The sequence below is a fragment of the Gasterosteus aculeatus genome, chromosome 16, assembly GCF_964276395.1.
Source record: "Gasterosteus aculeatus chromosome 16, fGasAcu3.hap1.1, whole genome shotgun sequence".
NCBI lineage: Eukaryota > Metazoa > Chordata > Actinopteri > Perciformes > Gasterosteidae > Gasterosteus > Gasterosteus aculeatus.
The window spans coordinates 1,923,141-2,211,498 of NC_135704.1; the positions used below are offsets into that span (position 1 = coordinate 1,923,141).

Sequence of the window (288,358 nt, forward strand, 5' to 3'; positions counted from 1 at the left end):
CACCAGAACTAAGTTCTAGCAGGCCTCTGAGGACAAGAGGAAAGTCCCAGACGGAGTCATACCCGAGGAGCAGCCTTGAAGTTCTTTGTGTGGACGAAAGTCAAATTAGTCTCAGATGACATCTGAAGTCTTTTCCTTAAAAAATGACTCAACCCCACCTGCTGGATCCTTAAACTTTGAACAACGGCAACTTTTTGACCACTTCTCCCCGTTTAGCCAACAAAGTGCTTGGACCGGATGTTATAGTCCGGATCCTTTGAGGTTGACCATGAGTCACTGAAAGGGGACAACACCCTCCTCCCTCCCTCCCTTCCCCCTGTTTGGGTCCCCTCCCACAGCTTTGAAGTGGTGGCAGATTGTGCACAAACAACATAAACCTTCCCTGTGACAAACGCTGTGATTTACCACCCGAGGCAAGGAAATGGCCAGCGGGACGGTTCCATTGACTTTATGGGCTGTTTGTAGCCTTCGTACCTCCGGGCGGACGCTCCTTTGTGAAGGAGGCTTTGAGTGGGCTGGAAATGTCTCGCTGGGCGCCTACCGTACACGCTCATTCCCACTCTCACTGCTGTGGTGGAGGGGTCCCAGTGTTCACACTGGATTCAGACTGGGAACACTGGGATACATTTTGAGTCGACCACTAATCAGACCGAACCCGAATCAGTCCAACAGAATCAATTAGAAATTAGTTTTCCCAATTTTGAAAAGTGTAGTGTTAATGTTATATATATATATATATTATATAATCATATTTACCAAATCATTTGACACCAATAATTTGACACTATCCATAACTTTATAAAACAGGCTCATATACAGAATTCTTGTACCAGAAAGAGTGTAAAACATTTTCTTTTGTTCAGTGCTTTTACATTTCTGAGGGATCTTGCTGTAATGTTCCCTTCAACATTTACATGAAATAATACTAGAAAGACTTGTCAGTGTAATGGAGACCGATACCACAACCTCAGTAATACAATTATATCAAGACCTTTCTGAAAACTGAGCCCTGGTATCTTTGTGAAAGCAACACTGGTGCTGCTGGTATAATAGATTGCGTTGCACTGTGATGTGACAAAAAGAAATACATACGGCATACATCATTCATTCATTCATTTAGTGTTACATGTTTGCTGCATAAAAAGTATTTTTCTACTGACATCCCAACGTTTGGCAAAGGGGGATGTCCCTCCAGCGCATATCATACGTAACTATCAGCATCAAAGGTCCTGCACCGGGTTCACCGCTCCAAACCACAGACACACATTAAAGCCACCAGATGAACAGGACTCGGTCCTCAAACACAACCGGCTCTTCTCATTTCTTGTTTGGTTGCTGGCCTGTTGCCTGGACTCTTTGCTCGTGTCGCATCCTTCCATCTTCTCTTGCATCTCCTGGGGGCGGGTCGAAAGGCCCCACATTTATTCAGTCCAAAGAGGGAGTTTAGTTAGGATAAATAAGTTCAAAGAGGTGTGTGTGTGTGTGTGTGTGTGTGTGTGTGTGTGTGTGTGTGTGTGTGTGTGTGTGTGTGTGTGTGTGTGTGTGTGTGTTTGGGCTATAAACCCCGTTCTATAAATATAGTTGGTTATAACAGTAGCAACTTTTTAAGAATTGAGCATTAGACGAAAAACATGTAATATTACAAAGTGATCACTAGAAGGCAGCATTTTCCAATAAATCATCTGTACTATGGTGTGGCACTGGAAGATTTATCTTAAATACGACTTCAAATCCAGTACTATACTATAATATGTGCTGTGTCTTATCTGGGGATTGAAAAATAATAAAGTAGACAGCATAATACTTGGATGGATACTTTGCCCTCATTTTGGTGAACAACTGACGACTTTCACTTCTTTATGCCTCTAAAACTCCTTTAAATAAATAAAAAATCAAACTTTTGAGAAAGAAAGATGACACTTTGATTGAACTGCTTTCAGCTTGTGTCCACACTAAAAGCCCAAACCTGCACTGTGAGAAGTAGCAGATGTGAGGACTTGGACCAAAGTCACACATACATCGGCACACATGCAGTGACAAGACTTGAACTCATAGATATCTCTTTGTTTAAGATCAAGAAGGATGTGTAATCATTTTATTTCTACTCTGATTGAAGTTAATCTATATTCATTTATTGACTGATATATTTCATTTCAATAGCTGTTTAAAAGTAATTGCAAATAAAAAGTAATTTTCTTCCGTATTATTTTCAAAGCTGACACTGTTTACGAACAGAGTAATAATGCCGTGCATGCAGTGTTCTATGCAGATCCTCATTACAACCAGAAGGTTCTTGACACTTGACTCGGACTCTAGCTCAAAGACTTGAGACTTTCATTCAATTTCAATTCAATTAATTTCATTTTGTATAGCCCAAAATTACAAATTTGCCTCAGAGGGCTTTACAGTCTGCACACATACAACATCCTCTGTCCCGAAACCCACCATCGGCACAGGAAAACTCCCCAAAAAATGAAAAAACCCTTCCAAGAGAGAAAAAAGGGAAGGAACATTATGGAGGACGTCAGAGGAGGGATCCCACTCCCGATACAATACATTCACTTCCTATAACAGTAGCAAGCCAGGCGCACGGCAGGAACACTGCAGGGACCACCACCATCAGATAGAACCTCCATCCACAGAAGCCTGTGGGGAGGGATATTTAATTATTTAACAATATTTAAAATAATAATGATGATGATGATGATGGCAGCAGCAGGTGTCAGGACCAGGGTCCAGAAGGAACTACGATCTACGGAGACCTGATAGGGGAGAAAGCACAAAAAACTCCCGGAAAGAAGCTGAATTAGTCATGTGCATTAATAAAACGTGAATTATGGTAGAACGAGAGCGTGAGAGAGGAGCTCGGTGTGTCCTAAGAAGTCCCCCGGCAGTCTAAGCCTATAGCAGCTTAACTAAGGGCTGGTCCGGACTAACCTGAGCCAGCCCTAACTATAAGCAAAACTCGATGACTCGATGTGGACTCTAGCTAAAAGACGTGAGAATCACTTGAACTATTGTACGTTTTCACTACTAACTAAAATGTCATTTCTGTATATGCTAATCTCTTATCTGGACATGTGTTGGCCAGTTTGCTGTCCTCCTGAAAACAGCGAGTCGGGCTAAATGGACTGTGAGGAGCTCATTGATGGGCAGATAAGAGGACAAAGTCACTCCTGTGATGCAGGGGAGGGCCTGACTCACCCACTCCACGGCGATGTGAGTGTAGTGGGCCTTATTTATCGAGTCTACCCAGGGAGAGTCTTTTATGTTGTGCAAGTTGTAAAACCCTTTGAGGCCAAGTCACGATTGGGGTCTTGTAGTGGGGTATGAATTGTTCACACACTGTAGTTCTATAATAGTATAATAGGGGGCATCTTGCATGGAAGCCCCTGCCATTGATCTAAAAGGGTGAATGATGACATGTAGTGTTAAAGAGCTTTAAATGAGATATGAGGGCTAGAAAAGTGCTCAACCAGTACAGCCCATTCACCATCTACCACGTATGATACAGCCGGTCTGTGATATGAACACTGTGTTTCAGTGATAGGGGAAGAGATCACAGCAGAGTACGTGTTTTTGACATTTAACGGTCCTTTATTTTGTACTTTTGTAACATTATTATTATTATTGTTGTTATAAAAGCAGAGGTATTGTGTTAAAACATCTGTTCACATCAAAAATAGTTTATTCATTGGCCTTTATAAAGATTACATGAAAAAGAAAGACAATCCCCTCCCAAAAAAATGTTAATAAGACAGTGAGACTTTTGGTTTCGGTTACAAATGTGCCGGTACATTTGTTTCATTATTACTCAACAGTAAACTGCAGTAAAAGCACCTTGACATGATATTAACATTTGTTTTAGATTATCCCCAACGTGTGATGAGGTTATTCAAACATGATGTACCCCATAAACATTTGGGCAAACAAGGACATGCACCATCACATGCTGCAGATGTTATCACAGAGGAATGCATAACGTAATGTGATCAAACCATAATCTTACGGCCTCCCTATCAAACTACGAACCCTTTTCCCTCCTCCTCCCTCTGCGGACCTTTTTCCTGTCAGCGCTTTGCTCTCACATTCCTCTATTCCAATCAGAAAAGCTCATTAAAATTCCTGCTTGTAAGAACCAGAGAGGAAGGGGAGACAGTCTTCTTTTGAAGGACGTGCACACAGGCGGGTCCACTGAGGGAACTCAGGCGTGATGCAGGCGCACAAAGAGCCAGTAGGGTGCAGCACCTGGACGACCGACACTAAACCTGACCCTCCGTGTGTGAGTCCTACACCCGATCAACGCTTTTCATTTAATTAAATGAACGCCCTCGTTTGGAAGTCTTATTTTTTGACGTTGTCTGGGTGACGTGACATTGCAGCAAAGGGCTGTTTATATTTACACTCACAGACTCTCACACTCAACCACTTAGCAGGTAACGTCAGTAGGGTTCAGGGTCTGTGGTCCATGGGGGAGATTGGGATTGGGCCCCAGTCTCGTTTTAACCCCCTCCATCTATCCAACCACCTGGTTTGTTCTGTTCTGTTAGGAAGGAACAAGAGATGGGGGAAGACAATTTGTTTTTCATTCCAAGCCTCTGAAAATGGGGATGACTGTGTAAGAAGTTCTGTAATCCGCTAAACAATGAACACGGTGTTTTTGTTATATCCATTGAATTAAAGCTGAAAGTCTACACCAAACAAATATAATCTGCTTTAGTTCAAATCATTTAAAGAGGCTACATTTTGAAAATTGAAAGGTATTGTATGGTACTTTTGCCTTTCTCACACTTTTATTCCATTTTATTCCACGTTAAACTCCTACTCCTCTATAGACCATGAGGACATGTTTGACTATATAGGAACAGTTAGTCAGACGATGCTTTGTTATGAACCAAAAAGGACACACTGCTGTTGATACCTGTATCCATACAGGACCAATTCTGACTCAAATAGCTGGGTCGGGGTACTATGGCAGGGTCACGTATGTTCAAATTCCTGTTGATGTTTTCCCCAATTCCTGCTAAAGGTTGCTGGAGTACACTTTTTACTTCATTAATAATTAACAATTTAGTTTATTATTTAGATTTTTTATGTAGTTTTTATGTAGACTTTGTAAGCTATTTAAATAGTTTGTATTGTCCTATATGTCATGAAAATAGAAGAAGGAGGTGATTCCATAGAACTCAAAGAGATGCCCTTTTTCAGATACCGAGGCAGTGAAAAAGCACCAGAAAATCTTGACCATTTGTAAGGAGCAGTGTGTTATAATCAGACATTGTATATTTATGTCCCTGCTTTGTTGCTGGGACATGACATGTAACATGTAATAGTAACATGGTGTTTAGTGGGTTTTATGCAGCAAGGATTTCTCTTTCTTCACAACATAAACTGACAGAAGTCATGTGGAATGGACTGTTTCAACATCACACAGATGTAAAGGAACAAAAACATCCCAAACACAATACTAAGAACATATTTATTCAAACATATAGGGGTTAATTGGTGACTCTACATGTGTGAATGTGAGAGTGAATGGCTGTTTGTCTTCATGTCAGCCCTGGGATTGACAGGTGACCCCGTCTCCCGCCGATGTTTCTTCACTCCATTCTTTCGTATTCATCCAATGAAGCAACTTGCCGAGTTGGAAAAAGATACTTTTCACTTTATTGAATGATGAGATGAGAAGGCAGCTATGGAACTTTGTAAGCCACCTGCCAGTGTTCAATCTCACTCCTGTGGTCAGAACAACCTGGAGATGAATGAACTCAAAACTGAGAGGATGACCGTGGACTTCAGGAGAAGACCCCCATCACTGCCCCCCTCACCATACTTAACAGCACTGTCTGCTGTGGAAACCTTCAAGTCTCTCCACAATCTCCAGGGAGCTGAAGTGGGCCTCCAACATCAGGAAGAAGGCCCGGCAGAAGTTGACCTCCTGCACCAGCTCAGGAAGTTTACCCTCCCTCGGGAGCTGCTGGTCCGGTTCTACTTCATCCAGATATCATCCAGTCTGCTCTCTGTCCTTCAGGCTGTGCGTGGTTTGGATCAGGTGTGCAGAGGGGATCACGGCTCCAGCCTGCCCTGCATCCTGGACTTGTACAGAGTCAGGAAACAGGGCAGGAACCATCCCTGCAGACCTTCACACCGTGGACACAACCTGTCTGGACTCCTCCCCTCTCGTAGGCGCTACAGAGCACTTCACGCCAAAACCACCAGACACAAACTCCTTCTACGCTCAGAGCGTCTCTCTGGACAAATAAATCACCTTTTTTGCACTATTACCACCTTTTGCATCTTCATTCATTCCATATTCAATGTCGCTGTTTGTGACACTATATTTACTTTTCAATAGTTATTCATATATCGTATGGTCATAAAAAAACTTTTTTTTTAATGTCTTTTTATTGTGTATATTTCTTGTTATGAAATATACTGTGTCTTTGCATGTAACCAGGGTCAAATTGCATGTATGCACGAGTATACGTGGCGAATAGAGCGGATTCCGATTCCGATTTGGATTATAATAATAATACGTTTTGTTTTGACAGCAGTCCTCCAGGATCCCAAGTACATTGGTATTTAAATATTTATGTGAAACGTGACAGACACACAAAAGAAGTTTTGATGAATTGGAGTGACAGAATGAAGCACTGTGAGACACTTGGACTCTCGATAATCTAATAAGGTTTTTTAGTGTGTTTTAGAACGTTCACACATTTTTCTTTGGGCTCAATAAACAAGTTGAATCAAAGGGCCACTGATGCACCGCTACTTCGTCCCTTTTACGCAGCAAGTCAGCGGATTGACCAAGCAGGACAACCGTAGCTCCCCCGGTGCATGCCGGTCCTACACCTGGCTGTGCGCTTAATTTCCTCCAGGTGCCCACAATATTACCCAAATAATAATCCAACTAATTATTAAAACTACGCACACTTAAATAACGACACAAAATTAAACTTAATTGACCGAAACAGGAAACATTGAATTAAATCAAACCAAAACAATTAAACAATACTACTTAAGAGTAAATAACTAAATACTAACTGTAAATGAAAAGCTCTATCTATCTTGAAATGATAAACGCGTCGTTCACACACAGCGCGCAGCTCATTTTCTCTTTTTCTTTAAAAAAAAAAAAAGACAATTAATACAAAAATAAAAACAGCAAACGAGCATTTAAAACGCCCGTCTAGCAAAGTCGGGCTGACTTTCTATATGGAATCTACATGAATGGCATCATAAATGCTGAATGAAAGGATCCACACCAGAGGAGGACGCATGGGAATAAAGCCTCTGAATCACGGACATCGTTGTGTGTCCCCCGCTGGCTGGAACCATGAGGTCTGGATGTGATGGTTGGTTGTGTTGACGATCTGTCCACCCACTCACACAATCACCGCACAAAAGCAACACAACTCGAGCTGCGCGAGCTCTTTTTTTTTTCCAATGCAACTCTTTGCGTTTCCTTCTGAATCCAATGCGACGGGACTTGTGCGCTAACCTGCGTCAAGAAAGAAGAAAAAACAACCGAACTATGAATGAAACTTTATCTGCAACTGCTGGAAAGAGTTAGCCGGGCCCATCTGGTGCGGCAAATGGCCCAACTCACCAGGGAGCGAGGGGGGGAGTGAGGGAGGGGGGGGGAGATGGTAAAGAGGGGGGAGGAGATAGAGGGTGAGGGGGGAGATTGAAAACAGTTCAGCAGCCTGGAGATCTCCACACCACCGCATGCCTCTGCAACAACTGCCGACTGAAGCCAAACCGCATTTACTCCCAAACTTTCACGCGCAGAGAAAAGAAAGAATCCCGGCAACAAGCCTGGGGCGTGAACGCTTCACGTTAGTTGGCTGAAGCGCGCACAAACACGCGCGTCATGGGAGAAGATGGATTGTAAGAAAAAGTTGAACTCGACTCGCGCACCGAAGCGGCTCCGCGGCGCACAGAGCGAACTTTGAGCGGCTCCAAAACTTCCGCCCGCGACCCGGTTCATGGAGTGCGGAGAGGCTCGTCTGCACGTCGCGCTCCCCCCCGCGGTGCCAGTCCGCTCCTAGTCTACGGGACCCCCCCCCCCCCCCACTCCAGGGCAAAGTTTTCCTCGGACCCCATAAAAGAGCCTGGGGCGGTTGGGAAGTGAAAGCAAGACGCGGCGGAAAGGTAAGCGCACTTTAGCGCGACGCTGACAGCGCCGCTGGGTTTGCGCCGCGGCCCCCTCCCGTGCGCTTGTGTTCACTTGGTGTGTTTGCCAGCGTTTCACCGGGGCTCTCCTCCCCCGTTGCTCTCATGTTCTGTGTCGCCCCGCGTGTCAGCGGCTTCACGTCTCATTTGCACTTTGAACTTATCTGACACAGGAATCCTAGAAATGTTTCGTCCTGCAACTCGATCCATCAAGGGAGGAGATGCGTTCGGGGAGCTCGGCGCCTCCCGCAGAAGCTTTTAATAGTTCTACCAGTGACCGTTCTAATGGTTTTCCACTCAAGTGAACTGAGCGGGATCTCACAATCTAAATCCAATTAAAATAAATATTTTACAACATCTGTTTCCATCATTCCACCTTTCTGTGAATGGAAGAAACTGATAAAACCATTAGGCTCATTACGCATTTCGGAGACCTTTGCTTTCTAATCTCTTAACGCCACAAAGCAAAGAAGCACCGAGCAGGAGTCTCCGCGTGGGGACGTGGGCCCGTGGGCCCGGGACCGGCCTGTGGGAGATGTGTACTTCTTGTTGAAAGATTCAAAGTTGACTGTTTGCTCTGCAGCCTGAGCAGTCAACAAACACTTGACGCCTTTGTGGGGCCCTTAAGCAGCCATATTTGCTGTTGGCTTTTCCTCCATCTAACGGGCGCTGCTAATGATCTCCAAACTCATGTGTGCGCTCTAGTCTCACTTCTGCCGCCGCTTCTTTTGGCCTTTTTCTTAAAGCTTTTCCAAAATAACACAGAGTTGTTTGCAAACATGCTGGACTCCCCTCCTTGGATTTTTTTTTTTAATATTTAAAGAAAAAATCAGTTGTGAAGTTGGAATGTGTTTTCAAAATGATGAGTTAAGATTAAGAAGAATTCATCTTGTTAAAAAAAAGGAATAGTTTGGAAAATGTTTCAAATAATATGCATGTTTTAAACCGGCCGAGACTTTTGTGCATGTGTATTTTCCGCTTCACATGATGACAACCCCGGTCACAGCCGAGCTGATTTGCATGAGAAAAAAAAAGAAAAAGTTTTAGTGCATTTGGCCATTGTGAGGAATGAAGAGTTCCAACAGTTAGGGCCGACGGAGAGTGAAAGGAGCGAAGAATGGATGAGCCTATTCAGCTCATTCAGGGGGAGACCCATAGTGGCCATGTCACTTTCATCTCCCCAGGCCTGTGTGCCTGTTGTCCGCTGCTTCAGCCCCCGTTTTCACACATCGCCTCTGTGCACAGGCCTCACTTTATTGATCTGCCTCCCGCTTTTTCTTTTTCTTTTTGCTTCTTTTCTGAAAGTTCGCACCAAATTTAATGAACCAAATACTGGAAAAGGTGTGTGTGTGTGTGTGTGTGTGTGTGTGTGTGTGTGTGTGTGTGTGTGTGTGTGTGTGTGTGTGTGTGTGTGGACCAAGGAGGAGGAGTTTGAGGGGTGGGGAGGGGTACAGCTCTCTTTTGAAAGCAAATACCGATGAAGTCTAGCGTACAGGGACAGAAAGGAGGGTTGGAGGAGCGGGTGAAGTCAGAGTGACTCTGAGGAGGGGGAGGAGCCCCCCCCCATTCCTCCTCACCCACCACAACCACCTACTCCTGCTGAGTAAACTCAGAAAAGTTGGAAAAAGAAAAAAATCCCCCCATTTCCCTGATCCCACTCGCTGTATACTGTACCGACGAAGGCATTGGGCAGCCTGTCCACTCACAATGGCGGCCGTAAGAAAAAGGCGCCTGTGGGGGGATGTGGCAGGTCGGGGTTAGGGGTTTTGCTTTGGCAAAAAGTGATTGCGCTGTTTAGTGGTTGTAGATGAAGAGGAGCTGCGGCCTTCACCCTAAATACCACTGCGTGGACGTGGCCCTAAACCTTCTGCTGTTAGCAGTCATCATTCATCTCATGAGCAGTTGGCTCATCAAGGTGCTTCTGGGTTCATTTTGTGTCAATCAGTTGTGTCGCTGCACCTCCTTTCTCCTCACATTGGCCCATTGGTGTTAAGCAGTGGATTATTTACGCCTCCCATAGTGGAGTGGCTTCTTACGACGCCCACAGAGCGAACGTTTGATGTTCCTGGGTGGTGTAGTATTGTAGTTAATATTGTAGTTTCTTTGCAAACAGACAGTGACAAGTCGGAAGTGAGAAAGTGTTGAATATTTCACACTGTTAAGACGGACGCACAAAACCGTATTTTGGCTTCAGCTTTATCAAGGACATGAAGATGACGGCGTCTCCTCCACACGGAGGAAGGTGCATTGTGGGTTGAATCTTACCCATGTGTAGGGATGAATTGATGAGACTTTAATGGCCATTTAGGGGCCTGTAAAAGGCAGCCGTGTGTCGGGCGACGCCACAGCCATCGTTCACAGTCAGCGTCCACTTCAGACGGAGGGAGGAGTGGGAGAGCTGGAGAGAGATGGCCGCTCACACTCCTCTGTAGAGCCCTTCACTGAATCCCATCTCTTTTGCCTCGGCATGGGGAACGCCTGCTGGACAATCCCCGCTTGTTTTAGCGGCCTTTGTTTCTCTCCCCTTGAGGCATCCTGTTCATTTTCCCTCAAGTGTGTGAGGTTAAATAGGTTCCCATCATATCTCCGTTGGGGTTACACTTTTCCAACCCCCCTTTTTGCCCCAACCCACCCTTCCTACACTACAGCGGCTAGGAGTGGGCACTCCAATTCCCAGAACAGAAAGTGAGATCAGGCTGGATTGTACCCCTGCAGTGAAAAGAACACATTGGCGGCGTAAAGCCCCAAAAAACACACATGACTGGCGCAGAGCCAATGTGCATTTAACAAGCCATTTTAATGGCTGTACGGTAAAGTTACTGACAAGCTCATTACAGGCCGATTGACCTCATCAATCACTGCAGAACTGCAGCGGAAACTGGTTGTCTCAGGAAAACTGTAGTTCCAAGCCGTGCAGCAAGGTTTTAACAACGGTCCTTCTATGCCGGGGCCTCTGTTGTTCTCAAACTGCAGAAAAGGAAGCACGAGGAACTCAGCCAGCTCCAATATCTTCAAAAGGGAGGAGAGCTTAAGCAGATCGAGTCTTGTATACAGTGTACTCTGTGTGATGCATGATGTGTCATCACCAACACGCCACACAAAGATCTCCTCATTGCATCCTGGCCCAACTCTTCACACACTCCTTGACTCACATACTGACTCTTCGGAAACCCAGTTTCCCAAAAGCATTTCAGCGGGAACCTCATCATTGTCTATCGGCTTACAAAAGAACAATGGCCGTGGTAGCTTTGGGGTCTTCAGGGGGAACCCTGCCCAGGTCACGGGAGGTCACTTCATTTGTAGGAGGTGGGGGGTGGTGAAGCTAATTTCATTATCTCAACACAAGATAAACTCCACAGACAATGGAAAGGGACAGGTTGTTGTTTTACTCTCACTAGTCTCTTTAGGCCTTACTTCTCACAGTCTTCCAGGTTGAATGATTAGTCGATTCCGGTCGCAACTGTTGTTAATCCAGTCATTGTTTTGCGTTTCATTCCCTATTTCCAGTTTGCTAAATGTGCACTGTGGGCTGATTTTCTGTCTTCTATGTAAGTAAACTGAATATCTTTTGGTCTTGGAAAACCATAATGAGAGGAATGAGAGGAACTGATGATTGCAACTCATTTCTGTTTACTTTTTTCTTTGTACGTAGGCTTGGTACAACAGCACAGTGTCAGTTATCTTGGCAAAAACAATATTACGATAGTCTTCAAAATGTGCTTAAAACACTTGTTAATGAATGGCAAAAAAACGGGGGGATGACTTTAGTTCACGTTGAGAGTTATTGCATCTTAGTGGAGGACCAACAAACCAGTGTGGAACTAGTCAATCAACCAAAAATGTACTTTATACTTGTATTCCAATCAAGTAAACAAAGCAACTGTCTTTAATAAGATGATATGAGAGCAGTTCTTTACCTTTTTAAGTCTTATATCAGTTTGAATATGGGTTGCTTTTGTTACTGTTACAGTTGTTGTCCAGGATAAGAATGTGCAAGGATCGTTATTGAGCAGCCAATCGCCCAAAACCTGCTCCGCTGCAGGGCTCGCCATGCTGACATTAAAAGCCATCTTTGTATGTATTGACTCTTTCGGGTTGGCATTTGTTTTTCTGACTTTACGGCTCGCTTACATGATTCTTTCCTCCTTCGATGTAGTGGTTGCCTAGCATTCTTTATCAAAATGAATATAAATGTTTGAAATTGACGGTTTGTATGAAGTGGATCAGCTGTTGGCGGACAGTAGGATCGCGATGCCCCCCCCCCTCACTGTATCATTAACCCTTCTTCATCAAACGACCCAGCGAGCTTTGCTCAGCGACTGTGAGCAATGGAGATCCAGTGACACCGGCCTGAGGACAATGCCGTATTGTCCGCGATGTTTGCGCGGGCCTTAATCTGATGCAGAGGCAGAGATCGGGTCGTTGCAGAGGCCAACAGTACAGAGAGAGAGAGGAGGGAGCTGGGATCTGTTTGTGCTCTTAACTTTGGGGGGGGGCGCGTAACGAGTTATGATCTATGCTACGCCCTCCCATAGCTACAAAGTCTATGTAGCCTCAAGAGCAAGGGCTCCTGTGCTTCCTTCCTTTCGTTTCCACATGATGGGAGATATTGGATTCCAGAATCGTGCTGACTCAGTGCCAGGCCACAGTCTCCTCTCAGATAGAAGTCTGCGTTGAGCTTGGGTTTAGAGACATGTGGTTATCTTCAGCAACAAGCCCCGCAACCTTCTCCCCCTTCTCCCTCGCAATACGTCTGTTGCTGCCATCGTTGTCTCCTCTCTCTCTCTCCCTCTTCTTCTACCTCAGGCTGCGGGCCAAAAGGAGGTTTGTTCATGTTTTGTGATCCGCTCATTAAAGGAAAAGTGGGATGAAAACCGCACTGGTTGCGTGCTGGGCCGCCTTTTTGCACTAGGTCGTTTTCACATGCGAGCGCTGGTGATGTGAGGCTGTGAACAGGTGGTCGTAGCCTAGCAAGGCATTCCAGGAAAATAAAAACGGATGTGGACAGAAAGCAGCAGAAAGTCTATTCTGTTTCTCATTGTGGAAGGTGTGGAGCTTGTATGATGTAATTTTTTTGCAACATCTATTAACGTTAGTTCCGTCATTTAGTGTCTCCTCCTGCCAATTCTAACAAATATGTTGTCTATAATGTAGCATTATATTGCAATAGTTTCTCCATGAACGTGTGATATGTTCAGTGTTTTCAGAGAGATATTCATCCTCACAAACAATCCAAAGGTGGTTAAACCTCCTTTTCTTTGTCATCCTGCAGTCGGTTGATCCATCAGGGATCCTGGTTACTTGAATGTCAGCTGCATAACACGTCACCTCAGTGACCTCCGCCCTTTTCTTCATCATGCTCAAGATTCAAATTCAACATGGCTAAACTCTGGCTGAGTGGTTTTATTCCAGAAGGTAAACGCTGAAATGGTGGAAGAAAGATTCATAGGTGGTTCCATAGCAAAGGATCTCACCTGGTGATGCCCTCTGACAGCTGCTAGTGGCATGTCCAGGTGCAACACGCATACAACTCCACGGGGAGTCGCCCCCCCCCCCCCCCCCCCCCCCCCCATCACCAACAGTCCCAGATCCTGCTTGGACGTTATGGCAGCTGACTTGAATGAGCCGAGCAATGCACGACCACAGACCGTCAGCTATCACAAGCACTTCTACTGGAGCGGCGAATCCACCGCAACAATGGGGAAGTCGCACCGCAGCGAAACCTGAGAGCGGCAAATGCCGACTTTGATTTGGCCAGATCTAAACTCAGTGGCGCGTAGGCACATCCTCTGTGGTCCTGCGGGGGAACGCACACAGGCCAGTTTTGCCTAAGTAGTTGTGAGGTTATTGACAGCTGAAGCCGTCAAAGAGTGAGTACTAACAACACCTTTTGGACAAATGCTTCAGAGAGGAAGCTGGCTCGACTCAGCAGTGTGCAATACGGCACCAGTGACAGCTGTGACTTTTACACACACCCTCCGTCATTACACGTGTAAATCAGTTTAGTGTTCATTCAGCTGTGACATGTCCGCAATGTACACATCTACATTTTAAACTAACTAAATAGTTCAGTATAAAAAATGTTAAACACAAACCAAAAAGCCTACTCAAGTTTTCCACAATTTCTAAACTATTTACATTTTTTAGTTTTCAACTTTTCATTCTCTCAAGTAAAAAAAAAACTGCATCTGTGTAAATTCCATCGTGTCTGGAACTGTGCAGAGGCCCTGAGCTCCACATCTGTTTTCTGTTGGTCGAGGGAGACGAAGAGATCAACCACAGGATATTGCCTTTACTAGCAGGAAAGGTCAGGTTCAGGGTGGGGTAACAACTCCTCCACAGGGCTCCTACGCTCTTTTAGATACCTTTTTTATATATTACATCACTTGTAAGCTGCTCACTCTCTGTTTAGGCTTTTGGCGCAGGATCTGAGTCCGTTTTTGGGATTGACTTCTATGAGCAATCCTGCTCTTGGTCATTATGACAAACCATTTTGATTTTGCATCACAACAGTTATCATTTCCATTCTAATGCTCCCAGTTACTGAACCACGTTAAGCACTTAAACAGCTTGCCTGTTGTAAACCATACACCCAAGTTTGAAAAAAGTTTATTGTGGCAATACTTTCCTTCCCGCTTGACTGAGCTGAATCTATACGTGTGCGTCAGCCTGTAGCGATGTTGCTTCAGCCTCTGAATCAGACTAATGGCTAATGTGTTTCTGTCAGACCTCTCGCGTCTACTTCGTGACCTTTAAGACCTGAGCTCCAAATCCTCACTGGGAGACGTTTCACCAAGCCGTGATTCACTCATGGAGAATGTGCCCTGTCCTAGTCTAAACTTGTCTCACCCCAGAAGATTCTGCAAAGTCGCTGTCCGTTGCTTTGAATCATCTGTCGTGAATTGCTTTTCGATTGCGTAATGCAAATTTTGCTGGATTTTTAGAAATGTTTTTGAAATGTACAAAGGTACATTCTGTGGACTGTCCCTAACTGTGCCTACTGAATACATATGAACTAGTTTTAGAAAATCGAATGAACTTGAAAGACGGGTTTACAATGTACGTTTGAACGATATATCCAACACATCAAAGTGATTCACTAAAAAACTCAACCAAGACTTCTGTCTTGGTTGACGACTGTTAAAGGCATAGCAGCATGTGTAATCCGTCAGGATACCACGCTAGCCTGGTCTGCCATTTGGTGCTAGGAAGGTCGTGCACTGTGGCTTTCAGGGCCTTTTCGGCGAAACCAGCTGCCTTGAGGGCTGTAACCCCCTTAACAACTATCAAAATAGCCTTAAAAGCCTTTTACACTGGCCGAGAAAGAAATCCAGCAGTGGAACATTAAGTCGGCAGGAATACAGTTTCAAATGTGTTAAACGGAAGGGCCACTTCTTGGAGTGTGGTTCTTGAACTGGAGTTTGTGGACTGCAAATGCCTCGCGTTGAGCCGGGAACTGAACAGCATACGGAGCGAGGGACGGTGGATTGAGTTGCAATAATCGTAAAGCTCAGGGCGTACTGATAATGATGTAGGGGGGCACCCCGCTGGGTTAGTACTCAAAGACTGCTATTCCTATTGTGTACATTTTTTACATGCACTCGACGGGACGCTGAGGACCTCGTTGCTGTAAAGTATTTGTTTATAGTGTGGGACATGAAGCCAAATAGAAAAGTCCATTGTTTTCTTCTCCGTTGTAAATTGCTGCCCGTAACCATTGAGGTCAATGGGGCTTCTCCTGTCTCGCTGCTGCTAAGGTTGCAGAATGTATTAATCAATCTGCTTAGAGGGTCTCTTTCTGTTTTGATGAAAACATGTCCATTCATTTTGAGTAGTGGGGAGTTTCCCCAAAATGTTTTGATATTTTAGCGCTGAATAGTTTAAGGGTTTCAAATAAGTTTCTACATTAAACGTCTACAATAGTATGAAAATGAAAAGGTTTCTCATGGAGCTGAGAGGCTCCAGCTGGTTAGTGCTGCCCATGTGAGGGGAAAACTGCTGCATTATTTTTGAATAATGTAAGGAGCTCTCTGTTTTGGATAAACTGAAGATACCATGGCTTCACCGTAAAACAAGAAGCCAGAGTGGCCTAGCCTCCACCTCTCCCCTCCACCTGTCCACCGCTAATTAAATCTGACGGTCCCAGCATTCCCCCAGAGTGGTATCATGGTTTTTAGCCTTTTTCCCCACCTAGGATAAAACTAGAAGAAGGGAAAGGAAGGATCATTATCTCCTCCTTTTCACTATTCCTAGCGACAATCCATCCCAATACCAAAAGTAACATAATAAATTGTTCTCAGTTCTCAGTGAATTCCGCTCTCAAAAATACCATGTCAACATCACAAAACATGTGGAACCAAATCCTACTTTGGCTTTTGATCGTTGTTGTGTTACGCTGCTTGAGTTCCTCCATCAGAAACCTGAGTAGAGAGGTCCACAGGTGGTGTAGGGGCAGGCGACCTCACCTATAGTCCCTGTTCGTGTGTGTGTGTGTGTGTGTGCGCTGCCGGGAAGAGCGCCTACCAGCATAGAGATTACAATGACTGTAAGATAGGAAGGAAGAAAGTAAGAAGCGCAAAGCCCGGAAATCTTCAAGCGGAGAGCCTCTTTTGATGTGTGTTTGCATTCCTTTCAGTGTTGGTGAAAGGGGAGCTGTTGAACGGTAGTAGAGGAGAGGAACACTTGAAACTGACCAGGGCGCTAAGAAAAACACACACCAGGGCTCATAACAAAAGTCCTGGTGGAGGAGGGTGACGGTGAGTGAGGACAGAAGGACGGGCTTTAAGGAGAAAAATGAACTGATAAATATCACCACACAACTTCCCCTGTTGGTTACTCACGCAACGAGAATTGTTGTTTTTTGTACCAAGTTTTCTGAAATGTTGCGTTAAAATATGTTCTCATTCGTAAAATGTCCAAAACGGAAATTTGTGAACATTGGTTTCCGTTTTGTTTTCTAAAAGTTTTACTTAGAGGGAATTAGTGATATCTCTTTGAATCACTTCAAGAATCAGAAAATACTGTCAATAAAATGATGTTATATTGGGAAAATTTGTATAAATCTGGCTGCAAATGATATCTGAACATAGCGATGTAAAAAAACTGAGACTATGTAAAATTTTACAGACTGAAAACACTACAAACCTGAACTGTAAATGCATCTTCGAGTAAATTCAGACTTTCTTGTTACACAAACAATCTGCAGTGGAAACGAGTGAATCTGAACCCTTTCCGAATTGAAATCTGTCCTTGGCAGAAGAAAAGCTAACCGTGACTTCCCCCATTACCTCAGTGTTTTTGCTGAGCGTGGTGTGGTTAAGTGGCATGTCTGGATGCTGCATCAGAGCGGGGGCCGCTGGAGGAAAATGGAGACGTGAAACATCTGCTATAAACTGTACTTCTCTCTGTTTAATATTTGCCATCCTGTGCACTCACCCCGCTCAACATTTTCTGTTACCCGTTTTATTTATGATTCATAAAAAGCCGGAACACATTCAAAGACTTCCTGGTTTGGGTGGACTTAAAGAACTTGTTGAATATAATAAATACAAGACGTACTTCTTGGCATCTGTGATCAACGACAACAGTTAAACCATGTCAAGCACACGGATCCAACAAAAAACGGACAGACTCTTCATTTAGATAGAAAATATAGATCATTCGTTCATGGAAACCAGCATCCAGGGCTGTGGTTCTGTGCGGCAGAAGGGAAGAAGAACAAAGCGGCCCAGCTGTGAAGCTCCGGGTTAAGGTTTCGGAAATGGTTAGTCTAGACTTAAAAAAGAGAAGAAAAGCAGCTTTCAGAAGAAATAAATAAATAACTTGGACCTGTAATCTGTAAATTATTTGGGGTGTATTTGCTGCAAGGCAGACATTGCATAGCCTTTTTGAATGTCCCAGAAATCCTTTGGTGATGAGACCTGGAGCATCTTTTTAAAAATAGTTTTGAGGTCCGTTGAGTATCACTTTCTCTAGCAGACACCGCATGCAGAAGTTTGTATCATCTATTTATCAGACGTGACAAAACATGGGAGACTTATTCATGTAACATTTCTTCAAAGAGTAAAGAAGTTGGGACGCTGTGTTGTGAGTGTGGGTAATCCTGCCCTGTCCCCAGCCCGTGGTCACATGGCACAGCAGGGTGTGTGTGTGTGTGTGTGTGTGAGAGAGTGAGTGAGAAGAGGGGGTTGCTTATCCTGTTCGTGCCCCAACGGGATGCCCAGCCGACCAGAAGATGAAAAAAGAAGTGCGCCCTTGTTGTTTGTTCGCCTTTGGCCCCTGCCATCTGTCCCTTTGGTTCCTGACACCTGTACCAGCCTGTCAGAGCTGGGCCTCCCTGTAAAGTAACAGCTCCACAGAATTAAGGAAAGGGGTGGGCCGGGGGGGGGGGGGTGGTGGGGGATAGGGGTGAAGTAGGGGCCGCTTTTTGAGAAACGGAATCAAGCCTTGTCCGCACTGAAGAATTTTCAAATCTTAACATCAAGACCGACCGATTAAACAGATTTTTTTTTCTAATTCCAAAAGAACACAAGGAATAACACACTAGCTGCTGGCCTGGACGAAGTTCTCATGCAGGCAATGACAGCCATGTTTCTGTTCTAAACAAGTACGCAACATTCTGTTGGTGACCTGTCTTCCTCTGTATGTCTCCATCAGAGCTTCCAACCATCGTCATGATGACCTCTGTTAGGAGGCAATAGAAAGGCTCCCAATGTTGTATTTAGCACATTTTAGATCAAATCTGTGAACCTCTCACACTGAAGAGTCATTTGGGCAGATAACGACTCAAACTCTGGCAGATTGGGCTGACGTTTCACTTTTTAGACTTTACTGTCCCCTGAACTGTGCTCACTCTGTTTTTCTTGTGAATTACCTTTACAGGTGCGTCGTCCCCAAGCCTCTCCTCATCAAGGAATTGGCTCAAGGTTCAAAAGGCAATTGGAAAGCAAATAGTTTGGCATGCTGTAAAAGCGCGGAAAGAGCTATTAATGCGGTGCCAGATGTTCATCAGACGGAGATGTTAAGGGAGGATTCCCAGTTATTTTTAAGAGGCAGGCTGCTTGAAAGGCAAACTGTGTTGCTGCGAGCACTGGTGTGTTCACGGACACGTCTTGTCTCTGCCACTAAAGTTTTCTGGCCAGCTGAATACAATAAGAGCCCATGGAAGGCCCGTTTCCCAACAGAAAGGTGGTGTCGGAGTGGCGGAGTTCTCCCAAGACAAGTCTCGAGGACGTTTTGGCACCAAGAAAAAAAAAAGAAACAGATGCAGCCTAAACCTGTTAGTCAGCCACCTCTAATCGGCTTACACTGGCCTGGTGACAGGCGACTGGCACCTCCGAAGGGTCACAGACACCTCCGCTAATACACACTCGTCACAATGCAGGATGACATGTTGGATATCCACATGAAACCCAAAACGGCACACGTTGGGCTAGCGGAAAGCGGGTCCCTGAACAATGACCCTTTTCCATTGACAGCATCACTCTTGGCACTTTAAATTTTTCATTTGCCTTTTCCATCTTGTCATACCCTCCAGTGTTGCAAAGACTGCCTGAAATGTCCTTTTGAGGTTCCCGCTGAGGTTTTATGGTTTTTCTCACAGCCAAAAATCCCATTTGTTTCCAATTGACTTGAGTGTGAATGAATTGCTGTTTCAGGGTGTTGTTTGTGTCTTTTGGACAGTCATAAACACTTTTGTTTTACAAGACTTGTGACTGCGAAATGATTTTGTGTAAAAATGTTTGAATCAGCTGGCGTCCCGCAGCGAGCAGGTGTGAGGAGGTGACCTCAAAACGCATCGTTTGGATGCCAAAAGCTCTGCGATGCACACTAAAAATGTTTTTCCCCTTTTTCCAAACCTGGAAAGAAGTTATTCTCCGCTGCACCTGTGGAACATGAAGTCACCCGCTCTGATCACACCTCATTGCTCGTAATGTCCTCCCTGACATGTTCCGAGAGCAGGTGGGAACGGTGTTGACCTCAGCGCACGAAGCGAGCGCTCCCTTCCCGTAGTCTCGTTTGTTCTCGGCGGAGGATGATCTTGTAGGTCCCACCAAGTCAAACAAGCAGCGCGTTGCCAAGTCATGGAGCCATTCACGCAGACGTGAGGAGGTATTGACACAGTGCAGGCGGCTAAAAACCTCAGCGCTGAAGGGCCACTTGCATCTACTATTGGAACAGAAGTGGACTGTGGAATCATTACATGTAACTGAGAAATCCCTCTGTGTGTTTAGGGCCTGACCCGACATAAGTTACACTGACAGAATAAATACATCACTGTGTACAAATTGTAATACGCTTCAGTTTGTGTAGATGGGGGGGGAATATATTTTTTTACTGTAATGACATTAAAAGGACACCAACGTGAATCATGTTTTATTGTTTCTTTTCATGTTGCTTATGTTTTCTTCTGTAAATGGAGCAGTAGCAATGGACCATAGACACACTTCCTCCGTTTGGACAATAACATTTACTCCGTGGAAAACGAGAGTCTTTAATTAGAAACGATCAAAACAATCATTTAAACCGGTATTGTTCGTATTATCCTTATTCTAGGGTGAATGAGTATGTTACACCTGAACGCTGAAAACCTTTTCAATGAAATTAACGACAACCAAACTACATGTGCCATGAATATGAAACATTACTTTTACCTATTTTCTGTTGCCCGGTTACAGCGAAGATCCAATATTTCAACCCTAATCCTGCGCCTCTTGCCTCCATAGGTTGTGACGCAGATCGAAGAGCGGAATGGAGACTTCAGCTCCAACGGCCACTGAGAAGAAGGAGTGTAAGGGTTCAGGCCTTGATGGGAGCAGCTTCTCAGAAATGCCAAAGAAGCCCTCGCCCACCACTCTGACCAGAGGTACATCTTTCTTTCCAACCATTTACCCTCCACTCTAGATCATTTGCTAATTGATAGAGATCACATACGCTATTCTAATGCAGCAGTCTAGTATCCTTTTTGTTTACTGTAGTATCCTAAACTCTCACCGCGCAGTAAATTGTAACATGATGACCAGTCCTATAAGCAGCGGGCTGCACATGCAGAGAGGAAGACCAAGGCGTCAGAGACGTCAGAGAATGGGTGATGAAAACGTGTTATAATGAGGTTGAAAGACCTTGTTCTCACCTCCCAAGTGTAAACTTCATGAATTACTTAAGAAGGCTGGCATGGCAGTGGCCGACATGGTGCACCAGGGTCCTCCGATGCAGGCCGGGTGGAGGGAAGCACCTTTGAAATGCTAAGGAGCTATCGGATGACATTGTGGCGTTAGCGGTATTTCTGCTTAATGATGGCTTGGTGGCCTGCCACGAGAGGAGCCATTAATTGTTTGGGGATGTGGGGTGAGAATCTAGGACGTTTCAGCGTGCCCTCCCTGGCACTTCCACAAAGACGACACAAGTTTTTCATACCAGCAAAGAAGAAGAAAAACAGTGCTTGCCATGATATGAATTATTTAGTCAGTTACACTTTTATGATCATTGTATATTATGTAGACTACGGTGGTTGAATTTTCATAACCTTGCACCACTGAAAAGGAATGGGGAAAAGGGGTCTGCTGCACCCATCAGGGATATTTGTGCTTGTGTGGTACCACGGAGGTTGCAGGGTGTGCAAGATTCCCACTATAAAGGGGTCATAATTAAAAGATGAGCGCTCATGTTTTCATTAGTGGATGTGTGATGAAAACTCCTCCTAACGAGGTCTGAGGACCTTGCTGGGCCTCCGAGGTACCAGTGTTATAAATTAGTAACGCCTGCTGGTGGACACTGAAGCCCCTCAGGAAGACACGCTGGCATCATCTGAGGGGCCACATACCATTCTAGTTGTTTTACTGGTGGCCTGCCACCACAAAGCGCAACGTGTCACACGGGGAGTGGTGGAAGTAGGACGTTTAGTGTGCCATTAGATTGTTTTAAGGGTATGCTTTTGTTTACCAATTGATTATTCTTTTTTTCTTTTTTTTTTACTTGAATTGGTTCTCAAATTAGCATGTGGAAACCAAAATGTGGGGCAAATGTGAATACATTAAGGAGTTGGAAAGATTCTTTGTAGGATATCACAGACATGGCTTACTTAAAGGTCCTCTTTCAGTCCGCTTCCTCGTATTTGAAACGGAATTGTAAAGGACCCCGAACCACGTAGACTACGTTATATGTCTCTGTAAGCTTGAAAATGAAGTCAAGAAGAAACATCCGGAGAGCATCTTGTTCAGCCTGATCTGCGGTGTCGGCTGGCAGCAGCGCTCACAACTTGTTTGATGAGCGCTCACTTTGCTCGTGTTTCACAGAGACAGGCCTCGCCCTGTTGGACATGTCTGGGATTGTGAAGACATAATAGAAGTGTGTCTGGCCACTTCCCCAGAGCGTGCGCCGGGGTCCAAGGGGAACCAAGGGAAGAGGAAAGAGGCCCGGGATGCTGGCACTGGCATCCAGGTTGGGTTCGGTCCCCGTGATCGGGGTCAGCCTTCTTTCTCAGGGCCTCGTTAATGGTTTTAAATGGGCGCCCACACTTCGCGTGACAGCCTGCATCCGTCTCGCAGCTACAGGGCGTGCTTCCACTAGCAACGACGGCCCACGCAACCCGACTCCCGTGCCCCGGGATTTACGAGTCTGTGTGGACTTGTGCTTTACCATGTCACAGTAACACGTGTCCAGATTAGGTACCAGGGCTGTAAAACATCTCACCACTTCAAAGGGATACCTTTGATTGATGCACCGTGCCTCCTCTTAAGACTGGCATATGGATGCTCGGATGCACCGACAGTTTTCCATGCACATCTGCCAACATGTTGTTTTACAGCCCTTATTATATCCCGAGAATGTCTGCAGAAGAGGAGAGTTTTTTTCCCATCATCCCTCACTTCGGTGTTGACTGTACGAGGCCAGTGGAGCAGACGAGCTCGCCGGCACTCTGAATATTTCTGCCTAAACAGCGCGTTCTATTCATCTTTCTTGGAGTTCAGCCGTAGCTTGCGAACTCTCGACAAAGATTGATGTTCTTCTGCATAAGAAACACGTCGTCCACAGATAATTATTCAGTTATGATGTATCTAAGGAGGATGCCAATGAGAGGCAGCACCAAACCCCCCCCCCCAAAATGTCCCCACCTTTGTCCTCACTTGCTATCTTAAACAAGTTATATGCAAAGAAGAATGTAGCATTAAATCAGCGGCCCTGGAGTTTTCTGCGTGTGGAACACGGAGATGCAGAGGAGGAGTCCGGTCTAATTAGTCTTGCAGGCTTTGCAGTACGCAGCCATGTGTTAATCATGCTCATCGTGGCTCAGATGTCTCAGATGTCTCAGATGTCTCAGATGCCGCTACAGTCTGGAGGGCCTCTGCCGGAGTCTCCGCAACGACCAAAAAGGCTTCCTCTGGAGGGTGCTCTGGAACGAGTCACTCCCCCTCCCCCCGGCAGAGAAAAATGTCCCCACAGCAAAATAGACCCCCACCTCTCCATGCTCCCTCCCTGTCCACAGGCCTACTCCAAAGGGACACCCACTAATCTTCCTGAGAAAGAGATTTCTGCCTTTCTTTCTGTGCTCCTAAATGAGGCTCTTACGCTGCTGTGGTTCCACGATCGGGGGAGGGAGGCGAGGGAGGCGAGGGGGTCGGGGGGGGGTTCTGTGGCTACGGTTATGCAGGGATGACCGCATTCAAGACCGAGCTCTTGCCCCCTTTGGTTTAACTCCTTAGCCCTTAGTCCTTAGTTGAAAGAATCAGAGGTATTATTCTGTAGAAGAAAAGGGAAAAGGGGGAAATGCAGTTGTTCACACTGGTCTGCGTACTCATTTATAATTTTAGAGACTTTTGATTTTTTTTTAACTCAATTTCTTTTGATCGAAACGCACAGACGTCTGGTTTAATTTTTTTTTTCAAAAGAGTCCTACACACACGTTTGAAATGTATTTTCACAGTTTGGCAAAAAAAATGATCCATCAACCAAAAATTCTCGCCTGAAAGATCTCGCCTGAAATGTCTAAACAAAAAGCATCTCTAAAAATGTGTCCTTCACTTCACACGGAGAATGTTCACATTGTGTGCTATGATGTGGTGGAGATTTAAAGCTATACCAGCATTATTACAGAGAATAATCGTCCTAAAAGTTCATTTTGTTTTAGGCAAAACGGAAAACTTTTCATCTTAATGGACCCGCAGAAAGCATGAAACGTGTGTGTGTGTGTGTGTGTGTGTGTGTGTGTGTGTGTGTGTGTGTGTGTGTGTGTGTGTGTGTGTGTGTGTGTGTGTGTGTGTGTGTGTGTATATACATACACACACACATATATATATACTGAAATCTATACAAATCTCACAAGTGCTCCCTTGAGTATGACACTAAAATGATTCACATAGACCTTATAGTTGCAGAGACGTACCCATTTTGTATTATTATGTCACTTTGGAACTGTAGCCTAAAAAACCCGGCCTAGTGTTTAAAGTTAAACGCACTATAATATTACTGGATGGGCCCGTTTGCTGGCTTCCAAGCAGAACTGTTCTGGCCCAGCGACATCAGAGTATATCTCGCCCTAACATTCCCTTATCTTTGCTATTTAAGGAAATACTGTGGATCAAATTACGATACTGTACGTAGAGGAATCTCTCCCCGTGGCCCCAAAGGTCCACAAACATGTCATGGATTTCATTTTTAACAGCCCAAAGTCCATATTTGCATCCCCAGTGTTGAGAATCTGCTCGATCAGGTGTCATCGACGGTAACATTTTTGTCACAGCATCAATAACGTCTCTCCTGATACTTGAGATGACCTGCGAGCAAGAAGCTTACAGGAAGGCTATTGGACAAGTCCCAGTGCTGTTTACTTTCCTGTCAGGGTCCATAGCCACACACTCAGGAACTCACCGCTTGCCTCCAAGAATGACTGATATTGTTTCTGTCCCGGAATGACTTCCGATTTATGGCTTTGATCATGTGCAGAGTCAGTTTACACGATGTGCCTGATATGTCCAGGAACCTGGAACTGCACACATCGTTTAAAAACATCACCTCCATTTTTCTGTGTATTTTCTGGATGGGCAAAAACACTCTGCTGACTGGCATTCTGGGTAAAAGATTACTTCCTGTGACTCCTATAAACAGTTAATTTGGTATTTTTCCATCTCACTCCTCAACTCTTATCTTGAGTTTTATTTTGTTTTTATCGCTGGACTGAAAGCCGAAAGAGGACATTTTGTTCTGTCTTTGTTTTTGAAAGCGATCCAAGAAGAGGACGAAGTGGAGATACTCATCTCATGTTTAATGGGGTCATTTTCTCCTAGACTTCCATATAACTAGACTTCTTTTGGCAGCTAAAGGAGGCACCTCCACACTTGCTTCACCTCTCTGAACCGGCGGTTGCCACCTGGAGGAAGAAGAAGCGTTGTGATGTCACCATCAAAAGAACTTGTGGCCGACAATCAAGAGACGGGGAGCGAAACCGCTGCGGGAGGTTGAACCCACCCAGGGATTGTTAGCAGTTCAAGCCTTGCATACTGCACATGTATGCTTTATTATTACTTCATGATTCACATTTGATACAAAGCTGAATTAGAAATACTTTTGCTGGATTGAATTGGATCCATGACCAAAAAGGCTTCAGAGGAATTCTTATCAAGCGTTAAGTACTATAGAGATGTGGTTTCCTAGTTTTGACAAAGAATATTTCAAGACGTAATGTTTATTTTAGTGAATGCCTACCAGACCGTCATGAAGACCGACGTTAAGAAGCCTACTTTCGGAATTGTCTTTAGTTTGTTGTCTGAATGGGGCACTGAGAAGCTCTCTAATGTGGTTATGAAACATAAATCATGTTGAAATGAGAGGACATTTCTGATATTGCTTGTGTCTTTGGAACACTGCCTCTGCTTCAAAGCAACCAGAGTTTAAAAAGCAACTTGGCATGCTTTGGGCAATGTCTGAGAATATAAATCTCTCTGTACTAGAGGCGTCCACACACACACACACAGGCCCAAAGACAACATGTTACATTCCTCACCGTTTACAAGCAGGGGGAGAGGAGGTGAAGGCAATATATGGATGCTTTAGGGGATTAACCCTCCCCGTCCAATGAGGTTCTCCCTCGCTCCTACTTCCTTTTTTCTTTTTGAGCTTCATCCTCTCTTGAACAGAAAGCTCTTTCCCAGCATGCCGAGTGTAATCCAAGCCCCCGCCTCAAAGACGCTTCCTGCCGTGTCTACTTTGCTGGACTGAAGGGAATCAGCCGAATAAGTCGTATATCTCTCTCCTCTGAGGTGTCGCCGCTGGCAACCGCCTTGTTTCCACCTGGACGGTGGCTCACTTTACCAAAGCGCTCGCTGGGTGAAGGTCCATGCCCCACGCGTTACTACCGCCGCCGTCCCTCAGACAGCAGCCTGCTGGCCTGGGCTCCTTTCACCCGCTGGAGGAGCCCCAACGCTCACGGTTCAACCCAACCAAAATAAACGTCCAAGGAGTTTAGACATGGTAAAACAAAAATGTGTGCTAGCTGTAAACACGGGCGGGAGGCGCTGTGTAAACAGGCCGGCTTCCTAGGGGCGAGTTGGTGGGGAGGCTCTTCCGGTTCATACCCCCGCACACACACACACACACACACACACACACACACCATCGGGGCCCAGCCGTGGTCGGCCCTCGTCTGAACACAGCTGGAGGAAAAGAATCCGTCACAACAGAAAGAAGTCCGCTTGCTCATGTTGAGAAGTGCATGTCTGCGGTCCAAGGATATCTGATCTGCTAAACACGTTTTACAATGGCGATCCCGACTCCCAGACGGTAGAATTCTCTACAATTAATACCTGCTGTAATTGTACTGTAGGAAGTAGATATTTGCCAGCAGTAAAATTCCTCTGGAGGGAAGCGCTGCTTCTTGTAATTGCAGATCTAAGGTTTCACTGCTTCTGCTCTCCAGCCTCTGCTAGCATTTAGCAATTAGCCGCCTCACATAGAGCCCGGCGTGTTCACGCGGACCGCCTGCAAAACAAAGCGAAACGAGCTGAGTTCCAACTGGAAACTAAAATGGTCGCGGCGAGAAACAATAGCAAACCGTCCTGCCCAGTCAGCAGCCTCATCTGGAGCGGAGGCGGAGGAATTCCACCAACATTTATGGAAAAAATAAACTTCTGCAATGTATGTTCATGGTCACCGCCGCAGACACCGGTCATGCCCAATGGACGCGGACCAGGTTGCCTGAGGAAAATGACTGCCGCCCCTTTCAACAACACATCGTGCTTCTTAAACAAATGTCACATCTAACACATGGCTTCCTGCTATTTTCCATTATTTTCTCAAATCTATACTGAAATATAACTTACATTACGTTTTAAGCCTACTATCAACCATATCATATTTCATCACGTGACCTCAGTGGAATGTTGGTCACATTGTGGTGTACGCCAAAGACTATAAAAGGAACTGATAAAAGGAATAGTTGAATACAAAATGTGCCCTCTTGAGATGAGAAGTCCTGTCTGAGTTGAGTATAAAACAAAAGACCGGGAGTGCTTAGCTTAGCATAAACAATCTGAGCCTGACGTTGACCAGAGTTTAAAAAATACACCTACATGTGTGGTTTTAGGGGGAGGTGAAACCACCTACATCTACAATAGGAGACCTTGTGAAGACGGGGGAATTTGGGAGAAATTTCCATAAAAGTGTTCCAGTTAACAGTTTTTATTTTCTCACAAATTAAATATAATACAACATCGGGAACATCTCCTCAACTCAAAGGTCCTGGCCTTCAGGGCCTTTCAACGGCAGAACACTGAATGGAGCGGGCCTGTGTGCTTTATTATTAAGGGTGCAAGAAACGATCAAGACACTGGGATAGACTGTCACAATATTCAGCTTTACACTATTCTATGTATTTGCATCTCAAAACCATTGACTATTTTGAATCAAAAGAGATCATGCAAGGATTTGAAGCACAAAAGTGATGTTGCCTGTTACAAGGACCGTGACGAAGGCTCAAGTAGATGTTCAGAATGCACATTTACACACTTATGACCAATAGAATAGAATAGAATATGGAAGGAATTCCACAAAGTGACACTCTTTCCTTCCATTCTTTTTTCTTTACTTCTTAAACAAATGCCGTTCTACCAGCTATAAGCTGGTGTCGTATACTTGAAAGCGTAGGAGATTCCGGACTAGGCAACTATTAGTTCCACTGCCCCGTAGTCACAGCTCCGATACCATATGGAAAACTGATTTGTAATGTCATTCATCACCCGGCTGCAGGAGGCAGGAATAAAGAGGTGTACCAGGTAGCAGCTGATGATTGAGTGCTCATGCTGGCTGGAGTGTTTGGGTATGAACGAAGCCCCTGCGTGTCCAGCAACAGGATGTCTGAGATTTCAATCTGAAGGTCTAACCCAAACATTACATGCGTTTTGGACTTTTACCCAAAGTGCTTCTCAGTGCTTCTTTTTATTATCATGTTTTTTGTTTTACTTAGATGGCCTAAGTACAATTCTATGGCTGTGATCCAGAAAAGCAGATCTGGTGGAATATTAAAACTAGGACTGCTCTAGCTATCGTTTCAGCAGACATTGGTCTGTGTTCATGCACACTAGTCAAAATGCATTGACAACCAATTAACAACGACATGCTACGTTACTTTTGATACTTGATATCTTGCGCTGCAGCCGGCCGTGTGACTCCGGCCCCAAGCGCCATCCCGTCACCAGACGCCGCTGCTTCTAAGCGCCGTGCGTGGGTCGCTTTGCAACTGTCCCCCAACGACGGCAAGCGCAGCGTGTCATCCCCATTCACTGCATTCATATCTTTACAACCATTGTGTGATTACATTTTAAGACCAAATTGTTCAAAAACCTTCTGAAAGTGTACCAGATGGTTTTCCCCTTTATTGGTAAATATTTATCGCAGCACAAAAATGATCATTTCATTTTTTTTTTTTCTAAATTTTGTGCGGCTTTAGTTAAAGCGTTTTTGTGAACACACTTCAAAGCGGAAACGATATGTTAGGATTTGCAGAAAAACAAATAGAAGCTTGTGAAAGCATAAATAACGTAAAGCAAAATTTGGAGTGATCACTGACAAGCGTGCGTGTTCTAATCACACACCGCTGCGCGTCAGGACCATTGAGTAAGTGGAAGGAGGCGGCTGTCTGCGAATGAAAGCCTGTGTTAGTATAGCGTGTAAGCCTGTTGTGTTTTGTTTGCCAGGTGATTTCCCCGACGATGTCAGGTAAGCCGGAGAATGTTTTTTGGCGCTGGCTTCAAAGAGCAGCAGGGTCATCCTCTGGCAGCGGCGAATACAGACATGTTCACGGCAGGCGTGGAGCTGACACGCTCGCTGCCGGCAGACTGTTTGTCAGCTTGACCACCGTGGTCTCACATTTGGACGTCTGTGTGTGGATTTCTAGGGCTGCTTTCAGAAAGATGCCCTCCAGTATTCCACGCTCACTCTGGACCTTCACACAGTGGTGAAATCATTTAGTCAAGTGATTTTCTTTTATTGTTACAAATTGAATACTTCGATTTTAGACTCGAAACCAAGAAGTCCATATGAGGACATCCTGGCTGGGAAGGATTGTGTTTCCAGATTCCATCCTCAGATGGACAGTTTTCATAGCAGATCACCCTATAAAGAAACCCTCAGTGTCAGCCCTATACTTATGTTCACAATCTGCAAGGTCATATCATAACTGAAGCTGTATTTAGATATGAAGCAAGGGGTTAACTGTGGTTCTGCCCCAGACACCAACTGCCCAGGTGATTTATAATTCTTTTGAGTAATGGTACCGCTGACAGACCAAATGAATGTGATCCAGCAATATGGTACTTTAATTGCACAGCATTTCAGTTTGGCGTGTTTGTAAGCAAGCCGACGTAAAGAATACCAACGTATTTGATGAAACTTGATGGAAGGGTGTGGCGTACATTTTGGAGCGGACCCGATACCACGGGGAAGGTAAACACGTTGTCTTTCACTTAGGAAACTACCACGGCCGAGGCCGACCAGGTGTTACGCAGTTAACCAGGAGACGTTTCACGTTTTGTGACGTTATTCGGGTGTGATAAACTCAATCGGGTGTGAGAATATAAACCGCGATCACAATATTTTCCAGCTGTGGGATTAACTGCAGATGTTTGCCAGTAATTTCGTAAGACATTTTCTAAACGTGTTTACCGGCCGTGTGTGTGTGTTTCAGGGTATCCTTTATCCATAATTGCACATTTTCCGATTGTTGGCTTTGGAGAAACCGGTTTGAGATGCTTACGGTACTGTAAATCCTCTTCATTCAGGAGAGTTTTAGTCTTAGGGAGAATCTGGCCCATCCGAAATTCCCACGGAACAAAGAGGGAGGCGGGGGTGAGGGAGAGGGTACTCCGCTGAAGAGGGGGTGTTGTTTACATATCAAGACGCTTCCTCTCACTCCCAGGAAAAGCAGTAATTTACCTAGCAAGGTTTTACAGTTTAATTTCTCCATTGTGCTGGGGGATAACTCCTTAATTATAGAGGAGGAAATGGCCCTAAGCCCCGGACAGAGGGCCAGGGCTCACAGACGTGAGTTTTGGACCCCCGCTTCTCCAGCCTCGATGTGGATTTCTTCTTGCCTCTTTGCTGTGGCCGTTGGGCCTGTTCAGTAGCAGCTTGGCGATTAGTGCTCTGCTCAAAGTAATGTTTCCTCTTGTGAGGCCAGACTGGACTTCTAGGTGTCTGGGCTCAAAAGATGAGGAGTGAGGCTTGGGCGGGAGGAGGGGGCTGGCACAAGTTGCCAAAACCCTGGGGACCCTTACCCTCTACTAACTGGACACCCGAAACCTTAACACCAACCGTTGGTACATTTAATACAACAGCCATCAGATCTAGACTGGGCCTTTTGCACAGTGATTCATACCTGTAGACATGAACAAATATTGCCCAAAGCTATAAATCTTCAAGGTGTACAGGGTCAGATATATGGATTGTGCAAAAGTATCCATCAACAACTTATTAAATTGTGCAGTGGTTTCACTTATTTTTTGATTCAGTTTAACTTCTGAAAAGTGCCGAACACTTACTGGTTAGTAAAGTCATTTTTCTTAAGGATTCTTCACATGATTTAGGAAAGTAATTCTTTTTGTTTGTCAAATTTTCAATGGGTAATTGCCATCATTCCCCCCACAGCTCACTGTATCCTCTGAATAGCACATGACATGTAATCCTCCTCGTAGTGACATTTGTTGCACCGCACAATGAACTGAGAAATTATTTTTGCACACTGATGTAGATACAAGTCAGGACCATCCTAAGAGACCTGCCAGTTCTTATTCAGAACATGAATGTGTGTTTGTTGGCGTGTGTAGGGGTGTGCGTGCTCGTGAAATCCGTAGTGGTTGGTTCAGAGCTTCAGCAGCTTGTCAAAGCTTCTTCTCCCAGGACGTGGCAACAATAATACGAGCTGTTCGTTTAGAGCGACTCACCTCTCCTCACAACCAGGACCGCTAACAGCACCAACCTAGTTAGGAATATTATTTCCATTTCTTTGGCTGTAGTTTTCTGATGGTAAAGACTTTGTGAAGAATGCATGTTTGTCTCATATACTCAATACTTTTTAACATGGTTTGTGTTGCCACGGGTGAGTCGGGCCTGGGAGAAGGAACACGGGGCATCGGGTTGGCTCGTGTTCAGCAGAGATTGTCTGATGAATATTTGTCCTTTGAACTCCATCCTAGCGTAGGATAAACCAGGGGCTGGGATGCAGAGATCGGATGAGTTACATCCGCCCTTGGAGTCCAGACACCGGTGGTGGTGCAGGATATGGGTGCTGCAGTGTTATGGCAGGTTTGGCTGCTGATCGGAGGTGCCAGGGGTGTTTTGGCGGGTTGTATCTGATGCCTGCTGAAGTGACAACAGCAACAGAGCGAACACTTTTTAACGTTTAACAGCACAGACGTGATTGGTTTGCGGAAACAGTGGCCACGTCGGGTTGGCTAGTTCTAAAGGAGCCCGCCCCCAATCAGCTGACAGCGTAACGACAGGGAGAGACACGGCAACCTGGGAAATTGTCTTGACTGAATTCACGGCCAAACTTCATAAAATCCTTCCTCAGCATTCAATGATGATACATATTTGTTTCTAAAATATACCATTGCAACAGTAACCCTCATCCATCCGTTGCTTAATATTGATGTTGCTACAACTCTGACCTTTGTGGAAGACGAGCATCTGTACGCTTAAAAACCTCTCACTTCATCTTCCACTCTCCAACTTTCTCTCAGTCCCTCCTCCACCCTTCTCTCACTCTACTGCCACACAGTTACTAGCACCATTAGGCTGTCATAACACAGCACATATAACCTGAGGTGATCCCAGGACTGAGTGAACCGAGCGTCCCTGGGGGTGAGGCGCTGCGGCAGCCAAACAGGATTGCTACCTCATGGTCTACGGAGATGGATACCACGTGTAAGCGGAGGCAAGCGCCGGCCCTAATGGCAGCTGACATGTGGCGGTCTGACATCTGCCGGCCTCTCTCTCCAGTAACACGCCTCTGTGTCTATAGGCTCTATGTTGGAGTGGTTTGCTTCAAATGGCCTGAGGCAAGAAAAAAAGGGGATGCAACGTGTTGAGTCCAGCGTTAAGATGTCTACAGCGTCTTCATTTCTCCTCCAACTTTTCATCCTTTCACTCCAAATAGAAGTTACCGCCGATACTGTATCAATATTGTCATTATTACAGTACGTATTAAAACTCAATCTATGATCAGATATGATTCCGTTGTCACCCTTTTCACCCTTTATGTTGTCCAATCAACAACGCATTTGTAAGCAGATGTAACTTTCCGTAACTGTCTGTTTCAACCGTCTCATTACATACAGCCGCCAACCGATTTTTATCTACAATTCATACAGACACCGACTGTGTCGCCAGCTCGCTTAGCGATATCTCTACTGACAATTTTAATGAGCACACTCAGACCATCCTGCGTGATCATATTTTTTGTTGGTGCTTTCAAGCAGAACCTCTGCCGTGCTGCTAACACAGCAGCTAGGTAGCGCTCAAGCTAAAAATCTGTGCAATAAACTTAACTTTTGCACAGCCTTAACATGCTGAATAGTTGTTACATGTGTTCAAGTACAAGTTTAGTTACCATGCCGACCATTTGATAACCAGAAGAAATGGCTCAGTTTTTGTGATTGCTAGCCAGCCAGGAGTGGCTTTGGTTGACATACTGTACAGTATCCGTCTACAAACCAAAATGCATCTCTATTAAGATTATTTCTGGATTCAATATGTGTTGTTCAATTATCTCATTCAGTGTCAATATTTCTTCTACCTCTTTGTCTTTCTGCTCTGCTTAAGAAGCTCTTAAGACTCTTAACAGTCATCCTCTTTACTCCTAATAGTTCTTTACTTCAGGAGCTTTATGAGGGCGTAATGGGAATCATTTTAGCCTGGTATTGCCGGGATTGTGGCTTGTCCACGTCCACAGAACTCAAAGAAGATCAATGTTTCTCCTTGCACACTGTGACACTTGCAACACCACACAAGAAGACATGCTATCACCTCCCCATGGGGGAATGTGAATGAATCACAGCTTTTCTGGAGTGTCAACTGGTATTAATGGTAGGCACTAAGAGTAGGCTACGCTGTACACCGCTGTGGTTTCACTTTAAGCACTACAGACTTTCTGATGAGCTCATGGGTTTCCTGAGACCAGTCTTGGTGGACGCGGGTAAATTGGTGAAGGACAATGAATCCACCAACAATCCAAATAGTTATTAACCTCATCTCTCTCCGACACCACTGTATACAGTGTGACTTTACATGCAGTTTCCTTCAACTGCTTTATGTGGCTCATATAAATTGAAGATAACAAATACAGTGGCAGCATGTGGCACCCTTTCTCCAAAGAAAGAACAAGACCTGGTTGATGAAGGTCATGGCTGTGCCACATGTGTATCATTATCAAGAACCAGGCAGCAACAGTTAAAACTTCAATGTGCTCTTAGATCGGGGCTTTGAAGCCGGGCAAAGGAAAAAATGTGTTCTAATCAAGACCTTGCAAAAACAAAAGCCACAATGCCTAAACTGTAAGACGACCATCTCCAACCTGAGGAGCCAGATGGTTTCTGTTTGTTTGTTTTTATTGATGGCAAAACCAAACAAAATAGTGAACGAATGACATGATAAGTCAGGCTTTATTCATGTCTCCGTTTAGTACATAAAAGCTGCACACAATGTGCCTTGGGGATTCTTTAACATGTTTAAAACAACATCATCTTCTAGGTTTAGCAAATGGAACTTTGCACAACAAACTGACTGTAAGGAGAAATTACATTGAATGAAATCAAGATCTGGATCTGCTCTGGGGCCTGGTGTTTGGCTCAAGTCCACGCTGTAATTGTTTCACCATGTCCCCGCCCAATTGGGCCATAGCAAAACTAGATATCATATGGAACTACCATTATAAGTTTTCTTATTTTAGCCCTCCAAAATCTTAAGGTTTGAGGAAATCCCAGTTATCATCGGCGTTGAAGTACAAGACAGGAATTCTTAACGCACAGTCTTCAATTTGTTCCCCAAATGTTTCACTTTGTGTGTTGATAGAAGCTCTCTGGAAGTAATTCTGTCTAGAAATGGACTCAATGACAGAGTAAGATGGCCTTTAGTCATAATTCTAATGTATGGGTCAACAAACGTGGGTGTGTTATTATAATACGGGACGGATGGTATAATTAGAGTGTGAAATGTTTAGTTTTGATTGTCTATGGCAGTGGTTCTCAACCTGTGGGTCGTGGCCCCCACGGGGACAGGGAGGTTGTGGCTTCATAACCAACCCTAACACTGAGTCACAACGTCTTAGAATGTCCTTCCCTATATCCTCCAAGTGGGCTCTGACAGAAAACATTTGGGAACCACTGTCTATGGCATGACCGCACAGATTCACATAATTCATAGTCTACGTCCTAAAACGATGGCACAGTTGGTCACAACAGGCTTAAAGATCGACCAACCGTTTACACTTAATTAAATGTTAGTATTCACATGAGGAAAGTGAAACAAAACAGACTTAATTACTCCTTTCAACAAGCCACAGCGCTGGCAGTAACAGCCTTCACTGCTGGGCTATATGTGGCATGTTGTGCCGTTTATAGTGGAAGTTACACATCCAACACTCAGACGGACTGAGATTGACTTCAGTCTTTCAATAAGTATCACAAAAATTGTGCTTTCAACTCTCGTACAATGAGCCCTTCATCTATTACAGCTCCGTCGCCTACTTCTCTCTTGATTTCAGGTTGAATGACGACCAAGGAAACAAGGAGTTCAGGCTTTACTCAGAGCCCGCATGCTTTAGCTACGTTTTCAGCCTTACTGTATCCCTGTCATTTCCATTTCCGTTCTTTTTCATTTGCTTTAACCTCCCCGAAGCGGCCGTAAAACGTTTTGATCATTTGCTCTGTGTGGAATTAGATTGCTGTATTTAGAGATTTTCATGTTTGGACATTTTTGCTAAAACATTGTAACATTGTAAATCTGAGAAGTTCAGAGGAAATTAACACAAAATGCAGTCCAGATGCCAAAAGAAAGTACGCTATGAGTCAAAGAGAATCTGATGGTTTATATGGCGGGATTATAAGAGCAAGTCACTTTTTCCTTATTTCATATAAACATGGGAAGCTTTGAAGAGAAACGTAACCTTTAAGTCCGCATTGACATAATTCAGAGTACTTAAAATAGTTTAATCAAATTGAACTTGGACGTAGCATATAATAATCTTATTCAGAACAGACACTTTTAGTAGCCTACTTTTAACCTGTCCATCAAACATCTGTACAAACCAGTTGTCACATGGACGTTCTGTGTACGTCACAGAAACGTATGAGTAGCATATTGGCATCATCATGTTTATGTGGCCACATGGTTTTAGACGTATTGATGTGGATAAACTCTGACTCTAGACCAGTGTTAGTCCAGGCCAGACTGCCCAGCCTTTCCTAAACCAATACTAACCCTCACCACCATGAGGGTGAGATTTTGTGGGTAGGCAGGCACGGAGGCCAGTCCGCTTTCCCTCCATTCTGACACGGCGAGATGGCTCCGAGGTTCAAAAAAACTTTGCATTAAAAGTCTCCCGGGCTTTACTCCAAACGTGGCAGGAATGGCCCATAAGTGGGAAATAGTACTAACAATGTCAGGGTGATTTTGGATGTTGCTGCGTCAGGCAAACTTTGTTTATTTTTTCATCACACAGTTTACGTTTACATAAGAAAGGAATTTAAGCTGAAAGCGCAACCATAATTGAAACCAAATATTTTCCAAAATCTTTTGGAAACTAGTTGCTAGTTTGAATCCACAGGCCTTTTGGAAGAATCTTCTCTCCCAGCTACTATTGCATTGGCACTCTAAAGCCTGGGATGTTCCAGTAGAGATGCTCAGTGGTCATCAGCAGAAGTCTTTGTTGAATTTGTGTGAATGTGAGAAAAGAGAAAACTGAGTGTGAAAAAACGGAGTCAAAAACTCAGTCAAAACTGATCTTTAAACATCTTTAATAGATAGATGTTAAACTGACATGTATAGTGTTCTATTAATGGAGATACATGATAAGTAAAAAATCATTGATCATTAATCATTAATCACTGAAAAAAAACATTTTCAGTGATTAGTTTTCTATTTTTTCTATTAAATTATTTCTTGATTTTAAGATTTTGTCATACTTTATGCCTTTATTCCGACATGATGATAATAATAATATTGTATCATTACTTCCAGCTTGGGTCCGACCTCATGAATAAAAGTTATTACCAAACTGCAGAGCAACTCTGTGATGATTGAAAGCCCTTCACCACCATATCCACCAGAGTGTGTGTCAGATAATGGAGATTCCCCCACAGGCGTACCCCGAGGTGACTCCACTCTCTCCGTCCCACCAGGGAAGTGGGGTGTTGGCTAATTTTATCACACAATGAATGCCGTTTGTCAGTGCAGCTCTGGTGACGAACGATTCCTTATCTTGAGGGCTGTTGTTTGTTGTTGCTGAGTAATGTCCTGACCGCTTGCTGCTGTCTCTGGAGCCTTCAGCTGCCCCACTGCCAACTGTCAGGGGCCACACTGGCATTACATTCATGTCTGCACGGGTACTCTCTTCTGCAAATGTGAACGGAGATGCACAGGATCCTAATAATCCCAATCCACCTGGAAATGAATAAACCGTTGATTAATGCCATTCAGCGTTAAGGTCAAAAGCTTGTCTGCAGTTTTGCATCAGAAAAGTGAGCCTTTGTGTCTGGATTTGTGGCCTAGCGTATCCCATAGTTTGTGGTCTCTAATTCATAAAATGGTCTTTGCACTTGTTCAGACCGTTGACCTTTCTCTGAAGTTTCTCTGAAAACAGAGTACACTTAGCTGAAACAACAACAGATGGAAAACAAGTCAGCAGCAGTATATGGGCAGGTAATGCTGTTCTACACTTGGTCTGATTTCATTCTGTTGCCTATCACAAATACAAAGCATTGCCATATACCGGATAACTTGCAATTTAGTCCAAATGGGAGGGATTACTTTGTGTTAACTCACTTTGTGGGTCAATGTCATGACATCCAAGTACAAAACAAGGAATTTCTGCCTGTATGTTCGTATGTGTCCTTCACATATTTTGAGCTGTGCCCAACTGTGCCCGATTCACACTTGGCGAGTGTATTACAGATCCAAGGACATGCAGTGTTTAAGTTGGTGCAATTTTGCATCACAACACTGATATCATTGATAGTATTGATGTTAATACACTTAGAAAGCACGGCGACGAGGCTCTAAAGTCAAACACTGTAATATTAACTCTTTTGGGTTATTATTATTGAAAGCCGTTCTGAATATCTTAACGTAAGGAGGGGGTCGGTTTCTGTGGCTAATATGGGAACAAAAATACCACATATGGCAAACACTATAGACTCCTTCTGCTCCTTGCAAAACATGGACTAGAATCGACCACTTGACCTACAGAGAAAGAGTGAGGCAGCACAGTCAGACAGACAGGTGGTCAGAGGCCTTCTGACCTGCTTCACTGCGGTTTCTTGTTAGTGCTTTAAAACAGTCCCAGAGTAAGAGGGTTTCCAACCTCAATTCTGCCCTGGAGAAAGAGGCCAGACAAAGTATTTTTTGCTGTGTGTGTGTGTGTGTAGCTCAGTCTCAACGCTCTATCTTATCGGGATAGATGACCTGAGAGACCAGGGGCCTGCTCTGAAGATGTCTCTGCCGTGTGTTCTGAACGCCACCAACAGTCGGCTGAGCTGGTCTTGATCTCCTCAAAATCTATTTCCAGCTTTAAAAGTATCAACCCTTGACTGAGCTTCAGTAACAATCAGAGGATGTTTACAGTTATTTAGAAAGAGTCAACCTTTTAATTTAACTGTTGCCGAATATAAACAAGTGCAAGTTAGCCCCAGTTTTGATGGTACATGGTTTATTCTCACCCGTCGCCGGACTTTTACAATACTTTGTCAGATTTGTAATGCAAACAGACATGAAGTGGAGGGGTGTTCGCTGTGTCCTACAGTTAAGTCTGAAATGGGCCACGTGTTTTTAGAGAGGTTTCAAACTCTAATTCAACCAGGGCGTTTTTTTCATATCAATCCATCTGTGTCTTGGAACAGTTGGTGTTAAAAATGGGAAAATGTGGATTCTGTGAGAAAGCCCATTGCAATGAAAGACTCAGCGGGGCAGTTTGATGGAGACCAGGCCAGGTCCATCCAGGATACTCCCTGGCTTCCTGCTTGGGCCTGGAGAACCGTCTCTCCCAAGGGGGGGGGGGTTCTCACCTCGCAGTGACCCCCAACTGAGACGGCTTTTAGATTGATGTGCAATCCCTCCCTCTCCCTCACATTGTGTGCTGTTTTGGGTATTTCCTCTGCCTTTCCCCTTGAGAAAATAGCTCTGGTTTCAAGTCACAGATGCGGAATGCTAAGCCAGTGCTGAAGATGCCGTCATAGGGCGCTGGGGACGCTCTTTGTGTGAACTGGCAGCTTCTCCGTCAGCTGTGTCTCCCAGGTCAAAGGGCTCCTGGAAGACTGAGGAGGACCCCGAGTTCCCGTCGTTTGAAGTGACTTGGCTCGATCTGGCGCGTTTACACTTGCCAGAAAGTGGCGAGCCAATGCTTTCTCTGAATGAGGAACAGATGAAGTGACTGAAGTCACACAAGCTATATTTTTTTCGATGTGTGGTTTTGATGAATGGGATTAGCATATGATATACATCACTGCATTTCTAGAACCACTCCACTCTGTGCAGCACAATTGACCCTCTCCAACTGGGGCCGGGGTTTTATCTCATTCATCGCATCCTTCCGAATTGGAATTATCAGTGGCGCAACGAGAAGAAACCCAATGCATTCATTATTTGATCAGCCCTACAGCCGTACTCTGAAGTCATAAATCAGAAGTCTGCACGGGAAGCTGATTATCCCGACACGTCATCAGTCTTCACAGAGGCCCTGCTGCCTGCCACAAGGAGAGGCTCGCTAAGCTAGGCTACCTGTACGCTGGCATCACACATGAAGGATACTCCCTCCCCTGCTAAATGCCCACCACTCCGCCAGGGTACTGATGCTGGACACAAGCTGGTTATAGCACCATTTCCATGATGAAAGCCTTGGAACTTTGTTATCTGTGTTTTTGGTTGAATAATGTTTCTCAGAGGCAAGAGATCATAAAAACACCATGAGCTTTTTAGACATTTTTTAAAGGAAAAAGCTGCGAACATCTGACAGAAGCAAGGGTTCCTTTTTGTTATGCTACTTTCCTTAGTCCCCCCCTCCCACGCCCCCCTTAGTATCTCTTTCACATTAGTAAAACCAGCTGCTGGCAACCCAGGTGAGATAAGGTCTTGGTAGTACTCAGTCTTTAGAACAATTAGGAGAGGCGGTGCAGCACCTTTTAGCCCAGGTGATGGATCATACTGGTGGTGGGTTTCTGGGGTTGACGCGGAGACTAGTGATTGGCCGAGACCGGCCTGCAGATTTGACAGAGACTGATTATAGATGAGAGAGGCCAGCTGGGTGCGAGTGGGATCTGTAAACACACCGGGATGGGAGCAGCGGCAGCAGAGGCCCGGGCAGCTTCACAACAGCCCCTACAAAGTGATACAACACATCTGGGGGGGAAGATGAGGGTGTCATAGCAACGGAATATAAACACAGGCACAAGGCCATCTTCGTATCGCGTTTGTTCTGATTTTATTCTCTGGAGTTGGTGGAGAACAGAAACCGAGATTAAGTATTGTACTTACTCGGCCCTCAGATACAATCTTCAAATTCCCAGAGTTGCTTGAACGTGTATATGCTCCCATTAGGGTATAGTGGGAATTGTGTTTTGCTCCAAAACCAGATAAATATTGGTTCATTGCTAGGGATGGTGCAGTCCCTGTGTTTTAGTACCTTACTGAGGAATACAAACATAAAAACCGGTTTCTGCAGATACAGTATAAGAGCAAAAAAGATCAAACATTGTTTGAACCCAAGAACTTAACCTTTTGCCTTAACAAAACAGTAATAGCCCCGCTAACGTAATTATGTGCCAACGTTATGTACTGTTAACAACAGATTCTTTTTTTTAATAGAAAAGTAACGTTTTAGAACCATTTATCTACATCCTAACATTCAGCGTAACCAGTAAAACAATGTTATTTAGCCCCGACCAGCTCCACTGACCCTGCCTTACATGGAATAAGATCCTGGACAGACTTGGCCACCGCTTCACTCACATTGTTATTCTGCATTTGAGAAGTGGGATTTGACCAAAGATCAATTGCTAATATTAGCATGAATGTAATGTCAGTTTTGAATACCAAGTACTATGGATTTATTTAGGTCTGCTCTATAAAAGTGTTGAGGTGCAATACCTAACCCGAGTCACAATCTGACTAATAGACACTGAAATATAACCTTCTGATTTAATGATCCACGGGTTAAAGCGTCAGGCACCGTGCTCGCTTCACAGCGCCGACACAGACCCTCTGGAAAACAACGGCATCAGTCTTCACAGTGTTTAATGCTCCATCATAACACATGCGGCCTTTGCACACGGCCCCATGGACTAATGAGGTTCCGCTCAAACCGACCGCTGGCCTTAGCCACTTACCTTCCGCACCAAAATCCCCCGATCAATAAAAACGGTATCATTTTACCCTCCCTGAGGGCAGTTAAAAGTAAAGAGCCACTTTGTTGAGACTTCCTTTCATAGGTGGCAGTGGTTCCGTGCTCGCCCGTAAGCCTCTAATCCCTCTGTCGCCATCACTCGCCCATGCACTGCCCTAGAGGAAGAGACGTCTTGCGAACTAAACCTGCAGGTTTCATGTTGTGCGTGTGTGCGTGTGTGTGTGTGTGTGTGTGCAGTGCAGGAAGCCGGGATTAAGCTAAACATACAAGTTTTATTAAACCTGTGTGGAAGATTTGCCTGGTGTGTTTTGTGTGTTTCAGAAAGGCATGTCTGTTGAACCTCAAAGTCACACGTTTGTGTTTGTCTCCGTCACTCATGATGGTTGCATACACAGTGACCTGCAGAACAAATCAGTATCTGTGTGGGTAATTGCGAGTGGGTGTGTGACTGTGTGTGCATGCACATGAGCGTTTGTGTATAGCCGTTGGCACGGCGCTGTGTAGTTAGGACCCAGGCCAACTTCTTCTGCTGGAATTTCCTGTCTCAATTGAGCTCCACCCCTCTCTCTCTCTCTCTCTCTCTCTCCCCCTCTCTCTCGCTCTCGCTCTCTGAGCACAACAAAGGCTTTTTTTTCTCACAAAATTATTCCTGGCCTGGCCTCTCAGGGCATTATTATTATTGTTGAGTACTTCCTCCGAGCCATGAGCCCACTCCACACTCCACTTCAGCATGGTCCTAATCTGGGCCTTCGTTTGGTCATAATGAGAGGTGCTTTTGCTTCTTCTGTCTCTGAGTCACGTGACTCGATGGGGCCTTTGTTACCAACGAACACCTGGCATTGTCTTTAGTGAGAGATCAAACCGGGGCTTTGAGATGTGAAGCTTAGAAAAAAGAAAAAGAGGTGACTAGATGTTTGGGTCGGTCGGGGGTGCAGAGGCATGTTCAGTCTTAAGAGAAATAGGAGAAGATATTTAACGGATAAAAACATGTGCACATGTGTGTATTTTGAACAAATTTTGTTATTGTTATCTGTTTTATTTGTTCAGACAACATATCTATAAATATATAATACATTTATACATCTATAAATATATATATGGGCTGTCATTTCATTTAAAACATATCATTTATTAACTAATCATGCATTTTGAAATGTAGATGATCTAGATAAAAAAAGTTTGTGTTTCTAGCTGTCCTCGTGCACTTTGCTGTGCTCTCACCTCTCCAAGTTGCCATTGTTTTTTCCCGACATTTAGCCAGGACCTTTTCCAAACCACTGTCTTTTATGGACACAGTGTTTGCGCTTTTGTTCAATAAGCTTTCAAATACAGGTAGTTCTTTCTGCTTTCTCTCTCCAATGGTACGGATCCACGCTTTAAATGCATTTTTTTTGTTCTCCGTAAAGTTGGTCGCTTATAGCCTCTAAGGATAAAACTCTATTGGGCCTGTTGGTGACGAGCCTCCCCCATATGGGTGAGAAACCTGAGCCCGAACCAACTTCCAACGTGAAGAGTCTGTTCTTCTCAGGAAAAAATGCCACAAGAACCAGAGTGTTTGCTATAAAGCTCATTTATCCGTTTGAAAATGCTCCAAACACAACTCCCCAAAGTTTCAACAGAGTTAGAAAATGTCTTTATTATTGCGGCGGTGTAAAAGTTGAACAATCCGTTGAAACTAAAAGCAATCTTTCATATTTTTGGACAGAAATACATCCATCACCTCACAAGCACTCTCACGGTCGAGTGTCATTTTACGCTTTACCCATTTTGCCTTCTGAATGGCTGAGGCAGCTGTCGCTCTTTTCCTCTTCATTCTAGTCCGATCCGATAGGATCACACGATTCGAAAAGATCTGGCCTGCAGCCTCAAAGCTCTGAAGAGGTGATGAAGACGGGATGTCCCTGCTCTGGACATCTCATTCCACGTCTCAATGACACATTGCGTTTATAGCGGTCCTGTACCGTCCTGTCCTGGGTAGGCAGCACGTGGCCCAGGGTGGAGTAACGCTGCATGCCAGCATACCCAAAGGGGAGGGATGGGCGGTAAATCAAGGAGCCGAGGCGTGCGAATGGTCCCGGCCGTGTACCTGTCGGTCGCTGTCCCTGCAGTCCGGAAACAATGCAGCTGTCTTGGTGATGGAAGGGCCTGTTCAGCCCTTATCGCCCGCACATTTAGCAACCCAAGCAGGGGAGGACAGCAGCCTCTGGGGCCTGTGCTTGTTTTTTTGTGTGCTTGTGCATGTGTTTGAATAATGGACATCGTTTCGTACTGGGAACGAAAAAAGCCAATCCTCCAGCCGTCCTCCATCCGTCCAGCGTTTTCATCTCAGTTTATCAAAGCTTTTACATCTACTACTCCAAAAATCTAATGTTAGACAGGTGGCAGGAAAAACTTGCATTAATAAAGCTTCCCCAGCTGGAAATCTACCCGTTGAAACCAAAACTTTATCAAAAGAAAAATCACACCAAAAAGTAAAGCATAAAAGAAAACAGGATGGGCCCTACAGTTCAGCGGCGTAATTGATCTGCTGTCCAATGCAAGCTACTACAACGGCGCTGTCTTTGTCTTAGTCTAGCCTCCTCAATCTGCCCCCCCCCCCCATGCCGCCCTCTCCACCAGAGATGTGCCAGGCAGCACAAGCAGGGGCCACCTCTCAGACAAAGCCCGAACCTCTGGCTCCACTTGTGAAACAAAGCTCAAACTCCTTTTCCCAGTTCCCACTCCCTCTCACTCATTTACCGGGGGCCTCTCGTGGCTTTGTGGCGCACTAGTTGACTCGGAATTGGCCGCCCGTCCACTCCACAAAGACGGGGGGGGAGATTGGCTGGCTGAGACCCAAGCGGCGTAGATCTCCTCAGAAGCACAGAGCCTACAGGCCTACTGAGCTCAAAGGAGAGGAGGCGAGGCCCGCAGGGCCCCGCATGTATTTTTACAGCACACTTTGCTCCGTGGGCATCTAGTGGATCATTTTGAGTCTAAAATCTACTTGACCTGCTTTGCAGTAGATGTGCCTCATTGTTATTCCGGAAGAGGCAATGATCCTACATATTTCTAAGACAGAGGTCCTTTGCCATAACTCATCGTTTTCTACAAGCTGGAATCGGATTTTCCGCGCAGTTTGGACTTGGAAAAAGTAGTTGTATTAAAATCTTACTTCCATTAACTGCATCTTCAGCTAGTGGCAAAAAACAATCACTTATGGATAATGCTAGTTCTTAAACAGATTCCACAGCAGTCACAGTTCAGGGCCGCCCTCAGGGAAACTCCTCCCCCAGTCCTGTGTAATCCCATCCGAACAACGAGATGGTACGACACCAGGATGACTCCCTCCGTCCCAACGACAAAGGGCTCAATCGGGGTTTGAGGAGCAGTAATGTCTGTCTTTGTAATGGGCATCAGCTAAAAACAACACTAAGTGTCCTGCTGCAGCCTGCAGGCACAGAGTCCTGTTCCACCTCGCCCCTTCGGCTCAGTTTAAGTAGGCAGGTGTTTAGAATATGCAGACGAGACAAGTAAACCCACAGGATGTTCCCTGAACGGGGAAACAAATTCTGTGTGTCCTATTTAAAATATTACAACAGCAAGCCGATGAAAACCAAAACCAATTTGAGAAGCTAAATTATATTGAAGATGTCCTTGGATCTAGTTTCACCCAAAAGTCCTTTTATGTAACTGTTGTCTTGGCCAAGATGTGTGATTCATACCGACATCTCTGCATTCTTTCTTCAACAGTATTACCGTTTATATTCACTCATTTTGAACATTCACTAGCACTTTTCTATTTTCCTTGATGCTTACTTACAGATGTTTTGCATTAAAAGCCGTCCTGGTAGCTGAATTCATTCTTTTCTTGGCAGACTTTGAATGTGAAAAATGAGCAGGATGTTTGGGGTCAGTAACGTTACAACAATCAAAAAACTAATTGATACTAAGTCCAGTGAGCTGTATGGCACGAATTTAGCTGAAAGTCTTTTAATTCTGGCAGCACGTCACCTTTGAAATGAAACGTCCTGAAAATGTTCGCTCATCACATTTCCCCCGTCCAGCCCGTCCCAGTGGTCCTCTCCACTACAGATAATGATCTGCTCTCACTGAGCTTTGACCTTTAACCCTGGTGGTCTCTGCTCCCAGGTCATCAAAGTCTACTGGACCAAAGAATCCTAATAGCAGCAAGGGATCATCTCCAGGGAGCTCCGTAGCACTCTGCTCTGTCTCTGTCCCTCCACAGTGCGCACACACACACACACACACACACACACACAATGTGCTGTATTATCTTTGTACTGCATCAAACATGTGGAACTTTAACATGTGGAAGTGGAGATAATTTGTAGGCTTTAGTCTATGATTAGAGCTCTCCTCCTACCTCAATCAAGACATTAAAGTTGTAATCACAGTAATGGATGAAGATCGCCTGTGTTATCCTAATGAGACTTCCCTCAAGCCATCAGGCCATTTATAGCAGGAAATGGTGGATGTGTGCATTCTTTTGTCTGACACATAAAAACCCATTCGTTGTTGTGTAAACCCTGCTTTGGTCTCGTTGGATAGCGAGCGTCATTAATGAACACGGTTCTTTGGCCGATAGCCACAGACAGTGGAGAAGGTTTCAATTACTGCCGGATTACAGGAACTGTAAAAGTGTACAGTTGCGTCTCACGCTGCGTTGCAGACACCAGTCAGGAAATGTATCAGCCTTTATTATGTCTTGAACTACGTTGTACTACTCCCCTTATTTAAGCATGTCTTATCATTTGTTTCGCTGACTTTTGCTGTTTTCTGATGTCTTTCTGTCGCTCACAGGTCCCCACCACCTCTTCCCCACGTTCCACACGCCCATACCCATCGACATGAGACACCACGAAGGGCGATACCATTACGAGCCACACCCACTCCACGCCATGCATGGGTAAGGATCCTTACATGTGTGCAGGCATCGTGGGACGAGTCATCGTGGAGACACCCACAGTGTGTCTTCCATAACAAACGGGGATCCACCTCTTAGCGGCTAAATATCGGTTGCTATCACTAGCATAGCAAAGCTTCAGCAGCCTTGTGAGCCTAATGGGAGGTGGAGCAGAATGTCTGTACAGCACCGCTTCAATCGGACTCATCGGAATCAGGTGGTCAATATCAAATCGGGCTGTAGTGTAACCAAACGTCATTCAGATCCAACAAAGTGAGATCCCAAATGTCCAAATATACCAAATATGTGGACCTGTTAGGAAATGTGTACACAACAGGTCTGGAATATTTCCTTTTGGAAAGGAATCCTGTTGGTTTGAATACTTGACTAAGTAGTTAAATTACACAGCTTAAATGAACAGTTCATACTGTAAGATAATGTGGAATATAATGATCATCTAAGGTCAGGTTAATAAATGAAAACCCTGTAACCAACGCAAATGACTTTCACTGCTTTCGGCCTTATTTAAAAGCTCTCAACACGGATACTAAAATCAGAAGGAAATTTGTCAGTAAATTGTACACATTTTAAATTGTACACATTTCCACTGACCAACACAAGAGTCATATGATGCCATTGTCAGTAGCAGGGAGGCTTGTGATGAACGTTAAACATTTTTAAATATATGCATCCACTAAAAATGTTTCTCTGAGAATTACACTACCACTTCTTCCCATTTGGTGGAACTAAACACGTCTCTTCCTTCTGAGAGTTGAAATACAGCAGCCAGACATGAGGAAAGCGTGGAGCCACATTAGCACAACACAACCTCCTCTTGATTTCCCCAGTTCTTGTAGACCAAAGTGGTCGCGTCCGAGCAGTCCCTCCTATGAACAAGAGTTTCTGGAAGCCTTCCGTTTTAGGACATGAAGTGAGAGTTCATTGTTTAGCATAGATGGTACAGTTATGTGCTCGCATCTGCAACTTGTATCCTAACCTGACCTACAAAGGAATACCAATTTATTTTCTGACTTCATTACCATAAAAATCCGGCCTTCCAACATTGCCAGGCCTCCTTATGCTTATCTAAGATATTTGTATCCAGGAAGGGAACCAGGGAGAAAGATCAATAGAGGTTTTGTGAGAACTATGCTGTTACATTTACATTCAGCGAGATCAGGTGATACACAGTGGAGGCAGAGCTATTCATCACCTGCAAAGCGAGGGGAAGGGAGGAGGGAACAGTGTGGCTGTGCACCGGGTTTTGCTCTGATTAATGTGATGGGACTCTGACAGAGTGCTCCCACTAATTCATCAAGACCTTGATCTAGCTGTCTCATCCCGGGCACGCGCCAAAATCACCTCATTACTGTTGTCCCAGCGAAATGGAGCAAGGTGCAGAGGCACGGTGCTTGGTGGCAGCGTTTGGTCGCGGGCCGGTTGCTCTGCGTCAGGGCTGCACTTCCTGTCTGGGGAATCTTTCCGTACGGAGCATCCTTCACCGCTTTCTGCACGTGACGTAATGATGGCTGTGGGTCACGTGGTGCAGATGCTGCTTTGGTACCTGCTGCGGTCCCTGGCCGACGAAGTGCAAAGGCATAGACTGGGTATTGATGTGGCTCAGAAGAATGATGGTGCACAGCAGCTTTGAGTGCAACGTGTGATTTCTAGAAAGTGTATTTTTTTGTGAAATTCACAGGTTTCATTTGTTCAGCATTAGTCCTGATTTTAAACCAATCCATCAATTTGGCATTGCGCGCCAGTCACAATGGGCATTTTACAGTAGTACCAGAAATATTGTCTATTTCATATTCGGCAATGTTCCTCCTACATGGAGCTGTTTTTAATTTAGGAATATCTAACCCTTTTAAATCGGCTGCTGTTCAAAAAGATTCAACACATAGGTGGTTCCACAAATGTACCCACGTTACTGAATATTACAGTATATAAAGTACTTTTATGTGCTATTTTCTTTCTCATTTCTAAGTATCTTATTAGCTTAGCTTGGAGCTGCGTTTCCACTGCCTTTCACAGACTTAGCAGCCATGAGAGAGAAAAAGCCTCTCACGGGATGCCAGTAGGACGTTGGCGTGCAGTAGAAACTGCTCTGCTGTTTACTCAATATTTTGTCTCCTGTACAAACCCACAACCCCGGAATGGCAGCCGTTTGACCGGGTAATTAGCGATCTGAAATCCGGCCTTCCCGTTCCGGAACCGCAACGACAACGCAAGAGATGAACAAAACACATCTCCTGCCCGTCCCACAGTATTTATGCTTCTCGGGAAGCAGTCAGGGGACAAATTGCAGGACCGAAAAGTTGAAATATGCTCAAGGTTTTTGTGTGGCGGGGCTGCGGCCTGCACCGCCCCTGTACACAAACAGATGTGGTCCAACTCGCCAGGCAATCAGCCCGCTCAAGGCCCACAGCGCGGAATGTGTTGATTAAATACAGTTTACAGATCAGCCATTCAGGGCCCGTGTTGCTTTTTCCCTTCTTTGTTTTGGTTCGGTTGACATGGAAAGGGGGGGCGGGGGGGGGGGGGGGCGGGATGGTTGTCAGAGGTTGTGACAGATGTATTGTTTTTTTTACGGTGTTGCTTGTTGGCTCCGGCACCGGCACATCGTCACGGCTAAGGTTCCAATGCGGTTGCTCCCCTGAGTTACAGCCAGAAATGTGCTGCTGTAAAGAAAGGGACCCGTCAATCTAAAGGCTGGGAAGTTGCAGATCAATGGCCTAAAATTTCCACAGCTTATCACACAGTGTCAGCGTCATTTTCTCAAACTCAATACGGACTAAATGGTATGTGATCACAACGGAGCCGGATGATTACCCCTGTGTATAATCCCCTCTCAATTAAGTGTATTATCCCATCGTCTGACATAGTTCTACTGGGCCGCTCCTTTGTGCACAGCCCTCTCTTCTTACCGAGTACAGTATCAAGGGATTTCCAAATCCTCAGCATCCTGATGAGGGCCCCAAAAACAACTAAGGCAGGATCTTAGCAGGTCCCCTGGGGGCCAAGGTGGTGATTCATCTTGATCGCCTTGGCTGCCCAGAAGTACAGAAGGGAGTGTGTCACATCATAATTCATCCCACCACGAGCCAGTAGGGAAAATGCCAGAGAGAACAATTCTAAGTTGTTGATCAGCCAGGAGAGCAGGGAGGCAGGCAGAAAGGAAACTTGGATTTGAAAGCGCGGCTGGAACGCCTCACCTTGAAAACAGGTTGCACGAGCAGCATCTTGTGGCAGTGAAGACGGATGGTTTCAAAGGCGTCACTTTCAGAACAAGTCTGTCCCAAACAAAACACGAGCCCACCCAACCAAGCCACACTCTCACATACGTTTTAAAGGGAGACATGTTTTGTTCAGGACTGTACAGTCTGTGTTAAACTGTTTCAAACTTGTGGTTAACAGGAGAAAAAAAACGACTTTGTTAGGTTTATGCAGCTGACGTTAGGTTGCAGAAAGACCCATTCAAACTTACCTAGTAAGTAAATAGTAAATACCTTTAGTCTTCCTGCATGAGGTGAACCAGTTTGTGGGGGACTGCTCCAAAAAGCCCACTTCACTGTACGTGTACTCTGGTATGCACTTACTCGCAGGGTTACTCATGTGCTCTACAAGCTGCACCATGTCCAAATCACGTTTTCTAACAGCAATGGAACAATAGAGATCTTGCAATCACACAGTACAGAGCGCAGAGACAAATGGCAATTACATAGTGGAAAGCTTGTCATCTACTGACTCACATTGATTCCTGATCCTTCTCTTTCCCGCTGAGCTTCCTCAAGTATCATCATTACGAGGACGAATACCTGCCACTTTTGCTTTGGAGGCAATAAAGAGTTTAGCTTGTGTGTTTCCACCAGCCACCCATCCTGTTCAGGTATGATGGAGGTTTCTTTAGATGACAGCCACTAATTTAGAGACAGGGCTCTGAGGCCCTCAAAGAGCTTCCCATTCAACCCCTGTGACGGACGCCTCTGGAAAACACACAGACTTCAAGTAACATCTTGTCAGAAAGAGGGTGGATCGACAAGGCTTCAATAATGGTACCTGCCAGACGAGACTATTATTTGCAGCCTCCTAACAGACAACCGAGGTACATTTCACCTTATTATCAAGCCCTCATACACAGGCTCGGTCGTTTTGAGTGATTTACTGCAGCTAAAGTGATGTGTAGGAACATGCTGGTTTGCTATCGGCTAAATGACTATTGTTGGCAAAGGTTTGAAGTTAAATGGTGGAAAACTGTATGGATACGAAATGTACTTATTCTTTAAAGCAAGTCCATACTTGCAGTTCTGATTCAATTTTTTTCTTGAGCAAATGCATGAAACAAGCCGAGGAATCTCATTTTACAAAGAGTGAATCATACCATTGCTGTCAATGGCTTTGGATTAGCTGTTTTTGGTTGATGAGACTGAACTGAGGGGTTTCTCCTTTGTAGTTTCTTATTCCGGTTGGAGCGCTCTAGAAAATAACAAGTTTTCTTTCTTAAGGTTTAAGTAAGCATAGCAAAACCTTTTGTGAATCATATATATCAGTGCATACAAATTCCTTTTTTTAATTGTGAGTCGTTTCTGATATCCGGTCCATTGTAGAAACATACTAGGCGATGTTGCACCATGGTTTGAGGTGTTGCTTAAATGCGGGGAATCCCAGTGTTAGATTACTTCGTTGGCCCATAAGTCATCAAGACTGATGAGGCGGGCCAGCAGCAAATAGTGGCAGCTTACCCAGGTTTTCCTTCAGTGAAGCACCCTGGCACTAATCTGAGTCGGCACAGCTCCGCTCCCTGTATGCCGCATCGAGGCGGACCGGGGGAAGTGTGTTTTTGTGTATGGAGCGTCTGTTTCTTCTCACTTCTCCCCTCCCGCCCAGAACACAGGGCTCTTTATGGTTGTTTGTAGGGGAAGCCGGGGCCTGACGGCAGAAAGTTGGCCCTCACACAAGGCCAGCAGCCTGCAGGCGCTTACTGGAAGTGGAGCGACGGCCGAGGCTCTGGGTTGGTTGGCTCGGCCTGTCGGGGGAGGGCTGACCCGGGTGCAGGGTGGCATATCTGCACAGAGACACTAGATGAGACCCTGAGTATGGGGTTGGTGGGGGGGGTTCTGCCAAGCCCCGTTTCATTACCACAGGCAACTGTAACCTGGACCAGTCACACTCATTTCATCAATGTTTTGATAACGCAGAGCGTTTTCCCGCATGTATAATGAAATATTTAGCCTTCTCCAGAATGATTGCCATCTTTACTATGTACTTGCCTAAAATCATATCAGTCCACAGAAAGATATGAAACATTTTATTTTATTTTGTATAGCCCAAAATCGCAAATTACAAATTTGCCTCAGAGGGCTTTACAGTCTGTACACATACAACATCCTCTGTCCCGAAACCCATCGGCACAGGAAAAACTCCCCAAAAAATGAAAAAACCCTTCCAAGAGGGAAAAAAGGGAAGAAACCTTAGGGAGAACGTCAGAGGAGGGATCCCACTCCCGGGATGGACAGACTACAATGGATGCCATGTGTACAGAATGAACAATGTATAATACATGCAATTCCTATGACAGAAAGGATTCAAGTAATTGTGAGTAGCAAGCCAGGCGCACAGCAGGACCACTGCAGGGGCATCCACCATCACATAGAACCACCATCAGATAGAACCACCATCACATAGAACCACCATCCACAGGAGCCTGTGGGGAGGGAGAGCACAGAGACTTTAGGAGAGGGTAATGTTGGTTTACGAGTACAGTAATATGATTAATATCTAAAATGATGATGATGATGATGATGATGGCAGCAGCAGGCGGCAGCATGGCCACGGTAGGTGTCAGGACCAGGGTCCAGAAGGAACTACGATCTACAGAGACCTGATAGGGGAGAAAGCACAAAAAACTCCCGGAAAGAAGCTGAATTAGTCATGTGCATTAATAAAACGTGAATTATGGTAGAACGAGAGCGTGAGAGAGGAGCTTGGTGTGTCCTAAGAATTCCCCCGGCATTCTAAGTCTATAGCAGCTTAACTAAGGGCTGGTCCGGACTAACCTGAGCCAGCCCTAACTATAGGCAGAATCAAAGAGGAAAGTTTTAAGTTTTACTTTAAAAGAGCTGACCGACTCTGCCCCACAGACTGAAAGTGGAACCTGGTTCCACAAAAGAGGAGCTTGATAACTGAAGGCTCTGGCCCCCAGCCTACTTTTTAAAACCATAGGAACAACAAGTAACCCAGCATCTATGGAGCGCAGCTTCTTTGTAGGGCAATAAGGTGTTACAAGCTCTTTAAGATACGACGGTGCCTCACCAGCAAGTACCTTGTAGGTGAGAAGTACCGTAATATCTATTCTTGATTTAACAGGGAGCCAGTGCAGAGAAGTTAATACAGGAGTGATATGATCCCTTTTCTTAGTTCTTGTTAATACACGTGCTGCAGCATTCTGAATCAACTGGAGAGGCTTGAGAGATTTACAAGAGCAGCCTGATAACAAAGAATTACAGAAGTCCAGTCTGGAAGTGACAAACGCATAAATTAATTTTTCTGCATCACTTGAGAACGTGCCTGATTTTTGATATGTTACGTAGATGAAAATAGGAGGTCCTTGAAGTCTTCTTTATATGCGAGTTGAAGGTCATATCCTGGTCAAAGAGAACTCCCAGATTCCTGACGGTGCTGCTGGGTACCAGAGCAATTCCATCCATAAAAACTGTATCACGTGACAGCTGGCTTCGAAGGCGCTCTGGGCCTATAAGGACAACTTCTGTTTTTTCTGAGTTTAGCATCAGGAAGTTGCCGGTCATCCAAGTTTTGATGCCAAGACATTCTTGAAGTCTAACGAGCTGGTCCGCTTTGAATTCATTTCATTGTTGTATGAGTCATTGTGGTCAAACTTTCTACGAATCAATGGCTCCTGCTCCACTTGGTCAGTGGCACTAAGCTTCAGAGTGAGACCGATGCCGTGTCCCTTTCCACCCCCTGCAGTTGAAGTGTCTTATACTTCAACTGCAATATTAATAATTACATTTTTATAGTGCTTTTCTGGGTACCCAAAGACTCTTTACAATGTAATTATACCCTCAAGCATTTTATTTTCTTCTTCTTTTGGCTTCAGATAAATTGACTGATTACTTACTTATTTCATCAGAATTAAAAATACTTATGTGTCTTTCTTTTCTAACGAGGACATTAGCTTGTGTGGGGAGAAGTAATCATGACATGCAACAGTGCCGATAACCAGTAAGGCAACCAGTCTACAAGGCCTTTCACCTATTAGTCACCCTTCCCCCAGCTCAATAGTCTTCGGGATAACACCTGGACTTCTACCAGGTGTTCCTAACACACACTGGTGGAGTGGCGGGCCTCTTATGAGAGCTGAAGCACACTGGTTTAGACGTAATGCCCCTTCAAAGGGTTGTGCCACTGCCAAAGGCTGCCCAACATTTGTACCTACACTTCAACCCCTCGGGGGTGTTGAGAACTACCCCCACTGTTGTTTCTGCAAGCAGAGCTGCCAATTACCTGCCGGAGATGTTGTATAGCCTGACGTGACCGACACGCTGTCAGACACCTTCAGACTTTTCTTGCTAAAGGGAGCTATTGGCAGCTACTTGAGGTTGCACTCTCTTATCATGCACTATGTAGTAGCTGATGTAAGGGGCCCTGTAGGCTCCCACACAAAGATAAAGAACACGCTTCCTGGGGGCCTTTGGTCTCGACTTGTCTGTTGCTTAAGGGCTTAATAGAAGAAGGCGAACAAGAGGGGCTTATTATGTATTAGCTGTGGGAATGGGATGGGAAAAGGGTCTAAGTGGATTGAGACTGCAGACACTTTGGTGGAAAAGCAGAAGTCAAGGCTTGTCTATGAACATACCAATGAAGATCACTCACAATGATAGCTGAGCACAGTACTCCCATTAGTACCGGAGGTACCTCCTACCCTATGTGCTTTTTGTATGTGACATGTTATGTACGACCCCTCCTCTTCCATCACACCTTTTTTCTGTCATCATTTATTTCCATTTGTCTGATTTTGAATTTGTCTTTGCAGACCTCCAGGATTGACAGGCAGTCCAGTCATCTCAGACATTTCCCTGATCCGTCTGTCTCCCCACGTGGCGCCCGGGACGGGTGAGTCCCCGTTCAGCCCTCCACATCATTACGTCAGCCCCCACATGGAGCACTACCTTCGCTCGGTACACGGGAGCCCCACCCTCTCCATGATCTCGGCGGCCCGGGGACTGAGCCCTGCTGAAGGTAATGTTTACTCATGGTACCACCAAGATATTACTATATTGATCTGATATCGAAATTATATGTTGCTAGCAGCACAGGGGAAAAGCACCGTTGTACTACTACCTAGACCACTAAACACAAAAAACCTCTTGAACATCAGCATCACACATGAGGAACACTAAGTACTCCTTATTCCTTTAGCTTTATCACATTCACACCACCTACTACGGAAGACTTCATACACACAAACAAATGGGATGACTCCCAGTCACAAAGGTGGCATCCATAATTGCTGTCATACCTGTTAAGTTGCAATCATCACCTTATATTTGCGAGCTAGAAACATTCAGTGTTCTTATGGCGTATGCAATTAACACAATATGAATAAAGACCTGCAAGTGATGTGGAAAATTGTTCACATTTGTTTTGCTGCCACTTTGACCAGTTGACTCTAAATAGGAGGAATTAGAGTTGACCGGGTTCAGAATTTATGTATCCTGTCCACAATAAACCTGAGGTTTCTGCTTGGAGCCAGCTCACTGCATGCACACTTTAGTTTGCACAGCAGATTATCTTGCACCTTATACACTCTCCAATATTATCACACTCTAACCAGTCCGCTCAGACCATCTGTCCCACTGTAACCAGTCCACACATCTGTCCCATTGCGAAATCTAAATATTTTTATGCCGAATGAGAGACATCAGCGATTATTGACACAAACAATGAGGTACAGGTTAAGTGGCACCAGGGTTCCCCTGTAGAGGATGAGTGTGTGGGCATTTAGCTCAATGGGTGTCACTACACGGGTTGCTGTGCTTGATTTGAGTCACTGGCTTGCTCCCATGGCGGAGCCCAAAACCAGTGATAAATTAAGGTACATGCAAGCTTTTTTCTAACCAAGCAGAGGTGCAGTAATGATTGTTAATATTAAGGTGTCATTACTGTCATTACATTGCTTATTATATTCAATTCATTTCATCATATTTGAATTGACCAATACCTGATAACTAAACACTTCACCTAGCATTATCATAAATGACCACGGAAGCTCAAACTGTTAGAAAAGATATCTGACCACATAAATCTTTTTTAATCAATTGAATTGACCAATACACCTGAAAAAGAACTAATGGTGACCCATCTGTGATGATGGTAAATATCCTACCTGCCCAACACCAGCTTGTTAGCATTGTCACTGGTTGGCATATGGGTCAAAGCATCATTGCAGTTAAGTGTAACCTTACCGATTAACTCCAAATGTAAATGTACTTCTCCCACAGTTTAAACTGTCTTATACTTCGGGTAGTTAATGACTGAACAAAAGCGAGAATTCACACAAATGTGGTAACTTTACCGGTGTTACTTTGGTTTGATTTGGAAAGTGTCCGTAAGAGTTGTCACGCATGGACTTGAAATGCTTCTCTGCTAAGTTGGCAACGTGATCTGGCAGCCAGAGAGACACCCGAGGTAAATGTCCCGGTCATTTCAGGTCCTGCCTTGTTAGCACAGCCATGGCCAAATAGCTTTAGATGGATCCAGACCTTTTTTGATTTGTATGCATGCTTTTATGTCAACGGGCTGGGGGAGGCTGAGGTTGTGCTCCCCAATATATCACTCTGCTCCCCCCCAGTGATCCCAACCCCCACATCTCCCTGTTTCCACCAGCATGCAAATTCATTTTCATGCTGGTGGAACCCCCCCCCCCCGTCTCTTCTATACCCTTCTGTGGGGGGGTGGATTGGAAGAAAGGGGGATACAGGCACAGTATGATGTAAGAAAAATGCAGGCCCATCCATGTCTCACATTTATAGTTCCTTTTAAAGCTTTACTAGGAGCAGGTGTTAATACAGCTGACGTCAATATTACCTTTGACCATTCCGTCATTAAGGTTCTCCTGGGCATTGTGAGCGTGGGTGTGTGTGCACCTGCAGGGCACGACCTCAGTCCGTCCAACTTACTGCTAATGCAAGACCGGAGAAGTGCAGGAATGTGATACTCCTTCCCTCGGTGGCCCCCCTCTCTGCCCCGCTCCATCTCTCCCTCTGCTTCCCTCACTCCCTGGAGATATCTTCCCTTGGCCCGGCGAGGCTCCAAGACACCACACACTTTTATCAAAAGACTCATGCCCCGCGGCATGCCCCCAACCCTCAGATCTGGAAAGCAGATCCTTTGTCTCCTCAGTTGAGTTCTTCCAACGGCCTTTTTCTGTTCTTGTCTTTGTTTCGCTGAAATTACAAAATTTGCTCAATTTCTTCCAAAATGAGCACTGCAGCTAGAAATGCCTACCAGAACTTAAAATATTGGAATCCCATTTTCTTTGTTGTTTTTTCTTAATACGGTCAAATCCATTTTCTGAGATAATGATTTTTTCAAATGTAACACATGCAGAAACTGTCTATTCGCGGGGGAGGGGAAATTAAGAAGCAGAAAAATAATAACCCTTTTTTTTTTTTATTCCTCCCATGTCTGCTGCAGTGACCCACGAACACCTGAAAGAACGCGCCCTCTTTAATCTCCCTCCTCCACCACCTGGGGCCAACCCCACAGACTACTACCACCTGATGGCCAGTGCCAGCCAGCGAAGCCCCTACGGAGACCTGCTCATACAGAGCAGTGCGGCAGCGGCAGCGGCGGCGGCTGCGGCTGCTCATCTGCCAGAGTACATCAGCCCCATGGACGGTGAGGATAAACTGACAGCTTGTGACGCAATACCTTTTGACAGAAATACAATTTAGAATATTTTACTGCACCGTAGCAATTAATGGATGTAGTCCAGTGTATCAGCATTTAGCTATTTATAAAATGAGAATTACGTCCTATACATCAAGAGCCAATATAATAAAAACAATAATACAATATAAAACTATTGTAGCTACATCTTATAGTATCTTGATCTAGTTACAAATGTTATTCATCTACTTGTGAATCCTTTCAAATTTATTAATATATTTTGTTTATAAACCCCAAATTACGTAACATAGTAAAATATGTTTAACTTTACAACGTCATGGTTGACATTGTAATAAGTGTGTGAAAAGGTTGGTTTGTCCAAAAACAGATGTAATGATTTGGCATAAAATGACCTTAATAATTTAACTTATAATTTAATATACAGACAAATGCTCTCATTGCCATACCATTGACTTGCATAACTTCCATCCATCCATTGTCGAGGGGCACTGCTCCACTGCTGATGGTCATGTTGAAATGCAAAAACCCACAGCCCAACTCAACAAACAGGGGTTCTTCTCCTTCTACTTAACCATTTTGGAGAACAGGCAGTGGCTTTCAGATGGCTGAAGTGCTCATACGCAGCTTTATGTTGGCCTGTGTTAAGCTGTTTACTCTGTCAACATTAAATAGCTACACCTGACGTTATCCACCTTTATGAACTGATGATTTTTAACATCACAAAAGGGAGGGAGGGAGGATGGACAGAAAGTTCAAGAGATCTTTTAGCAAATACAGAAATGCCGCTATCGTATAAACCTGTACTGGAAAGCTTCCTGAATCCCCGACATGACATGTCAGTTTGATGATTCCATGTCAAAAATGAGTAATTATTGGCCACCCCGGTAATACTAGAGCATGTGTCTTTCATCCCTGGTACAAGAGTAAAAGCCAGACTTAACAGCCATGTTGCCCTTTGTTCTCAGCACCAGGCATGTTGATACCATCCTCTCATTCTCCCTCTGGAGGCTTTTTCATGGAAGACTTCACCACATCAAAGCCAGTGAAGCTCTTTGGACTTATACGTAGCATGGGGTCCGCTGGTTGTGAGTTGAGGGTGCACAAACACTGAAAGCCCAAAGGCCAGGAGCTCGTAAAAACGTGTTCGCTAAGAGTCTCTCGTTCTGATGAGGTTTCAGGTGGGACTTTACTGAGTAACAATCCTCCAAAACAACAGCGGGAGGAGATTCTGACTGTGTGAGGCAGACGAGTGTTGCTCTGAGACCTTTTGCTTCTTCCCGGGGGTTAAGACCGATGAACCTCGTAGGCTACACGGCTGTCCACTGGACAGCAGGGATGAGGACGTTTAGCGCTGATACCCACACAAATCCAACAGCCGGGCAAAACCGGCGAGCCGACGGTCACGTGCACACGAGCTCACAGAGGCCCGCCTGTTCGCGCAGAACCCCGGCCCTCTATCAAGATGACGGTCAGGCACCAGAACAGGCGTTTGATCTCAGCAGCGAAACGCATCCAAGAAACCTTCAGCCCTTATGAATAGAGAACAGAGCGCCCACAGAGTGGAAATCTGTCCGTGAAAGTCGGCCCCTTTCGTTTCCTGATCATCAAATACTCCACTTGGTTCCAGGAGCCCCTCGCTCTTTCTTTCATCCCGTCCAACCACCCACCCAGAGAAAGACAAAATAAATCTGCCCCTCACACACGGGTAGGAAATCACGAAGGTGAGGGGAAGGAGGTGATTCAGCCGTGGGGCTGCTTGGCGATTCCTCTTTAAAACAACAGTGAAAGTGGTGTTGAAAAGGAAGCATTAGGGGCCTTGCCGAAACTGTAGACCACCTCTCTGTCCTCCTCCTCCACGTTTTTCCTTCGCTACCTCCAACCACCTCAGCCACCGCCGCTGTCCTGCCTTGCTCTCGCTTGGTTTGGCGAGGCTGTTTGCTCAAATAGCCGCAGCGTCCACACTCGCTGCCGCCGTCCCGCCAGCTTTCATTTAGTGTCGGAGCGCGCTGGGAGTCACGTGGTCCGGTTCCTGCCACTCTGCCAGCCTGCAGGCTCTTCCATTGCGGCCTCGAGACACAAGGCCCTTATTGACCAAGACGACCAGCTAATGGTCATCGCGGGCAGCCGTGGCCTGAATCTAAAGCCTCATTTACTGCCAGAGTGGGGGGGGGGGTAGTGGCAGAGGTGGCAAATATGTGCTTCATCCCTCAGCGTTGGTTTTGGAAGGTAGCGGAGATAAAACCCATATTAAAAAACAATTTATGCGATAATAATTTATGCAGACCCACCGCAAAAACTGGGAGCCCTCAGTGAACCCATAGTATGGTCGCCCCCCCCCCCCCCCCCTCCTCCACCTGTTTATCCTCTGGATAAGTGAATCGCAAAACTCATGGTTGAGCCCTGAAACACTGAGTGCTGCTGTGTTGAAGTGTGCTTGTGGAAAAGTGTGATGGTGTGTGTGTGTGTGTGTGGGGGGGGGGTCAGTGCTACAGGTCCCACTTGATAACTTTTAGGATTTGCTCTTGGGCAATTCCTCTGTAAGTCAGACACTTACAGAGGAATTGCTCTCCTCTCCGTTATATGAGGAAGATGTTGTTTGAAATGCCACAACTGCAGAGCGCCACAGACGTTTGGGGAATTCTTTTCATGTTCCCAGTTAAAACACAAACCTCCGCAGCAGAGTGCTTGTTTGATTGCAGTCTCACTGTTTCAACATCCATACGCCGCCTGTCAGCTTTTCCTCCCACAGAATCGCAGCAGGATAATGGACAAACATGGCGTCACTGGCGTCTGCGAGGGCCTCGCTGCAACGCTTAGCTGCCTCTGAAACGCTGCAGTCTGCGGTGTGCTTCACCCATTAATCATTTCCTGTTCTTATCGGACAAGGAGTTTGAGTTAAGCAAACTGGACTGAAACAACAAAAACACAAGAAAATCATGAAATCAAGTACTTTGGTGTTGGTTTAAATCTTCTTGAATTTACACATGCATGAGCTTGGGCTGGAAGAACATTCCTATCTAAAAAGTGCAATGACTTAGCTAATAGACACGTTGTTGCCTGATCAATCATACTTAGTCGTTTTGGGGCTTTTGGAGAGAGGTTCTGGATACAGAAATAAATGAATGGGCCTAGTTCCCCTATGAGGAGAAATGACTTTTTCATAGATGCCATATGTTTCTCTCAGAGATATCTCCACCTAGAACTGAGCTGGGCTGTTGAGGAACACGGCCTTATTCACATTGAACCACGGTTAGCAGAGTTTAAAGGATGCTACTTCACATTGCAGGCACATAGAAGGCTGTTTGTGTATGAGGGGGTATGTAAGGGGTGGGTGGGCAGAGAAATACCCGAGCCGCTTGCGGGAAAACGCAGAAGCTCCCACGACAAAAGCAGCAGCCAAAGTAAACGTGTATACCATCCCGAGGAAAAAGGCTTTAGTGTCGATGCAGCAGCGCGAGCGAGGGAGATAGGTTTGTGTACTGGTGTGGTGGTGGTGGGGGTGTGGTGGGGGCGACTGCATACACAAGCACTTAACTATATGTTGGTTCATGAGCACATGGCTGGAAGTGTGTGTTTAAACACGCTGGCAAACACAACGTCGGCTTTGGGCTGGACACTGGGGGCTCATAGAGGATTCAGCACTAATAAAATCACAATGTTAGTATTAATGAGATTTAGCAGGGTAAATAAACATTTTTCACTCCGACAAGCCCGTGGGGGTCACGTGGGGCCACATGGCTACAGACGTGGAGGCCGGGGGCCCTGCTGGCATGGACTCAAGCTGCACTGAAGAGGTGGGCTATGACTCTCATGTACATTGTCGTAGCATAGCGGTTGAATTAAAGTCTGTACTGAGTCAAACTATCAAATCATGTACTGAAAAGTTGTATTGGTTAATATCTCAACAGTATTTATTCTCAGTTTTCAAAATAATATGTATATTTTAAAACCATAATTTCAAGTCAAATGAAGGAATTTATTTAAGAATAACATAATATAAAGATTTGAATAATGTTCACCCATATCTATTGGTCTAAGTCCAGATACGATGGTGTCTGAAACTAGTGAGTCCTGTGACGAAATATTAATTCATTCAATGTTAATATCAATTATACACTCAGATTTTCTGCATTCAAAATTTTAGCAGTTGAATTCTAAATCCTATTTCTTATGACGATACATATAATACCAAAGGAGCACATTAATACCTACTGTGTGTGGTACCCAAAGACTAGGCATCTCTATCGGTATCTGAATTTAATAAGTTGGATTGTTGCTTTGCTACAACCACGCAACACTGCATAAGTAATCCGACCACTCAAAGCGCTTTTTCACTTCATGTCATCATTCACCCATTCACACCCATTCATACTACATGACTGGAGCTACCAGAGCCACCCGCCCATCAGTCGCTGACATTCACACACTGTAGTCATGGCCAAGGGGGCTATTTGGGTTAGTTGTCTTGCCCAAGGACAGACACAAGTGAAGCCAGGGATCGAACCAGCGATCCGACCCTCTGATCTCTTCCAGTGAGCCTGGTAACACTGGTCCCAGTGCAGCAACGTTAGCGAGCGCAGCGACACCAGCTCACACTGTTTCAGCTGGAACGCCTTCTGCAGATGCTTCAAATCATTCTTATCACAGTCTCTTCACATCATCATATACTGTGTGTGTGTATATATATACTTTTTTTTTTCTTTTTTACTCAGCTATATCAATGTGCACTGGACCGCCTGTAATTATGACCTACACAAATCCAGATCCCCTAATTACAACCAGCCCATGATGCAGTCACACACACACACACACACACACACACACACACATGGCATGGTACCACATACTGCCGCGCCGCCATGGCCTGTGCAACATCTGTTTTCTCACTCCCTGCCGGAACCTGCTCACCCTTTCAATTATAACCGCCACCTATAAAACACTCCTTCACCGAGTGCGGAGAGTTGTGTGCGCACATTTGTTTCCATATTTGCTAAAGTAAGTTCAACCAGTAACAACAACGCAGCAACCAAACTAGCCTGTTTGCGCCTGAGGTTTAGAAGGTCGGACGTTGCAGGCGTTCTTGTAGATTCCTCCCGAGCAGAGGCGCAGGTACAGATTGAGGGGGTGGTTTTGCCGGCCGAGGCGCAGGGCGGCGTTTTGGGCGCCGTGCCCAGAAGCGCGAGGCTGGCGCCAGGCTGCCAGGCCACCGGGCGGCGAGGCCTGTTTCCTGCATTATAGAGGGGGAATATTAATACACATATCTCCCATTAAAGCTGTTGGCGAGACAGTCGGCATTCATAAGGGGTCCGGGTGGAGGATCGTCTGAGTTTTTTTATGCCCCCCCCCCCCATCTCTCTTTTTTACTCCTCTGTGTAGCTAACCAAAGGTGACGTTTATTTATTACCCCTAAAGAAGCACATTCCAGAGGATCGTTTGTTGTTTTTGCCAACTCTTTCATACACGTCTCTATCATCATCTCCACCATTTTATTTCCTTTACTTTTTTCACCCCAAACTACTGTCTATCGTCTCGGGGGGCTTTTTAACTAAGTGCATGTGCCTCTGCTTTACGACTCGCCACCTCCAAACATAATGGTTTTGGAAGGAGCGTACTGGTTTATGGGTGCAGGTCTGGCGCGCTGATTATGGCGGTGCCTGGACTCATTTCGCTGGAGGCTTTGTGAGTTCCACCAGCTAAGAGCCGGGGTGTGGGCTCCACACTGACAGCAGCCAACATGCAGCGAATGTGTGCGTAGATGGGTTCTGATGGGCCCATTATGAGTTTCCTGCCTCTCGCGCCTCTGATGATGTCTGCTGTAAGACCTAATTACACGTGCACACAAAGGCCGCCCTGCTCTCTGCCCCCCCCCCCTCCCCTTTTAAAGCAGCACCTGTTGGTCTCTAGCAAGTGATCTGTCACTGTTTCTGTGGGAGTCAGAGAGACGTATTGCCCACAACTGCAAAATAAATAAATATACACAAATGATGGAGTATCGGTAGGAATTAAAAAGGTAGCTTTCTTTCTCAGTCCATGGGAAAGTAGCCGTTTTCTGGTGCTTTTTTTCTGTGAGAAAGTCGTGCACCAGCCAGGCCTTCCGGAAGGCTGTGAACGCTACCTTTTGTGAGTCCACCTTGTTCTTTTTCTTTTTAATGGTATTCCTGGATCAATTTGTTTAAATCGCCTCCATTTAACTTGCTCAAGTACAGCGGTTTGAAAGAGATCGCTATCACGGCAATTACAGAGAATGATTGGGGCCGATTCATTATGCATAAGAGGACGTGAATGTTAAACACTGCGTGTGTGTGTGTGAGAGAGATGCAGGCGATAGAGTGGTTCGGCATGGCTGTGACCTCTACTACAATGCTCGGGGGCCGAATGTGTCTTCTCACACGGTCCAGGGGAGCTGCTGCTCTCTGCTGTGGACAGCCAGAGGTTTCGTGGAAGTTTGAGGAAGTTAAACAGCGTTTTCCAATCTGCCGGCTGTGCGCAAATGAAGCCGTTGGCTATCCAGCTTTGAGGTCACCCATTGAGGGAGCAATGCCGAGATGGTTGACATCGTCTTCGTTGTGTCTCCCTGCGTCTGTTTCCAGTTTCACGTTTCTCCAGCCCCCGGCTGACCCCCCGGCTGAGCAGGAAGAGGGCGCTGTCCATCTCCCCGTTGTCAGATGCGAGCATTGACCTGCAGACCATGATCCGCACCTCACCCAACTCCCTGGTGGCCTACATCAACAACTCGCGCTCCAGCTCGGCCGCCAGCAGCTCGTACGGGCACCTTTCAGTCGGAGGGATCAGGTAATTAGACAAATAATACACATGTTATTATTTAGTTATATGCCTAATTCAAAGTATTTTAACAAGTTAAACTTTTCATTGTTCGACCCTATTTGTATCCTACTGTAAGGCCAATACTACATGCATCCAGTCAGCATGCTGCTGGCTGGTAATCTGAATCCTGTTTGCATTTAGTCCTATAGGCCGTTAGACAGTCATCATATTTACCAGAGTTCCTTTCTCTTTTGCACTTGCTCAGTCCGTCGTTCAGCTTCCCTCATCCCATCAACCCTGTGGCGTACCAGCAGCTGCTGTCCCATCAGAGAAGCCTCAACGCCTTTGGCCACACACCTCCTCTCATTCATCCATCGCCTTCCTCTTTCTCTGCTCGCCAACACCCTCTCGCTGCTTCACCTATGACCACCTCCCACAACACCTCCAGCTCTGAAGCAAACCAGGTAGGAATGGGATACCTTGTACCTTTTTGTCTTACACTTGTATACCAATAGTTCAAAGATTAACGGGTTTATCTACATTCTAAATTCTTTCTTAAATCCCATTCATATGAATGTGTAAACCAGATTGAGGTTTCCATGTACTACATCAGATTTCTGATTAGTGTGTCAACACCTGTAAGGTGGGGATTGGTCGTGCGGATGTTCCTATACGATTGTTTGCTTGCTGATGCCGATACCCAAACTTAAGAATCGACAGTGTCAAAAACACAGCTGTGTTTTAATGGTTTGATTTTCCAGTGCCAAAGTGCTGACATTTTTGCTAGTGTGCCTGATCGGTATTGCACATGTGCACAGCCCTTCAGATGGAAAGGAGCCTTAAACTTGATTTTAAATGATCAACTGATAGCCAATTTCATATTGGTCAACATGGTCAATGTTCCAAACTGAGGATGAAGGCTGTAAATGTACAACTCGTCATGAATAAACACACGTTTAGCATGTTTGCACCTTATTGCGTGCTAACACACACAAATGCACAAACGAACCAGCACACGAGCACAACGCACACATTCGGCATCATTTCAGCAGTGATTGGAACCATATTTTTCTCTTGGTATTCGACTAACTAAATGAATCATGGAGGCCCCTAGAAATGCCAAACTGCACTTGAGCATATGGGTGGGATTAGGAGACCCCCCCTCTTGTATTGGACCCGCTCAAATGAAACTTAATATACACACCCACGCACACACAATCATTGATCAGCTGCTTTACGTTCTTCCCTCTCTTTTTGTCTCCATTAGAGTTTTAACAGGCCTTGTGTGTTGTCGTCTTAAATCCATTGGCAGATCAAAGCTCTCCCCCACTATCGTCGACCCTGTCACCTTCCCCGTCCGTACCGACGGCAATAACTCCTCTTCTTTCATATTTCCATGTGGCTTTGGCAATCCTAAAGCAGTCTGAACTGTTTAGTCTCTGCGGCAGGTCCCAGTCTGACTTATGGTAGTTGTGCCTGGCGCAACAACGACTCCCCACATCTCTTTGCCAAAAAATGTCAGGGTATCTCCTTGACTCGTATCGGAATCCCATCTGCTACTGGTGACTGTGGATTCCATTCGATTTCATTCAGTGATGGATGGTCAAATGAATAGGAGAATGAGTTAGAGGGCTAATGGATAGAACAAGAAGAATGTTACAATTTTCTGTGATGGTGAATAAATTATTTGTTGCGTCGTGGGTTGTTTTTACGGTTGTCAAGCGTGTCTCCTGAAGTTGTGCCGCTTCAACCCTGTTTCCCTTATCCGTCCTTCAGAATGCCAGTGGAGACCCAGCAGTGAGTAGCACAGTGAACCCATTGAGCACCAAGAGGTCAAAGGTTAAGACGGAGGCAGAGGGTCCACTGCCTATCTCCCCATCCTCTCAGGTAGGAGAATCAAACAGTGGTTATGAATCTTTGAATGCAATGTCACTTTTCCAGCTTTCACATTCCAAACCAGGATCCAATATCTTTTTCCTGAACATTTACTTAATATGCATAGATCTTTTTTTGGCACCTTAGTTATCTCTAGCACAGCTTCAGGCATAGACACCCTTTTCACTGCATTTTGGCTCTCATTGATTATAGCTAGTGCATAAGAAAGCCACTTTAATCAATGACAAAAGGTGTTGTCCCACATTGAGACACATCAGGCAACAACTCATTAGGATCAAGTGCCAGATAAGATAAGAAAGATGCAAAGAAGAGAATGCTTCTGTAACAAATTGAACACTGCTTCAGGTCAGACTGTGTCTTTACTTTGTTTATTTTAGTCGTTTTTTTAAAGGTTGCTGGGTGCACACGTCTGTGCTGCCTCTCTGACACAATGCTGTGCGCTTTCTTCAGGACCACTGTGGGGGGATCTTGGACCTGAGTGAGGATCTGGATAAAGATGAGTGCAAACAGGAGCCTGAGGCCATATACGAGACCAACTGCCACTGGGAGGGCTGTAGCAAGGAGTACGACACCCAGGACCAGCTCGTTCATGTGAGTGATTTGAAGGACTTTCCCGCTCTGTTTTGTCTCCACCCTTTGAAGTCTTTCAGAACACATGTTTTGTGCCATCGTCAACATTATTAGTTCAGTAGCAACTTCCAAATTGTGCCATCAGAACAACCACATTTTGTTTGTGTGAAAAGTGAAAAGTTCAAACAAACAACTGTCCTCCTCCTGGTTCAAACCATGCCGATTGAATCCGGTCCGAACGCCGGGCTGTAACGGATCCCTTCCTGTTGGGTTGCCACGCGCACCGTTAATAAGGCCTGCCGGCTCTCGCCACATTGTAGCCCGAGCCCTGCAGCTGTGCCCCCACGTCCCAGCCATCAACCCTTTAGCCCCCTGACCCCTGACCCCTAACCTTAGACTGCTAGCAACCCCCTGACCCCCCACCCCAGCCCCGAAGCCCAGAGGGCCGGCCGTAAATCCATCGTCATGCCAGAAGCTCTGGAGGTTATGGAACCTCACGCTCCCCCTGTTTTCCAGTCCCGTCACAGCGGCGGGCATGTGTCAGGTCCGCTAACCCACGGGCAGATGGGGGGTTGTGAGGGACAGGTTGCCGTTGGCCGCAACGAGTCAGCGAGTTAACTCGAAGAACTTTTGCCAGAACCCCAGCTACCGAGCCACAAACTCTGAGAGCTTTCCAGGATTCGGGAGCTGGACTGCTGGTGTGAACTTGGACAATGAGGCCAGCATATTTTTAAATTCGCACAGGACAATGTTTGTCTTTTTTTTTTTAGGCCTCTGCTATCTATCAACCTAAAAAAAGAGAGAATCCCAGGTTTGAAATGGCTATTTTGTTCTGCAACAAATCCTCACAGCATTTCCCTGAGCACACCGAGGGGCTCACACAAGGTTAACATCAGCACAAAAAACCAAAGTATTTCTGTCAAGAGCCCCTAAATGACAGATTTACAGCAGTCACCTGGAAATAGAGACCTCCGCCTGCTTCCACTCCTCCTTCACCTAAAATAGATCCCGGTAGAATCGCTGACGATGCACTTTTGCACTGGTGGAGAAGTGGTCACAGACAGGAAATCAAGTGTTTCCTCTGGGCGTGAGGATATTTGCATGTGGTGCACAGGATGAAGGGTTGGAAGTGCATCTGTTCACAGCCGTCTGTATATGTGTGCAATAATGATTTGTCTGCAATGTAAGTCGTTTGAGTTGGATGAAAGAATGATTCAGATAACTGCAGGTCGACACATTGGGGGAGGAGTAACTGACTGCCTCTTTCTCCAGCGGTGCAAATTATTATTATTTTGTGTTTAAAACAGATTTCAGTTGTGTTAGCAATGTAATTTACCTGCAGCTACTTCACTCGCAAAAACGCGCATTTTAAGTTTGCACAGGAAACTTTGTGTCTGTCCCTCACCGACTTCCTGATCCAATAAAAGGAAGAAGAATGGAGGATAAAAAGACAAAGAAAAATTCGGTTAGCCTCTTCCTGATCACTTACACCGGGATGCAAGGAAGTCCCCCCGTCCCCCCCTCACACACACACACACACACACACAGCCTGAAAAAACAAAACAAGCTTTTATAGTTTTTGTTTCCTGTTGACAGATGCATAATAACTGTCAGCCATAATGGATGGCATCATCACCACGTGTGTGTGTGTGTTTGTGTGTGTGTGTGTGTCTTCTGGTGGGAAAAAGACAAGAATTTGCTGACCCTTTTCAATGAATACGCACACAGGCTCACACACCCCGTTGTCTTAACGCCTGCATACCCTGGTGGACGCTACAGTGCAATTATTTACTTGAATTCAAATTGTCTCCTCAGCACATCAACAATGATCACATCCACGGGGAGAAGAAGGAGTTTGTGTGCCGCTGGGAGGAGTGTTCACGGGAGCAGAAGCCCTTCAAGGCTCAGTACATGCTGGTGGTCCACATGAGGCGTCACACGGGGGAGAAGCCGCATAAATGCACCGTGAGTACTTCTTATACCTGCAAAGCTAGCTGGTTACCTTACTACCCATCGGACTCCCTGATTGGCTGCTGTATCCAAAGGCAATCTCTACCAATGTGTTATGGCTGTTTAAAAGGAAATCTCCTACATGCAAACAATGGCTCTTTTGACAGAACCTTCCTAGCTAAACGTCTCCACACCCCCGATTCATAATGCAGGCTTTTGTCTCCGAGCCCAGGTGGACATACCCTGGTGACATCTTCAGGGTTATTTTGCAAACAAATTATTTTCCTGTGATATGATTGTGTTTTTAAAAGTTCTGCGTCATCCAAACCTGAGTTGCTGGATTTGTTCAAAGAAACACCCATGCATTTCAGGATTTACTGTCTGGTTGACTGGGAGAGAATAACCGCTCACTCACTGGTCTCTGCGCTTCAACCCTTCGCTTTGACCAAAGAACATTTCCGTTGGAACTTCCTTGTGCTTAGAGCGAGTGATACTTTTTAAAATCATGAGGGTTTTATTGAAGCCTTCATTTGCTGTGTGAAGATCACATCGGGGGCATGTTTGCTTAGCTTCAAAGCTTGCTCTTGTGAATGCATTAAAACAGATGACTTGTGAAGGAGAGAGTGAAGAAAGCTGATTGACAGCGTGGGTGTGTAATTAAAATCTGCAGACAAGCAGGGGGCCGTGGGTTCTTAATAAGACCAGGCTGTGTATTCTCGGTGCGAATCCCCCGTGCATCTCCACCCAACACTTTAACTCCCCTTGAGTTCTTAATGGAGAATCTTCTGACTTTTAGATCCGATTTCTGAGCTAGTCAAGTTTGATTCCCTTTTAATTTCAAAGCCAATTATGTTCACAATGACTGCTCAGAATGAATACCAAATTATAGCTTGTGCAGCACAAGTGAACACAAAGGCTAAACACAGACTTCTCTTTGTCTCAACAAAGCACACCAGTCAAAGAGCTCTACCGCCCTTCACACTCACTTTAGATATTTCACATAATTGCCCTTTTTACCACATTGTCGCTCTGCTTTGTCTTTGTGTGGCATCCCACTGTAGGCAGAAGGCCGAGAGTAGATTACATTTAAAAATGTAACCGCACAGAGCATTTTTATTAGTATTCTCCAGCCAGCTGCACCAAACAGCACAGAAGCTCAGGCATCCCGTCTCACTGTCTGTCCGTCTGTCTTCCTCTCTCTGCAGTTTGAGGGCTGCGCCAAAGCTTACTCCCGCCTGGAGAACCTTAAGACCCACCTCAGGTCTCACACGGGGGAGAAGCCGTATGTGTGTGAACACGAAGGGTGCAATAAGGCCTTCTCCAACGCCTCGGACCGGGCCAAGCACCAGAACCGCACACACTCCAATGAGGTTTGTTTACTCACCTGGATGTCGTGCATTTTGACCCACAGTCTGTTTAGTGATGTGTAGTACAAATTATGTATAATGTTAATTTTTGGCAGAAACCATACGTGTGTAAGATCCCGGGCTGCACCAAGCGCTACACGGACCCCAGCTCTCTCAGGAAGCACGTCAAGACAGTCCACGGACCCGATGCCCATGTCACCAAGAAACAACGAAGCGATGCACCTCCGAGGCCACAGCCGCCCAGAGGCGACGGGGAGAACGGAGCCAATTCCAAGATCGCAGACGGGAGGGTGGAGGCAAACAGCACCTCTAGAGGAGTGGAAGACTGCCTACAAGTCAAATCCATCAAGACCGAGAACTCTATGGTGGGTAGCGATGACCTGCGTAACATCCCATAATACAACCCCAAACAAATCTCTTCTCAAAAAATGAATTGTTTTGATTGTTTTTTTCACTTTGGAGTTTGATTGACTGCATTTCAAAGGATGAGCACACCCAATGATCAGTGTCACCTGACAAGGACAATGTAATTGCATGCCTGTGTGTGTTTTGGACGCGATTATTTTCCTGTTTTCCTCTTCCAACTACTAACAATATTCTGAGGGTTAATGTTTACCGCTGGTACTGCCTGCATCCTTCCTAACTCACCTCTCTGGTTGTTGCTTGAACTTGCTCTTTTCAAGTTAACCTTTCTAATGGACAGACATCACTGAGGTGAGCACCTTAACTGTCTCTGTGACTCTCACAACCTAGCATGGGAAGATGTGTAAACGTTTTGTGTTACATTGGGGCCTTCTTACGGAATGTGAAAAGTTCTATTTGCATGATTATCCATTTTCACATTTTTATATGGGATGCCCATATATGCATGTATTGTATGTAGACACAGGCATACTTAATCATAAAACTACTGTATATTTTCCTGTTCACAAGATGTCTAGCAGTGGCCTCTACGGTCGGCCGATGATAGAAGTTGTGGTCACACTAATGCAGAAGCTGGGACTGTCTAAGCATGTGTGTTGAAATAGTGGCAGCATCAAGCTGTAAATCAAGACTTTAGTTCATTTTCGTCCAGTTTAAATTACTGTCACTGCTCGATTGTTGCTCACAGAAGTCATCTGGTATCCAATTATTTTCTTGTTAATGAATAAATAAATGTGTTCATGAATAACGAGAACTATAGACCCCTTTTAGTTATTTAAACACTATTACAATCAGAATTTCCTTAATGTGGTGATTATTTAATATTGAAGAATACATAATGGAGTTCTCTGAACTTGGCATGTCACTTTATCTTTTATTATTTCCCTCTGTATTTCCCATTTCATTTCTTATTTACTAGTTAAAAAGTAAGCATGTAGCTCTGTTATTCAAACTACAGCTCCTACGGTTTGATTTGTTCTATTAAATTCCTCCCTGTTGTCCTCCATCAGACGTATCAGTCCAGTCCTGGTGGCCACTCGTCATGTAGCAGTGAGCCGTCGCCGCTCAGCAGCGCCAACAACAACGACAGTGGAGTAGAGATGGCCCTGCACAGCGGGGGCAGCTTCGGGGACCTCAGCGCACTGGATGATTGCCCCATGGTTGACTCCACCGTTTCCGCTGGGGGACAGCAGGCTGGGGTGGGGCTTCAGTTGAGAAAAGCTGTGGGTCATGTTGGCACGGTCACCATCAAGCTGGAGAACATCAAGAAGGAAAGGCTGAAGACAGTGAGGGACTCCTGCCCCTGGGTCAACTCTGCCCCCCAACCACCGCAGGGCCAACGCAGCAGCATGAAGCTGCCTCCCATACCTGCAGTCGGTAAGTATGACTTGAGGAGATGTTTGCTGCAGTATTGGGAGTCCTTGACAGTCCTTGATGAGGGTGCAAGATGCCTGAATCGCATCATGTCTACTTGTAGAGTGAGTCCAATGGCCATGCACAGAAATGCTTAGTCTATCATTTTAATTTGAATAATTTCCTGGTGTCATTATCTAATCAAGTCCTTTTCCTCTGCCAGGTTCCCTGCTGGAGAGCTCAAACATGATTAGTAACTTAAGTGGTTCGTACCCTGGTCAACGCATTGGTGACCTGTCTTCATCTGAAATAACACTACTGAACCAGCTGAATGAGCGCCGTGACAGCACCACCAGCACCATGAGCTCAGCTTACACCATGAGTCGGCGCTCCTCCGGTATTTCACCCTGCTACTCCAGCCGCCGCTCCAGTGAGGCGTCCCAGTTTGGGACTAACCGTCACAACAATATTAGTTCGGCTGACTCCTATGACCCAATCTCCACTGATCTGTCTCGGCGCTCCAGCGAGGCTAGCCACTGTGGAGGTGGTGGTGTCGGTGGAGGAGGTCTACCCAGCGTCCTTAGTCTGACACCAGCGCAGCATTATCGACTTAAAGCAAAGTATGCTGCTGCCATTGGTGGAGCTCCACCTACTCCTCTCCCCAATATGGATCGAATGAGCCTAAGGACCCGCATGGCACTCTACGGTGACCCCCAGGAAGGCACGCTGCACCCATTCCATCAGCCAGATTTTGGAACTGTGCCTCGGCGATGCAGTGATATAGGATATGGCACTCGGAGCATGATGCCCCATGAAGTACCCACCAGTCTTCCACGTCGTGCCAGTGATCCAGTGCGTCGTCCCACTCTGGACCCTCTGTCCTTTCCAAGGGTTCAGCGCTATAACAGTATGAACAGCATGAACCCTGTGAATGGTCCACCAGCTGAACGCCACCAAGCACTGACTATGCAGGGCTACACTCGCTCTGATGGCAGCCTGCAACGCTACCCATTTGCCCCCAGACCTCCAAGCATTTCTGAGAATGTAGCCATGGAAAACATGGCTGTGGATGGCATGATAATTGGGGGGGAGCAGGGTGGAGAGGATGACATGGTGCTTCCAGATGATGTTGTGCAGTATCTTAGGTCCCAGAATTCTGGGCCTTCAGGTCACAACTTGGGTCAAGGGGATTTCCATTCGAACAATCTGACTAAGGGCTATCAGACAGGCATGACCTCATCAGCATCATTTTATGCTCAGAGGAGAATGGCCATGGCGGATGCCAACATGACTCAGTCTGGTCAGGACATGCAATCCCAGCAGATGGGTCCTGGTAGCTCCCATCAGCCCTTCTCCGCACCACCAGGCAATGTGAACAAGAATAACATGCCGGTGCAATGGAACGAGGTGAGCTCAGGCACTGTGGATACCACAAAAAAGCTCTCCAAACAACATCAGCATCCTTTAAGAGGAAACCTGGCTGTTGTTCAGCCAAGACATAATTTGGGATCCTTCCAGGGACAAGGTCAGGGCCTGGGCAGCAATCAACAGGTAGTGCCTATGAGTCAGAACATGTCAATACAGGGGTATGCAAACCACAATAGCCAGAGGATGATGAGCATCCCCCCCCAGCAGCATCAGCAACTGAGGCAATGCAACCCTGTAAACATGAGTGAGCAAATGAGTCCTCAGCAAGGGTTTGGCCAGGAGATAATCCCAAATTCTATATCTGGGAGCACTAGCGTGAGACCTACCCGGAACAATATGGCAGTTACAGAAGTGCACAGTTACAGAGCAAGGACACAGGTGGATGGGTATTGTCATGTGAACCAAGTGGATCAGCAGCAAAATTACAGTGTTGTCTCTCAACAGCACAACATCCATAATGGAGGCAGAGGAATGTTACAACCGAGGCCTCCCATAGAGCCCAAGGCCATTGCCAGGCAACAGACTGGGTCTAGCATGATGCAACCAAACCGAATACCCAAGTCATCCGATTTGAACCCCAGTTTTGGTACTGACACATCAGAGGCGAGCCCAAAGAGGCCCACAGGCTCATCAGCCCACAACTGCAACTCTGCAAATCCAAACTCTGCTATGCTCTACTCGGGTCAGGTTCATATGTTTGCGCCCACTTCAGTCAGCTTTGATGCCTCCATGCCCCCCAGTGCTAGTCATGCTCCAGCCAGCAACACCACTGCTGCAGACCACATGGCCTCACCCGGAGTCAACCACGTCTCCAGCAGTACTGTGGATTCTTCCACAAATGCAGCAGCTGGCACGGAGCATGCCCAGATTGACTTCGACACCCTGCTAGATGATGGGGACCACTCCAGCCTAATGTCGGGCACACTGAGTCCTGGCCTCCTGCAGAGCCTCTCACAGAGTTCCTCCCGTCTCACCACCCCTCGTAACTCTGTCACCCTCACGTCCGTACCAGCAGGGATTGGCAACATGGCCATTGGTGACATGAACTCTATGCTCACAGCCTTGGCTGAAGAAAACAAGTTTCTCAATCTGATAAGCTGAGAGCAATTCAACAGCTTCTCATCCATCCAGTCTTAACTCTTTCTACATCCCGAATATATGGACGACACAAAGCACTGATTGAATATTGCAATGCTGGCTATTTCCGAAATGCTTTTCTCCATTGTCCATAGTAATATGCTTGTCTTGTAATATTTCCTTCCGATTATGATATTTTACTTTGAAAAAATAATAGTAGGTATAGCAAGGCTTTAGTACAATATATATAATTATGTGTTTAAAATCCATTCATTTTAACTACAACTATTTTGGTACCTAACAAACAGTTGCCCTTCAGTATCTGTTGCTGTAATAGTGTTGTACTGAAAGCAGTTCATGAAAATAGAGTTGCCAGTAAATGGACATGCAGACAGTGAATTTGAGGATGTGTATAGATTATACTGGATTGTACTTAAGTTTTTCTATCAAGTTTTTATGCTTAAACTAGGGCTGTCAAAAGTAAAGTATCATATGGACCTCTACTATGAAATCAGAATGGATAATTAATGTATTTTGAACTAGATTTTCTTTTGAACCTTTTTTTTGCAAACCATGTGGATTACAGAGGAATAGTGTCACCAGGCTGAGCTATTGTTATAATAAATGAGGGAAGTGAAGAGTTTTTTGCAGTGGTAACTAGACATCCTTACTGTGAGAAACTGATATGAAAGTTAATTGAAGAGTTGAATTTTTATGCGACAAGGTTTACAACTCTATCAATTTGTATAATCTTTTCCGCAAAGACATTATCAAAGATCCAAAGGTCCTTAAAGGAGACATTACGTGCTCATTTTAGGACGTTCAGATGCTTTGATGCTAAAGCATATCCTTTGTTTTGTATTGTCTGTGAATATCTGTGTATTCACCTTCTGGATGAAACATTTCCTTTGAAGCGTCTGTCTCTTTAAGACCCCCCTCCTAAACAAGACCAGTCTTAGGTCCAACGTTATATTGGTCCTAGTTGGGAAAAAGGTCCGTTTCCAAAGGATTTGCGCAAACCCACAGCATTTTCCCAATTCTTGCTGGAAAATGGTCTTCATATATGGAATGAATCCATTTGGTTCTCGTGCCTTCAAAGCCTGGGACGTTATGTAGACAACTGTTCAGCCGACTACAGCACATTTTGAGGGTTTTGAGGGGTGTTTCGGCGTGTTGGGGGGGATGTGTTGGGTGGCGGGATGTCAGCAAACTCTGAAACATCTAAACAGGTTGTATTAATTACTATTAATTCATTACAGGAGTCATACAAAAACATTGTTTTTTCCAGTTCTGGGGGGTTGGTCGTCATGCCAGACAACCACAGTGTAATTTTTTTATAATATGTCCCCTTTAAAGCGATGAGGTTAATAAACAGTCAGCACCCAGAAAATATAAATGTACAAATTCATACATAAATACTTGTATTCATGCTTAATTCAATCTTGCGGCATAACAAACAAGCAAAGAAGGGACACTAAAGTGACCTGTCTTGTGCACAACCTATTTTTTTTATTGCTGAGTTTCAACTACTCATAATAAAGATTGAATGGGATTCTGCAACTGTGCATTTGCTTTCATTATACAATTAAAATAAAATTTCACGAAATTCAATGTATTTATACAATGCAACAAGTTTGGACTAATTGTGACTCACAAAAATTCGCATTTGACAGCCCTAATTTGAACACGTGGTTTTACAACATTTTGATCCACAGATATGAACTGCTTTTTCATCATGGCCGGAGCCCTTTGGGATGGCACTGGCACTATAAAATCTGATTTCCTTCTGTGCCCTCCGGGCACAGACGCATTAACTCTCTGTGGTCCCATCTCACAAGGGTAAATGATTGAACAGGACAAGCATATTCCTCTGTGTAGTGTATGAGGGCATATGAACCCTTGTGTCTGAAGACTATTCTCAAAAAGAATATACAAGTACCTCTCTGTTTTCCCAGTAGTGATTCAATCCTAATTAACACATTCATACCCCCGTCCTTCGCTGCACCACATACTTCCCCTGGGCTCTGGGTGAACTGCAGAGTCCAGGGAGGACTGAGACTTTGATGAAGTCATCCTGTTCTGGACCGGATTGGGGAACTCGTCCTGGAAATTCCTCCTTTTATTATATTCGCTAAATTTATACGTAGCCTTGAAAATGTTTTTGTTTATGCGCCAATTCAGTTTTACTATGGTGTGTGTGCGTGTGTGCATGTCTGCGTGTGCGTGTGTGTGTGTGTGTGTGTGTGTGTGTATATAGCTTTTGTACATTTCAAATAAACTATCTCCTTGTTTCTGTTTAAATCCCTGTGTTGCGTCTCCTTTGGTGTAACACGGCCTCTGGTCCCTGGGGGCCTCATGGAAGTAGAGCCCTTTTGTTGAGTACACATGTAAGAGCCAGTGTATGAAGGGCACATACACTTAGAGAATTCTCCAGATTTCAATGAAATCAATCACAAGACATTAGTGAAAGCCACCTTGATTTGAAAACATGGTCCTTCACTGTGCATAATGGTACCCACACAAAACAAAAAAACTAATTGTAGGAAAAAAAAATCAATGGAAGTTACTTCTAAATGGAAGAAGTCAGATTCATATTTTGTCACACTGCCACTTCCAACAGCTGACTAGTAATTGTTTCTTATGTGTGATGAATAACTGGAAATAGTTGGATCGTCATAGTGACATGATAACATGACTTTAATCTCATTTCATACTATGTTGTGTTCAATTCATTTTATTTTGTATAGCCCAAAATCGCAAATTACAAATTTGCCTCAGAGGGCTTTACAGTCTGTACACATACAACATCCTCTGTCCCGAAACCCTCCATCGGCACAGGAAAAACTCCCCAAAAAATGAAAAAACCCTTCCAAGAGGGAAAAAAGGGAAGAAACCTTAGGGAGAACGTCAGAGGAGGGATCCCACTCCCGGGATGGACAGACTACAATGGATGCCATGTGTACAGAATGAACAATGTATAATACATGCAATTCCTATGACAGAAATGATTCAAGTAATTGTGAGTAGCAAGCCAGGCGCACAGCAGGACCACTGCAGGGGCATCCACCATCAGATAGAACCACCATCAGATAGAACCATCATCCACAGGAGCCTGTGGGGAGGGAGAGCACAGAGACTTTAGGAGAGGGTAATGTTGGTTTACGAGTACAGTAATATGATTAATATCTAAAATAATAATGATGATGATGATGGCAGCAGCAGGCGTCAGCATGGCCACGGTAGGTGTCAGGACCAGGGTCCAGAAGGAACTACGATCTACAGAGACCTGATAGGGGAGAAAGCACAAAAAAACTCCCGGAAAGAAGCTGAATTAGTCATGTGCATTAATAAAACTTGAATTATGGTAGAACGAGAGCGTGAGAGAGGAGCTCGGTGTGTCCTAAGAAGTCCCCCGGCATTCTAAGTCTATAGCAGCTTAACTAAGGGCTGGTCCGGACTAACCTGAGCCAGCCCTAACTATAGGCAGAATCAAAGAGGAACGTTTTAAGTTTTACTTTAAAAGAGCTGACCGAATCTGCCCCCCGGACTGAAAGTGGAACCTGGTTCCACAAAAGAGGAGCTTGATAACTGAAGGCTCTGGCCCCCAGCCTACTTTTTAAAACCATAGGAACAACAAGTAACCCAGCATCTATGGAGCGCAGCTTCTTTGTAGGGCAATACGGTGTTACAAGCTCTTTAAGATACGACGGTGCCTCACCAGCAAGTACCTTGTAGGTGAGGAGAAGTACCTTAAAATCTATTCTTGATTTAACAGGGAGCCAGTGCAGAGAAGTTAATACAGGAGTGATATGATCCCTTTTCTTAGTTCTTGTTAATACACGTGCTGCAGCATTCTGAATCAACTGGAGAGGCTTAAGAGATTTACAAGAGCAGCCTGATAACAAAGAATTACAGTAGTCCAGTCTGGAAGTGACAAACGCATGAATTAATTTTTCTGCATCACTTTGAAACAGCAAGTTCCTGTGTTGAGCAATGATTTTTAGCATCAATGATGATTGTTTTTTTGTTTAAAATGCATCCAAACCAAGAAGTGAATCAAGCATTGTATTTTCTTATTCACACTTTCCTTGGCAGATCTTGGCAGAAATGTCCATGCAGAGTTCTGAGGATACAGCATCATCAAAAGGGACAGCATTTAGACAGAATGTCCACACGTTCCATTTTTAAACTGATTCATCCAAGAAAACTTATATAATTCCTCAAACTGTCTGTCAGCAGAGCTGCATTTCTCTGTAAGTCGAAAGGAAATGACCTTTAACAACGCTTTGTTTAACATCTATCAGCATATTTAACGGGGTGTCAAATCAACCCGATTTCTTCACACACACTTTTATCTCGTCTCAGTCAGCTCTCTTTAGATCCTGCTTTGATAACTGCAGTGCATATGTTTGAACAAAAGAGGAGCAACATGTCTTATGCCTTGAAGCCTAGGAATGCATCTGCGTATGTTTCTTGACGCTCTGCTGTAAAAAAGATAATTTACTGTCGATGGTAATTATGCGTCTTAATGCTGATTCACCATTAAGCGACTAAGGGTAAAAATGTTTTTTTTAAACTGTGTTTGAAAACCCAGGTGAAAAAGAACACTTGGGCACACAATGCATACACAGCACTTTCTAAAGTTAGATGGCATGTTGTCCAAAATGAACAGTGGCAGGCCGACCCCAAAGAGATTGGACCGAGAGCAACATTAAACAGGAAAGAAGAGGGAGGAGGAGAGGAGGCGCAAGAAGAAAGGAAAGGAGAGGAAACATCCGGAGAGAAAGAGAGAGCTTCTGTCAAGTTGAACAAAGCCAGCGAGAGAGAGACTACATTTAAGGGGATGTGGGTATAGAAAATATGCTGGAGTGCTAAAAGAAAGAAAAATCACTTTTAATTTGACAGCAAATACAGCTGGGGACTGGTTAGAAGTGGAGCCTGCTGATTGCTTTTGCCACTAGAATTCCATATTCTCTTAGAGAGAGGACGGGAGGAAAACCGCCCCAGGGTGAGGAGTCTCACCCGAGAGGAGAATGAGAGGTTAGCGAGGCAGAAATGGATGATTAGACAAAGCACACAGCTCCGTAGTGTAAGCAGGCCACAGGCCTCCACTACACTGTATCCATGTGTGATAACCCTGTTTCCTTGCCGCTGTTTGGACCTAAAAGGTTCTATTCACAGGAACTACTGCATTATTGTGGCAGCAAACAAGTATCTGCTAGGTGAACCTTTTGAAGCTCCCTCTCTGTGTCATGCCATTTTTTTTATTTGTAAAAGGATAATTGTTTGAATAATAACCCACTCATATCTGACCTAAATGCACCGTTGCCTAACAAGGTGAAAAAGCGTATCAAATGTACATTTGGTTACAGCAGGGGCAAAAGGTTGCCTGGGTGAGTGAGACATGTTCGATGCGTCCACTTCGCATCCCATTCTACTTGTTTATTTACTAGTTATTTTACAGCATGGCGTCCGTTAGCGCTTGGCGGAGCTCTTCACTCACTGTGAAAATGTCCACATCCAACACATCCATAATTTGCAGAAGAATGTTCCTGGTTGGTGCCAGTAAGTAGTGTGGAAATGATTAATCTTACAAAAACAAACTGCTTGAAACAGCAGCTAAAAGAGGCCAAAAAAAACTGCTGCGGAGTTGGTTGATAATTATCTTTCTCTTGTTCCAGCGAGCAACACTTTTGACCATATAAATTGTCACTTCAAGAAAATATTGTTAAGCGCAGCTTTAAAGAAACATTTGACTAATATTCAAAGATTGCATTTCTTATTCATACTGGAGAGGCAGGACAAAGGGAAGTATCCATTCTCTATCTGAGGAACCCCGTTCTACTGTCTCACTCATGGTTCTACTGTCTCACTCTACTGTCTCACTCATAGTATTACTGTCGCACTCATGGTTCTACTGTCGTACTCATGGTTCTACTGTCGTACTCATGGTTCTACTGTGTCACTGTTGGATCTACTGTCTCACTGTTGGCACACATGTTGCAGGGCCTCTGCCCGGCGTTCAGTCGTAGGCATTCTGACCGAGTCTGCAGTTTTTGGACATTCCATCCTGCACCTTATTTCACCGGACAAAACAACACGCACCAGAGTGGCCGTGGGTCGAGTGCATGAAAGACTGCTATCAGCTGATCCACAATGGGACGAATGCAAGTAGGGCTGCAACAACGAATCGCTGAAATCAATAACATTTGATTATTAAAAGCGTTGGCAACGAATGCCATTATCAATTCGTTGTGTCGTGCGATTATTACGTCACTCAATGAGTTGCGGAGATGCACGAGGAGCAAAAATGAAAAAATAAAAGCATTGTCACGTTTTGAATTGAGGGACGTAAGAAGCCTCCAACAGCCCTGCTGCTGCTGTTTACTCGTCATCCAGCTGTTCAAGCTAGCGTTAGCTCGCTAATAACAGCAGTAAAGCAGTTAGCAAGACTAAGACAGGTTTAATTTACTCGCCTTTTTTGGACCATTCATTTTTCAATCTGTTGTCTTATAATCTGTTGTCTTATATATATATATATATATATATATATATATATATATATATATTATTCATATTTTATGCTTTGTCCCATATTGGTTATTGTTGACAAATATATTTGCGTGTGTTGTACTTTTTAATGCTGTCATATACGGTAGTCTAGTGCGCTGGCGCATATACTGTGGGTTGTACAGGGAGCAGCATCTATGGAGCGCAGCTGCCTTGTAGGGCAGTAAGGTGTTCATGTTGCCTGTGAAGGGAAAAACACGGTGATCCATTAAACCAGCGCAGCTAACTAATGTTAGAGAGGTAAAATGAAGAAGCACCGGACGGACAGAGGGCATCGCAGATCAAAAGGTTAAAATCAAATGTATTTAATAAAAGAGATGGTGTTGTGGTAAAAAGAACATCTCAGCTGAGGAGCCGCTGGTCTCAGCAAGCAACAGGCCCCAGGTCAGTCCTTTGACCATCCCTAGTGCCCGTCTCTTGTCTCCCCCAGTGAACCCGAGAACAATGGCTCCTACAGGTATTTATAACAATGCTTAAAGGTGTGAAAGTTAGTGTCCACACCTCTGGGAGTGGTCTTCTGGTGAGTTCAATGTAACTCGGATTTCGAATGACCCTTAGTCAATATCAGTTGTTGTGCAAGTATTACATGCATGCATTCCAGTTGATTACATTACATCAAATACAATCATAACTGTACATTGGTATTATTCTATTACAGTTGCAGAATTACAGTGGTTTTACAATATTGTCATTACTCTTTCACTTTTCACTACTTTCAGAATCATGGCTGTATTCTGGTGTACACTAAATGCATTTTATTAATTTTATGAACCGAGTCGTCAGTTTATTTCTAATATCTTACACTAAGAAGCCTCTAATGCATTTATTTACAATTTTTTACATTTTAAATTCATCTCATAGCACTTAACTTGCACAACAATGATGGTAATAATTTAATGAGTAAGTGAGAGTTTGTGAGTTCTGACGTTAAAAAATGCTGTTAAATTTTCTGATGTATTTCTCTTTATTTTTTATAAATTATTTAGTTCATGAGCAACCTGTACTTTCTTTTTGCTTTTTTTTTGCTATGTGAATTTGCAGTTCTGTTTTAGGATAAAGGGTTGGACGTTTGTTTTTTTATGTGATTCATCGATTAATCGAAGAAATATTCGACCGATTAATCGGTTATCAAAATAATTGTCAGTTGCAGCCCTAAATGCAAGCTACAAAGCTTTTGGACATATTGTCCAAAACAGCAAAGCTCTCATGGCTTTAGAGCAGGGATGTCAAAAAGCCATCCATTGTTGACTGGTCCATCATAAATTCTAAAAATATAATGGATAATCGCCCACAAAATATAATGGCTATAGTGTGTTTATGCACCTCGAAGTTCTTGTATTCTTCCATCCGAATAATCCAAAATAAATGTTGTGTCATTTTAAAACACCTTAGAGTTTCATACTGCATATAAACAATGTAGTCTGAATCATGTTTATCTGAACTGTCTGCGATGCTCCAATCATGCGGTGACTCCACCAATCACGATCCAAGAAGTATGTACACACACACACACGCGTTGTGGATTAGCCTGCCTCCCTGTTGGGAATGGATTCATTAGCTATGGATACCAGGGGGTTTCTGAAGAGACCACCGAGTGCTCCCACTCCCACACATGCCCGCAATAGGCTTGAGTACAAAGGAGAGCCTTACAGAGTCAAGACGCTTTGTATTCCGTCGCGTCGAGGTCTGTCTGATCATTGTTCAAGTAATAGTTTACCCACAATTTTACCACTACAGCCCTGGACAGTGTGACTTGAGCCACAACTTCCCGGGCTGTCTAAAGAGAATATATGCCTGGGATCCATCTCTCATTGCAGAATTTGGTCAGCTCTTCTAAGAATGTATTGTCATTGAGGAGAAAATCACACTGTTTGCAGAGAGTCTGCAATTAGAACTCATGGAAATGCAATGTGATGATTCTCTCCCTACCTCACCGGAGCTTGGAAAGTTTCCTCTGATTAGACACCAAACAAAGAGAATAATGAGTGTGTTTGGCTCAACATACATATGTGAGAAGACCTTCTGTCCGTTAACTTTGGACCAGAATGACTGACAGCCATCTCTGAGGTGTCCTTCGCATCTCAACCACAACGTCTTACTGACCTGCCAGCTGTCCTTCAGAGCAAAGCGCGGCATCATTGCTCCCAATGAGCGCAATGGGACAACAAGATTCAAATATCCACATCCTCTATTTCTCTTCTGGTCCCTCCCTTCATACAGGACTATGACTGGGGGTCACCAAAATAAAAAACCTCATATTAAAAGACTAAACACAAATGTCTTTGTAGACATCGGGGTCTTTGGTTTTTGACTCCCTTTTGGAGTTGTGTTTTTCTCATATTGGATGCCAAGAAATGTTGTGCAGGTCTCTCCAGAACAAGGGCAAATTATTTTGGCAATCCCCAGAATTTTAAAGACGCGCCGTCACACACTTTTCATCATGTTCATCTCGTCCATTACTTTGGTGTAAGACTAAATCCTTTTTTTGCAGATTTCTCTTTCAATTCTTCTTTTTAACATATTTAATTTATCTATTTCTTTAATCACCCGGACCGCATACTTATATAAGTATTCTTTACTGCTTAGTTTCTTAGCAGTTCAGCTGTTCCCAGTGGCGTATGAACAGCAGTTCATTGTTTGATTAGAACAGCTGCTATTGTCACTTTTTGAATCCTTTCCCTCGTGGTATGTATGAATCATACATTTTTTATACTATTTTGAAATGAGCCAAAATTCAGAATGAATTGTATGTGTGGAAGGGTATTTGAAGAAGTATCAGAGTGTGTTCCATTTGGCTCTTTGACCTTTGAGGTCGGGTCATCATAATAAAGCTATTCACTGGCTCGGCCTGTTGGCTCAGTTTCTCATCAAAGGCTACTTATCGAGCTGTGTGCCTCTCCAGATCAGGGGGAAGGTGACCCGTGTGACGCAGGGCTACCTACTGCTCCAATAGAGCTTGTACCCATCCTGCTGCCACTGGCCCAAGGGCGGAGCGTGCCCCAATAAACTCTGGAAGTGCAAGAACTATGATCAGGGCCCGGGGGATGTTTGTGATGAAGGCCGGCATTGTGGCCTCCCCCCGGGGGGGAGTGAGAGTCCAGGGTCAGTTCCTAACCCGGATGATGATCTCTCCTAGGTTATCCTTCATTGCAAGCCAGGCTGGGGGTCAGATGCTCAGAGAGCTTCGTCATGAGTAGGCGGTTGAGGAATGTCGTTGTTTGATTGAAGTCGAGGGATCTTCTCAAAGGCTTATGTGAGTGTTGTGAGGGGATGAACTCTTCTTAGCTCTTGGTCAGCACCATCTGGAGCTCTATTTAAATGCTTTTTAAACGTTTCCTTTTCCTGTTGTAACTGGCACAAATAATGTACACTCATCTTCCTCAACCACTAGTCTTTCCCTTTGACACGTGTGGTTGAGCAATGACTATAAATTCAATCCCAGTGTTGACACATCATTTATTTGTTGAAAACAATACTGCTTGGATGAAATGGGAAAAAAGTAGACTTCAATATTCCTATATGGATAAAAGAATTATAAATAGGGCAAAGAAAAATGTACTGGGTTGAAACCACAGGGAGTACGGGCGGTTCTGTTTTTGCTAATGTTCCTTTGGCTTGGCTCACTCAAAGATTTCTCCGAGCCACATTGACTCAAGCACCTCGGCTGTGAAAACACTCTCATCGTAGCATTTTTACTTCTGGAGCACAGACTCTAATAGGCCAAAGGAGCTTTCCCGCCCTTAACCTGAACCTTTGACCTTGCTTAGAGGTTGGGACCCCAGGGGTCCGTTTCAAGAAGCGGGTTTAGTGGCAACTCAGAGTTAGTTAATCCTGAGATGAGGCCGGCTTGTCTGTTTCACAAAGGGAGGTAACTAAAGCTCAGGGTCAGTCACCATGGTAACTGAACCTATGAACATCACCTGGTCGGGAGCAGGTTTTCTTCAATAAACCTCTAGTTTCTTCCACAGTCTCCTCCCTCTGACAGCAGCCCAGCCAATCACACAGCCCGCTTTCATTTCCTCATTCATTCAGTTACTCTGTATCAGGTGGATTGTAGTGCAGTTTCCACATATGAACAAAATAAGATGTTACGTTAACGTGTTTTCTTGAACATGGCAAGTCCTTTTCTGGACGATCCTGTAGAAGAAGAAGCGGTTTTACTTCGCAGGGTGTTAAACACGTCGGGAGAGAATACTGAGGCCCCGATTAGATATATTGTCATTTCCAGTTTTTACCAGCGATATTGTTCTTGTGATTAAATGTGAGCATGGGTGTGTATTTCAAGCCTGTGTGTAGTGCATTCTAACAAACAGAGTGTAACTGACTCAGAGTTTGTTAAACCTGCTACTTGAAACGGACCCCTGGGCTGGAACTGATGTTGCTACATAAAAGGTGTTGTGGATGAACTAGTGTTTTCACATGCGCAACACTATCATTATGTCATGAAAATGCCAACTGGAACCACCGTTTGAGTACAGATGAGAGACGACCAGGCTTAGAAAAAAAGGACCACACCAACAGATATTTTGCCGTGTTTGTTTTCCTTAATTTGCAACCCCTTAAAAGAGTTGCACACTGAGATCATCTTCATACCACCATCAACAAGGCGGCTGAGGTCCCATGAGGCATTTTAAAGGAACCAACCACATCACGTTAGGCTCTGGGGTCAGTTACCTGTAATGGCTGCAAGAGTCCCAGTTGGTGACTTGAGTTCAACATGAGGCCTTAGAAGTATCATATATTTAGCGCCCCCGCCCCAAAGGGCTGGAGGCAGGAAAGGGGATCTGATGCAAAAGGCATCAGTCAAGACAAAACATAGATTGTTCCCTTCCAATACAATACACAGTGGTCAAGTTGCCAAATAAAGTACCTCTTTATAGTGAACACAGCAAATGGTCCAATTTAAACCAGTGGAATTTGGTCAAACTGCATCTGAAAATCCACAGAAAGTTGCTCATTGTCGTCTACTCAAAGGTCAGCATTGTCACACTAATGGATGACACCTGAGAATACATGTTTGAAAGGCATCTACCTCTGTTGTGATCTGCACTGCATGAAATATTGTTTTTGATAAAAACGGGTGTAACCACAGTCACTGCTGCTGGCCTTGAGGACGTCTCAGTTGATTATGATGATGATCAACACCACATGAGGTGTTTTTTTTTGCGTAGTGTTCTTTATATGAATATGTTTCAACAATGTGAAAAATGAAGTTATGCAAAGTGACAGTAAATCTTACATGTGCTTATTGTGATACAAAGACTTAACTTATCTGGCACCATGATCCCGATGGATATAGCAAAGATTTACCGATAATGCACAAGCAAACTGTGGATTGCTGCTGTAGCAAGTTGCTCTCTGACAGTGTGGACATTACTCCACTCACAGTGACCAATGAAATTAAGTAACGTAAGTAAAAATCTGTGCGTGTGGAACACTTTATTCAAAGTACCATTATGTGACAATGAATGTATGGAAACTCAATAATCTGGTGATCTAATTGGATTACAAATGGAGAAATATTATGGTTACATCCATTTCCGATGCTATTATTGTGCATACAGTTAAGAAATCATTGTTTCACAACATATTTTTGGCATCTTTGTGCAACACAATATATTCATATAATCAAATGAGAAAATCCCTGAATTTGGGTTCCACCCTCCATGGGCGAGTTCCATACACAAATGTTCTTGTGTGTTGTATCCTTACCAAATGACTAAAGGAAAACCACTCACTACTTGGCTTTTAGTGTAACTCAGGTACAGTGATAGAGTCTCCTCTGGTACTCCAGCTTTTAGCACCCAAAGTGTCAAAACGTCCCATTTTAGGTGACAATGCATTATCACACGTCCAATCTGCTGCTGCATTGGGGGGGACTAAGAGCATCATTTTGACAGACAGCAAGGCACTCCTGCTAAATCCTCAAATATGTATGCACATTTTTGCTGTTTACTTATGGTTATGGTAAACCCATAATGATTATTCTGTATAATATGTATAATGATGATATACACCAGGAAACCAGAAGGACTGGGATGGTAAGATCTACTTTATAGTATCAAGTATCACAGTAGTCTCAGTAGTATTGACCAGTAAACTGGACATCTTTGTGCAGCTAATGTTAGCTGTTGATCTCACCTGCAAAAGTGACTATAATATAGGATATTTCCTGCGTATATGTGAGGGTTTCGGGACAGGGGACGTCAAATGTGTACAGACTGTAAAGCCCCCTGAGGCAAATTTGTGATTTGGGGCTGTACAAAATAAAATAAATATAATTTAATTGTATCAGGCAGAAATAACAGCATTATAATAAATAAATACATACGTTTAAAGTTTCTCTGTCTTTATCTATTTCGTTTTCCCTACCTATTGTGTCCTATGTTTACTTTACTTCCTGCCTCGTGTCCTATGTTCCCTTTACTTCCTGCCTCTTGTGTCCTATGTTCACTTTACTTCCTGCCTCTTGTGTCCTATGTTCACTTTACTTCCTGCCTCTTGTGTCCTATGTTCACTTTACTTCCTACCTCTTGTGTCCTATGTTCACTTTACTTCCTACCTCTTGTGTCCTATGTTCACTTTACTTCCTGCCTCTTGTGTCCTATGTTCACTTTACTTCCTACCTCTTGTCCTATGTTCACTTTACTTCCTACCTCTTGTGTCCTATGTTCACTTTACTTCCTACCTCTTGTGTCCTATGTTCACTTTACTTCCTACCTCTTGTGTCCTATGTTCACTTTACTTCCTGCCTCTTGTGTCCTATGTTCACTTTACTTCCTGCCTCTTGTCCTATGTTCACTTTACTTCCTACCTCTTGTCCTATGTTCACTTTACTTCCTACCTCTTGTGTCCTATGTTCACTTTACTTCCTACCTCTTGTGTCGTATGTTCACTTTACTTCCTACCTCTTGTGTCCTATGTTCACTTTACTTCCTGCCTCTTGTGTCCTATGTTCACTTTACTTCCTGCCTCGTGTCCTATGTTCACTTTACTTCCTACCTCTTGTGTCCTATGTTCACTTTACTTCCTGCCTCGTGTCCTATGTTCACTTTACTTCCTACCTCTTGTGTCCTATGTTCACATTAATTCCTACCTCTTGTGTCCTATGTTCACATTAATTCCTACCTCTTGTGTCCTATGTTCACTTTACTTCCTACCTCTTGTGTCCTATGTTCACTTTACTTCCTGCCTTTGTATGTTTTCCTGCCCCTGATGGAGAACTCGTGGTTCCAATCACCAGCACCCCCCTTGAGTTGAGCCTGCGTTCCTCAGTCCGTGTCTTGGTTTTGCTCCCCTGATGTGTTCCCTGCTGTGTTAGTTTTGTTTTGGTATTTTGCATTATTATTTGTTACAGTGGCTTAAACAATGAAACCAATGTGCAGTAAAGAAGCACCTGATGAAGAAACTGCCCCAGGTTTAATTCAAAAGCTTCTTCCTGGCTGGCAAGATGCAAACAGCTTTAATAGCTGAAGCTGGAGATGGTGGCCAGGGGGGTAAATGCTTTCCTCAAAATGTCATGAGATCAAAATCAATCCTTCGGTCAAGTCAAGGAGAAAAAAGGATCCATGAATGAAATGTGTTTTGCGATTTTAACTACGGCAACATGTTAACTTTTCCCAATGAGAACAAAATATCCAATACTTTTGGCTTTGACCAAATAACTTAAAATATAATGGCATCGGCATTGACTGTTTTTTGTATTCCATGCGAAATATCAACAAGCTGACATGTTAAACTACAAAATTGATTTCCTGCTGAAAAGGTTTGCCTGGTTGATAAATTCATGATGCCACCAGGCCATGAGAGGCACTGAGGAGCGGTCGCGTTGCTGGGAGCTGGCAGCAGCACGGGGCCCCTGAGTGTAAAAGCTCTCCCCTGGTTTTGCTATTCTCCTCCTAGCTGGGCGCCTCTGGGGCAGCGCTTACAGGAGCCAGACCCTGGCCACCACTACACCTCTCAGCTCCAAAACCCTTCACACGCTCTCATTTCTGTCCATTAGCGATCCAGAAGAGGAGGCTCTGCTGCAAAAAAACAAACAACAAACAAAAGACCAAAGCGGGGGCGAGGAGAGCGGAAGGGGTGCGGAGGAGGAACTTCTGTGTTAAATAATTGCGAGGTACAATTTCAAACAGATGTCTGTTTGGACTTGGCCCTGGGCTCGTGTCCACGTTAAATATAGTGATTTGATTGGAAAACAAGCAGCGTGAGGTGGGCTGGTGGCCAGCCGGACCATTCAGGGCCTCTCTAATGACCCCCGAGGGTCGAGGGGTCGTCGGAGTAAAAGCAGATCAGAGAGGATGTGGGGCCGGCGGCCAGGACAGGGCCCATAAATCTAGCCCGTTCTCAGAGGAAGCTATCTTTTTTCACTCCGCCATCAGAATTAAAATACAATCACAATTGTCACATTGTACTCCCGCCAGTGGGCAGAGGTTATAATTCAAAGCTAGCAGACAGAGTTGGGGGGTTGGGTTGGGTGCTAGTCGACTTTTGGGTGGAAGGTCAACAGGGTCAAAGTATTTTAGGCTCTATGAGAACCGCTACCCAGGGGGTTATGGGAAACTGTCAGACATTCGTTTATTAATGTCTTTATTATTACTAAGACCGAGCTGGAAAAGCATTCATATGAGAAAAATATAACAGTAAAGTTACTTCACACCAACACGTCCTAGGCATGTTTATTTGGGCCACGATCCCAGTAATAATGTGCCATGAATGGGACGCATTATTGTAGTGGGAACAATGTTTGCAAATCTCTGATGGCATAGCTGACTGAGAATTTTTCTTCCAATTTTCAGCCGGCTTAGCATTTCACAGATGTGTTAATGTGGAGTGGACAGCTGCACTTTATGGCAGAATCCTGCAAGATGATCAGGATCCTTTTCATTCCCACCATTGAAGGAAGACAACTGCTTTTTCTTTGGGTCAGAAAGATGTTTTACTTGTTCCGGCTGCCAAAGGAAGGGAGAGAGACAGAGAGAGTAGAGAGAACTTTTATTTTCCTGCAACAAAGGCCTTAGTCGGACCGGCCGTGAGCTGGGATCAGTTAGACAGCTCTGATGCGCTCTCTGCAGGGAGGAAGGAGTGCGTCAAAATCACTTCCACCCTCACAGGCCACATGATGTACAACATACATGACGCGCTTGTAATTACAGCCAGTGAAATGATCTTTTACTGAACTTTCTCCCAAGCCTTAAAGAACGTTCTACACATGATTAATAACCGTCAGCTCTTGTTTGTTGACAATAGGTCAATAATCAGGAGTGAACAGTGAAGGTTGGAGAAAACTATATATATATATATATATATATATATATATATATATATATAAAGCGGTTTGACAATGGATGGATATATATATATAGTATATAGTTTATAACAAAGAGAACTAAGAAAACTACCCTGGTGGGTTTATCTCTCACGCGAGCCCACGTGTGGCTACTGGATGGGGGTCCGGTCACGTTCATTCACCACGTGTTAAACAGCTAAATCTTTGTGTGTGTGATTTCAAATAATAAAACCGAGGTAGAAAGACTCAAAGCAAAGTAAATGGTAGCTGAGGCAGTGAGACACGATACCTGTTGCTTCATCACACAGACACACGACTGGCAGACTGAAATGTGCAATGAGCGGCTGTGTGCTTTTAACAGATCGACTTCCAGCGATCTGTGTCTCTCCACGTGATCAAAACCTACTCTGAGCAACAGCATGCAACGCAAAACACAGCAGCTAAGTTCCTTGCATACGCAGCCCTTTGTTCGTACCTGCTCACAGCGAGCGCACTTGGACGGAAGGCTGGAGAGTCGGTTGTCTGATTCACACCGACGCAGCCGGACCAGGATCATTTGCAGGACGGCGCTGGTTCTTCTGAGCTCATGTCAGAGCACAGGACCCCTGGGGTGTCCATGCCCTCGTCCAATGAGACCTCGCTACCGAGTTTCACCAGGAGGCAGAAATCACAATCTCAATACTGTCTGACAGTCGGCTCCATTTCTTCTAAAAGTTGCTAGTTTTTATTGAGCCAGGAACACCAATGTGGGAGTCAGTAAAACTAGGGTTGTAGTTTGTGTGTTATTCGATATTAGTTATTACATTAGCATGTTAGATGAAATACTTGCAATATGAATCAAACATATGTAAGTCATACAATTACTGCACACATTAACATCCTGCCACGATGTAACATTAAGACCTGGGGCCGGATTCTAATTGCCGTCTTTTATGGATTTCTTCCAATTTTCTCCCCAAAGAGGGTTTATTGGGAGTTTTTTCTCCTGTCAGGTGGTGAATGAGCAAAGGATGTACAGCCCTGCGAGGCAAACATTCTGATTTTGCAACATAGAGAAGTGAGTTAAACACAATATGTGATGATTTAAGATGTGTGATGCTTTGGAGCCACAGCTGAATGATACAGCAACATGATCGCTTTAATGAAGATGTATTATCTCACCTGTCTGTGACACGGATGTGCAGGTAAATCTAGTTTCCGCACATTTGGACCATGTTGACCCTCTACACCAGAGGTGCAGGTTTCAGGTTGTGCTTGCAGAATGTAGCAATTCAGGACCCTCAGGTGGTCAACCTTCGTCTTTCTCTGAGCGCTGAAATTGCATCCCGGTCTTCTCATGAATCTTTACCTGTTTGGTATCCAAAGCGGCCTTTAACTCCACCATGCTGAAGGAAGGACACACAATCCATGGAATGACCTTTTGACCCACAGAATTGCTTTTGTAAATCTGCCAAACTACTACTACGTACTACTACGCAGCATATGACACAGCATGAGCCACTAATAATACTTATGATAATACCTGTCCTATGTTGGATGGAACTCAATGTGTCAAAACATTTGATAAATGAACAGATGCTAATGATTTGTTGTTGTTGATATGCTATCTCCCATCGAATGACCACTTAGCACCTTGTACAGAAGTTTGTCACTTGTTGAGCCATCTGCCGCTCTGACACCAATGAGACACGGACTACGCTTGTCTCCTGAGGGGGGAGACGCTGCGCTCACAGAGGCCAGAAAGCAGCATACATATTCAGGACCAGGCTCCACACCGCGCTAGTCATCCCGACCCACATGGCAACGCAGCAGCTGCATTAACCCAGCAGGAGCTTTAACAGCCTTGCCTCTGTCCATAAAACCAACAGCGTGAGGAACAGGAAATGCCCTGATGTGCATTCAAACCTCAGATGACACAAAGTCAGACTGTCCATCAAACAGGGAGGTGGGAGATCTTCTGGTTGGTGACCCTGGGACGCCATCGCCTGCCATGGGGATGCACCATTCTCATCCTCCATCCTCAAGTTCACGTTTAACCATCTGTCTCTTGTCGCTATGCACTCTAAATGAGGCCATTTTAGGATGTATTGGTATTCAGTGAGCTGCTTTTTGCATCTCAGCCTTTGGTCTTAACAGGTTGGTTTTCAGGACATCACACTACTGGGTCGTAAGTCATACTCTATACAGTATATAAATGAGTTGCATAAGAATACGGTTTTCTCTTTTAAGTCAGGGTTTCATTGCATACTACAGTGGGACAGAATATAAATGATGTTTAGTTTTTTATGCTGGTTATTGGTCTCTAGGAATCTATTGTTTTGTTTAAGTTGTATGTTGGGCAATTACACTCTGTAAGTGGGTTTTATCATCTCTGGCGTTGTGGCGCCCTCCTGTGTGTGATACAGGTAATGTGAATCTATATTGTGTTTCTATAACCACATTAGTAGCTGAGGCAGGTAAACTAAATCCCTTGGAGAGATGCCCGACAGTCCACCATGAGTGTTGACTGGATAGCAAGAGCTTGAGCACATAGTGCAGTAGAATTTAAAATGTCATACATGGTCATGTTGTAGTTCATCTTTATTAAAAAGGTAATGCAAAAATTAATGTCATTCTTTTTCATGGTATGCAAAATAATTGCTATACATCAATCAAAATCAAGTTTACAATTAAAACACACAATCTACCCCCAAAAATTACATTTCGTTATTGTATTGAAAAAAAGATGAATTAATTACAAGCGTTGTTTTTGTGTAAGTAAAACATTTTGCAAAAGTTTTCTTTTAAGTTAATTATCAATAATCAAATATCAAACAAACACACAAATATACTACAGGTAAAACATTGCAAATTCCTAATTTGACTAAAGTAAAACATACCTTTCAAAAGTATTTCATTGAATATTAAGCTGCTGTACACATTCATCCAATGAATAAAGAACAGTAGTTAATATATATGTGAAGAAAAAGAAAAAACATAGAGCATTCCTGTTGTGTCAGCAAATGGTGCTAACGGTGCTAACAGTGCTATTGTTGCTAGCAGTGAAAACGGCGGCAATATTGCTGAGACTTCTTTGCTCAGATAGACATTATTCCTCTGTATCCTTACATAGATAAAGGTTGTTTGCTGCTATCAATGCTCTGAATCGTGTATCATACACCTTTTATAAAATTAATCATATTTACATTTAATCAACATACACTACAGGGTTACAGTACAAATACACAATATTTAAGATGTTAGCTTTTAATGCATTACTTAACAAATGTGTCCCTTACAAAAGAGTGAAACTAATGTAATGTGCAGAGCCAGGGATGCACAAAAAAACATAATATTGTGTTACATTCATTAATATTGCAAGTGTGTAATGACACCAATGAGTCCACAATTAATAGCTGAAAGATACAGCATGTTGGAACAGGCTGCTTTCAAAGTTCACTTAATGTCGAGTGCAACCGGGCCTTTCATCGAGAAACCGATAAAGAAGGACACTTCGGTCTCCTGGGCATGCCCACTAAGCTGACTTTGAAACATTGGGGTGATTTCCAACTTCAGACCAGGGATACAAGTATCTGCCAGAATCCTCTTGTCCCTCACTTGGCCAGTTAACCTGCAGAGGCGCTCCTTTACCTGCTTCTCTTGCCATATTTTTCCATTTTCCCACATTAATGTGAAATCTTCTTCCCCAGCCCTGACGTACCTTCTGATCTCCCCTAGGTGTACCAGTCGTTCATAGCCCTGCTTCTTCCCCAGGATGAAATGGACAATGGGTCTTTTGCCGTTGAACACTTCCTTCATCACCATGTGATAAGAGGTCCTGATCTGTGAGATGAGCCTCCCCAGATTGTTACACAGTAACACCTCTGCAGAGCGGTGCTGTGGCCAAAACAGCACAACTGCAATGAAGTGCAGTGGTAAGTTCTCACTTAATGGGATTTGCTCCCGCAGAACTTGGCAAAGGAGATCAATTAGCGTCTTGTAGGGCAGAATTAGTTTTGATGCCGGTTTGATACAACTCAAGACAACATTAATGTAGATGAAGTTGATTCTCTCCTTCACAGTCGGCCTATCAGATGCACAGACCGAATGTGACAGTTTGGCGATCCTCTCCATAATGTCATGTGGTATACCATTGGAGAGACAATTCAGAATTCCAGAGAAGGTATCAGCTTTGTTCTTCTCCAAGTATTGTCTTTCTTCGTGTAGTTTCAGCATGGAAGACATGGCTTTATTTCTCAAGAGAGCTGCCGAATCCATCTTGCAGAAAAGCTCTGCATACTTTCTGAAGCATCTGAAAAGCTCTCTTTGGGCTACTTGCTCACGACTATCTTTCATTCCAGATCTGGAGCCCAAGTTCACAGAAAAGTTGTCAAGGAAGTCAAAGTTCTCCTTCATCCTATATTTCAGGCTGTAGAGAAAATCCTTAAACTGTTTGAGGATTTTGTAGTATTGTGTGTGTTTGTTGTGCCTTTTATCACTTTTCTCCACGTCCTCAAGTTTCACATCTCCAGAGAGAACCCTACTCATTAGGTCATGGCGCACATTGTCAAAGGCAAATACAGGAGTATTTGCCAGCACTTCAATGACAAGTACCCCAACCTGAATTTCTCCCAGGCACCCCGCTGTATTAAAAGAGCGTACTCGCTGACTCGACTCTTTCTTGGCAAGGCTCTGTGTTTCCTTGAAGGCATCAGTTGCTGACTGAGCCATTTTGAGAAAAATCTCCAGTTTTTCAGGACTTATGGGTCCTTCCTTGTAGTTTGCGATGGCATTCTTCAGCCCGTGCTTAACAACCTGCGCTGAGGTGTCAGCAAAATATGAGCTGTCTTTGGAAAGTGCTCTTGCTCTCGATGCCCAAGCTTCCGCCTCAAAGAAATCCTTTTCCTTCAGGTAATAGTACCTGGCTAGTAACTGGGAGACAACTGCATCTTTCTCAAATCGTTTTGATGCTTTTTTTAGCACCACCTCTTCCAGTCCTGGGCTCTCACTTACAATGTCTTGAATTAGAGGAGAAAACTGAGATTCATCCACAGAATAATATCTCTTCACCAAAATTTGGTGAACGTCTTTCAGAAGGTTGTCTTTGCCTTGTGTGGTCTCATAAAGCGTGTCTGTGGTCAGCAGGAGGTCCATAATCTCAGCTTTGGTTAAATTGTATGTTGTTGTTGTTAGTTCCTGCAAACAGTGCCTCGCAATACTTGAATGGATAATTTTCACAGCTTTGAAAACTACCTTACCCTCAACTGTGCAGGAGGCAACTAATGTGGAGAATTTCCCAAAGCTGTCTTCGACTTTGATGGTTCCACAGATTGGTCTTGGTTGAAGACCAAGAAATTCCTCACACAGAGAGATGGAGAGCGAGGATCCCTTGCAGTACACATTCAACAGAACTAAAACAGCCAAGAGCTGTGCATGTTTCTCATTCATGTTGAAGCTCTTCAGGGTTTTGCGGGCCACACCCTGAACATACTCTGGCTTAAAGTTCTTCTTCATGATCATGAATCCATAGAACGTGTCTGCATTCTTGTGTTCTTTCTCTATTGCCACGAGTTTTTCCTCAAACAGTTTCTGCTCCTTCTCAGAGAGATTGTTTCCAATGAATACGGACTCCTCAGTGTGTTCAGTCTGTTCAGAGGACTCTGACATCATACAATTCAGAAGAATTACTTGTGCAGACTTGGACTGAATATTTTTCTTTGCACATTCTTCGTCAATGGCCTGCTGCAAGTCAAATACTTTGTCTTTATCGTCAAAGTCATCAATCATCAGCAAAACAGGCACCTGGGGTAATTGCTCCTCGTGGACATACATTAACAGTTTGACCACTTGATCAGCAACTTCAGCAAAGTCAGCGTTCCTGTCTCTGAGGACAGCACAACGGAATCTGTCCCGGAGAGCCCATAAAGTATGCATGGCCAAAGTTGTCCCACCACATCCAGGCAGATGCATGAGGTTGAACAACACGCAGGCTTTTCCCAGGGAGCACAAATCGGGTATGACTGTGTTCACGATGAAGTCAAACTTGTCTCGTTTGATAAACGGTATGGATCCAGGCTGCTCTGAAAAGTAGAAATTCCACCATGACACTGGTCCTCCTTTGTAGAAGTTCTCCTCTATCATAATTTTGTCCTCGTTTCCTCCTTCACATTGGTTCACACATAATACCTCCAAGGTATTCAGATCACGCTCCACTTTCTTCTCAAGAAGTACGTTACTTCCTCCACCACATGGTAGGAAACGGCTGGATCTGCGATTTTTTGACAAAAGACTAAGGACAGTGCCGTTCACTTCAGGGAAACTGAGCTCATGAATGCATTTACGAGCAATATTGATATTGCACCGAGCATCAACTAGGTTCTTCCAGGAGGTAAATGCATTTTCATTGTCACATATACAAAGGATCTGCTCGGTCCCTTTGAGCTCCTGGTAGAACGTACTGAAAGTCTCAACAAGAGGGTCCATCTTCTCGCTCACTGTTGACCAAAGTAAGAAAATGACCAGGAATCTCTTGTTTGGAAGCACATCTTTCCGACACAAGAATGAAATCACATCTCGAATGGAGGACCCCTTGTCCATCAACCACTCGTCAATGTCTGAGGGTTCCTCTTTCGGAATCCTTCCATTGCAGAACACCCAGCTGGTGATTCGAGTTAATTTCAACTTGTTTGCAATGTCCTCAACTCCTTTTGTTATTTTATACTGTGCTGGTAGATGGTCATTCACTGTGCTCAGTTTTTTAAAGTGAAATTGTAGCCCATCTTCAGCTGATTCTGGATCAAAGTCCAAAACAGCTATTGGGTTGAGCTCAACCAGAAAACCTAGAGATTCAAAGTGGATTTGATGTGATTTGTTGGTTACAATTATGTACTGCTCAAAGTGTGACTTATCTAAAGATAAGGATCCACCAGTTATCATCTCACTCAATCTAGAGCCCTGAGTACTGCGTTTTATCACATTAAGGTGCTTCTCTTCAGCTTCTTTTCGGAGCTGTGCTCGCTGTGCCTTTCCAGCAACAAACTGGTTGTACTCCTCCACGGGGAGGAGATCTCTGCTGCTACCGCCTTCTCTGACAAAGAATTGCCTCGATGGTGTTTCTTTAGCTTCAGCCTTTTTCTTCTTTTTTGTGTCCATGTTTATGTGGTAGATGTTTTCTTCACACATTGTAGAGTCAGGGACTATGTCCACTTCTATAACGCATTTTTCAGATGATGTCTCATTCCTGTTGAGAACACCAACAAATCTTGGCGGTTTGATGCAACTTTGAGCAGCCTTTTGGTGTCTATGCTCAAAATATTTATTGACAGAGTGGATTTGCATTGTATAAGCCTCTTTGTCCCTAACAACCAGTCCCAAAACTTGACCGTGTGTGAAGTCTGGCTTGTCTCCTATCCCAAAATGAATGGTGCCATTGGTGCGGCTGTTCATGCAGGCAGCTGCAAAGCGGGCAACCTCTTCAGTTAACCTGGTCATTGTAGCTTCATCTGCTGTACTGTTAAAAGCTTTATACTCGTGGCAGGGTTCAATCAAGTCTGATGCGCCTGATTCCGTAATATCAAGAATGTCGCTCTCCATGTACCTATATGTATCATTGTACCTACAGAATGGATAGGGCTTGCATGGTCCTCGAGGTAGACCTTTTGAGCTTGTTGGCTCCTCATTGATTAATTTCACCAGCTCATTTCTGGCATGAATGAGAAGTTTTGCTGGTCCAAGAGTCACACCAATGTTTTGTAAATCGTTTGTATCTAAAAGCAAAAGACTTGGCCCATTGATATCCTGCTGGAACAGAATCTCTGGCACATTGTCAGCAACTTGATCCAACTTGAGAGCCCATTGTCTCACATGACCTTTACTCCAATCCTTGATGTCACGTGGCAGACCCTCCTCCTGACTCTGAAATACAAAGGACTGTTATTGTTCCTCATTTGCAACTTGATTCAGTACACTTATTACTTACTCGTCAGTTAGTGTTTGTTTCAACTGTTATTTACCTTCATTTTGTCTCGATCTGCCATGACAGCTTTGGTTCCTCCTTCTCCAACGTAGATTCACTATTGGCAAATAATTCAAATAGAGCAATCAACAATGGAGGACTACATAATATACCGGAACATAAAACACAAACCGTCATTGATTTCAGCTTTACCTTCATCTATCCTGATCATCCATGATAGCCGGCTCACTTTTCACAAATCTTGACCACTAACGCTGCAAAAGAAATTACAAAAATGTAATTGACGATTGGGCACCCACCTTTCCCGTCTATTGATACAAATAAAGAGTTAAATTGTATAACAGACGGCCATTCTCAAAGAAAAACTCTATGTAGAAAAATAGGGCTGGCCACGATTGCAGTCCTTGAATGATGACACAATTTTCACAGCCTAAAGACGTAAGCTGCACTGTGCTGTGATGCTGATTTTCTGCTATAAATACTAAAATAATGATGAAATGTCCTCATGTTTCTTTCTTGTTGTTGTTATTGACATATTTCATAATTTTGTAACCTAACTTGAAAGTGATCAATATAGGTTACTTTAAAATTCTGATCTGATCTGGATCTGAATTTAAATTTGTTCATAATAATCCAATCCGCTCAATTGTCACTAGGGGTGGGGGAAAAAATTGATTCTTCAATTTCTCTCTCTAGAGATTCGATCTCGATTCAGAAAAGTTAATAATCGGAATTAAAAAAAACAAACATCCGTCTCGCGCGAGATATTTGCTCGCTCGCGGAGCGTGAACTTCGTTGCTCGCGAGGTTAGTCTCTGGTCGCGCTCGAAGGAGTTTTCTACGCGCTCGCTGTTGTTCTTTTTGAAAGCAAGGGGGCGGAGCCAGTCACCATGGTCTCTACATCTGATTGGTTACAAACCCCGTCTTTGGATTGGCTGGAGTGATGCATTCACACAACTATAGAAGCCCATTTGCGCACTAATGTAATAAGTGCGGGGTAATGTAATTTCATATTGAAATTATGAGATAAAACGTTGTCAAAAAACAAACGCCCCCTTCGGTAACCGTAGTGGACCGTAGATGACAACCAGCTACAACCATCATTTACCATCATTACCGGCACATTAAGACCAATGCGTCCAGCTCGCAGACCGGTCCGTCAGTCTGAATCTGAATATCTAATAACTTTACCGAACTATGGAGGAGCCTGCGCACATCTTACCTCATTATTTCCATTTTCCAAAAAGTCGATCCGTATTGAAAGTTGGCAAGATATTCACAGATTTGGACTTTTTTCCGGTATTTTACAAATACGGACCGGTCTGAGACTAAGAGCAGCTTTTTCTTCATTTAAAAGAAAAATGAATCTGTTTAATATTTTTTTTGACATCGGCTACTTCCATATTGTGTTGAAATGCAAGCTGCATTGGTTCTTGCATTGTTGATAGAAAATCATTTTTTTTTTCTCTTATAAAATATTAGAGATGGTAATTCATCTGTTGATTCTCTTTAATTATCAAATAAAGTAGGAAGTGATTAGCAACCTCTGAGTAGCAAACTCAGATTTGACAAAATTTAGAAAATCGAGATGCATCGATAATCGTTTTATCAGTTTAGAATCGATAATCAGTTTAGAATCGATCATCAGTCTAGAATCAATAATCGGTTTAGAATCGATCATCAGTCTAGAATCAATAATCGGTTTAGAATCGATTGTTGACCTCTGAATTGGAATCGTATCGAATCGTGAGGTGCCAAGAGATTCCCACCCCTAAATGTCACTGTCAATGGACGGACTGGCCCTTTTACACCTTCTCAGGAAAAGGAGGTGGGGGAGGGGCACCTGTGGGCCGAGGGACATTCAACCAACAGAGTCTGCACGGCAGAGAGAGAGACAGTGAACAAAGGACAATAATAGATTATCCAGTTCCTCTACATTTGGTGCCTCCAGACCGTAACAACCAGGGCTTGACGTTAACATTTCTGCTCACTGTGGTTTTTCCAAAGTAACTACTCACTCAGACATTTCATTAGCCACATTGTTTTTGTTGGCAAATTGAGTTTAGGACATAAAGTACAATATAAAACATTGTACACTCATCAGAAACACGTACACGTACATATGAGAAACACACGCATACATATATACTGCTGTGTCATACACACACACATATGAAATGCTTACATACGTACAAGTGAAACATTTATACGTATCTGAAACACTCAGATACATGCACATATGAAAAGGTTGAATACATATATATATATATATATATATATATATATATATATATGAGAGAGAGAGAGAGAGAGAGAGTTGAAAACATGCATACATGGATTACTGAATCTCTTGCATATGATTACAAAGATATAAAAAGTGTAGATACATATGCAAAGGTTTCACATATATTTGTATAAAAGTTTCATATGTATTCATACGAGTAATCTCACTAGCAGACAGAAGGCATCTCAGTTACACCGGAAGGGGGAAGCAAAGAGAGCAGGTTTTGAATCTTACGCCCTCAAATGAAATGGGCCGTCTCCAAATAGTTCATGTTCACTAGGCTGTTCCAAGCAAAATGAAGGGCCTCGCTGTGGACTCAGGGAAGTATTTATCAATCCTGACTTTGTCATTGATATTTGGTTGTAACATCAAACCAGGAAGACAAAACAGTCTTCACAATACAGTCCACTTTAACAGAAGCAACTATCAGACAGACATGTTATATGACAACGACAGCATTGTGTTTGACAGCCAGAGGGGAAAACAAGAAGCGACATTCTCAGTGGGTTTCAATGCCGGAAGCAGACAGCTGAGCCAAGTGTGCGACACACACTGACCGAATACCACTTTCATCCCCATCTTACTCTTCATTATTTGCTTTTACATATTCAAAAGACAAAGAAGGGACACTCACCACCACGGTACCGGTGTTTGGTCTGATAAACGCATACGTCTTCAAACAGGGAAGTGGGAGACATCAGGCTGAAGCAGGAGACATCAGGGTGAAGCAGGAGACATCAGGGTGAAGCAGGAGACATCAGGCTGAAGCAGGAGACATCTGTCTGAAGCAGGAGACATCAGGCTGAAGCAGGAGACATCAGGCTGAAGCAGGAGACATCTGGCTGAAGCAGGAGACATCTGTCTGAAGCAGGAGACATCAGGCTGAAGCAGGAGACATCTGGCTGAAGCAGGAGACATCTGGCTGAAGCAGAAGACATCAGGGTGAAGCAGGAGACATCTGGCTGAAGCAGGAGACATCAGGGTGAAGCAGGAGACATCAGGGTGAAGCAGGAGACATCAGGCTGAAGCAGGAGACATCTGTCTGTGCTGCTTCACCGAGAGGAACGCGAGTGGAGGCAGGAGTCGTTCCTGCGTAATGGGGGCGGACACTTTTGAGGAAACGAAACCTAAGAAATCCGAAAGGAGACACATGTGCCAACACGATTGACGGCTTTTAGAGAGTGAGGACATCATGTCTTTTGTCCTTCTCACGAGACGCTGCGGGTCTCTAACGGAACACATGAAGAAACCGAGAGTTTGAGACAACCGACAAGAGGAAGTTGGAACGTTCCCCGTTTGATTGTAAAACAAACTATAAAGCGCAGCAGGCGCGTGCACGGCGTTACGCGCGCGCACGGCGTTGCGCGGTGATGTAATCCAGTGATTAACACAGCCCGTATTGAGCTGCTGCGGTGAAGACGTGTTCTCATCTCGTCCGCTAGGTGGCAGAATGCAACATGTGCGTTTATGTCATGGAAGAGTTGTTCAAGAATAGAGACGTTTGGTTCATTAATATCGGTGTATTTGTCACACTTCGATCCTAAATATCTAATATAACGTTGGTAAAGGCTGTGGTCTAAAGAAAAGGACTCGTGTGGCTTGTATGGTCTCAGACTCTAGAACTTCTACCATGTTACCGTCTTGTTGCAGTCTTGCTTAAGGGACACACCAGACACACTGACTCTAAACTGTATTTCCCGTCCGCTGAAGGTTGGGGGTTTAAAACTGTGTCCTGTATAAAAACATGTCCCTCAAAAAGGTTAGTTTCCCCACCGCCCTCCTGCAGGCTTCTCCCCAGCAGCTACAGGGAAACTACTGAGGGAAAGATGGATGGAGCCACATTCAGGGACCTTTGAAGAAAATGTAATGCAGTCTGCAAAAGACTTGAACAATTCTTACGCGACACAGGTGTGAAATCATTAAACATGCATTTATTAAATAATACTTGCAAGTAGGAGACAGAATTGACACATACAAGTAATAAAACATGTTAACTATCATTTGACACAATATGTCTCTTTATAAACGGCACAGACTCACTGTCATGTAACGAAACATTATTTACGTTTTCCCAACAGCATGTTAACTTTTTAAAGTTCCCATCTCAAACCACTTGGGAATCTGTCTGTTCACAGACGGTCTCCATCCAGTCTGACTGAGCTTCAGCTCTTTTTTTCCCAAGAAGAACGGACAAACATTTCCATCTCCAGATGTGCAGCTGGTGGAGACAAACCCCAAATGACTTGCAGCCGTAATTGCAGCAAAAGGGGGTTCGGCCAAGTATTGACTGATGGGGGTGAATCCATCCAACAGATGTCAACTTTTTGTTCTCATGAATGTCTGTGCCACAATAAAGATCGTTTGCACATTCAAAGCATGTTGTGTTGATCAAATGGGAATTCCAGTTTGTAATGGTACAAAAGGGGCTGAATACTTAATGAATGGCATTAATATAATACATAATGAACACATGTTTACCTGTGATTAAAGGGCATGAATCAGTAACTTAATACAAAAAGAAGAAAATTAAGAGAAAACTTCTAAGCACAAAATCAACAGCGAAACAAAAGCTACAGTACAGTAGATCCTGTTACATGTTACAGATTGTACTCCAGAAGGACACACATACAAGCTGTACAACGCCACTGATTCTCTGAGGACCTGTTGTTCATTTCAGCACGACATGGAAGCCGTCAGCGTTTACATCTGCGTACCAGAAAGCCATGCAGTAAAATAACGTTCAATGACACCAATAATCCAGCTACACGGGGGACATAACGAACCGTTACCTCTCATAATGCTGAGGAGGAAGCTGCTTTCCTCCCTGAAGTTCTGCACCATCTGAAACAAACCGATTTAAAATGTTTTCTTTTAATCTCTGGCTTCTTCCAACATGCTCCAATTTCATTTTTTTTTTTTAATTCCGCATGCAGCAGAACATTGGTCGTTCCTGCTGCGCCAACCGCCAACCGATTAATCAACTTCATTCCCTATTTAGAGCAGAGACACTCAAATGTGTTTCTACCACCTGTAAAATCCCGTCCGTCTAACAGGAATAGAGCTGAAACCAGAGGTAAAGGCCTTGAAAACAAATCCCGTGTTGGAATATGAGAGTGTGCATTATTCATCTAGTTAAATTTGAAATAAATAGTGTTGAGATATTATTCAATTAAACTCTAACTGCCTTAATGTGACAGGCACTTGTTGACTATACACAGACTACCTCAATAGAGTCCACTACAAGGTCAGTTAGACATCATGACGTTCTGGTCTCCTGCTTTGTGAGATGCAGCAAACCCTCTGAAGGCTCAGACGTTAGATCGGCATGTGTTGTTGTTGTTGTTGTGTTGATGTTTACTGTATTGATTGTGTGTGTTTAGGAACTGTAGAGCTCCGCTACAAGCGGAGTGGGTCTGTGGTATCACGTAGGAACTCCGTTTCCAAGTTGCATGACTGCGATTGTGATCAAAGCTAACGTGTTGGCGGCTAAAATCAGCTTTGCTTTGAGTCTTCTGTTTAATCATTGACCAACCACCACCTACAGGCAGGTTTGACTACACGAGGAACACGCTTGGCCTCCCAGCGATGAGGGGTTAGTGGTCGACAGGAGGAGAAAGGATACCTCGTCAGAGACCAAGAGGTGGATCCCGCTGGCTTTCTCTCTGTAGATGTGAGTGATTTGCTGCGGACTGACGCCGTAAAGCACAGCGATCTTTTCCGAGAGGTCCAACAGTGTGAGCTCCCCCAGGTACACAGCGTGATAGACTACAGGGAAGACAAGCGGCACAGGAGGGAACACGTCAACCATTATAACAAATCATCCCACGGCTACATGACATCCCATTTTTAACATTCAGATAGTAGATGTATTTTCCTGAATGGTGAAAAATGTGTAAAATCAGTCATGATATTCCAGATATCCCTCCACAAAGTTGGCACACCCTTTAAGGGGCGGTCAAAGCAATTGGACCCGGATGTATTCGGGGTTGAGAGTTAAACACGGAGACATCCAGGATTCAATACGTGGGTCATTTCTCCAAAAAGAGAGACCACGGTCTTCAACCAAGAAGGGACCAACGCTTAAATGTTCACTCTGCCCAGATCAGAAACCGTGGCTCCAAAAACTCTACGAACCCTAAAATAGAGCTTCCTACGGAGGCCTCGGTAACCACCGGTAAAGTCAGGTGACCGAACTCGTTTTGCAGATGTGACGTATGTAAACACGAAGCACATGTACGCCGCTGCCTCCAGCACCTGGCGTGTTGGGCGGCGGACGTCCGGCCGCCTGCTGGCACACATAGAGGGTGAGTCGGGGCCGAACGCACCTGTGGAGCGGAAGCAGAGGGCGGGCTGTCAATGTCGCAGCAGTCACGTGACTCCACAGTTAAAATAACTAACCGGTTATAATAATCATGGCAGGCATGCAGAGCAGCGTTAAGGAGCAGAAGGTTTGTATGAACATTAAACAGAAAAGTACTAGAATGTGTAGCATACAGTCTAGTCTAAGTCAGATGTGATAATGTAACATTTTCCACAATACAGATCATTTCTCCTTTTGACGGTGGACAGATGTTTTACTCTGAAAATGACGCTAAAACAGGTTTGAAAGGAGATAGAAATGTGTACACGTCTTTCCCATGTAACATGATACCATTCCACAGAAGAAAAAGTACCGTGTACACAGTACTTACCCTTGAGGGAGCGGAGTCAAAAATCAAATTAACTTCTCGTATTAGCTGAATTATGCATTCCGGTTTCATTTAGCTGTGACATAACGAGAGTACATCGCCACAACCACTGCGCCAAAAGCAGCCGACATCCCCCAAATCCACCAACACAATTTTACAAAGACAAAAAAAAAAAGCAGAAAGAAAACTAATTTACCCAGTTCTGCTGGTCTGAGCACTGGTTGGTGTGTTTTCTAGCCTCTCACCTTCCTTTCATAGTGTTGAAGAGGCGGATGCCGTCTGCTGGGCCGCAGACCTGGATCAGGTCCTCCCTGCTCATTCGCAACAGATCGGCACCTGCAACAACAGCAGAGCATCGGACCACTTCTTCTTCTTCCAACTTCCTCCCCTGTTTAAGTGTGTTTCTACCGCCTCTGAAATACCGGAGAAGCTGCAGAAGAGCCTTGAGAGCGCTGAGAAGCGGTACTGGTGAAGCCACAGCTGGGTGTCCTGTGGCGTGGACGATGGCAGAAGGTGCTACGTGTCAAAGAGAGGAGGGGCCCCAGAAATTAGTACAGCATCCACGGTCTCCAAGGTAACTGAGAGGCATCATCTTCTGCCTGGCTTACATCACAGCAGCTGAGCAGCTCCGGCGGCTGGTTGGGAGAACAGTTGCTGCAGAAAGGTCCACTTGTCCAAGGAGGAGAGACAGATTGGGGAGATCTCAGAAACACATCATGTACTGGTGTAGTATCGTTATCCTGGTAATCACCCATGGAAGGAGACTGGGAATGCCGACTCACCCATCTGTAAAGCCGCAGGAGGGGGGGGAGTTTTGGTAAACGGGCGACGGGGAGCCGCTGCTGCTGTGGCTGCTGAGACTCAGGGCATCGGGCCAGGGAGAACACTCGACGAGGAGAGACAGAGGAGGAGTTTGATCTAATAGGACACCTGCAGTCCTGCAGTTTGTCTGTGACTCACCTGTTGTCTTGTTTCAGGCTCCTCCCCCTCACTGTGCGTGATTATAAGCTCCTCCCTGACCTTGTGTATCTAGTCTGTGTCAGTCCCTCGTTCTGTGCCAGTTCGTCTCGGTCTGTTTCCAGTGAACTTACCAGCAATTCCCAGTGTGATTTGGATAGCGTTTGTAGTCCGGAGGGAAACGCAGTGAAGCTTGTTTTAACTTCATCTAAATGATTATTACGATTTCACCAAAAACTATCACGCATTCTACAAAGTATTTCCTTTTTAACTTCATTAGTTTTGCTGACCTCTGTACTATTTCTGTCAAGACTTTTATTTGAAAGCAACATTTTTTCAATGTGTATTGCTTTAAATTCCTCCAGCACTGGATTCCAGAGACTCAATGAATGACGATCCTGATTGTAGGAGCCATATTGAGCTGTATTTTACTTTTCTTTCTTGTGAATAGTAGTGTGTGTGTGTGTGTGTGTGTGTGTGTGTGTGTGTGTGTGTGTGTGTGTGTGTGTGTGTGTGTGTGTGTGTGTGTGTGTGTGTGTGTGTGTGTGTGTGTGTGTGAGTAATGTGGCCACAGGTCTGTATACCCCACCTAGAGGACGGTTGGGAGGCTGAAGTCGGAGCCCAAGGAAAGGCTTTAAAAGACAGGAGACCCAGCAGTGGGTTTGGCCTGAGAGGGAAACCGTCTTTTGGCCGTGTGGTGGAGAGACGTGAGGGACATGACGTGACAAGCCGTCTCCCACCATATGAGAGACCGCTTTGGTTTAATCGTTTGTTATTTTCACCTCATGTTTTTGGTTTGTAAATTCTTCACATATTAGGAGCAATAAATGGTCATCGCTCCGAACCGGATCACCTTCTACTCCTCATCTTTACAAACTGCACGTCAGGGAGTAAAGGGACGAAAGGAAAAGGCTTCTACACTGATCAACACCCCGTCAGAAACTGCTGAGTCATTCTAAGACACTGACGTGTCCAATCATTGACAGAACTGAGGCCCAAAGCAAGGACACTTTACAAAGGATGATCTCAAAGCACAACAACAGCCAGTGATTTAATGCTGCTTTAAAATGTTCTGGTGAGTGACAGGAAGGTTATATTGTGACGGGCAATCTTATCAGAAATGAAATGTCTGATTAGATAACAGCATTAGAATGATTAAATGAGTAGACAAAGGTCCTCGCAGATTTGCTGCGTTATATAATGTGGCCTCACCTCTTTTAGCACGGTGTTCTCGTAGGACAGTTGGTACTTGGCTCTGTCTTCAGGGACTTTTTTATCCATCTTTTCCCTGTCGGTCTTCAGTTTGCGATCAGCTCCTTTGGGCTTCCAAAAAAAATCTTTATTAGAAGTCAAATTGATAAAGCTTACATAGGATGTGATATATGGCACAATTCTTATTAGAGCAAAGCCCAGGTTACTATATTGTAAAACTAGTTCTATAAGCACAGGCAGAGCCCGACACAGACACTTACCCCTGTGCTCATAGAACTAGGGCTACAGTGCCGTCACCTGTGTTCTAACCCACTAAGGCCGTGCCCTGTTCTGGACTGGATAGGTACGGCGGGTGGATAACGTCCACCCAACCCCACTGACCCGGCCCGACTAGAGGTGGATCAGTGTTTCTTTTTTAAAGGTGCGATCCTGGCCGGATAGGGTTAGGGCGGTAATAGCCTTTTTAGTCCAGTAGAGGTCTCCTACTTTGTGAGTTAGAACTTGGTGCAACAAAAAACATGAAGGTGATCAAGTCAGTCAAGTCTTATACCTTGAAGACTTTGACCAGGCAGTCAGAAGAATGGACGTGCTCCATGTATTCTCCCTTTTCATTGGTGGTGAATGTATCTAGCTGGATGCGAAAGGGCACTCCTTTCTCGCCACCGTGCTTCCTGGGGGTAAACTCAGTGCTGATGCAGTTGACCTGAGGAGACATGACAGAAGATGGACTGTATGTTTGCGTTTTGCTGGCGACCCCCCCCTTTAGACGTTTGAGCAAAACTCACTGAGCCAAATCTGTACCTGGATGAAAACAGAGGCGTTCTTGAAAGGATCCCAGAGGAACTCAATGGTGTTGAGATCCAGAGGGTGTGAACGGGGCTCCAGTATCCCCACTGACAACGGGATATCTGCATGTAATGCAATGAGTCAATCGGTGGACAATTGCTAGAAAAAACCCTCAAAATGTGTTTTCTCAACCAGCTTCTTGCTGTGAGCAACTTCGAACTCGGGAGATGGATGCAACTTTTTGTGAACCCCCTTTGACCAGTTGTGAAGATAATGTCTTTAGGCCGGAGATCTTTGTGACGCTTCATTGCCGCCTTTTTGAGTGGGGATCAGACAGAGCTTCATCCAAGAGCCAAACACTTCGATGAAGCATCCTTGGGATTTAGTCTCATTTGTTTTTTAATTGCAACTATACAATTAGCGTTTAGCTATTAGTTCATGGTTTGTGTTTTCCACCAGCTAAACGTTCTCTGATGTTCTCTGATTAAGGCCTCAGTATTTCAGGCCTACTTTCGTGTTCAAGTAATTACCGCATTGGCCGAGTAAGCAGACGAATGCCTTGCTCAACTGACCTGCTGCTCTTTGTTGTGTGGGTGCGCTTTGATATATCAGCTCCTATGTTAGCACAGTACACTCACCTACATCCAGGATTCGGTCTCCAGGTCGGCTCCACCTCCATCCCTCCAGCTGCTGATGCTCCAAATACTGCAGCCGACGGTCATGAAACACCACGCGCACGATGCTCTGTAACAGACAGGACGAGTTCAGGCCGGAGCACAGCTACGGCTCGCACATGGCCGAGCAGCTGGACAGCTGTGGCGAAGACTCCCCTCATTTATTCATGTAAATAGGACATTTCACTGAGCGCGGGTAAGTAGGTTCGGTGCACTCTTCTCACTTAAAGGAGCATCTGCAGGTGTCTGAGACACCATTCGTTTAACTAACCAGTTTAAACATGCCAGTAACTCATACACTACCACGAGTAATTAACAACGTATTATAACAAACTCTCTCTGAATGGACTTTTTTGAGGTTTTGTAGGATCCGTGAAGAAGAAGTCCACGTCTTCGTTCTGTTCTAAAAATGATCACCTCACTCCTAAACTCTGCGTGTATTTTAATTGACTGTATGTGTAGTTGTTTTATATCATTGAGTCCTTTGTCATGACTTAGGAGTCGGTTCATGAGACAGGGCATGAAATAAATCAATAAATTAACAACCCGTAAAAATCCATTATGGAGGGCGGCCGATCCCCAGAGCCCAAAAGGCCCAGGACGCATCCCGCCATGTGTTTGCAGAGAAGCCACCTGTCCCTTTCTTTTTCTTTCTCAAGCAATGGCAGAGGGCCTGACGACAGAGACACGTGGAGTGGATGCGGTGGAATAAAAATGACCGGTGCTTTCTCTTGAGTGTGTTGACAAGCGCCTTTGCAATAAATGGAGTCACTGTGGACCGTGTGACACGTCAGTCAGTAACACGTGGACGTGGCATCACGCAACCCTAGCTGCTGTTGTCCCTCTTCACTTCTCAGAAAGTTAATGCACCCGGACGACACCACTGTATGCTTTTCATTTCCATGAAATACTTCACAAGATAATATACGTGTGCAGATGCACAAACAGTAAAGCAGAGAAGAGCAGATGGGCCCATTCGGACGAATCACAGAGAGTGCGTGCTGGAACACGTGTGTGCCTTGTTAGGGATTTGTGTGAGATGTAGGAGAGAGGAAAGGTAAGTTTGGGGGATGGTCCCAAGCTCCGCCCAGCGGGACACCCCACCCCTGAAGTGGAAGGCGGGGCAGATACATGGAAACAGATGGAGGAGGAGTAAAAAAACAGACAAAGAAAATACCTCACACCTACCTTCACATATTTGCTGCCTGTATACTCCACTAGTTTGCTGTTAAGCATACGGATTTCGTAGGACTGACCTACATTTTAAGACATTAAAAAAACCCTGATTAAAATTGAAAAATGTGAAAATCAGTCAATGAGAAAAGAGTGAGGACAGACACGGAATCATTTCAGAAAGCGTTTGAGGCAAAGCCGGCCACTAGAAACAAGGAAACAATATTTAACCAGCCACAGAGGGACACTATAAGAGGGACACCATAGGAGGGACACCATAGGAGGGACACTATAAGAGGGACACCATAGGAGGGACACTATAGGAGGGACACTATAAGTGCTTTGTCAGCATATTGGAAACATAGACAATCAACGCATGCCAACTTAACCCGCTCATGTTACAGAAAGCTCATGGTATTTTTTTTCTCCAACCAAGTTACTGTTGGTGAGCAGGTCAAACTTGGACACACAGAGCTGTGAAAAAGTATTGGCCCACTTCCTGACTCCTGAAGAAATCCAGGATCCAATGAGAGACAAAGTAACATGTGTCAGTGTGGGAAGGGTTACCGAGCCACTGAGGCTTTGGGGAGGAGCACGGTGAGGTCAGAGGTCACGACTCAACAAAAAGAAAGAGACGGGGCAAACGAGGCTAAAGCACATAAAAACTGTCAGTGTTCAACTAGAGACAGAAAAAATCAGACGGTTCCAGAATGACGTGAAGAAGAAGAAGAAAGTCAAATTTAGCAAAAGGAAATGAAGAAGTTTAAATGTAAAAGTTTGCACACACAAATCAAATCACTGACAATGCGAATACGTTGTGATCAATGGCTTTAACATCTTACCCCCATGAAGTCAGTATTTGAAAAGACTAAAGGGCTTTTTGTAGGTGTGCAGTATGCGACCACGTCTATGTGTGTGTTGATAACTATCTACTGAAGATCCATCTATGTATCGATTAGTGAGCAGCTACAGTACAAGACCTCTGAATTCATGGCATTAAGATGTTTCTCTTATAATTCTACACCTCTGCATCCACGCGAGAGCCTCCTAGCTCGGATTTACAAACCTTCATCTTAACATCTGAGTGGTTAAAAGGCAACAGTAGCAGTTGGAGTCCATCACAGTCACCATTGCTGGCAAATGTATAATGTAAATGAATTTAAGACTCTGACATCGTTGCATTAGTCCGGCCCCGCTGCTGCTGCAGGGGTCCCATGACAGACGCGGGACGGATAGCTACCTTGGTTGAGGTAAGTGAGACTCTCCTCCTGCTGCTTCCGGGCCGGCGAGGTGGCTGCACACAGGAGGTGCTGCACGGCGCTCCTCTTTGCACCGCGCTCGGCCATGAGCCGGGCTTCTTCGTCCTTCAGGAAAGGCGCCAAGGCCTCTCTGGAAGGGGGGCAGAGTGTGAGCGATGTGTCCTTTCTCCCTTCGCCCTCGTCGTTGAGTCAAAGGGAACAAAAGGTGCAAAGGCTGCTTGTTGTTAATAAAGAACACGGCGCTCCTTCTCCAGCTGCGTGCACCAGCACATGTAGAGTTCACTGGTTTGACACAGAGAAGTCAGGGGTCCTCACGCTGGACGCGTGGTCTAAATGTGGATTTGGAAAACATACGTGTTTAAATAAACAGTTGAAAGCTACTTTCAAATGTGAGGAATAAAAGCGCTCCAATGAGGCAGAATGACAGCATGTGCAGATTTTACAAAATGAACATTAAGTCACGTGAGCAGTTCTTATATTTTTCTTTCTCTGCACTAACAGTAACCTGCTGTTGACAGACCCCCCCCCCCCAGTGGCATGGCTGTGAAGTCTCCATGTGCTTTACCTAATGTAACTAGCAGAGTGCTGGGAATGGCAGGCCAGCATATTTCCCAGTGCGGTGTCTTCTGGTGTCTCGTGGGGGGGGGGGGGGGGCTTCCTCAGACGGCAGCAGAAAAGGTTTTGCAGGCAGACCTCGGCGCCTGCCCCTTATATAGGCCGGGTGATGTCATCGGGCGTACCTCCGACCTCTGAGGGGCGGAGACACCTCGGCCACACCTCCCACGCCAGCGTTCAGCCAGGCTGCTGCACTGAGAGCAGCTTTTCACCTGACCGACCGGTCAGCCTGGGCCCTAAAAGTGGCCTTCCAACTCACTCGGGGCAACAAAGCGTTTGGAAAGGGAGAAAAGCTCGCGGGGAGCCTGATTGAATGCAAGTCAATGGAACCACCTTGTGTGAAAACAGGTCTGAGGAGGTTTCAACTTGCAGGTCAATGGCTGACTCATAATAGGGAAGTTTGATCCCATCGGCTCCTCCAGCGGGACACAGATTAGGAGCAGGTCATGTGACGTTCTCCCAGGTTAATGTTTCACCCCCCCCGCCCCCAGACGCAGCCCCAGACGCAGCCGCTTTGATTGTGATTGGCGGGTGTGAAATTTGGGATCATTAACCAGAAGACTTTCCGATCAGTTCTTAAGTGGGTTTATTTCTAGAGCAGTTTACATTGTTGCAAACGTATCACAGGTGGAAGTTAACAGCAACAACAAAAAGCCTTCTGTACAGTTTATCATGAGGACGAATCAAATGAAATATATAAATACAGGCGTGGGTATCACATGACAGGGTACTGCAGAACATGCATAGAGCAGCAGTGAGCTGTGCCATCAGCAGCAGGCTGACTAATGCTCCCAGAGGGGGGGGGGGGGCTTCGGGACAGAGTGCAGGAGGGTCTATTACAGCGCTGCATGTTGCCAAAAATCATTCTCGGTACCAAATGCTTAAAAAGCTGATCATAACATATAATAAGTCTGTACATTCGTTTACTTAAATAACCACAATTGGCCCCCGCTCAACTAAAACAGCGCGCCGTGCGCTTGTTTTTCATTAACATTAAAAGGCAGAACGATAACGGTACAAATCATATCAACAACTGACTCTGATCAGATGGGGAAAACTACCGGCAACTAAAAGAGAGACTTCTATAGCTGCTGGTTACCTTGGACCTAACACTGAAATAAATACGAATAAAGGTGGAGGGTTTCCGCTCATACGAGTTCTGCCTTCACTGCCACATTGAATCAGAAGTGAGTCCGACGACAGCGACGCCGACGACGACGCCGACGTGCCGGCTGTCAGAGCAGCAGGTGGGCGGGTGCTGCAGGTCACATGCAAGCCGCTTCCCTCTTCTCAAAATGTGTATGTACAAAACACCTTATACTGGTGGATTTATTGCAGAAGCTGTGGTTACGTGTGTGTGTTGGGGAGGGGGGGTGACTGAAGGAAACACTTAATACTGAAGTTGCACGGTCCAGGTCTGAAGGTCCGCTGGGACACGTGTGCCAGTGAGTAAGGCCGGTGGTGTCTTTGTGACATCGCTTGTCTCTGTCCCCCGACTCCAAGCAGGGGAAATATACAAAGGACTTCCTGTGCAAACAGACGCCGACGGGTCAAAGCCTGCTGGAGTCCTGAGCCAACATACAGGCGACTCCATCAGCACCCACCCAAACCAGACGTCGCCAGCTGCACCTCAAAATAAAAGTTCTGCGCTAAATTTGAAGGATTGTCAATTGTGTAGCTCAGAGGTTTGGGCAACTCGCTGGGTGTAGAGAGGGTTTTGTGAAAGGGAGATTTAAAAGACAGATTAGCATGAAAAAAAAAAAGAAGAGAGTACTACAAGCGATGGCCGGGCTGCTAGGAGCCACGATCACGAGCAATGCACCCAAAATATCAACTAAAACACTGTTGTTCTAACACATTTCTTTCAATATTTGGTTTTCATGCTCCTCAAACCAGAAATGATCCCACAGCCTACGGGCCGATTAGCATCACTGGGCCAGCCAAATGACATGTCATCCCAAACTGTGGTCCGCCCTGATCTCCAGTATTCCTCGGCCTCCTGTTACACACACAGAAGGCGGCGTGGGAGTTGAGGAAACCATGGAGGAAGAGAAGGTGCATTGCCAACATCCAAAAACTTCCAATGTGTAGATTCCCTCCCCCCAAACCACTGTTACATTCAAAGAGATCCCAGCGGGCTGGGGGGCGGGGCTTGGGGCGTTGCCTACGTGACGAACAGGTTGCTGACAGGAACTCCTCCTGGCGGGAGCGAAGCGCGGTGGAGCTTCAGCTGGGAGGAGGACAGGGGGGGGGGGGGGGGGACGTGGAGGGGGGTGGGGGGGACGTTGGGGGGGGAGCTGGGAGACGGAGACGTCCTCCATCAGCTGTGGGAGGAGACGTCCGAGGAGCTGCTGCTGTTGCTGTTGGTGGTCTGCGCTCGCTTGATGTACAGGTTCAGTAACTTCATCTGCAAAACAACAGGAGAATCACAGCTGGTCCCACGTCAGCCCTTATTACAGCGGAACCCCCCCCCCCCCCCCCCCATTGCCTTTCAAAGTGCTCCAGGACTGAAACACGCAACTTAATCTTCATCATTCAATCCAAACAAACGTTCCATGTGATATCCATCCAGATCCGCCTGTGACGGTTTATACTCCTGAGCTACTCAACGTGAATATGAAGCTGCCGTTGGTGACGATGCTTCCACACAGTGTGTAAAAGAGCTGCTTTCAGATACGCAGCTGTCCCAGCCCGACCCTTACATAACCCAAGGACACATTTAGAGATATCCATAACATTCTGCGTGAACATTACCTTGCTGCCCGTGAGCAGTGCCAGGTGGGGTTTGAGATCCTCGCCAATCACAGAGTAGATCGCCACCAGACAGAACACGCTGGCCTTGCGAACGCTGCTCTCTGTGTTGTCATAGCCCTGCAGAGAAACCAGGCAACACACACACACACACACACACACACACAACGGAGCGCAGCTCAGCAGGGACGCGGGAGGAGTGCAGAGTACACGCAAACATTTCCAGGGACAAATAAGGCAAATGATTCCCAGTGTCCAAATATGAACATTGTCCAAATAAGCCCTTTTGGAGCTGACGAGGTGTTTCTGCTCGGCGTGTCCTTAAAGGACTCCCGTGTTATTCACTCCTGGTGAATTAGGACAAGCATCTAACAGCAAACAACAATGAGCTCAGCCTAAAAACAACGGCATTCACTAGAATTGAATGTAGTAGGATCAGACCTGCAGGAGTCCGGGGATGATGTCGGGCAGCAGCTGCAATAAGGAGTCCTTGGCGATGCGTTCAATCACTTTGGTTTGCATCTTGATGGCGGCCAGGTTGATGGGGTAGTCGGCTGTCTGCACGATGGGACACAGCACCTTGATGCACTGCTCCGGGTGGATGGAGCCGGCCAGGGTGGAGGCCGCCTCCTCGGCCGCACGCACCACCTAAGAAGCACATGACCGCCTGCATGTTAAGAGCATAATTCATCAGCGCGTTGCATCGTCAGCTCGCTCAATGCTTCTGGTTCTGATTCAAGGGGCCAATAAGTGGGCTAAAATACCACAGCGCATATCTACATAGGTATATATACATACACACAGACAGTTATCACCACTAGATTCACTATCTCAGGAATCGCTGGGAACTGAAACAGATCCCTGAAGGAGAGACGAGGACACGCGAGGTTTAGGGCTGCAACAACAAATCCATGAAATCAATAAAAATTATTAAAAGTGTTGGCAACAAATTTCATTTTCATTTCAAGTTCTGATGTTAAAACAAATCCTGTAAATATTCGGATTGATATCGTTCTTTATTTTTTATAAATTATTATTATGTTCAATGAGCGCCCTGTACTTTCTGAAGTATTTTTGCAATGTGAAGTTCTGGTTTAGAATTAAGGGTTGGAAATTAAAGCTTTTTAATGCTGTTTTTAATCCAATTAATCGATTAATCGAAAAAATAATCGAGCGATTAATCGATTATCCAAATAATCGTTAGTTGCAGCCCTAGTGAGGTTGACACAAACACATGTATCCGCTGGATGTATAAATGCACGTGATATGCATCTTTCAGCTTGCTCAGAGGCCCCAAAGAGAAAGTACTGCGGTGTGGTGTGTTTTCCCCTTCGATGGTACCTCTTTGTGAGAGTCTTTGTGAGCCTCCAGGGTCTTCATGATGGTCAACTCAGCATAGTTTTTGAAGCGGGCCGGCTGGTTCCTCAGGATCTCCTTCAGCAGACGCAGGGCCAGCGCTCGGACGGTGTGCTGGGGGACACACGGGCATGGCCAGTCACTTAGGAGCAGAAATACTCAAACATCTGCACCTTCTCTAACATTCTAGACATTATGCTCTCACTGTTGAACTGTATGATAACCAGCACAGAGCCATGAAACACCGTACGTCTTTGTCCCCCAGCGTCTCCAGCAGGAGCAGCAGGATGGTTTTGAAGTGTTCGTCCCACACGGCCAGGCTGTCCTCCCGCGTGATCTTCAGCAGCTCCACCAGGGCGCCTTTCCGCTCCTCGGATCGCTCGTTGTGATTGGACAGTTCCTTGAGCAGGTCGGCCACCAGGTCCGAGTGGTCGTGACCGATCGCTACCCAAGACAGGATGAGAGTGATACATTACATGATACGGTGAGCGTAGAAGTTATAGATCCTGAGATCTGGCTTGAGCCCTAATTCTAATATGTGATGTTGTTCATTTCACTGTGAACGTGGCTGTCAGACCCGTGGTGATTAAGCTGATATCAAGTACCGCGGAGGACACGTTGTTTAGTAAGGCGCCGGCATACTTCTGCAACTGCAGACTGCGGCTTTTCACGCAGTTGCGTTGATTGACTCGTTTTAATTCATGGGGCGTGTTGCAGAGCAATTCAGCGTCAGAACACCAGGTGGGGAAACGGTTTTTGTTGAAAACGACCTAGAGATGGACGTGTTTGTGCGTGGAAGTCGTGGAAGCCGCCAGTGACGGGTTGCATAAGTGGTCATATTTCCGTATTTCTTCCAACTAAAAGCTCTTCAATCTGATGTATTCTCTCTTCGAAAATGTTCCTTTTAAAAATGGCCGTATTGTGCTATGAAAACAGAAATGTGAGACTCCAGAAAGGATGGAGTTAGCGGACCAATCACAGCCTTGCGGGCTGCTAGTCTAGAAAAATTGGTCGACACACGCAAGAAGGGGTAAAAAGGCACGCAAGGGACACGCAGGGGGCTCTGGCGTACGACGCACAACCATAAACTAGTCTGAGAGCTGTGTGCGTTGGGCCGCTTTATTCTTCTTTAGAGTTCCAAACATTCAGTCTGTCACAGAGGACGCCAAAGCCATGAGCGAAATCCGCCGGAGCCCTTGGCCGTCCCGGTGGACGTGTCTGCCCCCTCCCCTCTCCCCCCTCGGGTGATCACCAATACGCTTTGGTTACGTTCACCGCGACCGCGAGTATTGATTGCTTCTTTTGGAGGGGAGTGGAGATGCAGTCAGTAAATCAGTCATCGAGTCTGTCATGTTTACCGGGAGCAAAGACCTTGGGGAGCGTCATCTTGTTTTCACCACTTTCCTGACGTCGGCCTGGAGAAGAAGAGGAGGGTGAAGGAGGGATGAGGGTGGAGGCAGGGAGGTGAGGGACAGAGGGGGGGGGGGGGGGGTTAGGTGCAGAGCAAAGGATGTGATGACGACGACAACAGACGAGCCAAAGCTGACATAATAATCACGAATGTGTGGCCTGTGTCGGGTCTCTGCATCACTCTGTCAGACATGAAACACCACACTGAGCGGGAGGGGGGGGGGGGGGGGGAGGGGGGGGCAGGTTGGCAGGATGATAGGGGGGAGGAAGGGTCAGAGCTGCCGGCTCGTGCTTCTAGGACTTTTTTCTCACGGATGCACTGATTGGACCCGACTCGTCTTCTCACCTCTGTGGTCCCAAATATAAACAGTGTATTTTGTGTGTTTGCTTGTATATGCACAGTGCACAAGGATGCCTAAAGCACAGCAAGTATACGTGCACACGTGCACTCCACATGACATGAGCTCACCGTCTCTGAACTGCTCCACGTCGTCGTCGAACACCGCCTCCTTCATGGCGCTCTTGTCGTACGGGCAGATGGCGTCTCCGTGGCCGTAGGGAGCGAACTCCCTGCCCCGCGGCCCCGAGAAGGAGCGGGCCGACGGCGTGTTGAGCAGCGAGGTCTTGTTGTCCAGGGCGGTGCGGCCCCCGTCCACAGCGTCCACGCCGAGGCGGGCGTCGGAGCCCAGGGAGGAGGCCACGCCCTCTCTTCCCGCCTGTGGCACAGAGGAAGGATTCGGGTCATTTGTTGGACTTTGGGATCGCCTGCAGCTTTCACGATCTCTTCATTGGCGCTCAGGCCCGATTCCTGCTCGCCGGGCAAAGATTGGGAAGCTTCAGCCGTCTCAGTTAGAGAATTCCCCCCCGTGTTCCCTCGGTTATCTGCAGAAACGCCAATAATATACAAAAAATCCCAATTCGTTGGCAGGAAACAGCTTACATGTGGCCTACAGGAAAAGGATAATAATAATATAAATTATTGAAGCGAGAGTTTCAAACCCTGGTTTGTGTTTTATGTGCCATGTTTTCTCCTCAGAGATTAGTGAACTTGGAAGAAGCCCCAGATAAACAACATCTAGCGTTGAATGCACCGGGAGCAGCACACGAGGACTCACGCCGTCGTCCCTCTTGCCCTCCTGGCGGCCCGGCTCGTTCAGGTCCTCCTGGCTGCGGTAGCTGAAGCTCTGGATGGCCTCGGTGACGCCGCGCAGAGAGCTGTAGATCTCCTCCGAGTTCATGTTCTCCGTGTCGTACTCCGTCATGCTACCGGACACACAAACACACACACAGGGCTCATATGAACATCTGATAATGAAGCAAAGCGCGCCGAGTGTCAATAGGCCTTTGTTGTGTTGTTTGTTGCACTGCATTAACATTCCAGAATGGATTATATTTTCATTTGATTCGAACATAAGCATTGAGTGAGTCATTGGCATACGAGGAGTGAGAGAAGGAGAAGGATGGGGGGGGTGGGGGGGGGGCAATAAGCGCCTGTGTGGTTCAGCCCCTGGTTACCTGGGTGAATATGCTCTGCGGAGGACCCTTAGGGAGGGGGCAGCAGGGGTGGAGTGAGGAGGAGGAGGAGGGGGGGCAGGGGGATGCTTTGAGAGTCCGTCAACACCCCAACCCCATAACCGACTGTTGCCACAGCGCAGCCGGCAGGGAGGCAGACGGAGCGAGGGGGGGGGGGGGGGGGGCAGACAAGAGAAGGGAGGAGGAGAAAAGGGAAGAAACAAGTGTGCAGGAAGAGAAGAGACAAAAAGAGACTCGGCTGAGCTGAGAGGTTGTTGTGTTAAAAGGAGAGAACTGGAAAGTAGCAGAAAGTCAGCTTCACATAGTTGAAAGAAAAGAAACGGGGGGGGGGGGGGGGGGGGAGAGGGGGCTTTTAGAGTTAACTCTCAGATTGGTTGCATGATCCGGTTCGCAGGTTAAAGACAAAGAGCCAGTGTTTCTATCTTAACAAGCATAAAGCCGGACATCAAAGAGACGACTTATCAGATGTTTTACAGCAACAATGGTATCCAAGCAACGGCATCATGTGTCAGCAGCCCGGAGGGTGGGAGGCGGTTTGATCTGTGGGGGAGGGGCGAGGTTTGGCTCGGACCTCTCTGAGCCAATCACACAGTAACGCTAAGCTCGACCAGTGAGAGATCAGGACGGCAGCAGCACCCACTGGGTGAGTCCTGCCCTCTGCATGTCAGCGGGGGGGAAGAATCACACACGTCTCTGAGACATGAATCTTCTTCTGTGCACCAGAACACGCAACAAGTATTCATAAGGATGTCATGGTTAGTTATTGCCACCACGGCGTAACGGCGCAGCAGGAATCATGATTGACTAGCGCGTCGCAACGCCCCAATTCCGGATACCGAGAGCGGGGGTGAAGTCTGATGAGGTCGGGTGGTGTTAGTGACGGACGGATGGTTCGCTACCTTGGAGACAGTCCTCCGTGGGAACAGTTTGTCGGAGAGGTGAGCGGGCTGGTTCTGCTGGGGGCGTGGCGCGTTGCCGTCCGGCCAATGGTGTTGCCAGGAGACCCCTGGAAGACAAGGAAACGCTGAGGGAATCTTAACGTGGCAAACCTGCCGCCTGATGGCTCGACTGGTCCACCGGCCACTACTACGCCTTGCTGGGCTTCTTACCACGCCGCCGCCGCCGCTGGTGTTGCTGGAGTTCTTGAGGTGGTTGTGCAGCAGCTTGGTGGCCCCGTCCTGGAAGGTTTTGGGGAGGGCTCCCAGCAGCATGGTGAACTCCGGGGTGTTGAGCTCGAACAAAGAGATGAGCACCACCTGGGCGGCCTGCAGGCAGTGGGACACTACGGGTTAGGGTGGAGGACCACAGCGCCGGGGTTCACGTGCTTTCTTTGGTTAGGTAGATTAGCCAGTAGCCAATTTCTCAGCTGGAACATCATTAAAAGGATTTTAGAAAGGAACAGTTTAGAAGGATGTATTTGACGGTTTGTTTTAATAACGGGTACAAAACATTTATGAAACCATGGAAGCTCCTCACAAGTGCATTAGCCTGTTGAAGGAAACATTTCAAAAGGTGCGAGTTCAAAGCTGCATTCAGTGTAAAGCTAGAAGGTATGAAACTATTCAGACGTAATGTTACAACATGCAAGTGAGTGAGGCTCAAACTCAAAGGGCGCTGTGGAAAATACCAGTTTGCTGTGGTCACTGGGGAAGCAGAACGTTTAACACATTTGGATATTTGAGGGATGGCAATCTCATTTTTGTGACCATGGCGATGGTTTCCCAACCCTGTGGTTTTATTTTGTGTTTCCTACATCTGTATTTACAGGTTAGTGTCAGAAAACACTAAAAGATGCTTCCTGTATTTTTCCCTTGCTGAAATGCTTCAGGTCAAGTAAATATGGAGGATGATGCTCATCAGGCCGGCAAACTCAAGTGGGATGAAACAGGTGACACTATGTTTCCTTTCTTTTGTGCTTTGTTAGGGCTGTGTAGGTTAGAAAATAAGAATTAAAAAGCTCAGGGATAATATCCACAGAAAAAGTGGCAGCATTAAAGCACTTAATTAAAAGATTAAAAAATCATGCAAATTTAAGACTAATCTTGAAAATTATTTTTTCCCTTGAAATATTATCCTCTGCCACCGGCTCCTTAAATCGTTTTTTCCCCTCCAATGGTCGATATAAAAGCACCATATATATTGCAGATATCATATAAGATTAAAATAATAAGCCTTTTTAACGCCTCATCTACAAGAATCAAACGTTAACAACATGCAGTTGGAACACAGTTTGACAGAACGAGACGTGTTAGTCACACAGTGGTAACAAAGAGCAATAAAGTTAAGATGCCACTTAGACGAAGAAACAAGCATTTCCCGCCGCGGATAGAGTGCTTTATCCGGTGCCGAGTGATCATTGTGCAAGGCACTACGGCCAACGCAGCAGCAGCGTAAACGGGAGGCGTGAGTGACAGATGCCCCGCCGGAGCCTTTGCTGTCGGAGGCGTTGGTTAGGCGCCGGGCGGGGCGGGGCGTGCTGCGTGCGCTGTTGTGATTGGCTGTTGGAGGGGGCTCTACCTGCTTACACCTTTCTTCCTGGTTGCCCTCGACGGGCAGTGAGGCCGCCGCGCTGGACCTGCCTGCTAGCTCCTCGCTCACCCAGCTATGAAGGGTCTGGGGCACAGTGGCAGAAGGGGGCGTTACAGCACGACACGGGACCCCCACCAACACTGAGCCCACGACAACCTGCCCACAGCTAATGAAAGGCTCTATTCGCTCTAGCAGCCAAGCACAGAAGAGAAATCTGACTAATAATTGTTTCATTCCTCAGGGGTTATTTTGTAATATATGTTGACTGTTTTAGTGATCCACGGTCTAAAGGTTTGTGTTTCTCCAGGTGAGTTTGAGTGACACAACTTGCACCTTGTGACCTGTGTCTGAAATGCACAGAGAAAAGCAATTTCACCCGTCAGGTGGTTAGAGGTGCACTTCAGCCTCTTGTGGACGGGACGAGTATTACAACAACAAACAATCAAAATTATCCCCACAAAATAATAACATGATCGCCAAAACTTCTCCCCCAGCTGTTATTATTTTCAACGTTCCTTTTACCACCCACATAACGTTACTTTTGAAATCCCAATTTAAAGGATTTTTTTAATTGTTCACAGGTAGAAAAAAAGTAGTAAAAAATAAGAAAAACCCACACGCTTTAAATATGAAAACTATTTAGATTCCAGAAAATGGAACAGCAAAAAAATAGCAGATAACAGATATGTGTGTTGGGTGCCGACACAACTGATCTCTCCCACATGGTACATTCACCAGCTCTGAATACCAGGCGAGGATTGTATTCGGAAGAACAGCAGTGGAACGACAAGCAGACGGGGGGAACGTCTGACGCGCAGACAAGGGGACCACGAGCGGAAAGACAAACAGGCGCCACATGTTTCCTCCCGTCGCGTCCTTTTGGATGATCGATCAATCAGCGCGTCGCCTGTCATTTCACACCGCGTGGTGTAACCCGCCAGCTGTTCTGTGCGGAGTCGGCGTGGTTCCTTCCTCCCACAGTCCGGGTGAGGTTCATGGGGACGCTACATCGCCCGCAGGTGTGCGACTGAGTGCGTGTGTCTGTGTCCGGCCTGCTACCAGTCCAGGCTGTAGCCCGCCTCCTACCCGGTGTTAGCTGGGACCGACCCTCTGAGGGTGAGCGCTATAGAAGATGACTGACATCATAAAAGTGACTGCAATGCATCGTCTTTTCATGCATTGTGGGTCTCACATGTCCTCGGTTGAGAATTGTGATGATAAAGATTAAAAAGAATAAAGTTAGAAACATGAACATATGCTTAATGTAATAACAATACATGAATCAATTAAAAGAAAAGGGAATAAAGACCGAGCCAAGCATTATTGTGCATTTCCATTGTCAGTGCTGAATAACAGGACCAACCAATCACGGCCCACCTTCCTGACGTCGGAGCTTTTGGGCTCAGTGGTCCAGGTGATGATGCGAGATACAGCCAGGCGCGTCTCGCTGGAGTTCACAAAGTCCGTGGGGTCCATGTGCCGAGCCAGCAACTCAATGTACTTCAGGATGGCCACCTTCACCTGGAGACACACAATGTCGTATATCAACCACACGAACAATCCGGGGGCATCATCTGATGATCACAATCAGTCTCTCTGGCTGCACCTTCAGGTTGGGGGTCTGAGTCTGATCCACGATGAACCTCATCAGAATGTTGAACTGTTGGTCAAAAGGGAAGGACTCCCTGAGAGAGAGAGAGAGAGAGAGAGAGAGAGAGTTCACTTTGTTGATGATGATGAGGCCACACACTTCAAACACATCTCAATCCCGTATCCGCCAATCAAACCACAAATGATCACCGTTTTCATCTTTATAGAAATACGATTTGGTGGTGAGAGTTTCAAATGATTCGTTTACTTCCTACAAAGCGAGACACGGAGAGACACAGAAGATCTGTCAGATCGTATTCAGTTTCAGACCTGGTGATATCCAGAGCCTTCTGGACTTTGGCCTGCACTGAGCCCAGCAGATCGGCCCCCATCTTCTTCAGCAGCTGAGTGAGCAGCACAAAGAGCCAGTCCTGCAGGTCTTCCCTGTGTACTGTGACAAAGTCCACCAGAGTCTCCAGGAACATGCTGAACACCTGAGGACCGTTCCAAACATGCGTATTACACAACTGTATCAGTACCAGTCAAACGTTTCACTGCTGGTAGTAGTTCGATGGGTAGAAACACACACTTACTCTCTGTTGTTAGATCCACAGCAGGGCGGACCATGCAACATGAGACACAGCATTAGGTTCAGGGAAGTCAAAGCTCCACCGAGCATTGCTGCATTTAGGATGCCATGCCTTTACACGCAGGTCATGCTTGGATTAGTACAGGTCATCGTCTCTACCTTGCTGTGTGGATCTGCAAACATCCTGGTGAAGATCTCACAAAGTCTCTTCAGCTCCACTCGGCTGCAGGGAACAAAACGGCACCAGGGGGAGTAAAGTAGGACAGCGTCGGCACAATCATGCAAAAGCTTCTCGTTGACAACCGAGACGGTTACAAGATGCGTGTCTGCATCACCGGCTACGTTCAGACGCTTCACCACACACAGTGTTAACGTACATACATGTTCACTGCAAGACATTCTAAATAACATCATACTGTCGCTGCGACTGTCCCTCCTCTCTGCATGTGAATGCACATTTTCTACTGCCATCTGATTGGCTAAACCACTGCCAATCATCTGAGCTGGGCGGATCCACACGGCACGTTCATGTCATGTGGGACGGAAGGAGGTGACGCCTGAACGGCCAGAGGCTCTTAACTTTGGCCTCTGAGAGAAGCGCCCTTTACTACTTAGCAGAAGACACGCGTTTACAGTGAGCTGGAGACGGCTCCCACCTCAGTATCCTTTGGCTCTTGAAGAGATTCTGCAGGCCCAGCAGGCCCTCCTTCCGCTCGGACCAGTTGGAGCTGGCGCAGTGGTTGAGGACCTCCGCCACGTCCTCCGTCTGCCGCAGGTAATGGGGGATGCCTCCGTTCCTGGAGCCGTACGAGCGCTCTGAGCAGGCGCTGGAGGCGTCGCTGTTGGCGTCGTCGTCAGAGTACATGCCGGGCGACTCGTACCGCCGCCTCAACGGCTTCCTCTGTGGGAGGGAGGAGGACGCGACCCCACGTGTTAACCAGGCTGCAGAGACGGTGCTTCGGCAAATAAAATCAGCCACAAAATAAAAACACTGGACCCAATGGAGGCAGCGGCGTTTATTTATTCCTTTTGCAAACTCTTCAAACGGCAGTTTACATCATACTGCTGTTGTTTGTATCAAGGACTGACACGACTTTCTGTTTACATGAGGCCAGGGGGATTTTGATAAGTGTCAATTAATAGCAACAACATTTCACTTGTGTCGTCTTAGATGAAAAAGAAAAACTCATAATTGTTTATGAGATTATTTTTCCATTTGAAATGGACTAAAATGTTTTAACTAACTAACCCTCTTGTTCTACCGTCATCCAGGATTCACAGAACCGTCGTTACATACGTGAGCTTAGTTTTAACTAACAAATAGACGTTCTTTTTCAATACTGTTTTTTTTTTGTATATTATGTAACTGTCTTTTTATGTGAAATGGTTCAACCTGTTAAAAAGGCTGATAATATATATGTTATCAGTGATATATATGTAATGCCATTTGACAACAAATATAGTGCACGAGATGAACAATGTCAGAAACAATGAGGCATGGATGTACGACGGTGTGAGAAATGACCAACTACCTTATTCCTGGAGTCTCCTAACAGCTGAAAGAGCAACACACAACCAAGTAGGAAAGATGAGTGAGGGGAAAACAACAACAAGTGCAGTCCTTCTGAGGGAAACAAGTACACAATTCACCAAATATTCTCAATTAAGACACTATGGCAGCTTTACATGGCTATTTTACACTAAATGACATATAATGTGAATAAAATCACCTCAGAGCATTTCAGCAGCCTTCTTAAGGCTCGCTTAATATCGCTTAATATCCTCGCCTACAACTGTGTGTGAAGTAAATTAATGCTGTGCTTGTTTAAAAAATACTGCAAGTCAACAGCAGAATAATTCAAATATTCATTTCCAGAAGGAGAAGATTCCACGTAGCTCACCAGAGCATCAGCAACTGCTGCCTCCACCTCTGTGCCCGTGTTCAGGACCCTCATGGCGTTGACCGAAGCCGAGATCCTTGCTTGGTGGATCAAACCGTATCGATCTACACAGCAGTGGGAACACAACAAGGGTAAAAGAAGGAGGTAAGACTTGTGCTAAAGTCAAGGGGGGCGCTGGAACTTACCGGATAGAAACCACCGGTTTCTTTTTTAGAACTTATTAACCACAGAGATAAAGTTACTGTTTAAGTAGAGAAGCCATGACTGGATGAGCTGAACAGATCCCCGAGGGAATAGAGGATGACCAAAGATAAAACAGGCATACGTGGAACATGAGGGAGGTAAAGCACCAATAACGCACCGAAGAAAGGACACCACAGCAATGAGCTCATATGGGAAGAAATTGACAACTCACAGAGCTCCGATGATGGCAAAGGAACAGGTAAAGCTAGGCTATGCTAGCTCACTAAAGGCGGAGAGCGAAAATGAAAAGGTGATTAAGGGACAAGCAAATGAAACCAACGGCTCCCTTTACATGCTCAACAGATACGACCCGTCCATCCAACCACGGACGCTGCCCCACCTAAAGCAGCCACAGGCGCATGCTGCTACCGCAGGCATTGTGCCTCTAAAATGAGGACGTGGCGAGGGTGGGGTGGGGTGGAAGGGGGAGGGGGGTTGGGCCATCTGAGCATGCAGGTCACCTGACTGGCCGTGGGGGTCGGCTGTGGAGAGAGCACTGGTTGAACGGGAGGTACGTCGGGAGGCTGCGGGCGACATCCGGACCACGGGGTTAGTGACACACACACACACACACAGGTTAACAGCAACCTCTAAGGTAAGACGGGGGGGGTATTTACACACTGATTCAATATGGGAAAGGAATGTGGCGCACTGTGGCTTTTCTCAGGAAGCCCTGTGAGGAAGTACGATGATGAGGAAGTGTTACTTGATGGATAAAATGTACATTGTGAGCACTGCATTTGGATATGCAGTACAGATTAGGGGGGGGGGGGGCATTATTAATGACCTGTAACCACATTTTATTCCACACTTTGCCCACATGAAGAGAAGAAATCCAGAGACAAGGAGCAGGCAAAGGGTCAAGTAGAAAGGGGAACGTGTCGGAGCGAGTGACACTCATGGGGGACGGAGCAGCTCACAGCACTGAAATGCACCGCGATGGCATAACTCCCCTCCTGCTTAATGGGTTCCTCGATAATTCAGCTGCACACCACTTCCCAGGATGCAACAGCACAGCGTCAGTAGCAGCTGCTGCACTCGGTGACATCAGCGGTGAACACACACTGCAGTTACTTCTTCCGTCTCCCCCAAACGTAAACGGACACTTTGCGTTCGGTCCCACGCGCACTTAAAACAGACGCTAAGGCCACAAAAACCAGCGCGAGCAAAGAGGAAGACAGGCAGAGGTGGGACGGCGCCTAACAGGTGTTAGCATGTGTTACCGGGCGGTACTCACCCAGAGGAGCGAAGCCCCGAGCGGGGCTGGTGTCGCGGCTGCTCTCGCGACTGGTGTCGCGACTGCACCCCTGACTCATGCTGGGCCGGGGGATGCGGCTCCGGGCTAGCGTGCGGTAGGGAAGAGCAGCAGGAAGAAGAGCTTTACCACACAGGCTGGCTGTCAGGACAACACGTTAGGGGGGGGGGGGGGGGGGGGATGTCAGCGGGCATTCGGGGGTCAGGGATGAGGAACCGGACAGGGACAGGGGGGGGGGGGGGGAGACAGAAGGAAGAATGAAAGCAGGAATCCTGCATGGACTCTTAAGAGCGTTGCTTTTGGTGACATTTGGGCCAGAGGGACAACGCGACAGCCCGGATCATCAATCAATCAAAATGTAGGAAGGAATGTAATCTCATGACTATCACATGTAACACAGTAAAATAAATGTGATGCCGTTGGCGTCCGGTGGCCCCGAGACTGCTGACATGATATGTAAAGACCAACATGGACAGAAGCAGCGGCAGGATGCTGGGCGAGTGAGTTGGTCAAGCAGCACACTGCTAGTAAAGGTTAGATGGGACACAAGTTAGATATTAAGAGATTAAAAAGACAGAAGTCAGGATCAGCATCGTCCTCTCAGTGAAAGCAAAACCAAAGAAGAGCCTGTAGCAAATCATACGATTTCCTCTTATTGAAACAACCTTTTCAAAGAGTCCAAGGAAGCGGGACAAGTCTCCTCCTGTGGACGTGTAGCCGCTGCTAAAGTGACCCAGAAAGCTGCCTTCTGCTGGTCCTGGAGCTCCACCTCCAGAGGCCGTAATAAAACACTGCCTGGACAGTCCTTGCAGCTCCCCTCAACACTTCCCACATAACGTTCTCCTTAAAGAAGACCCTCGACCCTCGGGACCAAATAGTAACGATTCATCTGTGGTTTACATCTCAGTATCAAGTAAACATGTTCTCTGCGACTGGGCCCAGTTGTTTCTATGGGAACCACTACAACGCCCACAGCACTCACACATCAGACCAGAGCTGTGAGGAGGACTGAAGACCGGGACCACGTGTGTTATTGATGGCGAACCAAAGGAGCGGGTCCCAGTACTGGACTCCTGCCCAGAGAGGGACTCGGCTGCGGAGCGCTGTCCTTACCGAGACCCAGCCGGCTGGGGCTGGTCTCGCGGCTGCAGCCCTGGCTGCGAGGGATCCTGGTGCGCTTCTCGGCTGGCGTGGTGGAGGCCGACAGCGTGGCTCGAGGGATCCGGCCGTAGCTGCCGTGGCCGAGCAGCTTGCCCGGGGAGCTGGAGCGGCTGCCGGCTGCCAGGAGAGAGGAGCGTGTGGTTAGGCGCTTCGGGAGTGACCCTGGAGGGGGGGGGGGGGGTGGTCCAACCTTTAGGGGCATGCTGGGTCAGATCTTTAAACACAAGCTGTGTCAACAGACCTACGCGGTGCAGCAACGTGACATCTTATAAAGTCTTTATCTCAGTGTGGAGTGTAAACTCATGTCATGGATTTGGTATTTGTGAATTTATACTATTTTCACAACAGGGAAGTTGGAGGCAAACAGAAAAAAATAGCCTGAATAAGCAAATACAGAAACAGCTGGCGCGCCGCGTGAACACATTAACAGTCACCACGGGGGGAGCACACAACGGTGAACATGAAGGCCGGAAGGACTACACAACACACACTTCCTGTGGGAAAGCAATCAGGAGAGACGTGAGCGTGGTGAGCGGAGGAGGCCGCTGCTGCTGTACGCTGTGGAACAAGGTAAAGGCCAAAGGAACAGAGGCGGCGTGCTAACGCATGGTGAGGCGTCTCGCTTGTGATTGGATGAAGCTGAGGCCTTACCATTGATGGGATTGGCTGATCTGGATCCTGGGTGATGGAAGCAAGAGGCAGGACAGGGTGGAGAACAGTCAAAATGAGACATGGACACTACGTTTACCCAGCATGCCCACTGAGCGGCTGTGAACGCGCCGCCTGCGTAGAGGCCTACGTGCATGAAACTGTGCATGTAGGCCCACAAATACACACCGTTTTGTGAGTGAGTGGGAGTGTTTATCGGGTTGCTGTAGCACATGACAAACATCACACACACACACACACACACACACACACACAGGAGATGCAGCAAAACATCTGGTATGATCTCTAAGGCGACGCAGACGAAGATCATAGCGGCAGATGACGGTGCATTGGTACACACACACACACACACACACACACACACACACACACACACACACACACACACGCGCAATGTGTACGATTACAATTCAACTTCCCCCTATGAGAGCCGTGTGTGTGGTGCATATACATACGCTGGGACTGAGAGACCACTTTGGCTCGGCTCCGCCCCCTGCTGTCCACCACTGAGGGGCTGGCTCCGCCCACGCTGCCCGAGCTCTGTCTCCTGGTCCGAACGCGACCTGGATGACAAGGGAGGGACCAAGCACAGAAGCAGCGGGATGTTCAGTCTGCTCGAGTTACTTAGACGTGTTTAACCCGACCCTGGACAGAGACGCAGGAGAGGACGAGGTCTGGGGACACAGAAGGAAGGAGACTGGAGCCCCGCTGAAGTCACACGGGAGGGACACAAACCTGGACCCATTAGTTCACAAGTGATGATCTGTGCCAACAGAGACATGATCCACAGGAGTACACCACTGAAGGGATTTACGTCCATTTAAAATAACATTGGAGATCCTTTGCTGCTTCTCTTGAAAACCCACTGACTAATTCAATAATTATAGGATGGATGGATGGATTAGCCTCCATTAGGGAACATTTCTATCAAAAAGAAAGACATAACAGCAATGTAACTTTTCCCTGCCAAAACCTGTTCAGGTGAAAAGAAAATGTGAGGGACTCTTTTTTTTTCCTGTGGCTTCACTACTGACCGGTCACATAATATCTAAGAACAGGTTGTGTGCTTCTAAACAGTCGAACCTGTTGGACCGAAAACAGGAGCTGGAGACGGCTGTGAAAACACTGAATCCATTTGTGAAGTGAGCACACACGACCTGCTCCACCGACTCGATTATCCTACAGGCTGGACCTGATGCCAGCGAGAGCAACAGCGTAGATGGACACAGTATTTAGGGGAACAGTAGGAAGAGGAATCCATGCAGACAGCCATATGGGGAGAGTGAGGGGGGGGAGGGGGGCACAGATGATGTGAACGTGTAGACCGCAACAGCTGACAAAAAACACACTTCACACTTTCTGGTGTGCTGTGCAAGTTGCACACACACACACACACACACACACGCACAGACACAAGTCTTACCATCACTTTTACCCGGAGTGCCATCTTTTGTGCATTTAAGAAAGACGGTGCAGCAGCGAGTGGAGGAAGAGGTATAGAGGAAGACATTAGTAGCAATTGGAGCAGGAAGAGTGAGTGAGGGAGCATCATCATCATCATCATCATCAGTCTCCATTATTGGGCTACGTGGATGAAGAACAGAGTTTGGCCAAAGGATCACCGTCCATTTGTGTTGGTGGGGAATGGGCCTTCAAATCTTTCACGCCACAGGATTACATACAAAGTCTATGCGCAGAGCGGTGAGACTGAAGCGGCGCCGGTCCGCAGTAGCACAGCGTGTTTGTCGCGTCGAGTTTGCGTCAAACGGCCAAACGTGGAAAGTTGACATTTTTTTCCCCCATCAGCTAAATATGTTGTGAAAACGTCCTTAAAATGCCTCATTACATCAATTTGTCAAAAGTGTCAACGTAGGATTTAGAAGGTTCCTGCTGACGGAACTAATGACGAGCTCAGCAGTCGTTAATAACCCCAGTCAGGCTGCTAAGAGCCAGTGACCACAGGAGCAATGCTGCAATGCTTCATGATGATGAGTGGGCCTCTAGAACAGGACTGCTACGTTACTATACATGACAACATCTGCACAGACGCTGCATCAGAGAGGTTATTGCTGACAGACGTCAAGCCGGTGCTTTTATTACCTAAGGAGGCGTAGGACCCGGGGGGGAGGGCGGCCGCAGAGCTGAAGGGCGAGGAGGCAGGAGCGGTGGACACGCGGGACTTGGCGCTGGAGGCGGCGTTCACATCGACGTCACTGCGGGAGCGCTGGAGGGAACCCGACGTGGTCGCCGCCCTGCTGCTCACCAGCTTACCTGCATCCGCACAGAGAGGACAGAGTCACTCACAGTTCCCTCTCAGTGAGGGCAGGACACAGCTTCCAGCATCGAGCGTGAGGCCTGAGGTGGAGCCACCCCGAGGACCCAACTGTCAAACTCCCGAAGTTCCCAGAGGACTCATCGGGGACGAGGAGGAGTCTCCGTACAGACGGGAGGTCGACCAGCTGGTCCTCACAGGGCGTCAGAACCACCTGGAGCTTAACAAGCTGAGAACTGTGGAGATGACAGTGGACTTCAGGAGAGGACCCCCCCCCCCCAATACTGCCCCCCTCACCATCCTCAACAACAGTTTCCTGCTGTGGAAACCTTCAGGTTTCTCCACAGAGATGAACTTCCTGCTCCAGCTCAGGAAGGTCATCCTGTCTTTGTTGTAGTTTATATTCATATATGTGTGTGTGTATATATATATATATATATATATATACGTATATACACACACTTTTGGGCCACAAAGAGCCAAATTCCTGATTCTGATCTATTGCTTCACTTTATTCAGTCTACAGGTCGCTCCTGAGAAAAGAGAGTTAAATATACTTACTCCTTGTGATGCTCCCTCCAATGACACTCTTCACAGAGAACGGACGGCTGAAAAACACAAGATTCCTTTTAGACCAAATGTGTATCACGTTCCAACACAACCAGCATCACTAAACAGTCAACAAGAACAGGAGCAATCAATATAAAATGTAGAAAAGCTTTTGAACACTGCCTCACACACACACACACACTTATTTTTGGCGAAATCACATAAATCTCAGCCTAACCCTAAAGATGGTCAGGTGTCCCCATTTTGTCCCCAGAATGTGATCGTGTAATCAGATGTCCCGTAAATATTAGAAACACACAGAGACAGACAGAGACACAGACAGAGACACTGCTGGATTGAGTACGAGGTCGTCATGCTCCAAAGGGAATCTATACAGCTGAACACTGGGAATTGATCCGTGAGAGTGTGCAGGATGGGAGGAGATGTTTCCTCTGAACGACTAAAGCAGGACGGTAAAGATGGAATGAAGGGACGGGGACGGGGGAGGACAGAAGCGGGGCCCTTACTTCAGACTCTCCTGGGAGGACGAGGACGAGCGGTCGGACTGCGGCAGAGACACGATGCTGTCAGAGCCCTTGAGGTGAGACTGGAGGGCCTTCTGATAGGTGGACTCCAGCGCCTGGAACAGATGCTCCGCCTCCCGGCTGTAGTGACCATGGAAACCCCAATAGCACCTACGGGTGAGCACAAGAGGTGCGTGTTATCACAACACAATATCCTGGAGATCACGCCATTGGCATCGAAATATTTTCATTTGACTTGAGTTGTTCATCGTTGGTTTGTGTGATTTCTAACAGTCAATAAACTCAAATAGTTTTTATCATGAACATTTACTTCCTTTTCAAATTGAATGATTTTTTATTGATGAAGAAAACCGTAACATTGCTGGGAGCAAGTTAAACACATAATCATTCATCTTTAATATCTACTCATCTAGAGCCTTTTAAAGAGTTTCCACACGTAACACGTTACAGTTGAACATGACGGCGTAATAATTGAGTTCTCATGACTTTGAAACTGGAAGTCCAAATCGCTTAATCGCTCTCCAATGGTTTGTATTTTAAGAGATCGATAGAGATTCACCCCTGAATACACATCATCACAAACAACAGACTAAAGAGACGCAGAGCTGCAGAGACACTTACTTTCTTGCGATGGATCTGGCCTCGGAGTCGGCATCGTGTATGCCTTTCTTGATGGTCTCCGTCAGAACAGCCACGTGTCTGGGGTAGTAGGGGAACATGGCAAAGAGGAGGCGGTCAAGCCAAGAGACCCCAACGGGATAAAAGCAGGAAGTGAAGTCTCCTGCAGCCCAAACTAATCAAAGCCCTGCTTCTCTCCTCCCTCTCAGCCCTCCGGCGCTCCGCAGGCTGTGTGACCACCCACAGGGGACTTTGCGCGCTTTTTAAAGTCTCTGCTGTGGTTGTCATGGATACGGTGATGGAAAGCCACCTTATCGCCGGAGGATGATGGCGTCTCTCTCGGGAGTCATCAATTTAATGGGACTAATCAGTGAGGCGTCCAACCGACACTCAGCCAACTAATGTTAGTCTTCTCCAACGGCATCACATCACTGCAGCTCCACTGCATAAACACACACACACACAGCGTGCACACCTGCCAGGGGCTTCAGTGGTCTGGGATATTTGTGTGTCTTACCTTTCCAGTGTATTAGTGTGCCACTCGAGTAGCATGAGGTCTAAGAACTCAAAGCAGCGTCTGGAAACGGGAAGAAACCCTTATTCAGCGAAGGACAGAAACCACAAACTAAAGACAATGAACCCACAGCAATGTTATGGCTTTACAACATCGCTTTGATTTCAGGTTTGAACGCTAAAATTGTTTTTTTAAAATGTTCAAACATTGTTATTTTACACATTTTAATATATATTTTGAGCTACGATTCTGCAACATCATTCAAGCATTGAGGTCCGATTACCGCCTGACTGCCACTGATTTGGAGGCGCAGTTGCTGGTGATGATGGGGATGAGCCGAGGGTAGTGAGTGCGCTGCGGGGAGAAAATCACAGAGTAGAGTAAAGTAGTAGGACGGCGCTGGAGATGTGGCGCGCGGGATGAGCCTCCTTACCCTGAGGATGAGGCGGATGGTGGCCACTCCGGACGTGGCCATGACTTTGGCACTGTTGGGCACGAGGTTGAGCAGGGTGGGCATGATGCTCTCCGCTCCGTGGTCAAACTTGTTCCCCAGTATGGATGACAGATGCCTGACAGCGGCAGGGGGAAGGAAGGAAAGGACGCCGCGTTAAACGACAAAGCGCCAACAGAACGGAGAGAAGCGAGCAGGGACACAGAAACACCCAAGAGAAAGAGCCTGTGTACCATCTTGAAGATGTCTTTATGGAAAAGATATTAAGTGGCTGAACTGAAGAACAAGTCGGCCATGTGTTCTTCCCCCGGCTGGTGAAAGTTTGGACGGGATTGAAAGGCAAAAAATGGACGATCGGATCCTCGTAGCTGCCATCGATTCATCAAGCGGCTGCTCTTTCCATGTGTCCGTGCTCTGTTCCACCTCGTCGAGGTTCTATTAAAATGTGGGTGAGGGATGTTTGTGGGTGGAGACCGCGCTGCTCGTTTCACACCCCGGCAGGGCTCATGTTCATTAGCTTAAGTGTGTGGAAAGAAAACATGAGCGTCTTCCTGGAGCAGCCCCATCAGTCACAAAGTCATCCAATGTCCGCTGGCAGGCCCATCCATCCGCCAGCGACGAGGTTCTCTTTGAAGCCACGGGACTACTTTCAGTTAGAACTAAGCCAATACAATTATTGTATGAATGTTTTACTATTAGTTTAAATGCGGCTTTGTTTTACTTGCATTACCTCCTTATATGTGCTCTCTCACAGTGATGCTATAAGCACATCACACCGGGTGCTGTGCTGTGTTAATTACTCTGATTTAAATGTCAAGTATTGCCTTGCTGGCAGCATCACAACCCTGTTGGCTGATACGTGACGCACCGACAGATGCTGTATATCCACACAGGCGCACTAACTAACCGAGGACTTCAGCACAGAAGCATTCTCGACACAGCAGACACACTCCGGTGTCTGAGGTGTCTCATAGTTGGTCACAACATTAGGTGTTTAGTCAAAGAGGATTAAAGTGGTACTCTCACCCCAGAGTGATGCAGGCCTCTCGGACCACCTGAGAGCGCAGGTCTTTGGCCGACAGCTTGAGGGGAGCCTCCAGGAGGCGCAGCTGCTGAGGGAAACCCTCGTACTCAGTCGCCCCGGCCAGCAGGAGAGAACGCACCTTCTTCAGCTGGAGGGGAACAGAGGAGACAGCGGATATCAGCCATGCATCGGGGGATTGATCCCTTGTGTGTGTGTGTGTGTGTGTCTCACAGCGACCACGCGGTGCTCCCAGTCGTGTTTGTCGTCAGACAGCACTTCTCTGATCTTGCCCAGCTGGTCCTCCAGCTCTCGGTTGGAGTAGATCTGGACACAGAGGGATGTGATCATCATCATGTTTGGAAGTGGGTGCTCTGTAAACTGCCACCAGCAGCATGAGCTAATGACAACATGTTAATATTAAGTAGAGTCAAGGTTTAAGGCCATCATGATCATCTTCCCTGTGGTGCTGGTTCCTCACTAGCTAAGAAATCCAAAGTACTGGGAGCTCAGCGTACCTGCACTGGGGGGACGTCTTCAAAGGTTTTAATAAAATCCTCTTCATCAACAGCTCCGGCCGCTGCTTCTTTAGCTGTGGGGACCAAAAGGTTTTATGACATGTCCCCAGAAGGGTGTAGGCGGAGGAATGTGTGCACACACACATGTCTAATGTTGATAGACGGGCTACAGCTGTGCGCATCGGACTGGACCGAGCCGCGCCCTCACCTGTGGCCTTGGTCGTGGTGGCTGAGCTGGGTCGTCGAGCAGAGGTCACTACCGGCCTCCTGCCACTGGGGGGCGCTTTAGAGGACGTCGAGGAGGAGGACCGGCCTCCGTCCACAGAGTCCTCGTCCTCAAAGTTCTTATCTACAATGACAAAGGCAGAAAAAGGGACAACGTTTGACAGACGTGCCTATTTTCCTTTGTTAAAGGTGCTCCGTGGGGGAGCTGCTTCCTGCTCGGTGTCCAAGATGAAACGCACCGGCATCCTCTCTGACCCTGATCCATCCATCGGACATCCTAATCTGTTTTGGCAGCCATGCATGAAGCCCCCCCCCCCCGAGACACGAGACGCACAAGCAGCTCGGCAAGCGGCAGCGGCATGTGACACGGCATTCATCACAGACACCACCATCGGCCAAGGACACACAGGCGACAGGCGGAGGACAAAAGAGACGCAATCGTCCAGAGGGTCAGAGCGGGGACAGGAGGACATCAGAAGGCAGCGTTCTCACGAGCGCAGATTCTCTCGCATATCAGCCTCCGCAGCATGTCTCTGCTGCAGCGGGGGACGCGCTCTCTTGTTCACCAGGCGTCCGTCCACATGATGGATGTGTGTGTGTGTGTGTGTGTGTGTGTGTGTGTGTGTGTGTGCGCTCTGGTCGCTGACTAAGCAAACTACGGCAGACTACCCGCCGCTCACGCCCTCCTGTCTGGGTGCAGTTGTCAGCGTCTGCCCGATGCTGTGGGGACATGTCCTGGGGGAAAAGGGGGAGGGGTCTATTGTTGTGAGATCACTGCTTTTCTTGTGCCCGCCCTCATGCAACAAACAGCCAACCGCACTACTGTGTTAGCATCCCAGAGTGAGGTCATCGCTGCAGACGTGATGTAGCAGCTAGCACACCCATTCAACGCGTGGAACAGACGCTGGCATTGAGGTTAAAGCCAGAGAATTCAGCTCTTAGGTCCCAGGAAGTCTCCTTGACCCTGCCGCCTTGAGGACGAGCGCCCGGGGCTGCCCGGTGAGGAGGGATAACAGAATTCTGCAGGAATGAGCCCTGCTGGGTTTACTGGCACTCATTTATATCAGGACCTGAGCTTTGTTACCTCACGCTTCGAAATCATAAAAGGTTCCTCAGTTGACGCTTTGGCTTGTGTAGAGGGAATACGCACAACACACGCACACACGCACACTAGCCGGTCAGGTGGATCTGAGGCATGGAGGATGCACTACCTCCCACGTGCACTAGGTGTCGGGGTGCCCTGTGTCCTCGGAGCTGCTGGAGCTGCATTGGAGTCAGCGGTACGACAGGTTTACATAATAAGGGGGTGTCTGTCTTCAGAGCAGCAGCTTCACAACCTTCTTTACTGCCTCACTCAAAGGGTGAGGCAGAGGGGGATGGAGGGGGGATGGGGGGGGCTCATGAAGGCTGTCTTCCGCTGACCCTTCTGACCCCCGAGACTTTGCCCTCCACAGGGGCCTGGGATGGTTACACGAGAGGCAGGTGACTGGTGATCAGTGTGATATCATCACAAGGAATGAGGCACCTGAGAGGCTGCTGGGGGGCTGAAATGGGACGTGGCCACAACATTGATGAAACCAAACGTGCCCCTCGGCTCCTCAGCACATGTGACTGTGCACTGTGGATGCTGATGATCTAATTACCAGCATTAATTAGCATTTATTTTCTATAATAACATGTATTTTTTTGGCTTTGCCCTCTCTGCTCTGTGATCAGTCCACGTCTCACTGTGTTGTTGTCACGTGGCCTCAGCTGAACGGTGCATGACTTCCTACCTGCGCTCAGTAACGCAGAATTTAACGCTTTTTATGGGATCTGTTCAGAGCAAACACGTCATTTTGGACGAGATTCTAAATGAAATAGGATTCTTTATCACACATGAATGTCCCGTACCAGTGACACGTATGAATCATCCCATGTAAACTACACTGGACACAAGTCAGTCCTGCCCTGCCGGCGGTCAAAGCCCCGTGTTAAACCTTAATATCGCATATCGCAATAAATATTGGTGCAACAATCACACAACAAAAACTTGGTATCATGACAGCCCTTCCTACAGCCTCAGCGAGCGGCTTCAGCGGCTGCTTCTCTGAGGCCCACAGACTTCGGACGTTTCCCATCTACTGTGTGACAGACGGAGCACAAAGACATCGTGTCCCCGGGAACAACGGGCCGGTTGTCCCGCTCAGACGCCACCATCAGCTGTGGAAAAGAGGAGGACCGGTTCATTGCCAGAGGCCATGTTTGGTCAGCAGGCTCTTACGGAGCAGAGGACCGTCAGAACCTTTCATACCACCACGGCTAAGTGTTGCTAAGGGAACGTTCTATCTACCTCCAAAGTACATTACATATGCCCCCTGTAACCACGCGTCCCACAATGGGCAAGGCCTCATGTGTGCGGACCTCTCCGCATCCTCCACAACCATCTCAGCGATAACAGGTGATGCAGCTGAGGTGGTCAATGGTGAATGCTTCAATAGCAACATCGTGAGCCTTTACTATCCATTTAGAATCAAGGGTTAAAGTTCATCATCATTATTACTCGACACCAGAAGGTGTGAGCGGATGCAGTAGTTGGTTCCCCCACTGGTATTAACACAGGATATAATGGTTGCACACACACACACACACACACACACACACACACAGCGGTGCTTGTGTCCTCCTGAATCCATGCAGAGCGGGCGCAGCCGACACGAGCCGGGGTTTGTCTTCGGCGTGGCGGGTCCCTCATGTGACGTCACACACCCAATGCACACGCAGCCTCGGTGGATTGAGCCGATCACAAAGGCGTTCTTTGAGCGTGTTGCAGAAAGAGGCCGTGGCGTCCCCCCCCCTCCCCCCCCTCCCCGGTGGTCTCCCCCCTGGTGGTTTGCACTGTGCATTGATGATGAAGAGAACTCTTCAGGGTGGTGCTGAGCCCTTCGGCAGCTACAGACACCAGTCCATCCCGATGGGATTCATCGGGCCAGTAGATCAGCACCACACATCCTGACCAGCAGCCTGAGCTGCTCCCATCTAGAATGTCTGTAGTGCTCTGCAGTCCATTGAGGTTGTGAACCGGCATAATTTATGCAGCTCACTGTTCATACCACTGACACCAGGAGGAATAAGTACGCTAGTAAATACTCATCACTGCTCTGCATCAGCCAGCCGTCGCATTGAGGTCCTTAAGATCCACAGATTGAGATCTGTGCACCTTTAAGGGGTTTAGCTGCACAGATTATCCTAAGAGGCTTCTTCTTAAACCAATGCAGCAATACAGACGGCTGCAGCCATAAGACTCTAAGACTGTGATAATGGAATAAAACACATCGCACCTGGAGGTCCGTTTGGGAAAACTGCAGAAAAGGTCAACAAGTCAAGTGTTTTTATAGACAATAACTGTCATGAACCTAGAAGTGGGATGCTGGAGGCACTGGGAGCGCGTCAAAACAACAACAACCACATACGCACAAGCCACTGAGGAGAGAAGGACAGATTACATAAGAGAGGACAAACTGTTGTTTCCCGATCAAACAAAAGCAAACGCACAGTAACCAAGGAGACGGCTGACCTCTGCATCACACACGTTTGATCTGATGACTCCGATTAGCAGTCTTACCTTCTCCCGCTGCCATGGTGCAGAGTCGCCTCAGCTCTGAAGCAAGGCAGGAACGTCTCCCTCCCTCCCTCCCTGGTCCCTCGGTTATCATCTCTCGCCCCCTCTGCATCGCAGTGGTGCAACAGAAATGGCTGCTTTGTTTTGCTCCCTTGTTTCTACCCCCTCTGCTTCCATCCCTCTTATAATATAATCTGTAAACATCTCACCACACTGGAAGCCCTATGAGGCATAAGGGTGAAGCATCATCAGTGAACTAGTGTTGTTCGAGCTGTGTTTTTCTGTGAGGAGGTGCTGAAATAAGGAGTGAGTGTCGTGGGACTTTAAATCCATCCAGCAGAGACCAAGCAACTCATTTTTTAGTCCCATAATGCAGTTCAACATTATCAGTCATATAGCCTTTCACATCTGTGAGATGAAGGATTGAGTGAGAAACGTGGTGAGCGAGTGCCCCTTTAATGCTGCTATCAATAGTCCGATCCAGATGTCTCTAAAACAAACCCACCGATAAGCAGAGCAGGAGATGAGCCACGCACAGGTTAGTGAACCTTCATACTATAACGCACTGAGCTGACATTCATTCAGCAGCGAATCCAGCATGAGGTGGAAGCTCACGTATGAAGCTCCAGTGTGAGTGACTGAACTCTCCTGGGCTCAGCGGCCTCAGCGTCCCTCTCATTTGGACAGGCTGTTCTTCTCTTTGGAGCTCCAGTAGATGCCCGCCCCCTGTGGAGAAATCTCATCCCCTCGATCCCCAGATTGTCTGTCTGGTCCTCAACCCCCCTTCCTCCACCTCAATGCGCACCAGTAGCACAGAAAACAGGCCCACACACACAGAACGCAGTGTGACGGGTGGATGCAGCCAGCTAGCAGACACTGAGCGTATTACACCATCTGCATCACATTGCCAGATATTTCTCATATTTCTTTCCTTTCACATTATGAAAAATAAACACCCTCACAATCTTGTGCTAAGTCTACAATGTGTTGTATTCATGCTGTGTTGATGGATGCATACCAAAAGATTAGAACAAAAAGGAACACTCACCAGAGGCAGAGGATGACATCATATTCCCGGATCTCTGAACTTCATCAAATTTACTGAAGATTACATTCAACCTGTATCAGAACAAGAAATGTGTGAGAGAACGCAGTAAAACATAAGAGTGTGGACGTCTCCCTCCATCCCTGTGGCTCTGTTAGAGGTTCACTGGCACCGAGGGCCAAGAAAGAGCTTAACTCAGTCTGCTGCCATGCAATGTAAACAAAACAAACACCGTTCCTCCAAATTGGACCAAAGACGTTCTGGCAGCCTGATCAAAGAGCTTCTCCGTGGTTACAAGACGGGCTTCTATAGGCCATGTTCAGCTCCACTGTCACGAGCTTATATCAAACCCATCCAACACAACGCTGCTCCTTTAAGGTCCCAGTTACAGCTGGATTGTTGTCTTGTTGACCTGATCCATTTGCATGTGAACAAAGCTGCATTTCTTAATAGGACCACTAGGTGGAGAACCTCTCTGCCTGACAGCACAGCAGTCACTGAGTGCAGCGTAGATGTGAGGAAGTACAAGTGAGTGAGCGAAGGACGCAAAGGCAAAAAGCATCAAAAACAGGGGGGGTCTTCGTACCTTGACTGGGGGAGGCCCTTTTTGCAGAGATCCAGCCTCACCCTCTCGCCCACGTGTCTGTAGATCTCCACCAAGCAGCTCATGGCCCCGTCACGTACCTGATGAGCACCACAACGCGGGAATCAGGAGGGGAACCCTTCTTGTTATACAGGTCACGTGTGTCATTTCTGTTGTGCGATTATTGCACCAACATTTATTCCGATATGCGATATTATTGCAATTTTCAGACCATTTTATGCCACTGAACATAGTAGTAATAGTAATAGTAATTAAAGTACGCTATTTTTAAAAAACAAAGAACGTTTTATTTGTCAGAATAGTTAGACATTAGAATTGGAATGTGAGAAATATATCCTATATACAGTTAACCCCCATTCCCATTGCACATTAGGTTTATTGGCAAAATGAGACTGCAGTAAATTCATTATAAAATAGCATTTTGTGTTGAATTTGGATAAAACCTTAGTTTTACTTAAACAGTTCTTGTGTAATTTGTTTATGGCAAATAGCTGAGAAATTGTATATTTTGCCAATAAACCTAATGTGCAATGGGAATGGGGGTTGAATCATTTTCAACTGTAAAAAGAAAACAAAAATAATAAGTGCAAGGGACACGGAGCGGGCGAAGCATCGGGCGAAGCATCGGGCGAAGCATCGGGCGAAGCATCGGGCGAAGCATCGGGCGAAGCATCGGGCGAAGCATCGGGCGAAGCATCGGGCTCGGTGCGATTCAGTCTGTTTCGAGAAAATGTGTCCAGTGGAAAGGCGCCGCGGCAGGCGGGGGGGGGGTTAACGCGGGGCTTCGGCCGCCGGCAGGGCGACGCGCTCCGCGGCTGCAGGGAGAGACGGAGCGGCTCGATGCCGCTAACAACCGGCCGGCCCGGGGGGAACGCAGGACGGCGTTCAAAGAGGCGAACGAGTGCCCCGCAGGAACCGACAGTAGTTCAGGTTAAAGACGGGCAGATGGTGGTTGTTTTAGGTGAGATTTTAGCTTAGTTAACTTTGGGTTCCCTGCTTCTCTTCACCTGTCGTGTCGCTCGGTGTCTGTGTGCGCGTTGGTGACGTTCATTTACATGTAAAGTGAATATCGCAGCACTAGAAATGATTGCGCCCGTCCAGAGAGAGTGCGATATGTCATTGTGTCACATATTGCGACAGGCCTACCTGACTCGTGGGGTCCCCCAGGAGGTTACATATGTGGGGCACAATCTTACTGAGGGTGAGGCCTTGAGCCCCGTACCTAGAAGACAAGAATGTAAAATATGTTCTGAAGATCATTGCGGAACAATGGTCTTTTTACCAGAATAACCAGTGCAGCTGACTCACGTGCTCAGCGTGGCGATGAGACAAAGGCACACTCCTTCTCTGGTCCTGTTGTTCTTGTGCTTGAAGCCCCCCAGCATCCTGTCCCACACGTACTGCACACACACACACACACACACACACACACCACAGGAGACATTAAAGGACAGGAAACAGACGAGAGACAGATGCTTCCTAACGTGGGTCTGAGATGAGGTGGCACTCCACACGCCCGCTACGCCCCTCTGTCCGTCCCTTCTCACTTCTATAGAGAACGCTGTCATCAGGAATATGGAATTCATCACAATACCTTGATTGAGCCTTTATATCCACCGGTTGCTTTAAAGAGATACTGTTTTCTGTCTCCCTGTGGCTGCGCTAACATAAGGGCCATGAGAAGCTGCACACAGAAAGGCCCTATGTGTGCCAGCAGAAGGGCACCTGAGGTCACTCCCTACCATGGACAACATCCACCTCCACCGACAGGTACCAACCCTTCCACACAAAAGGTGCCGTAAACGTAATTCAGCCCCTTAGCCGATACTATCGAACCCTGTTTATTACCACGTTAGTTACATGTTAAGGATGACAGTAGCAGAACGTCACATTAACAGCTCGGTGCAGTGAACAAGCTGCAAGGATATCTGGGACTATTCAAGAGAACATTATGTATGTGTGTGTGTGTGTGTGTGTGTGTGTGTGTGTGTGTGTGTGTGTGTGTGTGTGTGTGTGTGTGTACCTGCGGGCTGGCAGCTTGTTCCATGATCTTCAGCAGCACGGTTTGGTCTTGGTCTCTCACTTGGTCTTTAGCGTCTCCCAATCGATCAATGAGGCTGGGCAGGACTGAGGGAGGAAGCACAGCACAAACACTGAAGGATCCCAGGAGAAGACCTGCTGTTTAAATGATAAAGTCCTGATCCTAAGCTGTGTGGCATTTCTGTGACATTGGTCTAATTAGCACATTCCTTCGTGCATCCAGGCTAAAAGGGTTTTTTGAGGCCACAGTGATCTTTGACCACCAAATCATAATCAGTTCATCCTTCTTTTCAAGAAATTTCAACAACTGTAGATGGAAGTTTGAAATTCCCTGCATAGTGGGCTCACGAGAATGTCCCTCTATTTAATTAAATTCATTCATTTGAAAGGCCGTGGTGTGTAACACCAGCTGTAGTAGCACGCTCCGTCATGTGCATCCACGGTTATCAGTTGTAAGGTGCACAGAGAACACAGACACACATATCTATTGCCATGGCAATCATCTCTCAACGGTTCTGTGGGTCCCACAATGAGTCTTACCGGTTCCCACGTGGGCCCTGAACCGCTCCTGGAGCCTCGTCACTAAGGCGGATAGGAGGTCCAAGCCGAGCAGAGCCACCTGGTGGAGACACAATTATACACAGACGGCGTTGATCTCAATGCAAGCTTTAAAGTTTGAAACCTTTCATCAAACTGAAACATCCATTTTCTATCGTTCCTAACGTATCGTTGATAATGACAAATTAAAGGAACAATCATTGCTGCGAGCCAGGACGGCTGTACTGAAAATGAACAGTTGCAAAGGACTCTGGGTAAACAACTATTGCGCCTGGACGACACCGCAAGCTTCACAGCGCGACACTACGACCCAGCTGGACTGTTGTAGCACATAAGCCCCAGTTCCAGATGTGCACCGAGACTGATCACTGTACAACCAGACCAGATCAGTCATGTGACCTCGGCCCCCGTGGACCCCAACCAGGCCAGAGGGACAGTTGTGACACCTGTGTCTGTGTAGGAGAAATACAGCGGACAATAAACTGATGCACTTCTCATTACTATTGAAATGACCAAGGACCCGTCCGAGGTCCAGGACCTCCGGGGTCGTCCCGTATCATAGAGCTTCACAGTGCTCATGTCACATGCTGGTAGCACAGGACCTGAGCGTCCCAGCAGGTCCACAGGCCCGGTCCTCAGACCGGTCCCTTTGTTCTCCAACTGGGGGGAATTAAGGTAATTAGGCGGATGAGGGGGGACCAAAGTGACAGAGGGGGGTTGAACAGCGTGTGGACCTGGTTCAGATCCAGCAGGAGGTCCGTCCAACAAGGTAAACACGCTCTCTTTCCTGTGACAAAGGAACCACGGCAACAATGGCACCCCGTGTTTGAGCAGACAGATGGCTAACCCCCCAAAACACAACCCCCCCCACCCCCCCCATTGAGGCGCTCAACCCAAATCTCAGACGTCACCTCTTCCCAAATGGACCATCGACGAGCCAGGTCCTCCTCTCATCCCCAGTAGACCCCCTCATGCCCAATATGAAACAACAGCAAAGTGGTTTCAGGAATCTCTTAAATGCTCCTTTGTTTTCTCAAATAGAAGCCGACCAGCCCACAGCTCTTCATAGCCCGGCCTCCTGTGGACATGAGAGGCTTTGGACCTGGTTTCCTCTGCTTGGAACAAACCGGGGCCCTTTGGAAAACATCCTCATTAGTCCGTGCTGCTTAGTCCATCATCTTAACACGTGAGGAAGCAGCCGAGGGAGACGCTGGGTGGACTTGTGGTTCCATGGCACCTTGTTGGGTACACCTGTTCATCGCTCGCTAACCAGCCAGTCACATGGCCGCGTGCATTTAGGCGTGTAGACGTGGTCAAGGCAACGAGCATCAGAATGAGTCTCAGGGAGTCACAAACCGCTGATGTACTCAAATGTCCAGTGTTGACGTGGGAGGTCAGAGGACATCGGGCAGACGGGGTCCACATGATAGAAAGGCAACAGCAACTCAGATGGGGTCCGACCTTTTACCCAGTAAAGGGGCTGGCTTCTACGAGTCAGTGCAACACTGAATGCCATCGTGGTGTTGGGGGGCACAAGGTGGCTTAAAAAACACACATGATCCTAAAGTCTCTGTAGGCTGCGTCCACAGTAGACTGCAGCAGTAGGCAGATTTACCAACACGGCACAATTCTGAACTATTCATGTCACATTCATAGTTCACACTCAGCGGGTCTGGATGACCACTGGATCCAAACCAGAACCTCGTTTAGTCCAAAGATACAACTGTACAGAAAAGGAGATCCAACCGTTCTTATTCTACTTCACTCTGTAGTTCGAAATACAACATTTTCATCATCATGGTCACTTGTTTATTAATTCACTTGGAAACACAACAATTATCTTTTTCAGCTGCAACACTAAAGTTGTTAGGACTTTTTTTTTAGCGTAAGGATGTCATAACATGATGTCATGAGATATGACATCATACATTGAAAGCTGAAAAGAAAAAAAATATCTAAATCTCAAGGAACAACCTCTGCTGAAAACTAAAATGCACACAGCCACACACACACACACATTGTAGAAGCCATTCTACTGAGTATTTGAGCATAATGTTGATGTATGGTTGAAATGCTTGAAATGATGCAATGATGATGTCAGGGGGGCGTTAACTATTTACACGTGACCTGAGTACAGACAGGTGCGTTTTAGTTTTGAAACTTTTTTCAACCGCATTACGGATTACGAGACGAAACAAATTTTCTGTTTATAATGAGTATTATTTACGTGTCTGTTGCTGACCACTCGATCAAAGGAATATTGAAGTGACGAAAAACGCTCCTACACAGGTTCTCCTCCTGACTACCAGCCGGCCGTAGCATCCTCCTCTACCGACCTTTACACTGAACCAGGGACACTCCCCCTCATCACCGCACACGCGCACACACACACACACACACACACACTATTATCTCAATCCTTAGTAGTACCAGACAGAGAGACATTCAAACTGTGAAAGACAACTTATCTTCTTCTGGAATGAGCTCACGACACAAGAAGAGAACAGAAGGTTGGCGCTCATTGCTTTTACCCTCCCGTCTCCTACGGCTGCTACATGCTACTAAGTGTCCGAGGCGCCTCCATACGGCCGTCTGCAGAGGATCCATTACGTCCACCTGGACTGGAGCCGTTCCTCACCAGCCCCTGAATCACTAGTCTGTGGCTTTTTCAGTATGAGAGGACTGAATCCTTTAGCATCGTAGCCCACAGATGTTGACATGTAGTACATGAAGTACTTCTGCTCCTCCCCATAAGCCTGCAGACCCCCTGCTCTGCATGTGTGTTGGTAGCAGTGGCTGCGTCTGTACGATGACTCATGAGGTGAAAGCAGTAAACCTCAACAACATTCTATTTGCAGATAATCAGCATTTATTTATTTTACGGTTGCAGTGTTACATATAAAAAAAAAGATATGGATATATATAATCTATTTTTTTAATTGCATTGACTTTCTCAGGGGCAGGCTGCTATAGTGGTAGAGGGAAACACTGGCTTAAACTAACTTCTGCTGTACCAGCCAACGGGGGGGGGGGGGGGGGGGGGTGTGCCATGCCAGGATACCATGCCAGCGTTTGGTGACCACACAGTGACTCGGCAGAGCTCACGGCCTCGGGCAGCGTGGCAAGCAGACGACGCAATGTTCAGTAAACACTCATTAGGAAACACACCCGAGGGCAGAGACACGCAGAGACACACAGAGACACGCAGAGACACACAGAGACACACAGAGACACGCAGAGACACGCAGAGACACACAGAGACACGCAGAGACAGGCAGAGACACACAGAGACACGCAGAGACACACAGAGACACGCAGAGACAGGCAGAGACACACAGAGACACGCAGAGACACACAGAGACACACAGAGACACGCAGAGACACACAGAGACACGCAGAGACACGCAGAGACACACAGAGACACGCAGAGACAGGCAGAGACACACAGAGACACGCAGAGACACGCAGAGACACACAGAGACACGCAGAGACAGGCAGAGACACACAGAGACACGCAGAGACACACAGAGACACACAGAGACACGCAGAGACACGCAGAGACACGCAGAGACACGCAGAGACACACAGAGACACACAGAGACACGCAGAGACACACAGAGACACACAGAGACACGCAGAGACACGCAGAGACACACAGAGACACGCAGAGACACACAGAGACACACAGAGACACGCAGAGACACGCAGAGACACACAGAGACACGCAGAGACAGGCAGAGACACACAGAGACACGCAGAGACACGCAGAGACACACAGAGACACGCAGAGACAGGCAGAGACACACAGAGACACGCAGAGACACACAGAGACACACAGAGACACGCAGAGACACACAGAGACACACAGAGACACGCAGAGACACGCAGAGACACACAGAGACACGCAGAGACAGGCAGAGACACACAGAGACACGCAGAGACACGCAGAGACACGCAGAGACAGGCAGAGACACACAGAGACACGCAGAGACACACAGAGACACACAGAGACACGCAGAGACACGCAGAGACACACAGAGACACGCAGAGACAGGCAGAGACACGCAGAGACACACAGAGACACGCAGAGACACGCAGAGACACACAGAGACACGCAGAGACACACAGAGACACGCAGAGACAGGCAGAGACACGCAGAGACGCAGAGACACGCAGAGACACACAGAGACACGCGGAGACACGCGGAGACACACAGAGACACACGGAGACACACAGAGACAGGCAGAGACAGGCAGAGACACGCAGAGACACGCGGAGACACGCAGAGACACGCAGAGACACACAGAGACACGCAGAGACACGCAGAGACAGGCAGAGACACGCAGAGACACACAGAGACACGCGGAGACACGCGGAGACACACAGAGACACGCAGAGACACGCAGAGACACGCGGAGACACGCAGAGACACACACAGTCTTTATCTGGTTCCCTTCCTCCAGAGGCAGCACTTCACGCTCGACTTCCTGCAAAACGAGCCTCCTCCTCCAGACGTGGAGCTTCTGATACTAATATCTCTCTCCTCTGTGTGTGTGTGTGTGTGTGTGTGTGTGTGTGTGTGTGGTGTGTGTGTGTGGTGAGCATGAGGTCAGCAGTGTCAGGGATGTATAATAAATGGTAAGTGGACTGTCCTTGTCTACTCATCATTCATACTGCGATGACAGGAGCTACCAAACACAGGGACACCTGTCCATCAATAAGTAACATCCTCGTCCCACAGCTACAGCAGCAGGGACACCTCAGCACGCCGGTCAGCAGCGCCTGGGAATGAACCAACCATCCTCGGATTGGACTGCAGCCTCTTTACTGGTCATCCACTAACACCAACCATCCTAGAAACAGACAACATGCCGTGTGGCAAAGAGGAGCCGTCTGTCTCATGGACTCTGGGAAAGTCTGAATGTGTGGACACTGCAGACATATTGATGTCTTCTTCAAATGTCCCTGTGGTCACTAAACAGTGGTTTTGAGCTGATGTGTCGGGCCCCTGTGCACAACACAGCCTCTACCGACCCTGAAGCCGCGGGGACGTCGCTCACGCCAGCCGAGCAGCACAACTGGCGACTCACTGCATCTCACCGCTTACAATACGAGCCCTGCAAGCGTCTCACGCTGTGTGGAAGTGTCTCTTGTTTGGAGTGTGGCCCTGTGTGAGTAAGAGAATTACGTCCCCCTGCATGCTGGGACTTCTATTTAACGCGTTACCACCTGTAAATAGGCACGGTTGTGTTTTAGTTGCTTTACAAAGACACGTTTGTATCTATATTCAGGCAGCACTGACCTCCGTAGTTGTCCTCCCTGAGTCCCCGAGGAAGACATGTGTCCGACCCAAGGGCAACAAAAGACACATGGCCACCGGTCCAGTCTCAGCTATCAGCAGGTGGAAAAACCCATCTAACCCAGTTTAACTGGTCATCTTACGGATGCTGCTACCAACCACTGTTTTGGATGGATGCCAATCTCCAATGTCATTGGGTCTAAATGTCACGTACCCGCTGCCATAGAAACGCTGCCACAGCATCGGCCTGACAGGATGGAGGAACGTCCCTCTATGAAAGGTGACAGCACAGCTCCCGTAGGCGGAGGGACAGCTGAGTCGGGATGTGTCTCACGCCGGGGACGGCTGCTGGTCTGATAACACTCGACAGTCACACAGACGCATTCCGTTTCCATTTTGAGAGGAGCAAGTGTGCAAGAGAGGTTTGAACCCTCAGACAATTAAATAACCCAAATCATAATTATCTTTATCCGAATCAGATACAAATTATTGGATTTCTCATCAGCGGTTTTCTCGGGGCCAGTCATGCTTTTATAGTGAGCCAAGTAGTGGGACATCGCCAGACCCTGGGGATGTGATTTGGGGGGCCGGGGACGGCCCTTCATGAGGGAGGAGCTCTTGCCAGGAGTACGATGATGATACATAACAAGGTGACACTTGCATGGTGACTCGGCGACGATGAGAACACACAGAATGCTGCAGCTTCATCAGCCTGAGGCTGAGTTTTGGCTTCTGCACCGAATCCACGGCATACCAACGATAAAAAGAGGAATAACTCTGTAACCACTTTGTCTATTTGGACAATTCATTTTCTGTCAGGATAAAGGAGCCCTGTGAGTGCTACGATGTCTGAAAATCAGTTCATATGTTACTGCTAAATATATCAATATTACACAAAGGAATCAAGATCACCAGCAGCCCTTATAAATCCTATAAGACAGAGAAATCAGTCAAAATGATCATTTTTGTCTGTCTCGGGTTCCTGTAGGCCCGAATCGTCTGATCCCACAGGATGCGACTAAACCCAGGTGGACATGATTGACAGCTTCCTCCGCCACTCAGAAGCCTCAACTGTTGGGAAGAAGTTTGCCGCGTGCAGCTGCAGAAGTGCAGACTTCTTCCACCTTGCAAGAAATGAACGAAAAAGACAACTGCACATCAGACTTCTTCTTCTGTCACACAAATAAGGTGAGAAGTCACCTCAGGTTAACTCAGTGTTTCTCAAACTGTGGGGCGTGACCCTCTAGTGGGTCGCACTGGTGTTACAGGTGGGGCACATGGAGAAATTCAGTCATTTTATTTTGAGAAAATGATTGAGAACTTCCCATCTTACACAAGTACAAAGTACCGTCTGCTGTTGCCTCTCTCGAAATAAAAGACAGATCTAAGCTCAACATTGAGAGAAGGATCAAGATTTGTACATACTGATATATGTATTTGTGTTCCATACATATCTGCACCAATTCTAGTGCAAAACAGGTGTATTACAGCCACAATAACGATTTAATTTTTCTGCACAGATTTGCATTGTTCTAACAAGATAGTTGATAGTACATTTTTATTTATTTTTGTCTGATGGAGCAATCTGGTTTACTTTAAAGTGATTGCAATTTTTCTTCCACTATTTGAAAAAATGGAGATGGAGAAAAAGTATCATTTTGTTGTGGGTCATGATAGAAAATGTTTGAGAAGCACTGGGTTAATAAGTGCACCGCTGTCGATAAAGCGGCTCCATTTCATTCATGTCATCTGATGTATTCAGATGTTTCAGAGTCACACTTTGTGTAGGATACAAAGAGACACAATCACAAGGAAACGATTACTGCCGCTGGAAAAGGTGAAAGATTCAAGCTTTCAAGCAGCAGCATGAAGCTCATTGTTATCGCCCCCCAGGGAGGAGACAGCTGGAGGCATCAGGAGCATCAGCCAATCGGTGTCTCACATCACACTGTTGCACAGGCGAAATAAGGGGACGTACACTGTGGAAGTGTGATAGAGGTGAAATAATTAGAGGAGCTTTGTTTAGTTCACAAGTCTGGTTTCCTGTCTTCAAACGCACTGTAACAGTAATGATTCACACAGTAGCACCAGGACAAGTCCACTACGTGTGTTTTACAGCAATCCTGTCTTTGTCGAGTACCAGCTGCTGTGCAAGCTTCAGTCATGTGTGTGTGTGTGTGTGTGTGTAGTAATACCCACACTGCTCTCACGCTAACTTTGGAAGCACGACGGAGCACATTAGCAGCACAATCCATGACGTTGCTTCTTCCTTTGGTTGTGCTGACTCGGCAGAACAAATGGTCAAACACAGATAACGTGACGCGTCGGTTAGAGTTCCAACATGGAACATGACACAGATGAGATCATCAAAGGGAAACGTGTCCAGGTCAACTGGCAAAGAGTCGTCCCAGAATCAGATGGGACACGTTGCTGTCTATTTCTACATTCTATAAACTACTACTACTCCTTAGTACGCTAGTATTACGGTAAACGGTTCATCAGACCGGGGGGGGGGGGGGATTAGTAGTAGTCAGGCAAACTGTTCATTTGGATTTAATTCAAGTGATGTTAAACAAAGCACATACACAGTGTGCACAGTGCGTTAGAGTCTGTACATACAGTACTGTCCAATACAAACACCTGAAGAAGCACTGCAGACCACAGTGTGACAGAATGACCAAAGACGTCCACTCAGAGAACCAGCGTATCACCCACCTCCCAGAGACATGTGTCCAATAAATACTATATAAAATAATATGTACACATAATATGTCCTGTTAGTCCTTTATTTGGGGTAAAAAAAGTGTTTGTATTTTGACAATGTAGCACAACAATGGAAGTGGAGGCCCTGTTCTTGTTCATTTAAACGTGAAAGTGCAGTAAAAAAGGGTTAACTAATGGTGATCTCAATATTGATCAAAATAATCGTGTTTATGATTTGACTTCTAGCCTCAGGTTTCACCATGTTTCTAAGAAGTGGGCGTAGTCCTCCTGACTCCGCCCACTACCATATTCTAGCCTCAGGTTTCACCATGTTTCTAAGAAGTGGGCGTAGTCTTCCTGACCCCGCCCACTACCATATTCTAGCCTCAGGTTTCACCATGTTTCTAAGAAGTAGTGGGCGTAGTCCTCCTGACTCCGCCCACTACCATATTTTAGCTTCAGGTTTCACCATGTTTCTAAGAAGTGGGCGTAGTCCTCCTGACTCCGCCCACTACCATATTCTAGCCTCAGGTTGCCTCTTGGATCACAGCTGTCACCATGTTGTTTTGCAGATAATAAACGGAAGTCATCATATTTGGAATACAGACGTATGTGTATGGCTCTGGTAGCTGCAGAGACCTGTCAATCACTGAAGGCCCGCCCTAACGCGTCCCCATGGTCTATTTGAGACTTAACAAACCAAAATGTACCAAACAAACAACATGCTGTGTTGAAGAAGACGTCTGTACAAACAGAACTGGGGGGCCTCCAAGCTTTGAATCACGTGCTGGTAGCCATCCAATCAGAACACAGCAGAGAGCGAGCTGGTGCTCACAGGAACAGGGTTTCCCTCCGGCTCGCTGTTTGCATAACACCACAGAACACTGAAGGCCACTACACAACCACCTGCATGCAGACGTCTGGACAAAACACCTAAATATGGCTTCAACCAAAAGTCACAGCAGAGGAGAGACACACTCTGCATCCCCATGAAGGTGTGTGCGAGTGTGTGTGTGTGTGTGTCCCAGCTTCTCATGTCTGCCCTCCAAAAGTCAACATGTTTTGGGATTAACATTTAACGCGGCTCCAAAGTCCCCTTCGCTGAGGAAATGGACCGTGAGGTTTCACTATGACAAATATGTCTCCTCCAAAGACCGACAGGGGACCTGCTAGAGATCAACTGTGCAGCAGGGATGTGCGTTCCTTCTCGTTTAGTAGGACATGTGTGTGTAGACACGCCAAAGGTTACACACACTCTCACCTACACAACATGCTGATGGAGCAGGTGAGCGTGTATTTCATACAATGTTGTTTACATCTTATTTTAAACACAAACTACACACATGTGATCATCTTGGAGGCAGAATCCCACCAGGTGGAACGAAATAGTAAATAAATGGGCTTTTATCGCATTAATCACATAGATTAACACGTTAACTTTGACGGCCATACTTATTAATACGTCCATTTGGTCCTCGAGTCTTTTTAATATATATTATATATATATTCATTATGCTTTCGTTTCGCTGCATGTGAGGACGAAGCGCCGAACGCGTTGATGTGAAATGAAAACCTGCGACTGGCTGTTCTGACAGCTGGGTGAGCGAGACGGGGCGCCGATTATCATTAGCAAAGAACGTTTGCTGTACTTTACCTCGGCGACGCGCCAAAAGGACAATTCTTTCTTTCTGCCTCCCAGAGATTTGATGCATGAAAGGAGACTAGCGGACGAGAGAGAAGGCCGGGTACCGTCGTAACCCGTATGCCCGCTTTGAAATCTCCTTTCGGCGTGACATTTCCAGATACTGCCATATCGGCCCGTAGCCGCAACCACGGTTGTTGTTCTACAGCAGGCAGATAAACATATTGCCCACGACTCACCGCTTGTCTTACGTGTACACGCATGTATTGAGATTGAGTCGTGGTTATAACTTTATAACAACAACTAATAAGCCACAACTAACGCTGTTTAACAGGGTAAAACACCACGACACAACAACAAGAGAACAGGGAAACGGGTGGTTTTTACGTGGTAATCGAGTGTTACAACGCTACACACATTCCTTGTTGTGGTTGTGTGCCGAGCACATCAAATGTTTCCTTAACTTCACCTGCTGAACAATGTCCTGTTCAGCAAGAAGACGATGATGAGGCCGGCTGGTCCGTCCTCATTGTAATAAAGGGCAGAAGACAAATGCACTGTACTTCCCACCTCCCACCCATGCATGGCCCGAGGGCAGGAGCTACCGCACACAGTCGGTAACCAACAGCCAGATCACTCACACACCGTAGTCACGGCTGCAGGAGCCATGTTAGGGTTAAGTGTCCTGCCCAAGGACGCATCAACCCGCGGGTTAGCAGGGCCTGGCATCAAACCGCCATCCTCTGATTACTTATGAGGTACCAGGTACCTGGGTGCATCCCTAGCGGTGCCCTTCGTCTTCGCGCTCATCCGAGCATTCGGTGGCTGCGATCGAACCGCCATCCTCCCGGTGGCACCGGGTTGTCTGAGCAATCATGTCATGGGCGCGCCCACATGGAAACCGGTCCTGGCAGCCCTCATTGATTTAGTCGGTAAACCAGCCCCCCTCCCAGGCACAGCACGGGGGGGGGCGGCGTGATGGATGTGTCCTGACAAGAGAAGATGACACCATTAAATGCTCTCTAGTCCTTTTTTTTTGCACCATCACTATTCTGAGTTCAGGGATTATATATTTCCATCGGCCGTTGCCGTGTTGAACCGCTGCACGCTGTTGGCACGGTGATTATGGCGTATTTGTGCTTTCTGTATTAGGGTCAGCAAACTGCATGGGACGGGCTTTCAGCGTGGTGACGCGAACAGAAAAGAGCCAGAGAAGCCAGTTGGGGGGAGGAGGAGGAGGAGACTCACACGTGTGCTCAAACAGATAAAGCCCGAGTGTGAGGTGGACGCTTCCTCTGCATGGCGCCGTGCTGGACGCACCGCCAGTTACAGAGCAGTGAGGGGACACTGGGCCCCCAGACAGCATGAGCAGGTACGTTAACTACAATGAACCACGTCCACAGGCAGAGCCAGTGTGTCCTGTGTGCGTCTCACACACACACACACACACACAGACTAGTTTTGAGTCTATTCGGCAGCTGAGGACACGCCCTGAGACGGGGGAGGGGGGAGGGGGGTCCCACAGAGGGAGATGACAACTGCACCAAGAGGTGTCCGTCTTCGCTCACATGAGTCTTTTCATTTGAAGTTGCACTCGCATGAATCACTGAATTGCATTTAGAAACAGTCGCAACAACAACCACCGCACAGAAATGCACACACTGACTAAGGGTTTGATCCAGCAGTCTAACCGTAACCAAAGAGAACCTCCCTCCCTCTCTCTTGAGGCAAATGTTCCAGCGCGATCCGATGGTGGAATCCCACCGCCTGGGTCCGTCCCATGAGGCCCTGGCTGAACGATCCCCACAAAGACACTTGAGAAGTGTTGATTTAAAGTTACCTGTAACGTCTGTTCTGTTACCAATCTCATTTCGCTGAGCAGCAGTATTGTCTGGTCCACTAGGTTACATTATGACAGCTGGTGTGATAAGAGAGGCAAACTTCACCTGGCGCCAAAGTGACAAAGGTCGCGGGCTGAAACACCCAGAAACACAAGACAAACTGTGAAGTCTCTTCTTGTTGTGGAATTAAACCAAGGTTCCGAGTGTGACCACAGTTCTGTGAATCGGGTTTCACACTGGATATCCTCCGTCTCCTGCAGGGGCCGGCCCAGTGAGGTCACCTGTGACCATTTGAATGATTTTGGGGCCATAATCGCATAACTTGTGACAGCCCCACCGTCTCAGGGCTACAGGCGTCTAGCTTAGCACACAACAGCAATCCCGTGTCTGCTAGCACGCTAGCAGCCGGGAGGAGATGAAGAGGAGCTGCTCTCAGGATGACACCCCAATTTAAAAAGCGTGGAGGTCATCAAAGGTCACAAGCGACTTTGTTAACAAATGTGTTGAGGGATGACCGGAGAGAGAGAGTGTGTGTGTGTGTGTGTCTGCTACATGTTACATGTCAAAGGGTCCCTGAGCGAGACACCTCACTGCTCCCCGATACCGTCGTCCTTCTCAAACACTGGGCGGATCTCCAGTGAAACGCTGCCTCTGCTCAGCGAGGACGGAATAGAACCTGAGACAATAGTTACAATGAAGCCATGACGACCTGATTCTAACTGCTCGTTATAAGCACATCACAGCCCGACAGGCTGAGGGAGCAACACTGTGGCCTCCTCTCCTCCTCTCTCCTCCTCCCCTCCTCCTCCCCTCCCCTCTACTCCTCTCTCCTCCTCCCCTCTCTCCTCCTCCCCTCCCCTCTACTCCTCTCTCCTCCTCCCCTCTCTCCTCCCCTCCTCCTCTCTCTCCTCTCCTCCTCCCCTCTCTCCTCCCCTCCTCCTCTCTCTCCGCCCCTCTCCTCCTCTCTCTCCTCTCCTCCCCTCCTCCTCTCTCTCCTCTTCTCCCCCTCTCATCCCCTCCTCCTCTCTCTCCTCTCCTCCGCCCCTCTCCTCCTCTCTCTCCTCCCCTCCTCCTCTCTCTCCGCCCCTCTCCTCCTCTCTCTCCTCCCCTCCTCCTCTCTCTCCTCTCCTCCTCCTCTCTCCGCCCCCTCCTCTTCTCCCCCTCTCCTCTCCTCCCCTCCTCCTCTCTCTCCTCTCCTCCCCTCCTCCTCTCTCTCCGCCCCTCTCCTTCTCCTCCTCTCCTCCTCCTCTCTCCCCCCCCTCTCTCCTCCTCTCTCCCCTCCCCTCTTCTTCTATCTCTCCTCCCCTCTCCTCCTCTCTCCCCTCCCCTCTCCTCCCCTCTCCTCCTCCCCTCCTCCTCTCCTCCTCTCTCTCCGCCCCTCTCCTTCTCCTCCTCTCCCCCCCCTCTCTCCTCCTCTCTCCCCTCCCCTCTCCTCCCCTCTCCTCCCCTCTCCTCCTCTCTCTCCTCCTCTCTCCTCAAACAGTTGCTTAGTCTTGGAGGCATCTGTCCAGAGCACCATTTATGGCGGGTGAATCCATCGCCCACCTCTCCCTCCCTCCCTCTCTCCGTCCCTCCCTCCCTCTCTAAATATTTGGGGCATTAGTTGCCGAGTGATCGGCTCTAACTAGCAGCACTGAGCTGTTGTCTGGCGGCCCGATCAGAGAGGATGACAGTCGGGCTCAGCTAAGCCTCAGCAGACACTGCTACTACACTACTGAGCGTTCTCTCACTCGGGACGGTTTAGGTGAATTATTATTCCATAGTAATAGTAACAGGACCCGACTGACTCCTCGTTGTGAAGCCCCACACCAGTCGTCTCAGGCCTTCCGGTAGCCGGACCTTCACCGCTCCATTTCCAGTTCTGCCTCTCTTGCCCCGTTTCCCAAACCCCCGTTTCAAAATTCTCCCCGGCCCCTCAGATTTGTGCCAGACGCCTGAGCAGGAATGCAGCGGGGCAGCATAGTCATGGTCATCTGAGGCCCACAGGAACGTCCGCGCACAGCAGGGTGTCACCGGCACCGGGCGGCTCGGCCCAGGCAGACGTGTGTGAACCTGAGCGACGAAGACGCAGCACCCACCAGCATGAAATCACACTTCCAGTACACGAGAGGGAGAGAGCTGCGCGCTGAAACACAACTCGGGGTCGGATTCAATCTTGGCCTTCATCGAACCCCAGAGTGACGCACAATCACCACCGAAGAAGAATGCGAGGCAGCTGTATGATGAGGAGAAACAGTAATGCGGCGTGTCTTTGCTTGACTGAGAGCATTCAGCTTTACAGCACAGCCTACAGTGGCAACACACATAACAAAGTAGAAGCGTGTGTGGAAACACTGCTGTATGATCTGCTGTATTCAGTTAAAGGGCAGCAGATCATATTTGTGCGTTTGCTCTAGATTCAGGCTGCTGCTATCGCTAATGTCCTCTGCTACATTATGATTTATTATATTATTTATTGCCTAAAATCATTTTTAATTCATGCTCTCAATCTCTACTTTCAAGTCCTACATGTACATGTTTCCGCTGTGTAACACTTGATGACATAAAGACTCTTATTCCGGGTTCAGGCTCAAGTCATTCCACATTTGCAGAGTCACGTGAGAGTGAAAGGTGCACAGAGGTGGCGGAGGGCAGTGATTTGGCCTCAAACAGAATGCAAATGGTTACACTGAAAGCGTCGTCCTGTGTGGGCGGGGAGGGGGGGGGGGGGGGGGGGGGGGGGGGGGGGGGGCAGCTGTGTGAAGCCGGCCCACCCCCAGACACGGCCTCGTTCAGCAGCCCTACCTTGAAGTTGCTGGAGTTGATCCAGGAGCTGCCGATGCCGTCTACCATCTTGTCCAGTGCGGTCTGATCCTGCTCCAAGTCGTGGGACTTCTCCTCGTCCAGGAAGTAGTCAATGATCTCCTGGCCCACCTGCAGCCGGCGGCCCATGTCCTTCTGCAGGACCTGGGCCAGGCAGCTCTCCATGCTGGGCTCCATCGTCCTGGCTTCTGATGACCGCCCACTTCCTCGGCCCCCCTGTCCGAACGAGCGGCCGGCTGCTAGCAACGGCCCACTGCTGAGAGCAGTTAATAAGGGTCTGTCTGGGTGACCTGGAAAAGGGGCGGAATGGGGGGGAGAGGAAGAAGGACAGTGTACTCAGTCGGCTTGTATTTTTAACCCCCGAGGAGAGGACTTGTGCCTAGCGAGCTTGTGGCCGAGCCCTGGGGATGGATGGAGCCGGGCTTGGGGAATGGCGGCAATGCAGCATGTGTGTGTCTGGACAGCAGCTGGGGATAGTTTACTACTCCCTCCCACTCGGGAGGCTTTTTTTTCCTTCCAGTCTGGGCCGAACCACTCCAGCAGGGGCAGGAGGGGCGGTGTTGGCGAGCAGCGAGCAGATGATGGAGAGGGCTAGCTTAGAGCGTCAGGTCGTGTCCCGGGACCTGCCCTGGAGAACCCTAAAGGAGCAGACAGCAGCCGTCAATCACCGGCGACATCCTCGATTCACGCTGCAGCATCAACATTTATCTCCCAGAACCAACTTCAGACCTCAGTCGAAAGAAAGTGGTTTGCCTCATAAAAACAACACAGTTAATATATCCGCTTTTAGCAGAGGAGATCCGAATAGTAATTATACTTTTATTTTCACTATGGATTCATCTGGTGATTATTTTTGTTAATCATCTGCTGTTCTGAAAGTAATAGAAAAATACCTTTGAGTTCTCAGCTGAACCTGAAATCATGTGCATGTTGAAAAGCAAAATTGATGTTTGATCAAAATACTATCAAGTCTTTTACTAACAGCTCCAGCGTTCTTGACAGAAGAGTCAGTTTTGACTGATTTGTTTTCACATAGGAGTGAGATATCTAACCATCACATGAAGGTGTAATGTCCCCCACACACACACACACACACACACACCGCTGCCCCGGGAACCAGGGGCCAAGAGGGGTTTGCTTCAGCAGCAAGTCCACATAACAAACGACAATCACTGCGGTAAAAGTTCCAACTGCTGGATCATTTGCTGAGCGCACTTCTTCCCTCCGAACCACCACGAGCTTTTGTGTAACGGGATACGAGCCGCTGCTGCGGGAGGGACACTATGAGAACATCGTCCTACTTTTTAATCCAATCATGTTGTCGAAGCATTAAATAATGGTTAGTTAATAAGTTTCCTGCAAAAACGGTTGCTAATTTGAGTTTATTTAGACAAGACGGCCCAGATAGTCCTGCTTGTTGTGGGTGCAGTGATGCATCTGATGAAATGTGCCTTGGTCGGGCCTTTCCAATCCATTCACTGTGACAGACCTGTTCTACAGAAACACAGTGAGGCATGTGAGTGTTTGGGGTCATTTGTCTCCTATTAGGTGTCCTTCTTGGATCATATCAATTTTATTTTTCTATTTAAAAATGCCCATTTGCTTAATATTGCTAATACATCTGTTCTATGTGTATATAGATGAATACCTACTTACACAAACATTAATATAAAATAAATTATATAGGAAACAGATCAAACATTCTACCCTAAAGAAGCAATAGAAGCGTGAGTGTTTACGTCTGAAAGTAATAATGCATGAGGTCTAATTACGGTGCTCTTCAATCTGACTTGGTTATATGCAGTATTTCCTCTGGTCACAGTAACATTAGATCGTTCCATAGATTACACAAGTACATTTGCGCAGCTCCCCTGACCTTTGACCCCGCCTCTCATCGTGGCCGCATACGTTCGCTCAGTGTGTTTTTTTTTACATTAGCTCGCGCGTTCCCGCTAGCTTCGGCCTCTGACGGCTCGCGTCCCCGAGCAGCTCTCCGTGTGACGTAGCTCACCCGCCGCGGCGCTCCGCGTCCCTCCTCCCCGCAGTGCCGCCCGCGGCCCCGCTGGGTGGGTCTCTGGGTGGAGGCTAAAGCTAGCCGCTAGCGGAGCGCTGCCTTCAGTGAGGCTCCAGGGCAGCAGCCAGCACAAAGAGGCGGCGGTGCGAACCGGGAGGCGCAGCGCCGGAGCCCGCGGTGCTACTCACCATATCCCGCCCACGCGCCGCGGCTGCTCCGGACCTTTGGCTCGCGTTTCTCGGTCTAAAATGCGCCGTGTTCGGCCTGGAACCTCGTCCGCCTTTCTCTTTCTCTCGCTCCCTCTCCGCCCGGAATGCTGCCTGCGGGACAAGAATGGGATCGTCGTGCGCATGCGCCGCCGATCCAGGGATGATGTTGGCACTTGGAAAACTGTCGCATGGCAATGAAGAAAAAAAAAACAGAAGGTGCGTTTCTCGCAGAGGAGCGTGGTCCTCGAGCGACATCTAGTGGACACTCATTGTCCCCCCGTCCGTCTGACTAAATGTGGACACCCGCATACGAGTCTACTCCCATTAATGTAATTTAGGCCTGGCCAATACAATTAATTTTTTATTAATGTAAAGCAGTAAGATACAGAATCGACCATTCATACTCAATAGGGGTCAAAGCAACAATTAATGCAAACACATTGTGGGACTGGTGGCAGACATTAACGGACAACAAGCTGTGTGGGGAAAAAAACAAACCAACAACAAAACTGTACGCTCACATTATTTATTTTGAATACTCATAGTTTATATAATACAAATTTAACCCACGCTTTCAGACAAGTGTGCGTAACGAAAGAAAGATGCCGCTTTGCATCGCCATTGACGGCGCTGCGTGGCAGAGGAAGCTGCCTGCTCCATGAACAACATACATATTTGTCAAAGAAGTCCAGTCAGAACTGGGCCTTGCTCGGGCTGATGGTTTCACGAGCTCCACTCACTGGTACTCACTACTGTAGTACCCACAGTTATGGTGGAAACGTTCACGGGGAGTCTTCCTCAGATGTAGTGGGACTTCCACACTGAAAGACGCACTGGGAGTTCCAACAGTTCAAAGACGAGCCTGGCGCGTGCCGCTGTACGGCGACCCGAGAGACCGGAAACACAGCGGGGACGTTCACTCCGCGGCTTCCTCGCTCTCCTCGCCATCAGCCACCGCACCATCCTCTTCCTCCTCCTCCTCTGAGGAGGAGTGCTCTTCATCTTTCACCACAGACGGCATCCTGAGGATAATTTCATCATCACCATCGTCATCGACGACCGTGGACTTCCTCCTCTCCAGGACGGAGGGGGTGCAGATCGGCGTGACGTCCTGAAACGGATGCAGAGGAGCGCGTTAGCCACGCGGCTTGGTTTGAGTCAAGAACAGTTGCAGTGATACGAAACAGGAAACAAAGACAAAGCAGTCGCTTCTACAATACTGGAAGCGTTTGCATGCGTACGAGTACGGGCGATATGATTGATGAAGCAACCACAGTAGTAACAATAAGGATGCAGAGTTCACACAGTGTAGGTACATGGGTTTTATCACGCAGCCACCAGGAGACACACGCAATAAGCTTAATGCACCACGGTGCTGTGGGCACAGATATCTGACCCCAGGTCACGGGTTCACCTGGGCTTATTTTCAATCTGGGCCAAAGGGTCAATAGGATACAATACAGTGTTGCCTTACATCACTACACATAGACGCATCTGTGGAATCAGAGGACTTTGTCTTCTTGGGCAGCTGGGCGGCCTGGAAACGCAAACACAACACTAAAGTTAAATAGACACTAATAGAACGGCTTCTCAATGTTCAACACTTGAGGGGTTCATCTTTTTAATGGCTCAGATAAACACTGTCGAGTCATCCTCTCCGTCTCAGAGCACTTACAAATCCTGCAAAGTCGTAGTCGATGCCGTGTGCTGCCAGTCTCTTGCGGAGCTTGGCTTCCTTCTTCAGGAGTTTGTCCTTCATCTTGGTCACCTGCTCCGCCGTGTGGCTCTTGTTGTAGCGCGCCACGGCGGGAAACGCAGGCTTTTTAAACGTCTTCTCCGAGCCCACAAACAGCTTCTCGTGCACGTTCTCCGGGGCCACGATGTGACCTGGCAGGCGAGAGGGGGACACATTAGTGGGTAACGCCACTCATCGGGGGAGTAGAAGGGTAAAAAAAAAAACTCCTCACTAAAATCCTCTCCATCCGTTCCATTAGCATCATACCGGTAACGGAGCCATACTCACATTTGATGAGTCTCTCTCCCATCAGGTAATTGTTCATGGTCTCTGCCACTATTTTAGCAACTTCGTCACAGTCGAACTCTACAAACGCATATCCTTTGGTGCCACCTGTCTGAGACAGACGCAGAAGGAAAAAGGATGAGCATCGAATAGTTTAGAATGCATTTCATTAAGCTAGAGATCATCTACCAGGCTCAAATTGTGATGAAATCACATACTGAAGGATAAACACATGGCATCATACAACTGCTACTTTGGAATGTAACCTGTTACATCTAAAGGATGAAAGTATTTTTTTTACATGCCTCTAATTGTCATTGATCATTTTCCACCAATTTTATTATTTCTTTTGACTATTTTGTCGGCACATGGGTTTGATCGCTCTGCCAACGTGTGAGCAGGTGATGAGCTAAATGTACCACAATACTTTAGGCTCAGGAGTCTGACCTCAGACCACCGTCACGTCTGAGATCATTTTCAGTCTGAGCCAAACCGTGTGTGGGGGGTTGTGTGTGGGGGTCAAGGCTGTAAGCGCCCCGTGGGGACACGTCACCACGCCTCATGCTGCTACCTTCTTGCTCCTGGACAGCCGCACCCGCAGGACTTTCCCAAACTGCTCAAAGTAAGACTTGAGCTGCGGCTCAAACAGCCCGTGTGGAAGGTGAGCCACGTACACCACTCCGGGGGCCAAATGCCCCCCCTGGCGGGGGAAGACACACAACACGTTACACACACACGACCAAACACGTGTACTTTGGAATGAAAAGAAACTAGTCTCGCTGAATCTGATTGACGGGGTCACGTGGTCACGGCGTTGCGTTCACGGGCCTCGGCTATTCTCCCCCTGACAAAAACAGCCTACTAGATCCATTCATAAGCCCGGGAGTGTCCATTGGCGCACGATGCGTGGTCTTCCGTGTGTATAAAGATGATTAAATGGAGAGAGAATTGTGGATGTCGGACTCACGGCGAATACGCGGCTGGAATAGGAACTCTGAAGTTAGTCACAATTTAAACATCTTGCTCTTGGATCGCAGAGCGGCTCAATAACCACGTTGCCGGTGCGAAGGAGAAGCACGTGTTCCGTTTACGTAACCGCCATGTGTTCGGTAAACTGACTGCTAACGTTTAGCTCAAGAGCCCTCAAACGTCTAATAAGGGCGACGAAGTCCTCCGGGCGGAATAAAGCGAATCAGCGGGTCACGTCGGGTTCCGGAGGAAGAAAAGCCCCTCGTGTTGGCGGCTGCGTGGCTCCTTTAGGCCCCTGATTTCTCCACTGGTTCCGCTCGACTTTACCTTGATGGATTGGTCCCTCTTCGCCTCCTGCACCTTCTTCTTGAACTCGGACTCTTGTTTGGGGTTCAGAGCCAGAAGCTCTTTGGCCCGATGAGGAGCCGCGTCGGCTTTGCTTTCAGTCATCTCGATTAAAGATGCCGAGACATAAATGGTGGCGTAAAAACAACGGCGTCACTCGACTCGCTGCGCAGCACGCTGGTCTCTTCTTCCGGCGGCCCTCGTGGTGACGGTGCCGGGAGGCGGCGCCGCGGCGCTGCTGCAGTCACAGCGCCGCCTGTCGGCACGGAGGAGTAACTGCACACAGTAGCGTTGGTCATTTCTGCATTAAATAAACTAAAATGTGATAAACTATTACCTCCTTTTTATTTAGATATGATGATGTATGATGATATGATGTTTTCTGCATACGGAAGTCTGTGGCCTATACTGTATTATCACATTTATGCACAATTGCACAACATTCAATTTTATTAGTTCTTTTAATTAATTCTCATTGTTATTTTTATTCCACTCTCTTATATTAAACAGCTCTTAACACTATTACAATATTTTTGCACGAACCACAAATCATGTACGCTATGATATTCATAAGATTTAGATATCCATTTCGTAATCAATATAATTAGTTCTATAAATTCTCGTGAATTTATTTTTATTCCATTCTCTTATATTCCACAGCTCTTAATATTGCTTATTTTAACTTATATATAAAGTTAGAATTAATTCAAGGCACACAACTTTTAAATATAATCACTAGATACTAGTTTACAATTATTATTGGAATAATTATAGTCACACAAGAATCAATATTGTGGTGTTTTAACAAAAAGATCAAAGATATTACTTTGAATGAATCAACCTCTGATGTGTGTTGTGGTACAAAAGAAGGAGAGGAGAAGGAGGAGCCAGGAGGAGCTGGAGAGAATAAAAACGAGGGGGACGAGTGTTCACCAGTGAAACAATGAGACCAGACGGACTTTAGATCCAGATCACCATCGCACACGACAACAGCTCTGAATTCACGACATGGCAACTAAAATCCTCTACTTCACCGTGAACGGGAGACCGGAGAAGGCTGAGTTCCCCGTGGGTTGCCCTGCCGAGGATGTCAAAGGTAGCAGCAAATGACGTCACTACTTTAAATTCTCTTATTTGTTTTAGAAAAGTAGTTTAAGGGACGTCACATATCGTTTTAAAACAAATACATTAGAAAATGATATTCATGAAAAAAGGTTTTGTGTGTGTGTCATTTTCACCAAGACTTCACACTTACACAAATATAATGTGAATGTCTGACATTTTTTTTATGGATTCTCAAGTTAAATATTATTAACAGATTGAATGACTTCCAGCATCTGCTGCTGCCTTTAATTGACCAATTTTTTAACGTCTTTTTTATCCTTTTAATGACTGTTTTTATATTTTGTTTCTATGTATCAATGTTCTTACCTGATTATAAATCTCCTTGCTTTATGTTTGGATGCTTTTAATGGTTTTAGCACTTTGAATTGCCTTGTTGTTCAAATGTGCTATACAAATAAAATTGCCTTGCCTATTGTTTTCTTGATCATACCATCTTGATCAGGCCATGGATCGAAAGCGGCGAGTCACTGGAGGAGCAGGTGAAACACTTGTCTAATGGTTAAGGGGGGTTGTGTGAGCGTCCGTCGTACAGCTGCCACCGACAGCTCCTCCTTTAAACGCGCCACGCAAAGTGCTTTAATAAATCAGGGATCCCTCATTGACCAATAAATGATCACTTAAGGACCTCTTGCTAGCTTCTCCCAGGGTTCCCCGATGAAGAAAAGAGCTCATCCCTCCGTTTCAGATCTGTTCCGCTCTGCGGCCGAGGCCGGACCTCATGACATCCTGAAGCTGTACAACCCCAAAGGCAACATCATCAACATCTCCCCCAGTCTGGAGCCCAACGGCCCAAACGCCTTCTACAAGCTGGAGGTGGTGGCCGCCGACCGCAACAGTGAGACGTTAGGTATCTGTAGCGCTTTGCATCATGGGAAGGCAGTGCCTGCGCTCACTCGGAGCTTGTTAACAAACTCCCTCTTTTCTTGTGAATTCAGGTGCAGGACTTGCGGGGGCACTTGGATTTGACCTCTCCTCCATGGAGAAAAGGTAGGCCATACCAACATACGGGTATCCTCCTCTGGATGAACATCAGGGCGACAAAGGTAGTCAGAGGTTTGTGTGTAGTAGATGTGGTGTTTAGCTGCCACAGTGCCAGATGAACCATGCAGCACTTTGAGACCTCAAACCATGATGACTGAACTCCTCGCTGATGGTGTGTGATGGTGTGTGATGGTGTGTGATGGTGTGTGATGGTGTGTGATGGTGTGTGGTCTCAGACTGCAGGGCCTGGAGAAGAGAATCCTGATCGAGGCCTGTGAGACGCCTGCAGTTGTGCACGAGATGAAGAAACAGGTGGATTCATTCCAGGAGAAACTAGAGGTGCAATACGCAGTGACTTCTGCATGGGAAGATTTCACATCTTCATCAGAAGAATAACTGTTCGATACATACTGTTGGATCAGTTTAGTAACATTTTTATGTATTTTTTACCGACTGTGTAAGAAGTTGATGTATCTACCAAGATGTCCCCAATTGGTTCCAGACCATTTTGTCCACAGACATCTTGGTTCTTGGTCACCATTTATTTTTTTAGTAACAAATAATGACACAAGACGGTGGAGCTTTTTCCAACCGAACGCTGAAAAAGAAACATTTTAAGGTGACCAAGGTGTTAGAATTAACCCTCATAAACTAAAGAACACTTTAGGTTTATAGTTTAACACAAAAACATCCATCTGCCAGTGACAGCGACCTGTCAATCATCTGTCGCTGCTGCAAGGTGGATGCTCTCGCCTCCGGTATTCACCCCGTCCCCCTTTCAGAGTGTGGAGCATCTGAGCTGGCTGGGGTTGTTTAAAGACCTGTCCGAGGGAACGCACAAGCCCTCCCCCTTCTACCACAAGAGAACCCTACACAAAACCAGGAAGGAGTGCGAGCACGTCCGGGAGAAATTTCTACAAATGAGGCAAATTCACTGAAAACTACACTGCCCTCCATACATCACACATTCAGGTATGTAGTAACTATTAATGCTGACGCGTTGTCCCCACTGCAGCTCCCTGCAGGTGTCCGAGGAGGTGAGGCAGTACTTAAAGACGCCGACCTTTGACAACTGGTGAGTACCGAGGGCGCCAGCGTGAAGCCGCGGCATCAGGTTGACGCGGCTGTGAGAACGAGCGGTTCCCCTCAGCGAGACGCCTCATCTGCACTTCTGAAGACGGGGGACGTCACCCGCTCATCTCAATGTGAATAGGCCCGCCGAGGGCTGGCGAAATCAAAAGGTCTTTGTGAAAGGCCTCAGCGTTCGTTTGAAGTGGGCTCCATGGGGAGGGAGCGAGGCCTGCTCGTGGTTTTACGTGGCCAGAAGAGCTCTCAACGCAGACGCACAACGGTGGCGCAGGATGTCGCCGCGGCCACGGGCAGGCTGCAGGACGACAGGTGGAGCTGGGAGCCCCTAGTCGTCTGAAAGGCTTTTTAAATACTGGTCATGTAGCGCGAGGCTGGCATTATTCTGTGCTTCTGTTGGTGTCAAAAGATGTGAGAAATATATTATGTATTTCAGTATTATCAAAAGATATCATTACATCTTCATAAAGGCTCGACAACTTGCTGAAACAGCTGGGCACGGAGGAACAAGTGGCTTCTGGCTTTGAATGAACGATACTTGTTTGTAGAACATTTCCTGCCCTTTGTAGCAGAGGCCAATACGGCGCCTATATATCTACGCCCTATTGCCGGGGGTTTATATATACGCCGCGTAACCGGATGAACAGTAATGTTACGCTGTTGAGACTAAAATGTTTGAGGTGAATGGTCGGACACGGTTCAGAGGTCTGAGGTGTACACAGGTACACTCCGTTTATCATTACACACGCTAACAAATACTCACAACAGCCATGTGAGTTGTTGACTGATGATGATGATGTGTGGGCTGGTCCTTTTTGTTGACGTCAGCTGACGTCGGCTTTGTGCGTTGTGTGTGTGTGTGTGTGTGTGTGCAGGCAGTGGGAGGACGCAGAGATCATGGTGCTCCTGCAGGTCATGTACACAGATTTAGATTTTATAGCAGCTTTCAACATCGAGCCAGAAGTACTGCAGCAGTTTCTCTTTGAGGTCTACCGAAGATACAACAACATCCCTTTCCACAACTTCAAGCACTGCTTCTGTGTCACCCAGATGGTGAGTGTGTGTGCGCATTGGAGTGATTTTTTTTATTCTTGTTTTATTTTCATTTATTTAGGAGTAATAATGTGATCATTTATAACAGCTGACGATATTTTCCTCAATAAACATGCACGATGTGGTTTGCTCACAATAACAGTACAAGCTGGTCATGTGTCGTTGTTCCGCTGCCCCCGGTGGACAGAGTCTACCCGTGTACTGACATGTGTCTGTGAGCAGATGTATGGTTTGATCTGGCTGACTGACCTGAAGAGCAAGATGGACAGCGTGGACCTGCTGATCATGCTGACCTGTGCCGTCTGCCACGACCTCGACCACACGGGATACAACAACGCCTACCAGGTACCACAGTCACTAAGCCCATGCAGGGAGAGGCAATGTGGCCATTTGGAAAGGTGCACACGGGCCACAACGTAACGATACCCTAACCCAGAATAACAGCTGTGAATGTTGGACCATGTCTGGGGACATTTGCACGTTATGTTCATGTTTGCTTTGCTCTGGGAGACATCAGTCAGCTCCTCGGATGCGACTCGGGCCAGTAGCATCTGCATGTACGTCAGCTGTAAATGGTCATCCGACTCGCTAGAGTGAAAGAAAAGGCAGAAAAACTAAGCTTAACGAGGAACCCAGTTGCCATTTAAACACAATGAGACTTTGTACTGGCTTTTAAACATGCTGCAAATGCTTTTACATTACAACCCTTTAAGAAGGGATATTTCCACAGCTGGTTTTTGACAATCATTCTGACCGATAGATGAATCACAGATATTTCCCAAAACGTGTGCTTGGTAGATTATTTCTGTCGTTACACTGCTTCTTGGATATGAGTTTGATTGTAAAGCCTGTTTGTTCCCCTTCTAAAGGAGCCCCGTTTGCCTTTCTGGGATGACAGGTTGCGCCCTTTAAAAAAGTCCCACATTTTCTCTTCTCAGATAAACGCTCGGACTGAACTCGCCCTCCGCTACAACGACATCTCTCCTCTGGAGAACCATCACTGCGCCGTAGCATTTGAGATCCTAGAGAAGGTAAGGACCTTAGTGCACAGCGTCCCCGTCAGGGTGGGGGTATATGAGCGTGGAGCAGTGACACGGGGCTTTCTGTTGTTGTAGACAGAGAGCAACATCTTCAGAAACCTGTCAACGGACCAGTACAAACGGATACGAGAAGGCATCATCAAGTGAGCTCATTGTTCTTCACGTATGTTCGCTCATGTGACAACAGCACAACCCGATGCCGTGCGTTTGTCGTTCTCATTTCAGGTGCATTCTGGCCACTGATATGACACGGCACAACGAGATTCTCAACAAGTTCAAATGCATCCTGCCGGCTTTTGACTTCACCAACAAGGAGCACAAAGATGTGGTAAGAGGTGACCCAACAGGCGTCTGCAGCAGTGTCTTTCCTTCACCAAAGATCATTTTAGGAATCACCAAATGTGACTACAGCACAATCAGCTGAACAACGACTGTAGAAACCTTTGCCAACAGGAGTAGATTTCGGTGGTAGGAATTCAAAATGAACCAGAACCAGGCCGAGGGTTTGAGCAAAACAACCAGTATTTGTTTCTGTACATTGAATCTAACAATGAGATGAATGCAGCACCAAGGCCACGCGATGCACACAAGACCCAGAAAGGATGAGAGTGGAATACAAAAACCGATAAGATAGATTACACACACATACCCGTGACAAATCAGAGACACGGTAAAAGGGCATACGTATAGCATCTCCATGCAATGACCACATGTTATGCTAATGTGATGTAAAAACAGCTGCCTCCCAGCTTAAACGGTTCACAAGCAAAGCATTGCATCATCTGGATGTAACAGCATGGATGAATGGACACATTCAAAGGATTTAGCATCATTTCTTGCTTTGGGTGGAGCCGTGCGGCACCGTCACAGAGGTGTCGGCCCTTCACCTCTGGGTTTCTGTCCTGTGGTCGCCCATCTGACTGCTTCCTGTTGTGTGTGCAGCTGATGATGATTCTGATCAAAGTGAGCGACATCTCCAACGAGGCGCGGCCCATGGAGGTGGCCGAGCCCTGGTTGGACTGTCTGCTGCAGGAGTTCTACAACCAGGTAGCCGAGCGCTCTTGCACAGAGAGACTGTGGCAAACAGGCCGATACTCAGAGGATCGTTCACACATTTCATTTTCAGGCAACAACGCTAACTGAAATAAAAGTAACAGAAGCCTGCTTGAGGTTTTGCCCGTCTCTCTGCCCGTCCCTCAGAGTGATAAGGAGAAGTTAGAGGGTCTTCCAGTCACCCCCTTCATGGACCGGGACAAAGTCACCAAGCCTTCCTCCCAAACAGGCTTCATCAGATTTGTCCTTTTGCCTCTCTTCATCGAGCTGGCTAACCTCTTCCCCTGCTTGGAGGTAGTGTATTTGAAAAGACACCCAAATGTGTAGATGAAATAAGAGCCGAATTGGACGAGGCTGAGGGGAGGTTTGCTCAATCGGCTGCAATTTGATGGATCCCGCATTCGCTCTGCAGCAACACATCATCGACCCGGTGAGGAAGGCCCTGGATTACTACACCGAGATGGAGAAAGCCCTGGAGAGGGAGAAACAGATCCGGGCTCAGAGTGACAATGCAGCCAAGAGCAAGGAGGCTGTGGGCCCGCCGGGTTCAGCGGAGCCTGAAGCCCTGAGAGCAGACGCTCAGTGAGCTGTGGTGGACGCCACCTTACCAGAAGATTGTGTGGTTTTTTTTACACTTATTTAATGTATTTCAACCATCTAAATGTGTACTTTTATTTGTTTGTGTAGTGGGTAAAGCACAAGTAGTATATGCTGTTCTAGTCCATTTGGGCTCTAATTTAATAGAATGTTGTTGTAATGTCATGTAAGTACAGTGCAACACATTGTCTTGATTTTTTCTAATATATAAGAAGAAAATCTGCATTCTTTTACTCTCGTGGAGGAAGTCCAGACAAAATTGCATTCATTAATACATTAAATATAAGTATTAAAATCTTTCCATTGGTTTAGGAAGCAATACCCACACTGGTCATTGGTCATAGTAAAAGTTACTTCCAATGTCCCCACAAGTTGTCCACGTGAAGTCTTTGGCATTACTGCAATTGTGCAACTTTGATATCAAATAAATCTTATACCTTTCAAGCCTGTGTTTCAGTTCCCTGCTGTTTGCCGTAGCAAACATCATTTAGTGTTTATTAGTAAATTACTGCATCCACATGAAAAGCCCTCGATAAATAGAAAAAAATGAAACAGACCAGTAAGGTCAATCAGGGTGTATTGACTTTTTTGTTGTCCTTTCATAACATTATCTCGTTATTACCATTGCTCTATTTGCTGCAAATGTTTTCCCGAAAAATAATCTGAATACTACAATCATTATTTGATGTTATCCAAAACTTTATCTTTAGTCCGTTCTACGCTTTCATGGAAGTTCAAATTTAAATGTTTCCTTAAACGACTGATCTGACTGAACTGGAAAGGAAGGGTCACTCTTTCTTATCTTATCTACAACGCGACGAGTGTATTGGTGTTGCATTTCAAGTGTCTTGGCAAGAAAGAAGAATACTCCTCAATAATCTAAGTATATCATCTAAAAACTACACTTTCCGTCTTTCTCTAATGATTTTGTGTAGTAAGTAACTGGATAATCCGGAGGTTTTTAATGAAAATCAACATTGCTTTAGTTACTGTGATATAAAGCAATATAAAAACAGTCAAAAGAGACAGTCTGAGCTCCTCTCTCACATCAGGCATCTTTAGTGAATGGAACGCCGCTAGAGGTCCCTCGATCAAAACAATAACAAAAGACGGACTCTCACGAGGACGGAAAGTAGCGTGGTGCTCTGCTGAAAGAACGTGTCCCGCCTCCTGACTGGACAGCGCGTGTCCCGCCTCCTGACTGGACAGCGCGTGTTCCGCCTCCTGATTGGACAGCGCATGTCCCGCCTCCTGATTGGACGGCGCGTGGCTGACGCCCTTCCAAGAGCAGCCAACCGACAGGACGCCGGTACATACGGGTCATTCACGACCCTGCCCGCTGCTCCTCCGCCACCTTCCCCCGGACAGAGGAGTCTCTCGGCCGCTGGTAGTGTTTATACGTCACGATGGATCCGCTGGTCGCTGCAATTGACCAGGGCACGAGCTCTACGAGGTTTCTGGTGAGTGACGCCAGAGGTTTAACGTGAAATGCTCACACTGTGTTACGTCTTATTTGAACGCACAGCGCTAGCTGGTAGCCAGCAACGAAGTGTTTGACTGAAATAAACGTATTGCAGGTGACAACGATAACTTAATGGGAGTAAGAATAACGCCACTTTAATCACCTTCACGCAGGCTATGTGCTGCTAAGCTAACGCTGAGCCCCTCGCGCTCTCTATTGGTGCTGCATTATCCAGCAGCTGTTAAGTTACATCTGTTAGCAAAACAACAAATAAATACATTCTGTGAAGTAAATGATCAACACATTGCACGCGTTGCTCGGTGCGCCCCCGCTGGTGACCGAGGGCACTGCACCAAAGAGCTGGCGCGGAACCGCTGTGACTTACGTTACGATGGATGGCTGACGTGGTTTAAAGGAGCTTTACCGTCAGCGCGCAATGACACGACAGCTCTGCCGAAGCGTGCATGACGTCATGGATCATGTTTATCGAGAGCATCAAAACATGGTCATGCGTGTCAACCGTTATTAAATGCAGAGAAAGAAGAGAAAACACAGTGATACCCTTTTAAATGTAGTATAACATCCGTCTGCAGTACACGTTGTGCATGTGTCACACGTCGTGTCTGTGGAAAGTGACCCGTTGCTGTGTTGAAATGTTGTTAACCTCTGAATTAAGTACTGTGCACACCAACCAGGACGCAGTAGTACAAGATGTGTGAGGTAGTATTTTGCATCATGTAGTAAGCAAGCGATGCACATTTAGGTTGAAGTTCATTAACCCTTTTAAAATGTGTTTTGTCAGATTGTGCCGTTGTTCATTAACCGACAAAGGCCCTCGCCTCCCTTAAAATCATCGTTCCTCGTTCTTCCTGTGTGAAGGCCCCAGACGTTACGCTTAAAGTCGCCAACAAGCCGTCAGATTTCTCCACTTGTTGCTTTGTTTTCACGGTTTAGCAAATTGTTAAGTGATCCGTTGTGAATAGAATTGGGCTCCGGTAATTAGGTCAGCCGGAATATTCCGCCCTGGCCCAGAACCCCAGGGCTTGGAAGGACCTCACGCTGCTGGTAGATCATGAAGGCGTCGATGGACTGGCCACGTGATGCCTCAGTAGATCTGCTACACGTTGGGGCGACGTGTGACCTAAGACAACAGAGTCTTAATAAATCCAAAACACTGGCTGCTGTTACCACAATTGTGATCGCAGGTCCTGAAAAGATTTTAAATGAAGAAGAAAAAAGATCTATTGATTATCTGGTCAAAAGGTTTCAAACATCCATAGCAAACACACCGTGGATCTTTTCCTAATTAGTTACCAGCTCTTTGTAGCGACCTTTAACCCTTTGGCGGGCACACTGCCGGAATGCTGATGCGGGGACACCGACGGCTCGGACAATGTCACCGAGAGGTTAATCTTAAACCCAGCGGGGGCTCTAACTGTAAGCGAGGCTCTCGACTAGAAGCAAACTCTGCTTTGTGAGGGACGCCGCTGAGGATGACTTCTCATGAGTGTGTCCATATATTTAAAGTGCTCTTACACACCAGGTGGAATTTGACTAAATGTATTGGCTGCTCTACAAACCCTGGCAGTGGTCACATGGACGCTCTGATAGCACGCTGGCTAAAAGGATATATGACCTTTTGGGGGTGAGGTCGACAGTAAAGATGCTGCGTTGAATGTGTAACTTGTTGGTTTGAGTATTGAAGGAGATGTTGACTCGGTTCTATGCGGCCCGGTTCTATGCGTCCAGTCGGCGCGGCCCATGACGTGTAAAGAGTTTGACGTGGGCTTGTAGATGTGTACTACTGTTGGACACCAGGGTTCATCCTGTTACCTTATTAGAAGAAGTGCTGACCTGAGCGAATCTGCTGCCTGGCGTCACATCAGACCGGCCTTTAGTGGAGCGGCGTTGCCCCCTGGATGGCGCCCGCAGTAATTCTGCTAATAATAATCACCATCTGCTCTCCTCTCTATGATGTGCCAATCAAGAATAAGACGTGGCGACGCTATTTGCAGTCCCCCTCTCTCCTGCACACCTGGAGTTCTGTTAACGGTTTTATTCCCTCATTCATTCCATTTCTCCGCAGGTGTTCAATGCAAAAACCGCTGAGCTGGTGAGTCACCACCAAGTGGAGATCCAGCAGAGCTTCCCCAAGGAGGGGTGAGTGCTTTGAGAATAAACTGGTGTATTTCCCCTCACAGCAGGGAGACGCTGTCACACGGTTGAACCTCATAGATCTGCAGTTTAGTAGAGTAGCAGCTCTAGGTGACATTAACAGAAGATTCCTAGATGTTGGGCTGCTACAAACAAACCAAACAATGTTCTCCTGCTACTGATTGTCCAAAGAGTAAATACTGCACAGTCAGCGTTTGAGGTATTTGTTAAACATCCGTTGTCCAGGAAGTCCTAAAAGTAGCCTTGACTGATAAATTGAAAGGTTTAGTAGTAAATCAATGTCCCAGGCGGTGAGTCTTCAGTCTGCTGGGTTACTGAGGTTACGAAGTGCTTTTAGATCTTTTACTTGATCTGACGTGTGCGACATAGTGAGTCTAATGTGCAGCGTTTATTGTTCCGTAGTGGATCGTTGATACGCAGTCAGATGTTAATGTCATTTCCAATGATCGACGCCCTGTCCAAAGTACCACGGGCCACATATTTGGTGCAGCTGGTTCCAGACCAGCTCCGTAACATTATGGGATGTGTAAACGGTAGACTGCATATTCCAACTCTCAACCTTCCAATTTAGCAAATCTGACTCTTTTATAGAAATAAGAACTGTGAATACTTCAGTTTATACGTATTCTGAAGCACCAGGGGTCATTTCAGGTCACTTTGAAAGGTTACATCAGCCAGAGGAGCAGCTGTTTACTTAAACTCATTCTCAGAAAGCCACAGTAACACGTCCTCTATATGAGGGACCACTCCAGAATAAATGTGCAGAACAGACCCTGAATTCAAAGAATAGGTTGCTAAAGGCCTATCGAAGCCCTTGTTTCATCTTCAGTGCTGTCTTTAGTGTGGACAGCCTCCTCTAAAACGTGGGAAATGCTTCCCCATTATCAGACACTTCACATGCTCTCCGTTCCACACCGAGGAGGCGGTTCACTTCGGGAGGATGGTTGAAATCAGTATTAAGGAATCAACATTGTAGAATCCCCCCCTGATTGGCGGGACAATCAGTTTTAAGCGGTTTTGGTTCAACTATGTACTTCTGGCGGGGAGGAAAAGCCTGTTGACGTGTTGTTCGGGTAAAGTTATGTAATCCAAAGTTTTAGTGAATAATGGAGGGGAGAGTGTCTGTCCGCCTGGCCAACTTTCAGCAGCTCGACCTGTGCAGCACGCGCATTTAAAGTGGAACTACGGGGGTTGCATAAGAGCACAGGGCATGAAAGATGGGGATTCACTCCTTCACTGTGGGGGCCATTCGCTTGTTCCGCTCGGACAGATGCGTTTATACCGTCTTGTAATGAAATGTTACCCGTCTCAATGCATGCGCAGTTACTTTTCTGAAGTCATTATAAAACGCAGCGCCCTGTGGGTGCCATGGCGACCGGTATGTGGCTCACGGGCTGCTCTGTGTGGTGCACGCTAACGGTACCCCCCAACCCCACCAACGCAGCACCCTCTCTCACTACTACCCTGTCTGTGTGTGTTTGGAGCAGCTGGGTGGAGGAGGACCCCAAGGAGATCATGCAGTCGGTGTACGAGTGCATGGAGAGGACTTGTGAGAAACTCCAGCAGCTCAACATCGACCTGTCCAACATAAAAGGTGTGGACGACAGCGTTAGCTCCACCCGCGTCTGCAGCTGCACCAGTTTTTCCTGACAAACGCGTTGTTGCTGGATTTCTTTCAGCGGTGGGGGTGACGAATCAGAGAGAGACGACGCTGGTTTGGGACAAGGAGACTGGGGAGCCACTCTACAACGCCATAGGTGGGTGCATTCAGTGAATCAGTGGCCACTATTCTCCTTCACATACACATTTCATGTTTACCATTAAGAACTTTGAAAGGAAAAAACATAGGAATTAAAAGCGGAACAGTCCTGAGATGAAGAAATCCAATATGTCCTTAACGTGACCCAGTGAATCTGTGAACATGAGCTGCTCTCACTCGGGACCACAGCGGGGACGTCACTGACATGTGATGGCATCAAGTGAGCTCGGTTCCACTGCAGTGATGGAACGGAAACTGAACCCCACACTCAGACCCTCCCCTGTGTTCCCTGGTCATTGTCTGTGCAGCGGCCGCACACGGCCCACTTGATGACGTCACACATTTGAGTTTGGGGATTTGTGATAGTTGTTCATGTTCACTAATATATTGTGGACACATGTCCTTGACCTGCTCGCTACCTTCGCCTTCATCACCGTTTTATAGTGTTGTATTGGGGGGGCGGGGACACAAACAGACACACGTGAGCACGCCCCCACCAGCGTTGGAAAATGCGTCCGACCGCCAGCCTATTTGTGTAAAGATTCCCTTTGCTGCAGCGTCTCTGGTTACGCGCTGCCGAAGCGTCGCACTGAACAGTCCGTCCTTCCCTGAGCAGACCCCAAGATGATGTCCTCTAGGAGACAATGACACGTGGGATTAGGTTGCACCAGACGTAGTGTCTCACGTTGTGTCACTGTCCTCGTGCTCGGCCGTTCCTCAGGGGGCCCTGCTGGGCACCGCGAGTGATCTCAGGACTCCTTCTGCCCAGCGTTGGTTTGTAGGGAGCTGAGATGGTGAGATGATGGAATGGGTTCCGTGTGTGTGCGCTTTCGTCTCGCTGACTCCTTTAGCGCTGCCAGCCTCGGATGCCACACATGTTACTGGAGTTTTTAGTCTTCATGATTGCTGGATATCGAGCCCTTGACCCACTGAAGTGGTGCTGCTGGTCTCTGGAGGCTTTACAGCTGCAGGCTGTGGATTCCAGCTCGAGGCACAGAATTCAGGTTCTATTGAGATCCAAGTAGAAACCTCAACGATAACCTCAAATTAGAAAATACAGATTCATTTTAAACAAAAAAGTATAGGGAATTAAAAAAAAACTAAATGAAATATTCTTATTTATTATTAAATCTCTAATTAAAGTTTATTGCTGCCATAGAAAACCAGTTGACCTTTAAAATCATTACAACTTTCTAAAGGGCAAGTTAACATTAATTAATCAGGTATGTATTTACCTCCAAACTGTAATTCAGTGTCATACACACAAGTCTAAATGATAGAAAGTGTTCATTTGACTCTGAAGCTGATTCTTGTGATCTCTCATCTTTACACTTTGGAATTTTCCCTCATTAGATCTTTAAAAATGATTCAAGCAGCACATTTTGATCAGATAAATGTCACTTTAACTGTTGACTTTAACATACTGAGGCCAAGGGGTGGCATGTGTATCTGCTGGTGCTCTGCTGCTGAGCCGTTTCATGTCTGGACTAAGTGTTGAATCCGTACTCGTCTGCTTCATCTGTAGTCTGGCTGGACCTGCGCACACAGTCCACAGTGGAGAGTCTCATCAACAAAGCTCCGGGTCAGAACAAGAACCACCTCAAGGTGAGCGAGCGGGATGATGTGGGAGCATTAGCTCCAGGTCCGGGCTTTTCCGTAGCTGAGCCCGCGACGGCTGCGCCTCTTCTACCCAACGCGGAGCTCTAACCCGCCTTGCTATCGCTGTCCCTCTCCAGCCCAAGACGGGCCTCCCCATCAGCCCCTACTTCAGCGCCGTGAAGCTGCGCTGGCTGCTGGACAACGTGGAGGAGGTGCGCCTGGCCGTGCGCAGTCAGAGAGCCATGTTTGGCACGGTGGACTCCTGGATCATCTGGGTGAGACAACGGCCCCGTTTCTTGTGGTTGACAGCGGAGCGGCTCGGGAGAGGAGCCTGTTCTACTGTCCTGTGTTCTACCTGAGGTGTAAATCAAGACACGCGAGACCACTGGCCCCCTTTGTACACACTCGCTCCTGTTGGTGTTTCCCCTCAGTGCCTGACGGGGGGCCAGAACGGGGGGGTGCACTGCACAGACGTCTCCAACGCCAGTCGCACCATGCTCTTCAACATTCACAGCCTGGACTGGGATCCGGAGCTCTGCAGGTACACTGACCCCCGACCCCCCCCCCCCCCCCCCCCCCCCAGTGTGTGACTTACAGAACGTACTTCTCATCGTCTGTTGTGTTCATGACACGCGGCGTCCTGACTGCCGGCTGCTTCCAGGTACTTTGACATCCCGATGGAAATCCTCCCCGAAGTCCGAAGCTCCTCTGAGATATACGGCGTGATGGTGAGCTGCCTTCGACGCAGGGACACGGCTTGTGTTCTGGACCCGATAACCAGCTGTAAATCTAGATAACCACACCAACTCTATAATCTGCACCAGCATCTTTTTATTGCTGAAATGACCATGGACGTTGATAAGTTCCAGCCAATGTGCTCGTAGAGTTCCACGTGAAGTAGTAAAGGATTTCATGCTAAAAATATCATCAACCTCCGCAACACGATAAGTGTTTTCAAATGAAGTGATTGTTGATGTTGATTTGGTAATAATAATAATGTTCAGTGCATGAGCCGTGCACACAGATAACCGTGTTAGGTTCTCGCATCGAATCAGGAATCAGGAATCAGGAAACATTTATTGCCAAAATATGTCAGACATACAAGGAGTTTGTCTTGGCGGTTGGTGCGTGACGACAACAACAAACAACAAAAAGCGAAGCGCACCGACGCACGTGGCAGCCATCAACGGCGCCCTCGTGCTGCATGTTTGTGGTTTTACCGATGCTGCTTTGTTGATTTGCGTTGATTCTTTTCAGCACAATTCCTTATTGTGGCGTCGCTCTGATAGGCGCCGTGATGAGATGGAGCTTCGTGCCACTGGCAGATGGTGTGATGCATTTAAACGACGTGTGTGTTGTGGTGTGTGTCTCTGTTGGTGTGCGCGCTATCTCTACCTGTTTGTTTCAACATCTCCCTCGGCCTGCCGTCCAGAGGTCAGCCATGTACCGGCTGTGTTTGTTTTCCTCCTTTTTATTGGTCTGATCTGCCTTTTGCCCCAGAAAGTAGTTACTGATTGTCCCCCAAAGCCTCCGGTTGCCCTCATGAGCAAGTGGACCGGTAGGCCTAGTTTGGCTGCGTTTGCCTCACTGTGAAGTTTTCTCCTGACACATTCAACTCCCCCAAATCCTTTATTGTTGTTGTCAGAATCCGCCGACTTGAGAAGAACCGCTGCACTGTTAACACGAACCACTTTACTAGTAAATTGTGTGGAAACCCGTTGCCTTAAGTTGAGTTAACATAGATGCTGTGGACATATTTAAGTCCCCATTAGTAACCATTACTCCAAATTATTACTTCACTTAAATTAAGTTTAATGAAATAACTATTTTCAGTTCAACATACATAAGCATATTTAAACAAATCACTAATAGAACATGATTTATTGTTATTTATTTATCTTTACTACTTAAGAGCATTAGTTTATTAATGTTTTTACCTCTAATGAAATGAATTATACTATTTGATTTTCAATTCAATGCATTGTCTCAAGAAAATTGTATTGAAAGAAGCAAACTCAACGTTACATTTTAGCATTCTAATGTGTTTTATTCTTTTAAAACATGTTTTGCAAAACATGAAAGTATAAGCAATGATCACTCAAGTTTAATTTGAAATACATCTGGGTTTAGTGCGATCACCCTCCAAAGAGACTCTGTGTGCACTAAATGGTTTTACGACACATCATATCTTCATCGTGTCCCTATTGGCTCATAAACACGTCCTTAGTGTGCATCATATGTTGCATCATGGGGATTTAATGCAATGAATTGGAAATGATTTGCACTGATAATGCATTGAATGGTATTTATTCTTTAGCATTGGATTTTTAAAAGTGTGTGTGTGTGTGTGTGTGTGTGTGTGTGTGTGTGTGTGTGTGTCCCCTTCTTCCAACCAGAAATCCTGCTCTCTGGCAGGGGTCCCCATCTCGGGGGTAAGTATGAGCATGTACTGGTTTAGAGTAGAGCATGATGGTGAATGTTACACATGGCTTCTGTCTGACCATATATATATATATATATATGCTTATATTTCAATCCAGTTCTCACATATTTTTTTGTATTTCTTGTTTAAAGTTGCTGCTGTAATTTAATTTAAATGTATGTACAGTTCACTTCATAACATAAATTCAGCCATAACATAAAACATGCCAGAACATTCTCATATTTTATGTTCTTACAAAGTGATTTCCGCTGGGTTATGATTGACAGATGTCTGCTACTGTGAAGAAGGGAGACGCTGTGTTGTTAGTTGTACACATGTGTGCGTCACGGCCCTCTAACTGCGACCGTGTTCCTCTCAGTGTCTCGGCGACCAGTCGGCGGCTCTGGTTGGTCAGATGTGCTTCCAGGAAGGCCAGGCCAAAAACACGTGAGCCTTCTTCATTCTTCTTCTGGAGGTTTTTCTATTAACACTGTGGAAAGGATAAAAGGATCCGAACCCTGAAATAAACTCTTGGAAACTGTTTGATCAAAGACAAAGTTACCAGGTAGCGTGAAAGTGGCCTGGTATTGCTGCAAAGAGCCTAAAGTAATATAACAGTCAGAGAAATCTTACTCGACACTGGTTGGAAACATTTACTGTGATCAGGGCTGTCAATAGAAATAACGAAATAACCAATAAATCTCTCATTTTGAAATTTATTACGTTTTTTTTTAAGTCTAAATCTTATAAATTAACAAGTAATCACTTTAGAAAGCCTTTATTTTTTATTTTTTTAAATGTATTTAAACATGTTTATTTATTTTATCGCCCTAATCTCAACCATGTTATAGAACAACGCGTTAACTTTGATAGCACCAATTAAAATACCTGCACGAGGTCTGCGTCTGGTCCTCTGAACTCGTACCCAGTTGCGATGATGTGCGTCCAGCTTTGAGGTCTGAGGAGTTTAAATACACACAAGTTACTGTATGTGCGTCATTCTTGTCTTGATCCCCGACGCTGTGGCGTCTAGAACTACTGTGACTAAGACAAAACTTTTCCTGATAAAATGTAATGGGATTAAGTCATTAAACTTGTATTAATATAGTAACATATTATTTTTGGAAGAGCACCTTTTAATCTGCTTCTAACGCAGTAAATAATTCAATAAATGAACGGAATCGTGAGTATCTTTTAAACGACAGTGTTGGAGGATGTCATCGCTCCCTAAATAATGACTCTTCATATTCCTTCCCCATTGGTGTTGTGTAAAGGTACGGGACCGGCTGCTTCCTGCTCAGAAACACAGGCACCAAGGTAAGATGAGAGGAACTGCTTGGCTCTGACGCTGTGAATGAATCCTATTCTGTATGACGTGTTGTCTTGTGACTCAGCCTCTGATGTCGGACCACGGCCTGCTGACCACCGTCGCCTACAAACTGGGCAAAAACGAGCCCGCCTGCTATGCACTGGAGGTGAGTGAGCACTTCCTGTCCCCCGCTGCGTCCCTCTCTGGCCTGCTGCTCTCATGTGACGTGGGTCTTTCGCTCCTCCCCCAGGGCTCCGTGGCCATTGCAGGAGCGGTGGTGCGGTGGCTGAAGGACAACCTGGGCATCGTGCAGTCTTCTGCAGAGATCGGTACTTACACCGGGGCATCTCGTATATGTGTGTGTGTGTGTATATTAGTGCTGTCAGTCAAATGCGTTATTGACCACTTTAACGCAAACCCATTTTAACAACAATTTAGGATTTATTTTTTTTACCTTTACGTGACCCAACTACTTGATCCTGTTTGAGGGACCGTCCTACAAATGTCACTCAAAACAAATCCAGCACCCCTCCTTCCTCTTAGTAGTAAAATCTCACACCAGCATACCAACATATGATCGTATATTAAATTAATTTACATCAACATGTAAATCATTTTTTTCAGGAAATCATTTCCAAGTACATACGAAATCCTAACCCTTTACGTAAAATGTGCACTTTATAATTTTATTTTGTACCGCCTTGTTTGGCAATGTTGTTTTTCCATCGAATAAAACATTTGCATAAAGCCAATCTACTTTTATATGTTGGTAAGAGCATTAAAATGAAAACAATTATTTAAAAATTATGGAAAAATAAATAAATGAAGGGACATTTAGAATAGATAAAAAGCGAGTTAACTATGACATACATGCGATTAATCGTTTGACAGCACTAATATATATATATATATATAAATTCCCTACACATCAAAAATAAATTCTTAATTCCATATTTGAGTTTGGACATGAACTCTTCCTCCTGTTTTTTCTCAGAGAAGCTGGCAGCTGCAGCCGGCACGTCTTACGGCTGCTACTTTGTGCCGGCCTTCTCCGGCCTCTACGCGCCATACTGGGAGCCCAGTGCACGAGGGTGAGCCGGTCAGCTGTTCACACACGCGTCTCAACTGTCGACTGGATCGTGACCCCCAAACAATAGGCTGACTAAAATAATGTAATATGCAATATAAACACAAGGTACTGCTGTTTTCAAACATATTATGATGACCTAATAACCAAGTTACTGCTATGGTGCGTTACGTAATAACACTTAGGTCTTTATTTCTGCTAGCAATCTGCCACTTTTAATCCTCTTACGACCAGAGATTGAGATGTACTAAAAAGGAATGAATATAAAAAATACAAATACTATGGCGAAAATCAGCTATTTAGATCAGACTTTAATCGGCTCTCATACCTCTCAAAGAGACCAGAGTTGTTTGTTTTATTCTTTCGAGCAGGTTTCCTTGCATCATTTCTTTATTTCTACCCAAGAGGCTGGTCAGCAGCAGGAAACAGTCAATCAAAAACGACTCTTGAACTCTTTCCAGTATCATCTGTGGGCTCACGCAGTTCACCAACAGGAACCACTTGGCTTTTGCTGCCCTCGAGGCCGTCTGCTTTCAGACCAGAGAGGTGAGCTGCCCGTCTTCTCCACCTCTGGGTGGTGTTTTTCTTCTTCTTAGTTCAACAATGATGATGTTATGGTTGCGTTTAAGCGAGCGACCCTTTGTATGTATGTGTGTGTGTGTGTGTATCAGATCCTTGACGCGATGAACCAGGACAGTGGCCTCCCTCTGACGCAGCTGCAGGTGGATGGAGGCATGACCTCCAACAGGTTACTGATGCAGCTGCAGGCCGACATTCTCTGCATCCCCGTAGGTAAGAGGCCTCTCCTAACACACACACACACACATACACACACACACACGGGCTCAGCAAGAACTTCTAACTTCAAACTAAACGTTGAACGTTCGCTCTGACGGGTGCAGTGCAGTCATGTGATGCAGAGAAGCCGTGTTGCTGGTAATGACTCACATGTGCTGTTGAACGACCCGCTGCACCGGCCCACAACGTGCAAAGTGCACTGCTCGCTGAAACAAAGTGGCAGCATGAACAACTTCCCCAAACTCAGCAATAAGTCTTAACGTTCACAAATGGGTGATGTCAAGTTGCGTAACCATCGACTTAACCTGGACTCTCTGTCCCCTCTGACTTTTGCCCCATTTCAAAGAAACGACACTGACACACAGACGTCACATTAACTGGTATGTACATAACTGGGCACCATGAACATCACCACGTGCACCGTGAGGTCTGGTAGCAACTGGATCTACATCACAATGTCCACCTCTCGGCTGATCACCGCAGCGCTCAGTGGAAGATCGGGTTACCTGTAATAAAATACGTGAGCTCGGACGTTTAAACCTCTTTAGCCGTCACATCTGCATCTTAGCAACTTCAGACCTTTAAGTTGCTACTTTGACTGGGCCTTTAACCTGTGTGTGTGTGTGTGTGTGTGTGTGTGTGTGTGTGTGTGTGTGTGTGTGTGTGTGTGTGTGTGTGTGTGTGTGTGTGTGTGTGTGTGTGTGTGTGTGTGTGTGTGTGTGTGTGTGTGTGTGTGTGTGTGTGTGTGTGTGGTTTGTTTCGGTCCAGTGAAACCCACCATGTCAGAGACCACGGCGCTGGGCGTGGCCATGGCGGCGGGGGCCGCAGAGGGGGTGGGCGTGTGGAGCCTGAGCCCCAGTGACCTACCACACGCCACGTCTGAGAAATACCAGCCTCAGATCCACTGTGACGGTGAGACACAGAATGGGGATCCCCCTTTTTGAGTCCTCCGAGGTCACGCAGTGGGACGACTGGTCTGCTGCCACCCGGGGGCCGTTGTTCAAAGCATCAACGGGGCCTCTGTCCCCTCGCTGACCTGTCCGTCTGTCCTCAGAGAGCGAGTTCCGCTTTGCTCGCTGGAAGAAGGCCGTCCAGAGATCCATGAACTGGGAGACCACAGAGCCGTGCTGCAATGCCAACGGTACTGAAGGGCCGAGCTGACGTTTTACAGACTTGTGACACACAGGAATGACTTTGATGTTTTTATGAAGCCTAATGTTTGGTGAACCTCCAGTGGTCTGACTGACGACCCTCTTTCGCCCTTATTCACTGACCACAGGTTTAGGAGAGAAGATGAATGGCGCCCCCTGGGGGGCTCCGCCCACTCCTCCCCCCACCAGAGCAGGCCCCTAAGGTCTGACGTTTGCCGCGCGTGACATCTTGTGGTGTGCGGGTGGTCCAGTGTAACCTCTGGTCATCGCTAACGCAGTGTGTTGGAGGGCCTGACCAATGCAGATCCACATCTGCTTTACTCTGATCCTACGGCAGCGTATTAGAGCCAGTGGACGTCAATAAAGGAACTCTGAAACGCCAACATTATGGTTGTATGTTTATGGGAAAATATAAATGTTCAGACATTTAAAAAAAAAAAGTTTTATTTATATTTTGTGGAGAAAATTAAAACTGGAACGGCACCGTTACGGAGCGTGTGTGGGTGACTTTGTTAAAGGAATTCGCGCTGCATCGGCCCGGCTCTTGTGTGGATGTGCATGTTACCCGTTCTGTCACCAGAGATGACGAGTGGGTCTCCTGGGTTCATTAGTCATCATTAACACGTCCCCATCACATCAAGCTGTCAACTAAAAACCATCCCAATAACAGATGAACATGCCGAGCCGGTGAACAATGGTGTTGTGTGGTTCCTGAGACCTCTTTTCTCCCCACAGATCCCCACATGTAACTGGTTCTAGGCCTTCATGGGAATATGGAAACCTGTGGAGCACGACTGGAGGATGTGATGCTCATCTTTCCAGCAGTTGTGATGAAACGGTGACAAGCTCATCAACTTCACAATGAGTCCCATCAAGCAGCTGTTGGCGCCAGTGTCCTTTCCTCCAGCCTGACTCACTGTTCTCTATTGCACTAGTATTGCATCTCACTAACAGGGATTCTGCAGTTTGTAAATGGTTTCGTGCAGTTTGATACAATTGTAACTGGAATGTATGAGATTAGTTGGACTAATTCTGCTTTTTAAAAGCTGCTGCATACTGTACATCATGTTAAAGTGGGGTTTTGAGGACAGTGTTTCTATTGATCACTTACCTGGGTGCAGACTGAAGGGACCCCCCCGTACATTCCATTAAGGGCACTGCTCAGACCTGAGACCCTCACATTCACTGATCTGAAGATCTTAACTAATTTAGAATAAAGACAAGTGAAATGATGTGACAGTTGAGGTTTGTTAATATTCTGTTTATTGTATACATCCGAGGACTGATTTACTCTAAACTCGGATCCTCTGTCAGGCTGACGGGAGTCCTTCAACTCCGGACTGTGTAGAGAAATGCTGTAATTATGAAGAATAAAAACTTGCACATGAGTACTTCTTGTGGATTGTTTCATTAGCAAAGTCTCAACACAGAATGAAGCGGACTAAATGAAAGCCAATAGATTTAATATTCCAGGTAGACAACATGAAGTAAAGTTAGAAAAATGCCCCCACAGGGACACTGGGGGAATGCAGCGGCCCAGTTCAACACGTCCCTACATTTACAGCTGGGACGCTCTTCATCTGCTCAGGCCGGTTGGTGGAACGTGCACAAGAGTCCAGCTGACGGGCGTTCAGCGGGAGAACTGCCTCCCGTCCGCTTTCCCTTTGTTCACATGCTTGAAGATTCTGGACTTGTGTGCGTTGTTGGACTTCTGGTATCCAAACCCGCCTCCTCCGCCTCGCTTCTGCAGCTTCCCTCCTTTACCGCTGTGGACATCTGGAGAACAGCCGAGTTAAGGAGAACTTCCATCGCGCATTTAAACAAATCACGTGTCGCAACGACGACGTCAATCACGGCTCTGAATAGCAGCAAAGGATACGCAGGTCGACGTAGGGGGGGACCTTGAAGCCGAACGACAGCGCCACCATGGGGAGGTTGAGGGTGTTGACGCTGTAAATCTGTTTGAGCGAGTGGGAGTCGTACGCCCTCACGTAGGACTTGTAGGCCTCCTGGGCCGACTTGTGGAGGTAGTAGTTCTTCTCGATCAGCTTCTCCATCTAAGCAACAGGAGGCGGTTTGTTCATTTCCTTTTATTTTCTATAGAAAGCTAAAAAGCAACATGTGGAAGCACCACACTTCTTACCTGGGACTGGATATCAGAGATCTTAGTCCAAGAAAAGTCAAACTCGCTCAATGGAACCTGGACAGAGAGGAGCAGAGTACATCAAGGCTCGTCCTACAGGAGGACACGGCCCATGTGTCCCTGGGTGGGATCAGCATGAGGAGAGCCGGCGGGGACAAACCTTGGCCAGTTTCAGGAAGCGCAGGAAGCCGAGCTCCTCGGGCCGCAGGATGAGGAGGGCGTGGCCTCTGCCGTTGATGCCTCTGGCCGTCCTGCCCACCCGGTGGATGTACTCCTGCAGAGGCAAAGCCCAGCTTAAAAGGGGCCCTACGCGGCCTACGGCGTGGAGCTATCGAGCTTTAGCTCCAGTACCTTGGGGTCATCTGGAGGGTCGTACTGGACGATCCAGTCCACCTCGGGGATGTCCAGGCCTCGGGCCGCCACGTCCGTACACAGCAGGATGCCGGAGTCGGCGTTACAGAACTGGAAGAAGGTGGTGGTGCGTTTGGTCTGCTTTTGTTTGCCCTGAAAACACAGCATGAGGTGAGGCGGGTGAGGCGGAGGCCTTTAGGCAGGATGCAGCGGTGGCAGGAGGTCGGCGACACGTCTTACGTGGATGGCCATGACCGGCAGGTCGATGTAGTTGAGGAGCTCGTAGTGGAACTTCACAGACATACAGGAGGAGAAGAAGACCATGAGCTTCTTCTTGCGGTTCTTCTTCAGGAAGGTGAAGAGCAGCAGGAAGCGCTTCTCCGACGGACACACGACGTAACCCTGAAACCAGAGACGGTCCGTTACAAGGCGCCCCAAAGGAGGACCGCGTCCACGTGACAGCGGCAGCCCGTACCTGCTCCAGACCGTCCACGGTGGCGTTGTCTTTGTTGTCGTCCACGCCGACGTACAGCGGCTCCTTCTTCAGGGAGATGCGAGCCAGGTCCTCCACCTTACGGGTCTGCGTGGCGGAAAACAGCATGGTCTGTCTCTTCTCTGGAGACACCGAGGCAGAGACATTGGACAGGGACTTAGAGGGAGCACGGTGGGTTAGTCGATGTCTGTGGACATTCTTTACGGTGAGCACGATGATGGTTCCCATATCTATGGACCACTGGTTTCATAGTACTACACTGCTGAAGTCACCATTTAACTAAGACCACCATCAACAGATACGTACTCGGCAGCAGCTTGATGATCTGCTTCAGTTCCTCCTCAAATCCCACCTCTAGGATTCGGTCAGCCTCGTCGATGATCAGACACTGTAGGTTCTTGTACATAAACCCCGGAGTATTCTGGGGGCACAGGAAGGTTATTCGTACAGCCCCATCCAAGCCGGATCAGTAGAACCACAAGGCCTTCGTAGTGGGCAGCCATCAATAAACATGGCTGGCGCTCTTATGTCGGCGCCCTGCTCACCTGCAGGTGGTCCAGCAGGCGGCCGGGTGTGGCCACCAGGATGTTGACGCCGTTAGCCAGCCGCTGGGCCTCCGCTGAGCGGTTGCTGCCGCCCATGATCAGGCCAAAGGTGTGCACGTGATGCGCCATCAGCTCCTTCAGCACGCCGTACGTCTGCATGGCCAACTCGCGCGTGGGGGAAAGGATCACCACGCCGGTGCCTGAGCAGAACAGGGATGCTTGTTACTCACATTAAGCAACAGCGGCGTTTCCCAGCCTGTTAACTGGTTAGGCCAAATACTTTGACTTGAGCCCATGTACCGGACCTCCGCACTGATTGCAGGTCACAAGCTTCTCGCAAGATAGCGGTTAGTAGAAATAACTATACGTTCAGAATGTTCAGTCTTGTTGTATTTAGCTACTTTAGATGCCGCGTGTGTGGCAAGCTACTCATTAGTGCCGGAGCTTGTGTTCCAGTTGGACAAACCAGGACGAGTTCTTAGGATGATCCAACAGTTACCCGACTTACAAAACGTTTGGAGGGAGCACGACTTTAACGGGAGTCTTACCGTTCCTGGGCATGAACTTGAGTTTGTAGATGAGCTCCATGGACGGGATGAGGAAGGCCAAGGTTTTACCGCTCCCCGTCTTGGCTGCAGCCAGAACATCTCTGAAGAGAAGGACAGCGCTTTGTCAACTCGCCACCAAGTCACTCAGCTTCTGGTCTGAAGTCGATCAGGCGGTTCTTCTAGCCGGCCTCTAAAAACAACCTGAGCAGCAGTCCGACGTTACATCGTCACTTACCTTCCCTCCAGCAGTGGGCGGATGCTTTTGTGCTGGATCTCGGTCATGTGTTCAAAGCCCATCTCCTTCACCGCTCTCAGCGTGCTCTCGCTCACCAGCTCCGCAAGAGAGGCGAAGGACGTGTCCTCAAATGCTCCTGAAACACCGGTTACACCATGCGTGAGAGTCAGATCACCTATCACCAATCATCGTGTCCACCGTGTCCTTGCAGTTAGTCTTATAGGGAGAATTACTGAGGGCTCCTCCCAAAGACAACCACAACCGTCTCTGTATGCCTCAGCTGACACCCGCTTCACGATGGAAACACTGAGCGGGCAACACATAGAGGCAAAGCTCAGGTGTGTGTGTGTGTGCACCGAGCGGGAAAGATGAAGGCAGCAGCCCACTGAAGCACAGAGTACTGCAGTAAACTGGTTAAATAAAGACAGTCCTGGATGTTTCTTGGCGATTTATGCTGAACCGGGTTAATAATGTAAATTGTGTGTATGGATGACAAGAGGAATTTAACGTGTGGTAATTTAAAAAGGAGACATCAGTCTGAGTGTATCCAAAATAATGAAATATCAACCGTGATCATGGCCCGTTCTTCTTGTGATATCTGGGGCTGAAGCTTATACTTGTCATTTAGCTGACGCATTTATCCAAAGTGACTTACAATAAATGTATTCAACCATAGGGTACAAACCCATAAGAGCAAGAAACAAGAATGCAATGTCATCAAATAAGTCAGAATTTGCTATAGAAAAAATTTAAGTGGAACAATTTGTTAGTCTTTTAGTCGATGTAGAGTCTGAGGAGGTGTGTCTTTAGTTTGATGTGAAGGCTCTCTGTGGTCCTGATGTCATCAGAGCTCTTATACTTGATACTTAGATATTAAAACATCATTAAAGCTACAGAGGTGGAACTCGCTCCTCGTGGCGTGTTACACGCTGCCCGTTACAAGCACTGATCACACTGCTCAGCAGCCAGTCTGCAGTAAACACACACGCAGTATTCAGTACCTGTTAAACCAGATGGTAATTCGGGCTGCTCTTCTTCCTCATCTTCCTCGTCGTCTTCTTCCTTTGCAGCGTCCTCAAGTTTATTTCTTTTCTGTTCTTCATCTGGTGAAGCATCTCCATCATCCTCCTCCTCTTCATCTTCTGCTTCTTTCGCGGTTTTCGTCTTTTTCTCCACTGAAAGAAGGAATCAAACATGAGGGTTCGCCCTCAAACAGAAGGCGTTGCAGTCCAGCATCCCGTTGGCAGACTCCGGTTACCTGGTGGCTCCGCGGGCGCAGTCAGCTTTCTTCTCTTCTTGGTCTTCTTGGGGGTCTTCACCTTTGTCGTGGTCTCTTCCGCTGGCACCACAATCGGTTTCTTTGAAGCGTTTTCTTTTTTCTCACCTTTGTCTTCCAGTCCGTTTAAGTTTACTGTTAAAAACATTGCAATACAACACTGTTATTAAGCCGATCGGTCACATGACCGATGAAACAATTACTTAACAGCCACGTTTATAAATCTCAATAATCTGCAATAAATTACGGCGACAAATTAAGGCAAGGATCTAAAGCCACAATGTGTTTTCAGCTAACGTCATTTAACAGTGTTATATTCGACCGGTTTATCCACAAATCCCATTTTAAAAGTATGCTAACTGGGCTAGCTTAGCATTCGTCCCCGCTCCAGAAACGCATCAATCACACAACAACAACAAACACACGCTGTATCACTGCGCGTACCCGTCTCCTCCTCCGCTGTTTGCTCCCGAAGTACTTTCCGCTCTTTGTTCTTGTCACTCCTTTTCTGAATTTTCTTGCGGAGAAGTTTCATCTGTAGGTCCGCCATGGCAGCGCAGTCCAGCACACGTGTGTGTGTGTGTGTGTGTGCGTGAGGGGTGTTGAGGACCCTTCTGGGCCCCGCCTGCGTTGCCTGAGTAAAAAGTCAAAGGACCTCTCTCGTACAACAGGCATTTATTAAGATAAATATACATATATATATATCTATGGATATCCATATATAAAGGCCTTTATATATGTATATCCATGTGTATTAACCTCATCGGGGACACACTGATAAACACAGTTTAAACTGTGTCCGTTAGCAGACAACAACCAGTGAACCAACCAACGCAAATAAGGCAAATCTATGATGGTTGTTGCATAGAATGATGACTAAATAACTATTAAGCTGTCGGTGGGCCATTTTCACAAATAAATCTAGGAAGCTTTAATATTTTGGAAAGAATGCAGACATTTAACATAGTCAATTTAATCGATGAACCCTCAACAGCACTGACTGTTCATGTTCAAGTGCTGTTCAAGCGTAGATACACATGAAGAATATATTGAAAGAAAAGAAGATAAAACTGTCCGACCGGTTACTCAAATGAAATATCTGAGAGTTCTGATTAGAAGGTACTGTATATTGGATCAAGACGACGCTGAAATCAGGAGGGTTTGCTATTTTTAAACTAAAGTAGTCTACATTTTCATAGTAAGATGCTAATAATAATAGTATAAGCTTAGTACACGTTAAAGCGCTTATTAATTTCTATAAACACAACATAATTGTTGTATGCATTTTTTATCTTACATTGAACGGGATTCACTGAAAACAATCCCGTGAAAGGGAGTAATAAAATAAATATTTTTCAAGGCCTCTGGGAAAAGATTCATGCCAGCAGAGATTGTGTTTCCAATGCACACAGTTCTTTGAATTATTTATGGATCAAATGTGGTATGAATATTAAAAGTATGATCTTAGGGCCTCTTTTTGATACATAGAGGAAATAAACTGATGGAAAGGGTTAGAGACAGGAAGTGACACGCAGCGAAGGGATATTTTACGTTTCACGAACATTGTATTAAAAAAATACTGTCTTACTTAAAAGCAATCAGCTAGGTAAGTTTTATTTATTTGTCTATAGCTGTTGACTGTATTTTCAGATTCATATAATGATACAAAGACACATGCGAAATTCCCTCAAACCTTTGACTAATCTTGGGTTTTAAAAAGGCAGAAAAGTTTGTCAGCTTGGATGTCTTCAACCTGTTCTCATATACTTTACTGTATCAATGTGGATGACCCTTGACATCCTTTACAAAGTGCTAGTAACTGATGACAAGTCAAACATATCGTGTAAGGCATTTAAGTCTTCTTCCCCCGGATGTTGCACAGTGACGTCATCATCAAGTGACCTACCAAATGAGCTTCCCATCGCCTGCTCAATACTTCCTTTACAAGGTATAATTGTTGGAATGCATTAACGATGCATTCCAAGTATTGTTCTTCGAATCTTTATTTCTTCATCTTCATCTTCTTCTTCTATTTCTTCCGCGCCACCTTTCAACTCCTTCATACTTTCAGCTATTAAAACCGTTCAAATATTAAAATGTTCAGCTCCTTTCTGGCTTGAGGGCTATGACTTTTCAGCTTTCTACCTCTTATGCTTGAATTTATATAAATCAATAATCGTTAATATTTTAACATGGTTTTCAAATGGAGTTTGCTTTTCAAATCCTCTTCAACTTCTTCAACTTTCAGATTTTTCAGCTTCGCCAATCTTTCAGCTACAGACACCATTTCAACTCTCAAATGTTCACACAAGTCTCAACTATTTTATGAAAAAAACTGCTTCTTGATATCTATTGTACTTTTTTCATAATCACTGATTATGTTTCACTAGTTCTTCGCTCCGTTTCTGACTTTTACATGAGTGTGTATTGCGTCTGCTACAGTGGAGAGCTCGAGGCTAGAGTGTGGGGCAGCGCAGAAATCTGGTTAAAAAAGTATGGAACTTCTGTCCTTGCAGCCAAAGTATACACTCTAGAGGCTTCATTTCTTCAGATTAATGAGGGTATGGTTGTGCTGATTGGATTAATGTGTTCATGGAATCCCAGAGTTTTTTAGTTTTGGCGCAAGGAGTGTTTGAGTGACACAAACTCTGCCAAAAGCCCCATAGGCTCCAATACAAATCTGCCGACATATTTCTCACAAAAATCCACAAGGTACACGTTTTGTCAACGGCCATAGGAGCCGTATTTATTACCGGACAGACATAAAAAGCACATCCACGCGTTCGGTAGAGTCTTGGGTCTCATACAAACGCCGTATTTTTTAGATAGCTGTTATAGTTTTGCGCTGGTTCTCATTTGTTTGAGGTGTGGATTCTGTGTAACTCGCTGTCCTGTGTCTGCCCTTGTGCAGCCGCACAGGTGCGGCGTTGTCGTGGTTACGAGCACTCACACGCTGCAGGATCTGTCTGTGACTCACAGCTGCTCCTATGACCTGATTAGTGGAGTCACATGACGCAGCTATGCTTTCTGTCAACAGACCAATATGATAAAGACACTCGCCCCCCCTCCCCCCTCCCCCCTGACCTCTACTTACTGTTAATCACTCAGTCAGTCAGTATGTCTATTTCTCCTCCTCTCTCTCTCCCTCTATCTCTTCCTCACCACCCCTCCCTTCCTCACCCTCTCACCCTCCCTCCCTCTATCTACACCCCCCCACCCCACCCAATCCAATAATTTCAAAATAAAAGCCCCATGGAGGGAATTTTTACTGTAATGTTTGTGATGAGGCCTATTAATTAAAAACTTCTTAGTTTGAATAACAAACATTCTGTCTCCCACTACGAATATTACTCGTACTTCTAGTACTACAACTGATACTTCTACTACCGTACTACTAGTATTTCTACTGCTATTAATACTACAACTACTACTAATGTTATTACAAATACGACTATGGCTAATAGTATTACAGCTGTTTCTACTGCTATTGATACTAAACCTACTATTGCTGCTTATACTGCTAGTACTACTAATACCACAATTATAACTAATACTACTACTAATATTACTACAAACAATTTTAAACAAATTTAAGCTCCTGCAACTTCTGTTTTTAGAAAATCTATTGAAATTCAGCTTCCCCACTTCCTGTATTTTCAGCAGTTCTTTAAAATAATTTCAGCTATTCTTATGCCTCTATCAACAGCAATTTTTTAATATTCATTTCTGTATTTTTTTGCAATATTTCAAATTTATTTCAGCTGTTTTCATTTCTGCTTTTTCAGCAAATCTATTGAAATTCCTTTCAGCTTCTCCCATTTCTGTATTTTCAGCAATTTCAAATTCATTTCAGCTTTTCAGCAAATGTATTCAAATTCCCTTCAACTTTCTGTATTTTCAGCTATTTTTAAATATTCAGTGCAGCTTTCAGCTTTTTGCATTCCAACGCATTTTCAGCAGGAAATGCCTTTTCTAGTTGTATAATATAACCTTGCTCTTGAAGTTGGCGGACTAATAACAATAACAATGATGACTATTATATCAATTAAAAAAATGTTTTCTTTATTGAAATTGGCAAAACAACAAGTACATATATACATTATCTATGTTCTAAAAGGGCGAAGACTTTGTTGGTATATTTTTCAGGTAACCCACATGAACACTGCGAACGCTGTATACAAATAATGTATCAATTGAGCATGAAATAAAAGAACACAAAGAGTTGCACTAACCCACATTATTGTATATTGTAATATTAACAATACTGTAATCCACGCGTCATGTAAACCGAGGCCGTCCCCCTCCCTCGATGATTGACAGCTGCGAAGCCCCGCCTTCGTCGCGCTCGACCCGGCCTCCGCCATCTTGCCTCCCTCCCCGCCTGCCAGAAGCCGAGTGCGGAAGTGGAGACGGCACTGTGCGGGCTCAGGGTTCCGCCTGTGGACGGCTTACGACATCCTCCGGCCGACACCGCCTGCTATCCATCCAATTCCAACCGCTTTTGAACAACAGAGACCCGGAGAGAGATGGCTGGACGGTTGCCGGCGTGCGTTGTCGACTGCGGCACAGGGTAAGCGGCCGTAACCGAAGCACCGTGCGGCAGGGGGGGGCTCGAGTGTCATGAGGGGGCTGAGGACGGCCGGGGACTGTCAGTGTCAGCCGCAGACCGCCGCTGCTGCCACGGTTTCATTCCTCACGTTGGTTTTTCTCTGCCGGTCTCGTCGTTAGTCCCTCGGCTGTGTTGTCTTTGGTGAAACGTCCTGTGGGGAGAGAGAGAGGAGGAGGAGGGGGGAGGGAGACAGGGAGGCTTCCCCCACAGCTGGCTCATTCATTTGGAGCCGACGGGCCTTCACGCCAGATGTTGTCCAACGTTATTGTATAATTTGCTATTCAAAGCGTGTCTTTGAAGAAACGGGACTTGCAGAGACGCTTTCGTCATTGCAGATTCCAGCAGGCGCACTTCTACCTACTTCCTATTCGGCCGACACTTCCTCATTCACGCGCTCTAGTCCTTATATGGCGCTTTCTGGGCACCGAGCGCGCTGTTGTCATTAACTTTTCTACCGTGTGTTCTTTGTCGGCCCACCGACTATTTTCCCAAACGCGTGGTGTGAACCGTGTCGGCCCGGTGAGAACCGGGGCAGACCGAGTACTAGATGGGCCCCTCGCAGCGCTGCTCACCTCCTTCCTGCTTCCTTCATGCTTCCGACCGAGGCTTCTCTTTTCAGGTGAAACTTTCAATAATGTGTTTTGAAAGATCTTCCCACGTGAACCTCTTCGGGAGGACGTGACATGCCCTATAACCACTGCGAGTTAGTTGTTTTTGGGGGTCTAACTAGCGGGTCGCTTGCATGTAGAGGCTTGACCTCACCCCTCTTCACGTTGCATTCCTCGCTTCACCCCCCCGCGGCCCCCCGCGGCCCCCCAGGCTGTTAACCAGTGCTTCTCACCGGCTCTGGAGCAGCAGAGAAACGTGCCATGGAGAATTCGCTTGGCCTGCGCTACTTTCTACTCCTGGAGCAGATGGCCAAAGCCTTACAGTCATAGCACATATGTTCCAATATTAATCACTGCAGGATTAAAGAAGACTTTATTCCAAACAGTATGCATGCTGGAGCCAGCTGTGGGCAGATGTTGTGCGGTACTGAAGTCGATCCTTCACAGAGCTAACGGGGACGAAGGGGCGTGCGATGATGTCCTGTCGAGGCTCGTCCCCGCAGACAAGCTGGGGCGGTTCAGAGGAATGAAGGTGCTCAGGTTGCTGTTACTCTCAGCAGGCCGTCGTGTCCCCGAACAGCAATCTGCGCGTCTCTGGAATAAAGTGCGTTTAAGAGGCTGATCCAAACAATGTGTCGAAGAGGAACTGCCTCTGTCCGCCCAGTTCACACCGGCTCTGGTAGTTACAGAGGTTACACCTCAGGGAACCACAGATTTAAATCATCTGGGCCTTATTTGTCATATCAGTGCACCTGGAGGAGCTGCCCACTCTCTCTGCCATGCATGATGAATCAATCACACCCTCCCACCGTGTTCTGTCTCCTGGCTTTCCCTCAGAACGACCAACGTTGGCAGCGCTGTTGGTTTTTCACTGTGCTGGACAGAGAGAGGGACGTTGCGAGATAAGATTATATAACGTTGTTCACACACAAGTTCTCTTTTAGCTTCTGACAAACCAAGAACCCGTCGTTATCACATCAGGACGCGTCTCTCCCGTTCGCTCATGGCGCTCCGTCACACTGCAACACTAACAGCGCTCATCGGTCGATCAATGCTGCGTCTCAATGTCATCTTTCTGAAAATCACACCCACTATTTCCTGTGTCATTGGGAGATTTTCTCTCAGAAAAAACAAAAAGCCGCCGCCTTGTGTGCAGGACGGGAAATGAACAGATTTCATAAACATGTTTGTTCTTATAAAGATGATTAAACCAAATACTTAGTAAAGTCATATTAGTCACATTCTAGCAAAACACTCTGGTGATTTCTTCCAAAGACAAATGCTAATGTGGCTCTTTTTTAAAGGGAAATTCCAAGAAGCCTCTATTATGACCAGGATGTGGTCCTTCATGCCCACAGACGTCATGACTCAGCAGTGTCCTCCGTCAGTCCCTGTAGTACTCCTGTGTGCAGGAAGTCCAGTGTGTTCCTAGGCCGGTTGGGGCTACATCTGGTTTGCATCTGGTTAGCATGTGCCAAGCAAAGCAACAAGTGTGCAGAGCACAGAAGCCCGTGAAGTCTACAGTCTTAACTGAATGAGCGTAGACATCAACATGTTGCTTCTGTAACTTTTATCAACTTTATATTCATACAAGTTCCCTCTCTGCCCAAAGTGAAGTAGGCAAAGATGAACACAGCAGTGTTGAGGTTATAGACAGTTTAAATGGACAGTCAGTTTATGCAATTTAACCCCCCTGCAGACATCTATGAGTAGTCCTCAGTTTCCCCATACTACATGAATGCCTCTTTTAATGGCGTCCCATTAGCAAACTCCAGAGAGGCCGCTGCCTTTGGCGGCCGGCCAGCCGACCCGCCGAAGGACAGTGAAGGCATTGATCAAAGCGATAGCACAGGACCAGGAGGCGGATGAAGCCCAAAATAGTCTTTTAGTGTAGTAAACCTTTGCACATACTAATGGGGGGGCGTGGGGGGGGGGTCAGTGTTAGCAGGTGGTCTGCTTGGTCCGCAGCATGCAGCCTCTAATGAAACCTGATGCTTCTCTCCTGCAGATACACCAAACTGGGTTACGCAGGGAACACGGAGCCGCAGTTCATTGTTCCGTCATGTGAGTATGTCTCTTCACTCTGACACTAACCACAACCGTGATGAATCTTTGAAAAGAGGAACACATCCACCTTCCGCTTGTCAGCCCTGATTGTTCCTGTACTACTCGTCGTGGTTCAAAATCTCTTTCACCTTCCATGTTAAAGGTTTCGATTTGCACAATAATCATGAAAAGTTTGATCGCTATTGATCATTTAAACGTACATATTTTGAGCGTTTGTCCTCTGGTGCTCTATTGAATTCTCCAGGTATTGCCATCAAAGAGTCGGCCAAGGTGGGAGACCAGGCCCAGCGGAGGATGATGAAGGGGGTGGATGACTTGGATTTCTACATTGGAGATGAAGCTCTAGACAAGCCCTCGTATTCCACTAAGGTACACGGCCGGAGAACCACGAGGAGCCGATGTTTGACGTTGTTCCGTTTCTTTAAAGAATCAATATAGTCATTATATTATGTAAAGCAAACGCACATGAGTTCATGTCCTCTTCGGTACAGGCAGCAGGCCGCTCTCTGTAAACTCCTCACAGCAGCACAGACCTTCAGCGATGGTTCTGCTCCGTTCCGTGTCCCAGTTCGCAGCTTGCATGGTGTCCCACTTCTGGACCACACACCAATTCTGAGCTGCTTTTTCAGTTCGCAGCTAGTAAAGGGACAAAATGAAGTATTCATATTTGTACAGATTTGCAATATTTTCCTGCATCATACAGAAGAACATAAATGAGATTGTATGTGAGGAATAATTCCTCTGATGTCCACGATGAACAAAGGTTTGTCATTTTGATAAGTTTAATTAGCATTTTTTTTTCTAACGGTGGCGTTTTATCCAATCCGACGTCCAATTGGGTCATTTCCTGTTTGCATAACTGGCTTAGTCTTTAGTTTCTTTAAAATAACTTCAGAAACGGCACACTGAAAGCTTAGCGTACACAGCGCCTGGCATACACATTCGCCCCCTTTTGCTGCTTTCATACATGAAATTATTTCTGCTAATCGATTAATCGGTCCATTATTTTTTGGATTAATCGATGAATCGGATAAAAAACTGCATTAAAAAGCTTTAATTTCCAAACCTTGATTCTAAAACGGAACTGCAAATTCACATTGCAGAAATACTTCAGAAAGTGCAGGTTGATCCTTCAACATAATAATAATTTATAAAAAAAAAGAAAATACAAATCAGAAAATTGAACACAATTCCAAACTTGTTCTCTACACTAGACTCACAAACTCACACACCCATGATCACTTGGAGCTTATTCATTAAATTACTACCATCATTGTAGTGCAAGTTAAGTAAATGTACACAGCACATCTTTGTACAGCAAAAAAATGTGCTATGAGATGAATTTGAAATGGCATTTGTAAATAAATGCACTAGAGGCTTCTTAGTTAGCCGCGCTGGTTTAATGGATCACCGTGTATCAACTACCAAACAACCCACAATATATTTTGCCATTGACACTTTTCTAGTTTATTCAATGCTCCACATCTTGGACGACCAGTCGAACAGACGTCTCTGCCTGCGTCATGTGACTCCCAACAGCCTCCGACACTGCTCTTTCCTCTACGTCGGCTCGGCTGTCTTTTGTTTTGTTTTTTGCTCTGCCTGCATCTCTACGCAACTCGTTGAGTGACTCAATAATCGCACGACACAATGAATCGATAATGAAATTTGTTGCCAACACAAACATTTTTATCGATGTCATTGATTCCTTGTTGCAGCCCTAGTCAGTACATCTCTTCACAATATGTAAATTAATTAATAATATATACGGTACAGGTAATTGTTGCATACATATTGTCTGTGTTTAGTAGATGGCTCTTTTGGCAGCAGTCGCAGCTTCCACATCTGGAAACTGCATTTTTTCTCCTCTTCTCCATGAACATTACATTACATTACATTACATTACATGTCATTTAGCAGACGCTTTTATCCAAAGCGACTTACATTACACTTTAAACCCATGGCTTTTTTTCACATTTTTGCCCGGGGAGCAATTAGGGGTTAGGTGTCTTGCTCAGGGACACTTCGACATGGAACAAGGGGCAGCCTGGAATCGAACCACCAACCTTGTGCTTCCCAGCACACCTTCTCTAACCCCTGCGCCACGACGACCCCATGAACACAGCTGTGTCGGGCTGCTCGTCCAGACACAAATTCTCCATTGAAATGAGAAGGAGGCTTTAAAGTGCTGTAAACTTCATGGAAAGTGAAGAATTCAAACCAGTTGGGTCGGTAACATCCAACCAGCGTAGCTGCTCACATGCAGGATAAACAAGCACAAACACACCTGTGTACTGGGACAAAGCAAACGGACAGACAGTTTAACAAAAAAGGCAGACTAACTAAATAAATACACAATATTGTTTTGAAGCAATGTAATATTGTCCACCACTGTAATATGTATTTATCACTGAAGCAGCTCCATGTCACAGTGCGTCTGCATCTTGTATTTAGGCTTCTATTTTTCTGCGGCCATTGCATTCCAACGCAGAGTCCTAATTAGCTGCACTTGTACCAACAGTGGCCGATCCGTCACGGCATTGTGGAGGACTGGGACCTAATGGAGCGCTTCATGGAGCAGATCATCTTCAAGTACCTGAGGGCCGAGCCCGAGGACCACTACTTCCTCCTGGTAAGAGGCTCAGGATGGATTGATTGACATTTGTCAACAAATCTGCCTTATTCTGTCAGTGTGAAGTTTGGGCCCATGGCCTGTAGACTACAAAATGTCGACACAACTGTTCTTTGCAGCCCAAATTGGTCTCTTGTGATCTCTTTGCATTCATGTTACCAAAACCTGTTATTTGAATTTGATGTTGCGCTAGTATGCCGGTAATGGAGAGTCAAAGCCGGCTTTGGCTGCAGAATAACTGTGTGTATTACTCTTCGTCTGCAGACAGAGCCTCCTCTGAACACGCCTGAAAACCGAGAGTACACGGCAGAGATCATGTTCGAGTCCTTCAACGTGCCCGGGCTGTACATCGCTGTGCAGGTGAGCTATGTTGGGTCATCTAGTGTGTATGTGAGGAGATCCACGTCGCGCACGTCATGCTCTCTCCTCAGTCCGTTGTTCTGCTTCCTTATGGGACCATGACCGTAGCAGGGCGCAGGGATGTGCTTTACATGTGATCTCTGCGTGTGTGTGTGTGTGGCAGGCTGTGCTCGCTCTAGCGGCGTCCTGGACGTCCAGACAGGTGGGCGAGAGGACGCTGACGGGCACCGTCATCGACAGCGGAGATGGTGTCACCCACGTCATCCCTGTGGTAAGTCTCCTGATCAACACAGGCTCACATCCATCGCTCTGCCCCCAAGTCCGTTCCATACAGTCTGATATGTGTTGGGTTATCTCAGGTGTGATCTATTTGCTTTGTTTAGATTATTGATTGATGGCATTTGATAATCAATGAGAAGCATTCAGTCATTATTCAAACACTGTTACACACACACACACACACACACACACGGGCTCATACTGCACTGACAGAAATAACTAGTGTCATGTGTGTAACCAACCGCGCCTGCGTGGATGTACTATTCTTTAAGAAGACTCTTTCATTCAAAATTTAATGGCTCTACGAAAATAATGATTTCAAAATCCATTGATTTTGCTCTCATCGTCTTCATTTTCACCGTTTTGAAAACCGCTGCCGGCGCGCTTTAAGCACGCTGAGAGGCAGCAGTGTGTGTTTGAGGTTTCATGCACTATGTGGACGCCACAGACACATTTCCCCCAGTCTACTTGCTCAGTAACCGGATAGTGTGGATGTTGGAAAAAGGGCCAAATGGTTTCAGACCACTGCGTGACTGCTGTCTCTGTGCTCCCCTGTCTCTCTCAGGCTGAAGGCTACGTCATCGGCAGCTGTATCAAGCACATCCCCATCGCAGGGCGAGACATCACCTACTTCACCCAGCAGCTCTTGAGGGAGAGGGAGGTGGGCATCCCGCCGGAGCAATCGCTGGAGACGGCCAAGGCAGTCAAGGTTGGTCCTCAGCTCAACGTCCTCCTAATGCAATGGCTTCCCTCATACAGGAACATGTGAAGAATGTTATACTGGGGTTGGACATTTCAGAAAAGAATGTTAAGTATGTTGGTTAGATATATGAAGTTCTGACGTGGACATTATAGTGAGTTTGTTATTTACTGTGTTGTGCACATAAGGATTATCATACCACATATCGGTAGTTTAGGTTTGTTGTGTGTATTTCTGCTGCATACTTTACCAGGTCCCGTCAGCCTTGATGAAGTATATAAGGCATAACCATTAAGATGTGTTATGTTTAAGACATAATGGAAGTTAATGAATTGAACAACTTAATAGAAACCAATTGGATATTTAAAGCTGTAAGACTTTCATGTTAGACCATTAAAGAAAAAAAGGTGAACCAAAGTCTTTCAGTCCTGTTCACAAGATGTCCATCACCTACACAGTAGATCCATGAGAAGAGTTGTTGTTCTGCTCGTGGCCACCAGGGGCCACTGTTGTTCTGCCTCCTGCATGCAGCGGGTGTCCTTTAAAGCTCTTCCCTGCTTAGCTTTGTTTGTGGTTTGAGCACCGTGTCTCCCAAACTGGGATCAACCACAACTCCAGATGATTGAGTCCTTTGTTGACACATTAAGTCCTATCTAGTCTTGTTTGCTTTCTCTTATTGTTGCTCCTTCATTTTATTGATTCACTTCAATCCCACCATGTTTATTAAATTACTTCTTATCCAAGACTCTGTCCTCAACGTCAAAGCATCACTCATTACCACAGGGGCAGAAAAACAATAAATAAATAAATTTGCATTAGCTTGAGGGAAAATCCAGTCAAGCTTATTGCCAATCATGTCTGTAAACATTGAGGCAGCTGGCGTCTGGCTCGCAGAATGCAGCTCTGTCCAACCCAATCAAGCCAATGGCGTCGCCTCAGAACGCTGCAGAGTGGCACTCGTTCATTGTCGCTATTACAGCAACAGCAATCACGCTGCCAACGCCTCAAATTGAATGTGTTTCTACAACTTCACAGTCCGCAGTAGAAATGTCAAACAGGACAAACAGCCAGATGTGTTACCTCAGTGCAAACATTCGATCACTGTTGGGAACACGTCTGACTCAGAAGAAAGCAATTAGACTGCAGGAGACACTGCCATTTACATGCCTTACACCCCCCCCCCAGGAGCGGTTCAGCTACGTGTGCCCAGATCTAGTCAAAGAATTCAGCAAGTACGACACAGACGCCTCCAAGTGGATGAAGCAGTACACCGGCATCAACTCCGTCAGCAAGAAGGAGTTCACCATCGATGTGGGCTACGAGCGCTTCCTGGGGCCCGAGATCTTCTTCCACCCAGAGGTCAGTGCGCACACACACACACACACACACACACACCTCTCAGACACATTTTGGGTGCAATCCTTGTTCCTGTAGCTTAGGGTCATGTCTTTGTTTACTCTCCATCCCAGTTTGCCAACCCCGACTTCACCCAGCCCATCTCTGAGGTGGTGGACGAGGTCATTCAGAACTGCCCGATCGACGTCAGGCGTCCTCTTTATAAGGTAAACACACACTCGCCTTGATGACGACACGGAGCGATGCTCCCACCGCTCACCGGAAACGGTTCCAGCATTTGTCACATGACATTCAGACCGTCCTTCCTCACCATTCAGAGCTCTGTTGTTCATATCCAGCTTACCAAGTCTTCAACCCCTTTCCACAATAATTCATGCCTTTTTTAAACTAAATGCTCTCGCGTTGTTGCACACTGGAAAACATTTTATTAGACGGGAAAAATGTTAACGCAATTTGTCCAACCATTGAAAGCCATTCGCAGCCTTTCCCCCTGAAGTCAAAGCCATATGTTAGTGAGAGTTGGTGGGTTTTCTTCTGGGGGGAGAGGAGCTTTACAGCATCATTTTCAGGGTGATGGAATAACACTTTTGCTTTTATTCCAAGCCTCCGGTTTAGGGGCGTTGGGTGTGGTCGTCCAGCAAGCTCTCTGTGGGAGATTCTTACTGAACACCACCTTGTGTCCCACAGAACGTCGTCCTGTCAGGAGGCTCCACCATGTTCAGGGACTTTGGTCGCCGGCTGCAAAGAGATTTAAAGAGAACGGTGGACGCCCGCCTGAAGATGAGCGAGGAGCTGAGCGGAGGCAAGCTGAAGGTGAGCGCGCACGTTCGTTGGCACGCAGCAGGGATCGATACTGCCAAACAACACGAGAGACACAAGTCCTTCCTCACTACAATCACTGTGGGCAAAGATGTGTACTGAATGTAGACTAGTTCATTTAAATTGCAGATGTATTAAATAGAAGCCGGGGGGTGTAGGGGGAATGCAGTGGAATTGTTTCACCTTCAGGGAAGAAGTTAGTTTCTCGTGCCTCCTCCTTACTCGGTCAAGCTGTGAAGGCAGTACGTGTGTTGGCATCCCCAAGTCCTCCTCACCACTGTCCCAAAACGTCCTTTAGAAACGACGACTATATCTGTGATGAAACATCAGTCACCATAATATTACTGCTGTTTGCATTCCTCCTGGTGCAGTGAATCCCTGAATCACAGGTTCAGACTGAAGGAGTTGTTATGGTTGTAATTCTGTATTGTGCAGACCGATGTGTGATACATTGTGTCCTGATCCCCGGTTCTCCTTTTGGTCCTCCCTCTGCAGCCCAAACCAATCGATGTTCAAGTCATCACTCATCACATGCAGAGATACGCAGTGTGGTTCGGTGGATCGATGCTGGCATCCACTGTAAGTATTTAAACATTCCGCTTCATCCAAAGCAGTTCCCCATCATGGCAGGAGGCCGGTACCACACACGTGATGCCGCCGTGTGTGACGCTTTTGTTCAATCCTCATTCGCTGTGTAATTACTGTGTGTGACGCTGTGGGCGGCCGTGACCTTTCTTATTTATTCATTTTCTTTGAGGCATTTGTGTGTTCATTTTGTCAATAGGACTTGGTAAAGGTCTCTGCACAGCTGATTCATAACAGAGACGTTATGCTCAATATCAGCAGCTCCCTTAATGGGGTTCTATAGGAATTACGTTTTCCGTCATTATCATCCTCCGAATGGTTTAATTTAAACTTCAGACAATATTTAATAATAAATATGTAAGATCCTTATGTAGTCACTGGTAAGACTTGCGTCTTTATTTAGATGTGTTACTGCGCGTTTTCTCCATGGCAACGGTGGCCAACGGCTCCTGAGCTCCAAACTCAAAGTCAGTCGTTTCTTGTATGTAACTGTCAACCTGCTGGTGATAAAGGGAGTCAACGTTCCACCTAGAAGCTACAGCAGCAGATTGTTCATAAGGAAAACCCCGAAACCATCACGACCTGAACAGAGAAAACACCACCTGCAAAAACTAGATATGCAAATACATGCAGCTTTTGGAGTGATGCATTTTGTTCTGTTTGTTGTCCACAGCCCGAGTTCTACCAGGTCTGCCACACCAAGAAGGACTACGAAGAGATCGGGCCGAGCATCTGTCGCCACAACCCCGTGTTCGGAGTCATGTCTTAACTTTGGGTCTCCAGAAGTCTCATAGTGTGTGTGGGGGGGGGGGGAGGTGCTTCTGTGCGTTGAGCTATGGATGTGAGGGCGATCCATAACATACAAAGGAAAAACAAAGGAGACCAGACCGAGCGCAGACGGGCTGGAGCTTATCGTGAATGTCCCTTTTTTTCAGTTCAAACGAGGGAAATGGTTTGTAGGCCCAAACAGTTTGGAGAACGTTTGTGGGTCTGTTGAGCAACGTGCAGTGAGCGATGATTAAAAAGATGGTGTTGGTGGAAGCGCGATGAGAACAACGGTAACAGTTCATTCCTGACACCAGAACATATTATTTATGTTTTATAACGAGACCCACTGACGACTTTAGAACAAATTATCCTCTCCTTTATTTTACTTTTCCTCCAGCTTGAAATGCACACGGCTGTGCATCACGGTAAGAGCTTGTTTATATTTCATACAAAAAGTTTTTTATATGTAAAACTTCAGGAGTAAAAAACAAACAAACATGATAGATACCAGTATCACCAAGAGACTGTTTTAACCCGCGACGCAGCTTTGATACGCAGTATTTCCTTTAGTCTGAGTAGGTGTTATTATTAATATGTCCCCCTTTAATTCTTCATACAGTCCACTTGACTCACACGCAGGGAGGGAACACGGAACAGTGAAACCCAATGAGAACAACTGTCAGACCGGTATTGTTAGAGTAGAAGTCATTTTCTTTTTCTTATATATAATTAAATGCCAAATTATGAACAGAATGGGAATTGTGTATTTAATGCCTTGCAACATTCCAATAAAGGCTCCAATTTGTTTCTAACTGCTGTGGTCCTTCTTGCTTTTTACTGTTGATGTTGAATCATTCGGTGGGGAATGAGTAGAATATGTGGCGCTGTCTGAAGAGCCTTAACGGGGGATGTTTGATGGAATTAAAAAAGGAGGTTGTGAGTTTGGGCCGTTTCGTTTCTTCTTTCCACCTCGGAACCGTTCAATCTGAATCCCTCAGCGAACACGCACGCCATCTTCCACCAGTGGAAACCCGTCCCCTCCAGTTTAGACAATGTAATTGGATTAATTAGGATGCAGTTCCTTTTGTGACTGGTAGGGGGCACTGTCACCACGTGGGAACACTAGTCACAGGAAGCCGGCTACCCTGTATGCAGCTAGGGTCCATGAGGACAGCCATTGATCTCGTCCCATGTCCCACTCAGATGTGAGCTGGTTTATTCTGACACTTGGGCCCAATTTTCAATCACAGAAATGAAGAAAAGTGAAAAACGAGACTAAAGAATCCAACCAGTGCTTCCACTCCAACCAGTGCTTTCAGACGTGTTGCCCTGTTGATGTTCAGTTTTTTTTTTTTTTTTTAAATCCTAAAAAGAAAATTGTCTTAACCAAAAATGTTGCGACCCCCCTGCAGTACCTCTGCGTACCCCCTGTTGACGACCTCTGGACTAGAACGTGTTTGTGCCGTGTAGTGATACTTTGAGTTCTGCTCCAATCTGCAGTTTGTTGCATGTTGTAGTGCCATTGAGAAAGTGTAATTCTGCAACATTAGGGCTTTAAAGACAGTAAGTATACAGTGAGATTATTGTTAACTCGTTGGAAATACATCAGCAAAGAAAAATGTCCATCTTGCATAGAAAACCTCAACTGTGTCTAAATGGTCTGTACTTGTAAAGCGCTTTTCTAGTCTTCTGACCACTCAAAGCGCTTTAACACTACATGACATCATTCACCCATTCACACACTGATGACAGGAGAACCACACACAGTGACACCTGCCATCAGTAACTAACATTCACACACTGTAGTCGCAGCTACATGAGCAATGTTGGGTTAAGTGCCTTGCCCAAGGACACAGCGACATGCGGGTTAGCAGAGCCTGGGATCGAACAGACAACCCTCTGATTGGAGGACGACCGTGCTCCCCACTCACCCGCAGTCGCTGTCTAAGAAGTCTGTGCAGGTTTCAAATAATGAAGTCTTTACCATTTTCTCTGATTCCCTACGCTGTCACCACTGCAGTGAGTTGCCATGGATACATATTTTCTTGTATTCTGGATGAATAACGTCAGTGTCCAGAGTCCTGTCTTCTGGCCTGTAAGCCTTCACGTGCCCTTTGCCTTCCGGTGATTTCGGGGTGCCCTCCTGCTGTGCAGAGGATTGAAAATGGACGGGTGCTTCCAGAGCGCGCCGCCACCGGCCCAGCTGTCTGCACGCGGGACGCGTGATGAGGAGACGCGTGATGAGGAGACGCGTGATGAGTGTCCCTCAGGAGCTGCTCTGCCACAGCGGCTCAGTGAGCAGAAAAGTCATTTCAATCCTGTTGTGTGATCGCAAGTGACCTCAAGTCCGAACATGCGTTCATCCATTCACGCACGGGGAGGCCAAGAAGGTGCCACCACGTCAGCGTTGTATTCGGACACCGTATTTCAGAAGTGGACCTCGTCATTGTTTATGTGCTGTTTGCAAGCCGCCACCATCTTCCTCTACGTCTGTGGCGTAAAGGGCATTGAGGCTGAAAGTGGGGCTCTGTCAGAGCTCTGCAGTAGTTAGCACAGCTCAGCGGTGGCTTTAATACAAATTGTACGTGCTATCTTCCTGTTTAATGATTTTATTAACGTGCCAAAATAAAATCTCAAACTTAGTTATGACTCAGTGGTTATTGTGTGTTGGCTCATTAAGCGAAAACAGAGCAGGAGGAAAACCTTCTGTAATAAAAATATGTACCTGTGCTTAAACTCCAAATGAGGCCACATAAGGGCTCTTCGGAGCATCGAGAACACTTGATGCCAACTAGTTGTTCATGAGACTCCACGTCCTTGTGCTACATGCAGCATTTTAAATGTGAAGTTGACAGGCTGGCTCAAGAAACACGCACAATGAGGAGATGAAGGCAAATCCCTGTATGACCCTTAATTAACCCGTGACCTTTTTCTATATGCTCCCTCTTTATATGAGATCATTGGTTGGCAAAGGCTCCAAACCTCTGTAAGCCCCATATGTCATGTGTCACTACAGACTGCATACGTGTGCTCCTCCGTCAGCTTTCTGTACGTGTGACACTGACGCGTTGTGAACCCTTAGTACCACATCCAGCACTTTAAGGCTGAGCCTCTGCCAGCGCATTGAGCACAAGTCTTCTGCATACAGGGATTGGGATGTGATTCGTTTGAATCTACTTGTTCCAGCTGAACCATTTATCCACTGTCCTTTAAAACCAAAAGCTCAAATAATGGACCAGGTTCCAAAATCATGTGGAAAGTCTTCTCAGATTGATGGAGCCTGTTATGACGCAGATGGACCCATGGATTTATAATAATATATTACACACATTCTCTGCTGCATCGTACCGTTATATTAACAGCAAACACTGGTCCTTTAAAGTCTCATTCTCTACATTTTCATCTTTGAGGTATGATAATAAAAGATTATTCCAAATCAAGCGTTTATTTTAAATGGTCTCTTTTAGGCTAATCTATATTTTCCTCATCACATCATACCATATATACTAATATTTCCTGAAGAGAACTCTGTGCATGCATTTCTCCCTTTGCCCGACAGGTGTCGCTCTCTCTGCATCTCTCGTCCCTCTGCCCTGCCATGACTTTGGTGCCTTTGGGTGAACGTGTGACCCCGGGTCAGAACATGTGGGTCTTTGAGCTGTAGAGGGCTCCGCTGAGAAGCCTCCTATTTGGATGAATGGTCCCCGGGGAGGAAGCAATGACCTGAGACCAAAATGATGTGCTGCCCCGTCCACAGAGAGGTTAAGTACTGATATGTCCAAGCGATCCGTTGGACGGGGCTTTTCCTTTCACTGCCCACAGCCAATGTCCACATTCATTACAGGGCTAATGGGCAAATAAAATAAAACAAATCCCAAACCTGTATGGGTTTTATCTAACCAACACTATTTTGTACATTCAGAGGAACAGGGTGAGTTGAGTCAGTTGCTTATATAATTAGTTGCTAATTGAACACTCTGTTTTCCTACAATTAGTATTTAATTACATAACAAGTAGAACAAAATTCAAAACATGTACAATTAAACTTCACCCTTAATTGTTCATTTAAAAAATAAAAGTAGCAGTGGTGGAAATGTGATCTATTATCAGACCTGCAAACTCATGAGGGGTGAAAAAAAAAAGGAGATGGCGTAAATATAAACGACCTGACGACCTGCTTGAATTTCAATCTCTCCTCTCCTCGTTTTCTGCTTCTATCTCTGCTGCCAAAAGCTCTTTCTACCAATTCAAAATCGAATCCTCATTCTCTAACCCCAAAAAACTCTTCTCGATCTTCCCCAATCTCCTCGAACCCCCTACCCCTCCTGCCCCCTCCACCCTTCTTCCGGGAGACTTTGTCAACTACTTATTATTATTATTATTCCTTATTTGAGGAAATTGCACTTTCTTGTTCTCCTGAGTTTGTACCCTATGGTTGAATGCACTTATTGTACGTCGCTTTGGATAAAAGCGTCCGCTAAATGACATGTAATGTAATGTAATGAAAAAGGTGACACCATTCGGGGGGGCGAGGCAATAAAGCACAAATCACGACAAATTCATGATACTTATCACACATTATGCAAAGTGACTATGTCAGTGCTCGGGCCCTAATAACAATAACGAACATTTTAAGAACAATTAGGTCTTAAAAATGAATATCGATTTGTACTTGTGGTGGAGGGGCGTGGTCAGCTCAGCTGCAGGGGGGGGGAGCGGGGGAGAGCGGGGGAGAGCGGGGGAGTGGTTCAGCGGACGGTGCCGGTAGGTGAGGAGAAAGCACAGGTGGAAATAATCTGCACTGATTGTCTCTGGTAAAAACAGTGAGCAGGACCCAGATCGGGGGACGTGAGCCGAGCAGAGCGGAGCACGAGAGTGGAGCACGAGAGTGGAGCACGAGAGTGGAGCACGAGAGTGGAGCACGAGAGTGGAGCACGAGAGTGGAGCTGAGCGGCCTCGTTCCTGCCCACTGACCCCTTGAAAAATAAAAAGACGTATTGCTCTCAACGCGTGTCCGTGCGTCCTAACGGAACCCGGCGGCGGTAGCGCTATCACGGCCACAGTACTACATACACACACAATATCTGCACACAATAAGGTTGAAGTTATTCATGAACCAAATTCTTATTTTTGGCCTGAACAAGTCCTTCAAGGACTCGTTGGCACTGCTTAGCCATGTGCCTTTTTCTTGCAGTCTTTTCTGCCTCTACCTCCTGCTTCCTTTTCTCTGCAGCGGTAGATGTTGAGGGCTGACAGTCAAGCTCCATCCTCCTCTCTGTGGCTATGCGCAACAACAAAGAGTGATTAGTAAAACGTATTAATGGACTTCCACTGTTACTGTACAGCTGTTAGAATTGTGATCTTCTATTCACAATGAATATGCATTCAATCCAGTGAAATTAAAATGACAATCTAATCTGGCAAAGTAGTTTATCAAGAGTGAAATAACAGCTGTGAAGCTTCCAATCTATTACACAGCTCTGCGTTTGCAATCCGTTGAAATGAAGGAACCGGCACTTTAACTCTCTCATTCCTTCAGGGCCCCTGGGAGCAACTTGTGACTGTAGGGACTGTAAGTACACTGGCAATTGTTGTATCTTTTATTAAATACATTTGATTTAACCTTTCGATCTGCGATGACCTCTGTCCGTCTGGCGTTTCTTCATTTTTGAATATAACACTAACGTCATATCAAGCTGACATGCTAGCTTTAGATTAAAAAAACAGGGTGGGAATGATTTGATGGGGATAACGTGACAAAAATATTATGACACATAACTTGGATGGCGAGTTACCTTCGGTAGTTAAACAGCATATTACATCGTTTGTAGCAAACAAGACTTACCTCAAAACTAGTGTTCATTGCTGATCCAGTAGTCCCGACGGAAACTTCTATTTGGAGCGAAGGGATGAAAAGTTGGGAGGGAAACGTAGACGCTGTAGACAACGCTGATTGGCCAAGACTCAACGAAGATGTTTTATTTGCGAAGGTCAGTCACGACATCAACTTTTCTCGGTCGCTCACTCCGATCTCAGAAACGGCGAATTTCGCCGAAAGGTGACAAGTTTGCAGGTATGTATTATTCTTTCTTTTTTCATAAATGTCCATCATTGGACCATCTGCTACGTCCTGTTTTACTGTCTTTACTGAACTAGCATTAATTTCCACGATCAGGGGACGAAGGATACGCAGCGCAAAACAACCTGTGACCTCAAACAAAAGGTTCCAGAGACTAAGTACACAGGTCTCTCTCTCTCTACATGTACACTCACCTAAAGGATTATTAGGAAGACCTGTTCAATTTCCCATTAATGCAATTATCTAATCAACCAATCACATGGCAGTTGCTTCAATCAATCTCAGTAGGGCCGAGTGCGAAAAGTGGTCGGTGGAAGGTTCCTTTGTCCGGACGGCGGGTTCCGGTGGTCGGTGGCAGGTTCCCTTTTCGGAGCGGCAGGTTGCGTTGGTCGGTGTCCTCCTCCTCATGCAAATGACATGTTAACGAGTATCTTCACGACCACGCGTTCGCCGTAAATCATTGTTTCTAACTTTATTGAGAATCAGGCACAACACAGCGACCTGCAAGTAGCGCAGCGTCTTAAATAATAAAGTGATGTGTGTCTTAATGCGATGCTTTAGATATTATCACAAAGGGATTCTGTATTTCTTCATAAAGTCTGAAAAGGGTCATTTGTGCCACATTTTAAAAACCGACCGCAGCCAGCGGAGAGAGAGCACCAGCGAACTGACAACCTCACCACCGTCCACCGTCCTACGATGTGAACGGCCAGTCACAACATCCTCGCCACCGTCCTACGATGTGAACGGCAGGTCACAACATCCTCGCCACCGTCCTACGATGTGAACGGCAGGTCACAACATCCTCGCCACCGTCCTACGATGTGAACAACAACAAAACACAGCGTGGAGGAGACGACTGCGAGCAAGACATTTACAAACCAACTTATCGATCCAGCGTGTGGAAACATTTTAGCTTTTGCAAACACGGAGTTCTAAATAAGTCGCTCGCTGTTTGTAGAATATGTAGAAGCCAAATAAAAAAAAACACGGAAACACGACGAATCTTTCCGGCCATCTACTAAGGCGCCGTGCGATTAAACAACGCCGACAGTCAGGACCTGCGTCACCGCTGCAGCAGCAGAAGGTAACTGCAGCTCTGCAGACGCCTCAGGCCTCGCCAGCACCAAACTCAACATCACAGGAACAATTGCCAAGTTTATCTGTAAAGACGTGCAACCCTACAATGTGGTTGAAAATCCGGGGTTCTGTAAATTGATCCAAACATTGTGTAATTATTGTGTAATGTTTACATTGAAAATGGCACTTGATTCAAATAAAAGGTTAATACATTTGCCATTAATTGTTGTTTGCTTGTTTATAATATCCATAATTAATTTAAACCTGATTTCCTTACAAGAAACAACAGGGATCTCAGAAACATTTCCTGCACTGTCCAGTAAAGTTACTGAATCGATTTCAAGTCACTGAATCGAATCATTCTAAATTAACCAGATCGTCCATGAATCGAATCGACAACCATGATTCGCGATTCGACTCGAATCGTTGTTAAAATGAATCGTTACACCCCTACTGTCAACGGATGATGACATTGCACGATTTTAACACATCATACATAGTTATTTGGTCAAAAAAAAGGAAAATACCTACATTGTACAAAAAGTGGATCCACGTGGAGATTGCTTTTATGGTGAATGTATCCCCGAAAGAAAACATAAAATAAAATAAATATACAACCCTATCTGTTTAAAGATATACAACAGTATATAATTATATAGAAAAATTGTTTGACTAATACTACTTTCTTTTTATTATTTGATGTGTCACCATCGTCCTGAAAATCTGTGCTGACGAGCTTGCCCCATCTTCACGCTGAATTTCAACCAATCACTCGAGCTGTGTGAAGTCCCCTCGTGCTTCGAACGCTTCACCATCATCCCGGGTGCAAAGAATCCACCATCACAGGATTAAATGACTACAGGCCCATCGTGCTGCGCCTATGGTGATGAAACCCTTGGAGAAGCTGGTGTTGGGGGATCTGTTTGTTTGTGGACTTTAGCTCTGTATTCAACACCATCATACCGGGGTTCCTTCTTCTACTCTCCCATGATGTCTACTCCCTGTTCTTCCATCGCTGTGTGGATTAAAGACCTTGAGTCCTTTAAGAAGGATTCTGAGATTGAGAAGGACAAACTTTGCCTTGTCATCAAAGATGGGAAATTGGCAACCGCCCATCTGGAGAAGAGTCTGAAGACCGCCAACCAGAGGATCAAGACCCTGGAGAGTCAGCAGATGTCCACGGCTGAAACCAACAACAGCCGAGAGATACAGCCCGAAAATATTGACCTCCTAGAGCGTCTGAGACTATTGGAGGAGGAGATGGCTGAAGCCCAGCTCATCAGTCACCAGGAGAAGGAGCGAATGGTGCAAGAGCATGAGGACACATTTGCCGACCAAACTATCAAGCACCTTAATCTCCTCAAGGAGAACGAGGATTTGTCTCTGAGGCTCGCCGATTCTAAAGACGTCGTCGCCACCAACGAGATCTGGCAAAGAAAGTACGAGGATCTGGAGAAAAAGACCACCCAAGACATCGCCCTAAAACAAGAGTCACTGGAAGACCTTCAGGGAAGGTACCAGGAGCTGGCCACCGGGGTTGAGAATCTGATACTCCAGAGAGTCTGCCGAAAAAAGTAAGAGGATCTGGAGAAGAAGACCACCGAAGACATTGCGGTAAAACAAGAGGCACTGGAAGCCCTTCAGGTAAAGTACCAGGAGCTGGCCACAGAGGTTGAGAATCTGATGCTCCAGAAGGTCTGCCGAAAAAAGTACGAGGATCTGGAGAAGAAGACCACCGAAGACATTGCGGTAAAACAAGAGGCACTGGAAGGCCTTCAGGTAAAGTACCAGGAGCTGGCCACAGAGGTTGAGAATCTGATGCTCCAGAGAGTCTGCCAAAAAAAGTACGAGGATCTGGAGAAAAAGACCACCCAAGACATCGCCCTAAAGCAAGAGGCACTGGAAGCCCTTCAGGTACAGTACCAGGAGATGGCCACCAAGGTTGAGAATCTGATGCTCCAGAAGTTCAGTGAGACCCTGAAAGTCAACAAAGAGAAGGAAAGCCTCTCACATAAGCTGAGCGAGACTCAACAACAGCTCATCAGCGAGGAAGAGAAATTCAAAGATCTGGGAAGAAGGATCTGCAAAGAACTGAACCTCAAACAAGAGATGTTGGAGACCAGAGTAACAACACTGTACTCCGACAACCTTGCTCTGGAGGAGAAGTTGAACGAGCAGCGGGCCAACAACCACCAGCTGGAGGCAGAAAACAAACTGCTAAAGGACTGGAGGGATAGTATGGCTGAGAAACAAAAGCGCCAAGAGGAGAACATATCCCTCAAAATCATCACACTCCAACAGATGGAGGAGTTGACCAAAGAAAATCAAATTGTGATCACCAAGGTGAAACAGTTGCAGGACCAAAACACACTCCTTGAAAACATCTGTCTGGACTTGAAGAAGAAGAAGAGAGGCATCTTTGGAAGAAGGATGCAAGACAGACAGACGGAGATGGACAAGATGAAGCGCAAAATGCAGGACCAAGAGACTAAGAGGTCCGAAAAAGAAGAGAAGAGCCATAAGGGGAAGAAGACCCCCCAGGGCTGAACATCACAGACTGAACATCACAGACTGAACACCAGTAGAAACACCTCACTTATGCATCATATATACACACATAGTCACACACATACACATAAATACACATACACATAGTCACACACATAAATACACATACATATATTGTGTACGACATGGCCACTGGCGGATCCCATGTGACCCAGGGAGAACAGAGGCAAGAAACTACAAAATAAAACCAGACATGAACCCAAACCATGACACAAGGCCCCCCCTCTGTTTTCCCTCCCTCCTGCCCCTTGTCTGTTCCTGGTCTGGTTAGGGCCATCTAGAATTTGGCCCTTGAGGGGGGGAGTTCTGTCACGGTTTGGGTTCATGTCTGGTTTTATTTTGTAGTTTCTTGCCTCTGTTCTCCCTGGGTCACGTCACTGTGATTCTCTGTCTGTTCGCTGACCTCGTTTGTGCCTTTTTGGAGTTTTTTGACTATTTTCTAAAAAACTCTGCATTTGAGTCCTGCCTTCAACGCATCCACCTGACACATTGTCAAATTTGCTAAACTGAAACTGGTGCCAACTGACTAATCATTGTGCTTATTTATACTTGATCTTAAAATTATTTTCTCATTTTTCTGTCTTCCTTTCAGGGGAGTGTACGATATTTGCATCTGTTCACGAGCTAATGGCCAACCTGTCTCTACCTGCCGGCACGCATCAGTGGAAACAACTCAACCAGAGCCCCCTGTGAGGCTGAGGACGGGTCCGGCTCAGAAGCAACTGTATTCCCAAGGAGTCCAAATCCAGCCAGCGTCTCCCTCCGCTTAAGCCACTGGACTATTGGCCTGATGTGGAGATGCTGTTGTGAGAAGAATTTAAATATGTACCGTTGTGGACCACGGTCTTTATTCTTGATAGGAGCTCACAAACCAGATTTGCTGTTGAGGTAGATCATGGCTGAGAGAGGGGGAATGTAAATGTTATTTTGTTTTCCTCCAGGTGCACTTGTAAACAATATTATCTATTGAAATTAAGGTTGTTTACAAAAATATGTATTATATTGTACACTCAACTAAAGGATTGTTAAGAACACCTGTTCAATTTCTCATTAATGCAATTATCTAATCAACCAATCACATGGCAGTTTCTTCAATGCATTCAGGGTCAAGACAATCTCCTGAACTCCAAACTGAATGTCAGAATGGGAAAGAAAGGTGATTTAAGCAATTTTGAGCGTGGCATGGTTGTTGGTGCCAGACGGGCCGGTCTGAGTATTTCACAATCTGCTCAGTTACTGGGATTTTCACACACAACCAGGTTTACAAAGAATGGTGTGAAAAGGGAAAAACATCCAGTATGCGGCAGTCCTGTGGGCGAAAATGCCTTGTTGATGCTAGAGGTCAGAGGAGAATGGGCCGACTGATTCAAGCTGATAGAAGAGCAACTTTGACAGAAATAACCACTTGTTACAACCGAGGTATGCAGCAAAGCATTTGTGCAACAGCAGAAGACCCCACCGGGTACCACTCATCTCCACTAGAAATAGGAAAAAGAGGCTACAATTTGCAAGAGCTCACCAAAGTTGGACAGTTGGAAAAATGTTGCCTTGGTCTGACGAGTCTCGATTTCTGTTGAGACATTCAGATGGTAGAGTCAGAGTTTGGCGTAAACAGAATGAGAATGTTACAGGTCTCAGGATGAGAGAGCCTGTTGACAGACTTGTGCCTGAGACGAACTGAGAAAAATCTAAATTAATGACACAGGCAGACGTGTGGCTTCTTCTGTCAGCGTCTTCTCAAGCAATGACAATTTATTTCACAATTTAGGTGAAAGCAAGCATATCCACATGTCTACGTTTGAGCCAGACAACATACTTCAAAATACAAACAATACAAATTCACAGACCAAACCATAGAGGATTGCATCAGTATCATGGATTAAATCCATACTCTTTGACAACATAACCGTGACTTTGGCAAGGTGCCCACAGCTACTGTGGCGTCCGTGAGAAGGACACCATTGAAGATGGCGGCACTGCTTCTGCTACAGCTAACGGCTAACAAATGCTAATAGACATTTTTAAACACATATTGAAGTCAACTGAATTAACATACAGAATCTAAGTCGACCTAACATCACATCACAGCACATAACAAAACGAAGTGATTATACTTTTCCTTTATAATTAGATTAGTGTATAGGAGGCAGATAAAACAAGGAGGTTACACAGGGCTACTAGCATTCTAGCTAGCGCTCAGCAGTCGGTCTTTCTTAGCAACGTAACATTAGCTACTAAACAAAACCCAGTAATTCATAAAAATATTAGGTAGTTAAATCCGATCACCTAAAATTGTTCATTCAAATTTGCTTAATGCACTTGACCGGTTACGGACCTGAGAAAAATCGAAATTAATGACACAGGCAGACGTGTGGCTTCCTCTGTCAGCGTCTTCTCAAGCAATGAGACGCTGCACGCGCAAATACAGAGTGAGGGCGGCCGGGCGAAACCACAGCGCTGCACTGTCACCTACTGGCCATAGATAGCACCACACACCATGAAGACATGTTCTTCATTCCAAATTAATACAAATTAAATACAAATGTGACCATACATTTTGTGTGCGTCACAAGAACATGGATCCATCATGCCTTGTTACCACTGTGCAGGCTGCTGGTGGTGGTGGTGTAATGGTGTGGGGGATGTTTTCTTGGCACACTTTAGGCCCCTTAATGCCAATTGGGCATCGTTTACATTACATGTCATTTAGCAGACGCTTTTATCCAAAGCGATAAAATCCACTTCCATAAAAGCGACTTACATTACACTTTAGACCCATGGCTTTTTCACATTTTTGCCTGGGGAGCAATTAGGGGTTAGGTGTCTTGCTCAGGGACACTTCGACATGGAACATGGGGCAGCCTGGAATCGAACCAACAACCTTGTGCTTCCCAGCACACGTTCTCTAACCCCTGTGCCACGACGACGCATGCCACGGCCCATGCCACGGTTTAAATGCCACGGCCTACGTGAGCATTGTTTCTGACCATGTCCATCGCTTTATGGCACCATGTACCCATCCTCTGATGGCTACTTCCAGCAGGATAATGCACCGTGTCACAAAGCTCCAATCATTTCAAATTGGTTTTTTGAACATGACAATGAGTTCACTGTACTAACATGGCCCCCACAGTCACCAGATCTCAACCCAATAGAGCATCTTTGGGATGTGGTGGAACGGGAGCTTCGTGCCCTGGATGTGCATCCCACAAATCTCCATCAACTGCAAGATGCTCGCAAGATGCTGTCCTATCAATATGGGCCAACATTTCTAAAGAATGCTGAATCAATGCCACGAACAATTAAGGCAGTTCTGAAGGCGAAAGGGGGTCAAACACAGTATTAGTATGGTGTTCCTTATAATCCTTTATGTCAGTGTATATTTCAGATTCATAACAATTAGTTATCTGAAATGAAATATGTATTAAAAAAAAACTTCAATTTTTCACATTTATATGATTTCTTCCTTTGTGAATTGAAAGTCAAATCACCCTGAAACATTTATCAGTCAGTCAGAAAAACAAAATGTCCCTCGCTGATTAACAAACTCCCCTATTAAGTGTGATCATGCAATTCGTTAGTCTAATTTGAAACTTTCACTTCAGCAGAAATCCCCCACAACGTCGTGCCGTAGGCCGCATACGCAGGGCTCTACTTCAGTACACATTCAATCTTCATGTCTGGCTTTTAATCAACCCGGCTGAAATGTTTTATTTTTCTGCCAGACACCAGACAATGTGACACCTTGTAGTGTATTTTGCTCCGGTCAAGTGAATAGACGTGATGTCTCCAGGCAGCTGTTGCCAGTTGTTCTTTCTGTTCTCAGTGGTCACAACTCAAGATGAGATTCTTCTCAAAGAAATATCCCATAAACGAACAGGCCGAATGCAGCAAGGCTTTCACTGTCTTCCCCTCCACGGCCTTTTGAATGTGTCCTGGTCGTGTTGTGGAGCAGGTGGAGTTTGAACTCATGCTGCGTCCTCACTTGTCCTCACGCGTCCAGCTACCGGCTGATCAGGGTGACTGTGGGTCTTCCTTCAACCAGTGGCTCGGTGGTTCGATCCCGGGTCCTGGTAACACGCGTGTTGACCTGCACTCGGGTGAGACACTGTCATCAGTGTGAGGATGAAGGGTTGAAGCACTTTGACTGTTTGGAAGACTAGAAAAGAGAAATATAAGTATTGAGCATTTATCATGTATGTACTCATCAGTAACATTGTTTATCAAGTATTGAAATGAAGAAATTACAACATAAGTACCGTGAGTGCACTACTTGTAATTATTGGGTGCCAACATATGCAACTTATTTCTCTCTCTCAGCAGCAGTACTGAGTACTGCAGAGGACCCATCATCAGCAGTGGACATAATTGTGGGGACTTTGGTTAAAGGTCGTTCGAGGCTCCCTAACCAAACAGCCATGTACAATCTTTCACTTGCATCTTGCATTCCACATAGACCGGCCTCCATTTCCTGTCATATATCTTCTTTAATCTCTGCCAAGATCCATCTGTCATATCAGTGAATTCTTCAGTGTGCAATTTAAGATCACTTATTGTTTGTTTTTGTTTTTTTGCTCCTACTGGAATTAGCCATACTTTTGCCTTGGAGGCCTCCCAACTGTTCCACAAGAAGGAATTGTCAAGTTCCTTCTCCGTTTGAGGGGTCTGAGACACTGATTAGATCCCTGCTGTCAAAAAAGAATCTATCCTTGAGTGAGATATGTGACCTAGAGCATAGAATGCTGAGTGTCTCCCTCTTCTTGGGTTGATAAGCTTTCAATCCAAGGTCCATACTCAATAGTTTAGTTGCCATTTGTATCTTGGCGCCTCGATAGATTTAATAAAGAGAACGTCCCCGTTTGCTTTAGACCAGCGGTTCCCAAACCTTTTAGACCACGCACCCCCTTCTACATCCCAACTGGGTTCATCCACGCACCCTATCGCTCACACTTCAAAAGGAAAAGTCTATTTATATTATATTTATATTTAGTCCGCTGTTAAATGTTGCAGTTTGAACACAGAACAAAGGGGCAACTGCAACATTGTATCGTATTAATTCTGAATCGGGACAAAAATAAATACTCTGAAATACTGCAGTAAGTTTCAATAAACTCCAGTTACGTCACTTCAAAAGAACAATAAGAAGGACAAGGACACACGCAGAGGCTCAGAGGAAGTGACTTAAACACAGTAAAGAACAAAAACTGGCACATTCATAGTCAGAAACACATATGAATACAAAGGGAGGAGGATTTCACATGCAGCGGGCGAGAAAGAGAGAGCTGAAGTGTATTTATTTATTAAATTGTACATTTTTTTCTTATCTTCGTTTCCCATCTGTATCTCTATTAGGAACCTTTCCATAGGCGTAAAATTCACACAATTTCTCCACCCTTCGTGTGTTGTTAGAAAAGTTCTCTGCTGTAGGTATCGGAAGAAATCGGTTTTAGGGAGATTAAAATCCTTCTTCAGCTGCTCAAATGAAAACAATAAGTAAGCTAAATAACCTCTTTCTATCTATGAATCCACACAATTCCCTACAAACAAAGCAGAGATGGGAGGCTGAGATGAACAGGATCATACCACAGAATACATGGGAGGAAATGTGCTCAGAGGCACACTTGGCCACACTTTCAAACTCAAACACTTGGAGGGAATTTAAATGGAAAATAATTACCAGATTCTTCAGAACTCCAGAAATATTAGCCAAGATGGGCCCAACACACAACGCACAACTTGTGCTGGCGGAAGTGTGGAACACATCATACACATATATTCTGGCTATGCCCCAAGTTAAGTGCTTACTGGAGGGTAATTGATGCCCTCAAAGAGATATTCCAACAGGACGTCCAACAAGACCCCGCTGTAGCACTGTTGAGAATACCTGAAGGGCTGGATGGGAGAGCCAAAAAATACCTTCTAAACATACTGCTCACAGCAGCACTAAAGGGTATAACTCTCAGATGGTTACAGCTGGACCCCCCCTGCATACGATATATGGATCCAAAAGGTGTGGGACATCTATCAAATGGAACAAATAACATATTCATTACGGCTCCAAAAGCCTATCTTTACAAAACGATGGGGCCCTGTCACAGCATCACTGATACAATGAGGGTTATTACCGTATATCCCAGCTGAATTATGTCTGCGTGGGTTCTCTCCGGGTTCTCCGGCTTCCTCCCACAGTCCAAAGACATGCTCTGGGGATCAGGTTGACTGGTGACTCTAAATTGCCCGTGGATGTGCGCGTGAATGTTTGTTTGTGTCTGTGTAGCCCTGCGATTGGCTGGCGACCAGTCCAGTGTGAACCTGTCTCTCGCCTGGAGTTGGCTGGGATAAACTCCAGATAGACTACAGCGACACCCTGTGTGCAGGATAAGCGGTTTGCAGATGGATGGATGGATTACCCCCATTAGACCACCCTTACATGTTTCCTCTTGCACAGCCCACTTTGGGAATCCCTGCTTTAGAGAACAATGCTTAAAGAAAATCCTTTTCCCTCTTTTGCTTTGACTCGTTAGTTTTTCATATTTGACTATCTTAGTCGTGAATGCGGGAATCCAAATTACACATTGGTTTTACATAAAGTACAGCCAGCAGAGCATCCTTATTTTAATTTCCACTGCACAGAGTTTTAAAATGAATGTTTCACAACAGAAAGGCTTTGCTTTTGTCAGATTGTATTTAATGTTGTTTTGCCTTCTCTAAACTACAAAAGGCGCAGTGCAGAGCTGAAAGTGGAAGGAGAACATCAAGGTTGTAGGATTTTTCTCCTTTTTTTATCATTTAGGGGCTGAACTTGGAGGAGTCAGGAAAGATAGTCAGGGGCGGAGAGGGGAGATAAAAGTGGCGGATGTCTGAGGGTTGTATAGAAGTGGATGAGATAAAGTCCAGGAGGACATATCAAGGAGACAAGCAAAGACGGGGAGGGTGATAGGAGATAGAATGAGGGATGAATCCTCTCCTTTTGCAGCAGAGAGATATTCTCCTTATGGTGTCCTCTTTCATCTCTGTCAAGATGATCTCCTTGTGAAAGTGGCAGATAATGCTGATACAGGGTGCTATAGAGAAACAAGATAAGCACAGATTCATCTTGGCATAATGAATCTTAATGTGACCCCTAATGTGACCACTGCGGTGTTAACTAACCCATAACAGCATTAAATCGAGAGAGATACTACGAAATGGAACGCCAATGGAGATCTAATGATACTGTAGATCTTCATGGTTTGCACTCTAACCTCCAACAGTTAATTATTCTCCACAACCTGTGCACAATCAGCAAGGTAATATCCTTGGCGGATAGAGCATCAGGACATTCTGAAGTCTGTCTAGCAATGGCAGACAGTGCGAAGGTGGTTTCTGAATCTCTCCAGGAGGTAGAAAGTCCTCCAGGCTCAGCGGGCAAATGAAAACATTCAGGACAAAGAGGAGCAGCTGGTCAGGCTGACCTTAGTGAGCCATTCCAAAAGATGAAGCTCGTTTGCAAACAATGGACATTATGGAATCACATATTTGGAGAGTACCAATGGGATTATTTGTCAAAGAACAAAGTATCATCTCTAATTTAATGCTGTCAAAAAGATGAACAGGCACAGCTGGTGTTATTGGATGTTTTTTTCGTATTGTCTCTTGAAAAGACCAAAACGAGCGATGCATTAGCTACTTTCTTTGTACTTTATACTCCTTCAGCCTAAAGCCAGGTGGTTCCATATATTGGAAAAGCTTCATTTATCTACATTTCAAACTGACCCTCCATTTCAATTCTTATACTGCGCCATGATTTCATGCTGATATACCCTTTTATATCTTGACCCACATGAAGAATCCGCTGCTCACATGGATTTGTCGCGCTGGTCCAGAGCTTTAATTCAAAGCACTCCACCGAGTTGACAGGAAACAGAGTGTGATGATATGACTATCCTGCACGTTGCCTTTTTTTGCAGCTAAACGAGAGAGAGAAACAGCATACTCAATAATCAGTAGAGTCTGATGTCCATACTTGCGGCAAGATAGCCTGTACTGAAACATAGCCTGGCACTATGGACCACAGGCCATAACGCATGTTAAGTAACACAGTTCTTCAGATGTTGTGGGAAGTACAACACAAGTGTTGCTTGAACCAAAACCTGTGTGTGCTAATCACAGTAACAACAGCATTGCAAACACGTGTTGAAGAATAATGTGACACTAGTGAGGGTGATATTGGCAAAAATAGCAGTAAATGTTGCTTTATAGAACGAGTCACAGTAATGTCTTTGAAAAAAAGACAAAACAAACGTTGAAATGCAACCCCGTGGTGGTAAAGCACCTGAAAGTCTGAAGTAACACAAAGCCCTAAAAGTGGCTCGCAACAGGCTGGATGTTAATTAGCATAATTCTTCAGCAATGAAGAGGTCAGGCAGTCGGCACTTTGATGTGCAAGGATTTAAAGTGACAGCAGACAGCTCAAACAGCTTCAAATAGGCCCAATCGTTTTTTCTTTTTCACCAAAATAAATAAGAAAACACAAGTCTTTTTGTTCCAGTGTAATTGGCATGTGCCATGTGACTCACCTTTGCATCATTGCATTCGGTGGCTACGCATTGGCTGGTTTCATCACTCAAATGTATTTCTGGAACTTAATTGGTTACTGAACAGTCTAATGAAAAGTGTTTCGGCCGGGCAGAAGCATGTTACCCCTCTATTGTTGCATCTGGTGGATCAAAGTTGTTGCAACAACAAAAGCCTTTGACCCAGGTGACAGGTGTGATACACAACCCTTTCCGTGACCTTGGGGATTCCTTTGAGGATGCTGCTTACAGCTAATAAGGTGTGTGACGAGCTGTAGTGTTGCTGGCAGGAGAGCAAGATTTCAAAGCCTTGCATCTGACAGACTGCTGCCGGGTTGTGAAACAAGTGTCACCGGTTCAAAGGCTTCTATTGTGACCAGAAAGACGAGAGCAAGACAGCAGGCCTGATGAGCGATGCTCTCTGAGGAGGCTTCTGGAGGGATGGTGGGTGATGGAGCTGTGCTCGGGTGAGGAGGAAAAAGCTGTGCAGCCTACGCCAAGAAAAAAGTTTTATAATGTATTAATTGTAATACTTTTAAGAATACATGCTAACCATTAACTGGATCAGTTTTTGAAAATTGATTTGCTGTTGTTATTGCCTTTGTTGAATTGCTTTGGTTTGTGTCAATCAAAAGGCCATATATTTAACAAAGTACATTAGTAACCTAAACCTCACCGCATGGGATCCCCAGAAAAGCTGAAATAATCCTTGCAGCCATTACGTTTCTCCAAAAAATCCTTTAAACCATTTAGTAGATTATTTTATTTATTAATTTGTAGGAAACTTGACTGAATACACATACTTGTGTTTACATGTTTCTTTTTCCCATTTGTACGTGTTGTGTTTTCATACAGACATTTTCTATTCACTGTAATTGTAAAATTTAATTTAGATCAAACCTTTTGCTTAACCCGGTAAAAAGAGAGTAAAGAGTAAAGCTTGTGTAAGAAACGTTATTATCCCTCCCTCTTTTTAACAATGAGAGCTGGATGGTTTTCATCTGATGCTGATACAATTTGTCAAAGTTCATAGAGACTTGATTGGACAGCACGCGTCTACTGGACCACCGGGGTAGACGTTGTACAATATTAGTGTGCTGATGTGATGGTGGATGAAAACAACGTCTTGATAATAGAAAGAGCAAATGTGTTTGCACACAGTGGAACTTAATCAGAGAAAGCCAATCTAGAGGAACTCGTACAAATGATTACACACATTCGTGCTCTAGTTTTTTACATTCTGTCAACTGTGCACATATAAAAGAATGGCGCTAATGGAACATGAAGAGTGTGATGGATGTAAGTGTTAAATGTGTTACGTCCAGTAACCTATATCTTGAAAGTCGTGGGAAATTGAACACGGTTTGCCCACCTTGTTCCATCCAAACAGGTCAGGCTGGACTGCCCTTGTTCTATTTGAGTTTAATTGCAACTTTCCTCCACATGTACATTACATTACATTACAGGTCATTTAGCTGACGCTTTTATCCAAAGCGACTTACATTGCAATTTTAACCCATGGCTTTTTTTTACATTTTTGCCCAGGGAGCAACTAGGGGGTTATGTATCTTGCTCAGGACACTTCGACATGGGACATGGAGCAACCGGGGCTCCAACCGCCAACCTTGCGGTTCCCAGCGCACCGGCTCTACCCCTCCGCCACGTGTACAACAGAAACGTGCTTTTTACTCGAAATTAAGTTATTTCAATGGTAGAATTATAAGGAACTGACTATGCTATACATATACTTTTGAATGTGTATAGAGTGGTGCGCAGCAAAACAGAGCGAGTGTAACTTTGGACTTTTTGGCCAGTAGTTTAACTTCAAATCAATGCTGATGACGCTGTGTCGGCTGAATGAGTAAATAGGCAGCTATACCTTTCAATCACTCCTGGGCAAAACTCATTAATTCATTGACGCAGACAATTATTTTAACATGCGCTACCGTATTTTTTAAAATTATTTTGAAGACACCTAGTTCTGTATCTGAATACACGTACAGAAACCCATTGATCACAGTGAGGGTGGATTGTTGATCACTGTTGCTTTGGGAGGAGTGTCATCACGCATCTCAACCTGGCAATTACTGAACAGCGTTTATTTTAGACACTGTTTAATTGTATTTTAATTGTAACACAAAACTACACACATTTGATCATCTTGAAGGCAGAATTCCATCAGGTGGAACATGAATGAACTAATGACTCTTCCTGCTGTGCACTGTGCTCTCAACTCTCCATCATTTGAGGACTGTGTTTGAAGTGCCAAAAAGGTCCCCACATTTAGCCAGGACCTTCTCCAAACTACTGTCTTTTGGGACACAGTGGTGATCCTCTGCAGGGTAGATGTTGAGATGGAAGTAGCCTAGCAGCTTGCTTAGCCTAACAGTTCGTAAAGTGGTCCCTTTGTCATTAATCCCCCTTCTGTTGGACACGTAGAGGAATTCCTTTGTACAGTTCTCCGCTGTAGATCACAACTCTGTTTTATTTCCAATGCTAAAAGCTCTCTCCATCTTCAGTTACCGCCTCTGCCTCTCCGATCTAACTGACTGCAGCACGCAGCGGATTCAGGAGTCAACGCACACCCGAATTAAACAAAGATGGGTTAACCTTTAAACATTCCATTGCATTAATCTCGGCCACAATAATGTCATGTATGCATTAACTGTGACACCCCTAATTGTAACTCTCTACTGGGGTAATCAGCCATGCCGTGCCCCCCCCGAGGTGACTGTTGCTTGGAAGGTGCCTGTTATAAACGAACCGACTAGATAAAAAGTTAATTTTCACAAGATATAATATTAAAGACAGCAGAGATCAAACTAATATCCTAATAGATTAATTAGAATATGCCTCTGTCTAGAATTATACAAAAATTGTAAAGTAGAGTAAAACTAAAAGGGCTGAAGAGGTGGATTGAACCGCGTCCGAGGGGCCGAGCAGTGAAACACAGCGGTTTGAAAGAAATGGGACAATCAGCTGTGGGTCTTTGCCGGAGATAGTAGCTGTTTATTCAGAGAGGGGAGATACGATAGGTAAGATAGGTCTCTGTCTCGAGACCTATCGTCTGGAGTAATCAGATTTCAGCCAGATTTCCATGCGTCAAACCTCTTTCTTTTAAGCCAGTGGTTTTTACCAAACTCTGCAATGGGGAATTGTCATCTTACAATGTTGACTTAAACAAAGGTCCCCGATTAGCATCATGTTAATTTACCAATCTCTAAGGGGTAATGACACAAAACGTTTCAATAATTGATGAGCAGTGTTTGATGTGAATTCACATTCATTTCATACAGCCATTCATATATTTTATGAATTGGTGACAGAAATAACCCAAGCTTTAACTAAGCCTCTCTGGCCCGTCATGGAAGCATATTGTCAAAAAAACATTGAGACAACAAAGAACATATTTCTCATATTTTTAATGATTGAAGCTGCTCATCTTTGGCAGTCTGAATACAAAAAGCGCAAACAAACTGCGAAACAAGCGTCATCAATTTAACTTGACCTGGAAGTGAATAGTCATAATAGCCTCCTCACTACTTTCAAAATAAAATCTAGGACTGTGTGGGGGTTTTATACTAAAAATCACATTAAATTGGTTGCGAATGGCTCAGGGTTTCTTTCTCTTCAATTTGTGGAATTCAATGCTTGAAATAAATAGAACGAAAAGAGCGTGTTTCTAATAATGTTTATTCATGGAGATACATTAATGGCGCGTTTCCACCGAGCGGTACGGTACGGGTCGGGTCGGTACCCTTTTATTTGTGTCTCCACTGCCAAAAGTTGAGAATGGTACCAAAAATCCGAACCGTACCGTACCAGTTTTTGGGTACCCTTCCGTTGGGGTACCTGGCACAGTTGTTTGGTACTAAAGGGTGGAGCTAGACTCACGGCAGAATGTTATTGGTTGAAAGAGTGTCGTCAGTTGCGCGTGCCAAAACTTCCCGAATTCGCCTGTATTTTTCCGCTGTGTTTTTCCTTGCAGCATGTAGCCTTTGCTCAAACAAAGATTTTCGTCTCCTTGTGACAAACAGCCACATATCGAGAAGCAAGAACAGGATCGGCTGTACGTCCTCCATTGTTGCTTGCGGTTAGCTTTCAGTTTTCGCGCGATCGAATGACGTCAATCTACTTTCCGTCATATACCACGCCTATCAAGTGACGTTATCACTACTTTCTGGAATACACCACGCCTATCAAGTAAGTGTACTGTTGGCGGTGGAAACGCTCGCCAAATCATGGCTAACAGATGTGATATCGCTTATAGTTAGGGCTGGCTCAGGTTAGCCTGGACCAGCCCTTAGTTCAGCTGCTATAAGCCTAGAACCGGGGCACTTCTTAGGACACAAAGAGTTCCTCTCTCTCTTTCTCCTTCTAATTCAGCTTCCTCCCAAGAGTTTTTTATGCTTTATCGCCTCGCAGGTCTCTGTAGATTGAAGTTCCGTCTGGACCCTGGTCCTGACTCCTGCCTGGCCCCGCGGACACCTACCGCTTCTAATACCATTCATATTCCCATTTCTATTGCTGTAAACATTAATGCGCATGACTAACTTTGTTTCTTCCACGGAGTATTTGTGCTTTCTCGGCTCACAGGTTTCCATGGATCATGGTTCCTTCTGGACCCTGTTCCTGCGTCCTACTGTGGCCCTGCTGACACCTGCTGCTATCATCATCATCATCATCATCATCATCATTATTATAAATATTAATCATATTACTATTACTGTCATCATAAACCGACATTACCCTTTCCTAAAGTCTTTGTACTTTCCCTCCCCACAGGCTTCTGTGGATGGTGGTTGTCTTTTCCGTCCCTATTTGAATCATCTCTGTATAGGAATTTAATGTATTGTACATCTTTTACATTGTTTATTCTGTACACATGACATCCATTGTAGTCTGTCCATCCCGGGAGAGGGATCCTCCTCTGACGTTCTCCCTGAGGTCTCTTTCCTTTTTTCCCCATGGAAGGCTTGTTCATTCTTTAAGTTTTTCCTGTGCCGATGGTGGGTTTCAGGACAGAGGATGTCGCATGTGTACAGACTGTAAAGCCCTCTGAGGCAAATTTGTAATTTGCGATTTTGGGCTATACAAAATAAAATTAATTGAATTGAATGATTAAATTGTGACCGGCCAGCCAATCGTTTGTGAATCTAGGGAACACAGCAAGAGACCAATTTCCTCCAATGAAATAACAAAATACAAAAATAATAGTATAGTTAGTAATAGTCATTCTTGGAGTTCAGGTTTGGTACCCTCTCTCTCACTGGCAAACACAAGCCCAAACACCCCGCAGCTTCTGGTCATCCTGAGTGTTCCTCTAAACCCCAGCAGGTCATGGCAGGCCGTATTGACCAGATTTCTTGGCATCTTCTTTGCTTTACAGGTCATTTGTTGTCATGAGCATTTGCCTTCCTACACCCATAAACATGTCTTATGAGGGTAACATGCAGAAGGATTCAGCTTCAATCTAATCTGGTTAAATTAGATTACAGATAATTTAATAATGCATCTAAGCAAAATGAATATGAGAAGAGAACAATAGGTTAACTTGATAGGGTAACTTTTATACTTTCTTATATTACATAGCCTTAAGACTCGGGTTTAGAAAATAAAGATTTAACTGTGGATCACAAAGCACATATTCTTGTACTGTCAGTAAAAAGACTCTAAACACACAGGAGGAAAGTAAAAAACAGATAAACAAAATTGCTTAATAGCAAAGAAATGGCTGATAGTTCCCATTGCTCTAGTGAAATTGAAAAAGAATGCAAATGAAGACAACAGGAGTCAATAAAAGTACATATGCAAATACGGGAAGCTTGCAGTAAGACCATTATTGCCTGTGTGAAATGGTTATTGCCGTGGAAATGAGGCTTTTCTTCATTTCTCAGTATTATCTTGGCATTTAGTAACTTGGAGAGAAATCCAATGGGAGCAACAGAAATATCATGTGTACAATATAACCATAATTTATTACAGCTGAGCAGACGGGGGTGAAAATTATGACACAGTGTATTTAATAAATAAAACCATTATGTGGCATTGCATCATTTTCCGAATATACCCACAAACTGGGCAAATTGAAATATATGTTTGAAATATTTGTTGTATGGATGTATAGTATGCACTGAAATAGTTAGTGTTCCCAGCACTGTCATAGAATCACACAAGTGCAGAGAAACCTAGACATCTGAGATACATACACAGCCACAGTTGTGGGCTGGTAATTTTATTTATCCAGCAGAAACTGCTCTTCCATGAGAAAAAAAGCTCATTTGAAATGCAAAAATGTACACTTATACAAGTCCATAGTTCTAACCCCCTTGAGTGACTGGAGCCAGACAGACGTGAGAGAGCAGAGCAGGACATACAACCCTTTTTGTAGTAAGATGAAACAGACCTTGCAAGCTTTTCGATCCTGTTCGGCACATACAGTGAGCCCTTCCTGATTCTAACAGATGGGAGATTTGTCATTTAAATTTGTAGCAATTTCCGATGCCTTAACAAGAATGGACAGAATGTCCTGCTTGTAAACCCGTCTCCCGATACCTCAGGATTGCCCGGGAGGAATTTCGTTAAAGTTGTTGACAACTTTCATTTGGAATTAAGTGGTAGTTGGTCAAAGAACAAGGTCACTATGACACAAAAATATCAATGAAATTCAGATGCTAATTATGCCATTTTAGACTGACACGGATGTAAACGGAAACTGGTTTTCCTGGGACAGAGGAAGTCATGTGGGTACAGATTTTTAGCTTTCCTGGGGCGTATTTGGGGTTTTAGAGTAATCAATATGAATTGAATTGGGAATTGAACCCAGAGCGACTGGACGAGAAGTAGAAAAGGGTCCCATTGCGAACTGGCTCAATAAACCGAAAAAACATTCTGGGTAGAAAACGCAAATCCTTATTTCCACTGACCAATATAAGTCGTGCAGCGTGTCCTCTTACACACCCTCTAAAGGAGTCAGTGCACATCCCGCCCTGCTGAGGAGTATCTTAGATCAGAGCATGTCATTAACTGCATTCACTCTCTCATACTGTATCGGAATAATTATTCAAGTATCAGGGCCAAAGTACTGTGTACAAAGAAAGTGAACTCCATAGAGCTGTTATTTTTACAATGATCTCAAAAGCAACAGACCTGTCCATTCCTTTGTTGTTAAAAAAGATTAGGTTGTGTTTATTCAGGGTGTGCAGTTGCTCTGACTAATTCAATTCAATTCAATTCATTTTATTTTGTATAGCCCAAAATCGCAAATTACAAATTTGCCTCAGAGGGCTTTACAGTCTGTACACATACGACATCCTCTGTCCCGAAACCCACCATCGGCACAGGAAAAACTCCCCAGAAAATGAAAAAACCCTTCCAAGAGGGAAAAAAACAGACTACACAACAGGAGGTGGGCGGGGCTAAACACAGGGCCCATTTGATGCAGGTAATTATAACTTACATAATATGCAGCATTTACAATTAAGACAATAAATTAATTAGTTTTTTGGGACATTCTTTGGAAGCATATTCAGAATAAATGAAAGATTCCCCACCACTGTTCTTCAAGAACACGACGCTGCCCAATCTTTCCTGCTGCTCAACTCCTAAAACATCACCTTTTCCAGGCTCTTAATAGTACTGAGCCACAAAAGACTGAACATGTGATACTCACTCATTCAGTAGGTAGATTTGATGTAGCTCCTTCAATCAATTCATATAAACAAAATGAGTAAATACTAGCCATCAAGGTATTCAACTGTACCTGCTCCTGGAAATGGCTTCTATATTGGATGATTCTGACATTGTGATTTATGTCCAATGTCAATGTTTACTTCTAAAACAGAAGAGTGTGTCCAGTGTGTAGTAGAGTGGAAAATACGAGAGTTGAAGTCTTGGTGGTGGATGGGCATATAGCACATCAGACTTTCATGCTGCGGAGGGTTGTAATTAATTGATTTTAGATTAATCACAATGAATTAAATAGTGGTGTACTTTTATTAATGCAAACACTTCAATAATGTGCTTTTTGAAAAGTGGCATTGAAAAGACAAGTGCTGTTAAGATTGTGTAAACAATAGTGGTAGTGATATGAATAAAGTCATTTGTGATGTGGAACTGGAAACAAACAGAAGTCTTCTAATGAGTCCTCCTAACAAAATGTTTAACTGGGGAAAGTAGAACATAATCTCATTAAACAGATATCAGTTTAAAAAGAAACAAAGTTACAAAAAGGACTCCGTGTGTTTCACATCAGAAGCCATCAACATGTGTCCACCTGTTCTGTGAATACTGCTGAGAATAAACGTCTTAGGAAGCTCTATTGGGGAACCAGCAGGAAGAACAGGCTCCATCTACCTCTCCTGTTTGGGATTGAGCGGTCCATATACGTCCTCGTTAATAACATATTAAAAGAAATTGTGGAATCTTAACACATAACAAATCATGGCACATTATTTTTGTAACTATTGCCACAAAGGCTAAATGAGACCAGGCTCCTTAATTTGCATGTGTATTTGCAAACACTGAAGTGAACACATGAATGCATCTCTGAATATCACACTGATGAATTACTTTCCTCACAAAGATCACCGACTTGATGAAGCAGTTGATATAGAGAGTGTGAGCACATTCTGGATACATGTAATATATATAATGAAGGGCTATTGGCCTGGAAAAAACAATGTACTTGATCTAACACAACACTGATTATTTTGGAAGTCAATATTCCCACCAGCACCAGAGTGTAATGAAGGCCAGTGTGGGAGTTTGTGTCCAACGCCTGAACATAGATGAATTCATAGCACCAAGTCCTGCTTTGGAAAAGGGCTGGTGTAACCTTTCCCTCGGGACCTGATAAAGCAGCAATGTGACACCCATACCAAGTATCTACAGCAGCTGACGTGTTTTACCTCACGCTGCACACCACGTACATTTTACAGAATTTCATTTAGCAACCATTTTTACCCAAAGACTGGAGAGAAAATGGTTTTGTCCCCACACATACTGAAAACACCATAGATTGCTGATTACATTAGCAAAAAACTGCTATTACCGCCAACAACTCCCACAATGCTTTCCTGGTAACAGTAAGGTGTGTTGCTCTCGTTGTGCGTTATTAGTGTGTGTGTGTGTGTGTGGGAAACCATGTCTGCATACTTACCACTGTGTTTGTTTGCATATAGTTGGCCTCATTATTTCCTGACTGCAGGTCACCCTACAAAATAACAGCAGACCATTTTGTTCTGTATTAATTATAAAAGCGAGATTATTTCCCGCTTCCGATAAGTGCGAGGTCTAATGGGGTTCTGTGGATTCTGAGCGTGGGTGTAATGACTTGACAGGTGAAAATGCCAAATTTGTGCAATGTATAAGAACTGACCTTATCGAGGTTTAGCATTTCATAAATCCACAAGAAATGGCTTTTCATGATATGTTTGATACTCCAGGGGTGTGTGCCGTGGTTCACTTCTCATTAAAGAATCATAATGCTTGTGGGCCCCTGTTATAATATATCCAAAACAGGTAACCTTGTATTGTCAATTTTCGATGCCACTGTGTTGGTGGCTACCAAATGTCTCCTCACAGGGCATTCACATAACCAAGGAGCCGGTTCGATGAATTCCGCTCGGTTCATTTGTTCCAGTCGCAGTCAAACACACCCGTGGACAGGGAACACTGTAATTCGGGGCGGCAGCCTGGAGAGGTGCAGTTGAAGGGCTAAAAGGTGACATGAATGTGCATAGCTGGGGAGGGAGCTGCACAAGAACTGCTGACTGATCGCAGGATTCATGTTGCACTCACTCTGACCGCTCACATCATCCTGTCCATTCGAAAAATGAGTGGAGTGCAACAAAATGGATAATACATATGTGGCCATAAAAGACCAATACCTCAAAATGAACATCAAACCTTCCTCATTTTAACTGCCGGCAAATTCTTATTATAGCAATGTCAGGTAGCAACCAGTCGAGCACTCTGAAGCAAACCCTTATGCGAACAGGAACAAAGAACCAGGGGTGACATTGCTTCGATGTGATGTGAACAGATTCAACTAAAAGCTAGATTAAAAACCAGGCCCATCCCTTAAAAGATTGATTACTGATGCTATATCAAGTCGATATTTATTCTTTAATAAAATCTAAAATAAAACCCAGTGCAGTCACAATATGAATCACAAACAAACATATTCAATTGAATTGAGCCTCAACATGATTGAACCGGACATTCTGGCGTGACCCAGTTCAGCTGCCTGACCCATTCCCAAAGAGACTCTGTCTCCTCCAGTGTCCAGTGTTTGGTCCATATTCTGTCTCTACTCCGTGTGCTATTGCGCCATGCATGCAATGCGCCATGCATGTAATGGTCCTCACTGCACACGGTGGAAGGCAGTTTGGAGCTATTTAAAATGGTTTAAGGATTCTGTTTCTTCACCATACAATGATTCATAATTCCCAATGTGTCTCAGACATCCAGTTTATCTGATCGGATTCTCTATGAAGTAGTAACTCTCTTTTAACTTTAACTTTGATGTACATTTTTTGTGAAATTCTAACAGTAACCTGCTGTACTGTGCTAATGCTGTTTAATGCTGCAAAATCAATGCATTCTGGGAGTTAAAATCCTTCAGTCAAGTCTTTCTTTTCACATTAATGTACTAATTAATGTCTAGCACCATATTATACTGGTGGTTTATCTACACATACAATATTTCTCATCATAAGAGCCACTGCTGGCTTTCACCAAAAGTGCAGACAGTCTGACTCTAAAACACGACACACATTATTTGTATCATCTATAAGTGCTTGATGTAGCCTGGCTTATTAAAAAAAGTATTTCCTGAGGTTATGTGTTAGAGAAACAAAGCAAACAGTTTCCTAAGGAATCTTTTTAATTGGGCTGTACCCTTGTAGGACCCAGCCATCGCGGTAGACCTGGGCTGGTCCTCCAACACCCACATAGGCTGAACCGAGCCGTCTCTGAAATAGGGCGGTGTGGCCTATGGGGGGACCTGACTGCGTCATCAGCTTAACCTCCGCTGCTCCCGTTGCCTAGCAACCAGCTGAGCTTGACAGTAAAAGCCTTAAAACCCTAAACACTTATAAAATACAGATAGAGAAGGCGTTTATTTCCACGTATGTTACACATGCTGGAATTGATACTGGTGATTGGTGACTGGAGTTTTGCGAGACAAATAAAAATAAAATAATATGATGAAATACAATTTAGAGTACACTGAAGTATATACCAAAATATAAACATTGAGCATTGTTCTGTCATTTAAAACCCCTCAGCAGAGTGGGAAGGATCTTCTATTTTAAAACATCTTGTTAAGAGTATTTCATTTGTTTGTTTGCTCAGATTGTGAAAATCCCTTTCCCACATGCAACTTATCCACACATTTGACTTTTATGGGCTTGAATATTGGTATTTTTTGGGGTGATGTTATTTTTGGTGAAATATATTTTAATTACAGCTAATTTCTTAAAAAATAAAATTGTGAATATGTCCTTGTGTCTTGTTTGTTGATGTAAATTGTTCACGCTTGTTCATTTCATAGATGCTTCCATTACAGTCTCAATGTTTTGGGTAAGGGTTAGGGTTAGGGTTAGTAAAGTACTGTTTCTTACCAGTGAAAGTGCTTTTCTTTTTAGAATTACATTAATTTATTTTACATTTGTATTACAATAAGTTACTGTATTCCTTTGATACGGTAGAGATACTGTAAGATTACAGTAAGTTACATACTGATGCCAGTAATTTACTGTAACTATACAATACAATAAAAGGTTTTACATTGTAGTAACAAACTATTACTACTTTGACCTTCTTTTTATTTAAGATACTCAGCCATGAAAGTGAGTGTGCACAACACTAAGACCGTGGAGCGGACTCCTGTTAAAGGGATGCAATGAAAAAAAAATGCTCTCTTGCACAGTAGCAATTATGTGTGAGAAATATTCATAATTTAGTGAGTCATAATTATGCGACTTTTCTTCTTATTATTATTATGTATTTCTCATTTCTTTACATGTCTTTAGTATTAGCATCCCAGACTGACCAGCACCATCATTTCTCAACATTTTGGTGAATTTTTAACAATTATAACAATATTATATATTAGATTATATTTGTCATTTTAAATGTCACTAGATTAGACTTTGCTCATTGTTCTGGGCTTTTAGTTGTAGTCATGTTTGAGAAATGGTATTGAAAATAGAGTAATTATAGATGTTAAAGATTCTGATTGACCTGTCGTGTCAACCCCCTGATTGTCTGTGAGTTTCTGGCATCCAAGGCATATTTTGATTTTTGGTAAATAAAGTATTTTGTTAGTTCAACCTGCTTCCGCCTACTCGCTGTGACTCATCTGTCTCAAAATATTATTGCTCTTGTTTTTCTGTTCCGACATGCAATGCCATATATTCTTTAAAGCAAACTACGTGTGTTTTACTGGATAACAGATTAGCTGTGTGTCAAACACAGGCGCCTAACGTGTATTTAACATTTTGATCGAGGGAGGACGTCAGCAGAGCTCTGTGGCTGGGCGGTTTGTTTAAATAGACACTCGCTTCAGCATTAATATCAACCCTTTATGGAAACGCAGACGTCTGGCATTGGGAGCGTTCTGGTTTGAGCAGATAAAAAGACCACTCGAAGAAGTGAAAGGGGCATCGTTTGAGGTGTGTTTGGCTTCGTATGTGTTTGAAATTAGCTTGTAAGCTGGCAGTTTTTGAAATAGCGAATGGTAAATAGACTGACCACTCAAATCTCTTTAATACTACATGTCTTCTTTAACTAATTCACCCATTCACACACTGATGACAGTAGCTAACATTCAGACACTTTCAGTCAAATGGCCTCTTAAAATATCATCTTTTCATTGTCACCAAGGACAGTAATGAAGTGGTAGCAGTGAGAAAGCCCAGTAAATATCCCCGTAATGACAGTGCATTATGACGTAATTTACAACCATTATGATATGAAGAGCACGATTTATGTCGGTGCATTACAAAGATCATCAGATCAGCAGGGGACCTGGACTCCTGCTTGACACGAATGTCCTTGGCCCTGACTACTATCCTCGCTGTCTCTCCATACCTCTCTTTCCCCGGCTGCTCTTTCAGGTGTTTTCCTCTCACCTTGCCTAATGATACATGCTAATTATTTTTAAATGGGTTTTTTGTGCCGGTGCACCTTCTCTCCTTTCAACTCTATTATATCCGTTGGACCATGAAAAACCAAAAATTCCCTCAAGAGGCTGTTCAGACGTTGGAATCGATGGATCTAAATACAATTGCAGCGGTTCTTGAGGTGCTGTGGGGCTTTCTCTTATCTAGCGTCTTCATGAAAGTTAGATCCATGAACCCCCCTGTGCGAGGCACAGAGCTGGAATCGCATTTAGTGCCAAATGAAACAGAACAGTTTCTTCCTTAGCCACAGCACATCAATTGGAAGACGACAAACGACGCTGAACATAAAACACAGTAACAGTTGTTTGTTTTGTTTGTGATTATAATTACAAGCTGGCTCCATATGGCACATTGTAACTTTTGCATATTTCTTGCATAGTGCAGCATGAGACGTTATCCTTTATCATTCCTGCTCGTTGGCGCAGACACAAGAGTGAGCAGAGCCAAGAGACAGTGCCAAGAAACAATGCTTGCGAGATGAGAGCAGCAAGTAAAGTGGGAAATGAGGAATAAAGAATAAAAACAGTACTTCTTTGCAACAGTCCACGGCTTTATTTCATCTGACGTGATGAGCTTAGTCGTGCTATAATCCCTCCACGCACCCCCACGCTCTGATGGAGCTCCATGAATTCCCCTTATTGCTGTTTAATGGAGATGGGTACCCAAACAAATGAGCAGCCTCTGTCTGGCTCAGCACCGCGGGTTCTCATTAATTTGGATGCTGAGACGCTGATGGCAGTAATTTTTCAAGCCTAAGCGGCGTCGACGTCTCACCGCTTCGTGGCATCTCCCACAACAAGAGAGTTTAAATTGGAGACATAGCCTAAAGGCGGAGCGGTTGTTGTGCTCATGCACACCTGGTCTGTCGATCTCGCTCCTTGGCCATTGGAAATCTCCCCCTACGGTGCCCATCTGTGACTTTGGTGGAGTAGAGAATTGTGCAGAGTGGAGAATTGTGCAGAGGTGATAAGAGGCTGCCTCAGTATTAAATGGATGCTAAGTAGAGACATAAGTGCAAATTACATTTTTAACAAAATGTCTAGAATGCAGAGTAAAAAGACAGTTTTCCAAGATAAACAAATACATGTATAATTTGGGCTGTGTTAGAGGTGTAGGAAAACAACAATGTTAAAATTTGGTGCTTAGACTTGCAAATGTATATCATTCACTGCGTATGGTAAAAGCCACAGGAGGCTAATATGTAATAAAGTGTTGTCTTTCAATTGAAGGTCTCAGGGCTCTGCTGTAGTCCTTCAATACCAAGTATTAGAGGCATCAAAATCATCATCAAATCATCAAAATAAACAGTGATGAGAAAAATTATTTAAATTAGCCAGACTGTGATTTCAGCATTCTACTCAAAGGACGGTGTGTGCATTTATTCGTGCAATTGGTAAATCCTATTCTAAAGTTAACTCACCCAATAGCGTGTGGTTTGCGATGCCCCCCTGCTGCTCCTCACCTCCTCCACCGCCGATGTGAGTCCTCCCTCCTCGGCTCCGATGTCCACGTTGCCATAGTGATCACACACTCAACTGGTGTGTTTCTTTTCATCAATGTTTCTTCTTTCCTGGTACAACTGTGCTGCTTCCGGCAGGGCTCTTACTTTGTCACCTTGGAATCGTTTGTGCTGACCAGACTGTCTTTGTTTCTTCTGCAAAAGTTCTGCTTCCTTGACGTTTCAATTTCATGACCAAAGGAGTAAAAGTTCTCTTTAATTCTGTGGATCTTCAGACTCGCCAAATGAGTCCTGGTTTCTTTGCTCGTCAGACTTCTGTCGTCTCCCGTTCAGATCATCCAAGCATTTTATAATGTTCATTGACGGGGCTGTAGTTGTTGGTTCTTCTTTATCCTTGGTGTGGTGTAGTGGGAGGTTGGTGGTGCTGAGAGATTAGAGCTGGTGGCGAAGTGGAGTCCAGCTAAGGATTCACTTGAAGACAAAACAAAAAACAGTTCAGTCTACTGAATTGAATTGTGGTTGTGTTAAATATATATATATATATATATATATATATATGTGTGTGTGCGTATTTACATCTAATATTATATTACCATCAATGTAATAAAAACACTTGTAAGTTGACTCGTGCTCTAGGTGGTGCCATTGCTTACCAATTCCTGCGTTGTGGATCCCCCACTGACCTCCATTTTTCAGAACCCACCTATTAATTCCCTCTAAAAGTGACCCTTATGGCGTCCACTTGGGGTTCTTCACTGGTTCCAGCTAGGTGACCTCATTGTACTCATCTCCCTGGTTAGCCAGCGACGCCTCGGAGGAGTCAGGTATTTGCAAAACTGAGAGTAATCAGCGGTTCAATGAAACCACTATCCTGTACACAGCTGTGGGTCAGTAGAATATGTAGTTGGGGGGAAGACCGGATGCTGGCCAATTCAGTTCACCGCAAGACAAGGAAGTGGCCAATGTTTTCCAGCACCTTTTGAATATTGCTGTGACTAACAGCTTTATTCTGCACTAAGAGTTCAGCATGAGGCAGCTGCAGAAGCCAATGTCACGCAAGGTGTTTCAGGAGGAACTGTGTGCGTGGCTGTTCAGCATGCCAACGGCTGGCCCATCTAAACCCCACAACTCCAGATAATCTTGTACCTGTACTGACCACCCAAAGAGAGGAGACTGAGAAAAGTGCGGTCAGTGAGGTTGACCAGAACTCTTTGGGGGATAGGAGACACAGGACACTGTTGCAGCCAGGAGTTGCTGCAATAAAGTGAGATAGAACAATATCCATTAAGTTCAATCTTCACTAAAAACAAATGTTAAGTAACTAATGTTCGAGCAAACAGGTTTTTTATTTCTTTGGTGGTACTACTTAGGCGTGAGACTCTCTAGGTCCCTCTCAATTAAATTCTGATTCAGAGGGTTGCAATTGTAAAACAAGTATTGATTAATGTTGAGATTACATATTCTTTCACAACGTGACTGTACATTTGATAAAACAAAGCATATTTGTAAAGATTGTGGCAACCCATGGGTGCTGCTCTCTTGAGGCGCTGTCCAGAGTGCTGCGCCCATGGGTTGCCACAATCTTTACAAATATGCTTTGTTTTGTCAAGAGAGCAGCACCGGGCAGGGGCACCAACGAGCAAGAGCAAGCAACACCCCGCCCCCTCAGGAGACAACGAGTGGCCCAGGTGCAGCTCATAAGGCTGATGAAGGGTGGCCACACTATAAAAGACCAACCATCCCAACAGCCCAGGAGACAAGACTTGAGTAGACGCTGGCTTCACACCGGGGTTTGTTTGCATGAGTGTTAAATCCTGTTCTTTTGTTCTTCCTGCAGGAAGGAGACATAAGGCTGAAAACAAACCTGTTGAACCGCACCCTCAAAAGAGGAAGAACCTAATTTTCCATTTTTCTTTACTTTGTACGTTACAGTAAATCGTACCCTTTTCTTGTGCAGCTAGACGTGTATCCGAGTCCGGTGATTCCACCCACACCCGTTGGTTGTCACAAGATGCATCATGTAAATTGTATCAATACTCTGTTGCTTAAACTCAGCTGCCCACACCCGAACTTTGCTAGTATTTAGCCTGGCTTAGAAAGAAAACACGACTAAGTTACCTCTTCTGCATTCTAGGGCAGTAGTAAGAAACAGACCGCCGGTGTCTGAGTAAAAGTTTTGCATGTGACAGCACAGGATGAGACAGAGTCCCTAGCAGCATTTATCGACACCTTTACAAGCCAGCTGTAGATATGTTCTCTGCAGCAGAAGATTTTCCATCCCATTTGCTGCCATTCCTTCCCTAGTACATGACCACAGCTACTTTCCCGTCTGCTTTGATGGTGTTGTGGACAACGCTCTTGTGTACCTTTCTGGTACAGGCTGAGTGAAAGTTGATTTTGCCTATAGCCAATAGTCAAATCTGTGGGAAAACAATCTGACCCCATTTCCCCATGCTTAATCCTTATAAGTCATAATATTATTATACTCACTCAAATTTCAGTGCAAATGCAAATTTGTTGTGCGACGGGCTCTGAAGAAGCTGTCCTGTGAAGTCTGCCGTCCTAGACTGGTGACAGACGCTGCATCTGTCATCAAAGACCAGAGCTGCCACCTGCTGTCTCTAAAAAACCACCATGGAGGCCTGGTGGGCAGCGGAGTGGGTCATTCGTCAGGCATCATCAAGTTTCAGACCATCGCAGCCCATCAAACCGCTGGGACATGTACACTCTACGGAAGAGGATGCGTTTGTGCTGGGGAGCATGTCGGCAACACGCAGTATGGCATGGACAGCCAACATTCGTCGTGTCCCTTTTTTTTTTTTTTTAAAGTTAAGGCTACACCACAACGCTAAAATGACTACACTTAGCTTACAAAACAATAACGTGCAACAGCAGCTCAATGAAACAGTCCCTTTTCCGCTCGTCAGCGGAGGAAAAAAGACGCTTTTTTAAGTTTATTTGCCGTTCTACTGTTAAAAAAAAATCCTGGTTTTGGTGATTGACTCTTCCGCCTTCTGACAGAAGACGCGCACGTGCGATTATCCTGATTACTGACATCTGGTTCAAACTATCGAGACTGAGCGCCGATCCGCCTTCGAGGAACCAAATAGCCTGATGTCAATCATCTCAGTAATTTGAGCTGGATAATCTGACATTTGATTGACTTATTTGAACCACGCACGAGGACGTCCCTACCTTTTTGCCTTTTGTTGATTGCCCAAAAATAACTGCATGCAATTACATTTTTTTTAAACTTATTGTAAATGCGTTTTAGCTTCAGAATGCAGAAGCCTGCCGGTGCCAACCTACACCAAGGTTGCTTTCACAGGCAGTAATCATTTTAGAAATTAACCTTTTGAAACCATATCAGCGTGACATGACAGTCTAACCCATTGTGGTCAGCTGTGTAGGTATCTGGTGCGTATTTGTATATCTCTCCTTCTGTCCAGTCAATTATGTTTGCAGCCTGTTAAACAGATCCACAAAGGTCTTAAAGAAACGGGAATCTGCACGCTTCTTTCAAACAAGGCTTAGCTTGTCTTTACTGAATTTACTGCATGTTATTCCTGAACACTTTCATGTAATTGAATTTGTTTAGGTCTGTTATCAATGTAAAATTGTATTACGTTCATATTACATAGATACGTAGATTCTTGTATTGGATGTCATGTAGGCTCGTTAGGCGTGATCTGATTGGCTGTTGTATTTGCATGAAAGGAGCTGTAAGTGAACCGGTGCCCAGCTTGAGAGAGCTGCTGTGGGAAGTTGAATGTGTGTGTTGCGGACTGAAAGAGATCAATTTATCCGTTCGCTACAATATGTTGGATTCAATGTGGTTTTGCAGCTCCATCATTTCAGGATCCGAGAGGTCTGCCCAGTGTAGGAACATTGACCCAGGATGAGGCTCAGCAGCACAGGTGCAATGTCCTGGTTCATTGTCCACTTTTCCTTAAAACAACCTGGGGTTGTCTAAACAAACCCGCAATCTCTTGCTTCCCTTGCCGTAGACTATAAATAGAGTGCACAATAAAGGGAAGGACTGGGCATGAAAAACACATTTTAAGTTGCTCCCTGGCGACGTAAGTTAAGCGAATTGATGAGGCAATAACGTATCGGTGGGACGCTGCCTAACAAGATGAAAACCAGATTAGCGCATGATGCAATGTGATAGACCAGAATGAAGGAGGCAGCGACCAACAGATCAATTTCCCAGCAATCACAATGGCAGAGAAAAAAGCCTGAGGCTCAACCAGCCAATCACCTCCATCCATTTTCAGATGGATAGTGGTGATGGTAATATTTTATAACCTAATCCACCCTTTCACAGATTAGATCTGACTCAAGGAATCCCTTAAACACTCCTGTGATCCAAGATGTGTATGTGCTGCATTAAACATAAAAAAGGAAACTCAAATGGTTTTGAGTTGCGGCGGGATGGAGGTATTAGGTCAAATATCATGCAACAATATTTTCTATAAAATTCAAAATGACAGGAAAATGCTGTAGGGAATCAATACTGTTTGATGGGCTATTGTAGCAATGTTCTACACAGACGCCTTCTTTAAATACAGAGTATTCACATTACGATGTGAAGAAAACATAATGCTTTTAAGATTCCGTTCAGTCATTACATGCCTTACAGAACAGTTTAGAAAGTATGACGTGCAGGATACAGGAAATTAGTTAAAGAATGAATCTTTGTGTCTCCCTATGATAAATGAATAATATATATTACTATAATACTTATTCTGCCCGGGCCTAAAAAGCAGTATTGAAGCATGTTAAATTTGGCATGCATCACGTTAAATGTTAACATTTGATTAGACAAGTGATACAAGTGAAGGACATTACGTTTTTTTTTTTTAGCTCTAAATTTCACTATTTAAAACTTGCTATTAAAAAAACAAAACAGAAATATATGAACTTGTTTACAGTAATTTTCCAGCTGTGGTTGCCAGAACAGCATTGTAAAAATTACAGCCTCAACGTATAACACATTATTACGGTATTTCTATCAAAAAAGAATGATGATGATGATGGTGGTGATGAACTTGTAACGGGTGAGGTACGGACCCAGATGCAATACGACAGATAGCAGTTCCAATCAGAGAACTTTATTCTCCTTAATGCCAAACAAACTGTTCAAGGAGTCACCGGGAAAAGACATGGTCGGGGACAGAAGACTGGGTGCATTACCGGGGTAGTCCAAGCCACGCAGGGTCTCAGAACTCCTCCGAGGTGCGTGGAGGGATTCCGGCGGTAGGGTTCCTTGGTCCTGGGGGAAGGACCCTCATTGTCCACACCGGGAACCTGCTGGTTAGTCCTGGCAGTCGTCTTGGTCCTAGACGGTTGTTCTGGGTGCTGCTTATGAAACCTTGCGATTTGAGTCGGGAGTTGCAGATGTTCCGAGTCGAAACCCATTGTTCATCAATGCTTCAGAAGTGTCTGAAAGTGCAATCATCCTACCATCTCATGGGAGATGTGCCACTGTACACTGAGCTTAGTTTGCACCGCTAATGCGAAAAAGGAGACAAAGGCATCGCGTAAGGTATGAACGTAGCATTAGAGATGAGAAGCTCAGCCATCCGTTACATTATACGTCGTAATCAAAACTGAAGACACTTATCGATTGAAGCTAGAGCGCTAACAACGGAACCGAGACACAAGGCAGGACCGCCATGCCACCTAGATAAGTTACATTCCCTCTGACATCACTAAGTGACAGTAAGGCCTCTATTAAAGCCTCTCTGGATTTGTTCCGCTTTACTCAAAGAAAAACCTTTACACATATACTGTCCACACACTAGACTAACATATCGGAGGGATTCAGGCTTTGTCCTTCTTTTTCAGGCAAATTAGATTTTTTTTTTTGGTTCAGTGTGCCATACTAATACATAGATCATATTCTGACATTTTTACATCCAAGCACACAGAAGTGTTTCCTTTTATCATGAAAAAATAAACTTTTTTGATTTCATGAACATGCCAGTATTAGTGTGTGAATGCAATTTTGAGCAGTGCTTAAAGGTTAAAGAATACACTTGAATCCAGGTATTCAAGGTTGAATGAAGCCCCCAAGTCCACATGCCCTCTGCACTCTGCACATATCACGGCCATTATCATTGAAATGTACTCGGACTAAACGTCACTTCTGCTTTTTATTTGAAAGGATTTTATTCTCCAGTCCCTAACGCGGTCAGAGGTTGCGCAGCTGCGCCACTTCCTAAACATTGCTGCACCAGTTTATAAACTGACAGAGACATATAATGGTTATTTACCATTAATCTTCCACTGGATAGGTTTGTCATCTTGTAGTGTTGCTGTTTTGCGTCTTAATGTTTTGTTTGTGTGCATTGTATTTCACGTCATTCTAATCCATACAGAAGATAAACCTAAATCTTTTTCCACCCTCTCACACTAATTATATGTAGTGGTGTTTCTCTGATTGTGTTAGGAGAGTCATGTTGGCTTTTGCCATTTGCCCAACCGCATTCCTCGTCAACCCTTGTAGGCCCTACACAACATGGATTCATTATCAAGTGCTAATATCTTATTTCAGATAGGATGCAGCAGATGATGGGCTTTGTGAAGAGACAGTACAGTGGTGAAGTATTGCATTTAGAAGAATGGAGGCTGGATCCCAGTGTCCTCGTTTGTTGTTGGAGTCACAGTCTTGATGACCTACTGGATGAGCCGAAAAGTGAATTCATCCGTCAAAACGGTATGGAGACATTAAATGTTGTCAGAGGGACATTAAGAAATTTGTGTCTGGTCTGCAAAACATTGCTAACAACAATAACACACTTGATTATTGTGTTTCATTTGAGAGAAACAATTGTTTGCTTAGTTACTGCTGAGTCAAATCAAAAGCTCGGCAGGGCTGTTGTTTGACTTTTCAATCTAAATGCCTTTAAATGGGAAATATTAATGAAATGATCCTGAAAAGCGCTGACTGTTTGATTTGTTTTTTTGTTGTTGTTATTTTGGCAAGTGGATTTAAATAATGTATGTTTTGAATGACACGGCACTTTGCGGGAGCAGCTCATATTACCATGACAACGTCAAACAATATTATGTAAAATTGTGGTTGCTTATTTTATACTCTAAGAGAGGAGTTGGTCACACCCACTTCAAACATTGACAAAAACAATCCAAAGGCCTTGGTGATTAAAAGTTATTAACGTGCACTCATTTGGAGGCCACAGTTCGATACAGCCATGCATATTTCTCCTTCATATCAGCAGAATAGGCATGAAAATAAGGAATCAAGTTGGTCAGATGTCCCACTTTGACCGACACAACTGTCCACATCCTCACTGGAGAAATGATCCACCCATCAGGATCAGGAATCAGGAAACATTTATTAGCCAAAATATGTCAAACATACAAGGAATCTGTCTTGGCGGTTAGTGCGCGACAGTAGACAGACAAGACAACAGTGCACAAGTAATAAAATAAAGTGGAATGAAATGCTAATGCAATGGGTTAGTAGAATAAGGCTAAGGCTATGGGTTAGTATAAAACAAGGTGTTACGCATGCCTCGTGGAGGAGGGAACGCAATGACCCGCCGCTCGTCATCTCAATGTGGTAATGGGGGAAAGAGGTGTGGTGCGTGTAGGTACACGGACGACCAGAACACATATAACCCGTAAAAAGGAATGTTTATTAATATATATATATATATATATATATATATATATATATATATATATATGGGTTGTTATATATGGGTTGCTTGGGAAAAGGGGCTGGGCGGAACCAAAACAATGAACAAAACAAAATAGTCCCTCTTGCCTATCTGACCTGAAACACCCCCCCCCCTAACCTACCTTGAGCACTAGCAAGGCTCACTAACCAAATACAGGGGGTGGTCCGCCCAGGTCTTGCCTAGTGTTTCTAGACAGGAGGATGACTACGGGTGGTGTAGACCCATGGGCAGCTTGCCTACGCACTCCCAAGGTGCTTCCCCTTTTCCCTGGGAACAAAAGACAAAAAAAAACAGGATTAAACACAAATGAGAAGAGCGCTTTCACAAGCACACAGAACAAGATTTAACAGAGACTCCAAGTCACTCTCTGCTCTACAACCCACACCCAACGAGCGAGAGCTTCATAACAAAATGGCCCCACTTTATGTGTTGCGAGGGAAGGAATCCAGGTGCAGCCACTGACGAGTGGGTGGGGCCAGATCTCCAGTCTGGGGACTGCTGCTCCTGGAATCAATCACCTGTCAGGGCACAAAACAAAGCCACCAAACACAGAAAACTGGGGAACGTAACACAATGGAATAAAGTTAAAAAATTTTAAATATTAAAGTTAAAAAGAAAATATTAAGCATAAAGTGCACTAACGAACAAGTAACACACAAGAGACAAAGTGACAAGTGACGACAAAGTGATGAATTGCAGTTAAAGTGGCATGTGCAGTATGAAGGGGAGTGACCGGTGGAGTGTTATAGTCAGGCAGTGGGGGACCGGCTCTGTTGATGAGCCCGACTGCCGACGGGAAGAAAATGTTCGTGTGGCGGGAGGTCTTAGTCCTGATGGACCTCCTTCACGTGCTGCTTCCTGTTCCTGTCCAGAGTTTGTCCTGCAGCAGAGACGGGATGATGGTGTTGAAAGCAGAGCTGAAGTCCACAAACGGGATCCTAGCGTAGGTTCCTGGGGAGTCCAGATGCTGGAGGATGTAGTGGAGGGCCATGTTGACAGCATCGTCCACAGACCTGTTGGCTCTGTAGGCGAACTGCAGGGGGTCCAGGAGGGGGCCGGTGAGGGACTTCAGGTGGGTCAGGACTAGCCGTTCAAAAGACTTCATGACTACAGAGGTCAGGGCGACGGGCCTGTAGTCATTGAGTCCTGTGATCCTGGGCTTCTTGGGGACAGGGATGATGGTGGAGGCCTTGAAGCCGGCTGGTACGTGGCATGTCTCCAGGGAGGTGTTGAAGATGTCAGTGAACACCGGAGACAGCTGGTCAGCACAATGCTTCAGGGAGTGAGGGGAAACTGAGTCCGGGCCGGCTGCCTTACGGGGATTTAGTCTTCTAAAGAGCCGGTTAACGTCTCTCTCCAGAATAGAGAGGGTCGTTGCTGGTGGGGGAGGGGAAGGTGATATAGTTGAAGAGGCGTGAGCACCTGATGGGCTGGGGGAGGGAGGGGAGGGGGACTGCAGCAGGTTGGTGGAGCTGTGGGGCATGGGATCAGGACATTGTCTTTCGAATCTGCAGTAGAACTCATTCAGCTCGTCTGCCAGACGGAGGTCATTCATGGAGTGGGGGGGTTTGGGCTTGTAGTTAGTGAGGTGTTTGTTTCCAAACCGAAGCAGAGTCACTTGCTGAGAACTGTTGTTGGAGTTTCTCAGAGTACAGTCCCATGAAAGCAGAGGTCACTTTTCCACAGCTCTCCTGTCTTCACGCAGCCGATCAGCATGTCATACAAGTATAAATGCTGGTGTCTCTGCCACGCAGAGGCATATTCAGTAAGCTCAGTTTGTAAATGATATCTGTCAGACCTCTACTCAATCAAAAAGGTGTCTGTGAGTGATTACTAGTTGTGTGATTCGCTCCCAACCCTGACCTTGACTGAATGGAGGTGATCCTACATATTTCAACTATTTGAGGAACAGCAAGGCCAGTAGCCTAGTTATAATGTACTCAGTTACATATCCAGCAACTGGGGTTCAATTCCTGCACCTAACATCCAATATTATAATAATATATCCAATATATACTCTTTTTGACCGCGTATCGCTGACTGTCCCCCCCCAACAGCTTTAATCTTGTATTTATCACACAACCTGGACACAGATTTCGCATACAAAATGCTAAATTGACGGCTTTTAATTTCAAAACAGAGTAAATGGGGACAAGTCTGTGTCCTGCTGACCTGCGATTGACTACGCAAGATGAAGAAATTTCCCTTTCAAAGAAAATTGAACAGAATTGATTCCTTTCCGTTCTCTGCGAGAGCGCAGCTTCAGAGAGAATGTTTTTCTAAGGCCTCGGAGCCGGTGTCATCTCACTGATGCAAATCAAATCCCCCAGTGTTGTATGTGTGTGTAAACCAATGAACGTGTAGTTCACTTGCCTCTCTAAAACTCAATTATCCTGTTCAATCAAATCATTGGGCATGTTTGGATAAGTCCAAATTCCCGCTGATTACCCACTATGTTCATATATAGCCTTTGTCCTCCTTCTCGGGTATCCCCCACTTTTGGTCATGCATAATGATTTACATGCACACGAGATTTGCTTTATTAAAATGACTGACTTTATTATGTTGCATTACTAGGCTTGAATGCCGATGCACGGTGGATATGATTTCACTCGCTGAAATATAGGCCTGCAACGAACGATTATTTACCAGTGTAGGAGCGTGGAAACAAAGAGGCAAGTATTCCTTTTGGCTACGTGTGGCCGTTTATTTCCATCCAATAACATCTCTCCCACATTCACATCCTCCTCCCTTTTTACCCCCCAGGTCACCAGAGTTACGCCCCTTTCTCTGGAAGGGCCTTGAGAATGCGTCCCCTACAAAGCTAATTAAATTGACTCAAAAAGTTGGAATTTGAGTAACAAGTTAATACGAATGTAATCTTAGGAATACAAAATGTAAAAGTGCAAAAAGTTTTAAGAGTAAAAAGTTGCACTATGCAAAGTGACGAGGATGTTGAGGGTGCACTACTAAAAAGAGAAACACACACAGCTTCAATTATCACGTTGTAGGCTTTAGTATCATAGTTTGTATTATGCTAGAGTAGATCTCTCGTAATCGTGTTGATATGAAATATTTTCACAATGTTTTGTTTAAAGAGTGCTAAGTGGTGGAGCTTACGTTAACTTTTCAGAACGAACGAAAAGACCGGCTACAATAATTCACCGATTTACTGCATTTAACATAACTGAATTAGCATTAGCAAGCATCCTCCACGAGATGTTTTCCAACATTTAAGTGTAAACCTTAAGTTAACAAGGCTAACGTTAATTTAGTTGGCTAAAACTTACCCATGAAGAGAAGACGTGGTGGCTCAGCGCGTTTTAAATGTTCCAGCGTTGCCATCGTGCTGCTGTGAAATGATAACGTTGTACTGTTTGGTTTGCTGACAAAATACTGTCATGACTTTTGAATGTCTCCATCTCGCTTTTTTCGGCTCGCCCATGTTCAACTTGATAAACTTCTTGGCCTTGGTGCATGTAGACAATGGAAGAGATACTGACCCCACCACATCCTGTAGTGGATTGCAATGCCATCAACGTTTATGTCGACTAATCGTTGCAGCTCTGCTGAAATATGAACATTTTTAGCAAGCAATAGTTTTAGTAGAATCCGTGGGTATGAATTTCTGATGCCTGTAACTCAAAAGGACCTAAAATACTATACAATCTCAGCTAAGAAAATTCGGGAAACTTTGTGTTCGGAAAGTTCTATTGATTAGACGAGGATTTTGCATCTTTCTTATTTATTTACAAGCTCTCAAGAATTACTGTGATAGCTTGAAAGCACGGTATTCATTCATTTAGTTGGTTGAATCCAGTTTTTCCCTGCAGGTACTAAGAATCCATTAGCCCCCTCTGCCAGCCGCTGTGCTTGGAGTACTATGCATACAATGGTGCTTTGTGGTGATGGAACAAAACCTCCAGGTCGTTGAAAGAACCTATTGTGCAAAGCGTGCATGCACAATGACCTCAATGAACTGTAGCGCTCCGCATACAATGTTCTGAGGAAGGCAATATTAGTTATTGACAAGGCGCAATGTATTTCAGTTGTGCAGAAATGACTTTATGCAGTATAATGCAAAACTGTAGGAGTTTATGCTCATCAAGATGAATGCAAAACGCTCCGCATCTTACATTTTGCATGTGTTAATATGTGTCAAGTGTCTCACTTTTCCCGGCTCAACCCGGGAACTTCATCAGGATCTGCGTCCAGCTCCACCTCTGCAAGGTACTGGGCCTCCACATCGTCATTTGCTTCCATGACTTTGTTGGCCTCAGTTATGAGCCTTTTAAATGGTCTCTGAGCTCCTCTTCAGCCATTATGGCGTGCATCCGGACAATGTTGTTGGACAGCCGGGAGAATTGTCGCTTTGCAGACGTCCTACTAGCTTTAAGGTGCTCCAGTGACTTTGAGTCAGCCATCTTCCTTTTCACCAGGATTCGGCGTGGGCGGGGTGATGTTCAGTGTGTTACTAGGCCTCTGGACTTCCAGGCCTGGCCAGTTGCAGTTCAGGATACTTCGCACCAGCGCCGGTTTTTCACTGTCAAGTGTCTCACTTTTGTGAGGTTCAAACTGCAGCTCCCCACTTGAAAGGGCAACTTGCTAAGACGTGTAGACTGGATTCCACTCAATGACCAAGATTCTGACTTCTTTGCTTTCTTGCTTTTTATTTTTTAAATTGTCCAGGTCAAACCAGGTGGAAAACCTTATAATACAAACACAAATAGAAGGTCAAAGAAATATAACCCAAGAAACCATAATCAATTCACATACCCAACATCACATACTTAATTTATAATCTACTGGAAATGAACCTCAAAATAAGTACAAAGAAAACCCATATTTAAAGTATCCCAAAACCAAATGAAATACATTTTTAAAACACTATTTAATGATGATTTTAACCTTATAAACTTTAGCAGCTTTTAACTCCGGTGAATACACACAAATCAATTTTATCCAATTACTTTTAGCTTGAATATTTTTTTAAAACACACATTTCATTAAATATATAACATTTTATCTTGCATTTGATGCCATAACTAGTCAACCACTCAAAAGCTCACCGGCTCCTTCTTCAGTCTTTGCAAGCTTTATTCCTGCAGTCTCCTCTTTCCAAGCTCTTCAATGTCGCTTTCTCACACTGTTCGCTCTTCACCGTCCTGTGAGTGACTGCCTCCAACCCACCAACACACCTACACCTGCCTCTCAGCCAGAGAGGGGCTCGGCCTGCAGCTCAACTCAACAATATGTGTATAGAGCTGTTTAAGGAGCTCAGTCAACTTTTGTTGAGCTACTGAGGTGTATACACCTCCGGGATGACTTGGGTTGTCGATTCCTCTGCCCGTTGGTTTTGCATTGTTGTGTGAGAAACATTAGATCCGGGGTCTAAAGCTCCGGCCTGCGGGCCGACTTTGGCGTACGTAAAACGTAATTATCGATTCATTATGTTGTGCGGTTATTAGTTACGTCCTTTTATTCCGTCCCGGGAATGTTTGAGATTGACAGAAATGTGTCAAGGGGGACAATCGCATGTAATTGGGAGAGAATCTGGTAATTAAAAAAAATAAAATAATAATAATTAAAAAAAAAAATTCTCTCTAGCTTAGATCCCTTTAAACAAATAGGTATTTTTAAAAGCCTATATATTTGCCATATGTACTTGTGTGTTTTTTGCGTTTATGGGACAGCCCATAGCCACTTTCTTTCTTTGCCACAATGACACACACACACAGAGTGAAAATAATTCCAGCGTTGCTGTCTCGGCTTGTAACAGGATACACATGCTCATCACCTATTCAGGCATGACATAGTGAACCTGTAGCTGTTGACAACACACTAACACACACCCTTTACATGAAATCAACCCTCAGACATTTACACTGAGCTCACTCTGCAGCCTATTCATTTATCTGCCAATACACATCAGCACGCGGGAAGCAGTTACCAGTGTTGGGAACGGCCTTACGCAGGGCACCATTTTGTTGAGCACGACGTAGGGGTAATGTGAAATGAAATAATTAATAATCGCTAAGATAATTCACAAAGTGAATATGAACCTAGTCTTTTAATTGATATTCACTCATTACGAGCAAGGAAATGAAGGTTTGCGTTCGTACACTGGCTGTGTTTCCAGATAGTATTACCATATGCACAAAGATATCACAGAAAAGTGCTCCTTAAAGTATAACGGTTTATTAACTTCCAACAATACTAATCTGATCAATACCATTTGAAAATCAACAAAATATATTATACGACACCCTAATATGTAAACAACAAATAAAAACATGTATTGATGCATGTGTAGGGGAGGGGAGGTGTGTGCGTGAGATAAGGAGAGCTCAGTAAGGGAGCTAGCTGGGTGCTAAAGGTGTTTAGATAGCAGGCTGTGTTTGTACACCACATGTGTTCCTCACACAGTTAAATCTCTGTTTGTAGGCAACTAGATGTGTGGAGGGACAGGTGTGTGTGTGTGTGTGTGTTTTGTAATTAAGAAATCAAAGAAAGAAGGAAGGACTCAAAGCAAAGCATATCTTATTCAGAACAGTGCACAATAGCGGTTCATAAAAATACACACTGATTTAATACAGTAAACATCAAAACCATAATAAGGACAAATGCTAATCTAACTTCTGCCCAGTCATAGCCTTACTGTGCATTGATAGGGTTTTCTGTGTTTCCTTGAGTTTCGTTTAATTTTTTTCATTTGAACTTTCCCATCAGTCCTTTGTTGCAGGGATCGATGGGGGAGGATGAGGACTGTTTGGTTTCTTGGTGGCACTTGGTGGGGGATCTTGTAACACGCAAGTTGTATCCAAGAGAGTAGAAGAAGTATTGGGCCGTAAGTGAAGACGGGACAGCTAGAAAATGGTTTGGGTTGAGAGGCCTAAATCCTTATGCTGCGTTCACACCAAAAGCGAAGCGAATCATCTGCGTGAGTAGATTCCATGCAAAGTCAATGCACGGACGAGAATGAGGACGCGGCGCGGAAACGAGCGAAGCGAATACATCGCTTTCGAAAATTTCTCCTGTCTGCAAAAGCCAATCAGGGTTCATCAACGCTCTGGTCCTCCTCACTTCATTTATTGCCATGATATAGCGGAAATGATAACTGTCTTTAAGGAGAGAAGCCACTGCCCCTTTCAGGCGCGAATGAAGCGAAATAACTATAACTAATCGGTGGAGAAAGCGTGGGAAAAATTTGCTTCGCTTTTGATGTGAACGCAGCATTAATCCTGTCATTGACGCCAGCCGATTATTGTATTAATGAAAACACATTTTCTTTATAGTTTATATATTATGATGCAATTATCATAACATTTTTCGTTTTGGATCGGGAGGGGGTGCTGTTAAGGGAGTATCCCAATGTCCCCTTTGTCTGCAAAAGGGGCCCCGACATAAAATGTTCGGGAACTACTGCCTTAAGGAATGAATGTTAGCAGAGAAAGAACCACATATGGGGAACGCACGATCTCTGTCTGTTGGTGAAAGGGCCTGTTTGTGCGCATCAGGGCGAAACTGCCGTGGCCAATTGTAAACAAAAGGTAGGGGAAACACTGACTAAAGTTAGACTGATGGAAGAGATTAGTAAAGAAAATGGAAACCATGAATGTGAATACAGATCAGGAATCAGGAACATTTATTGCCAAAGTATGTTAGACATAAACGGAATTTGACATGGCGGTTGGAGCATAATATTTGACAGTAAGACAATGGATTACAAGACAAATAACATTGCAAGGAGTAGTATAAATGTCATTGTGATTCACGGCCGGTTGGGATGGAGATGGGCCGGTATTGGACCAGCCCAAACCTGTCAGCCCATCAGGATTATCCTGGTGTCCCCTTTACCCAGGCGGTCCCTGTGCTCTGCCATGATTATCTGCAGAGCCCGACCCAAGGACACATGCGTGAAGACAAAACGGAAAAGAAAAAGGGTCTTAAAGACAAAGCCGTGACACCAGAGGGCTGTGCTGGTGTAATTTATCAGCGTCTGAAGGCCACCTCTGAAACATTTACTAACTGTGTCATGGCGGAACATAATTCTTCCCGTGGCATCAGCTCATTTCAGCGGCTTTCCTCTGTAACAGAGAGTTTCCCTTGGTAGCCCCTCATCCCTGTATGCCGCAGCATCCATGATGAGGGAATATTTCCATGTTACATTCCACTATGGACTGACTGGAAGTGGGTAGGATGCTGAGGGGCCAAACACTGTGCCATTCTAATGTGATTTATTAAACAGGTTTACGCTTTTTACATGAATTCTCACCTTACAAAACTACATCACAACTTTTAAGACGCAATGGTTGCTTTGTTGTCCGTAGGACAGTTAACATTTTAACATATTCAAAGTGTGGTTATAGGTAGATATCTTTTCAACGTCTACAAAAACATGTTGAAAGAAATGTTGACTTTTGAACCGATTTTCAATGTTGGTCATAGACGTCTTTTCAACAGAAAAATGTGCGATGGAAAGTTAAGTACATCTTGCAGTGTCAGGTTGTACTAACTTAACTATACTAACATTGGCTTAGTTACATTGCTTGGTAGGAGTGATACAATGTACGGATTTAACGGTTCCTGGTACCGGTGCACAATGGAACCCAAAAGCACGAGTCAGACAACGATGGGATGGACAGGTAGATTTGATCAACCGTTCAGGCAAGGTCAAAACCGGGAGATCGGTCAGTAGGCAGAGAATCCGTAGACGAGAACAGGCAGGGTCAGAACCAGGATGGCAATAAGGAGCAGGCAGGGATTAGGGTTAGGGTTAGGGTTAGGGAATCAGAACGGAGGTAAATCAGGCTAACTGAGAAATTGCTGGAAAACTTGACAAAACACATGAGACAACTGGCAGGGAACAACAGAATGTGAGGAAATACAATGGAACATGGAAATGTAATATTAAGTAGCACTAACTTAATCAGTGACGGCTGGTCCATAGACGGCAATGGGGCGTGGCCCCACCATGAGCGACGAAATTGTTTTGTTGTTTTTAAAAAATACATTTTTATAAATATTTGTTTTTCAAAACGAGGATTCCAGACCCGGTAATATTTTTATAAAAACATGCTTTTCCTGCACGTCCTCTCCGCATGTCTCAGCTGGGCCCGGGTTCGGTCCCAAAGCGGCGGGTCTAAGAAGCAGTTAGGCAATCGCTGATAGTTATGGAGGGACATTATAATTTCAGCTTCCTAAAACACATTGAGATTTGGTCGCCCTTCGCCGCGCTCTCGTGACGCGCCCATTAACAACGTAACAAGAGCGACCACCGGCAGTGTCCTTCCAAGAAGACCCGACGCAAACTCTGTACGAGAGAAGAACTTTGACGGACAAACTAGAGGTAAACAGCTGGACCCAGATCAGCCTGACCTCACAACCAGACAACGGACAGGTGTGAAAGGGAAGCCGCTCATATGACGCTTCTGTAGAGACTTCTACACCCGGGATATTTAGCTAGCTAGTTAGCTAAATGCTAACGTTGTATATTCGCGCACCGCGCGCATGACGTTGCCATGTTAAGCCTAGTTTATGCTTCTGCGTTTTCAGAGCGACGCAGACGCAAGCCCCCCTTGCGTGTCCCTTGCGTCGCTTTTCACACCTCCTTGCGTGTGTCGAGCCATTTTTCTAGGCTGGCGTCGCTTTCGACGCAAGCAACGCAAGCCTCCCGCAGCGCACCAGGCTACGATTGGTCTGCTAACTACGTCCTTTACGGAGTCTCACATTTCCGCTTTCATAGCCCGATACCGCCATTATTAAAATGAAGAATGTTTACGAGAGAACAGATCAGATTGAAGAACTTTTGTCGGAAGAAATGTGTAAATATGACCGCTTATACAAGCCGTCATTGGCGGGTTGTAGAAGCAGGTCGGATTCACGGAGGGAGATCGCCGCAAACGCCGGTTTGCCGGTCGAGAGGTGCACAAAGTTGTGGAGGAAAATACGGGACAAATGTGTCTATGCTGAAAAGCAGCAGTGTTGATGCACGGGGCAATAAAGTCTATGATTAATAAACAAATAAATAAATAGACGTGACTCTCTAGGTCTTCAACAAAACACGTTACTCCGCCTGTTGTTCTGGCGGTGAATTGCTCTGCAACACACGCAGAACCATGAATCGAAACGAGTGCGACGACGCAATGACGCAGACGCACCGCGCACATGACGTTGCCATGTTAGCGTTAACATCGCTACCCAGGTGAGGACACACACAGGACACGGATGAAAACAGGCACATTTTATCCAAAATAATTCACTGTGTGAAGTTTATTGGGCTTTTGAGTTGGTCCTCAACACACTAATTGGGTGTTTCCCCAACAAACTAGGTTCATAGGTGCATCTCAATATATACATGTGAATGTTCTAATATATTTTATGTAAATATATTTATATTTTAATATAAATACCCGCCACTGAACTTGATAATTCATTTTAGAGTTTGCACAATTAATGATGGTAATCATCATTACAACGCTAAAACGTTTTTCATATTCCAAGATGTTTTATATGTGTTCTCATAGACCCAATTTACATTATAGCTGTTGTGCGTCTGTGTGTGTGTGTGTGTGTGTGTGTGTGTGTGTGTGTGTGTGTGCGTCTGTGTGTGTGTGTGTGTGTGTGTGTGTGTGTGTGTACATTTATAGCTGCATCCTAATTTATTTTAGAAATGATACAACTGTCAGTGTTTGTTTGGGACATTGTGGTATCAATGTGGTGGCCAACCCGTTCCGAAAGCGCTCCGGTCGCCCCTGGTTACCAATCATCTAAGGTGCACTCACACCTACCGCGGTGCGCCGCGCGAGGCTGACTCGCGGCTGCTGTCTCACGCGGTCACACGCTTCTCCAGACGCGCGCCGCTTCTCCATCCCACGCTGCGGACTTAGAGGGGGTCGCCTCCTGTCTCTCGCTCACTTGGATAAAGAGGGCTGTTCGGCTCGGCGTCACCAAGATGAACCAAACCGCCACCGTATCGCATCAGGTCCAATGCCAGTCCACCAAGCCCATCAAGGTAAGCTCCGTGGAGGCTCATCCTGCGCTGCGGGGAACTTCTCTGTGCTTCCGAGGGACCGCAGCGGCCGCGGCTCTGCTCTAAACTTGTGCGGGTCTGAAGAGCGGGGAATGCGCATTGACGCACAGCGCTTTGGGGATTTGCCTGTGTGCCCCCCCCCCCCCCCCCCCCCCCAACCTTTGAGACCCCTTTTTTACCTGCTTCCCCCGCCGGGTTTGGATGAGTGAGCTCAGTCCCGACGGTCAGCGTGGACGTGTTGGATCGGGAGCCACGCAGTTGGCGCAGTGGCGAGATTACATTCGCATCACGTCCCACTCCTTATTATTTTATTTTATTTGGGGCCTAAGTAGAAATGAAAGATGTGGTCTTGTGCACTGCGTTACGAGAGGACACTCTACTTTTATGGCGCATCAGTTACCCAACTTTGCCGTGCATGATCGACCTGAAAGCGGCTGCAAAGAGGAGCTGGTGAATTGTATTTTTCAGATGATGTGAAATAACAATGAGAGGGCAGTAACGCAATAATTAGCACCGGCGGTTTTTGGGGTTCAGAGTGACTATTGAGCCAGTATCTGCAATGTCTCCACCATCTATAACACCTATATTGGATCGAGCACAACAGATACGTCCTGCGCGTATGTGCGTTGCTCAACAATCACAATCAGCAATTTTGGAACAGTTCGCTGAATGCTTAGAAATAGTAAGGATGGACATGTTCAATTGGTTAATCAGTTCAGTGTAGCCTTTCTTCTCTCTTTATTTGATTCCTTTAAAGCTGGTGCGCTTTCCTCATTCCCTCAGAATCATAAAACATGAGTGAGCAGGACGCATTGTTCTCCTCTACTGAGCGGCGAGACGTCATGAGCCGCCATCACTTGCTGCTGCACACTTGTTCCTTGGCCCCCAGGCCTGGAAGCAACTGTTCATCAGCTGTCTCTGTCGGCCTGTCCGGGACCAACAATGGGACAAAGTCACAAAGCCCGAGGCTCAGAAGAATCGGGCTGCATGCGTCTGTCAAATCACACACGTTTTGGGTTTCAGGGCATTATTGTTTCTCAAAAATCAATCCCTTTCTCCACTTAAAGTCTTCAACTTCCTTTTTAAGATCAAAGGAAATTAAGTCATTATTTAATGTAATTTAAGATTATTATTTTAGGTAAATCTGCTAGATTGTAGTGTAGATCCGAGAGCAACAGTTGCAGCTTGCTAACGTTCAGCGGACTTTTTCGAAATAGTCACAAAAGAAAATATAGAATTTTTCCTTTAGCGACACAACTTGCATGGCTTTTTTTGGGGCCCTCACACAAATGCAACATCAGGTGACAAAAATAATTATTTTTCAAGAAAAAACTCCATTGGTGGGCTTAAACCAAGTCAAGAAAAACACAAATGGTTATATCAGATTTAGATAGCAAATCCACAACGTGGTGTCAAGTAGTCCTGCTTGTTAGCCAATTCTCCTTTTTTGATATTATTAAGTACGTCAGAGTTTGGTTAACCTTCACCTTCAGCTTAAATATACTGTTGCACATAATAAAAATACACAGAGGGAATCCAAACTTTAAATTAGCTTCTAACATACTGACAATCAGGACATGCTACAAGAAAAACATGTATCGCATTAGAATCAAGTGCACTGTTTCCTCTGATGGAGGAGGTGGTTGGGATTTTAGGTAAATATTTTCACTGAAGATTTTTGTTAAATGGTTCATACATTAAGGAAGTTAGATAATGAAGTAATAATACTGTGACAAGAAACATATAATTTACAGTGTAATTTAGATGACAAACAGACTTCAGGTCTATACTGCAGCTTTGGGTGAGCGGAGAGAACGTCGTCCTTTCTATCAGAGGAACGTTTGATCCCCGGCTCCGCTGGTCTGCATGCCGATGTGTCCTTGGGCAAGACACCGAACCCTAACATTGCTCCCGGAGCTGTGACAATGTGAATGATGAGCGCCAGTGTTGAAGCGCCTTGAGTGGTCTGAAGACTAGAAAAAGAGTGGTACATTTAGCAGAAACGGACCCGCCTTGATTGACTGTGCAAAAAAACTGGAGCTAAATAGACGCTTAGTTAGGGTGTAAATCACAAGTTTCATCACCATACAATACTATAGTGATTATTTACAACACTAGTTGCCAATCCTTTTGTCGAGCTGCGGTAAAATATTTTATCGCATTATTCTTGGCCACAATAATTGCATAGATTAACACGTTTTGACAGCCCTAATATAAACTAAAATATTAGCTTTTCTTTTTTAAGGTATTTACATATTACCTCCCACCTACCTGCAAACGTCATGTTTCCCTTCAGAAGAACCATATTCTTTTTTTTTATGTGATTATGTTCACATGTTTAGGGTGGTGGGTTTCCAAGTGTCTTTTTAACCTTCCTTTGTGTCGTTGTTGTGGTGGTTGCTAGTGTGTTACAGCTGGAACAGACTATGATCTGATTCATACTTCACACCACACATCCGTCCATCTTGCCACTTTGCAACCTTGTTCATCTCTCATCTTTTTCTCTCGCTCTCTCCCCCTGCATGTCACGTTGGATTTTCTTGATTTATTTTTCTTTCATTCTTATTTGTTGTTATTGTATTTGATATTGTTTTACCGGTGTGGGTGGGTTCGTTGATTAAGTTGAAGTTCATGTAGTTCCTCTGCGCCCTTCGGTTTGGGAACCTGCTTTATATTTGCTAATATATGCAAAGTCTGTCATGATACCATTTTTATTTAATATAATTAAGAGGCCCGTGTGTGACAGCAGCAGTTTATTCATACAGTATCAACTCACAAAAGGCTAAACATAAATTTAATTCTTGGCTTCCTACGAAGGAGGACCTTAGATCTTACAGATGATGATATGTATCTATGATCTTGGATCGTTGCTAATTGAATCATTATGTTGATAAACTAGTACCTGGAATTATAGTTGTGTAGTGAAGTGTAGTGATCAGACGGGATGTAAATACACTTGTTGTTATTAGCCAGTTCATAGAAACCTGAATACATGAGATATATCAGTCAGTCAAAGATGACCCAGGAAGTTGAAAGTGATAAAAGGGCCAAACTATGTGAATGAGGCCAAAACTGTTTAGTAAGGGCTGCGTGTTGTTTAACCAGCACACAGTCAGTGTCGGATTCAAACGTTGCTCCATTCGGATTGGTGCACTGACGTAGGAGCCGGTCACTGATCTACTTAATGCTGCCGTCGGTTTGACTTCTGAAAGCCACAGTTGTGACGTGAGAGTTTGAACCGATGAGGATCAATGGAGGCAATTAGAAAAGACAGCTGATGGAAAGGAAACTGGACAGAGACGAAAGGTGATTAGTGAACTGTCCTAAAGACAGAACAGAACCGTACATTTCCTGTTATTCTACAGAAGTGTGTTGTGGAAAAGACGGGTTGTCACTCGCACGTGTATGCAAGGACATTTGTTTCGACGGAGAATAAGGAAGTGAACCAAAGCGGTTGATCAGAGGATGAATATTGACACACAGCAATAAAAGAACAATGTATTTGACCATTGAACAACAATATTTCTAAGGAGCAGACTTGACAATGACTATAAACAGAGCTTGAATGTTCCTGTAGGATATTCACTCCCATATTCTGCTGCCTTTTGGGTTGGTTTGTTTGAAAAGACTCATTGTGTGCTGCCCTTTTCTCTTTCAGGTTCAGTTTTTTAGACTGCTTTTTTACTGCCTTTAAAATGGCCATTTTTTAAAAACCTCCTGATATTTATAACCACGGTAGCTGACAACGTTGTTCAGCTCAATCATAGAATGAAGCGGGATCATAGTAAGGATTTAAGTACTTCAAAACTCCTGTGTGAAAAGGAGGCTCTAATCTCTCCCGAGTGTGATCCCCCCCATTGTCCGGCACTGAGGTCTTAAACGGCTTGCTGTTATCCTCTTAGATGCCCCTCCCTGTTCATATCATAGCTGTGTCCTCGTGCCACGAGCCGAGATCAGAAATCCAATTAGAACACGGCAGCAGATTTGAGAGAGTTTAACAAGGCTGGCGCGGACGCAGCCCGGGCTCATGTCCTCGGGGGTCCCTTGACGTGTCGAGTCCACCCCCATGCAGATCACGGCTATGAACTGGGAGAATTTCCTATCATCCCCCTGATGACAGGATGCTATGACAGAATGGAGTGCCTTCAAGTTTATCAGAAGTTAATCAGAATCAGAATAAAAATTAACTCGTAGCAAGTGTCGGTTTCCGTGAAATCTCCTCTCTGCACCCCAAGTGACGTTAGGTTGGTTTAAGAAAAGGTGCAATAGCTTTCACGCAACGTAGACAGCCGGGATCTCGACAGGAGGTTTTTCTAAAGTGTGATTTATGTGATTTAAGTGTAAAGGACTGAACTCAGTTTTCATTTTGTGAAAAACCAATTTTAGGATGAAAAGAAAAAAAAAGTAAAAGTACTAGTATCTGAGGGTGTAGCTGTATCTGACACCCACTACCTTCAAGACATTTATAGTTACATCATTGCTTTTTAAGCTTCTTGTGTAACTGAAAGCCAGCAGCTGAATTAAGGTGACATGAAGTCTTTCAGCAGCAAGCACAGCCGTCATTCAGGAAGCCAGATGTTATGCTTAATAAAATCTCTGCACATGGCAAAAAATATGTACAGTTTCTGCGCCAAGAGCGACAAATCTAAACCCGTGTGTCTAACATACTGCGTCATTTTGCATGCACAGTTAAAGCTGTGCATAGTCACTCTCTTATCAGTCGATTTGGACTGATCCTCAAAGTGATGTGTTCCCCAGCTTCACTTGAAATGAATTGCTAGTAGCAGACATTGGTAGACTGTTGTCTTTGTGCAGGTAGTGCACTTAACATAGGTCTTTTGGTTAAGCATTGCTCTACTACCAAACTCAATTGGCAGCTAAGAAAAATATGATTACATGGAGCAGAACCCTTATTGCATGCTTTTCTTCTCAAACTTGCATTTAAATTCATAAGGCACAGAAAAGTGTTTTATGGGAATATAAATGCAGAAATAATTTAAAAAGAGGACGGAATTATACCATTAGAACTGTGGGTTGAACATAACTGCACCAACACATAGAACAAGAACAATTGCAACAGTTCAAGGGAATGTAATTCTGAAATAATGTCCTTTTGTAAAGGAAGAACCATGGCTGGCCGCTGGATCTCGTACATTGTTCCCGAGTTGAAGGTGAAATGACTCCAATGGACCGGTCGCCTCTACCCAGGATTTACTAACAGTACTAAAAGACAGCTTGTCAGATGTACACAATATTCCCCTAGTGCAGACCCCTAGTGAAGAATTGTCATTTGCTGTGGCTGCTAGTGTTGCCACCAGAGGCTCAACAGACTTTGCAATATTAAGATTAATCTTTATTTATCATCCCCAAGCACATGTTATTCATACTTCAAAAACAAGGATCTAATCAGTGGATTAGTTTCACTTCATGCCATTTGGCTCTACGTCTTTTCTGGGCTAATCATCAATTTAAAGAGTTAATTCAGTTGAATTGCATCCCGGTTTATCTTGATTTGTAGATTGGACTAATGGTGTTTCATTAAAGTTATGTCTGAAAATTCTACATCTATACATGATGACTTGTATGGGCGTCTTCTTCCTATACTGCATGAAAACCGGCTATTCTCCAAAGAGAGCTTTTATTTTTTGGGGCGCTGGAGATATATTTTGAGTTTGAACACTGACGTGCTTTGATCCAGCGCTAAGTGATCCTTTCTTCAGGTGGAGTACTTTGACAAGTTATTCTGTCGTGGTTGAAATGGAAGCCACTATGATTTTAAAAGGGAAATTATGTAGACGACGCAGATCTACGATCAAACTGTTCTCAGCCAGCAAAGAAAAAAGAAAAAGCAAGTATTGGATTTGAATTTCTTCTCTCACGTCTGCCTCTAAAGCATCTGTGAGGTTGCTAAATGGTTTAATGTGCCACTTGTCCATCCTTAAAAGGGTTGGCCTTCAATTTGTAAATGCCAAATCCCATCAGAAATGCCACGTACTCAACTAACAGTTTCAGCGACGTTTGCTTACTGCTAGTCGCTCTGTATCGAGTGTGTTTGTGCGAAAGAAGAAAGAAAAAAATAAACAATGAATATTCATTAAGACAAACAGATGGAATACTTTGTTTGGCTAAAGAAAAATATTGAATTCAGAAACCTCTCAGATTTCATTTATATTTCACATTGGATGTTCATACACAACAGCCTGCTCAGTTACACTTTCCCTCTGAGGCTTCTTCTTTTTCTTCCATAGCTGGCAGGGAGATCAGGAGTGTTTGCGATGTCTCTGCCAGCAAGCAGCAGCAACAGTTCTCATTCCCGTAACTCAGCGCCCTGGATGCCGGACAACCGAGCCCCTGCAGGTTATTGAACCTGCTCGGTGTTTCCCTGTTCCCTAAGATCCATCACACAAACAGTCTTTAAAAAGTGCTCCGGACGGGCTGACTCTGCGAGTGATAGATTACGTGCATCTGCTTCGTAAGAATGATTGCATTGGCTCTCTGGTTGTTGTGTCCATAAATTACATGGCCATGCCAGCTGATCTTAAAGCGTCCTCCCAACTGAGACCATTGCTCCTTCTTGGGGGGCGCAGAGGAATGTGTGATAGATGTGTCGCTAATTGGTTTTGTGCTTGAGACGTGTCTGCAATGAGAGCTCTAGCTTTGGAGAAGGCTTATACGTCCCCGTAAAGAACAGTGCAACGTGTTTTAGGCTGCATTCACACTACTATGTTTTTGTTTTGCTACATTTGCACTCAGGTTCCACACTACGCCAGCGTTTTCAGGACTGAAGGCCGATCGTTTTGGAAACGCTCCCGAGAACGAATCGGGAAACGATGATGCTGAACGAGGATGCTGAAATGCTGGAAAAGTAGTGTGGATGTAGACCTGCATTCATTGGTCCTTTTACACTTTACGATATAAAGAGGACTTAATACAAATTGGTGTTTTTGTGAGAGAAAAATTAGTGATCAGAGCGGAAAAGAAACTTTTACGTTTTACCAAAAGGGCTCAAAACCCTTGATGATTAATGGTGAAAAAAACAACAACCTGACTCTTCTGAAAACACAATTAGGAAGATGGACGAGTTCTTTCACATGCTGCCAAGTTCGTCTCGTCTTTTTTTCACAAAGTGGGGTGCCGTCTGAGAGCCACGCAGGAGAAGACTACATTTAGATACAATTCAGCGCATTAGTTCATTAAAATACATGGGCGGAAATAAAAGCCTTCATTCAAAACAGTTTCAAACATTTTGTAAATATGGCGTGTGGATGTCACGAGAAATCAAAATGCCAAAACGGCTTCAGAGTCTGCTGTGCAGTGAAATGAAGGGTGAATGGATCATCTAGTGCTGCTACAATGGAACGGATCCTGAGGTGCAGAATAAGATGTTCGTAGTAGTGTCTTTATTATACTACACATGATGACCCTTCAGTAGTCAGCAAGGCCGACTAGAGGAATGTCTGTCTGTTAGGCGGTTAGGGTACCCTTAGTGGCTTCAATTGACAAATGCTGTTTGTATCCAAAAAAAAATAATTGATGCTTCATAAAAGCCTCTAAAATAGACTTTATATCGCACAGGTTTTGGTTGTCTTTGTTGTTTGCTTTATTTTTGTGTATTATCGTATTTCCACCTGCTATTATGTCTTTGTCTTATCTAGACTAGCTTCATACAAATGTTTTGGGCAAAAAAAAAAAGTTTCCTATAAGTCTGGTTTCTCTGACGGCAAAAAGTATTTCAAACGTAGTGTACAATTATCTGAGCATATCATTTATTTTCATTAAATACGTTGCTGTCCCCGTCCACGGCTTCTGTGCTGTTATTCCTGACGAACTGCACTGTAAAAAACAACACGTAAAAATAAATTTAAATGACAAACAAAAGATGCAAAATAGCTTTATATATATACCTTTAAGTGCGAAAACTATAAATTTACAGGAATTTTCCTCAACAATTTTACAGGGAAACACATTTATTTTAAAGATTCTTCCTGTATTATTATGATCAAACACCGTCAATAAAGTGATATCACCAATGGTTTTGCAATCACCAATCAACCTGATCCCCAGAGCATGTCTTGGACTGTGAGAGGAAGCCAGAGTACCCAGAGAGAACCCACACAGACGCAGGGAGAACATGCAGACTCCACACAGAAAAGTCAATGGTGGGAATTGAACCCAGAACCTTCTTGCTGTGAGGCGACAGTGCTAACCACCACACTACCATGCCACCGACATATATATTTTACATGATGAAGCAACGCCATGGCCCATCAAAGCCTCATGCTGAGATGAAGGAGAGCGACCTGCAACCTTAACTCCATTTCAATGGAGAGACTCTGTTACGTCCCTAAAGTGTCAAGGAGTGGAGGACGTAAACAAGTTAAAATAATAAACCCGGGAGATCTGGATCAACGGCAAAACTGGATATTTAATGATGGAAAACAACACAAGGCAACTGAGAACCATCTCCAAAAGGAAGACGAGTACGGCGTATGGCTCCTTCTTTAGTGGCTCCCAAAACCTCCTCACGGCAGCACCTCACAACCCCTCTGGTTCCGCTCTGGCTTCCACTGAAGCAACATCCCACACTGCCTTGGCACAGCCATTTAATCCCATGCTGATCAGATGCAGGAGTGACGTCACTAGCACACCTGAAGACACACACACACACACACTATTCAATTCAATATTCAATAGAATAGAATAATACTGTATTACACGTGCATGAAATATGAATTCTGCAACGTCTTTGCCGATTGGACTCCATCATGAAGTACTATCACCAAAGGCAGGGATACTGAGGTCCACTGGGCCTAATCCCCCTGGAGTCCAGACACTGGTGGTGGTGGTGAAAGGAATAGCAGCAACCTGATAATGAACCAGGAACAACGCCGACGCTGACTGGAGGTGACTGGGTTGGAGGAGGGTCGCATCCGCTACACACTGAAATGACAGCTGACAGCCAACAGAGAGGAGGACACTTTTAAAAGTTTGACAGCAACTACGTGATTGGCTCCCGGAACCATGTGTAGAATCTGATTGGTTACTAAAATGTACCCGCCCCTCAATCAGCTGATTGAGTAATTACCTGGGAGGCAACCAGAGTCAGACAGATTGTCTTCCTGACTGAACTTGCGCTTAAGCTACATTTCAATCAAGAGAGACTCGGTCTGACCATCTTGCCGATTGGACTCCACCTTAAACCAGGATAATCAAGGGGCGTGGTGGCGAGTTGTGCTTGGCAGAATCCCCCAAAAGATTAATTTTATATGAGCTAACCTAGTAAGGTATATCCACTGAAGAGGACGAGCGAATTATCCCCTTCACATGGTAAGATCAAGGCAACTGGTCACAATAGACCCGGAGGTAACTGGTCCTGATAGACCCAGAAGCAACAGGTCATAGTGGGACACAGTTAGCAACTAGTCTCTGACGATATACGGTTGACGTTATAAGGCAGCACCACAACAAGTACACCACCATCAGTTATATGCATGACTTACCGATAAGTAAGTCATGCATAAAAAATGCACGATAAGTTGATTTCCTAGGCTCGTGTTGACGTCGGGCCAAATGTAGGCAGTAAAAGCCGATGAGGACCATCGTTCAGCAGAATCCAGCACAGCGCTTCAGCAATGTGGTTGAATATGCTTGGGCTGCTCCTGCACCCAAACAGCAATAGAATTTAGAATTCCACCGGATACTGAACAGATGCCACTCCGAAGGATGAATAGGCACTATTTTAAATGCGTCTGTGATGTCAGCTTTGGACAGCCAAGCCATCTTCCCTGAATACTTCCCTGTTGCTACACCTACAGGATGTGCGAAACACAGAAAATGGAGAGGACGTGAACGGGCCAATGACATACTTCCTCCTCACATCTTTCTCGATCAGCTGACCAACCGTACCTGGGTCATTTACCGCTGACTGCAGATTTTTCGGTACATTTGTTACCGCAGGCCTTGTGAGGACACCCACACGGAAACCCTGACGAAACGATTTATTGGTGTCGAAGGATACTGTGTCAAAATGTTTTTGACCCACGATGTTGCCCCCCTTGTGGTGGGATTCTGGCTGCGCACCGGAGGCAAACTGACCGGGGATGCGCATCCCTGCAGTTGCAGCTTTGCCTCCGCTGCTCCTGACAGTAAAAGTCTTAAAAGCCAAAATGACAAAGTACAGAAAAAGAAGATTTTATCTTATTTCATTTAATTTAGGAAGAAAAGCGGATGCGGGCAGACGAGCTGCCGTTAACTGCGCAGCAGCTCCCGGTAACGTGAGCTGCACCTTGTGTATTTGTTGTGTACGTGTGCTGGTACATTGATGTTCATAAAAACAGTACATGGACCCAGGAGGGGGTCAGGGGTGGGGGAGTTAACCATATCACTAAGAGCAGTTTGTTCTAGCGTCTTATTTGAATTCTTTGTTATACTGTTCTAAAGGAATATATTAGCAAATATTACATTACAGGTCATTTAGCAGACGCTTTTTTATCCAAAGCGACTTACATTACACTTTAAACCCATGGCTTTTTTTCACATTTTTGCCCGGGGAGCAATTAGGGGTTAGGTGTCTTGCTCAGGGACACTTTGACATAGAACATGGGGCAGCCTGGAATCAAACCACCAACCTTGTGCTTGTGCCAGCACACCTTCTCTAACCCCTGCGCCACGACGACCCCCGTATTGAAACAAGCTGTAGTATTATAAGAAAATCAGCTTGCCAGCCATGCCTCGCTTTCCATAACAAACAGTTTGCCCCCTGATGAGTGTCAGGGTTTTGTCCGTGGACCGGAGAGGGGAGGACTCAAATGCAGATTTAGCATAGGAAGATACTTGAATAATATGTCTAGAGGCAAACCAATTCTCCAACAAGGCTGACCAACATTGACTCACTGACTTAGACAATGAAGCTACAAAGAGACAAGGTAGAAAAATGCAGTATGTCTCAATTTGTTGGCTGCATTCGTCGACTCCATGTGTCACCATGGCTTTGACTCGCCTCTCCCATTCCGTCGGCTCATCCAAACGTGGTCAAGGAACGCAGCCGTCTAGTGGCCGATTTCAAGGGTACATCTGATCTATCCTATGCGGCCCAGCATATCTATCATGCAGTGTGGGTCAACAAAGATTTCAGGGAGGTGGCCTGGCAGGGGGGAAGCGGGAGTTTGTAAAACCATCCCGGTGTGGGCGCCTTTTGAACTTGCAGCCAACAACGATAACCAGTGGGGTGTCCAGCAGCTCCCAGCCTCAACTGTGCCGAGGGTTTTAACATGTCAGTGAATAAATAAACCATTACACCCTCACTTGCCCCAAACCTTCTTGGGGTCATGTTAAATCCTCAAGAGAGAGAGGTGGAGTAAGAATATAGTAAGTCTCCATCTCCCTCTTCTCTATCCAGTTGTTACAATGTATCATTCAGATCCCTTTGACCTTTGAATGTTCAGGAAACCTAACTAGTCAGTGTGAGGCGTTATGTAAATATCACATCGTATTCACAACAGCAGGGTAAGCTCTCGCTTTCACACAAAGATGAAAAGCTTTACCATACACCAATAGTCTATCACTTTCTCTTGTATGCCTCTTATGGGCAAATTTCCACTTTAATCATAACACAAAATATAAACACGTTTAGTATTCATGCGGGAACAAGATCCAGTGTTCACTACTAGCTTATAGCATGTAACAGGACGTTCTGAGAGGAGGCAGTGGAGAGTGGCATCTTTTGATATATCAGTGTACCTTCAGGTAGCACCTTGGCTTTCAAAGCTCCAGGAGTTCAAAAACCTTTGGGTTTAATTTAGGAAGCTAGTGTGGGCCTGAAAGGCATTCTTTGACATTTCAATATGCCTTTGTACTTTACCGAGCTACGCAGAATGAGATTTCTCTTTCTTATTTTTCCATCTGACTCAAAACAGAGATGGGTTCAAATCCAATGCAAAGTGATTGCACTGACAGCAATCTTGTCAAGGTAGCCCTTTAGGAGGCAAACCCCTCACATTGATCACCACTGGAATCCCCGTCGTTGATCAGTACTTGGCAGGGATCACTTTTTATTGTTTTAGTTTTCATAGTTTTATCTTTTAGTTATATATTATTTCAGCAAGTCTCCCTCTTTACCAGAACACAATTCACCCTGTTAACATTGTTTTTTTAGCCGTCTCGAGCTTCTTGTGTCAAGTTCTGTCAACATTTTTAACACTCCGATGGACTCCGATCCATAAATATTAGGATCTGGTTCATTACAACAATACATTGTAGTAAGCAAGCCGATGACATCATCAAAAGAGAGCCTGTCAAAGCTGAAGCAGTGTAAAAAAGTGATGGCTCTCTGGCATTGTGGTTTCATGTAGTAATGTGAGAACATCTGAGCGTTCTCATCACACACATTTGACGTCTCTGTCTGCTGTTATCTGTCGTCTTTTCAATGGCGCAGATTGAGGAAAAAGCAGTGATCTATTGGTTTCTGATTTATTATAAGGACAAAACTACTATATATGGCAATCTTTAGATATTGGATCACTGAAAGATGACTTCAAATGTCTAATGACTGTAACACTGTAGCAAGTTAAAAATAGAGCAAAACTAATCTAAAACTAATCATATATTGTTCCCAAACTGACTCAACTAGCTGAATTGGGTTTCATGACAATGGGGCAAAGTGCCATTAAATTCCATTATTCTATTGAGTAATAAATTAAGTGAAGTGAATTTATATTCATAAGTATTGATTTGTTGAGTAAGAAAATAACCTAAAACCGTCATGCCATCCACTTCCGTACAGTGAGGCTTGGAGATTACTGATTTAACATTGGTTTCAGATTGATATCCAAAGCACATTTGTCGGTATTACTATCCTGAGTGTTTTGACCCATCCAAACATCCAACATCCTCCCAAATTGACCTTTAAAATGTGAGAGTCAAAAGCAAAAGGAATTCACAACAAAAAGTTTCCCTTGAAATTTAAATTTGCAATGCAGCATTGCTAAATGTGAAGACAAGGTTGCTTCATAATTTCTTCATCTTTATGCTATATTAGTCAGATTTGACCCAGGTTTGTAAAATGAAGGAAATCTGCAGTTATTATTGATCATTTATCTGTGGTTTTCCAGTGACGGCTAGTGATGATAAACCCCCGACCACAGTTTGGCAGATTGAGTAGAGCAGACGACCTGCAGCCGGAGCCAATGTGATCCTCCTCTTCCTGGGAGAGCAGGAACCGTGTGGGAGGCTGCTCTCCACTTCAAAACGACTAACCTGAGCTGTCGACAATACAGCGTCTGCTGGAAGGATCCTCTATGAACAGAATGTAAAGGACAAACTGTGTCACCAGCAGTTGAGGCGTCCAGACTTAGAAATCGTTCAGTGTCAAGGACTGTTCCTCTTGGAAAGACATTCAGGCACATGCTCTGAATTGTTTTATTATGAAACTTTATTGAAAGAGAGACTGGTGGGTTTCGATTGGTACAGCACCTTGGAATTAATGAATGAAAACCTTGCCAATTATCAGTAGGTTTGAAATGTTCTGCACTGCCTCAAGAGCAAAGTGCAACAGAGTTTTTGATCAGTAGCACATAAATCCATGCTTAATATATGAACAGGTTTTAAATGAGTGATTCCAATGAAATAAAACCAAAACTATTCATTTGTGATTGCATCTTTGTCTCAGTTTAACAATCTGATGAGAGAGCGGGACTTCCAGTGCTTCAAGGCACCTGGATGTAAAATACATTTTGAGCATCTTGCAACAGGCTGGACTTTGAAATGAATGTATTCCTCACTGCCTCTGCTGTGGCCTGAAGCTTCCCAAAGGACTCTGGGGGAGAGAGAAGAGTTATTGCCTGAGTGTGTCAGTACATTTGTGCACGCAAGGTGGTGTGCCGAAGTGCCTGAGGAGGAAGCTCATCCTAGTAACACTGAGGTAGGGGGAGGAGCAGTGGTGTCAAAACATTAAGGGTTGTGTGTTCCTCTCCTAATGGGAGATGCACATCATGAGTCGCTGCAAGAAGAGAAGTACGCATACAACCACACACACACTGCAGATAAGCTGCTGGAAAAGGGAGTGGAGAGAGGGGGGGTCGCTGGCCCCTGTAGGCTAGCAGAGGAAGTGACCGCCCTGGACTCATTCAGTTGAACTAGATTTGGTTATTTAGTCCTTCGGCTTTGAGCCATCAGTTTTCCTCTCCCTGTGTCTACAGTTGTTTCGGGTCAGGTCTATCTCTTAGCTATGTATTCTACAGAATTTTTTTCTTCAGTGAAAGTCGAACCACTGCCATCTATTTGCATGAGACTACTTTATTTTTGCATTACCTGGAACTAAAGTAACAAATCTGCTACTTATGGGAGATGTCGGTCTGATATTATGGTCTGCAACTCTTGTGTTGTGTTGTGTAGTTCTCCAACTACAGTTGGATTTAAATAAAAAAGAAGTTTGTTGGATGTGTTTTAAATGTTTTAAACATACCACAAATACCAGTGCCACTGGTATCTCTAAACAACATGGGTGAATCGAAACCCCGTTCCTCGTATGTGGATAACTGAGTTAGCTGGACCATTTTCAGGATAAGATTACATAGATCAGGCTTTTTGGTTCCCTGAAGCAAGTTTGGCAAACGTGGAACCTGCTTGTTTGAGCCTGCTGGATTAGTTCGCCACCCCCCGGGAAAAAAAGGGCAGCTCTCTTCCTCATTGATGAAGGAGGGACATCAGTTAAATTAACGTTCTATAGGGAGAGCGTTCCCAGAGATGACGAAGATCCGTTATGACACACCATGACGTCCTGTACGAGGGCTATCGGTGCTGAAGACAAGGAATCATTTATTGACCGAAAGAACTTTGAGTCGTAACGTCACGTGGTGAACACTGCAGCCGAGCATTCAATGTCCAACAAGACTGTCTCTCATACTGCACTATGCAATGCAGAGATCATCTGGAAAGCCGCTGCATGTTGGGCTCTTTGTGAAGTTCTGTTTGTTTATTTGGCACTTCTGGATGTTCCATGTTTCACTGCTTCAATTGCTCGAAATTGTGATTATGAATAATAGATATATACTGATCTGCCCATACAGATTCACACACAATAAAACTTCTAGTTCTATATGGTCCTCTACACATACACACATGATGCATAAGCAGGATACCGTATATTTATTATATATGTATATGTATCAATTAAATACTCTTTGGGCTTGTTTTTATCTGCTTATTCTGAAATAGTTGAGATCATTATTTTCACCAGCAAGATCTCATTGGATGGATGCATTCTATGAAGCCTACTGCCAGCAGGCATATTTAAAGAAATATAATCGGATTGATTAGAGTTATGAGGCATTTCCCCAACACTTTTTTTGTATAGCACAAAATCGCACATTTGCAGAGGGCTTTACAGTCTGTACACATGCAACATGCTCTGTCCCGAAACCCTCACATCGGCACAGGAAAAACTGAAGAAAAAAAAAGAAAAACCCTTCCATGGGGAGAATAAAGGGAAGAAACCTTCAGAGAGACTGAGGAGATGGAGCGACTGCAATGGATGTCATGTGTACACAATCAACAACGTAAAATATATACAATACTTTCAATTCAAATGATTCAAATATACAGATTATGGTCTTGAATGTGTTCATGGTCATCTCCTGCTCGTCAGCGGAGAAAAAATACGCTCTTCCTTTAAGTTTATTTGCCATTATACTGTTAGAAAATCCTGGTTTTGGGGATCGACTCTTCTGCCATGATTTATCCTGATGACTGACATCTGGTTCAAACTAACGAGGTGCGGATCAGCCTTTGAGGAAGCAAGATACCCTGACATCAATCCATTTGAGCTGGATAATGGGACATTTGATCGACTTAGTTGAACCACGTACGAGGAGTTTAATGTTGCTGTGTGGTTAAGCCACAGTTGAACAGTCCAAAAACACCCTGTTACCCGGCCATTTTTCCATCACCTTGATGGAAAGTGACACAATCCGATTGGGGTTATCATTTGGGAACAAAGTGTTTCTGCCACTAGGAATTGTGGGACGTCATCTTTTGTTTGTTTAGAATCAAGATTTGTGTTGTTTTACACTTGAATCTTTATCACAAAAAGTCTTGCTAAATGAATCTCTGCAACCACCGACATACACACAACAATCAGCTGGATGTGTTTGGTAACCTTTGCTAATCTCATAATACGTAATATTTTTCCAATACCGGATAGCCACCGATTTGATTTTCCGTACAATTTTGTATCATTTTCTTGCAAAACTATTCCTCAATCGTCGTTATTTAACATATTGACACAAGTAACTTCTCTTGATCTTGGTGGTGTGTGCAATTTACGGTGGTGTTGGTTCAGCCCAACACTTTGGTCTTCACGTCACAAACAGCGGCATGTATGGGATGTTCAATGAGTTTTAGTCCTACATGCCGACAATCTACTCTTCTAAATAATCACCCTGCCACATCCTCGAACAGAAAACGTTCTCAAATCGAGCCAGTTCACGGTGCAACAGGACTAAAAGGCAGTAGGTAATAATCCGTGTAGCAGCACAAACTCGACAGATGATGTAATTTCCTAGCCTCTCCTTTTTTTCTAATCTGGTTTAATAGGATGTGAAGCTTCGGTCGAGCGTTAATCCCAGTGAACAGGCCGCAATCTTGTAGTATGCTCAAAGGCCAACTTGAAATGACAGGGTGCTCTGCAAATTATTTTCTTGGAAAGAGATTATTCTGCGCGCTGAAAGGTGATGTAAATTTAGCCGAGGATTGTTTCTGTCGGTGCTCTGCTCCTTTGACGCTGACAGGGACACAACACTCGCTGTTCATTGGTATCCTGGAGCCGGTCTGCCTGTCTTGCTATACTATAGAATGCATAGACTTTGTGACAAAGTTGGTGAAGCATGCATTTCATCAGAGTACCAAGGAACAGCTCCGACAGTGTGCGACCGAGGCTTTGAGCAGCGGTGGGGAAAAAAGAGGTCTGAGTGAAACTAGAAGTTTCACAAGTTTTCAAACTGTGGGTCGCACCTCCCAGAGGGGAGCAGGAAAGGTGTATTCTGAGGACGGAGTGAGAGATGAATCACAGGGACGATGGGAAGGTCATTGTTGTAATTTGGCCTGCTGATCAGGTTCCTGTTTACCAACTAGGTAAATAGTTACAGCAGCAGCGTGTGACTAGTTGCTCGTGGAGACAATTATGGTACTTTCAACACATCAGCTCCAAATTGCTACAGTTTGGGAAAAATAATTCTACTTCGTTCAGCTAAATCTGAACACACAGAAATACATAGCTCTCTGCTAATACATTACATGTCATTTAGCTGACACTTTTATCCATAGCGACTTACAAGGATAAGGATACAAACTCAAAAGAATAAGAAACAAGTGCAATTTCATCAAATAATCTGATTTACAACGTGCTGTAGATAAGAGCCATTATAAGTACAATTTAAGTGTGTTACGTTGTTGTTCAATTTTCAAAATAAAACATTTTTCAGAAAAAATATATAAGCTTTCTGTGGTGTGGCCCGGTACCAAACGGCCCACGGACCGGTACCGGTCTGTGGCCCGGTGGTTGGGGACCACTGACCCAAGGGCCGCGTGCATAGAGAGAGGCATTTGTTGTTTGGCTGCCAACAGCAGTGACGTATTCCACTAGCCTCGGAGTGAGAGTCCGAGAGGGAGGCCCAGGATGCGTTATGGCCTATTTTGGTTTGTCTCTTTGCAACTTTGAGTTTTTTTGTGATTTAATTTAAGAATAATAAATTCTTTTTTGGTATTGTTTGCCCTACCGCTGCTCTCAAATATTATACAAATTTAGCTACAGCCTGAATCCTCATGTTGTACATCCTGCTAAGCAATATGGGGGACGTTGTAGGGGCTGAATTTTCTGGATTTGCTTTGACGGTCCTCTCCTTAGGGTCAAACTTAGGAAAACTGTGGTCTAAATTGTACCCCATGAGCAGTAAGTGAATATGCATCCGTTAATCGTCTAATAATGCATCAGTTAATCACATCGGGTCTTCTAAACTGCTAAAAAGATGAAGCTGCCTGCGCCATGTACGTATACACCATTCTGCGTGTGAAGATGTTTCTTTTTCCTGTTGTATGTTACAAGGATTGTATGTCTTTTCTGTTGTGAGCTCAAGTGACCCTCTTCTCTTGTGTGGAGCTGCTGCACATTTCACTCGGTAGAGACCCAGTGGCACTACTTTAATGGAGGAATGATAGTGTAATAATTAAATAGCTGATGGCTTAGCCGGGCTCAGTGCCGGTGTCAAGCGGTGCAAAGTCTCCCACAACCAATAATTAAAGCATCAGAAGAGTGTCTAAGGATAAGGATCATGCATGGCTAGTTTATGATGCTCTCTGCAAATTTATTTATCTCTTAACACTATAGCAGCGAGCCAGAACCGGGTCAGAACTGCCATTTTGGGTACTCCTCATGAACACGGATATGAGTGCTTTAGCCGTTTGGAAGCATTGGAGTCCTGGCTATAATAATCTCAACAATCACAACTATGGTAATATTTCTCTCAGATAAAGCCTGCCGACGTTTTCACAAAATAACGACCAAACCATATCTGCGAAAAAATTAGAACTATTTCCAAGCACACACACAAACCAGAGCACTGCCTATCTCCTCATGAACACAGATACAACATGCTTTACCTTGTTTCAATCATCTGAATCCTGGCTAACATAAACCACATAAAAATACTCAACACAACTTTAGCAAGCTGGGTCCATGGAGATTTTTCCAGAAACTTTGGACTTACCAAAAGTGCCATATTTTTCCAATGCTTCGCCCTAGCCTCACTTCCCATGCCACACAGAGCGCTGATGACGGTGATATAAGTATCATTTCGCTCAGACAAACACGTCAACGTTCTAGTGCAAAATCATGAATGGGTCTTACCTTTGTGGTTTTTCATAGAAATTTGGATTTAATCCGCGGTTTTTACAATGAGGTCTCCTATTCCGCGTTCACACATGCACAGTCCGAGTGTGAGTGTCATGGGGTGCGTGGGAAGGCAGGCCTCAAATGCAGAGTTCGAGTAACAAAAAGACTTTAATAGTCATAAACTCCAACAAACAAAAGGTCAAGAAGCAAAAACGCATGGGGGGGAAAAAGGCAGGCAGGAACGAGAGACATCCAGGACGATTGACAGAATGACGCCACCACAATGGGACTCAGCAGACCCGCTGGCAGACTACGGTCTGGACTACATGAATGTTAGGAGCCCGTTCTGGCAGCGGAAGACGGACTTTGTTTTTGGTCCCAGGAGCTATCAGCTCGCCTGCCTCGAGCTCCGGTACCTCCTAAACCCAAGGAGGAGGAGCAAGCGTAAGAAGCGATCTCCTGTTCCCGCTGGGCCGCCGCAGCCGTCTCCCTTTGCCGTTCCCCGACTCGCTCCTCCGACTGGTCCGCCCGACGCCGCCAGTACCGGCCCCGAGACTCATGACCCCGACGCCGCCGGTGCCGGCCCCGAGACTCCAGGCCCCGACCTCTCCAGTCCCGGCCCCGAGACTCATGACTCCGACGCCTCCGGTCCCTCTCCCCGACTCAGGTTCCCTCCCTCCCATCCCGTGGTCCTCTCCCACCCTCCCGTTGGTGAGTTGAGGGCCGTCTGGGATCCGGCCCTTGAGGGGGGATCCTGGCAGGGGTTGCGACAGCGACTCCCAGGGCTTCCCGCTCCCTCCAGCTGGCAACTCCGGCTTTCTGCGTCCTCCGGGCAACGACTGCGGAGGTGTTTTCCATGTCCCCGAGCCGCCGACGACTGCGGAGGTGTTCCGTGTCCCCGAGCCACGACTACTGCGGAGGTGTTCCGTGTCCCCGAGCCACGACTACTGCGGAGGTGTTCCGTGTCCCCGAGCCGCCGACGACTGCGGAGGTGTTCCGTGTCCCCGAGCCTCCGCCGACTGCGGAGGTGTTCCGTGTCCCCGAGCCACGACTACTGCGGAGGTGTTCCGTGTCCCCGAGCCACGACTACTGCGGAGGTGTTCCGTGTCCCCGAGCCGCCGCCGACTGCGGAGGTGTTCCGTGTCCCCGAGCCTCCGCCGACTGCGGAGGTGTTCCGTGTCCCCGAACCGCCGACTACTGCGGAGGTGTTCCGTGTCCCCGAGCCGCCGACGACTGCGGAGGTGTTCTGTGTCCCCGAGCCGCCGACGGCCCCGGAGGTTTCCCGTGTCCCAGAGCAAGCTATTCCAGAGACGTTCTGTGCCCTGCAGTCGCCGCTCCGGTGCCGGCCAAATGACCGTCTGCCGGGCCAACCCCCTGAGGCTCCCCGGTCGCCTGGCCGCCCGCCAGAGTTTCCCGGGCGGACCGACCAGCGTCTCTGGTTTTCCTCCCCCCCGCCCCTTGTCTGTTCTGTGCTAGGTGAGGGCCGTCTGGGATTCGGCCCTTGAGGGGGGGGGGGGTACTGTCACCGTGTGGTTCACTTCTAAAGAAGACTTCTAAGAAGCTACTAAAATATAGAAGAAAAAAAAACAGTGTGAATATTCTTTTAGAATTTTGACTTGTGTGTATTTTAACACTTGTTCCTAGTTGGCTAGTATAAAGTGGTTATTATCGGCCTTTTTGAATGGAAGAACTGTTCATGCATCAGACTCACATTGGTTTGAAAGAGAGCGCAGAAATTGAGCTGTTGAATGCCGGCGACGGCAAAAGGTTTAGGAAAGCGGTTTGCTCTCTCCTTGACAAGCTGGGAGCTGAGCCTCCTGGTTGCAATCCTTTTTTTCGTCCGTGAAGGTTTACACACTGTCAGACACAATGTGAAAATCACTCCTCAGGGCATAATAAAAGCTCGGCTTTATAGAATATGGAAAGGCTACTGGGGATTATCATGTTGCCTACCTTTTACTGAGGTTCAGTTTAAGATAAGTCATTTTTAAATTACCAATATCAAATGGGCCGTCAATGGGTTTTACACTTACATTTCAGTGAGTGTGTACGCATGTTGTGTGCGTTTTAAGGGCTTTAGAGTGATGTTGAGAAAATTGCAAGGGTGTACTAGATTTCTTAAATGCACAACAATGTTGCTAACTCTTTTCCGGGTGGAGCAGCTTGCAGCACAAGCTCCTGAAGTGTCTAAATCTAGCGAGAAGTGGCCGAGTCAAAAAATAAAGCTGGCTAGATGCAAAATCATGCAGGGTGCTAGAAGATATGTCACAATGTCAGAATCAGAAGCCGTTTATTGGCAAGTATTTTACACATACAGGAATTTGTTATGGCGATTGGTGCAGTATTACGAGACAAACAAAGACAAACAATACTAATAATGTCAGGGAAGCATACAAAATAGTTCATGTTTAACTTTCTGTTTACCGTCAACATGTGATTGAAGCAAAAAAGCAACATCCATTTCCAGTGGAATGAAGCAGACTGGTCCTTTTTACTCCCATGTGTCACACTCATACTTTGTACTGTCAGCTGAAAGTGAAAGAGAAGCCTTCTGTTGAGCCCCCCACCACCACTCTTCTGCAACTTGTGATTTATGGTTGCCATGGCTTTGACTTATTTATTATTATTCTCCAAGCTGCTGGTCAACCTTTAAAGGTGGGGATAGAGAAGCAGTTTGACAAATGGTCCATTGGAAAAAAACAGACACCGGATGGACAATTCCAACGGGTAAGCGACGGTTATTGGCCAGATAATAAAAACGCTTAACTCAGCTCAGATAACACCTCAATCTGTCTCTTAAAGGAGCGAGAGGAATAGAGCGATGGTTTCATTAAGAGGCACAACTGATTCTTTTCAAGCGGTCCTCCGTGTCCCCTTTTCTGAATATCAGCCTGTGTCTCAGCCACTTGGACCAATAGTCAATACGGGACACCAGTCAGAGACGGATGGCTCACCAATAATCTGTTTCCTCCAGGATGTGCTGATTGCCAAGCGCAGCAGATTGAAGGCAGAGCCCACTCAGAGAGGCTGAAATGTGTTTCCAATGGCTCTGCACCTGCAGTGACAGTGTTGGGACCAAATAGCTGCATGTCTCCTGTTGCTTGTGATCACTGTTCACATGAACAGACTACCAAATGTATCTAATATGAACATTCCTCACCTGAGTTGTTTGCTCTGAACACGCAAATACCTGTTCTTTCATTCATGGCCCCCTATGCAATTGACTCTGTGTTTACACCTTTTTATGTAAAAAGGTGGGATATTCAAGCCCTCAGTACGGGGGTTTCCTTTTATGAAGAGTAAAAACTGTGGCAGGTCTTCGTGCTTCACTCATCACCGGGTGCCAGACGGACCTCTTGTTGCTTGTTCTGTTTGTGAGGAAATTCGGCATGTGTCCATCTGCGGGCTCTCCAGGAAACGCGATGGTGCCCTGCGTGCAAACCGCCGGGCTCATGCATTTCCTTCTGCTGGCCAGTGGAAGTCAGCATCGTTCTACATAAAACGCCAGCGTGCAGAGGAAGAGCGGGAACTACAGAGGGACAGAAGGCTGTCATACCTTTATTTAAAATCTTGCATTGTATTACCCATTATAATCACCATCATTATAAGTGCCGTAACTTCTGTATAATGGATGCGTGTTCAGACTATTTTATGTCATAAACATTCTTTGGGTGAATAGTTGTATGGTCTAGAGCAGCGGTTCCCAAACTCAAAAATGCCGCGGCCCACTTTGAAATCTGAAAATCTTTTGCGGCCCACCCAAACCTCACAACTCTGATCAAAACATAAACTAGGGATGATTAAATGACCTTAAGAATTTAACCGATTAAAAAAATGTATTAACCGACAATGTATGTTTTGTGTACCATTTTCTCCGGAGCTCATGTGCCGTGTTTTCCGCACAACAAGGCGCATAAGATACTGCAGTCTATCAGCGCAAATCACTGTCAAAATTCGAAAGCGCAAATCAGGTTGATGCGCGAGAGTAAATCAAACATCCGCCAGCAAAAGTCCGTCTCGAGCGAGGTATTTGCTCGTTTGCGAGACGTGAACTTCGTTGCTCGCGAGGAAGGAGTTTTCTACGCGCTCGCTGTTGTTCTTTCTGACAGTAAGGGGGCGGAGCCAGTCACATGGTCTCTACACCTGATTGGTTACAAACCCCGTCTTTGGATTGGCTGGAGTGATGGATTCACATAACTATAGAAGCCCATTTCCGCACTGAAGAAAGGGGATAGAAAGTCGAAATTATGAGATAAAACGTTGTCAAAACACAAACGACACCTTTATGTAACCGTAGTGGACCGTAGATGACAACCAGCTACAACCATCATTTACCATCGTTACCGGCAGATTAAGACCAATGCGTCCAGCTCGCAGACCGGCTGGTGATTTAGCAGTCAAACGTTTGGCGTCGGGGCGGGTGGATGGGGGGGTGTGGGGAGGTGGAGACGGTGCTTTCAGGGTCCGATCGATATTGCGAGGTGCGTCCACTCCCGCCGCCCCCCTCGCCATCCACGACTTAAATCTTCGGCTGCTCTCCAGCCACGCCGCCTACCAAGGGCTCCTTTTAGAATAACTTATTTCCCCGTTAAGATGGTTCAGCTACTGTAGAGAAAAGGGCGCAGTCTCTGGCTCTTTAATCTCATGCTCGGCAAGAACGACAGCTTTGTTTCTCCGACGCGCCCTGAAAGCAGCTCCGTATCTCACGCGCTTGAGCGCCGCTCAGCATCTCGCCGTCGTAGACGAGCTTTGGCGTGTTCGGCAGAGCGTCTCGAGCGCCGTGTACGGATCAACCGATTAACCAATCTGTTCGTTTAAATTGTTTGTGCTTCATCAATTACTGTTTCACATAACTAATGTGCCGCATCATACATATTTTTATATTAATTTCAAACTTTTCAAACTTGAAAATTGAAAACTTTTTATTTATTTATTGTAAATGACCTCTCGCGGCCCACCTGCAGTACCTTGTGGGCCGCGGCCCACACTTTGGGAATCGCTGGTCTAGATTAATACGGCCAATGAATTTGTAATGTACTAGCTATATCTATCATACAGCAACGTGATCGTTGTGTGTATCAGCAAAACGAGAGCGTGAGAGAGGCAGGCTACTGTGGGTGAGGACAGCAGTTTTTGCTGGTGTAAATTTCAAAACAGTGGACATTTTCTGTTTAGGGTGAAAAGGACACAACTCTGGGGTCAGATCAGTCTCAATAATTGCAAATACACACACAGAAGGACTTAAAAATAATTGACTCACAAATGCACACAGAACGATTCACACATACATTCCAATGCACACAAATAAATAACAAATATATCTCTGCATTTGTGTGTTTTTTGGATTTGTTTGCGGATCGCACTGCATTCGTCTTGCTGTAGAGCAATGGCGGTTTTCTAAAATGGAGCAGAAGAGGGTGAAAGATGAGGTTTGACAGAGAACCTCCAGACAACACACACAGTGTTTCTGCCGGCGTAATCTCACAGCGGGCGGTGGATTCACTATCAGTGGGCGGGGCTAACCGCACGCCACGCAGGGACCCCTCCTCCTGGGTTCATCATTACTCCAGTCACCGCGACAAAATCAATACCCAATGCTGTAACGCAGCAAGATGGAGGACTTCCTCCAACAACGCTGTCCCTCTGCTTTTACACAATATAGGACACAGCGAGGGATCCGGCCCTCCAGTATGGCCGAGGATGTTTGGAGTCCAGATGCAGGGTGGTGTGATGAATGGAAATAGTTTCTCACCCTCCTGGCGATAAAAGTGCAGGGAACGCTGCATGTATATTCACACGGCCCTCAGATTGAATCTCAAAGACGAGATGAAAAGAATCCATCTTCATTTACGGCTTCTCGTATCTCACAGGGCGGTCTTGTGCGTTCAATTGACCTGTTTATAATGTTATGAATTTATATAAGGCTATCTCTGAAGAATGAGTAACTATCTGCAGTCCCCCATGCTCAGGGCTGCCTCTCATCCTTCACATATCAGTGTAATCAGCTACTACAACGCTGACATTCAGCCTTGACAGTGAGACAGTGGGGACTCCTTGGCATACTAAATCTCACCCAATATGAATACAAAACAATGCTCCCGGACTTGTGATTCATGGTTATGCATAATTACACCACACAGGGTTTTTCTCTCATTTTCTGTCTGGAAAAAGTTGTAGTTGTTTCATCCGAAGGGCTTTAGTAAGACGGCTGTTTACTCAATGCAAAGACGAAAAGACCCAAACATAAACCAGATTTCTTGTGTAAGTCTAATATGTCTTCTTGCTCTGTGCCACAGAGCACCATTGTTCTGCAAAAGCTGTTAAGAACACCTCAATAAGCCACAATGTCGCATCACCATGAACATGCACACTGTAGTGTATATAAACCCGATCCCACATATACCCTCCTTCTGCCCAAAATACAATATCATTGGCACCCCAAATGCGGATTAATGCGCTGCTTAAATTACTTCCTCTTTTTGAGTTGAGTTTCCTAAAAACTACATTCGGCATGCATACTGCCTGCAGACAAAATGCTTATTCCTGCAGCTTTCAGGCTGCGAGGGTGTTTGTGAGGAAAGAAGACGGCTGCTAGCTGCTAAACATGGATACTAACTCCAATATTAAAAAATACTGGAAATATTGAAATGAGCTTTTCAAGGGTTTAATGAGGAAGAAATGCAGATAATGTATGTACATTGAAAACTTAACATTAAACTTGATGCTGAGGGAACTCTCCAATCTATCCCTTATTTTCTATGTAATTAAGTCACCTTTGACCTGCTATCATCCACAACGGATGTGATACCACTTGCAAAGCACCAGTAAAACCATTAGAGCAAAAAGTCAGAACAAAAACTAAATCTGTGTGAATACAGATAGTCCCGATGGTTTGCTGCTGGTATGCCTGTAGCTACCGATAACACTTCTGTTCAAGGTGAAAACGGCTCTGTGTAGACCCGACCTGTATAAGACATTTCTTATGGGAATTGTTTATGCGCGTGGGCGGAAAAAGTTAGACTGTCCTGGGTTTGCAGTGTTACCGAGTTGCGTGCACGTTGGTGAAGTAAGGTCATGCTACAGCTGTTTACAAGACTGGGAGGACCACAAAGGACCAAGGTCCTAGTATTACCCTGAATGTAGCTGCTCCTCAGATGATGCTGTCAGCTGGAAGCAGTTCTTTCTTAGATGATCCTTCGTTTGTGACTTTTCTCTGTGTTCCATTGATTTGGAGAAAAACTCTTCGACATATTGAGGCACATCATTTTTGGAGTTTTTGAATTATTGAAGAAGATTGAACCCACTCTCAGTGGTCAGTTTGGCAGACGGCTTGTTAAGCTTTGTAAAAGTCTGAGTCGATGCTGCATTCCCCTCACATTAATCAGCTAGTAAATCAAATACTGGTTAATAATCAAACTTTATTTTCAAACTGGCAACAGTAATTGCGCTCTTGGCATTGGGAGTCCTCGTCTGACTTTTTCCCGCCAGCTCGCCACTACTGCTTGTATAGACATGGAGACAAACAATTCATGCAATTGAATGCAGCTGAGGCCACCTGGCCTCGTTCCTGACCCCCCCCCCTCCAGCCCCTCTGCAGCCTTACATGTATCCATAGCTTCACAATGACATCAACAAAATAATTTGACTTAATCTAGTTTACTCCATCATATATTGTTATGCATGTTTTCATTTTGACGTCCAGTAGATGTTTTTCATTCATCTACCATCTGTCTTTTTTTTCAATGTGAATGCAGCAGAAATTTGACAGAAATATGTCGTGGAGTCTGTTTTGTCAGCACAACTCATGGGAGTCTGTGCTTTCCGACATAGGAATACTACAACATAGCACACCCGTCCATGACAAAAACAGATTAAACCATTTAATGAGTTACTTACTGGGCTGGTAGGTGTATCTGTTGTTATCTTAGGTTGTCCTTATCCCTGCTTAGAGTACAATATAGTAAAGAAACAGATGTAGTGCTAAGTGAGAGAAAGCATTACACAACGGAAATGAGAGAACTTTAAATTGATACTGTATATGCACACACTCAGTCGAACGTTTGAGAAAGTGTGTCCAGACCTTTGACTGGTACTGCACAACCGCCAAAGAACAGAGAGTCATTCAAGTTGGCTGTGGAGGAAAGAATAACTGAACAAATGGTTACTCGTGCATCATTTCTATCTGGCCAGTGCAGCACTCTACCTCGCAAGGACATTATTATGCGTTTCATTGATAGCCGGGTCAAAGAAACCAATAACTAGATCCACTGCCAGAATGGGAAACAAAAAAACCTTTTGAGACAGGTCATAATTCTTTTGGCTGATCCAAGAAGCTAAAGTTATGAAAGCTAAGAACAATTGCTTTGAACTTTCCCATCAGGGTGTAATTCAGCACGTTGTTATTAGACACGCAGCTTTCAGGGATAATTCAAATGTTTCATGATCAGATGGAGAGCCTTTAGCGCCTTTAGCACAATGATATTAGTTTGTTTCCATTAATGCCTTTTACATGTCTGCAAGGATTTATTAAAGGATGTCACAATCGTCTTATACTGAGATTCTGTTGGATGGGCAGTCAGGGAAAGAATGCCAAAAGAAAAGCAAGCACAGGGAAATTAAATTATGTTTGTATAACAACATTACCCTCTTAAAGTAAGTCCCATGTGATGGTAGATGCCAAACAAAACGCATCCCTTCGCCAAACATTTCAGCCTCCAGTGCACCACAACAGCCGTTAGACGGAAGGCCTAAACCATGGAGGACCTTTTGAAAGCAGCACTCTCTTCATTTAATCTTCTTGCTCTCTAACCTGATTCCCCTTTATCCTCTACTGTCGGAGGCCCGGGGAATCAAATTCACCGGAGGTCGATGACAGAACGGGGCCAGAGGTCCTGTTAAAAGGCTGCCGTGCTTTTGCAAGTGTGGAGAGATTACAGTGTAGTTAAAGCTGAGCATCAAAGGACGAGTCTAACAGGGGATTTATTAAAGTGGAGTGGAGTTGATGTGAGCTTAACACAAAGTTGTGAGTGAAGCCCGCCAGCATTTTGTACCACCACAGATGAACGAAGAAAACAGGATTTTAACAAAGCTGCATCACATTGATGTATGCAAAGTTCAAGCTTGCGTGCCAATTAATCATTTCAGTTGCTTTTAACCGTAAATAGTAAAGTATTGATACAACTGACTTGACTCTCGCTGTGGAATTGTCATGCCAACGTGAAAATGTGGTAATAAAACAGATGTTGATCCATCATTCTTTAACACTCAGGGCTTCTGGCCTGTTTTTTTGGCCTGTGCTCCGACAATCACATACCCGCGATAAAAAGTGTAATTACTCTGGAACAAAACGTCAAGACTTCAAGTGGTTTTAATAAAAAAAGAAGTTAGAAGTGGTACATTTATATTTCTCGACTGAGGCTCCCCGAGCATACATAGTCCACAGGCTACTGCTGTCTATGATTGAGAACAAAGAACAACATCGGGTTGTCTGATTCGTTATACGGTTTTAGCAGATATGCAGCCGACTCTGGGTTGGTTTATTGTTGGTGCAGAGGCGTCTTCCACGCAACGGCACTTTGACCTCGGAGCTCCGAAAGCTGCTACAAAAACAAAGCTACCTGACCATGGAGGTCGTCTCCACGTTACGTCGGGCTACTCCTTGTGAGCCGTTGCTTCAGTGCCTTTGGACCGGGCACCTTCTCGACAGCGCTCGTCTGCCACAGCTTTACTAGCGTCATCTATTTTGTGTTTACTGCGAGGTCCTTTATCAGATTACATTTTGTGCAAGCATAAATCACTTCTAAACATCTTTATACCTTACTGATGCATAATTTTATAAAGCTGACCGCACATGTTGTTTTCTAACTTTCTAAGCATTGAGTTTCACAACAAGATTTTTTTAGCGCCCAAACTGAAAGAAAAGAAAAACACTTATCACACTCTTCACCCACCGTCACACCTTAGTGACAAGGTGCGACCCAAACCAAGGCACATTTTCAACCTCTTAAATTGATTTAATAAAAAGATGGTGCAGTTTGAACCTTAGATAATATTACGGTGCCAACACAAAAAAATGTTTAATGATAAACCAGAACCATCTGGCGATGCTAGAGAGGGAAATATTCTCCTTAAACACAAAAAAGTGCATTCTAAGGACACACGGCAATAAAACACACATAACATGGGGTAACTTTAGCCTTTATTAACAGACTCAACAGTGCTTTCATGCACAAACATGAAATAAGAAAGTCTCTAAAAAGCCTGAAATAATGTAACAAACTGAGAATTCCCACTCACTGAATCTTTGCACTAAAGAAAGAATTCGGTGTGTTTGTGTGAGCAGCTTTTACCCACAAACTTCACGATTCACGGTTACATTTTTTTTCTTTTCTTTCTTGACACTGGTGTAAAAAAAACAACAGGGCATTAATTAAATTACTTGCAAGTTGGAGCAGAGTTGAAACATGTACACAGACGTGCATCATGCATCAAGGCTTCTCCAATTTCTGCGTCACCATCTAGTTGAGATAACACACCAGTTTGAGCTTTGAAGAAAATGAAGCTTCAGCCCTTGAAACTGGGCGCAGGAAGCTGCGGCGGGGAGGGCGGGGCAGTAGACATCGACCAAAGCACATATGTCAAACTCAAGGCCAAATCCGGCCCGCGGTAAAACAATCTTTGACCTGCAGGATAATATTTAATTACTATTACAGCTGGCCCGCCGGGATATTGTATATTATAATGATCTGCTATCCCTAATCAGCTCACAGGAGGTCGCACTGTGTGGGTGAGCCGCTGTGTGAGCGAGCGCATAAAACATGGCAATGAGGCGCACCATTCGTGCACACCCATCGGTCGGACCATCCCACCCCCGCGTGTGGACCAAACGTTCTGTGCACCCCCCAACCGGCCGACTTGAGATCAAGGTGGGCAGTATCTGACTCCTCTGGACCTCTGGTTGGAAGGGGGGGGTATGTCGCCCTGTGAATAGTACTCCCCATGATCTATAAACTGGACCGTATGCGTTAAATTATCAAAGTGCCTCATTATTCATGGTTTTGTCTGCCTAGCAGGGAATGGATGCGCTGATGGACCCCACCACATCATCCCTGCCTGTGCTGCTTTTCTGCCACTGCACTTTTTTACTTTGGGCAATTTATGGTTCATATTTTGCTGCTATTGACCCCCTTCCAAAGAGAGGAGCGGCTGGGCTGCCCACAACAGTAACCCCCCCACTGGGGCAGCATGATCGCTCCTTGCCCAGGCATGAAATTGACCTTGGCCTGCAGGCCCGGTGCTGAGATAAGCCCAAACAGGCCCGATAAAAACCTGATTCCCCCGAGCAGCCATGGACTGAGTGGCGAGAGAGCAACCTCGGGGCCATGACGTCAGAGAGGTGGTATTATCCCCTCGCTGCGAGCAGGGAAAGACATGCGGAGAGTCTGAAGGCTGCCCGCCCCGCCCCCACCGGCCTGCCCGTGCTCTTGTGTGGCGTATTAAAATTCATGAGCGCCGTTGGTTTGAATGCCAATGTTTATGGCAGCGTTTCCTCCCTTCCCTCCGCATAGGTCCTCGGGGGATGAACACCGGGAGAGATTAGAGAAAGGCGGTGAAGAGAGATACGGGATCAAGAGGGGAAGAGAGTGAGAGAGAGAGAGAGGAGAAAAGGGGGGGGGGGGGGGTCAAAGATTGTGGTTGGAAGCAGAAATATCCACCTTGCTGCTAGACAGAATGTTGATTTCAGACATTGCATTAAAACTTTTGGATTTCATTCAAAGCCATTTATAGTCAAATAACCAAAGCAGGGTAATCGTTCGGGATAGTGTGATGGAAAGGTAGCTAGCGATGCCAAAGCTGTATACAACGTTTACAGCACTCCTCCACATTCCAAATGTGATTGCCTCTTTTAATCCAAAGACGCCGACTGCCAAAATGCTACAAAAATTGCAGTTTATGAATCGATTTACGACCACTTAGTCACTGAGCGGTGCTTTGTTAGCGGCCATTGTTCGATAACAACAGGTCCACTAATTCTGCTAGTGAGGAAGAATATGAACAGCAAAAATCACGAGGGGCCTTTTAACATAAGAACATAAGAACAGCAAGTATACACCATTTTACAGAGGCTCTTGTGGCCTGCAGGTACAGCCATGGTCACACACACACACACACACACACGTCTTAGCTGGAAGCCCGCTTGTTGTAGGGACGTAGTATATTCCTGCTGTTCTGGTCTGATAGCAAGCCAGCACATGAGCATGGGAACGGGCTTGAAGCCAGGAGTCTACAGCCATGCTGGCACCGCTCTGAGACACAGCAGTGTTTTCAACTCAATGCTAACTTCAGCATGCTAACAAGCTCCCAGTGACGACAGGCTCACCATATATACAATCTTAGTTTGGATCCATCACCCTGACCTCCACCCTCTCACTAAAAAGTCAAAGAATTATTTAAAGCATGGACTAAATGAAGTATTGAGATCTATAAAAAGAAGAAAGGAACCTCAAAAGTTGGAGGAGGCATCTAGCAAAAGCGTAGTAGCAACAAGTTGGAAGAACTGAATGAACTCGAGGATGAGGAGGACAGAACCCAGAAGAGGCCTGAAGTACGAGTAGCTCAGACAAGGCTCTGCAGAACACACACAAAAAAACACATTTTCAGGGAGCCTTTAGAGAATAAAAGATTCCCTGGTAGAGACAGAGAGGTTGACCAGAGCTGGCTGCTGGCAGTCTAGAAAACCTGCAACTAAGACGTGTACTGTGACACATGGGGAGAAAGTGCACGTGAGTTAGTGAGCGGAAGTGAGGTGTGCAAATAGGGAGAGAGGGATGGAGTGACTGGGCGAGCAGGTGACTGACAGACTGAGGAGGCAAGGCACTGACTGGATGAGGGAATGGGATGGGAAAGTGGAGAGATTGGGACAGTCTTACTTAGTGAGATGCTGGACACAATAAGAGCAGCAGCAGAGCCATGGAGAGGCTCAGGGGGGCAGTGCTGTACTTTGCTCTGCAATGTTTGGGATTAAGGGATGGCTTGTACTTATTGTGTACATGGAAACAGTTGGTTTTAAACACATTTTCCCTCCCTATTCATGAATTACACATACATAGCACGCTATTGTTGTGGTAAGCCAACAAAGGTATATCTTAAAGTGGTTTTTGTCAATGCAATGTTCACAGCCTTCAAACTAAGTTTATGGTGCCGGTTACCGTCCATGTTTCTTTTGGCACAAGAACAGCTGGTAGGTGGCGTTCTCGTTGGATTCATGGGATTATTTACCAGCAGAGATTACTGAGCAGTGGTGCGTTGGCTGGCGTAATAACTCAGGAGGTCGATGCTCCTTTCCGAAATCTGTGCACGTAATTGTTGTTACCATAGACTTTACATACGAAGTGGCTGCAGTCACCCAGTAGTTTGTGGGCTATGGTTCTAACTCCATCTGTCGCCTTCTCGTTTTTTTGGAACCATCGGTGACAAGAGAGGTGAACTGCTCCACCGCAGATAAGATGTTCTGTTTACAGTGATTGATAATAATAGGAAAGAACTGACTTGGCACTGGCTCTCAAGGCTGTTAAATAGAAAATGAATTGCCCCGATGACTGTTTGCTCCTTTCTTCCTCTCCTGTACTTAACCTTGTGTTCTCCCTTACTCTTGTACAGCCATCCCTAACTCTCTCACTGTGCAATGAGGAAGCAAGTTCTATTTAAAGCCTCGGCCTCAAACCCCCTTGGGTGTCTTTTTCTCTAAATCGGTTTCACGTCGTCACCTCTGCAATTTCCATGTTAATTATAAGACATCATCATAAACTTTGTACAGAGCTAAGAAATGCTGATTCATTACACTCAAACGCTGTATTGTGGGCTATTCAGACACATCCAAAAATAATCAGTGTAAACTTTAACTACTTGTCCACATTTACGGCGACTGCCGCATGGAGT

General features: G+C 45.5%; 10 protein-coding genes, 1 long non-coding RNA gene and 2 other non-coding genes across 50 annotated transcripts in view; 5 read left to right on the forward strand and 8 right to left on the reverse strand.

Annotated features, from left to right (window-relative positions):
• Positions 1-7,631: 7,631 nt before the first annotated feature.
• On the forward strand, positions 7,632-76,243 carry gli2a (GLI family zinc finger 2a). Its single transcript, XM_040201991.2, has 14 exons — positions 7,632-8,157; positions 20,904-21,043; positions 46,079-46,184; positions 54,235-54,440; positions 56,898-57,101; positions 63,704-63,905; positions 64,144-64,342; positions 65,655-65,765; positions 66,225-66,365; positions 68,160-68,309; positions 69,500-69,664; positions 69,757-70,026; positions 71,095-71,461; positions 71,661-76,243. The coding sequence occupies exons 2-14, from the start codon at positions 20,929-20,931 to the stop codon at positions 73,964-73,966; spliced, it is 4,542 nt and encodes a 1,513-aa protein (XP_040057925.2). The 5' UTR covers positions 7,632-8,157; positions 20,904-20,928; the 3' UTR covers positions 73,967-76,243.
• A 16,120-nt stretch (positions 76,244-92,363) lies between these two features.
• LOC120834422 (sterile alpha motif domain-containing protein 9) lies at positions 92,364-100,903 on the reverse strand. Of its 4 annotated transcripts, none has more exons than XM_078090663.1 (4): positions 100,673-100,903; positions 97,948-98,009; positions 97,793-97,852; positions 92,364-97,694 (listed from the first exon to the last, which is right to left on the reverse strand). In XM_078090663.1, exons 3-4 carry the CDS (start codon positions 97,814-97,816, stop codon positions 93,237-93,239), a joined length of 4,482 nt encoding a protein of 1,493 aa, XP_077946789.1. In that variant the 5' UTR covers positions 97,817-97,852; positions 97,948-98,009; positions 100,673-100,903; the 3' UTR covers positions 92,364-93,236. The 4 variants fall into 4 exon arrangements, with proteins under 4 accessions (XP_077946789.1, XP_077946787.1, XP_077946790.1 ...); XM_078090661.1 differs by having other exon boundaries at positions 92,364-97,709; XM_078090664.1 differs by lacking the exon at positions 97,948-98,009 and having other exon boundaries at positions 100,673-100,801.
• Positions 100,895-111,978, reverse strand: tfcp2l1 (transcription factor CP2-like 1). 4 transcript variants are annotated; one of them, XM_078090665.1, is made up of 15 exons: positions 111,353-111,978; positions 110,769-110,917; positions 109,544-109,611; positions 108,320-108,425; positions 107,697-107,803; positions 107,446-107,598; positions 106,896-107,006; positions 105,509-105,612; positions 105,335-105,380; positions 105,149-105,242; positions 104,972-105,062; positions 104,293-104,363; positions 103,661-103,803; positions 102,828-102,879; positions 100,895-101,127 (listed from the first exon to the last, which is right to left on the reverse strand). In XM_078090665.1, the coding sequence occupies exons 1-15, from the start codon at positions 111,391-111,393 to the stop codon at positions 101,036-101,038; spliced, it is 1,428 nt and encodes a 475-aa protein (XP_077946791.1). In that variant the 5' UTR covers positions 111,394-111,978; the 3' UTR covers positions 100,895-101,035. The 4 variants fall into 4 exon arrangements, 3 of the variants coding, with proteins under 3 accessions (XP_077946791.1, XP_040058340.2, XP_040058341.2); XM_040202406.2 differs by having other exon boundaries at positions 100,914-101,165; XR_013453027.1 differs by lacking the exon at positions 100,895-101,127 and adding an exon at positions 101,950-102,744 and having other exon boundaries at positions 104,173-104,363.
• Positions 111,972-159,628, reverse strand: clasp1a (cytoplasmic linker associated protein 1a). Of its 25 annotated transcripts, none has more exons than XM_078090640.1 (43): positions 159,440-159,628; positions 157,220-157,875; positions 142,933-143,011; positions 142,376-142,479; positions 141,661-141,752; positions 141,499-141,574; positions 140,335-140,432; positions 139,752-139,822; positions 135,086-135,226; positions 134,878-134,951; positions 134,594-134,686; positions 134,365-134,510; positions 133,321-133,456; positions 133,171-133,241; positions 132,891-132,950; positions 132,377-132,454; positions 131,738-131,905; positions 131,223-131,269; positions 130,490-130,660; positions 129,813-129,836; positions 128,845-128,952; positions 127,673-127,837; positions 126,542-126,646; positions 125,766-125,828; positions 125,062-125,165; positions 124,693-124,716; positions 123,817-124,061; positions 123,320-123,383; positions 122,902-123,065; positions 122,588-122,666; positions 122,359-122,502; positions 120,970-121,065; positions 119,562-119,717; positions 119,352-119,458; positions 118,435-118,557; positions 118,035-118,182; positions 117,389-117,635; positions 116,868-116,924; positions 115,760-115,953; positions 115,495-115,623; positions 114,595-114,801; positions 114,157-114,273; positions 111,972-113,809 (listed from the first exon to the last, which is right to left on the reverse strand). In XM_078090640.1, the coding sequence occupies exons 2-43, from the start codon at positions 157,412-157,414 to the stop codon at positions 113,723-113,725; spliced, it is 4,857 nt and encodes a 1,618-aa protein (XP_077946766.1). In that variant the 5' UTR covers positions 157,415-157,875; positions 159,440-159,628; the 3' UTR covers positions 111,972-113,722. The 25 variants fall into 25 exon arrangements, with proteins under 25 accessions (XP_077946766.1, XP_077946762.1, XP_077946763.1 ...); XM_078090636.1 differs by having other exon boundaries at positions 126,542-126,700; XM_078090637.1 differs by having other exon boundaries at positions 126,542-126,700; positions 157,220-157,527; positions 159,440-159,595.
• A 344-nt stretch (positions 159,629-159,972) lies between these two features.
• On the reverse strand, positions 159,973-163,076 carry nifk (nucleolar protein interacting with the FHA domain of MKI67). Its single transcript, XM_040201797.2, has 6 exons — positions 162,777-163,076; positions 162,052-162,180; positions 161,484-161,592; positions 161,136-161,347; positions 160,935-160,997; positions 159,973-160,571 (listed from the first exon to the last, which is right to left on the reverse strand). Exons 1-6 carry the CDS (start codon positions 162,897-162,899, stop codon positions 160,377-160,379), a joined length of 831 nt encoding a protein of 276 aa, XP_040057731.1. The 5' UTR covers positions 162,900-163,076; the 3' UTR covers positions 159,973-160,376.
• On the reverse strand, positions 160,765-160,895 carry LOC120834540 (small nucleolar RNA ACA64). Its single transcript, XR_005714457.1, has one exon. It is a non-coding gene; the product is annotated as a small nucleolar RNA ACA64 (small nucleolar RNA).
• Positions 161,837-161,966, reverse strand: LOC120834539 (small nucleolar RNA ACA64). Its single transcript, XR_005714456.2, has one exon. It is a non-coding gene; the product is annotated as a small nucleolar RNA ACA64 (small nucleolar RNA).
• A 587-nt stretch (positions 163,077-163,663) lies between the features above and the next one.
• On the forward strand, positions 163,664-170,173 carry LOC120834052 (high affinity cGMP-specific 3',5'-cyclic phosphodiesterase 9A). The gene is made up of 14 exons (XM_040201795.2): positions 163,664-163,890; positions 164,605-164,766; positions 164,855-164,906; positions 165,137-165,239; positions 165,683-165,825; positions 165,916-165,975; positions 166,862-167,039; positions 167,262-167,384; positions 167,978-168,070; positions 168,155-168,222; positions 168,305-168,407; positions 169,022-169,126; positions 169,280-169,426; positions 169,545-170,173. Exons 1-14 carry the CDS (start codon positions 163,803-163,805, stop codon positions 169,716-169,718), a joined length of 1,599 nt encoding a protein of 532 aa, XP_040057729.1. The 5' UTR covers positions 163,664-163,802; the 3' UTR covers positions 169,719-170,173.
• An 841-nt stretch (positions 170,174-171,014) lies between these two features.
• LOC120834008 (glycerol kinase 3) lies at positions 171,015-184,879 on the forward strand. 8 transcript variants are annotated; one of them, XM_040201719.2, is made up of 20 exons: positions 171,015-171,189; positions 173,278-173,351; positions 174,854-174,960; positions 175,046-175,123; positions 176,651-176,730; positions 176,862-176,999; positions 177,156-177,265; positions 177,386-177,452; positions 179,121-179,156; positions 179,526-179,593; positions 180,421-180,463; positions 180,541-180,621; positions 180,706-180,784; positions 181,450-181,546; positions 182,004-182,088; positions 182,214-182,334; positions 183,109-183,252; positions 183,395-183,481; positions 183,620-183,694; positions 184,227-184,879. In XM_040201719.2, exons 1-19 carry the CDS (start codon positions 171,136-171,138, stop codon positions 183,691-183,693), a joined length of 1,623 nt encoding a protein of 540 aa, XP_040057653.2. In that variant the 5' UTR covers positions 171,015-171,135; the 3' UTR covers position 183,694; positions 184,227-184,879. The 8 variants fall into 8 exon arrangements, 4 of the variants coding, with proteins under 4 accessions (XP_040057653.2, XP_040057654.2, XP_077946792.1 ...); XR_013453028.1 differs by having other exon boundaries at positions 171,032-171,189; positions 181,948-182,088; XM_040201720.2 differs by lacking the exon at positions 183,620-183,694 and having other exon boundaries at positions 171,019-171,189.
• On the reverse strand, positions 184,732-189,724 carry ddx18 (DEAD (Asp-Glu-Ala-Asp) box polypeptide 18). Its single transcript, XM_040201718.2, has 14 exons — positions 189,527-189,724; positions 189,065-189,217; positions 188,808-188,981; positions 187,807-187,942; positions 187,572-187,672; positions 187,024-187,223; positions 186,785-186,899; positions 186,461-186,600; positions 186,226-186,387; positions 185,986-186,138; positions 185,795-185,908; positions 185,635-185,691; positions 185,371-185,548; positions 184,732-185,267 (listed from the first exon to the last, which is right to left on the reverse strand). The coding sequence occupies exons 1-14, from the start codon at positions 189,630-189,632 to the stop codon at positions 185,122-185,124; spliced, it is 1,935 nt and encodes a 644-aa protein (XP_040057652.2). The 5' UTR covers positions 189,633-189,724; the 3' UTR covers positions 184,732-185,121.
• Positions 189,725-193,354: 3,630 nt separating this feature from the next.
• On the forward strand, positions 193,355-204,677 carry LOC120833979 (actin-related protein 3). The gene is made up of 12 exons (XM_040201669.2): positions 193,355-193,652; positions 196,308-196,363; positions 196,611-196,735; positions 198,888-198,998; positions 199,263-199,358; positions 199,522-199,629; positions 200,203-200,346; positions 201,523-201,696; positions 201,807-201,899; positions 202,381-202,506; positions 203,008-203,091; positions 203,771-204,677. Exons 1-12 carry the CDS (start codon positions 193,609-193,611, stop codon positions 203,864-203,866), a joined length of 1,257 nt encoding a protein of 418 aa, XP_040057603.1. The 5' UTR covers positions 193,355-193,608; the 3' UTR covers positions 203,867-204,677.
• Positions 204,678-215,310: 10,633 nt separating this feature from the next.
• LOC144388790 (uncharacterized) lies at positions 215,311-219,806 on the reverse strand. Its single transcript, XR_013453032.1, has 2 exons — positions 219,718-219,806; positions 215,311-217,751 (listed from the first exon to the last, which is right to left on the reverse strand). It is a non-coding gene; the product is annotated as an uncharacterized LOC144388790 (long non-coding RNA).
• A 35,515-nt stretch (positions 219,807-255,321) lies between these two features.
• dpp10 (dipeptidyl peptidase like 10) overlaps positions 255,322-288,358 on the forward strand; it is a 148,282-nt gene continuing 115,245 nt past the window's right edge. The window contains exon 1 of the mRNA XM_040201505.2: positions 255,322-255,519. Within this exon, the coding sequence (XP_040057439.1) occupies positions 255,460-255,519 (60 nt within the window). The 5' untranslated portion in view covers positions 255,322-255,459. The remainder of the gene's footprint in view (positions 255,520-288,358) is intronic.

Excerpts from the sequence above, each read along its gene's own strand:
- gli2a (XM_040201991.2), top strand. The coding sequence starts at position 20,929 with ATGGAGACTTCAGCTCCAACGGCCACTGAGAAGAAGGAGTGTAAGGGT. Across the intron at positions 66,366-68,159 it reads CCCAGGACCAGCTCGTTCAT|CACATCAACAATGATCACAT; the intron begins GTGAGTGATTTG and ends TTGTCTCCTCAG. Across the intron at positions 71,462-71,660 it reads GCCTCCCATACCTGCAGTCG|GTTCCCTGCTGGAGAGCTCA; the intron begins GTAAGTATGACT and ends TTCCTCTGCCAG.
- LOC120834422 (XM_078090661.1), bottom strand. The coding sequence starts at position 97,816 with ATGGCAGATCGAGACAAAATGAAG. Across the intron at positions 97,710-97,792 it reads CAGATCGAGACAAAATGAAG|TCCTTTGTATTTCAGAGTCA; the intron begins GTAAATAACAGT and ends GAACAATAACAG.
- tfcp2l1 (XM_040202406.2), bottom strand. The coding sequence starts at position 111,393 with ATGCTGGCCTGCCATTCCCAGCACTCTGCTAGTTACATTAG. Across the intron at positions 104,364-104,971 it reads TTCAACACTATGAAAGGAAG|GTGCGTTCGGCCCCGACTCA; the intron begins GTGAGAGGCTAG and ends TCCGCTCCACAG. Across the intron at positions 103,804-104,292 it reads TCCGCCGCCCAACACGCCAG|TCTATCACGCTGTGTACCTG; the intron begins GTGCTGGAGGCA and ends TCTTCCCTGTAG.
- clasp1a (XM_078090636.1), bottom strand. The coding sequence starts at position 157,414 with ATGGAGCCCAGCATGGAGAGCTGCCTGGCCCAGGTCCTGCAGAAGGAC. Across the intron at positions 139,823-140,334 it reads AAGGGCCTCCCCCAGTCAAG|GTTGAATGTAATCTTCAGTA; the intron begins GTACGAAGACCC and ends GTTCTGATACAG. Across the intron at positions 123,384-123,816 it reads AAGAGCCAAAGGATACTGAG|CCGAGTGGAGCTGAAGAGAC; the intron begins GTGGGAGCCGTC and ends TGTTCCCTGCAG.
- nifk (XM_040201797.2), bottom strand. The coding sequence starts at position 162,899 with ATGACTGAAAGCAAAGCCGACGCGGCTCCTCATCGGGCCAAAGAGCTT. Across the intron at positions 161,348-161,483 it reads GGGAGAGAGACTCATCAAAT|GTCACATCGTGGCCCCGGAG; the intron begins GTGAGTATGGCT and ends CTCGCCTGCCAG. Across the intron at positions 160,572-160,934 it reads ATGCGTCTATGTGTAGTGAT|GACGTCACGCCGATCTGCAC; the intron begins GTAAGGCAACAC and ends CATCCGTTTCAG.
- LOC120834052 (XM_040201795.2), top strand. The coding sequence starts at position 163,803 with ATGGCAACTAAAATCCTCTACTTCACCGTGAACGGGAGACCGGAGAAG. Across the intron at positions 164,767-164,854 it reads CCGCAACAGTGAGACGTTAG|GTGCAGGACTTGCGGGGGCA; the intron begins GTATCTGTAGCG and ends TTGTGAATTCAG. Across the intron at positions 169,427-169,544 it reads ACCTCTTCCCCTGCTTGGAG|CAACACATCATCGACCCGGT; the intron begins GTAGTGTATTTG and ends TTCGCTCTGCAG.
- LOC120834008 (XM_040201719.2), top strand. The coding sequence starts at position 171,136 with ATGGATCCGCTGGTCGCTGCAATTGACCAGGGCACGAGCTCTACGAGG. Across the intron at positions 173,352-174,853 it reads CAGAGCTTCCCCAAGGAGGG|CTGGGTGGAGGAGGACCCCA; the intron begins GTGAGTGCTTTG and ends TGTTTGGAGCAG. Across the intron at positions 176,731-176,861 it reads AGAACAAGAACCACCTCAAG|CCCAAGACGGGCCTCCCCAT; the intron begins GTGAGCGAGCGG and ends GTCCCTCTCCAG.
- ddx18 (XM_040201718.2), bottom strand. The coding sequence starts at position 189,632 with ATGGCGGACCTACAGATGAAACTTCTCCGCAAGAAAATTCAGAAAAGG. Across the intron at positions 186,601-186,784 it reads GATCATCAAGCTGCTGCCGA|AGAAGAGACAGACCATGCTG; the intron begins GTACGTATCTGT and ends CGGTGTCTCCAG. Across the intron at positions 185,909-185,985 it reads ACCCTCCAGATGACCCCAAG|GAGTACATCCACCGGGTGGG; the intron begins GTACTGGAGCTA and ends TTGCCTCTGCAG.
- LOC120833979 (XM_040201669.2), top strand. The coding sequence starts at position 193,609 with ATGGCTGGACGGTTGCCGGCGTGCGTTGTCGACTGCGGCACAGG. Across the intron at positions 201,900-202,380 it reads TCAGGCGTCCTCTTTATAAG|AACGTCGTCCTGTCAGGAGG; the intron begins GTAAACACACAC and ends TGTGTCCCACAG. Across the intron at positions 202,507-203,007 it reads TGAGCGGAGGCAAGCTGAAG|CCCAAACCAATCGATGTTCA; the intron begins GTGAGCGCGCAC and ends CTCCCTCTGCAG.